This window comes from Eschrichtius robustus, chromosome 10 (genome assembly GCF_028021215.1).
Source record: "Eschrichtius robustus isolate mEscRob2 chromosome 10, mEscRob2.pri, whole genome shotgun sequence".
NCBI classification, from domain to species: domain Eukaryota; kingdom Metazoa; phylum Chordata; class Mammalia; order Artiodactyla; family Eschrichtiidae; genus Eschrichtius; species Eschrichtius robustus.
Window position 1 is genome coordinate 80,757,321 of NC_090833.1, and position 207,650 is coordinate 80,964,970.

The 207,650-nt window shown below is 43.4% G+C and overlaps 3 protein-coding genes, 1 long non-coding RNA gene, 1 other non-coding gene and 3 pseudogenes across 11 annotated transcripts; 4 read left to right on the forward strand and 4 right to left on the reverse strand.

Moving 5' to 3' along the window:
* Positions 1 to 20,195: 20,195 nt before the first annotated feature.
* On the reverse strand, positions 20,196 to 21,119 carry LOC137770355 (syntaxin-17 pseudogene; annotated as a pseudogene).
* A 2,183-nt stretch (positions 21,120 to 23,302) lies between these two features.
* Positions 23,303 to 31,344, forward strand: LOC137770966 (AP-1 complex subunit sigma-2 pseudogene; annotated as a pseudogene).
* A 13,963-nt stretch (positions 31,345 to 45,307) lies between these two features.
* LOC137770773 (uncharacterized) lies at positions 45,308 to 46,666 on the forward strand. The gene is made up of 3 exons (XR_011075225.1): positions 45,308 to 45,496; positions 46,005 to 46,162; positions 46,388 to 46,666. It is a non-coding gene; the product is annotated as an uncharacterized lncRNA (long non-coding RNA).
* On the reverse strand, positions 46,002 to 46,170 carry LOC137771040 (U1 spliceosomal RNA). The gene has a single exon (XR_011075264.1). It is a non-coding gene; the product is annotated as a U1 spliceosomal RNA (small nuclear RNA).
* Positions 46,667 to 76,409: 29,743 nt separating the features above from the next.
* Positions 76,410 to 97,882, reverse strand: BAG1 (BAG cochaperone 1). Of its 3 annotated transcripts, none has more exons than XM_068551928.1 (8): positions 97,710 to 97,882; positions 96,278 to 96,406; positions 94,897 to 94,979; positions 93,261 to 93,374; positions 83,988 to 84,095; positions 82,982 to 83,044; positions 82,367 to 82,457; positions 76,410 to 77,509 (listed from the first exon to the last, which is right to left on the reverse strand). In XM_068551928.1, the coding sequence occupies exons 1-7, from the start codon at positions 97,744 to 97,746 to the stop codon at positions 82,368 to 82,370; spliced, it is 624 nt and encodes a 207-aa protein (XP_068408029.1). In that variant the 5' UTR covers positions 97,747 to 97,882; the 3' UTR covers positions 76,410 to 77,509; position 82,367. The 3 variants fall into 3 exon arrangements, with proteins under 3 accessions (XP_068408029.1, XP_068408028.1, XP_068408027.1); XM_068551927.1 differs by lacking the exon at positions 76,410 to 77,509 and adding an exon at positions 80,141 to 80,439; XM_068551926.1 differs by lacking the exon at positions 76,410 to 77,509 and having other exon boundaries at positions 80,141 to 82,457.
* A 550-nt stretch (positions 97,883 to 98,432) lies between these two features.
* On the forward strand, positions 98,433 to 111,829 carry CHMP5 (charged multivesicular body protein 5). The gene is made up of 8 exons (XM_068553464.1): positions 98,433 to 98,587; positions 99,821 to 99,925; positions 101,351 to 101,397; positions 103,144 to 103,237; positions 103,369 to 103,440; positions 107,011 to 107,119; positions 108,634 to 108,746; positions 111,126 to 111,829. The coding sequence occupies exons 1-8, from the start codon at positions 98,519 to 98,521 to the stop codon at positions 111,174 to 111,176; spliced, it is 660 nt and encodes a 219-aa protein (XP_068409565.1). The 5' UTR covers positions 98,433 to 98,518; the 3' UTR covers positions 111,177 to 111,829.
* Positions 111,830 to 119,900: 8,071 nt separating this feature from the next.
* Positions 119,901 to 204,515, forward strand: NFX1 (nuclear transcription factor, X-box binding 1). Of its 5 annotated transcripts, none has more exons than XR_011075105.1 (25): positions 119,901 to 120,068; positions 123,638 to 124,636; positions 140,211 to 140,369; positions 141,507 to 141,584; positions 153,873 to 153,978; positions 157,015 to 157,086; positions 158,608 to 158,747; positions 163,808 to 163,907; positions 163,989 to 164,206; positions 169,599 to 169,696; positions 173,599 to 173,629; positions 179,572 to 179,654; positions 181,096 to 181,204; positions 185,352 to 185,471; positions 187,412 to 187,491; positions 190,714 to 190,944; positions 191,838 to 191,911; positions 192,694 to 192,795; positions 193,361 to 193,402; positions 198,659 to 198,757; positions 199,359 to 199,425; positions 200,525 to 200,670; positions 201,350 to 201,454; positions 202,653 to 203,731; positions 203,823 to 204,515. XR_011075105.1 is itself a non-coding variant. In XM_068552114.1 (25 exons), exons 1-24 carry the CDS (start codon positions 120,044 to 120,046, stop codon positions 202,723 to 202,725), a joined length of 3,357 nt encoding a protein of 1,118 aa, XP_068408215.1. In that variant the 5' UTR covers positions 119,901 to 120,043; the 3' UTR covers positions 202,726 to 202,761; positions 203,596 to 204,515. The 5 variants fall into 5 exon arrangements, 4 of the variants coding, with proteins under 4 accessions (XP_068408215.1, XP_068408214.1, XP_068408216.1 ...); XM_068552114.1 differs by having other exon boundaries at positions 202,653 to 202,761; positions 203,596 to 204,515; XM_068552113.1 differs by having other exon boundaries at positions 202,653 to 204,515.
* LOC137770446 (heterogeneous nuclear ribonucleoprotein A1-like) lies at positions 181,863 to 183,562 on the reverse strand (annotated as a pseudogene).
* Positions 204,516 to 207,650: the final 3,135 nt, after the last annotated feature.

Below are 207,650 nucleotides of genomic sequence, written 5' to 3' on the forward strand. Positions count from 1 at the left end.
AGAATTTGTGGTCATCTTTAACCCATCACAACACAAACTGTTTCTCAGGATGGTACTCCCATCCACACTTTCTTTTGAGTGTCCAGCTGGACTTCTTCCCATGACCTGAAGTGAGGTTGGCTTCCTCCTCTCACTCTTTACCCCAAACCCACAAAGTGCCTCCAGCACTGGGTCTGTGCCCCACAAAGTGACCTTGGCCATCCATTCCCAGCAACATCTATACCCAGGACAGGATATACCCACAGTCTGTTGGGATGAGTTCCTTCCCCTAAGTGCTACTTCCTCAGATCCTAGAAAGGCCAGCAGAAGCCTGAGAACTGCCTTCAATACTGTATCTGAAAGTCTGTTGGAATATCCGATCTGTCTTATTGCCATAATGATGCTACATAGCAAATAACCACCAAATCTAAGTGCTGTACAACAATAAAGCATTTATTTCTCTCTCATGTGTCCATGTGTTAGCTGGGGCAGCTCTGCTTAAGGCTTTAGGTCTGTAAGTTGCCTAGGTGAGTCTACTCCATGTGTCTCTGTTCTGTGATACTTACCAAGGGCATGTTTTTCACATGGTAATGGCAAAAGCACAAGATGGGTGAGCAAAAAAATCCAACGCCTCTCAGAGACTATGCTTGGAATGGTCACTTCTACTCACCCTCCGTGAGCCAAAGCAAATCACTTGGCCAACCCAACATTAGCAGGACAAGAAAGTGTATTCTATCTCTAGTGGGAGGGACTTCAAAGTCACACGGCAAAGGGATTGGCTACAGGGAGTGGTGAAGAATTCAGAACAATGCAATCTGCCATTCCTTTTTTTTTTTTTTTTTTTTAACAACTCACAATTTGCAATTCCTCTGGTCTCCCCACCTCCAGTTTCCTGCCCTTCCCAACCTGTCCTATGGACTTGATCAGATTTAAGAATTGGAGAGAAGTTGGAAGGACACCAACTCTCCCTTCACCCACACACAGTAGGATCTCCCAACACAATATACTCTCTGAGAGTTCATCCAGTTTTGTGTGCACACCTCCAGCGACAGTGAACTCACTATATTATGAGGCAGCCTGCTCTGTTGTGGATATCATGGACCCCAAAATTAAACCCTTCTCATATTAAGCTGAAACTCGCTAGTAGCAGTGATGCTAGCTATGTTACATGGAGCCACAGAGAATAAACTGAATCCTCTTTCACTTGATGGTCTTTATTTTTATTTTATTTTTTTCTTCGTTGGGTCTTCGTTGCTGCATGCGGGCTTTCTCTTGTTGCGGGGAGCAGGGGCTAGTCTTCGTTGTGGTGCGTGGGCTCTAGGCGTGCGGGCTTCAGTAGTTGTGGCATACGGACTCAGTAGTTGTGGCTCATGGGCTCTAGAGCGCAGGCTCAGTAGTTGTGGCACACGGGCTTAGTTGCTTCACAGCATGTGGGATCTTCCTGGACCAGGGATTGAACCCGTGTCCCCTGCATTGGCAGGCAGATTCCTAACCACTGTGCCACCAGGGAAGTCCCTTGATGGTCTTTAACTTATTTAAAAAGATCAGACATATGCCTTCTCCCAACCTAAAGACAATTCCTCTCTAGGCTGACTAATACCTATCATTTCTACTGTTCTTCATGCTTCATGGTTGAGTTCCTTCCCTGTCTTGATCATTCTTCTTTGACCAGGCTCTAGCCTGTCTTTCCTCCATAAAAGAGCAGTGCCCAGGACTGAATTCAACATTCCAGCTGGGGTCTCAGCAACAGAAGAGAACAGGACCATCACTCACCTCTATAGTCCCAAATACTGTACTTTCACCAACGCCTTCTAACACAACTTTCACTTTTTGATGTTCATGTTAAAGACAGGGCTGAATCCTGGAACAGTGGAAACTTGAATCCTTTTGAAAACAGTCCTTGTACCAATCAAGGTTTTTGACTGCATAAACAGTTAATGACACCACTGCTCTGCCACAGCCACCACTGCCAGGGAACACTCAACATCACCACTTCAGGACTGGCCAAGCTGCTCCTGCTGTTGCCATGAATACTTCCTACCCTACATCTGCCCCTTAAATTCACCTCCTAAAAATTAAAAGTCCTTGGTGGGGGCTTCCCTGGTGGCGCAGTGGTTGAGAATCTGCCTGCTAATGCAGGGGACACGGGTTCGAGCCCTGGTCTGGGAAGATCCCACGTGCCGCGGAGCAACTGGGCCCGTGAGCCACAACTGCTGAGCCTGCGCGTCTGGAGCCTGTGCTCCGCAACAAGAGAGGCAGCGATAGTGAGAGGCCCGCGCACCGCGATGAAGAGTGGCCCCCGCTTGCCACAACTAGAGAAAGCCCACGAACAGAAACGAAGACCCAACACAGCCAAAAAATAATTAATTAATTAATTTTAAAAAAAAAACTTTAAAAAACAATTTGCTTAAAAAAAAAAAAAAAAAAGTCCTTGGTGGGAGTGGCTGAGCCCAATTCACATGATTGAGCCCTGGCTGCAAGGAAGTGAAAAGGAAAATCTTCCCCTTTCTGCTTCCATGATGGGACCTAGGGCACTACAGCGCTCCAGTACTAAATTGTTATAATTAGAAAATTCTTGCAAAATAAGATACGGGTTTGCATGCTGAGTGGACAAATGCAATGACATAGGTTCACTCCAGTCGTTTAGCAGGTTACTTTTCCTCTTAATCATACTGTCATCTAACCCATATTTCCCATTTTATCCACACAAGGATATCATGGCAGAGATTGTTAAAAGCCTTACTGAAGACCCAGTTTACTAACAGACAGGCTATCAAATGCAGTTATGTGATCTGTCAGTTCAGGGACCTGTCAAAAAAGAAATTTGATTGTCCTTGCCCTGAATTGTTCTGAGAAATCTCTCCTTCCTTTATTATTTTTTTAAATTTATTTATTTTATTTATTTATTTAATTTATTTATTTTTCGCTGCATTGCGTCTTCGTTGCCGCGCGCGGGCTTTCTCTAGTTGCGGCGAGCAGGGGCTACTCTTCATTGCGGTGCGCGGGCTTCTCATTGTGGTGGCTTCTCTTGTTGAGGAGCTTGTTGCTCTTGTTGCTCCAGGTGCACAGGCTTCAGTAGTTGTGGCACGCGGGCTCAGTAGTCGTGGCTCAGGGGCTCTAGAGCGCATGCTCAGTAGTTGTGGCGCACAGGCTTAGTTGCTCCCCGGCATGTGGGATCTTCCTGGACCAGGGATCGAACCCGTGTCCCCTGCACTGGCAGGCGGATTCTTACCCACTGGACCACCAGGGAAGTCCCTGTACTTCCTTTATATTTTAAAAAATCTATTGTTGGATAAGAGCATAGTCTGCAGAATCAACTTTTTCTCCCTGTAATGGACAGGTGTTAATTTTGTCTTCCCTGTATTCACTCCTCATTCTGGTAAAAGATGTCCACTCTTCCCCATGTGGTTGGGATAGTCTAACCTCACCACGGTCCCCTGAATGGATGTGGGACTCATATCTGGCCAATGAGAGCACTGTTTCCCTTTGGCCATAGTGATAACGTTCAGGAAGCAAAGATCCCCTCCGCCCCCAAATTTCTGTACGTGTTGAGAGAAAAGGCTCTTCCTTTACTCTAGGGTGGCCAGCCTGGAGTTGCCGAGGGTATTGTATTAGTTTTCTAGGACTCCTGTAACAAACTGCCACACGCTTGTTGGCTTAAAACAACAGAAATTTACTCTCACAGTTCTAAAAGCTAGAAGTCCAAACACAAGATGTCAGCAGGGCCATGCTCCTTCTGAAAGCTCTAGGGAATAAGTCCTTCCTTGCCTCTTTTATCTTCAGTGGCTCCCAGCAGCCTTGGCATTCCTTGGCTTCTAGCTGCGTCACTCCAATCTGCCTCTGTCTTCATAGGGCCTTCTCTGTGTGCATCTTTTTCTTCTGTTGATGCGTCCTCTTCTTATTAGGGCACAAATCACTGTAAATAGGGTCCACCTTAATCTTGCCTTAACTAATTACATCTGCAAAGACCCTCTTTCCAAATAAAATCTATTCTGAGGTTTTGGGTAGACATGAATTTGGGGGGTACACTATTCAGCCCCCTACAGCTAGCATGCAGAAAGAGCCTGCCTAAGAAGCCAAAAAGGAGGCAGGGGGGTGTGCCCTGCTATGGCCATATCAGACTCTCCCTGGACTGATCGGTTTTGTGAACTGGCAAATCCCCTTTCCCTTTTTCCCCTTAAGTCTGTTTGAAGTAACAGAAAGAAACCAACTACCACCCCTCCTTTTTCAAAACTGGAAGATCATCTGCACGTGACCAATGTTCCAGACTTCTCCCTACTGCACTCATCCTCCAAAATCTCTGACAGGGATTGAGCAATCTCATTTGGAAGTTCTCTTAGTGCCTTGGATTGACTTCATTTGGCCAGGAAACAAATTTATTTTGAGCAGCTGGACCATCTCCTGCAATGTCTTCCAGCTTTACACAGACCACAAAGAGAAGTGGGCCCAGAAGTGAAGAGTGATTACTGCCCAAGTTCCCGAGGCTTCTTGCCCCATTTGTCCCTCCTGCCCATGGATTCTGTGCCTCAGGATCCATTCTCCTTCTATTGGAACCTTCCTGGTATTGCACGAGTGAATTTCAGATCTTTACAATCAAAGAGATTGACAAAGAGCCATGGTCATATAACAAGTGGGGACACAATTGGAGAGGGTGAAAGGTAAGGGCTGCTGAGCCTAGGAATGCAGGTCAATGTGGGTCACCGAGCAGGTGAGTAGAGGAGAGGCCATTCCTGGCAGGAATGAAGTTTCAGGAACCAGAATAGAAACTTGCTCCCAGCAGGCAGAGTGAGCTGGGCCCTGCCCAGACTTCCTTGGAAGCCACCTGGCCTGCCTGCCATCCTCACCTGGGCATTTCCCAGTCTCCCTAGTTGTGTAAGACTGGCCACGCCAGAAGGCACCTGTTCCCACTAGGTTCTGAGGGCTGCAGTGTCCCTGCTTTGTTGCCACCTGATATTATAGTCCCCCCTCCTAAGTGTCTGGAAAGAGCTGCTGCCAGCTGGCTGTTATTCTGCTCACCTTCCCAATCAGCACGTCACTCTGTCAGTCTCTAGCCTGGGAGTGTGAGGAGGACGTTGGCCTGCAGGTTGGTCCTGAAGGCAATGATCCAAGCCCAGCCCTTTCGTTACGGGTAAGATGATCAACTTACCCCTGTTAGCCCACAGTGGCCCCACAGTGGTTTTAAAACTGAAAATCCACATCCCAGGACCCCTCTCAGTTGTGGGAAAACCAGGAGAGTTAATCAGCCTAATTATAGAGCCCCCAGGACCTCAGTGGAAGCCTGCCTTAGCATTGTGCCTCAAAGGCACCATCCCAGATCTGGGGACTCCAGCCTCCAAATCCTGCTCTCCTAAGGATTCCCATACAACTGGCATTTCTGAAACCACCGCATCTCTCCATAGGCCTGCAGGCAGTATGGCAAGTTAAGTGCACAGATTCTGCACATTTGGTGCAGACCCTGGCACAGACAGTGGGAGGACCAGCCTGACTCTAGAGGCTTCACCTGGTCCTCCTCTCCCTGGCTCTGAGATGGGGCCTCAGAGGAGGGCCTGATTTCTTTCATTTCTGGGCAGAATCCTTGAAGAGGAACGCTCATGGGGCCCGTTAGAAGGGCCTAGCAGAAAGGGATGCACAAAGGACCTCAATGGCTTGGCCAGCGCTCTGGTATGGATGGGGGGCCCCCATGTCTCTGGTCCCCTGCCATCATGGTCAGCTGCGTCCCTCAACCTGTTTCTCAGCAGCTGTGCCCTCACACCTGTCAGCCAGAAGTAAGAGATTCCAGGCCAGGAGCACTGTCTCCTGAGAACTCCACGAACAATCACAGCACACCTTGAGGACTTTCTCTGTGTGTGTGGTGGGGAAGTGTACGGAACCTCTGCAGACAGCTAATCCCCACGACCACTGACAACTGGAGGTGGGCGCTGACTACCCACAGAGGCACCCTGGCCTATGTTCATGTCTTCCTCTCTGTTGACCATGGGGAAGTGTATGCACCAACGCCGGCTTTGTATGTCACGATGAAAGCAAATCCCAAAGCCCTGGCACTGGGTTTCAGGCCCTTAGGAAGAAAACCCCAGGAGTGCCTGGAGGTCTCCCCACCTCCCCTCAGGCCAGCCACACCAGGCCAGCTCTCAAAGGCCTCTTGCGTCTGTCTTTTCTCTCATCTTTCCCCACTCTGATAAATGTCTTGGGATTAGCCCTTCTGTGTTTATTGGATGAGCAATTTGTGTCTGTCTGAAAAGCTGCATCTGAATAATATTTGGCACGAGCTGAAGAAATGTGATCTGCCACGTTCCCCTCCAGGCAGCTCTCGAGCCAGCCCATCTCCTGCCAACAGTGCTATACAGCTCTGCAGCTGGCTCTGCAGCCTAAACACATTTGTGGGGTGAGGAGCAGGGGAAGTGGGTAGGAGGGTGAGGGAGGTGGGCACCAGAAACCCAGAGTGACAGAGCAGCCTGAGCGAATCTGCCAATCATTCTGGAGCCCCTCTAATAATTTGGGGACATCACAGATGCCCCAAATGGGGCATGCCCTGGTGGTCACCAGGGCACAGGCGCACCAGGGCACCCATGCAGCTCAGGAGCGCGGGTGGTTACCTGGGCCCAGAGTCCCAGTGTGAACAGCAGCTAAGGAGATTCAAGGGAGTCCAGGGGGTGGCATGAGGATCTCAGGCCTGGAATGGTAATTAGCGCTGGGCTCTTGAGGTCTGAGTGTTTGTGTGGGATGGGGAGTGGTAGGATGCACTGAGGCTGTTTAAATTTTTCCTGATGCTGGGACTTCCCTGGTGGTGCAGTGGATAAGACTCCGCACTCCCAATGCAGAGGGCCAGGGTTCGATCCCTGGTCAGGGAACTAGATGCCACATGCATGTCATAACTGAGAGTTCACATGCCACAACTAAGGAGCCTACGTGCTGCAACTAGGAAGCCGGTGAACCATAACTAAGGAACCCGCGAGCCACAACTAAGGAGCCCACCTGCCGCAACTAACACCCAGCACAACCAGATAAATAAATAAGTAAATGTTAAAAAAACATTTTTTTTCCTGACTCCATCTAAACGGGCCCTGAAACTTGGGAGCACAGAGCTTGCAGTGACAATCAGGCAACCCAGTCGTGAGGTCTGAGGATCATAGAGAAAGAGGCAATTTGGTGGATGTGGATGTATCAACAACCTCCACCCCCACCCCGCCCCAGAAGCCTCTGTTTTTCTCCTGCAGCACCCTCCCTACTCCTGTGTTAGGGTCCACATTGCTTCTCCTTGAATCCCACGACCCAGGTCTCCATCTTTCCACCACCTCTGCCCCCCTCTCCCCAAGTCAGTGATCGGATTAAAGGCAGGACATCGTCCCTGGGCCCCTAACAGCGAGCACAGAACTGGCCAACGAGGAGGCATCGCCGTGGTTTAGTGAGTAAAGGAATGAATTAGAGAAGTTGGGAGCTCAGACCTCATGGTCACAGATGCACAAGATGACAGCAGATGGCAGGTCAGACAGAAGCAGCAGTGCAGGAAGTTGGTTCAGGAGTGAGAACTAATCTGTAACGACACCATCCCCAGAGTCAGCCGAGGCCCATGGGGAAGGCCAGCTCCTCAGGATGGGCCCCTTGCAGCCCTTTGTACGTCCATCTTAGTGCTCCACATGGTTCCATCCATTCAGTTAATGTGTTTTGAATCTCTCCCTTGTACCATGCTCCATAGGGTACCATCTGTCCCCTCAAATAGAAAAAAAGCAGATGTACCCATAAAAAGGTAGGAGAAACCAGTGCTCCTACAGTGGCACAGAGAGAAGGCTATAAAAGTTCAGAAGAGAAAGAAGTTAATTTCACTTGTAGGAGCAAGGAAGTCTTTATGGGGATGGGGAGATGCGTAAGACCTGGACCTGGAACAAAGTGCACATGCATCCAGGTGTGCTGTTCATCACCACCCACTGCCTCCCACGCCCATCCCCAGCACACACCCAATTTGGTGGCCATGGTACATTTTGCTGACTGATCCTTTACTCTTTCACTGAGCCCAAGTATGTCTACAGAATCCTTCTGAACACAGCAACACAGCCCAGACGATCAGAGCAGGCACACGAAACGCATTTGCCATCCCACACCTCGGAAGGTGTGTACAGCCGGGACATACAGGAAGGGAGACAGAGGGAACAGAGTGAGGACAGGCACCATGGTGGGAAAACACTGAATGCATCTGGTGAAGGTCAGTGGCACGGTTAGACTCGTGGGTAAGGTTTGTGAACGGGGAACAGTGGACAACATGGCTGAGAAAGTAAGTTGAGGCAATATCTGGATTAGGGTTTTGCCAGGCTAAGGCATGTGGGCTCAGGCCTGCGGGGGGCAGAGGCAGTCGCACATCTGTTCGGGGAGACATTCTGGCGGCAGTGGGCAGGGTGGGCTGGGGTGGGGAGAACCTCGAGGCGGGTAGACCAGCCAGACGACCACCCCAGGCAACCAGCGACAGAGCCTCCTCTAAGCTCCTGCGGCACTTGCCGAGCACATCTGTTCAACACTCACCCCACCGTCTCTCTCAGAGCAGTCTTTTGACGGCCTGATGGCCCCACAGCCTGAGGGTTCCTTGACAGCAGGAACTGCCTCTCTGGGGCCCCAGGCCTGACTTGGTTCTTGGCAGGTGCTCCTTATACATTTGCAAAGTTACTGAATAGGGCAGTGAAGAAAAGGACAAGGAGCGTACAGAGAAGGGCACAGATTTCCGGGATAACACCCTGTTTAGCAAGTGCAGTTCCTCGGGCCTGGGCACTGGCGCAGCTGTCTTTTGGTGTGTGTGGAGAAGTAGAGGCCTGCGCGGGCAGTGCAGGCGGGGAAGGAACTACAGCTCTCTCCTAGGAGCTGGCAATTGCCATGACTCTGTGTGAGTGTGTGTGCGTGTGCGCATGTGTCTTAGGGAGGGCTTTTCAGAGAGAGGTGGACAGGAGACCCCATGATCTGTACTGTCCTAAGGTGCCGTAGGAAATGTATTAAAACTCTTTTGATTGCAGTGACAGAAACTCAATGCAAGCAATCTTAGAGAAAATGGGACATTCATTGGCTCATACGGTGCCTTTGGAGACAGCCAAAACTAAGGGTTCCAGTAATGTCAGACTCTTGCCATTTCTAATGTCAGCTTTTCTCCACTGGTCAGTCAGCCTCACTCTCGAAGCTGGACTCCTTTCACAGGAGCTGGAAACATGGCTACCAGGAGCCTGGGTCTCACCTCGGGGAGCTTCCCCACCAGAAAGGCACCAAAGGCTTCTTTTCTCATGTCCCAACTTCAGAGTTCCCAGGAAAGGACTCTGATTGGCTCTGCTTGTGTCAGGAGCCTGCCCCTGGCCTAAGACTAAATGCAGTGGCTAATCCGGAAGCAGGGCCACGGAAGAAGGAAATGCTTCCACCAAAACCACCCTAGCTGAAGTGGTAAATGGGTATTTCCCAGAGGAAGAGCCAACAGTAATAATCCTGTCTGAGTGCTTTGCATAAATTAACTATTCCTCACAACAACCCCAACAGGTGTTACTATGTTACTATTGTAATCATTGTTACCCTTGAGAATTATTACCTTGGGAAACCAAAGCACAGAGAGGTTGAGTAACTGCCATAGAACACACAGCTAGTAAATAGCAGAGATGGAGGTGAGATTTAAATCTACTCAATCTAGCTCCAGACCCTATATATTCCTGTTCTGTTATATTGCCTATTCACTACAGAAGGCGAGAAAGCAAGGTGTAGGGCTATGAGGAAGAAACCTACACAGTTTCTCCTGGGAAGATCCAAGGCCTGAGCTGAGGCGCCTGTGGCAAGTGATTGGCCCAATGTCATGGAAATCTGGAATAAGAAACACCACCACCCATCTTAATCTCACTGGAGATATCTGAAAAGGAATGTTTCATTTTAACTTCTTTTTTCTTCCGTCTTTATTTACTTAAAGTAGAACTAGATGAAGCCAAGAAAAGCATGAAAGAACAATGAGGTCCCATTTTCACCTATTAAATATCTAAGCAGCCGTGTAATAGTCATGCTGGCAGTGGTGGGGAGATGGTTTGCTTCTAAACGCTGGCGACAGGACAAAGCGGTCCAACCAGTGAAAAAATTATTTGGCCATGAGGGTCAAGAGCTTTAAAAGCTTTCTTTGACCTGATCACCTCACTCTTTAGAAATAGCTCATGGAGTCATAAAACAAAACCTAACTAACTAGTGCCATGTGTGAGAGACACATCTAAAATAGTGCTCCTCAGAAAGATTGAAAGTAAAAGAGAAGGAAAAAATAGAAAACAAAACAAATACCACATATGCAAATACAAGCAACGACAACAACAACTAAAAAAACCCAAGGGTTATAGTATTAACATCAGACACGGTTGAACTCACAGAAAATCAGAAAACAAGATACAGGAGAAAATGTTGTAATGATAAAGGCTGAGAGCCACAATGAAGATCTGTCATCAATACTTATGCACCAAAAATACAGTATCAGAACTTATAATGCAAAAACAATAGGAAGTACATGGAGAAATGGACAGAAATACAGTAATAGTAGAAAATTCTAACTCACCTCTTTTAGCCCATGACTGATCAATAAATCATACAATAAGTAAGGATATGGAGGACTTGATTTGTTAACTTAGTAAGGTAGATCAAATTAAAAGATATCAAGCTCTGTACCTTGAAAACCTAGAATATACTCTATGAGATCATTAACAAATGACCACATGAAAGGCCACGAAAAACAAACAAAATCTCAGTACATTTCAAAAAGTAGGATGAATACAGATAACATTCTCTAATCACAATGCAGTAAAACTAGAAAGCAATAGCAAAAACAGAAACTGAAGAGCAATAGAAAAGTTGAAAATTAAACAAAAAGAAACAAACAAAAAACTACACCTGAATGGAATATTATTCAGTCTTGAAAATGAAGGCAATTCTGACCTATGCTACGACATGAATGAACCTTGAAGACATTATGCTAAGTGAAATAAGCCAGCCACAAAAAGACAAATACTGTATGATTCCACTTACTTGAGGTATCTGGAGTGGTCAAATTAACACATCACATTGGAAACAACATATAATGGTCATTTCCAGGGGCTGGGACGAGTGGGGAGTGGGGAGTTGTTTTAATGGGTATAGACTTTCAGTTTTGCAAAATGAAAAAGTTCATCTTATATTTTGCACAGTAATGTGAATATACTAAACATTACTGAACTGTACATTTGAAAAGGGTTGAGATGGTAAATTTTATATTATACGTATTTTAAGAAACTTTCTCTTAGTTAATTCTCAAAGTGTAAAATACCTTTTGGAGAAAAAAAAAAAAAAAGGATAATTCCCAAGGAAGTAGTGCGAAAGACAAGTCAAAGGAACGAGCATTTCTGTGGTTATTGTCTAAGTTTCACAGAATCTCCAGGGGAGGATTTAGAGGGGTAAATTCTGAACAGCACAAGCTCTGAGAATGACACGTTGACACTGCTCAGAAAAATGTTGGTTTTCTTCCTGCTCTTAGTCAACAAGCACGTGTGCCAGGCCCTGTATTAGGCCCTGGAGAGACCAAAAAGTATTGAGTCTGTCTCTCCTCGGTGAGGACAGCCTGGGGGAAGGCAGGCTTTGGGGAGTTATGTACCTCATGAACCAGAGCCTGGCTGGACCCTGCCTGAAGGGCTACAGGAAGGGGAGGGGGAGGGGGAAGAGGCCCTACCAGGACAAGGACATTGGAGCTGGCCTCTAAGAGAAAGCTAAGATTTCACCAGCGGAGAAGTGCTGTGAAGGGCAGTGCAGGCAGAGGAAACCACAGAGCAAAGCCCCAGAGAACAAAACTGAAAATTCTGTTCAGCCCCACCAGGTACTTCCAAGCAGAAGGAGAAGGAGAGGAAGAGGGAGTACAAACAGCCAAGGGTGGGTCCTTCTCCTCTCTGAAGTTAATGCCCTCCTTACCTGGGCTTCTGATTGTGGCCTCCTTGCGGTGACCACAGGTAAATCATCTCACCTCACTGACAGTCAGCTTCCTCATCGACAAAATGCAACTGATAATGCCACCCGGTTTCATGAAGATCAAATGAGATAAGGTGTGTTAAGAGTCTAAATGTCCATCATCGGATGAATGGATAAAGAAGATGTGGCACATATATACAATGGAATATTACTCAGCCATAAAAAGAAACGAAATGGAGTTATTTGTAGTGAGGTGGATGGAGTTAGAGTCTGTCATACAGAGTGAAGTAAGTCAGAAAGAGAAAAACAAATACAGTATGCTAACATATATATATGGAATCTAAGGGAAGAAAAAAAAAAGGTCATGAAGAATCTAGTGGCAAGATGGGAATAAAGACACAGACCTACTAGAGAATGGACTTGAGGATATGGGGAGGGGGAAGGGTGAGATGTGACAGGGTGAGAGAGTGGCATGGACATATATACACTACCAAACGTAAAATAGATAGCTAGTGGGAAGCAACCGCATAGCACAGGGAGATCAGCTCTGTGCTTTGTGACCACCTAGAGGGGTGGGATAGGGAGGGTGGGAGGGAGGGAGATGCAAGAGGGAAGAGATATGGGAACATATGTATACGTATAACTGATTCACTTTGTTATAAAGCAGAAACTAACACACCATTGTAAAGCAGTTATACTCCAATAAAGATGTTAAAAAAAAAAAAAAAAAGAGTCTGGAGCCTCACACACACTCAGCACACAAGAACTGCTGGTGCACATATTTTATAGATGAGGGAGCATTCTTCAACTCAGCTTTATTCCTTATTCGCTCTGAAGGTTCTGATGGCCTTGTTTCTTCCTTTCCTGAAGCTTCTTCCAAGATTCTCTCTACACACTTATACACCAGGTTACCAGTTCCCTGAGGAAAGAGAAAAAGTTGATTCTTCTTGCTCTCTCCAGGACCTGGCACTTGTCAAAAAGAATGGACTCAGCTTCAGGCAGCCTAATTAAAGTCACAGCCACTCCATGGTGCCAGCCCCGGTGCCACAAACACCTGAGGCCCCAGCAAATACTACAGGGGCAGCAGCATCTTCGATCTTCTGGTGTTTTGGGTTTTGTCTCCTGTACGTGGCAGACAGCATCCTTCGTACCAGGTAAGTTACTTTATTTGTTAACTAACTGACATATCAACAAACAATTGCAAAAGTTGCACTAGAGATCTGTGGAAAATGCAGTGGGGACCAGGAGGAAGAGCACTTATGCTTCACAGAGGAGCAGCACGAGATGGGCTTTGAGTCAGGAAAGGACATGGGGGTTAAAGAAAGAAAATACAGTTAAGGAGTAGAGCTTGGGGTCCCTTGCAATAGTTGGCCAGGCTGAGCAACTGTTTCCCATGAGGCCATGCCCGGTGGCAGGGACGCAGCAACTATTAACCTCCTCTAGAGGGTACTTTGCAAATCCTTCTCTCACTGCCACAGCGCTCTCGGCCTTAACATCATTGGCCAGAGCTTTTTCCCTAAGGAGAATGGAGCTCTGCCAGAGTCCCAGAGTGAGCAGTAATGGAGCAGAGATTAGGATCTGACTGAGGTATAGTCCTAGCTTTTCTATTCTTAGCTCTTAGGCTTTTATGGAACTCTGGGGGTTGAGCTGCCTTTTTTTTTTTTAACTTCTTTATTGGAGTATAATTGCTTTACAATGGTGTGTTAGTTTCTGCTTTATAATAAAGTGAATCAGTTATACATATACATATATCCCCATATCTCCTCCCTCTTGCATCTCCCTCCCTCCCGCCCTCCCTATCCCACACCTCTAGGTGGTCACAAAGCACAGAGCGGATCTCCCTGTGCTATGCGGTTGCTTCCCACTAGCTATCTATTTTACGTTTGGTAGTGACAAAGAGAGAGAGTGGCATGAGCTGCCTTTTAAAAGCCCACTCATGGAAAGCATGGTGGGTACAACTTGCTCACCAAAATAATTAAGTTAGAGCTCTAAATCATGGCTGATGTTAGAATAAATTCCAGATGGCTGAAAGCTTTGAATGTAAAACATAAAATCATAAAAATAGTAAAAGAAGAAGATAGATGAATATTTATCATTTTGCAGGGGCAGGGGAGTACAAAAGTTTAACACCAAAGGCAGATAATAAAGAGAAGACTGACATTGGTTAAAAAAAAAAAATCGGGACTTCCCTCGTGGCACAGTGGTTGAGAATCCACCTGCCAATGCAGCAGACAAGGGCTCGAGTCCTGGTCCAGGAAGATCTCACATGCCACGGAGCAACTAAGTCCGTGCGCCACAACTACTGAGCCTGCGCTCTAGAGCCCGCAAGCCACAACTACGGAGCCCACGTGCCACAACAACTGAAGCCTGTGCACTCTAGGGCCCGTTCTCCTCCACAAGAGAAGCCACCGTAGTCAGAAGCCAGCGCACTGCAACAAAGAGCAGCCCCTGTTCTCCACAACTAGAGAAAGCCCATGCACAGCAATGAAAACCCAATGCAGCCAAAAAATAAATAAATTTTAAAAAAAATCATGCACAAGAAGCCTGGCACAAAAGTAGAAATATTAAGAAAGAACTTCAATTTCAGACTTTCAGATTTAATGGGCCCTGGGCCATTCCTTGGGATGGTTAATTTGGAAACTGCATGTGGAGTATCTAATGAAATTATCCCCTTCTCCTCACATTTGTACTAATCAGCCAGCTGCAGGGGGGATTCACCCCAGACCAAACCACTGAGCATAGGCTCTTGGACCAGAGGCAAGGTCTTGTCCCAAAAAACTAATGCCCAGGAAGGGAAGAGGACTGTCGTACCCAAAAGACAAGGCAGGTCCTCTTCTTCCTTACATACCCCATCGATACCCAACCAGCACGTTCCACTCCTCCCACCAAGTTGCTACATGCAGACTCAGTAAACAGAACAGACAAGAACAAGAATGCACAATTAAAACATGGACAAACATCTAGAAAACTACACATTTGAGTAAAGTCAAGACTACGAAAGGGGGCCATCAAAGTCCACCATCAGAAAAACTAACATCAAGAAACAGAATTAATAACTACTAAAGAACAAGCCTTCAGATTAAGTGTAATTAATAGGTTCACAAGAAATGTGAAAGGATATTTCACGTATTAAAAAGAATCAAGTGGGGATTTTGGAAATTTAAGAACTCAGTTTTCCAAATAAAAATTCAATGGACTGATCACAAAATAGATATGGCTGAAGAGTGAAAAACAAAGTTGAAAGATCAAGTGGAGAAATTCTCCCAAAATGCAGTTCAAAAGACCAGAGTTGGGAAGTATAAAAGAAAATTTAGATAGGAATTCCTTGGTGGTCCAGTGGTTAGGACTTGGTGCTTTCACTGCTGGGGCCTGGGTTCGACGCCTGGTCTGGGAACTAAGATCCCACAAGCCACATGGCATGGCCAAAAAAATAAAATAAAATAAAATAAATAATAATAAAAATAATAATAATAAAAAGAAAAGAGGCAGCAGCCAGTTTGGCCCACTGGCTGTAGTTTGCCAACTTCTGCTTTATGGCTTTCAGTGCCCTCATTTGTAAGATAGGGACAATAATTATACCTACTTCATAGGGTTGTTCTGGGAATTAAATACGGTAATGTGTCAAGTACTTTGCTCATTGCCTTACACACACTAAGGTGCCAATAAATGTTAGCTATCGTTGTTGCTGATGTGCTTGTTGATGTAGGTGCTGAGAAGGAAGAAGAAGGAGGTCATGTTTATTCAGCACTACTGTGCACACAGCAGGGCCAAGTCTTAAAGGGACTTAAGGGATTTCATTTAGTTATTTTTATTTCTTAATAAAAACACCTCATGTTGGGGCTTCCCTGGTGGCGCAGTGGTTGAGAATCTGCCTGCCAATGCAGGGGACACGGGTTCGAGCCCTGGTCTGGGAAGATCCCACATGCCGCGGAGCAACTAAGCCCGTGAGCCACAACTACTGAGCCTGCGCGTCTGGAGCCTGTGCTCCGCAACAAGAGAGGCCGCGATAGTGAGAGGCCCACGCACCGCGATGAAGAGTGGCCCCCGCTTGCCGCAACTAGAGAAAGCCCTCGCACAGAAACGAAGACCTAACACAGCCAAAAATAAATATAAAAATAAATAAATAAATAAGAGATTACCAAAAAAAAAAAAAACCTCATGTTGGCATAGAAAAAAAGTTGGGGGAGGGGGGAGAAGGAGGCATGGAGGATGGATCCAGAAGTCCTACCATCCTATTTTATAGGAATTCCATAATGAGAGAACAGAGGGAATGGAGGGGGGAAAAAAGAAGTAAATTATGTCCTACTTCCTAGAGGTGAAGAAAGGAGTAAGCTTTCACAGTAAAATGGCACACTGAGCACCAAGAATAGTTTTTTTTAAAAAGACCTACACCTGGATTAATTATGATAAAATTTCAAAATACCGAGCATAAGGGAAATTCCAAGAAGTTTTGTTCCATCTCCTTACATTTGTAAGTGCATATTTCTAGGAAGGGGGCCCAGAACAAGTATCAAGTTCTCAAAAGAACAACCAAAAAGGAAGTCGAAAAACCACTGGCCTCTGTGAAGGCAACTTCTCCAAACAGGGGGGCTGGTGAAACGGGACTTGACCCCTAAGTGACACCCTCCCCCAAAGGTTGTTCCACATCTGGATCTTTAATAAAAAAAAAAAAACCTCATGCTGCCATAGGGGAAAAAAAGAAAAAAAAAGGTTAGGAAGCATGGAGGATAGATCCAGAAGGTCTGCCATCCTGTTTAATAGGAATTCCAGAATAAGAGAAGAGAGGGTGTGGTCCCTTTCACTCCTTTTTCTTGCATACTTGCAGAAGGAAAGTTTGACCAAGCTCAAAACCAGACTGCCCTTAACTCAGACAGCACATTATTATATTTTCTTCTCTCTGAGAGGAACATCTACAAAGGTTTTCCTCCAGGAATGTGCCTGCTTTTTAAAAAGTCTCTAAGACTCAAGAATGCTAGTGGCATTTGCTACTCTGAAAATCTAGCTGGGGAAATGGGGTGGAAGGCGGGTCCTGAGAGCCACTGCTGCCTTGCAGGGCTGGAGATGTGGAGATGTGGGCCCGATCAGTGTTCAAGCTGCGTCTGGGAGGCTGGAGACTTGGGCTGGAGACCCAGCTCCACTACTTCCAACTGTGTGATCAGTGTGATCCAGGCAGATCACCTTTACTTTCTGAGCCTGTTTCCTGGTCAGTGAAATGGGAACACATTTGTTCTGCCTCTCAGGGTAGTTCTGAGGCTAAGATGGTAAAACAATGAAGATGTTCTGAGATAGCAAATTCTAAACTAAGGGTCACTTATGCAGATGCCTTCAAGGGCCCCTCAGGTAATGCAAATTTGTGAAGTGGCCAGCTTAAGACACTAGGGAATGGTGGAGACCCTGACCTAATGAACACTCTTGGAAGCCAAATTTGGCCCTGGGTCACCAGCCTGTGACCCCTGCTCTAAACAAAAATAAGGGTAATTAGAACAAAGCAGCTCTCAAAATTGATGTAAAATAAAATTCTTTTTTTTTTTCCCCCTGTTATGGGTTCAACTGTGTCATCCCCTCTCAAAAAAAAAAAAAAAAAGTAGAAGTCTTAACCCCAACAATATGAGCTTATTTGGAAATAGGGTCATTGCAGATGTAATTAGTTAAGATGAGGTCACATTGGAGTAGGACTGGCCCCTAATCTAATATGACTGGTGCCCTTAGAAGAAGACAGTCATGTGAAGACAGAAAGACACAGGGACAAGGCCACATGAAAACGCAGGCAGAGATCATAGTGATGCATCTACAAGCCAAGGAACGCCGGGATTGCTGGCTATCATGGGAAGCTAGGAGAGAGGCATGGAACAGGTTCCCCCTCAGAACCTCAAATGGAGCTAATCCTACCCTCACCTTGATTTCAGACTTCTAGCCTCCAGAGCCGTGAGAAAAGAAATTTCTTCAGTCTTAAGCCAGCTGGTTTGTGAAGTGTTGTTATGGCAACCCGAGGAAACTAATACACTTCCCTAAATGGAACTTTATTTTACAACAGACATGAATTTCTGATCTTCATCATGAGTCAGTGAATCTCCCAGCTTAGCTGCTAGCAGGCCCAAGGACTAGGGTGAGGCACATAAGGTGCCAGGGCCCACCATTTCTGGATGCAATCACTCTCAAGTTCCTGCAAGGGCCGATCCTTACGGTGGGTGCCTCCTTGAGAGCTGGGCACCTCTGGCTATGTCGGAGTGTGTGGCAGTAGTCCTGCTTGAACGCTTTATCTAAAATCTTTGAATGGTGCTTTGGAGCTAATTATAAAATGTAGTTTCCAGCCACTTTAACCCAGGGCAGAGCAAACATGTACTTCTCACCATCTCAGAATACTTCCGTTTTGCTTAAGATGGAGGTTGAAGGGTAGCAGAATATGCCACCCCAAAATGTGACTGTAGGAGTTCAGGACATGCCACTCCAAAATATGCTGCTTTGATATATTGATTATTTTGGGCTGTAAGCACTTGAAAAACAGCAAATGCAAGGAGGGGCTTTCTCTGAACTCCCCTTATCTGTCTGAAGACAGAACCTCCTGTCTTCCTATGAAATGAACTCAGTTGTCATAAATCTATTCCCCAGAGGTAGCATCAGCTAGTGAAGACTGACTCTTATCAGAGGAGAGGAGGCCATAAATCATCCAGACACACTTTGTCACAAATTATCATACCTCCCATCTATTCTTCTAAGGGCCCATTCATCTTTCGTAAAAATCATTTCCTCTCCTCTTAGGCCTAAATCCCCCTTCACCTTTCCCTATTAAGATGGTATTTAATCCTGACTTCTAAGCCACCTTGAATGTGGCCAGACAAGACTGTGGGTCACACCCCATTTGCAGCTAGCCTCCTGTTGCAGGGGAGCTAAGCCTTTTCTTTCCAGCGGTATTTGTGAGTAGTTCTGGATCTTGGGAGAGTAGCATCTTTTGCACCCTTTTTCAGGACAGCTCTTGCGTCCATAGTTAACGCATAAAAGTTTTGGTTTTGAGTCACTTGATAGTTATACCTTTGGTATAAAAGAAAAGGGAAAGAGATAAGTTTTAAAAAGAAGTTCAGTATTGTCAGAAATATTTACTGTTTGTCCTGGCTGAAATCCGATAAAATAAGATATCGAAAGGATGTTTTTAAAAGAGTTCTATGGTCAGAAGATGGCCTAATTGGAAGCTGATATTCAGAGCCTGATAGAAGCTTTTTTTTTTTTTTTTTTTTCCTCTCACTTTCTTTTTTACCTAGAGGTTACAGTAGAGGATGAACAAAGATGGCAGCCAATACCAAAAAAAAAAAAAAAAAACAACCCAAAAACAACAAAAAAAAACCCCAAACATTTGTTATAAAGCAGAAACTGACACACCATTGTAAAGCAATTATACGCCAACAAAGATGTTTAAAAAAAAAACACAAACAAACAGATTATGAGAGAAGTCTGCATTACACATGGGTAGAATTCACCCCATAAGTCGAAGAACTTTTCAAAATTACAAGGGAGGGAAGGCAGAGGGGACTAGATATTTGAGGTGTTAAGAGACAGGCTGACAGAGCAAGCTTCGTGACTGGCTTTATAAGTCTACCACTTGAGACTCTGTGTTCTTTATTTACAGAGAGGCAGAAAAAGAGTTCAGAGAAGAAGCCAGGGTCATAAATTAAGATATCTGAAAGAGAAGTTGGGCCTCTCTTTCCATTTTCTTACACTATTTGTTTCCTTCACTTGAAAATATTGTTAGACCAAATTGCAATAGGGCTCACCAAATAGACTCCGTTATGCAGTTTACTCATGCACCTTGCTAGATCCTGATTTCCCTATTTGATACGAAAAGCTGAACTTCCATTCTTTTCTCCGCTAAAATGCCTAAAAAATCTATATTTAGGAGATAAAGAAGCATATTTACTATATGCTTAGCCTTGGAGTCTCCAAGTCAGGGTTATGGAAGAAACTATTCTGAAAACTATCCTTCCGTAACCCAACATGTTCACACATCACAAGTCCTTATCAAAGTTATGGTTGGGTTTCCACATTTCCAGGTAAAAAAATCTGTTCCCTGGCAGTCCTTAAACTTTACCTGACAAATATTGTACACCCTCAGTCCAGGCTCCTCAACCTCTAACATCCCCATTAACACCCCAGCAAACAACAAAATATATCCACTTATCACAGTTCAATCCCACTTGAGCATCTATAGCCACTATTTTGATATAATCACGTTCCAAAAGCTGACTGAGTGTCCAACAGCAGCAAAGGATAGACATGTTGGCGCCAGTAATACTGAAGTTTGGTTTTTAACTGCATTTTTTGTCAGTTTGGCTGGGAAGATTTATTTGGACAGCTGGAAGTGAGCTTCTCCATCATTTTCTGTTTCTTTCTTTGTAACAATTTTCCACCTGTGAAGCCCAACACCCCACCACCAAGTGCAGCTGCAATTCCTGCCACTTTGAAGCCTGCAAGGAGGCCAATCGGACCCCCCACCACTCCTCCGATGAGTGCACCTGCCACAGGCAGAGCTGCCAGCTTGTATTTTGCAGCCTTCCCCAAGTTTTTGGTTCCCTCTTCAACATTCACAGCAGCACTGTTGACATGGTCTTCAACGCTGTCAATCTTCTCCTGCTGGGAATTCACTAGGAGAGAGAAATCAGTGACCAGTTGGCTAAGTTCAATTAAGTCCACTTCTAAGGTTTCCCATGATTCTGCAGCATTTTGATCTTGAGGAATTTCAGGCAACACATATATCTGAGTCATACTCTTGAGGATCAGCTTCATCTTCAGTAGTGTGAAATGTTCCACCAACAGTCATGGATCTGGTCAAAGAAGGCTGTAATAAAGTTTCTTCATCATTAAATTGTTTCTTAAGTTCTTCTACAGATTCCAGATGGAGCTGAAGAAATTCTGCTGTTGCTGCTGATGCTTCTTCTTTAACAGGATCTATCATTCTCTTCAGAAGTCCAAGGTCATCCTTTTGGACTTTCAAACAAAGCTTCTCCATTTCTCGGATATTGGAGCAGAGTTGCTTCTCAGTATTTATCTGGTGCTTTCTTAACCTCTCCAGGTCTGTTGGGATTACTATCTTAGTAAATTTCTGAATAGCTGGTTCAAGACGGCGTAATTTCACTTTTTCTTCATCTTCAGACATCCTAAAAAAATGTTGTATCTCTTCTACTTGCAACATCTACCTTCTCCACTCATGTAGAAAAACCTCCCGCCGGGACGTTCGAGGCCGGTCAGCTTTTTTTTTTTTTTTTAAACATCTTTATTGGAGTATAATTGCTTTACAATGTTGTGTTAGTTTCCGCTGCATAACAGACTGAATCAGCTATATGTGTATATATATATCCCCATATCCCCTCCCTCTTGCATCTCCCTTCCACCCTCCCTATCCCACCCCACTAGGTGGTCACAAAGCACCGAGCTGATCTCCCTGTTTGATGCAGCTGAGAAGCTTTTTTTTTAAAAGACTTCTCTGTTCTATTTGATTTGTGTTCCTCCCATGAGGACTTTCTGGTCAACCGAAACCCTCTTTTTTTTTTTTTTTTTTAGCAACCTCTTACTCAATTTATTATGTATTTATTTATTTTTTATTTATTTGGTTGTATTGGGTCTTAGTTGCGGCATGTGGGCTCCTTAGTTGCAGCTTGCGGGCTCCTCAGTTGTGGTTTGTCGGCTCCTTAGTTGTGGCATGCGAACTCTTAGTTGTGGCATGCACGTGGGATCTAGTTCCCTGACCAGGGATTGAACCTGGGCCACCTGCGTTGGGAGTGCGGAGCCTTAACCACTGCGCCACCAGGGAAGTCCCAACTGAAACCCTCTTCTCGAACCCCTGCTGACTGCATTCTCTGCCAGTTGTGTCCACTTCCTTTTTGTTGACATGATTTTGCTATGGATAATTTGAAACTTCACTGGGAAAATTTAAGATCTCCCCAGACTGGCTCCTCTAAGACCTCTTCCTTCCCATATCCTCTGCTCCTCCTTCCTCCTTTTGCTGCCTTCCATCTTCCATTCAGCTCCCTTGAATCCTTTGCTATGTACCCCCTCAAACTCCTACCTCCTCCAGCCCTCTGTCCACCCTGCCAGACCTTTCCCTTCCCACTTCAGCCCCTCAACTCCCTACAGTCACTTGAACTTTAGGCCCCCATACCCTCCATCAGGGGCTCTCAAGGGGCTCAAAGACCTATAAAAGCAACTACTTGGGGCTAAAAAGGAAACAGGAGCTTTTGGAAGTTGGGAAAGTGAAAACTCTTAAAAGTCTTCTCCACAAATACAAGTGAAAACTTTAGCCATCTAGTGAGTAACCTTAACATATTCATCTGCCAGAAACACAATTTGGATCCAACTGTTCTTTCATGTACTAGTGAGTTTTGAATTAATGTACCTGACATATGGCTAAAATTTTTAAATGAAAGCTGTAAGATCTCAGTTTGCATTTGTCTGTATGTTTATGTATGTCTTTACATGTATGTTATGTATATGTGATATTTTTCCACCTCTGGATGGTGGTGTCAAAATTGATTTGTAAAAGAGCTCTATTTAATTGGCTTAACGAAAAATAAGTGCTGGGCTTATAACTACTGAGCCTGCGCTCTAGAGCCCGCAAGCCACAACTACGGAGCCCATGCGCCTAGAGCCTGTGCTCCACAACAAAGAAGCCATTGCAATGAGAAGCCCACGCATCGCAATGAAGGGTAGCCCCCTCTTGCCACAACCAGAGAAAGCCTGCATGCAGCAACAAAGACCCAAAGCAGCCAAAAATAAATAAATAAAATAAATAAATTTATTTTTTTAAAAGTAATAATGTTTAACCTTCTTAAGTTATATTTGTATGGGTGTTATATTATCAGTATAGGTGTTCCAGAAATTATATGAAATTCCTAGGATCCGATATGTCCTGGTATAATGTTATCAGTCATAACTCTAGTTATCATCTTAAAATGTTGTACGACACAGAAATAACCAAATTTCCTTGTCAATTGTGTTTAAATGAACTCTCATCAGGTTTTTAACCATGGCCATTTTTAAGTCTTTTGGTCAGTCACAGACAGTTATTGTTTTAATCTGATGTTTCCTGAAAGCTTTCGCAAGTAGCTATGATCCAAAAACACTTTGTCTTCATATTCATGGAAAGGACTTTGATAAGTACTCTAGAATATCAGTTTCCAATAACTTTGAGATCATACCATTGAACTGGGTAAGAATTTCCAGAACTCTAATGGAAAAACAGAATGATTCATAAAACTACTAGCTCAAGATCAAGCAAACAAGAATTAATTACCTGGGACTGAATAAACTGATGAGAATGATTACAATAATTATGACTTTTTGTTTGAAACACTGCTAGTTCTTTAATGTTTTGTTTTCTAGATTTAAGAAAACTTTTCTCTTTTCTCTTAAGCGATCTATGATTTACGGCAATTTGGTAAAGTGTACCTTTGTAAACAGAATTGAGGCATTTATCTTTTCTCCCTACCTGATCCCTCCAGAATTCAGACTCTTATTGAGTATTCTTATTTTTATGGCAATATAACTATTTGTGTAAGTTTCATAAGAATCTGTTCTCCTTGTGATAGGACACAATTGGAAACATTGGTTATATTACTAAGGCTTTGACTAGGATATCAAATTTGAGAATGATGTACATAGAATCAGATATGGCCAGACAGCTTCAAGGAAATAAGGTTGACTTTAAGGAGCCAATGCTTATTAAGCTCCCTTCTGAGAAATTTCCTGGTTCCTTGATTTCAGGGTTTCCAGCCTTACCAGGTGAGTAAGGAAGATCAATTCCTGGCAGACCCAGGAACCTCAGGATATTTTGGGGACTTGGAGCACAGAGGAATTCACCCAAATGCATAGATATGCATGTGAAGTCTGATGATGAGTTCTTGGCTTGGCTTCCTAGCCTTGAAAGTCTTTTAAAAGTCCAATCAGAGACTCCTTATGAAAGTTCCAACAAAGCAGATTTTAAAAGAGCCTATATGGTCAATTGCTATTCTTGCTGCACTTATGTAATAATCAGGCCAAGTTTAGTGAGACTAGACTTATTTTGCAAACAGATTCATCTTACCATGATTACCTTTGCTAGAAATGGGGGTGATTGTACAGAGAAAAATTATGTTTCAATAGAAAATTATAACACATCCTTGTGGGTATGAGATTCTAGCCCTGTGCATTGTCTTTGAAGTTTTGTTATCTACCTGCAAACTGGACTGGCTCTTGAATTCTAGTTTTCTCTAATATCTGGTTAAAACTCTCCAAACTAATGCTTGCAATGTTCTTTCACCCTTCTGACTTGGAATCACTAAGAACAAAAACTTCCCTTTTCCAAAAGCCCTGGAAGCTGAAACTGGACAACTTGATATAAACCTCAGCGATATCACCACAACAGATCATGTATGGACAACCTTCATGTCTGTTGCTGTCTGGGTCACTCAGAAAGTTCACTGGAACACCCAATGACATCATCAGAAACATTTAAACTGTGAAAGGTGCTTCTAGCCCAATATCTAGAAATCTTCTCACGGATGCCTTCTGGACTCAGAAACTGACTTATAGTGTGCTCCAACTATTATATGTTTTGTCTCCAAAGAAATGCCTCTTATCAAATACCTGCTAGTATCCCACCTGAGATACCACCTCCTGGAATGAGGCACAGTTGTTTAACTGAACTGACCTATTCTCAGGACTAAGAGACTGGTTCAATGAGATCTACCAACTCAGCTTCTAGACTGTGAAATTTCTTGAGGAATTTTCAAAGGTGGGGAATGAGGCTAGCAGAATATGCTGCCCCAAAATATGACTGCAGGAGTTCAGGACATGCTACCCCAAAATATACTCCTTTGGTATATTGATTATTTTGAGCTGTAGGCACTTGAAAAAATGGCAAATGCAGGTAGAGCTTTCTCTGAACCCCCCTTGTCTGTCTAAAGATAGATCCTCCAAAAGGAACTCATTTGTCACAAATACCCTCCCTAGAGGCATCATTGACCAGGGAAGATTGAGTCTTATCACAGGAAAGGAGGCTAGAAGTTGATACAACATGCTGACAAACTTGGTCACAAACTATCATACCTCCCTTCTATTCTTCTAAGGGCCCATTCATCTTTCCTAAAACTCATTTCCTCTCCCCTGAGAGTCCTACATTCCCCCTCTTTTTTCTCTATTAAGGTGGTATATAATCCTTAATTCTAAGCCACCTCAGGGAGTCACTTATTTTCCCTTGGGGATCTCCCATGTACGCATAAGGTATACATGTTTATAGACTTCTCTTTGTTTTTCTCTTGTTAGTCTGTGTTTTTATTACAGAGGTCGCAGCAAAGAACTCACAAAGTTAGAGGGGAAATTATTTTTCCTCCCTTTGAGGACTTACAAATTGGAGTTCTCTCTCTCCCACCTGCCTCATCCACTCCCATCAATCAATAAATCAGTAAATTCTCTATCCTAGGTGCTGGGGATTAAGAATTGAATAAGACACCAAAGGTGGTGGGGGAGACAGATTCATTTTTAAAAGATCAATTACCATACAGTGTTAAAAGTGCTGTAAGAGAGACAATTTAAGGGCCTATGAAAACTCAGAGTGGTACATCACCCAGACCCCAACAGACTGAGGAGACAGGGTAAAAAGATGATATCTACACTGTCTCTTTAAGAATGAATAATTGTTAATTAGATGAGAAGAAGAAAGGAGGAAGCAAGAGGGGGTGACAGATTGGATGGGAGAGGAAAAGAAGGAGTCAAGAACAACACCCAGGTCACTTGGTTGATGAGCAAATGTGATGCAGTCACTAAGACAGGAAAGGCCAAATGAGGAACAGATATTAAAAAAAAAACAGACTGATTCGGAGTTGGACACGCTGAGTCTCAGGTGCCTGCAGATATCCAGGGAAAAATAACCAATGCAGCATTTCCAAAGTGTGTTCTAGGAACCCCAAGTTCCAGGAGATACTAATATTCCAGGAAAAAGGGGGGGGGGTCTGTTGCAGGTTATACTAGCCCAGGTTCCCTAGAAAACAGAGCCTGAAGCAAAGATTATATGCTCAGGCTTTTTATGGAGGCACAAAACCAAAGCCTCAAGAATGATATAAAAGGGAAGAGAGGCATGGAGGGATGGAAAGCAATGCAAGATGCAGGCAGCAGCAGCTGGTTGGCCACAGAACTACACCACTGGCTACAGTTAAATAGTTAAGGAAAAGCAAAAAGTCAGGAGTCCAGGTCTCAGGCAGGGCTGAGAGAATCTGAGGAAATGTATTGATTATGTTCAATACAGATGTCAAATAAGTTTAAGAAATACAGGGTATTACACACTCCCTCTTAAACACTTGCAATGCATAATAGCACATTAACAGTTCTAGGAGCACCTCAGCAAAAAAGTCAATTTCATTCTATTTAACCCAGCATTTTCCAAATTTATTTGACCATGGAAGCTTTCTTTCATGTCCTACTTGTCTGTACAACTCAGTTCTTGTCAGCTGTGGATACTAGAATCTGGGGCTAAAGAGAGAGTACAAATTGGAAATAAAGATTTGAGAAACATACGGATAGTGATTGAAGCCTGGAGAATGAAGGGGATCATGCAGGAAGAGTTTGTAGTTTGATCCTAATCCTGAGTCTTGGGATACACCAGTATTAAGGGACAAACACAGGAAGAACAGATTGGTTCAAGGTGGTGGAGTAGAAGGACATGCGCTCACTCCCTCTTGCGAGAGCACCAGAATCACAACTAACTGCTGAACAATCATCAAGAGGAAGACACTGGAACGCACCAAAAAAGATACCCCACATCCAAATACAAAGGAGAAGCCGCAATGAGATGGTAGGAAGGGCACAATCACAATAAAATCAAATCCCATAACCACCGGGTGGGTGACTCACAAACTGGAGAACAATTATACCACAGAAGTCCACCCACTGGAGTAAAGGTTCTGAGCCCCACCTCAGTCTTCCCAACCTGGGGGTCTGGTAACGGAAGGAGGAATTCCCAGAGAATCAGACTTTGAAGGCTAGCGGGATTTGATTGCAGGACTTCGATAGGACTGGGGGAAACAGAGACTCCACCCTTGGAGGGCACACACAAGGTAGTGTGTGCATCAGGACCCAGGGGGAAGGAGCAGTGACCCCATGGGAGACTGGACCAGACCTACCTGCTAGTGTTGGAGAGTCTCCTGCAGAGGCAGGGGGTGGCTGTGGCTCACTGTGGGGACAAGGACACTGGCAGCAGAAGTTCAGGGAAGTACTCCTTGGCATCAGCCCTCCAAGAGTCCACCATTAGCCCCACCAAAGAGCCTGTGGGCTCTGGTGCTGGGTCACCTCAGGCAAAACAACCAACAGGGAGGAAACTCAGCCCCACCCATCAGCAGATAAGCAGATTAAAGTTTTACTGATAGCTGCCAAACAGAGCAACACCCAGCTCTACCTACCACTAGTCCCTCCCATCAGGAAGCTTGCACAAACCTCTTAGATAGCCTCATCCACCACAGGGCAGACAGCAGAAGAAAGAAGAACTACAATCCTGCAGCCTGTGGAAGGAAAACCACTTTCACAGAAAGATAGACAAAATGAAAAGGCAGGGGACTATGTACCAGATGAAGGAATGAGATAAACCCCAGGAAAACAATTAAATGAAGTGGAGATAGGCAACCTTCCAGAAAAAGAATTCAGAATAATGATAGTGAAGATGATCCAGGACCTTGGACAAAGAATGGAGGCAAAGATCAAGAAGATGCAAGAAATGTTTAACAAAGACCTAGAAGAATGAAAGAGCAAACACGTAGAAGAATTAAAGAACAAACAAATGGAGATGAACAATACAATGACTGAAATGAAAAATACACTAGAAGGAATCAATAGCAGAATAACTGAGGCAGAAGAACGGATAAGTGACCTGGAAGACAGAATGGTAGAATTCACTGTCACAGAACAGAATAAAGAGAAAAGAATGAAAAGAAATGAAGACAGCTTAAGAGACCTCTGGGACAACATTAAACGTACCAACTTTCACATTATAGGAGTCCCAGAAGGAGAAGAGAGAGAGAAAGGACCCAAGAAAATATTTGAAGAGATTATAGTCGAAAACTCCCTAACATGGGAAAGGAAAGAGCCACCCAAGTCCAGGAAGCACAGACAGTCCCATACAGGATAAACCCAAGGAGAAACACACTGAGACAGTAATCAAACTGACGAAAATAAAAGACAAAGAAAAATTATTAAAAGTAACAAGGGAAAAACGACAAATAACATACAAGGGAACTCCCATAAGGTTAACAGCTGATTTCTCAGCAGAAACTCTACAAGCCAGAAGGGAGTGGCACGATATATTTAAAGTGATGAAAGGGAAGAACCTACAACCAACATTACTCTACCCGGCAAGGATCTCATTCAGATTCGACAGAGAAATCAAAAGCTTTATAGACAAGCAAAAGCTAACAGAATTCAGCACCACCAAACCAGCTCTACAACAAATGCTAAAGGAACTTCTCTAAGTGGGAAACATAAGAGGAGAAAAGGACCTACAAAAACAAACCCAAAACAGTTAAGAAAATGGTAATAGGAACATAAATATGGATAATTACCTTAAATGTGAATCGATTAAATGCTCCAACAAAAAGACAGAGGCTCACTGAATGGATACAAAAACAAGACCTATATATATGATGTCTACAAGAGACCCACTTCAGACCTAGGGACACATACAGACTGAAAGTGAGCGAATGGAAAAAGATATTCCACACAAATGGAAATCAAAAGAAGGCTGGAGTAGCAATACTCATATCAGATAAAATAGACTTTAAAATAATGTTACAAGAGACAAGGAAGGACACTACATAATGATCAAGGGATCAATCCAAGAAGAAGATATAATAATTGTAAATATATATGCACCCAACATAGGAGCACCTCAATACGTAAGGAAAGGGCTAACAGCTACAAAAGAGGAAATCAACAGTAACACAATAATAGTGGGGGACTTTAACACCTCACTTACACCAATGGACAGATCATCCAGACAGAAAACAAATAAGGAAACACAAGCTTTAAATGATACATTAAACAAGATGGACTTAATTGATATTTATAGGACATTCCAACCAAAAACAACAGAATACACTTTCTTCTCAAGTGCGCACGGAACATTCTCCAGGATAGATCACATCTTGGGTCACAGATCAAGCCTTGGTAAAATTAAGAAAATTGAAATCATATCAAGCATCTTTTCCCACCACAACGTTATGAGATTAGAAATAAATTACAGGGGAAAAAACATAAAACACACAAACACATTGAGGCTAAACAATACGTTACTAAAGAACCAAGAGAGCACTGAAGAAATCAAAAAGAAAATCAAAAAATACCTAGAGACAAATGACAATGAAAACACGATGATCCAAAACCTATGGGATGCAGCAAAAGCAGTTCTAACAGCGAAGTTTATAGCAATACAATCCTATCTCAAGAAACAAGAAAAATCTCAAATAAACAATCTAACCTTACACCTAAAGGAACTAGAGAAAGAACAAAGAAAATCCAAAGTTAGTAGAAGAAAAGAAATCATAAAGATCAGAGCAGAAATAAATGAAATAGAAACAAAGAAAACAATAGCAAAGATCAATAAACCTAAAAGCTGGTTTTTTGAGAAGATACACAAAATTGATAAACCTTTAGCCAGACTCATCAAGAAAAAGAGGGAGAGGAATCAAATCAATAAAATTAGGAATGAAAAAGGAGAAGTTACAATGGACACCGCAGAAATACAAAGCATCATAAGAGACTACTACAAGCAACTCTATGCCAATAAAATGGACAACCTGGAAGAAATGGACAAATTCTTAGGAAGGTATAACCTTCCAAGACTGAACCAGGAAGAAATAGAAAACATGAACAGAACAATCACAAGTAATGAAATTGAACCTGTGATTAAAAATCTTCCAACAAACAAAAGTCCAGGACCAGATAGCTTCACAGGCAAATTCTATCAAACATTTACAGAAGAGCTAACGTCCACCCTTCTCAAACTCTTCCAAAAAATTGCAGAGGGAGGAACACTCCCAAACTCATTCTACGAGGCCACCATCACCCTGATACCAAAGCCAGACAAAGATACTACAAAAAAAGAAAATTACAAATCGATATCACTGATGAATATAGATGCAAAAATCCTCAACAAAATACTAGCAAACAGAATCCAACAACACATTAAAAGGACCATACACCATGATCTAGTGGGATTTATCCCAGGATGCAAGGATTCTTCAATATAGGCAAATCAATCAGTGTGATACACCATATTAACAAATTGAAGAATAAAAACCATATGATCATCCCAATAGATGCAGAAAAAGCTTTTGACAGACTCCGCGAACCGGGTCCTCTCCCCACAGCAACACGGCTTCTCTTCCTCAGCTCAGGGACAGGGGCTTCCCCTTAGCCGCCGCCGCCGCCGCCGGCCGAGCCCCGCCGCGCCTGCGGCCCGCGGCCGCCTCGTCAGGGAAGCTTCGACTGCAGAAATGGTACGTCCCGTTATCAGACAAAGAGAAGAAAAAGATCACAAGAGAACTTGTTCAAACCGTTTTAGCACGGAAACCTAAAATGTGCAGCTTTCTTGAGTGGCGAGATCTGAAGATTGTTTACAAAAGATATGCCAGTCTGTATTTTTGCTGTGCTATTGAGGATCAGGACAATGAACTAATTACCCTGGAAATAATTCATCGTTACGTGGAAATACTTGACAAGTATTTTGGCAGTGTGTGTGAACTTGATATCATCTTTAATTTTGAGAAGGCTTATTTTATTTTGGATGAGTTTCTTTTGGGAGGAGAAGTTCAGGAAACATCCAAGAAAAATGTCCTTAAAGCAACTGAGCAGGCTGATCTACTGCAGGAGGAAGCTGAAACCCCACGTAGCGTTCTTGAAGAAATTGGACTGACATAACTCTCCTCCCCTGTTGATGACTTCTTGTGGCATTTCACACACTGCAGATGGTCACTGCCTTCATGTCCATGTTAGCTAATGGTGTAAGATGACGTCTTGTCAGTATTACTGTTCTGCTAAGCTGCTTCATTCAGGCCTACACGATCTTTTTTTAAAGGGAACTTTGGTTAATCAAGTGATAAGGGACTTAAATATGAATTAGAACGAATGCAGGAAAAGAAAGGTACTTTTTCTGGCTATTTTAAAGTTTATAGATCTGTTTCTCTTGAATAGATTATTATCATTACCTTGATTATGTGTATCTATGAACATGACACAATCAGGCAATATACATTTATTAATTACTGTCTTTGGCAAAAAAATTAAATTATGTGAAACCTGGTTTTATGAAACCAAAGACTAGTGCATTTCAGTATATATGCAAATAAAGGGAATTGACATGTCACATATCAAATGAATAAAAATTTCACTCTATGTTGAAACTTTAGGAAAAAAACAAATGTATACCAAAGACCCTTATTAGAAACTAGACACCTTAAAACAAAGGGAATACACAAAAGACTAATGGAATGATGCTGTTTTACACTAAAAATTATTTCTTAGGCATTCCAGACCTGGGACGAGGAACAGAGATCAGCTGTTTCATAATAGTAAGCACGTTATTTTTAAGGCCAAGGAACATTTGACTCCTGAGCTAAGTTTCTTGTTGTCATAATCATTTAGTCACTTAGTTGCATTGTTTTTGATGCCCCCAAAATAAAATGGAAATGTTGACTTACCAGGGATTCTTAATAACAGTATGTTATGGAAAATGTTTTACTCCCTTCACAAAGTGTTGCATAAGTCATTGTTTAAAGCACGAATATTCCTTCCAGGGTGCTTGTTACAGCCAAATTTATTTTACTCCCCTATTGCTTCCCTCCACTTAGAAGTGCAGCAAACTTTAGGGCAGCTTCCGTCCCTTCTGTGGCACTGCCTAGTTACTGGAAGTGATAAATATAAAAACAGATACCACCTTTCATATGAAAGTGTGAGCTGAATGAGGTAAAATGGCACTAGTGGGCTCTATATTTTTTAAGGATATACAGTTGTTTCAATGTCACTTTTATACATACTTCTATGTATGTAAACATGTCTTCACGGTTTACACTTTCATTTGTATCTGCTGGGCTGGATTAAGCTTTGTTGTGATTGTGACCAATATTCAGGCCACGTGAGCACGTCTCATCACATCGCCAATTAGTTGTAATAAATGTTCAATGTACACCAAAAAAAAAAAAAAAAAAGCTTTTGACAAAATTCAACACCATTTATAATAAAAACTCTCCGGAAAGTGGGCATAGAGGGAAACTACCTCAACATAATAAAGGCCATATATGACAAACCGACAACAAACATCATTCTCAATGGTGAAAATCTGAACGCATTTCCTCTAAGATCAGGAACAAGACAAGGATGTCCACTCTCGCCACTATTATTCAACATAATTTTGGAAGTCCTAGCCACAGCAATCAGAGAAGAAAAAGAAATAAAAGGAATACAAATTGGAAAAGGAGAAGTAAAACTGTTACTGTTTGCAGATGACATGATACTATACATAGATAATCCTAAAGATGCCACCAGTAAACTACTAGAGCTAATCAATGAATTTGGTAAAGTAGCAGGATACAAAATTAATGCCCAGAAATCTCTTGCATTCCTATACACTAACAACGAAAGATCAGAAAGAGAAATTAAGGAAACAATCCCATTCTCCATTGCAACAAAAAGAATAAAATACCTAGGAATAAACCTACCTAAGGAGGTAAAAGACCTGTACTCAGAAAACTATAAGACACTGATGAAAGAAATCAAAGATGACTGAAACAGATGGAGAGATATACCATGTTCTTGGATTGCAAGAATCAACATTGCGAAAATGACTATACTGCCCAAAGCAATCTACAGATTCAATGCAATCCCTATCAAATTACCAATGGCATTTTTCACAGAACTAGAACAAAAAATCTTAAAACTTGTGTGGAGACACAAAAGACCCCAAATAGCCAAAGCAATCTTGAGGGGAAAAAAAACGGAGCTGGAGGAATCAGACTTCTTCCTGACTTCAGACTATACTACAAAGCTACAGTAATCAAGACAATATGGTACTGGCACAAAAACAGAAATATAGATCAATGGAACAGGATAGAAAGCCCAGAGGTAAACCCACACACCTATGGTCAACTAATCTATGACAGAGGAGGCAAGGATATACAGTGGAGAAAAGACAGTCTCTTCAATAAGTGGTGCTGGGAAGAGCAGACAGCTACATGTAAAAGAATGAAATTAGAACACTCCCTAACACCATACACAAAAATAAACTCAAAATGGATTAAAGACCTAAATGTAAGACTGGACACTATAAAACTCTTAGAGGAAAACATAGGAAGAACACTCTTTGACATAAATCACAGCAAGGTCTTTTTTGACCCACCTCCTAGAGTAATGAAAATAAAAACAAAAATAAACAAATGGGACGTAATGAAACTTAAAAGCTTTTGCACAGCAAAGGAAACCATAAACAAGACAAAAAGACAACCCTCAGAATGGGAGAAAATATTTGCAAATGAATCAACGGACAAAGGATTAATCTCCAAAATACATAAACAGCTCATTCAGCTCAATATTAAAGAAACAAACACCCCAATCAAAAAATGGGCAGAAGACCTAAATAGACATTTCTCCAAAGAAGACATACAGATGGCCAAGAGGCACATAAAAAGCTGCTCAACATCACTAATAATTAAAGAAACGCAAATCAAAACTACAACGAGGTATCACCTCATACCAGTTAGAATGGGCATCATCAGAAAATCTACAAACAACAAATGCTGGAGAGGGTGTAGAGAAAAGAGAACCCTCTTGCACTGTTGGTGGGAATGTAAATTGATACAGCCACTATGGAGAACAGTATGAAGGTTCCTTAAAAAACTAAAAATAGAACTACCATATGACCCAGCAATCCCACTACTGGGCATATACCCAGAGAAAACCATAATTCAAAAAGACACATGCACCCCAGTGATCACTGCAGCACTGTTTACAATAGCCAGGTCATGGAAGCAACCTAAATGTCCATCTACAGACGAATGGATAAAGAAGATGTGGTACATATATACAATGGAATATTACTCAACCATAAAAAGTAATGAAATCGGTCATTTGTAGAGACATGGATGGACTTAGAGAGTGTCATACAGAGTGAAGTAAGTTGGAAAGAGAAAAGCAAATATCGTATATTAACGCATATATGTGGAATCTAGGAAAATGGTGCAGACGAACCAGTTTGCAAGGCATAAATAGAGACACAGATGTAGAGAACAAACGTAGAAACACCAAAGGGGGAAAGCGGGGGTGGGTGGGGAGTGATGGTGGTGGGATGAATTGGGAGATTGGCATTGACATATATACACTAATATGTATAAAACAGATAACTAATAAGAACCTGCTGTATAAAAAATAGATAAATAAAGATTTTTAAAAATACACAGGAAGAAGATCTCTTAAAAGAGACAAGGAAGAAACAGTCACAGAATTAGGAGAATCTGAAACCATCATTAGGTAGTTAAAGCAGAAATGAATTTATGATCAGATGTAGGTAAGCAGAGGACACCTTAGGACTGAGCTACTAAAAATCCATCCTAGTCCCCTGGCGGTCCAGTGGTTAGGCCTCTGCACTTTCATTGCTGAGGACCCGGGTTCGATATCTGGTCAGGGAACTAAATATCCCACAAGCTGCGAGGTGCAGAAAAAAAAATTCATCCTAACCATCAGATATTACCCAGGAGCTTGTGAGAAATGCAGAATCTGAGATCTCACTCCAGATCTACTGAATCAGAATCTACCCTTTAGCTGGATCCTCAGGCCAATATGAACATTAAAATCTGCCAAGCTTTGGCTCACAATATTGCTGGAAGGCCTGGAGGAGTAGACTTAAAACGAAGCTTCCAGAGATAACTGTAAGCCCTCAGGATCACCATGCCTCTGTCATCACGATCAGGAAAGAAGCCACGAACACTCTGCTACAGGAAGCTGCTAAACCAGGAAGCTAGTGACCAGGAAACAAGTCTGCCACAATCCACGCCTGCAAAATTGATGCCTCACCTGATCCTCCTCTCCACTTAGCTCCAGGTTCAAGCCCTGTGCAAGTTCATTTAATTAGCAATTCCTAAATCACATTTGGAATGCCAGCTGCAAGGGAATCTAGGTAGTGTGTCTTCCCAGCTTAAACTAGAAAGAAATAGAAAGGGATATTGTGTGAATCACAGTATCCACCACTGGTGGTGTCACAGAAGCTCTGACAGGTGCTGATATCTGCCCCCCAATATCTATTCTCCCTTTCATCCATGGCAATAGACTACCCCGAATAAGGACGTTTCCCAGCCTCTCTGCAGATAGATACGACCCACGAGATTAAGTTTGGGCCAATAATATAAAAGTGAAAGTGTCACATAGCCGCTCCTGGGAATCTTTGAGAGACAGCAGGAGCATGTCCTTTATATTCTTCTTTGTCCCTCCTTCCAACATGCTGCTTGGAGCACCATCTTGGACTATGAGGTTGAGGACTACACCCTGGTGTTGGCAGAGCAGAGCTAGAAAGAGTCACCCTTCCAGCTCTGATGACTGATTCTGTATACATGAAGAACAAATCAACCACGGTTATCTTGGATCACTGCCAGCAGAACCTAATTCTAACCAATACAGATTTCAAGGGCACTGGTTCTTGACATTTTGGCAGATCACTGATCCCTTTTGAGAATCCAACGAATGCCCTGGACCATCCTCCCTAGAAAAATGCAGATTTGTACAACACGTGGTATAAACATTTTAAAGACTGCATGTTGTTTCTTAAGACAATCTAGGGACTCATGGATCCCCAGTTAGGAAGCCCTAGAGTTGAGATTTTTCAAGAAGAAACAATTGTAATCAACAGGTAAATGAAAAATTTAAAGAAAAAGTAAGAACTGGGAAGTAGCCCCTGGATTTGGCTTCCGATTGCTGATGCCATTAGTAGGAGCAGTTTCAGTGCAGTGGGTTGAGGTGGGACAGAAGCTACACTGTAGAGTGCCAGAAGAATGGGAATCAAGGAAGTGGAGGCAGCAAGATCATCAACTATTTAGAGTAGCATGGCCCTTAAGAGAGTGGTGGCCAGGAGACAGTGGAGGCCATGGGCTCCAGGGAACATTTTCCTGGCCTTCCTCTGCTTCTAGGACTAGACCAGCCAGAGTTAGGGTAATCTGGGATATCCAATACCACTCAGTGTTGCAGCCCAACTGGTGGCTTTGGCCTTCACTGCCCTGGAAATGCTGATGCTGTCTCAAAAATGAGGGTTGAGGGGGAGCCTGGGAGCAGGAGAGGTCCCTGCTCTCCCTTAATTAAGGGAGCAGGAGAGGTCCCTTAATTAAGTCCTTCCCCTTCAGACACTACACACTAGGGTGCCTTGGACATCACTCCATGAGACGACTGCCCCTGCTGCCCCTCCGTCCCCACTTCTGGTGTTGCTGCTGTGACTGGATCCGAGACCTGAAACCAGTGCGCCCAATAGCCTCCGCACAACGGTGGAGCTAATGTCCAAGCAGACCACAGCCAGTCCTCAGGAGAGGAGAGGGAACCACACCATGTATCCTGGTTTCTCTTCTCACCAGGAAGCTCCTTCATGCTCTTCTGCAATCAGGCCTTGCACTGGCGTTCCTGGCATGTCTCCATGACTCTCTCCACCCACACCTCCTCAACCCTGCTCTGCGATCCCAGCCTCATCCCTTTCTTCTCACCCTGAGCCCTTCCTTTCATCATCCCTGAACACATTGGTCACTTACATCCTCTCTTTTTTAGCATCATCCTTTCTAATGATAAAACTACCTTCCCAATGAAAGATTTATTGTGCACGGAACCCTCCCCAGCTCCCCACGGTGGTGAAATTAGACAAAGGCTAGTCACATTTGGGAAACTGGAGAAGGAAATGGCTCAGATTTACACCCGAGCCCTGGGGAACAGCACCACCAGTGGGAGCCTATGGCAGAGGCTCCACCTTGAGTGGCAGAACTTTTATGGGGACACAAACTGCCCATTTATCGTCTATCTTGGGAGGAAGCAAGGATCCTCACTGGGGCCTGGCACTCGCCGGTTTGCTGATTGCTGGGCCAAACTGTCAGGTTTTAGTAGTCCTTCAAAGGCATCCAGGGAGAAAGCGAGGGTCCTGGGTCAGAGCTGGAGCAGGGTTTGCTCTCACCTCTGTGGCCTCCACTTCCCAGGACATACTCCTGCTGCTCTGGACCACGGCAACCTCCAGAAAGGAGATCGGGCTTACGAAATGGAAATTGTCCAGCGAAACTTAGAAACATCCCACCGGTTCCCGCCTTACTTCCCACTACCAAGGTCCCAGTGTTCAAAAACTACAGAGCTTAGCAGCCGCAGAAAGCCTTTCCGATAAGTGAGAGCTGAGCCAAACGTTCAAGTACCGGGGGCCTGGTTCCCTAGGGCAGCCTCGTCCTCCTCCCCTGATCAGCATTTCCTGGGTGAGGAGGAAGAATTCAGCAAAAGGAGTAAATGTCCCCCTGGAATTTTAGCAAGGGACCTGGAAAGAAACACAGGCTCTGGCCTCTGAAAAACCTGGGTGGCAATCCCATCCCTGCCACTGACCTGCTGTGTGACCTTGGTCATATCCCTTAACTTCTCTGAGCTTCCACTTGCTTTCTCAACTGTAGACTAAGAATTAGAATTCCTCTTATATACGGTTGTAAGAATTAAACAAAATAAGGTCTGCACAGTTCCTGGTTTTTATTAAGTTACCAACCTGCTTGCAGATAGAGCCTCTAAAAGAAACTGTTTCCCATTTTCTGAAATGCTCTCCTCTCTGCCCTTAGCTTCCCTTTCTCCTCTCTCATCATTTCTTTCTCTAGCACAGGGAAAGATCTCCTAGGTCCCCACTATTCGAAGGTCCAGGGCGGCAAGCAGCCTCAACCAGGAGTTTGTGAGAAATGCAGAATCTGAGGCCTCACCTCAGACCCCCTGAGTCTGAATCTGCATTTTAATAAGATCCTCAAGTATTTCTCTGTGCAAATTAAAGTTTGAGAAGCACTTGCACTGGGTTACCCCTTGCTTCTTTTATTTACAACATCAAATAGAACTGAATTTCACACCACTTAATGGGAGTTTCCCTCTAGCAAATTGCTACACACTAAAATCTTCTTAATTGTGACACTTGAGCAACAACAAATCATAATATTAATTAAAATAATAACACAATCTAATATGTGTTTAATGCTTTGGTATTTACAACACTCTTTTTTTTTTTTTTTTTAATAAATTTATTTATTTATTTATTTATTTTCGGCTGTGTTGGGTCCTCGTTTCTGTGCGAGGGCTTTCTCTAGTTGCGGCGAGTGCGGGACACTCTTCATCGCGGTGGGCGGGCCTCTCACTATCGCGGCCTCTTGTTGCGGAGCACAGGCTCCATACGCGCAGGCTCAGTAGTTGTGGCTCACGGGCCCAGTTGCTCCGTGGCATGTGGGATCTTCCCAGACCAGGGCTCGAACCCGTGTCCCCTGCATTGGCAGGCAGATTCTCAACCACTGCGCCACCAGGGAAGCCCTACAACACTTTTACACCCACATAATCTCATCTGATTCTAGAATATGGGATGGCTATCTTCAATCAGAGAGTGTTTGAGTGAGCGAATGAATAAATGATTGAATGGATGACTTGGGGACTATTTAGTGGAGAGAAATTGAATTACAAGAGGGCTTTTAGGATTACACCAATGAGGAATTTTGTCCAGTCGCTGGTAAGAGATTCAAAACAACAGTGACCTAAACAAGATAGGGACTTATTTTCCTCTCATATGATAAACCATCTGCAGGCAGGTCAGGCTGGTATGGGGATTCTACAAGGTCTCAGAAGCTGGAATCTGTCATCTGCTCTGCCATCCTCAGCACATGACGTCCATCTTCAAGATCACCTCATGAGTGAAAGATGGCTGTTGGAGCTCCACCCATCAAATTCATATCCCAGGGACAAAGAAAGAAGAATCGGGGGAAAGGGAAAAGGGGTGCTTGCTGAGTTAACTCCTTTAAACAGCTTTCCCAAAATCCCACCCAATCACTGCCACTGACCTCTCATTAGCCACCCCCATTTGCAAGGAAGGTTGGGAAATGTGGTTTTATTAGCCAGATACATGGTGCCCCCAACATAGGAGTAAGTAAGGTGGGGATAATGGCTATTAGGATGAAAGTTAGCATTCTCTGCCAAAAGGGGTACGAATGAAAGGGAAGAATGCATATACAGATCATGTTCAGTGTGTCAAGGCCTTCTTGGAAGTGTTTTGTGTTTCATCCCATGCAACAGCTCAATAAGGAATAGAACAGGGCTTCCCTGGTGGCGCAGTGGTTGAGAATCCACCTGCCAATGCAGAGGACACGGGTTCAAGCCCTGGTCCGGGCAGATCCCACAAGCTGCAGAGCAACTAAGCCCCTGCGCCACGACTACTGAGCCCGCGCTCTAAGGCCCACGAGCCACGACTACTGAGCCCGTGTGCCACAACTACTGAAGCCCACGCGCCTAGAGCCCACGCTCCACAACAAGAGAAGCCACCGCAATGAGAAGCCCGCACACCACAACCAAGAGTAGCCCCCGCTCTCCACAACTAGAGAAAGCCCACGTGCAGCAACGAAGACTCGACGCAGCCAAAAATAAATAAACAAATTTATAAAAAATAAATAAATAAGGAATAGAACAGTCTGGACAGGAGGGAGTGGTCCCTGCTAGGCTGCTTCTGGGGAAAAGGAAAGAGTCTTCTTACCAATGTATTACCTGAGGGCTCAAAATGGGGGGAGGTGAAAAATCAGGCCCCTCAGCTAGTCCAGCTCAGCTGGAGTGTGGTTTTCTCTCCAGAGGATGCTGGTTCATGATGGAGTTGTCATCACTCGTGCTCTTCTTCCTGCCTGGGATGCTCTCCCTCCTCGACATCCTAATTCCAATCTTCTTCCACCCAACCCCTGCCCCATCCTTCTTTTCTCAGCTTGTATGTTCTCACAACCCTGTGATATATTTTGTAGGGGAGCAAAATTTGCCACCCTAGAATACGACTCTTTGGCATGAGGAAGAAACAAAAGACTCAGGAAGTTTTTTTCTTTTTTTTCTTTTCACCTCCCCCTTAACTACCTAAAAGAATTCAGAGAGAGGGCCTTCTCCAGGAAAGAGAACTATCACCAGAGCTATCTATAGTATAATATGAACTAGGTGTGGTACACAGGCAGGAAACTAGCAAAGTCTGTTTGTTAAAATTCCTCTCTCTGTCCCATTGTTTCTACACGGCTCAGCAAACATTTAACAAACATTTGCTCTTCTTTCATCTTCCTACAAATTGCCTTCCTTCCCTTTGAAGTCCCAGACACATGCTCCCTTCTCCTTAGTCCAGAATGACATATATACCTCATGCTGCCTGTATTTGGAATCTCTCACGTCAATGTGGATTTCTTGTACATAAGTAATTAAATTTGATTTTCTCCTGTTATTCTGTCTCGTGTCAATTTAATTCTTAGACCAGCCAGAAGAGCTGAGAAAGGTAGAGGAAAATTTTTTTCCTTCTTGACAGTTCTCATAAACCTGGATTTTACCTGTATAGTACTTGTTCCAGGTCTGTCCTGCCCTAGCCTCCAAGTATAAGGTCCCTGGGGGTATATACCACGTCTATCCTATTCGTCGTTAAATTTCCAGTAGTTTGAGCGTTTTGGGAGGGTTTTTTGTTTTGTTTTTATAAATTTATTTATTTATTTTTGGCTGCATTGGGTCTTCGTTGATGCGCATGGGCTTTCTCTAGTTGCGGCAAGAGGGGGCTACTCTTCCCTGTGTTGCGCGGGCTTCTCATTGTGGTGGCTTCTCGTTTCAGATCACGGGCTCTAGACGTACGGGCTTCAGTAGTTTTGCCACGTGGGCTCAATAGTTGTGGCTTGTGGGCTCTAGAGCGCAGGCTCAGTAGCTGTGGCACACCAGCTTAGTTGCTCCATGGCATGTGGGATCTTCCCGGACCAGGGCCCGAACCTGGTGTCCCCTGCATTGGCAGGTGGATTCTTAACAACTGCGCCACCATGGAAGTCCCAAATTTCCAGTACTTTGCACAGTACCTGGAACATAGTAGATGCACCAGAAATACTTCTCGAATGAATAAATGTGTTTGATAAGGAAGTTCATACTATTCCTTAGCTCTTTGGATCAATAACAACAACAACAACAAAATCTATCTAAACTAGCTTAAGCAAAAAGGGGAAACTTAATTTTAATGATATCACAGAGTCTAGATTACAGCCTAGCCTCAGGAATGGAGCAGAATCAGAAACTCAGACACCACTGGAAGTCTCCTCATCTTTCATTCTCTCTTCTGAGACCAGCTTCCCCTGCTTGTTACTTCCACACAGTGAGGAAAATATGACTGTCAAGAGAACCTAAGAGTTATATGTTATTGGACCAATCAGCTGGAGAGAAGTTAAGATAGCTCTTTCTCTCTCCAAAATTCCCAAGCAGAAAAATTATTGTTCCAGTGTGGGTCAAGTGCCTGACCCTGGACCAATCAAGTGACCAGGGGCCAGGGGCCTACTGTAGAAACATGACAGTTCCTACTGCAACCTTGTAGTTTGGGTGTGGGAGAGCTGACTCCTGGAAGAGAGGTTTGGGGCAGACCAAACTGTGGACGACCACTGAAGTGAGCATGGGCTCCCCAACACACACCAGCCCAGTTCCTCGGCCACAGCTCCAGCATCTCCTTGGATTAATGCCAGGTTCTCTGGGGCCTCCACTGGGTCTCCAGGGCGCTTGCTGGAGTTCTCTGGTAGATTCTAGTATCTGGACTTCACTCTTCATTAATTACTCAGAACCGTTCTTCCCCAACAATGCCAGTGTTCAGAGGGACCATGGGCACTTGAGGCTTCGCAGGGAAGGCCTCCTCAACAACCAGGAGATCCTGCTGGGCCTTCCTGGCTGCAGAAGGTGGAAAGTGGAGTCAGGAGAGTCATTAGGCAAGGTCAGACCTGAGGAGGAGGCAGCTCTCTCCATGACTTCCCCCAACCAGCACTCTATCCTACCAATTACATCTGGTCATCATGCAGCTCTGAGGGCTGGGCTTCCACAACCATGTAACAAATGAGGAAACTAGGGCCCTGAAAGGGGGCAGGATACGAGGCATGGTCATTCAGCAGATCAACAGCAAAGATAACACTTGGAGTGAAGACTGCCGCCATGTCCTGCCTGCCATCTGCTGCACAGGGTGGGTTGTCGCTCCAGGACCTTGCTTCAGATGTATAAGCTCCCCCATCACTAAACCATTGATGTCTCTGTTGCTGACTCCGGGCTCTTTCTTCAGTCTTGAAGCAGGGCAAGCACAGGCCTTGTAGGCCTGTGAGGTGCAGCACAACATGTAAACATAAATAGACCATCTTCCAGAGCCCATCTAGGAAGGATGAGAAACCCATAGTCTGCATAAGTGCAGAACCCAGCTCCCCGCACATGTTCCAGCTCATCTTGCCTGGCCTCCTCATCTGTCGGTGGGGCTCTGGCCTCCTCACTGGCCAGTGGGGCTCCCAGCCTCCGAAGCAGCAATGAAAACTCTCATGCAGCATCTCCAGAGACACTCTGGTCTTCAACCATTACCCCAGGCCTTCCAGCCGAAGCTGATTTTAAAAATGTGAAAGGATTTTTCTAGAAATGACAAGACGCTGTACATGGAGAGTTGGATGTTACTTGGCTCCTGTGTTAGAAACAGTTTAGGTACCTTACTGTGAAAGTGAGTCCTACAGTATTTAAGTAAAAGGTATTCATAGCAAAAAAAAAAAAAAAAAAAAGATGACACTTGAACTTAAGCCTCATTTTTTTATGCTCTTAGTATAGCGACTGGAAGAGCTTGACACTTCTGCAGAGACATGGCTCTGCTCACCAAACACAGACTACATTTCCCAGGCTCCCTCGCATCTAGGTATGGACCATGTGATTGAGTTCAGCCCATAGGAGAAGGGTAGAAGAAATGCATGCCACCTCCACATTTGCCCATAAAATATTCCAAGTAATATTCCACACCCTCTCCCTTTCATCTGTGAGGCTGGAAGCAAAAGGCTCTGAGGTGGCAGAGCTTCCTAATGGAAGAAGGCCAAATCTCTGATTTCACCGCTTGGAGGAGATCTGCCCAGGAAAGAGTCACCCTACCAAGAAGATCTGCTGTGGACTTTACTGGAGCAAGAAATAAATCTTTACTGTATGTTAAGCCACTGAGTTTTGTTTTTTCCTTTTTTTTTTTGGCCTTGCCGCACGGCTTGCAGGATCTTAGTTCCCCAACCAGAGATCAAACCCAGGCCCTCGGCAGTGAGAGCACGGAGTCCTAACCACTGGACCACCAGGGAATTCCAAGCCACTGAAATTTTGAGGCTATATGTTATCATCCATAGCCCAGCATACCTAGACTAGTACAACTCTGGTGAAGGCCCTCTTCTCTATGAGAATTGGACCTGACCTCCTCTAGCACTCTCTCTGTCCTTTGACAAAGACCCAAACTGCAAAGGGGCAGTGCAGCTTTGCAATTAGGAACAGAGGCCTTAAATCCAGTCACATCCGAGTCTGAACTCAAGACCCACCACAGACAGACCTAAGCAGCTTTCTTGATCTCTTTGAGCCTATTTCCACATGTGTAAAATAATGATACCCAGTCCAAATGTGTTTTTAAGGATTCAATGAGATATGATGTGCCAGTGGTCTCTGCCCTGGGGACAATGAGGGAGAATGGATCTGGAGGGGCGAACAAAAGACAGCAGGGCACCATGTCAATCAAGGGAAGGCTGGATTCTGTTTTATTTGGAACTTTTCAGCAGGAGAGTTCACCACTGCAGAAAAGCATAATGCAATGGCAACAGTACTGGTGGTATTTGAGCCATTAATATAACATATCTGTATCAGTGAGGGTTGCATTTGCAGTTGTTGCAGATTGGCAGGGAATAACTACTTCATTATACCTTCTAGTGAGGGTCTGCCCAAGCATTTCCCTGCTGAAAAAAACAAGTGTATGTATATATGTATATAATCTTCTCTGTATGGTTCCAATTTTAGTATATGTGCTGCCCAAGTGAGCATGAACTGTATGTTCTTATAAATTCTTTCTATTTCCCCCTTTACACTAATTGTGGCATTTTGTGGTTTAATATTATTGAACTGGGATGTAGGTTGGTTACATTATCTATAAATGCTGAAGTGGCACTGAAACGTATTATAAGAAAAGGGCACTGGGTTGCATAAAGTTGAGAACTACAAGGTGCAGGTGACTCAGTGCCAGCGCACTAAGAAGTGCTCGGTAAACAGTACCTATTGTTAGGAAGTCTGTTATCACCCTTCATCGCCTCCAGGCACCGTTGGGTTGATGACCGTGGACACCAGTCCTGCTGTGAGTCACCAGCGCGGTCGGTCGCGGAGAAGAGGGCGCAGACTGGGAGCCAGTTCCCCTGAGGGTGGTGGCGCTAAATGACGCAAGCGTGGGTCCCGAGCAACCGACATTGACACCACGGACCCCTCCCTCGGAAGCAGGGTGTCTCCGGAGGAAGGGACTCTCTCCCGAGCCCTGAAAGCCCCGCGACGCCCTGTACCAAGTGCGCCTGCGCGGCTCCCTCGACGCAGACCAGCATCCTGGGCTTTCCGCCAAAGCCGGGAGGTGGGGCCAGGCCTGGCTCCAAAGCCGCCAACGAGGCGCGCCCGGCCCAGCTGACGTCAGCGAGTTGGACGGGTCGGCGAGGAGTGGAGTTGGCCTGGAAGCAGGGCCGTCTCACCCCCAGGGGAAGGGAGGAGGTGGGAGAATTGGGAGAAGAGGGAGGGAGGAAAAAGGCAGGCGGGGACGGGAAGTGAGCCCGCGGAAGTCTGACTCAGGCCAGTCTGAACAGCCGTGGGGAGGGGAAACGGGGTACCAAGTTACTCACCTGCTTGAAACTTGGCATTCAAGGCGCCTGCCTCCATCTCCGTCCTCATCTCCCTGCCATGCCCGGGACCCTCCCGCAGAACTACTTATAGACTCCTCCAAAGGCCAGGCTAATCCATGCCTATGTGCCTTTGGGTACACAGTACTCTGCCTGAATTGCTTTTCCCTGGCTTATCTAGCTTGAGGCTTCCTTTAAAATGTCACCTTCTCCATGAAGTATTTCCCAGTCCAGACATAATTACTCTTATTTCTGTGCTAAAATCCACAGATGTCTACGGTAGACGAGAATGGCCGTTTATCACTTGAGTACAGTGCTTGCAAACTTCAGTCTCCATCAGAATCACCCAGAACGCTTGTTAAAGCACAGACTGCTGATTCCAGAGTTTCTGATTCTATTCTGGTCTGGGCTGGTGTTGGAGGAAGAATCGAGAGGGCATGACCACTGATTGACCCACCAGCTGGACTCAGCCAGTCGCAGGCTCCGCCCACACCCTTTGTCTTTGGAATGTACGCTCAGCCTACTTTCCCACAGTGGGAGCTGTTTCAAGGACGTAGCCTTGAGAGAGAAAGGTATTGTTGAGACTGTCTGGACTGAATATATGACTGAATCCAGTTAAGGTCTCTTTAACTTGAAGGTTTTGGTGGGCAGGTACAGGGATCTACTCGTCTTGCAGGCGCCCAAGACAAGCCTCCTAAGTAAGTACCCTTGCTTATTAAATCTGCCACCTACCAGTCTGGAGTGGTCTGCCTCTTTCTTTGGTCTCTCCCTGCCCTCTGGGTATGGGACCAGTTTGTGAACGAACAGGTGGAGCCAAGAATCTTGACTCCGAACCAAGTTCCCAGGTGTTGTTGATGCTCCTAGTCCAAGGATCACACTTTGAGAACCACTGGTTTAGTACAAGAAATCATCGTGCCTGGGTACGATCAGTGCTTATTTGTTAACTCACTCAATAAATGTCTACTTTGGGCCTGCTGTGTGCCAGCCGGGACCAGGTGTTGAGTATTCAGTGTAAGCAAAACAGACATAGAACCTACCCCCATGGAGTATACAGTCAACTGGGGAGACGGAAATTGAGCAAATAATCATACTATTATATTAACAAATTGTGATAAACACTCTAAAGGAAAAGAAAAAGAATATTATGAAAAAGAATAGTAACAAAAACCTATTTTATATTTTTCCTATTTTTTTTTTTTTTTAAAGGAGAGAGCACAAACGCAGTCCCCCACGACCACAAATTATGCAACTGAGTTTCTTTCACACATTTGGGGAAATCGCAAGGGTCGGCACACTCGGAGTGCAACGGAGGAGCCTTGCCCTGGGAAATACCACCTTCTTGATCGTGGTATTTCCCCTGCCAGGTAAGTATACAAGAACCTATTTTAGATTAAGTGGTCAGGTAAGGCTTTTGGGGGAAAAGGGACATTCATAGAGGCGTACTTTAAACAAACTCCTATAGGGTGGACTTATTGCACAGTATTATGATCTATTTTTAAGTTGTCCAGCCTAACACTAGCCTATGTTCTCCTTGAAAGCTAAACTCTTGTCTTATTAATATTTTTGCCGGGACTTCCTTGGTGGCGCAGTGGATAAGAATCCGCCTGCCAATGCAGGGGACACGGGTTCGAGCCCTGGTCCGGGAAGATGCCACATGCCACGGAGCAACGAAGCCCATGCCTCACAACTACTGAGCCTGCACTCTAGAGCCCATGAGCCACAACTACTGAAGCCCACATGCCTAGAGCCCGTGCTCCACAACAAGAGAAGCCACTGCAATGAGAAGCCCGCACACCGCAACGAAGAGTAGCCCCCGCTCGCCGCAACTAGAGAAAGCATAAGCGCAGCAACGAAGACCCAACGCAGCCAAAAACACATAAATAAATAAAGTTATTTTTAAAAAAGACAAAAAAAATATTTTTGCCTTCAGCGTGCTGCAGAGAGTAGGGCCTTGATAGACAACGTAAGAATGGATGGAAAGATGGAGGTAGCATTGGAAGAATGAAGAAATGAATGAATAAAATGTCAGATGATGTATGCATGTGTGCATGGGTGGATCGATGGATGGATGGAAGGATGGGTGGTGGATGGATGGATAACTGTCTCTGGCATCAACGCAGAGAACCAGGATTCTCTACTTACCAGTGAGGCCAGAGTAGAAACTGATAGAAACTTAGCTGACTCCTTTACTGTATTTCAAAATCCTGTTCATCATTTAAGGTGACCACAAAGGCCCCTTCTCCCCAGAGCTCCCTTGATTATCATTGCTCAGCCTCACTCCCCACATGAATGTGTGTTATCACCTCTCACACTCCCGCACGTGCCACACTTACTTCAACACATGCAACTGCCCTATGCTTGCCACTTACCACCTGTGTGCAAGTTTCTTCTGTGTCAGACTCGGAAGGGAAAAGAACTGGGGGGGAGGAAGAGGAGAAAGTTTTTCTCCTGGCTCTGAGCTAAAAAAGGCACAGAGCACTGAGGGTGGTGAGGAGATTCTTGCTCTGATAATTCCTCACATGACTTCAAAAAAAAAGCACTTTAAATGACACATTTCCTCTAAATATGTGTCTTAGGCTCCTAAGAGGGACATAGTTTATTCAGAGATTCAATTTGAGTTAAATAAGGAGAAGAAAATCACCCAGGGTCCCTCTGGGGTGTTTAAAAATGGAAAGTGAAAAGAAAATTATATAGAGACGAGTTCCTTCCGTTTGAAAACTCTCCAACCGGGGATGAAAGTTCAACTGGCTCTGCAGGCTTCAGACTTCCATACACTTGTTTCCAGCCCCATGGAAGCTCTTAGCCACCCAAGCCTGTCCTCCTATGCCAAAGGAACTTGACTTCAGAAGGGAATTTCCAACGGATTTACAGGTGGGAAAAGAGCCCTTCTCCAACCAAAAGAGGGCAGAACAGAGAATCTGGGACATGAAATTCCCCAGAGATTGAAATAAAATACTTCTCAACTGTGAAGGACTTGAACAGAATATTCTCAAAAGAGGACAAGAGATAACAAGTGTGGGATGAACGTCCAACCCCAATATTAACTAAAGAAGTGTAAAAAAAAGCAAGATTTCATATGTATGTGCACACACGCATGCACACATTTCAAACTTAATACTCCAAGTCAGGATGTCCTGAAGTGGCCTTTAGTGGGACTGTAATTGGTACATTTCTGAAGTCATTGGGCAGTAAGTAGGTCTCAAATGTCTATAAAATGTTCATGCTCTTCCCCCCAAAAAAGAGGAGGATGCGATTTGACACCAATTTATTTCCAAATCCGATCATCTATCCTAAAGGAATCACTTGAAATACAAAACAACAACGGCAAAAAGAACACTAAACACAAAGACATTCATCTCTGTGTTACATAAATTAGTGAAAGACTGGAAACAGCCCAAAAGTCCAGCAACTAAAGAATGGTTGTTGGACTTCCCTGGTGGCACAGTGGTTAAGAATCCGCCTGCCAATGCAGGGGACACGGGTTCGAGCCCTGGTCCAGGAAGATCCCACATGCCACGGAGCAACTAAGCCTGTGTGGCGCAGCTACTGAGCCTGTGCTCTAGAGCCCATGATCCACAACTACTGAGCCTGCATGCCACAACTACTGAAGCCTGTGTGCCTAGAGCCTGTGCTCCACAACAAAGAGAAGCCACCGCAATGAGAAGCCTGCACACCGCAATGAAGAGTAGCCCCCACTCACCACAACTAGAGAAAGCCCACACGCAACAACAAAGACCCAATGCAGCCAAAAATAAAATATTAATTAATTAATTTTAAAAAAACAAAATAGTGCTGGCTCAGTAGTAAGTATGCTGTTTATTTATGAAGGAAGGAAGGGAGGAAGGAAGGTTGGTTGTTGGTTGGACATTTATAGAATTCGATATATCCATGTCCAATTATGTGTTCTGCAGGGTTCTTCCTTGGGGAATGTGCTAGCGATGTTGTGTAGGATGTAGGCTGCAGGTCCTTCAGGATAACACCCTGATTGAGTCCCTCGAGTCCAAAACCTGGTTCTCAGCTCCTCAGGGTCAGAACCTTACTTCTTACTGCACCACATAAGAGCAGATTCTTGGTGACAGACTTTCACTAATAACACCCATGGCTGATAACATCAAAGGCTGATTTATTAGATTATGGTGGATGATATCCCTTTTCAAACAGCAGAATACGTAGCCACTGCCCAAAATCTGTCCCTCATCTGGTTTTGTGTAGATGGGAGGAAACATCAGAAGGTTTCTTGGTGAGCTGCATGTTTGAATAAAAGAAAATGGGTAGTCTTGAGGAGTATTTTTTCAAGCCATGGTGAAGCTTGATGAAATGTCCCTGATCTATAGGACAGACAATTTCTCTAATGACTGAGATGCTTGTTTCTCTCCCCTGGAGAGCCCGAAGGCTGCTTGGTGACCAGCTGGCTTTCTTGCACCTGCCTGTCCGTGCTCACTGCTTCTCTTTTTATGAATGCAGTTCCATTCTCAGCACAGGTGACTGACCAATCCAGGGGTGGCACCAGCTGGATCAGTCATCGTCCCTCCTATGGGCATGTGGAGTTGGGATTGTGCTAGTTCTCAATCTATTGCCTCTCAGCTCCAAATTCAATCTTCATTGTCTGCCCTGCAAAAATGTAGCGGATCATCTCAAAATTTTTCCTTTGCGAGCTGACCGATGTTAAGCTTTGTCAGTAGAGGGTGGAGAGACATTGTAGGAGGGATTTTCCTTCCGGATTCCAGTGTGCTCTGCTCAGCAGGCCCCTGTGGCAGACAGCACCTGGCTCCTACAGCCTGGACAGCTTCTCCAGTATCCAGCTCCTGCGATGCAAGTGACTTATCCTGCAGCAGCGTCCTGCAGGACAGATGGCTTCTTTAGCATCCAGCTCCTACAGTGCACAGTGGCCAGCATCATGCAAACGCCCCAGCTTCCGCTCGCACTCCTGCTACAGGTGGTTTTGTAGAAGAGGGACCCCAGTAAATACATCCCAAGCACTCTAGAGGGTGGATTTCCAGCATATTCTGCTCTGCCAGTGCAGCACCATAGTGACTTCTCTACCATCCCGTGAACCACAGCTACACCCTCTCCTACAAGGTCTGAGTCTTAGCCATGAGGGTGGGATGGCGGTGTGGGCTGCCTCAGCCCGAGGGGGAGCAGCTGCTCCTTGTAGCTGCTGTTCCCATACTCCTGAAGCCCACTGGGCCTTGGGAGACTCTCTAGTATCCTAATAATCCTGATAATGTCCCCCTCTTTTTTTTTCAGTTTAATCTAGCTCTGGTGTGTTTTTGTAACTTATAAACAAAAGAGACTTAACTAGGGAATCCCTGGCAGTCCAGTGGTTAGGACTCTGTACTCTCACTGCCCAGGGCCCGGGATCAACCCCTAGTTGGGGAACTCAGATCCCACAAGCTGAGCAGCGTGGCAAAAAAAAAAAAAAAAAGAGAGAGAGAGACTTAACTAATACAATTGGACTCTGGGAGACCCTGCACCTCTTCTCATTATATATTAACTTCAGTAGAAAATTTCGAGTTTGAGAGATGTCCCCATTTGAAAAAACATTATTTATAAAAGTGAAAATAAGAGGCAACTTGGAAGTCCAATAATAGATATGATATGAAAAGTATTAATGTGCCTGTTTCTTTTGGTTTTTTCCTCCTCAGCACAAATCACGTGGGCTGGTTATTCTTCACTTGCCCCTTCAAATCCTTTGTCCACCGTTTTCCACCCTCTCTGTATACTGGGAGGTTGACCTCTGCAGAATACTTGTTCCCCTGCCTTCCCATTCAGTCGGGCCAATGGGAGACCCTGAAAAGAGATAGAGGGCAGGTGGAGGGAGATGTCAGAGTCATTAGTCCCCTAGTTCCCTCTCAGCCAGACCACGGGGGAGGCCATGGCTGCATCCCTCCTCCTAAATTCCTGTGCGACGGTCTCGCTCGCACAGCTGCAGCTTTTGCCGTTGCTCCCAGGACTAGGGGTGGTAATGCCCTCACACATCTCTGGTCCTGAGTGCTTCGCCATTTCTTACGTGTTACCCTAGGCTTGCTGGCATCTTCGTAGGTAGTCCCATTATGAAACTCTTCAGTGACTGCGTTGGGTAAGCCATCTGTTTTCTGCTGAGACCCTGGCCGATTCCGTATCCATGAGAAGGCAGGAGGAGCAGGGGTTAGAATTTGTTACAGAAAAGACGCAAAGAGGAAGACGGAGGTTTCTGACATGCAAAGTGGGGTCACATAGGAAGACAAAACCCTAAAGGCAGGCGATTCAAATTATTTCTTCAGATTATTCTTTAGTTAGACCCACTGTTAATTTTCCCTCTTAAGGAGGTAGGAAGTTGTGCAGGAGACTAGATCAGCTAGAGACGAAGAATATAGAAATCACAGTTTTTCTGCACATTCCCAGTTGAAGTGTGATATAAATCTGTAACCACTACAGGGACATAGCTAGCTAAATTATATGCGGGTAGGATGGAATATTAATGATGATTACAGCAAATGAGTAAGAGCTTATAATGTACTGCCAAGTGAAAAAGGAAGGCATGAAACTCATAGTCAGTATGATCTCAGCTATGTTAAACATGTACACATATATGCGTAGGGAAAAAAAAAAAAACTTGGAAGGAATTCATCAAAATGTATAAAGAGGTTGCCTTTAGGTGGTGGGATTAAAGGTGGTATCTATTTTTTCATTTATATTTTTCTTTATTTTCCAATTTTTCTACAATGAGCATGAATTACTTTTGCAGCCAGAATTTTATTTGGATTTTTTAGAGCACACATACATCATCCTCTGCTCACGTTATCAGGAACAAACCAGACTGACCCTGGCAAGTCCCAGCCAAGGAGTCCGCCCCCAGGTACGCCTTGGCCTGGTTCGTGTCAGGAACCTCAGCAAACAACTCTCTAAGTTAACCCTTTCTTCAGAAAAGAGTAGGAGGTGGTGAGGCAGGTACCCTTCTGAGGAGGTTGCCTGCGGGAGCAGGGTTGCTACAGCGGATCCAGGTGTCCTGAGCACCTACCGTGGAGCTATGGGGAGCTCTTAGTCTTACAGTCAGGGTTAGGTTGGGCCACTTGTAGTGGGCTGCTGGGAAACAAAGTGAGTCACAAGTAGTCCTGTCCTTGGGGAACAAACAGGGACTCTACCAACCGTGACAGGCACAGGATATGAATGGTGTCCTTGGAGAGTAGAAAACACAGTAGGGCCAGCTACATCAGAACTGGATGGAGATGTGTAAGTTGATCCCTCTTCCCACCCAGGTGAGTGTGGTCTTGCCTCTGGGCCTTTGTGTGGGCCCTTCCCTCTGCTTGAAATGCCACCTCCCTATCCCATCTCTGTCTACTGCTGCCTGACTTACCTTTGGAGTATCTAGGTAGAATAGCAAGAAGTCTTCATCCTGGTGGATTCAGGCACTGGGTGTTCACCTCATCTGTTCTGGCCCCTGGAGGGTGCAGAGAGGCACCCCCTGCTGGGAGGTGCATCACACATAAGACCTCCTAAGGGCAGGGGCAGTGCTGGTGTTGGTATTTTGATGTTGTAGGGGAGAAAAAATAATGTTTTCTCTACCCTTCTGAGTTCTTAGCTGAGACCCCTGTAATAAAAGACAGATTAACAAGAGAAAAACAAACGGAAGCTGATTAACATGTGTACCTTATTGGAGATACCCAGGGGGAAATGAATAACGAATGCCCTGAGGTGGCTTAGAATTCAGGATTAAATACCATCTTAATAGGGAAGAGGGGGGTTGGGCAGGGAATGTAGGACTCTCAGGTGAGGGGAAATGATTTTAAGGATAGATGAATGGGCCCTTAGATTGAAGATATGGTAGTTCATGACAAATTTTATCTTCTGGGTGTGCTATCAACTTCTAGTCTCCTCTCCTGTGATAAGAGTCACTCTTCCGTAGTTGATGATACCACCGGGAGGGACTCTATGACAAATGAGTTCTTCTGGAAGATCTATCTTTAGGCAGATAAGGAGAGTTCAGAGAAAGCCTCTCCCTACATTTGCTATTTTTCAAGTGCTTACAGCTCAAAATAGCATATTCTGTTCCCCTTCATTGTGGTTATTTATGTTGTGGTTTTCGGTTTCCTTCCCCTTAGTTACCCCCACCCTAGGCTAGTCGCCCTCCACCCATCACAGCCTAGTCTGTGGGAAAAGCCTTCCCCCGGGTCCTCACCAGGGCCCCTAGCAAAGGCCCAGCCTGCCCTCAGTCTCACTGTAGCCCACAGAGCTCGCCCCACCAGTGCCCAGGGCTACATCCAGACAAGTGCATGACCTGTGGAGGGAAAGAGATTGCAAAACCGGGCCACCTGCTCAGCGTCGAGGTGCGCTCGCCCTGAACTTCTTTCCTTCCCAATGGGTCGGGCTGCCGTGAACCCTCCCTGTACCTCCTCCCTCAACAAATGTTGAGGATCAAGAGGAAGAAGCTTAAAGTTCCTGAGCCCTGAGCCCTGAACCCTGGGCTCTGTGGCTCTGTGGCTGGCCATTTGTCTGGTCCAGAGCAGAGATGGTATCTCTGGGAGGGTAACGGGAAGTATCCCCTTCCCCTCCAAACACTACTCTTTTCCTTCCTCCCAGTCAAACCCATTATGCCTACCCAGTCATGGCAGACACCTAGGCAGGAAGAACCACAGGTATGGCCTCATTACCTGTCCCTGCTACCGGATGACATGGCTGTAGCCTTACCTGCTGAATCAGTCATTGCTGGGTGAGGGTGAGGAGAGGAAAGAAGACACTCGTTGCCTCTGCCGATCTTCCCTTCCTATCCTGTCTGACTGGCCTGGCCTGGAGGTCAGCCTTTGGCCAAGACATCACACAGAACTGCATTTTGTTTCTGTTTACTTTCTTGTCAGAGAGTGTGCTCATTTTAAGGCAGTGCTTCTCAAACAGTAATGTACATAAAGATCCCTTGGAGATCTTGTTAAAGCACAGGTTCTGACTTGGTAGTTCCAACGTGGAGCCTGAGATTCTGCCTTTCTAACAAGCCCCTGACACTGCAAGGATTAAGGGACTCGATCTCGTATTCTAGGCTTAGCGAGGTATTGCCTGATCTGTGAAGGTTAGCAGAACTCCAGTGTCAGAGTTAATCACTGGGTTCCACTGTTTCCCCAACATCTGGCTCAGACCTTCACATATCTACTGACACGATCTGATTCATCTGTCCGCCGGGGGGCTGCCTGGACGAGTAATCTTCGTAGTCCTCATACTAGGATGGTGGATGCCCAACAGTATTTTGAATAAATGAATGAACGCATTAATGGCTTTTGAAGGCAATTTACAAAAGATGTAGGTTGTTAATAGCTAAGACAACATTTCCCAAACTGTGTTCCTTGGGATACCAGTTCTGGGGGTGTTAATACCGATAAATATTTGTTAAACAATGGAGGAGGAATGGGAAAGTTCTGTAGTCAATCTGGGAAATGCTAGGTTAAAAATAGACATCTGAGGGAGTTCCCTGGCAGTCCAGTGGTTAGGACTCTGCACTTTCACTGCCATGGCCTGGGTTCAATCCCTAGTCAGGAAAGATCCTGCATGCCGTGCAGCACGGCCAAAAAAAAAAAAAAAAAGACATCTGAAGAGCTTCTCAACGCCTTTAATAATCTAATGGTCATTGCCAGTGTCCGAGACAGGGATTCAGTGGGCAGTGTTGTCCTCACTTATTTGACCACAGAGAACTTTCCTTTTTTTTTTTTTTGACCACGCTGCTCGGCTTGCAGGATCTTAGTTCCCTGACCTGGTATTGAACCGGGCCCTCAGCAGTGAAAGTGCTGAGTCCTAACCACTGGACCACCAGGAAATTCCCACACAGAGAACTTTCCTGAGAAAGTTACAGTGCTAGTGTGCTGAGGAATATAGGGGACAGTCATCACTCTGGGTGCTTATCCAAGGACTGTAGATAAAAATTGTTACAAAAGAGATCTAGAGAGAGACTTCCCTGCTGGCGCAGTGGTTGAGACTCTGAGCTCCCAATGCAGGGGGCCCAGGTTTGATCCCTGGTCAGGGAGCTAGATTCCACATGCATGCCACAACTAAGGAGCTGGCGAGCCGCAACTAAGGAGCCCACCTGCAACAACTAAGACCCAGTGCAACCAAAAAAAAAAAAAAAAGAGATCTAGAGAGAGGAGGGGAGAGGATGTGAGAACTAAAAAGAAAGACCCCCTTTTTCTGTTCCCCTTGCAGACTGGGTCAACAGACTATTAAGATCTTATCAGTCACTGTGGGGTTCTACCTGCTCTTCTGGATTCCTCTGGGAGCCGGACACAAGGAGAATTCTGACTCTCTCTTCCTCCTCTGATGCACTTTAGTGTCTGAGACAGGGAAGCCAGGAAACCTAGCAAAGACTACTTGGTGCTCAGTCCACTAAGAGACTAAGGGCTCTGGTAAGTATCTCCAGAAAGAACGTTATTCCAGCTAGAAAGCAGGGACAGACATTTTTTAAATGACCATGTAATACAAGTCTGTAGTTGAGATTAGGGTTGAAATAAACTGACAAAAAGAAAGGGAGGGGGGGCTTCCCTGGTGGCGCAGTGGTTAAGAATCTGCCTGCCAGTGCAGGGGACACGGGTTCGAGCCCTGGTCCGGGAAGATCCCACATGCCGCAGAGCAACTAAGCCCGTGAGCCACAACCACTGAGCCTGCATGCCTAGAGCCCATGCTCCACAATAAGAGAAGCCACCGCATGGAGAAGCCCGCCCACCACAACGAAGAGTAGCCCCCTCTCACCGCAACTAGAGAAAAGCAAACGTGCAGCAACAATGCAGCCAAAAATAAATAAATAAATTTATTAAAAATGAAAAGGTGGGGGGGAGAGTCTAGCAAAAGGGTCCCAAGTGAATCCCAGAGTTTTTTTACCATAAAACAGTGGTTCTCAACTGGAGGTGATTTGCCCCCCTCATTGGACATTTGACAATGTGTGGAGACATTTTTGGTTGTCACAACCAGGGAGGAGGGATGCTACTGGCATCTAGTGGGTAGGAGCCAGGGACATCCTATAATGCACAGGACAGCCCCCTACAGCAAAGATTTATCACGCCCAAAATGTCAATAATGCCACTGTTGAGAAAGCTTCTTGTTCTAAAACATCACCGGTAATTTAAAATTTAGAATGTTGCTTAAATTCAGCTGTTTTACCACAAAGAATCAGGAGAAATTTATTCAGAAGATAATCCACGATGACCAATTTGGAGGTTCAAATCTTAGTCAACAGGGACTTCCCTGGTGGCTCAGTGGTTAAGAATCCGCCTGCCAATGCAGGGGACACGGGTACGATCCTTGGTTCGGGAAGATCCCACATGTCGCGGAGCAGCTAAGCCCGTGCGCCACAACTACTGAGCCTGTGCTCTAGACCCCGCGAGCCACAACTACTGAGCCCACGCGCCACAACAAGAGAAGCCACCACAATGAGAAGCCCGTGCATTGCAATGAAGAATAGCCCCCGCTCGCCGCAACTAGAGAAAGCCCGCATGCAGCAACGAAGACCCAACACAGCCAAAAATAAAATAAATGAATAAATAAATTATTTTAAAAATCTTAGTCAACAATACTATTTTGTAAATTTAAACGACATCACAAAGAGCACTACACATTTTGCAGAGAGACATACAAATAAAACAACTCACAGCATACATTTCCTTTAATTTAAAAATTTGGGATGTTGCCTGGATTCAGCTGGTTTAGCACAAAGAATTTTGGGGGAATTTATGAAATAGAGGGGATAAAAATGTACAGATAAATAAATATTATGAGTGGAGCTGGGAAGAACCCCACTCCTGGCTATATCATTAGAGAAATTCTCACACAGGTGCATAAAGAACATGTAAGAGGATATTTTATCACAAAGTTATTTGTGGTGATTGGAGGGCTGGACACAATGAGGCATCCATCACTGGAATGTTCTGTCACAGTAAGGAGCAATGAGCTAGATAGACACACAACAGAGTAAATAGATCTTTAAAACACGGTGCTGAATGGGGGCAGGGGGAGGGTAAGAAACACAAAGAGACCTCCAGCACAATACTACTGATTGAAATTTAAAATTCATGCTTACAGAACTGTGCCTAATGCTTTCAAGAACACTCACTAATAGAATGATTTACAGATCTTAGGCATTGCACACACTTTACAGTTGGACTCTTAGAAATTAGTTTCCACTGCCACCTGGTGATAGCAATCCAAAATTGAGGCATAGGGACTTCCCTCGTGGCACAGTGGTTAAGCATCCGCCTGCCAATGCAGGGCACATGAGTTCAAGCCCTGGTCCAGGAAGATCCCACATGCCACAGAGCAACTAATCCTGTGAGCCACAACTACTGAGCCTGTGCACCACAACTTCTGAGCCTGTGCACCACAACTACTGAAGCCCACATGCCTAGAGCCCGTGCTCAGAAGCAAGAGAAGCCACTGCAATGAGAAGGCCACACACCTCAATGAAGAGCAGCCTCCGCTCGAGGCAACTAGAGAGAAAATCCCTCGCGCAGCAACGAAGACCCAATGCAGCCAAAAAATTAAATAAATAAATAAATAAATAAATTGAGGCTTAATTCAGCTTTTTTAAAGAGATATAATTTATATACTATGACATGTACAGATCTTAAATGTTTAAATTGATGAATTTTGACAACTGTATACTTCAGTGTAATCACTCCAAACAATATATAGAACATTGCCATCACCCCAGAAAATTCCCTTCTGCCCTTCCCAGGAAATCCTCCCCACACCCTTCCCTAAAAGCAACACTGATCCGTTTCTGTTCCTATAAATAAGCTTTGCCTGTTGTAGAAATTCATATACATGGAATTATACAGTGTGTACTCTTTTATGTTTGCCTTCATTTGGGAAGTATCATGTTTTTGATTCATTCATGTTATAGCACATATAAAGAGTTAATTCATTTTTACTGCTGAGTAGTATTCTATAGTATGGATGTTTCTCAGTTTTTCTATTCTCCAGATGATGGACATTTGGGTTGTTTCCACTTTGGGGCTACTACACACAAAGCTGCTATGAATATTCATGCATATGTCATTGTGTGGACATATGTTTTTATTTATCTTGGGTGGAATTGCTGGGTCATAAGGAAGATGTATGTGTAATTTTTTAAGAAACCCCCAAAATAATGCTCCAAAGCAGTTGTATCATTCTGCATATTCACCAGCAACTGTTTACAAAGATGAACTACACTAGTTTATTCTTTTTAATTGCTGAGTACTATCCCATTGTAAGATTATAGCCTGGTCTCAGACTTACAGCCTCCAGAACTGTAAGAAAATAAATTCCTGGGGCTTCCCTGGTGGCACAGTGGTTAAGAATCCGCCTGCTAATGCAGGGGACACGGGTTCGAGCTCTGGTCCCAGAGGATCCCACATGCCGCAGAGCAGCTAAGCCCGTGCGCCACAACTACTGAGCCTGCGCCCTAGAGCCCGTGAGCCACAACAACTGAGCCTGCGTGCCACAACTACTGAAGCCTGCGCACCTAGAGCCCATGTTCCTGCAACAAGAGAAGCCACCACAATGAGAAGCCCACGCACTGCAAGAAAGAGTAGTCCCTGCTCGCTGCAACTAGAGAAAAGCCCACGCACAGCAATGAAGATCCAACACAGCCAAAAATAAATAAATAAATTTATTAAAAAATAAATTTCTGTTGTTTAAAATAAAGAAAAAGATGTACAACCCAATTTATTTAAATGGGTAAAAGGCTTGAACAGACCCTTGAAGATGTGCAAATAGCCGAAAAGCACATGAAAAAGTGTCCAACATCATTAGTCTTTAGGGAAGTGCAAATTAAAACCACAATGAGATATTTTATGCTCACTAAAATGAGGCTATGGAGAAATTGGAGGCTATTGGTTATCACACAGACAAGAGTGAATGACAACAGGTCTCTAGGGCCACCGGCCCTACAAAATAAGTATTCAGCATGGGATTTGCACATTCCCACATGGACTATTTTTTTTTAATAGATTTATTTAATTAATTAATTTATTGGCTGCGTTGGGTCTTCCCTTGCTGTGCACTGGCTTTCTCTAGTTGTGGCGAGCGGCGGCTACTCTTCGTTGCGGTGTGAGGGCTTCTCATCGCGGTGGCTTTTCTTTGTTGCGGAGTACAGGCTCTAGGTGCGCAGGCTTCAGTAGTTGTGGCACACGGGCTTCAGTAGTTGTGGCTTGTGGGCTCTAGAGCGCAAGCTCAGTAGTTGTGGTGCATGGGCTTTGTTGCTCTGTGGCATGTGGGATCTTCCCAGACCAGGGCTCGAACCCACGTCCCCTGCATTGGCAGGCGGATTCTTAACCACTGCGCCACCAGGGAAGCCCCTCCCACATAGACTATTGTTGGTCAGAAGATAAAACTGATGTTTTCCATCAGTTAGATGGGGCCACTGAGGGTGCCAGAAACATATATTGGGGCAGGCCCTTGTAACTGTTCTTTCTCTCATGCTATAGACTGAATGTGTCCTGCCAAAATTTATTATGTTGAAACCTAATCCCTAATGTGATGGTATTTGGAGGGGGCCTTTGGAAGGTGATCAGATCATAAGAGCTCCCTTGCTTCTTCTTACCATGTGAGGACACAGAGAAAAGATGAACTGTCATGGCACCTGTGGGTGTGTAGTTTGGCATATGCTGACCTATTACAATGAGCATGTATTAATGAGGCTCAAGGTCTACTGCAAGTTGAATCTTCTGCCATCTTGGGCCTAGTTGGTTCTAACCAGTTTTTGTCATATCCTATTCTTCTTAATGTTTGTGTCATTCTTTTAATGGTTGTGCCCTACCCCCTTCCCTCCTGTCTTGTTGAGGCTGGGCAAGTACAGGGCTTGCAGACCTGTGGGGTGCAGCCCAACACAGGCCCTGACTGGAAGTGAGCTCACTGCCTCCAGAGGGTGTGCACCATCACCAGGGGGACATTGGACATGGAAGGGAGGGTCTCAAAAAAGAAAGAATTTCCAGGACCCACGTTGAGGACTTTAGTCTTTTGGACTCAGCTCCTGTCTTTCGCCAGGCCAAAAGATGGATCGCTAATGGCTTTATCTTGCTCCTTTGGTAAGAGCAGGGTACATGTGACCCTAGCCTGGCCAACCAAAGAAGCCCAATCCCCTGGCCACATTGATTGGCCCAAGAGATGAGCTCATGACTTATCCAGTCCTGTCAGAGTCTTCTCTTGGGTTTTTATACACTGAAGGAGGCTGTGGAGAGAGAAGACCTCTCAGTTTTTTTAGGCCACAAAGTTGGGATGATGTAAGCACACTGCGTTCTGACTTTGCTGTATGTATTCATACAGCAGGAGACTGTATGAATACATCCGGGACAATGTAACCTCAGGAGAGTGTGATTGCAGCCCCCAAAGAGAAACATGGGAGTGGGAGATAGGGAACAAAGCTCTGGAGCTCCCCAGCACACTGCAGGGTCCTGAAAACATGTCACATGGCTTGTGGAGGTTGCCACGGAGGATGCTGGCTACTTATCTGCCACCACTCCAATTCACTTCACGCTACAGCATCCATGGAGTATGACATGCATGGCAACCCCTGGAGATGACCACATTCCACACACCCACATGCAGTCGCTCAGAAGTGAAATGACTTGCCCAAGGTTGCACAGGCAAGGTGTCCAGACTCCAGAGCCCAGGCCCTGATGGCACCAATGCCTCCTGGTTCACCTGTAAGGCGTTGCACAGGCCAGAGGGGACTCAGCAATCAGCACTCCAGCTGACCCAAGTGAACCTCTGTGTAGTACTCCCATATCCAGGAGACATCGTCACTTCCCTGTGGGTCCAGCCTTATGAAGTCCTGGGCTCCTGAGAGTGAATTGATCCTACAGGTGAGGGATCAGCCTATGGGGAAGATTTAGTGACATCTGTGGCTTTTGCCTGACTAGCAACATTCTTCCTTCTCCTGGTAACAGTTTCTCCAATTTGCTTTGGAGACCTACTGTCCCCCATTGGATCCAATCTTTGTGGGACCGTTCATCAAAATATCTCACCTTCCCTGGTTAGGAAGTGAACTCTGGCAGGTTTTAAGGGCCCAATTCTTCCGATTTTTCTCTAATTTTTCGTGCAGCTCCGGTAGCAGGCGTTGTCAGTGCCTCACCCACATCTCCTCGACACTCACCATACCTGTGCGTATCTGTGCTTCATTCACAGCCACTGAGATCCTTTGGCAGAAGGCTTTCTCTGGATGCTCGGAGACACAAGAGAGGCAGGCCAGTAGGGCTGGAGAGTTAAGGACCTCCCTCCAGCAGCCTTCGGTGGCTGATGATAGTTGGTGAATATATATCCCAGGTCCCACCCCCTTCAGTGAAAATAACTTGAGATGTGTTCCACACACTGTCCCAGCCTGGGGCAGGACTGCTGTACTGAGGCCCGGTTTCCCACAATGGAACCTCAGTAATGCACACTACTGGTTCCCTTCCCTTTCCCACCTTGCATAGCCTCACTCCCCTACCAGTGATTCCTGGGATCACCTCCCAGGAAACAGCTTGGAAGCTAAAATCTCAGGGTGATATATTCCTGAGTGAGTCCAACCTAAGACCACCACACACTCTTCTGGAAAATCCCCATTTTGCAGTCTGTTTCTGTTGCTTGCAACCCATGGACCCTATCAGATTAATAGTGATCTGGAGTGGTGTCACATTGCACCTGGCCATAATAACCTATGGTCTTCTTTCTAAAGACCATCAGAGCTCTGGAAGGGGAGAAGGAGAATTTCATGAGCCTTTGTTCTAAGCTGTTTTATATGTTAGCTCAGAGGACTTGAGCTCTGAGCTATGCCTGTGAATGGAATTGCTTGGATGACACATGGTCCCAGAACACCAGATCTCTTGTGACCCCAGGTCACTCCTAGGGTGAGGACTGGCCTAAAAATTTATTCTAGTTGATGGTGATCGAGCCAGGATTCCATGTACCAGGAGAGAAGGCAGGTACTGAAGCTGCTGTCTGTGAGCCCTAAAGATGGGCTTAGGATGGCTTTTGGAATGAAGTACCACATCTAGGGTTTGGAGGAGATTTTGGGTTCTTGGGAGCCCAGCCAGGTGGGCCAAGAACTAGAAAAAGTGTGGCCCTTGGAATAGAGTGCCACTTCTGTTCCCATATGGACATAGCACAGTGTGTTCAGTGGCTGGACCCACTGGGCCAACTGGAGTTCAGCCTGGTTTTCAGAGCTCTCTGAAGCCCTCAAGCCCAGCTGACTGAGCATCTGAAGTTGGGCTCCTTGCTGTCCTGAAGTTGCATTCAGTCCCAGATGTATTCATATAATCAACACACATGCCAGGCCCTGTGCAGGGCATTGGGGATATGAGGCGAATCAGATGTCCTCCACTCCTCTTTCTTAGGAAATATTGGAGACAGTCACATAAGCAAGAAAGGGCCAGGGAACCTTACAGGTGCTACTGGGATGTATATCTGTACAGATGAGGGACCCAAACTGAGGAGGACTGAGAGCTTGGGAAGAGAGTACCAAGGAGGTGATAGAGGGGCATCTGGGCAGAGGGTGCAGCATGAGCAAAGGTTTGGAGGCATAAAAGCCTGGTGGGTGGTTTTGTCTGATGCAGTGAAGGGTTAAATGGCCAGAGATGAAGTTAGAGAGGCCAGCAAAGGCCCAGTCATGGAATAACATGTATGCTATACCAAAGGGTTTGGTTTTCATCCTCAAGTCAGTGAGATTGAATAATTTTAATTGAATTGATAATAATAATTGAATAATTTCAAGAGAGGGATCACATGTTCATTTTTGCATTTCAGAAAGAAATTGCTCAGGAAGCAGATAGAGGATGAGTTGGAGGAGGTAATATCGACTTCTGAGCGATGGGGAGGAGGTGAAGTTGGTAAGACCTGATTCCCTGAATGCAGAGGGAAGGGAGAAGTTCAGCAGGATGCCCAGGTTCACTTGGATGATGATGGTGCCCTTTTTTGAATTTTTGAATTTTATTTTATTTTATTTTTTATATAGCAGGTTCTTATCAGTTATCTATTTTATACATATTAGTGTATATATGTCAATCCTAATCTCCCAATTCATCCCACCACCACCACCCCCCTGTGCCACTTTTCCCCCTTGGTGTCCATACGTTTGTTCTCTACATCTGTGTCTCTATTTCTGTCCTGCAAACCGGTTCATCTACACCATTTTTCTAGGTTCCACATATATGCATTAATATACGATATTTGTTTTTCTCTTTCTGACTTACTTCACTCTGTATGACAGTCTCTAGATTCATCCACATCTCTACAAATGACCCAATTTCGTTCCTTTTTATGGCTGACCAATATTCCATTGTATATATGTAACACATCTTCTTTATCCATTCGCCTGTCGATGGGCATTTAGGTTGCTTCCATGACCTGGCTATTGTAAATAGTGCTGCAATGAACATTCGGGTGCATGTGTCTTTTTGACTTACGGTTTTCTCTGGGTATATGCCCAGTAGTGGGATTGCTGGGTCATATGGTAATTCTATTTTTAGTTTTTAAAGGAACCTCCATACTGTTCTCCATGGTGGCTGTATCAATTTACATTCCCACCAACAGTGCAAGAGGGTTCTCTTTTCTCCAAACCCTCTCCAGCATTTGTTGTTTGTAGATTTTCTGATGATGCCCATTCTAACTGGTGTGAGGTGATGCCTCATTGTAGTTTTGATTTGCATTTCTCTAATAATTAGTGATGTTGAGCAGCTTTTCATGTGCTTCTTGGCCATCTGTATGTCTTCTTTGGAGAAATGTCTATTTAGGTCTTCTGCCATTTTTGGATTGGGTTGTTTGTTTTTTTAATATTGAGCTGCATGAGCTGTTTATATATATTGGAGATTAATCCTTTGTCCGTGGATTCGTTTGCAAATATTTTTCCCATTCTGAGGGTTGTCTTTTCATCTTGTTTGTAGTTTCCTTTGCTTTGCAAAAGCTTTTAAGTTTCCTTAGGTCCCATTTGTTTATTTTTGTTTTTATTTCCATTACTCTAGGAGGTGGATCAAAAAAGATCTTGCTGTGATTTATGTCAAAGAGTGTTCTTCCTATGTTTTCCTCTAAGAGTTTTATAGTGTCCGGTCTTACATTTAGGTCTCTAATCCATTTTGAGTTTATTTTTGTGTATGGTGCTAAGGAGTGTTCTAATTTCATTCTTTTACATGTAGCTGTCCAGTTTTCCCAGCACCACGTATTGAAGAGACTGTCTTTTCTCCGTTGTATACCCTTGCCTCCTTTGTCATAGATTAGTTGACCGTAGGTGCGTGGGTTTAGATGATGGTGCTCTTTACCCAGATGGAGGAACTGGGAGGTAGGACATCTCTGGGTAGAGAGGAGACGGTAAGTGGACTTTTGGACAGATTGAGTGAGGGGTCCGTGAAATCTCTCTCTCAGTATTTCTATCACTGCCCCAACCACAGCATTTTATAAATATGGCTCAAGTGTCCATGTGTCCATTCCACCTCCCCACCACTTCTGAACTGCAAGCCCTTTGAGCATAGAGATCCAAGTCTCACTCATCTCTGTGGTTCCAGGACCCAGCACAATGACAGGTACCCAACAGTAGGTGCTCAATTAGTGTCCATTGAATGGCAGGCTGGGTGTCCCCATGGAGAGATGACTTCAGCCCATTCCCATCACTGAGTCCTCCTTGGAGTCAGATCCCAAACTAGTAGATGAAATCTGCTCTTAAAGGAGTAGAGGGGTGTCCTTTCCTCCCACTGCCATCGTGTGGGGTCCTGCAGCTTTGGACCAGGTGGAATGGGAAGTGGCCAGACCTGGGACATGTTGGGTGGCTGAGGAGCCCAGGATAAGACAGGTGTGGAGCTGGCTGTGTCCAGACCAGGCCTCCCTGGAATGGGTGCACACACCCATTCCTGCTGCTCACAACAGGTAGATGGGCTGGTAGGGGCACTTGAGGCTGGCGGAAGGGTGGAGCAGGATGTGGGCTGAGGGGCCAGGTAAGATGGTCCAGGGACAAGCTGGCTGTGTCTGGCAGGCCCAAGACCTGACTGAGTTCGGTTTATTCACCTTAAACCAAACAAGGCCTCTGTCCCCACCACCCATCAGCAGGGCTCATGACTCAGACCTAATGGATCCTGGGTTGCTGTCATCAAGGAGGGGCTGTATTCCTAGAAAAGCTGGGCGCCAGTCCAAGTCTCAGTAGTCGGGGTGAAGTCTGCTGGGTGAGGCTGGGGTGTGTCAGCTCAGCCAGTGTGCATGTCCCAGGCCTTCACTCTGACCTGGAGCAGGAGATGGAGGAATCACCGGCTCCCTTGCCTGAGCCCCGTTCTGTCCTCACTGTGTTGATCCCAGCACTTGTGTAGGTGCCCAGGGCTTTTAGGGCTTGGCCTCGGCTCTGCTCCCAGGAATCCCCACTCAAGGCACTTCCTTGGCATCACAGTGGCTGCACACATCTCCCCTCATACTCTCCTCCTCAGGGCCCTCACAGCTGCCCTGGGAGTCAGGCTGGTGGTGGTACATATCAGCGGGCCCATTTCTCAGATGGGAACACATGCACAGGCTCAAAGAGAGGAAGGGAGGCACCCAAGTTCACCCAACAGGTTGGTGGCTGCGCTGAGACCTAAGTACGAGCTGGCCCTCCCCTCCTGGCACTCACTTCTTTGGTCACTCCACTCCAGCCACAATGGACTCCTTGATGCTTACTTCCTGAGCATGCCAAGCTCGCTCCTGTCCCAGGGCCTTTGCATTTGCCATTCCTTCGCTTGGCAGGCTCTTTCCCCAGATCTCTGCAGGACCATTTCCTTCTTGCTCGCACGTCATTATCTAAAAGCAGCCTCCTCCCCTTCCGTCACATTCTCCCCTTACGCCATAATTTCTCTTCTGTATAACATATCACGTGCTCATTTTGTATTTCTTTGTTGTCTGTCACTCCACTAAAATATAAGCACATGGAAGGCAAAGACTTTCTCCACCTTATTCACAGCTGAATTCCTGGTGACTAGAATAGTGCATGAAATATAGTAGACACTTAATACATATTTGTTGAAGGAATGAACAAACTCAGATCTCTGGGATGCAGAGAGGTACAAGGAGAGAGTTCAAGGTCCAGAACTCTCTCCTTGTACCTCTCTGCATCCCAGAGAAGCTAGAGTAGGCAGGTAGTGAGGGAGGGGTTGGCTCAGGCTGGAGGGAGACAGCCCCTTTGCCAGAGACTCTGACCCAGGCTGTGCCATCTGGGGTCTGGCATGTGTCAGCGGGCTCTCTAGGGTTCTCATGACCTCCCGGGAGCATGGAGGGACCAGTGGGGATAGCAATTGCCTTCACTCCACTGCTCCCTCTTTTCCAAAGCTGGGACCATCTCTGTCCTTGGACCCACTGTCTTCTGCCCCCTCTTGGAACTGTTACTCAGTATTTACTGGGCACCTACTGTGTGCCAGGCCCAGGACTGGGCACCCAGAGAGCTTTATGAGCAAGGTGGACAAGCAAATGCCACGAGAGCATGGGGCAAAGACTGATGGAGGAAGGAGGGGCAGTGGGAGGGGGGCATTCAGGAGGACAGCAGTGACCTTGCCCAGGATGGTGGAGGGCAATAGGAAAGGTTTCAAAAGAGGGGGATATTTGAGCTGGTTTTTATAAGATGGTGCTGAGGGGGATAGAGATGGGAGAGCCGGCATTGCCGGCAGAGAGAATAAATCATGCAAAGGATTCAGTAGAACTGAAGAAGTGTAGGTCCAGAGTGGGGCTGGGCAAGGATGAGGCTGAAAATGTAGGTTGGAATCAGAGGCTGAAGGGCCTTGAATAACAAGCTGAGGAGCCTGGGCTTTGTCCTGCTGGCAGGGGGCACCATTACAGCACTTTGGGCAGGGGTGACTTGGTCCAATTTGCATGTTAGGAAGCTCGTCCTGGCCGCTGTGTGCAGTGGTTTGGAGTGGCACGTGAGGAGGCAGGGATATGAGTCAGGAGACTATTGAGGTAGCCAAAGATAGTCTAGGTCAGAGATGAGGGTGGCCAGGCCCAGGGTATGGTATTGGGTGGAGAGGGACGGCGTCAAGAGCTATTGAGGAAGCAGAACCTATACACTCAGTGGAAAAGCAAAGAAGGCCGCAGGCTTGGCTCCCAGATTCCACAGCTGGAAGGTGGGGGCCAGTGATTTGGCACCCCTGACCATTCCAGGCTTGTCTCATGCCCCTCTCTATTCACTGACGTCACCTTGGCTACACTGGCCTCTCTGTTCCCTGGATCTGCCAAGCTTCTTCCTGCCTCAGGGCTTTTATACATTCTGTTCCCTCTGCCTGCAACACTGTTCCACTCTGCTACAGCCTGCCCCGCCCACTCACCCTGTGGCCTTCTCTGATTTCCCAGATGGATAGGTCAGTCTTGGATCCTCCTAAAGCACTGAGCATGTCTCATTCGTGGGACTTATCGTAACAGCGATGATACAGTTCCGCTGCTCATTTAGTACCAATCACTCACTTAACCACAAGCTCCTTGAGGGCAGGAACTGTGTCTGACTTATTCCCTGCTGTATCCAAACACTCAGCATGGAGCTGGGCACCTAGTTGCTCATTAAACTCTTGTTGAATGAATAGGTGAATTTCAAATTAATGAATGAGGTTTATTTGGATACATTAACATCCACAGGGATGTTGCCCAATAGCAGTTGGTTATAAGAGTCAGGCTCACACTTTGGTGGGAGGACAGATTAGGAAGTTTGTTACTGTGAGTGAATCTAGGAGGTGTTTGTCTGAGGAAAGAGACCTCGGGCAGCGGGGAATGGTAGGTGGGCTTGGCAGCCCACAGGCTGCCCTTGATTTTACTCTGGACTTTGGAGGATGCAGAATTCAAGCTTTCTGTTCCCTTGAACAGCTAAAACCATTAGCAGCCATTCCTGCCACAATCATAGAGGTCTAAGGTCCAAAACAAGGGAGGTGACAAGCTCCTTTGCTCCATTCTGTCCCCTTCTCACTCTAACCTGGGACACTGGCAGACAGACCTGGGGACCAGGTGAGAAATGCTGAGAGACCCAGGAGCTTCACCATATGCAAGGGTGGGGGGACTTCCCTCGTGGTCCAGTGGTTGAGACTCCACGCCTCCACTGCAGGGGGCGCTCGTTCGATCCTGGTTGGGGAACTAGGATCCCGCATGCCACGCAGCCAAAAAAAACAAAAGCAAGGGTGGGGGCAGGCAAGGGGCTGGAACTACTCAGCCTGGAGGTGCTCATCTGGGGTTCATGCAGGTACAGGAGGCTAGACAGGGAAGCAGACCTCTTGTGTGAGGAAGGGCTCTGTTCAAAACCATCCAACAATGAAGACAAATACTGTGTGATATCACTTACATGTGGAATCTAAAAAATAAAACAAACTAATGAACTTAACAAAACAGAAACTGACTCAGAGATATAGAGAACAAACTAGTGGTTACCAGTGGGGAGAGGCAAGGGGGTGGCATGATACGGGTAGGGGATTAAGAGGTACAAACTACTGTGGATAAAATAAATAAGCTACAAGGATATATTGTACAGCACAGAGAATATAGCCAACATTTTATAATAATTATAAGTGGAGTATAGACTTCAAAAATTGTGAATCACTATGTTGTACACCTGGAACTTATATAACATTCTACATCATCTATACCTCACTAAAAATATTTTTAAAAATCAAACCTTAAGAAAAACCCAACCAACAATGAAACTTCTCCCCATCACTGGAGGATGAATGACTTCTTGGTGGGGCTGCTGTAGGAAGGTCTGAGTGGAAGAGGAGAGAGAACCTAGATGACCTTTAAAATTCCCCTTCCTTTATGAGATGGCATTCGTACCTCAGGACAGGAAATCATGGTTAAATATTTGCTCTGCCCAGCTAGGCAGTGGAAGGACATCTGCCACCTGTCCTTCCACCTCAGAGGCATTCCTGAGAAGGGGCAGGAGGATCTCAAAGCTGAGTTATGGACCTCAGGTTGGGCTTGGCTGTAGATCCCAGGCTTCTACCAGCCTGTGAGGGTGATTGTCTGGCTGCCTGTGGCCCCCAAAGGGGCTATTCTTGAACAAGAATCCTTCCCATTGATTCATTTAACTATTTTTACGACCTATTTGTAGGCTTGAAATCATTCAAAGTAAAAAGTTTTTTTTAAAAAAACAAAACACTGATTCAAATATTTCAGAGTAGGGCTCAGCATCTGTAGTTTAAAGTTCTCCCCAGGGAAATTTATCTGCAGATGGAGCTGAAAATCACAGATCTAAACGATAGAGAAATGCATATGTAAATAAAATTTTGTTATTCTCTTTATAAATCAGAAATTCTTTGGGGCTTCCCTGGTGGTGCAGTGGTTGGGAATCAGCCTGCCAATTCAGGACACGGGGGTTCTGGCCCTCGTCTGGGAGGATCCCACGTGCTGCGGAGCGGCTGGGCCCGTGTGCTACAACTGCTGGGCTTGCGCTCTGGAGCCCACGAGCCACAGCTCCTGGACCCGCGGGCCACGACTCCTGAGGCCTGCGCGCCTGGAGCCCGTGCTCCGCAACGGGAGAGGCCGCCGCAGTGAGAGGCCCGCACACGGCAGCAAAGAGTGGCTCCCGCCAGCCGCAACTGGAGAGGGCCTGTGTGCAGCAAACGCAGCCAAAAATAAATTAATTAATTAAAAAAAAAAAGAAAAAAAGAAATTCTTTGAAAACAGATAACCAAATATCTTAGTCATATACCTGTATAAGTAAGGGGAAGTTTTAGATACTGATTTTTCTTTTTTAAATTCTTTTTTTAAAATTAATTAATTATTTTTGGCTGCGTTGGGTCTTCGTTGTTATGCGCAGGCTTTCTCTAGTTGTGGCGAGCGGGGGCTACACTTCGTTGCAGTGGCTTCTCTTGTTGCAGAGCACGGGCTCTAGAGCACAGGCTCAGTACTTGTGGCACACGGGCTTTGTTGCTCTGCGGCATGTGGGATCTTCCTTCACCAGGGCTCGAACCCATGTCCCCTACATTGGCAGGCGGATTCTAAAACACTGCGCCATCAAGGAAGTCCCCTAGATATTGATTTTTCCTGAACACAGTCTTATCTGTATTTAACCCATTTAAATGTAAAAGGACATAGACTACATGCGAAGCATGAGGGCATCTTCCTTACAATATGTTTTATTTTACCTTTTTTTCCTCTGTCAGTTGTACCCTCTTCATGGTGCAAAAAAAGAAATAAAAATAAATGAAAAGAATAATTTCTATTTATATTTATACCTCATTTCATACTCTGCAAAGTGTTTTCCCATCTGCTATCACCACTCTCGTCTTCACAGCAGCCCTAGGAGGGAGACAGAGCGAGAATTATCTTCCCCATTTTATGGTGGGTAAACTGAGGTCCAGTTTAACAAAAGCGGCTTTTCTGAGTTCACGAAGTTGGTTAGTGTCGGCACTGGCAAAGGAACCCATGACTCCAGCCCCTTTTCTCTGCCTCTGACCTCCTTCCAATTGCTGCTTTTTTGTTTTCTTTTTGATATCTCTGTCTCAGTCTCTCTGAATTAGTCTCTCTTTGTTTTCCTCTTTCTTTTTTTTAAATAAATTTATTTATTTTATTTATTTAATTTTGCCTGTGTTGGGTCTTCGTTGCTGTGCGCAGGCTTTCTCTCTAGTTGAGGTGAGGGGGGGCTACTCTTCATTGTGGTGCGCGGGCTTCTCATTGCAGTGGCTTCTCTGGTTGCGGAGCATGGGCTCTAGGTGTGCGGGCTTCAGTCGTTGTGGCTCGTGGGCTCTAGAGCGCAGGCTCAGTAGTTGTGGCGCGCGGGCTTAGTTGCTCCGCGGCATGTGGGATCAAACCTTCCAGGACCAGGGCTCAAACCCGTGTCCCCCGCATTGGCAGGCTGATTCTTAACCACTGCGCCACCAGGGAAGCCCCTGTCTTCCTCTTTCTACTTCAGTTTCCCTCTGCCTCTTGCTTCAGCCCTCGGGCTGGAGTCAGCTTTGCAAGTTGTCCAAACTTTTTCTCACTTCCAAAATCTGCCGGCCATAGCCCAAGCCCCCTCCCCAGGCCACCACAAGCTCAGCGTCTCCGCAGAGAACAAACCCTTCCTAGATGCCAAGGTGCAGACAGGTGACACCTCCGGCCTCTCCATCTGGCCTCAGGTAAGATAAGGGTGGGGATCAGCCCTATAAACAGGCCCGCATCATCCCTGGCCCAGGCCCCAGCTCACTCAGGCCACGTCAGCCCAGGATCAGCACGGCTGTCCGCCTGTGGGTGCTCACCCAGGCCTTGGCTGCCCTCTTCCTTGTGGACAGGGGTGAGTAGGCAGATCCTGGATTCTCCGTGGCTTGGTGTCGGTAGGTGAGCTGGCGTGGGGCAGAGGCAGGGCCTGGAGCACCCTCTAAGGCCTTGGTTTTCTGCATATACTTTCTTTCTGCATCCTGGAGAAAAGAAAGCTGGGTTCAAATCCTAACTCTGTCCCAGAATTGCAAAAGTCCCCTCCCCTCTTGGGGCCTCTGTTTCTCCAGCTATAAAGTAGGAGGTTGTTCTAGTTCAAAGCTGCACTGAGCAACTACTGGGCTAGAGATCGGGGAGGCAGAAGGGAGAAGTCTTATCTCTGGGGAGATAGGCAAGTCTGGTGGCTGTAGGGTGGTGGGTGCTGAAGAAAGCCTGGCCTGGTCCTCTGAGCTCCCATCTTCTCTGACAGGCTGTGGTTGTGGGGCTGAGAGCAGCCTTGTGAGCACAAGGGAGCCCTCGCCCTGGGCTACACACATGCCCGCAGGAGCGGGGCCTGCTCAGGGCCTAGAGCGCCTCTGCAGTCTCGCACCTGCTGGGTATCAGGCATTGTTCTGAGCCCTTAGAACTTATCAGTGAGCACACCAGAAAAAGAACTGTCCTGATAGGTCTTTAAAACCAGTGGGGTCTGAGGGAGGGGAACCGACAATAAACAAGATAGGTGCAATGTATGTTAAACAGTATGTTAGAAGGTGATAAAGGCTAAGGAAAAAAATACTGGGCAGGGTGATGCGGATTGAGAGGGGGTTGCAATGTTAAATCGGAGGAGTTCTCTCTGAGAGGCTGATGTTTGAGCAAAGCTTGAAGGAGGCAGAGGAGTGAGCCATGGGTGTATCTAAGAGAAGTGGGTTCCAGGCAGAGGGAACAGGCAGTGCAAAGGCCCTGAGGTAGGAGTATGTCTGGAGCGTTTGACATACGGCAAGGAGGCCAGCGGGGCTAGAAGAGAGTGAGGGGCAGGGTGCAGAGAGAGAGGAGAAGAGATGATATGGCAACTGGGAACTATATTGGGTAAGGCCTTGAAGGTCAATGTGAGGACATGTCTTTTCCTTTGAGTGAAATGGGAGACACTGAAGGGTAATGAGCAGAGTTATGTGTTAAAAGGTTTGCTCTGGTTGCTAAGTTGAGAACAGACTAAAAGGGGAAGCAGGGAGACTACTTAGGACACACCTGGACAAAGTCATGATGTTACAGAGCAAGGCCCAGCAGGACCCCAGGGACACTGGCCTCATGGCCAGTCTCAAACTCATTTTCCCAGCTGGGGACATAGACTAGGGGCTGACGCAATAGAGAATGGGTCTGCAGACTCTGGCCTGGCACAGCCTGCTTACTCCCAGCCTGGCATCCATTCCCTCAGCAGCTCTCTTGCTGGGAACACTGAAGAGGCTGTCCTAAAGAGAGTCCTTTTGCCCGTTGCAGATTCCTGCCTGGGCTGTGTGAGGAAGGGGCACACTGGGCCAAGGTCAAGGGCAGTCTGGGGGTAAATGCAACTTCCCACATCATCCAGGAAGAAACTCTGACACCACAGGGTTCTGAACTTCTCCCCCACAATGCACATTAGTGGTCAAATCCTGGACACTCACTGTGTGGAGGGCATTGCCACTTGGAGGCAGAGACAAAGAAACCCCAAGGTGCTCAGGTCCATCGGAAGGCAGGAGTGACCCGGTGAGTGGGTGAGCACACGGTGGTGTGAAAGAAGCTACTAGGGTCTAGCTGTTTGCAGCCCCCCAAATTCATATGTTGAGATTCTAACTCCCAAGGTGATAGTATTGGGTGGTGGGACCTTTGGGGGGTGATTAGGTCATGAAGCCAGAGTCCACATGAATGGGATTAGTGCCCTTATAAACGAGGCCCCAGAGAGCTCCTTCGCCCCTTCACCATGTGAGGACACAGTGAGAAGGCACCGACTACTAACCAGGAAGAGGGTTCTTGCCAGACACCAAGTTTGCCAGCACCATGACCTTAGACTTCCAGTCTCCAAAACTATGAGTAATACACGTTTGTTGTCTATAAGCCACCCAGTTTATGCTATTTTTGTTATAGCAGCCCAAACGGACTAAAACAGAAGCCTAAGTCCAGGCCTGCTCAGGAAACCCTGGGGGATATCAGGGAATACGTCACTGGGAGGTGGTCTGCATCTTGAAAGGAGGGTCTGAGTCAATAGGAGGAGGAGGATAAGGACATTTCAGGCAGAGGGACCAGCATAAGCCAACATAGAGCTTGTTCCAGAAGAGTGAGCAGAGAGGAATGGCAGGGGCATAGGGGCATGGGGCGGTGTACGAGGAAGTGAGCCCAGGGGAAGTTTGGGATCAGCTCATGCGGTGCCCTAAACGTAAGATGAAGAGGCTTAGTGGTCACGATAGGGAGCCTTGGAAGGGCTTTATATTTTTTCTAATGCTTTTCCCCCGCTAACAATTATGCACCATGAAAGGCACAAGTCTTATCACTCAGTGAATCCTATTCAATGAGTTTTGATGAGGCATATACCTGTGTAACCCAGACCCTTACCAAGATACAGAACATTTCCATCTCTCCAGAAATTTCCCTCATGTCAGTCAATCCCTGCCCCTACCCCACCCCCACCCCAGAGGCAACCACAGCTCTGACTTTTTTCCACCATACATTAGTTTGCCTGCTCTAGAATGTCACACAGATGAAACCATACAGTGTGGAGTCTTTTGTGTCTGGCTTCTTAGGCGTGTTTTTGAGATTCAGCCATGGTGTTGCATGTTATCAGTTATTGGCTTGTTTTTACTGTTGAGTTGTATTGCACTGTACGTGTGTATCACAGTTTATCCATTCGCCTGTTGATGGACATTTGGATAATTTCCAGTTTGGGTAATTATGACATGGAAGGGTTTTGAGCAGTGTGGTGACAAGGCTAGATTTGCATGTTGATGCTTCAACAGTGCATCAGAGGTCAGTTTTGGTTCCCTTCTTCCTCTCTGCCTTGGAAATCTCTTGTAATAGCGTCTCCAGGAAAAGCTAAAACCACACCACATTGGCCACCTCTAGGGATCGAGAGCTCTCCACTTCTGGAGACAGCCTCCTTCATTAAGGCATAGCTCCCACTGAGAGAAAATTCTGGAACCCACACCTGCTTCTTTGCAGCCTCCTCACGCAGATGAGCTCTGCCCTGTGAGGTTGAGAAGAGCTCATCTCTCCCATGGCCCCATGACAGCCCTTCAGAGACTTCAGGAAGCAGCCTGCCCTTCTTCAATTTACATGGTTACCTTTCCTTACACCTGTGGCCTTAGATACAGCTCCCATTCCCTCATCCACCTGTCACGCTCGCCAGTCACATAGCAATTTGCTCGTGTCCTGTAAGAAGTTCGTCCAGACCTCGAGGGGCCATGGGGCATGACTGCGTGTGTGGAGTGACAGATCCATGTGCAAATCCAAGCTCTGCCCTTAACAAACTGTGTTGCTTTACCTGCAAGCCTCTTTCATAAGCTGGTCAAGTTCCCTGGGAAGCAGACTCTGGGGAGTTCTCAGGGGGTAACACCTATGAGGGATGAGGGATGTTGACTGTGATGCAGTGGAGCTGGGATGGCCCATTAGCATCATTCTGAGCAGAGATGAGAAGTCCAGACCGTTGTACCCACATCACCCTGACATTGGATGCGAGCTGTTCCTGGGTAGGGAATGCGACCTTGGGCAGGGCAACTCCATTCTCTGAGGGCAATTCCCAGGAAAGGACTCTGCCGTGAGCAGCCAATACTCCTGGCAGCTGAGGAAATGAGTGCCTCTGGGGGTCGCAGACCACAGCTTCCTCTCCTGCCTGTTACACAGGCTTGAGAAAGCTGTGAATAGCAGTCAAGATCACGTGTTGTCAAGGCCTGCTACACAGTAACTGAATTATTTTCATTGCTATTGTATGGAACATAACAATCCCAGTGGGATCTGACTAATAACGAACAGGCTGGACTTTCATCTCCCTAATTCTAGACTTTCTGTCTCAGTTCTTATAATACAAGGTCACATGAGCTTTCTGGGAGCCCCTCTCTGGTGACTCACTACCTTTCCTTGAGGAATTCCAGATTGGGTGGTGGCTGGGACAGATGGCCCAAAGAAGCTGTCTTCAGGCCCCTGGACCTGGGGCTTAGAGCCAATATCACCTAATTCTTGCTTCTTTGCCTTTCAGAAGTGCCAGTGTCGGCAGCAAAGGTCATTTTCTCAAGAATGGTAAGGCAGCTGCTTGCGGTTCTGGCCTCAGGGCTGCGGATCTGGCCTTCCTTCTGCAGAGGGGAGCCCTCTCATCCATGCTGGGAAACCAGGATTCTTCTTCTTTACACTCCGGCTCATACACCTTCAATGGCTCCGCAGTGGCCAGGGTGGCCTCCTGAGCCTGCATGCTCCCCAGGTTAGCCCTTCCAGGCTGAGCAGGCCCACCCACTTCGCCAAAGATTCATGGCTAATCAGTGCAGAGTTCAGGTCTCTCGGGCCTGGGGCCTTCACTGCTGCAGGGCACTGCCCCCCTCACCCTATCCCTACCCCAGACCCTAATCCTAGTCCTGACCCAACTCTGACCCTGACCTCACAGCTGGCTTTAAACCCTTTCAGACTGAGCTTCAATTAAGTCCCATTTCTCCAGCCTTCTCATACTAGGGGCCTGATAGGTCATGCGGGCCAGGGTGAGTTCAGGAGCCCCCAGGGAGGCGGGGCCTCCTAGGAATGATGGGTGGTTCCGTCTCCCGGGGTCCTCAATAGGACCAGCAGCAGGGTTCTATTAGACCCCGTGAGGAGTGTGTGAGCCCATAAAGACAGGCACTCACCTGGATGCCCGCCTACTTGGGCTCAGCAGATATAAGTACACACTTACGTACACACCCATGGTCCACGGTCGTGTACACACACATAAGCAAACGTGCCAAAGGGCCCTGAGTGGTTGGTTTCATGCTCTTTGGACCCACACTGGGGTCTTCTTGAATCTGGCTCCTTCGTGGAGATCCCCGCCTGGCTGCAAGCAGAGCCCCCAGGTCCCTCCTCTCTGCCTCCGAATCCCTGAGCGCCTCCCCCTTCCTCTCTTCCACAGCCCATCTGTGAGCACATGGCAGAATCTCCAGTCTGCCCCTAGATATATGACCCGGTCTGTGGCACTGACGGGGTCACGTATGACAGTGAATGCAAGCTCTGCTTGGCTCGCATGTAAGTCCACCCCCCCACCTTCCCCTGGGTTGGCTTGGGTGGGCCCCGCCTGTGGTGCATATGAGTCTGAAAGGAGCAGGACTTGACCTGCTTCTTCCTTCACTCACACTTGGCCTGGGAAGAGTCCTCCAACATTTGCCCATAACAGAGTGAGTGCAAGTATAAATCAAAAGAAGGCACATGGTTCCAAGCAGAAAGCCCACTGGTGGGGGGTTTGGGATAAGGGTAGAAACTCTGGGCTCCTTTCCTTGTTCTGCCCCTGACTGACTAGGTGACCTTATTTGTTCATTTATTCCTCCAGCCAACAATTATTTATTGAACACTTACTGTGTGCTGGGCACTGGGGATACAACAGGGCATAATAAGCTAGACAGCATTACCGGCTCCTGGGGCAAACAGTCAGTCTAACGGGGAAGCCAAGCTAAAGGTCAGCCAACGGCAGCACAGAATGCTAAAGGCCCAGATGGGGGCGCACAGGGTACTGTGGGTACCAGGCAAGGACAAGGCAGGGAAGACTTCCCAGGGGAGGTGACACCTCAGCTCAGCCCTGAGGGATAAGTAGAAATTAGGTAGGAAAAAGAAGAAACAAGGGAAGGTAATTCCAAGTAGAGAAATGAGTTTGGAAAGATCTAGAAAGGAAAGAAAGTTTATATTTGAGGAAATATAAGAAGGTGGGTATGCTGGAGCACATTCTCATTTAAAGGAGAATGGGGGAGAGGCAAGAAATGAGTCTAGAGCGAGCAGGGCCAGAACATGACCTTGGTACATCGGATCTCCTATTTGGTCTCATTTCTTCATTCATAAGACCTTGAGCCGGCCAGATCTAAGTGAGAACACAGAAGAGAAGAAAGTCTTTGGAAGCTGCAATACTCTAGACAGATGGACACTGTCCTAACTTGGAAAACGATCATGATAATTAAAGACTTAGGGTTACATTGGGCGTAGAATCGACAAGCTGTGAGATTGGGTGTGAGGGGTTGACAGGCAGGAAGGAAGCAAGAGCAACATGCTGGTTTCTAACTTGTAGGCTTGGGTGGCTGGTGGTGCCATGTGGCGGGGGGCAGGGTGTGTGTGGCAGGTTTGTGGGGCGATGATGTTCCTGGAGAGTGGAGCCTCTGGGACATCCCAGCAGCGATGTACAACGGACAATCACGTGAACAGGCCTGGAGTCTAAGACAGAGGTCCAGGCCAGAGACAGATTTGTGGCCAAGAGCATGCAGAGGTGGTTGAAAGCCCAGGAAGCTGAAACCGCCCGGGGGGAGGGTGTACAGAGGGAAAAGCTGTAGAAGGATATGCCCAGGGAGCCCTGGGACCTCCCCCGCACTGTACACTGGGTGGGTGGGCAGAGCTCAGCAGGGGGTCTGGACTGGGCCAGGGTTCCTGAAGGGTACATTACGGTTCCTGAGGAGGTGGCCTCATCCTTGTCTGCTGTGATCCTAGAAAAAAGACAGGACATCCAGATCGTGAACGATGGCAGATGCTAACCCCACAGGAGCCCCTTGAGCCATGAAGCTTCAGGGAGAATCGTGGTGGGCATGGAGAGGATGTGACATGAAATAAAAGATTCAGCACAACCCGGCCAAGCAGGTCAGTGTCTTTGGGGATCCTGGGGAGGCGGTTGGCATGGGGGGGAATTTTGCCGTCCTCCCTACTCTGAATCTGATGTCCTCTCCATCACTCTGGTGCTCCTCAACCCTGTCACATGTTCCCCTAGAGGTCCCAGGCATCTTCTGCCTTCACGAGGCGGTCAGGACTCTGAGAGTCAGTCCCTGTCCCCAGGGCTCTATCCAGTGCTCCTGTGTGCCCCAGCCTGGCCTATCACTGAGGTCAAGAACCTAAGTGAAATCTGTACCCTCTGCCACTGCAAGGCCCAGCCTCGAACAGCCTTTGGGAGGGTCCCACACCCCTCACAGTTTTCTCCCTGGGCTGTACCAGCACCCCAAATCTCACTCTCACACACACACACACAGACCACCCCCCCCAACATGTCGACACCATCATGGCTGATATTCAGGTGGTATTCATCATACATCTGACTGCTTATTACAATACTGAACTAGGTCTGTAATTGTTGACAACAGGTGCTGCCCCAAACCCTTGAGTGTCCCCCTGCACCCTGGCCACCATAGCAGGATCACGTCCAGACCCTGCTCTGCTCTTTTGGTCAACATCCATTCTGACTGGTTGTTCAATATGTTGACACTGGACACACACAGCTCACAGGCACTCACACAATGGCCCACAGGGACACGTAGCATTCGGAAATCCCACCATAGACAGAGATCCCAGCCTGTGGTATATGTCAGATACCCGCTCTTGGCCAAGGCTTGCAGGAGGAGCCTTTTGGTAGTGGCGGAGGTGGTGGGCAGAAGAGAGTGGAGAGAGGCCTGGCAGGCGGCAGCAGGGTCACACAGACTCAGATTCCTGCTCCAGGGCAGGCAGCTGGAGCAGGAAATGCTCGGCGGGAAGACACACACTGGGAGGAAAGTGGGGGCAGGGAGAACAGGAACCAGCACTCCCTGGACCACTGAAATGGGAACCTGGGCAGGAATTGTTGCTGACAGGTCTGCAGGTAGCAGGGACTGAGAGGTCACCTGTAAGGCCCTTCTATGGCTATTGACAATAGAAACTTGTTTCCCACCTGCATAGGGTTGGTATAGGATTAAGTCTGGCTGTGAGAGACCAAAAAGCCAAAATAACCGTGGCTTAAACGGATAGAAGTTAATTTCTCTCACACACAGACCTACGTGGTACGCTAACTTCATGCTCCTTTTATATTATACTCTGCTATCCTTATCAGTTTCCACCCCAATGTCCAAACAGCCACTCCAATTCAAACCATCATGTCTATACTCAGCCCACAGAGAGGGGGAAAGGGTACTCTACTGCATCTGACGATGCTTCCCTAAGATGCACACACAACCCATTGGCTAAAATGTAGTCTCTTGGCCATGCTAGTGCAAAAAGACTGGGAAATATTATTTTATCTGGTTGGCCACGTGCTAAGCTGCAAATTAGTAGTTCACTTAGTGTAGGAAGAGTGGATATTGGTGACATCTAAGTCTCTGCCCTAAGTGGGAAGCCCCTCTTAGACCCAAGTGGCAGAGCTCAGCCAAGCTTCTCCTCAGTGACCCTCCCCTCCCAGGCTTCCACTCACACGATGAGGAATCACAAAGGTTAAGCCTGAGCAATGTGCCAGAACACCACACAGAAAGAAAGACCTAATTCCCCACTTTACAGATGTGGAAACCGTGGCCCTGTCTCTGGGAACCACCCTGAAATGTAAGTGTGGGCCCCAAAGGCCTGTCTATGGCATGTGACCCTGCTGCCATGGCCACTGCTGATTGGCCAGAAGATTATTCTCCAGATTTTTCAAATCAGAAATAAGGAAACACACACCATTGTAAAGCAATTATACTCCAATAAAGATGTTAAAAAAAAAAGAAAGAAAGAAAGAAGGAAACAGAGGCAGTTCCTCTCTGGTAGTGACATGCAATGAGATACAGAGAGAAATTTCAGGCAGCATTTGTGTTCCTGAAGCCCAACTGCCCTTGAACTTCCCAAAGTTACATGAGATAACATCCTACCAACAAATTTTCTGTTTCAACAATCTCTCTGGAATAGGTTTGTGGTGTTTTCAACTAAGAGTCCTGACTACCAGATGACGAAGGGCTTCTCAGAGGGGATAAACTTTAAGCTGTGCCTTGAAGGATAAGCAGAAATAACTGACTGAACAGAAAATGTGTGGGAGAATTCTTCCCACTCTGTGAGGCTGAAGGATGTTTGTGGGATCACAGAGTCCCATTTGTTCCCCTGCGGCAGGACTGATCATGTTATGGGGAAGTGGACAACTGAGGTGTACTCTTTCCCTGTTCATAGGCAGAGATGCCCTGTAGATGTGAAGATCTATGTGAGTGGGCCGTGTTACTACCCTGCACATCTGCTGGGCAGCCCACCCTTAAATAAAACAATGGCTAGCGGATGCTGTAAATCCCAGTGCTGACGGAGCTTCAGTGGGTGAGTGCAGCAGTGGAAATTTCACTATTAATGTGTGCGGTCAACATTCATTCATTCTCCAAATATTTATTGAGCATCTAATATAAACCAGACAATGTGCTTGAAATACACTGTTAACAAGACAAAGAAGCTCCTTAACCCAAGGAACTCACAGTCTAGCATAAAGGCAAATATTAATCAAATAATCCCACAAATAAATCATCATAGACCATGATAAATGCTGTTTATCATAAAAAGTCATGACAAACTGTGAGAGGATATCACCTGGGGGCTTGATGTTCTCAGACGGTAGTAGGTGAGGTTTCTCCATGAAGAGACATTTACTTTCTGAAGGATGAACAGGAGTCACCTAGGACAGGGGTAGGGGTAAGGGAAGGATGGCATGGAACTGTCCAAGCAGAGGAATAGCGTGTGCAAAGACCCAAGGTCGGGAGAGGGCACAGAGCACCTGAGGGCCTGAACTAGACCAGAGTGGCTGACAGCAGAGAACAAACAGGAGAGTGGCCCAAGATGAGAAGGGAGCAGGGTAAGGACCTTGGCCTTTATCCCAAGAGAAATGGGGGCCACTGAGGTTTTTAAGCAGGGGACCTACATGGTAAGGTGTGTACTTCATGATCACTCAGCTGCTCTGTGGAGAATGAACTGGAGAGGGCCAGAGGGGAAGTGCAGAGGCCAACATGGGAGATAAATAGAAGGAAAAGAGAAAATGAGAGGGTGTAAGCAACCCCATGTCAGTTGGGAGGCAAACCGGTAGAGATTAAGGACTTGGGCTCGGACTCAAGCTGCCCAGTTTGTGTCCTGGCTTTGTCACTTCGTGATCTTGAGCAAATTACCTGAGCTCATCTATAAAACAGGGATAGTACCTGTCTACCTCCTAGATTGTGTGAGGATTAAATGACCACTACACCTCAAGAACTTAGAGTGGTATCTGGCACACAGGAACGCACCGTGGCCCAAGGCCACACAGCTACTACTAGAAACAGACAAATCCTGGACTGCTCTGATGAAAGCTGGGGGTGGGCGGGCCGGGCCCTGAGCCTTGTCCACTTGTCCACCCCTAACCACCACCTTGTCCTAGTCCCACCCACGCAGCCCTAAATGCCTGGGACTTCACAGACTCCCTCTCTGCCAAAGAAGGTTGGCCTCAGAGTGGCCTGTTGGAAGCCTGTCTCCTGGGCACTGTGTGAAAAAAATGGGGTGACGGCAGCTGACCTGTTTAAGCGTTCCAGCACCCAGGGCCACTCTCAACTTTATAACAAAACTAGACTAGAACCTCAGAAGGCTTTTGCTTCCCATACTTCATCTACCAAAAGGAAAAAAAAGTCTAAACACTCTTCTGCTTGCTGACGTATATATAAAGTGTTTTATTTTTTAAATAACAATGAAGGGGAAAAAGGCCACAAAACAGACAAAAACAGCCTCGAAGGAACTCGAAGGACATGTAGATCTCAGAAGGGTACGGTTAACAGAAATGTCTTTGAAGGAACTCCTGAGAAGTGGCCCTCACTACCTGCCTGCTTTATTATTCACTCTGCCTCTCCTCTCTGCCCCTCCTAAGCCATGGTTGTGACCCGGTTTCGAGCAGAGACTTAGTCAACTCTGGGTTGTAACCTCCTAGAGATTTGCCTGGGGACAAGGAAGTCCAAGGATCAACCACAGGCCCCACTCCAGGAATGGCCCCCTGAGACCTCACGGCCTGTGACTGGTCAGGGTCACTGGGGGGTGAAGACAGGGTCTATGAACCCACAACCCAGCCAGCTGTTCCAGAATTAGGTCACAATGAGAGATACTTGGACTACCTGTGTGCCAAACACCTGTTCTGAGCCATTCCTAACATTCCTGACCAGATGTAGCCTCCTGGTGATTCTGGTTTACACAGATGGGACTATGGGATCATAAGGGCAAAAAGGCCTCATGTATCTGAAGACAGGATAGCTGATAATCCCAGAACTACCCCAGGACAAATGAGAGCTCTCACCAGCCCAAAGAAAGCATCCAAAGGTCAAAAAAGCTGGGAAGACTTGGGCAGAGGAGGCCCTCTCCAGACAAGGTGGGCTGCTGGACAGCACAGATATACACAGACGGAACGAGAAACCAACAGGAGCGCTAAGATTGCACAGACAATACTCGTTCACTGAGAGCAGGTATAAGAGAAGGAAAACTGGCAATCAGCCAGTTGTTCCCAGCAGCCCCGGGAAAAGCACGTAACTTCTGTTCCGGAGAGTTCAGAGCTGGTGAAGCTGTTCTTCAAGGCAGCACAGCCTTCTCTGCCTCACCTCAGTCAGCCAGGGCCAAGTTTGTGGACTGCAGTCGCTCCGTCTCCTGGCAGATGCTCTGCTCCACTGTATCACAGGCAGCTAGGAACGCCTACAAGGTAAATGCAGAGCAGTAAGGGCCCACTCGGGGCCAGGCACCCCTGCCAGCCCCACCCGCAAGAGGCTCTTTGCCCAGCCACTCTGGGGAACCCCTGGGCGACTGACTCAGGCTGAAACAGGTGTGCAGCGATGGAGATGGCCTGGGCTCCAGAGGAAGGAGGGGGAGGTAGAGGAAGCACAGGACCAGGGCTTCTGACAGTGCTCTATGCCAACAACCCCCAAAGGGTGCTGAGGACAGGAAGCCAGGCCACTGCAAGTGCACGATTTCAGGGGGTCCTGTCCATCGGATCAGTATAACATGTCAGTCCTATCTGCTCTCCGGCCATCTTCCTTCCCAATTAGTTTAAATCCAAATTTAATTACAGGGACATGAAAGGAGCTCTTCTCTTAGGTTCTGGGCTCATGCTGAGATATAAGAACCAAAGAGAGGCCACACCACACTTGTACTCTACCCTACTTTGAACAGATACATGCACCAACACATTACACTTTGTGATGCCCTACCACACAACTCACCTGAATCTTTTTCACCAAACCCTTCCTTTTCATTCGACTGTCTTTGAAATTTTCTGGCAGAACCTACGGAAGAATAAATTGACGTATAAATAATCCTCAGTGAAAATGACATAAGAACACGTCAGAAATACCTACAGTATACCGAACAGGCCACAGGTCACTAATGTGAATGACATGCATTTTCAAGAATCACTTCCCTGGATCTGTACCCTACATGGCCCTCCCCATGGCTCTCACCCCTATAGAAGCTCCCTTTGTTCTTGGTGTCGGGGCCATAGATCTATAACATGGACTTTGTCCGTTCACTGTTTCCTGTGCATGGATACTGTGTCCTGGCTGGACCATGAGCTCAGTGTGGCAGGAGAAGCACAGTGCTTTTCTGCTTCTTCTTTACCACCTCCCCCTAAGAATCCCAGGCAGAGTAGTTTAGGCTAGAGATATCATTACTGTGTCATCTCTAAGAGGAAGCGTGGCATTGACGATTCCCAACAGCCTCACAGGAGCTGGGTCTGACTGAATTCTGTACAGGTAATGAGCTCAGTGAAATGTCAGACACATGTGTGTTAGGAAAGTTAAGCCCTGTGTTTCTCTAATCATGAGATCATGGACCACTTGGGTCCCAGCTTCCTGAGGATTAGATGCTACTGGCATACATAAATAAAAATGACAGGGACTTCCCTGGCAGTCCAGTGGTTAAGACTCTGCACTCCCAATGCAGGGGGCATGGGTTCAATCCCTGATCGGGAAACTAAGATCCCGCATGCCGTGGCCAAAATAAATAAATACATACATACATACATAAATAATATGACAAAAGCCCTATGTTGGTGGGACAGGAGAAATCAGGAACCATCTTACCTTTCCGTGTACTCACCAAAGACCTAGCAGTGTCTGGTACACAATAGGTGCTCAATACCCTCAGGCAGTGAGTGCGATACTGAAAGAGTGAAACTGACTGAAAAATAATCAAAGGAAACTAGTTCTTCTCAGCTGAATATTTACTTACTAGTGTGTCAATCTCTTCCAAGATCTTCATAAACTGCTCGATTATGGCTTTTACTCTCCTGTTGAGCTTGCAGAGAGCTTCAGCTTGCAAATCCTTGGCCAGAAAACCCTGTGGAGGAATGATGCATTATTGCAAGGGTTCCTTGAGGCTGACGGAAAACTCCAAGCCAAGGCACTGATGAAGCAGCCACACCCTGAGTCCACATTCCCCAACAGACTGGGCCAGACCTCAGGCCCGCAACTTCACCTCTTGGGAAAAACAGAAAAGCCGGCCATGGGCCACCCCAAGCGCTGTAGTAGGCTGTAGGCCATTACACGGTCTATCTTACATGGTCCACTGGGGTCACAAATGCCTGCGGAGGCCTGGCTCTGGCGAAGCCCCCAGTCACCAGTGACTACCCGCACACGAGAAGCAGACATTAAGAGCACAGGGTTTACAGTCTGATAGGCCTGGGCTTCAATTCTGACTGCACTGTACTGGCTTGTGACCTTGAGCAAGTTCCTTAACCTATCTGTGCCTCGGTGTTCTCATTTTTAAAATGGAGATCATGATACCCACACCCCAGAGGGTTACCATGAGGATAAAGAGAAATATATGTAGACCTTTAATAGAATTCCTGACACAGATGTATGTACGCTAACAAATGGCAGCACCTACATTATTTTTATTAAATTGTCTCTCTGTTTATTCACAATGCTTGGCCTAATGACCAGTTAGCTGGTGACAACAGGTGGACAGCAGGGATCTCTGAGGATCAAAGCCAAAGGCTACAGATGCAGATTTGACAACATGTAGTATATATTAGCCGGCAATTCCAACTCAAAGAATTTATTCTACCAAAAAAATCGGAAACGGTCAAAAAAGATTTATGTCTGAGGACATTCAAAGAAGCATTATGGCTTCAAGATGGCAGAGGAGTAAGACGTGGAGATCACAAATACATCAGAAATACATCTACATGTGGAACAACTCCTACAGAACACCTACTGAACGCTGGCAGAAGACCTCAGACTTCCCAAAAGGCAAGAAACTCCCCACGTACCTGGGTAGGGCAAAAGAAAAAAGAAAAAACAGAGACAAAAGAATAGGGACGGGACCTGCACCAGTGGGAGGGAGCTGTGAAGGAGGAAAGGTTTCCACACACTAGGAAGCCCTTCACTGGTGGAGACGGGGGATGGTGGGGAGGGGAAGCTTTGGAGCCACAGAGGAGAGCGCAGCCACAGGGGTGCGGAGGGCAAAGCGGAGAGATTCCCGCACAGAGGATCGGTGCCGACCAGCACTCACCAGCCCGAGAGGCTTGTCTGCTCACCCGCCAGGGCGGGCGGGGGCTGGGAGCTGAGGCTCGGGCTTCGGAGGTCAGATCCCAGGGAGAGGACTGGGGTTGGTGGCGTGAACACAGCCTGAAGGGGGCTAGTGCGCCACAGCTGCTGGGAGGGAGTCCGGGAAAAAGTCTGGACATGCCTAAGAGGCAAGAGACCATTGTTTCAGGGGGCGCGAGGAGAGGCGATTCAGAGCACCACCTAAGCAAGCTCCAGAGATGGGCGTGAGCTGCGGCTCTCAGAGTGGACACCAGAGATGGGCATGAGACGCTAAGGCTGCTGCTGCCGCCACCAAGAAGCCTGTGTGCGAGCACAGGGCACTCTCCACACCTCCCCTCCCGGGAGCCTGTGCAGCCCGCCACTGCCAGGGTCCCGTGATCCAGGGACAACTTCCCCGGGAGAACGCACAGCACGCCTCAGGCTGTTTGCAACGTCACGCAGGCCTCTGCCGCCCGCAGGCTTGCCCCACATCCGTACCCCTCCCTCCCCCCAGCCTGAGTAAGCCAGAGCCCCAAAGCAGAAGCAGCTGCTCCTTTAACCCCGTCCTGTCTGAGCGAAGAACAGACGCCCTCAGGCGACCTACAAGCAGAGGCGGGGCCAAATCCAAAGCTGAACACCAGGGGCTGAGTGAACAAAGAAGAGAAAGGGAAATTTCTCCCAGCAGCCTCAGGAACAGCGGATTAAATCTCCACAATCAACCTGATGTACCCTGCATCTGTGGAATACCTGAATAGACAACGAATCATCCCAAATTGAGGAGGTGGACTTTGGGAGCAACTGTAGACTTGGGGTTTGCTTTCTGCATCTAATTTGTTCCTGGTTTTATGTTTATCTTAGTTTAGTATTTAGAGTTTATTATCATTGGTAGATTTGTTTATTGATTTGGTTGCTCTCTTGCTCCTTTTTTTTTTTTTTAATATATAGATACATATATATTTTCCCTTTTTCTCTTTTTGTGAGTTTGTGTGTGTATGCTTCTTTGTGTGATTTTGTCTGTATAGCTTTGCTTTTACCATTTGTCCTAGGGTTCTGTCTGTCCGTTTTTTTTTATTTTTTAGTATAGTTTTTAGCGCTTGTTATCACTGGTGGATTTGTTTTTTGGTTTGGTTGCTCTCTTCTTTCTTTCCTTCTTTCATTCTTTCTTTCCTTCTTTCTTTCTCTCTCTCTCTCTCTTTTTTTTTTTACTACTTTTAAATTTTTTACTTTTAATAATTACTTCTTATTTTAATAACTTTATTTTATTTTCTTTCTCTCTTTTTTTCTTTTTTTCTCCCTTTTCTTCTGAGCCGTGTGACTGACAGGGTCTTGGTACTCCGGCCGGGTGTCAGGCCTGTGCCTCGGAGGTGGGAGAGCCAAGTTCAGGACACTGGTGCACCAGAGACCTCCCGGCTCCATGTAATATCAAATGGCAAAAGCTCTCCCAGAGATCTCCATCTCAACGCTAAGACCCAACTCCACTCAACGACCAGCAAGTTACAGTGCTGAACACCCAGTGCCAAACAACTAGCAAGACAGGAACACAACCCCACCCATTAGCAGAGAGGCTGCCTAAAATCATAATAAGGTCACAGACACCCCAAAACAGACCACTGGACACAGTCTTGCCCACCAGAAAGACAAGATCCAGCCTCACCCACCAGAACACAGGCACTAGTCCCCTCCACCAGGAAGCCTACACAACCCACTGAACCAACCTTAGCCACTGGGGGCAGACACCAAAAACAGTGGGAACTATGAACCTGCAGCCTGCGAAAAGGAGACCCCAAACACAGTAAGTTAAGCAAAATGAGAACACAAAGAAACACAAAGCAGATGAAGGAGCAAGGTAAAAACCCATCAGACCAAACAAATGAAGAGGAAATAGGCAGTCTACCTGAGAAAGAATTCAGAGAAATGATAGTAAAGATGATCCAAAATCTTGGAAATAGAATGGAGAAAATACAAGAAACATTTAACAAGGACCTAGAAGAACTAAACAGCAAACAAACAGTGATGAACAACACAATAAATGAAATTTAAAATTCTCTAGAAGGAATCAATAGCAGAATAATTGAGGCAGAAGAACGGATAAGTGACCTGGAAGATAAAATAGTGGAAATAACTACCTCAGAGCAGAATAAAGAAAAAAGAATGAAAGAATTGAGGAGAGACTTAGAGACCTCTGGGACAATATTAAACGCACCAACATTCGAATTATAGGGGTCCCAGATGAAGAAGAGAAAAAGAAAGGGACTGAAAAAACATTTGAAGAGATTATAGTTGAAAACTTCCCTAATATGGGAATGGAAATAGTCAAGTCCAGGAAGCGCAGAGACTCCCATACAGGATAAAGCCAAGGAGAAACATGCCAAGACACACATTAATCAAACTATCAAAAATTAAACACAAAGAAAAAATAGTAAAAGCAGGGAAAAACAACAAATAACATACAAGGGAATCCCCATAAGGTTAACAGCTGATCTTTCAGCAGAAACTCTGCAAGTCAGAAGGGAGTGGCAGGACATATTTAAAGTGATGAAAGGGAAGAACCTACAACCAAGATTACTCTACCCAGCAAGGATCTCATTCAGATTTGACGGAGAAATTAAAACCTTTACAGACAAGCAAAAGCTAAGAGAATTCAGCACCACCAAACCACGTTTACAACAAATGCTAAAGGAACTTCTCTAGGCAAGAGAGGGAAAAGACCTACAATAACAAACCCAAAACAATTAAGAAAATGGTCATAGGAACATACATATCGATAATTACCTTAAATGTAAATGGATTAAATGCTCCAACCAAAAGACATAGACTGGCTGAATGGATACAAAAACAAGACCTGTGTATATGCTGTCTACAAGAGACCACTTCAGACCTAGGGACACATACAGACTGAAAGTGAGGGGATGGAAAAAGACATTCCATGCAAATGAAAATCAGAAGAAAGCTGGAGTAGCAATTCTCATATCAGATAAAACAGACTTTAAAATAAAGACTATTATAAGAGACAAAGAAGGACACTACATAATGATCAAGGGATCAATCCAAGAAGAAGATATAACAATCGTAAATATTTATGCACCCAACATAGGAGCACCTCAATACATAAGGCAAATGCTAACAGCCATAAAAGGGGAAATCGACAGTAACACAACCATAATAGGGGACTTTAACACCACACTGACACAAATGGACAGATCATCCAAACAGAAAACCAATAAGGAAACACAAGCTTTAAATGATACATTAAATAAGATGGACTTAATTGATATTTATAGGACATTCCATCCAACAACAACAGAATACACTTTCTTCTCAAGTGCTCATAGAACATTCTCCAGGATAGATCACACCTTGGGTCACAAATCAAGCCTTGGTAAATTTAAGAAAATTGAAATCGTATCAAGTGTCTTTTCCAACCACAACGCTATGAGACTAGATATCAATTACAGGAAAAAAAATCTGTAAAAAATACAAACACATGGAGGCTAAACAATACACTACTTAACAACCAAGAGATCACTGAAGAAATCAAAGAGGAAATTAAAAAATACCTAAAAACAAATGACAATGAAAACACGATGACCCAAAACCTATGGAATGCAGCAAAAGCAGTTCTAAGAGGGAAGTTTACAGGAATACAATCCTACCTCAAGAAACAAGAAACATCTCAAATAAACAACCTAACCTCACACCTAAAGCAATTAGAGAAAGAAGAACAAAAAAAACTCCCAAAGTTAGCAGAAGGAAAGAAATCATAAAGATCAGATCAGAAATAAATGAAAAAGAAATGAAGGAAATGATAGCAAAGATCAATAAAACTAAAAGCTGGTTCTTTGAGAAGATAAACAAAATTGATAAACCGTTAGCCGGACTCAACAAGAACAAAAGGGAGAAGACTCAAACCAATAGAATTAGAATGAAAACGGAGAAGTAACGACTGACACTGCAGAAATACAGAGGATCATCAGAGATTACTACAAGCAACTCTATGCCAATAAAATGGACAACCTGGAAGAAATGGACAAATTCTTAGAAAAGCACAGCCTTCTGAGACTGAACCAGGAAGAAACAGAAAATATAACTGACCATTCACAAGCACTGAAACTGAGACTGTGATTAAAAATCTTCCAGCAAACAAAAGCCCAGGACCAGATGGCTTCACAGGGGAATTCTATCAAACATTTAGAGAAGAGCTAACACCTAGCCTTCTCAAACTCTTCCAAAATATAGCAGAGGGAGGAACATTCTCAAACCCATTCTATAAGGCCATCATCACCGTGATACCAAAACCAGACAAAGATGTCACACAAAAAAAGAAAACTACAGGCCAATATCACTGATGAACATGGATGCAAAAATCCTCAACAAAATACTAGCAAACAGTATCCAACAGCACATTAAAAGGATCATACACCATGACCAAGTGGGGTTTATCCCAGGGATGCAAGGATTCTTCAATATACGGAAATCAATCAATGTGATGCACCATATTAACAAGTTGAAGGATAAAAACCATATGATCATCTCAATAGATGCAGAAAAAGCTTTTGACAAAATTCAACACCAACTTACGATAAAAACTCTCCAGAAAGTGGGCACAGAGGGAACCTACCTCAACATAATAAAGGCCATATATGACAAATCCACAGCCAACATCATTCTCAATGGTGAAAAACTGAAACCATTTCCTCTAAGATCAGGAACAAGACAAGGTGTCCACTCTCATCACTATTATTCAACATAGTTTTGGAAGTTTTAGCCACAGCAATCAGAGAAGAAAAAGAAATAAAAGGAATCCAAATCAGAAAAGAAGTAAAGCTGTCACTGTTTGCAGATGACATGATACCGTACATAGAGAATCCTAAAGATGCTACCAGAAAACTACTAGAGCTAATCAACGAATTTGGTAAAGTAGCAGGATACAAAATTAATGCACAGAAATCTCTTGCATTCCTATACACTAATGATGAAAAATCTGAAAGAGAAATTAAGGAAACATTGCAACAAAAAGAATAAAATACCTAAGAATAAACCTACCTAAGGAGACAAAAGACCTGTATGCAAAAAACTATAAGGCACTGATGAAATAAATTAGAGATGATACAAACAGATGGAGAGATATACCATGTTCTTGGATTGGAAGAATCAACATTGTGAAAATGACTATACTACCCAAAGCAATCTACAGATTCAGTGCAATCCCTATCAAACTACCAATGTCATTTTTCACTAACTACAACAAAAAATTTCACGATTTGTATGGAAACACAAAAGACCCCGAATAGCCAAAGCAATCTTGAGAAAGAAAAATGGAGCTGGAGGAATCAGGCTCCCAGACTTCAGACTATACTACAAAACTACAGTAATCAAGACAGTATGGTACTGGCACAAAAACAGAAATACAGGTCAATGGAACAGGATAGAAAGCCCAGAGATAAACCCATGCACATATGGTTACCTTATCTTTGATAAAGGAGGCAAGAATATACAATGGAGAAAAGACAGTCTCTTCAATAAGTGGTGCTGGGAAAACTGAACAGCTACATGTAAAAGAATGAAATTAGAACACTCCCTAACACCATACACAAAAATAAACTCAAAATGGATTAAAGACCTAAATGTAAGGCCAGACACTATCAAACTCTTAGAGGAAAACATAGGAAGAACACTCCATGACATAAATCACAGCAAGATCCTTTTTGACCCACCTCCTAGAGAAATGGAAATAAAAACAAAAATAAACAAATGGGACCTAATGAAACTTAAAAGCTTTTGCACAGCAAAGGAAACCATAAACAAGACGAAAAGACAACCCTCAGAATGGGAGAAAATATTTGCAAATGAAGCAACTGACAAAGGATTAATCTCCAAAATTTACAAGCAGCTCATGCAGCTCAATATCAAGAAAACAAACAACCCAATCCAAAAATGGGCAGAAGACCTAAACAGACATTTCTCCAAAGAAGATATACAGATTGCCAGCAAACACATGAAAGGATGCTCAACATCACTAATCATTAGAGAAATGCAAATCAAAACTACAATGAGGTATCACCTCACACCAGTCAGAATGGCCATCATCAAAAAATCTACAAACAATAAATGCTGGAGAGGGTGTGGAGAAAAGGGAACCCCCTTGCACTGTTGGTGGGAATGTAAATTGATACAGCCACTATGGAGAACAGTATGGAGGTTCCTTAAAAAACTAAAAATAGAACTACCATAAACACCCAGCAATCCCACTACTGGGCATATACTCTGAGAAAACCATAATTCAAAAAGAGTCATGTACCACAATGTTCATTGCAGCTCTATTTACAATAGCCAGGACATGGAAGCAACCTAAGTGTCCATCGACAGATGAATGGATAAAGAAGATATGGCACATATATACAATGGAATATTACTCAGCCATAGAAAGTAACGAAATGGAGTTATTTGTAGTGAGGTGGATGGACCTAGAGTCTGTCATACAGAGTGAAGTAAGTCAGAAAGAGAAAAACAAATACCATATGCTAACACATATATATATGGAATCTAAAAAAAAAAAAAAAAGATGGTTGTGAAGAACCTAGGGGCAGGACAGGAATAAAGATGCAGATGTAGAGAATGGACTTGAGGACATAGGGAGGGGGAAGGGTAAGCTGGGACGAAGTGGGAGAGTGGCATGGACTTATGTATACTACCAAACGTAAAATAGCTAGCTAGTGGGAAGCAGCCGCAAAGCACAGGGAGATCAGCTCAGTGCTTTGTGACCACCTAGAGCGGTGGGGTAGGGAGGGTGGGAGGGAGACGGAGGAGGGAGGAGATATGGGGATATATGTGTATGTATAGCTGATTCACTTTGTTATAAAGCAGAAACTAACACACCACTGTAAAGCAATTATACTCCAATAAAGATGTTTAAATAAAAAAGGAAGCATTATGCATAATGGTAAAATAACATTAGGTGATGAATAATAGAGAATTGGTTAGGTAAACCATGATCCATTCATATGATGAAATACTATGCAAGTTTTGAAAAGTATGACCATTTTTTTTCAGTCAAAACTTTTTTTCTTTATTTAGGTATAGTTGATTTACAGTACTGTGTTAGTTTCAGGTATACAGCAAAGTGAATTGCTTACGTATGATCATTTTTAATGACATGGGAAAATGTTCAATTTTTTAAACCAATGAAGGAACAATTTACAAAGCGTACCTAACATTATACCAATTTTTTAAAGATGAAAAAATAGATTCCAGTTTTTAGTAATGATTACCTTTGAGTTGGGGGTCTTACAGGTAATTATTATTTTTCATATTAGTGCCCATATGTTTTCTTAAAAGCTATGTACAATCAGCATGTATTACTTTTATAATTAAAACACAAACATACATCCATAAATGTTATAAAATGAAGGGATCAAAAATAAGTATGTGGTTTGCGGCTGTTCCTCATCCTTATTTGGTTTCAGTACTCCACCTCTAATACTATAGGGAATTGAATAGGATGACCCCCACGCCCACCCCAAGATCATGCTCAGCTTGGACCTCCTATGAATCAACACGATGTTCTTTGCCTTGCCAAATACATTATAACTGACTAGACTGAGAGAAGCTACTTATTCTATTTTAGACAATACATGATCCTAGCACAGCAGGTGTTCTCCTAGGAGCACAAATGGATGCTGGCTGGGGTTTGGAAATAACAGTGGTGACAACACTTACAAAGCACTTAGTATATGTCAGGCTCAAATTATGCAATTTAATCCCCTCAACAGCCCTAAGAGGGAGGTACCATCATTACTCCCTTTTTACAGATGAGGAACCTGAGACAAAGGCAAACTTGCCCACAGTAACAGGAAGGGTAGAGCCAGGGTCTGAACCCAGGGAGTCTGAAAACAAAGTCCGCCCTCGTAACCACACATTCGTATCTCCAGAGAGTTCTCATAGAAGGCAGAAAGACAAAGTCCACGGAGAGAGTTACCTGCTGGATTCCAGTAAGCTCTTTTCTCAACTCTTCCAGTTGGTCAGCTATCTTCTCCACAGACTTCTCCAAATCTTTCAACTTCTTTAGTTCAGCTTCTTCCTCTGGACTGTTCTAAAATGTTTAAGAATAAAATGAAGTCAATAACTTTTTTTTCTGTCAGGAAAAAAAAAATCTGACCACAAGTGGGTTAAACCACTGACCTAGAAAACATCATCTTAACTCTGTTGCTTCTTAGAAGGCAAGCTGGAGGGTTATACATGAAGGTTTTCTATCTACAAAGACTCTAGACTAGATAGAGAGAAGGTATCAGGTACACATTCTGGCAAGAGAGCCCTGACGGCTTGGGTTCAGAGAACAAAGCCGATCCATGTGCCAGATTCAACCTCAGCCTCGAGCTGATTACCAACAGATTCTGGACTGAAGCCTGGAGTGTTAACAAATTACAGTGAATGCCTGTGAGGAGTCCAGAACGGTGAGACAGGTGGAATTCTACCCTTTCTTTAAATGGAATTCCTGAGCTCTCTCATTCAATATGATGATGATGATGAATACTTTTACTGAGCATCCCCTCTATGCCAGGTACCATCCTAAGCACTTTACCTGTATTATTGTTTAAGCCTTACCACAATCCAATGAAGCAGGTACTGTTTCAGATGATGAAATTGAGGTTACTGTAAAGTAACTTAAGGTTACACAGCCCAAAATAGGTAGAAGAGACTTGAATTGGACTTGGTTCCACATACTCCAGGACAGCTCCAACTGAGGGTCCTAAAGCTTCTTCGAACTCAACCCTTGGGGTCTGCTCATTGCCCATCACCATTCTCCCTGACCCTTGAGCAAGAAATCTAGATTATTTCCCCTTCTCTCACCTTAATTGGTAGCCAGCAGCTTCCTGCTTTTACACTACCCCAAATTGTTCACATTCTTCTTTGTGGCCAAATCCTGAGTGCCAGTCTCCTGGCAGTTCCAAGTCTGGACTAGACTTTCCTTGCCTCCACTTTGCTAATCTCTGCCCTCTCTCCACTCTGAATCAGCCACCTCCTTCGAAGTAAGGGAACTTCACAGGACCAACAATTCCACTGTGTCACAATGCAGGGCTGGCCATGGCCCTCTCTCATCACCCCAGGGCCTACTTTTCTCACCAACTGGTTCTTTTTCTCCGTCACCTCTTTAGTCTGAACCTTTCTTTCCAGCCAAAGAGGGTTTATCCTTGTGTGAGATTTTAGTAAAAACAATGGTTAAAGGAAGAGAGGCTCCTGAAGTTTGCAGAGTACTTATTTTTAAAATCTACAGGTTTATTTTAACAAAACACTCTCTTGCAAATTCCCCTCCAAGTGAGTAGGGACTGCCTCAGGCACTATTTTAACCAGACTGATTCCACCACCAACACAAAAGCCACATTACTGAGGCAGCATAACCACTCCTAATTCCCAGAGTGAAAGCCCTAACCAACAGGAGCTGGAGGGTATGAGAACTGGTAACTCCATGGAACAAAAAGAGACTACATTTGTTTAGAGAGCGCTACTTCACCAGTGCCAACCCTGGGTCCCTAATTTGGCCTTCTAAACAGAAACATGCATAAAAGACCTTCGTCATTTGATTCTGAGGTATTCTGGTGGAAAAAGCAATTTACCTTTTTCCCAATTAACATGACCCGGCAACCATTTTGTATTCCAAGTGCTGACAATGGCGTCTCCATTTCCTTCAGAGATTTTCCTGAACAAAGAAGAAAGTGATGTCAAGTTGCAACAATTGCACAACAGTGAAAATAGATTTCAGCGAGGGTATAGGAAGTAGTGCGCTCACTAATGAGAAGAGGATGAATTGGTATACGCTTTTTAGAAGGTTTCTTGACCCAGTAACTTCACTTTAGATATTTACCCTAACACATAACTGGACACGTGCCTACACAAAAACTGTTATACAATAACTATTATTCATAATAGTGAGAAACTGGAAAGAGCCAAAAATTCAGTAATAGGGGACGCATTAACTATACATCAGTACAACAGAAGACTTTGTAGGCATCAAAGCTCATTTTTTCAGGAAACTTCAATGCCATAATACATGTTGATGACCCAGTGTTATAAGAAGATCACTAGAAATGATCCTAGTTTTGTCAACTAAAAAAAAAAGCCACAAATGAGAACCCACACTTTGGGATACCAGGACAAACAAACAAAAAGAGGCTGGACAGAAATATACTGAATTGTTATGAGGGGTTTTATCCAGGAGGACATTTTCTTTTTTGTGCTTTCCTCTATTTTGAAACATGGATTTCTATTGCCTTTATAATTCTAAAATGAAATGTTTTTAAAAAGAAAAGACAAGGAGCTGTACTATGAAGTACAAATATGAATGCTTCCCATCACTAAATTTTTTACGACTGGCACCAAACGGGATAAATTTAGCCTCATCAGATACCAAAATAATGGGTTCCCATGGGAATGGGAAGACCAGAGAATGGGGATGGGAGTGGGTGTGTCCTGGCAGAAATCAGCATCATCCACTGGGCCTGCCACATCCAGGCCCTGGTAAGTTTGTTCAATACCTTCTCTGTGCCAGCACTATGCCGAGCATTGGACACATAGCGATATCTCTGCCCTCGTGGAGTTTGTTACTGTATTAGAGAAATCAGATGTTCGGAGACTATGAAGACAATTATTTAATAGGAATTTCAATACAAGTTATGCAAAAGTGGTAGGGAGTGCCATCTGAACACACAGTGGGAAGAGGATCTAACTTGGCCAGGGAAGACTGCCCATGTGCTTCATCAAAAATGGTAATATTTCTGCCACCCTCATGTGACTTCAACTCTAATACCTGTTCAAATGTTTACAAGTGTCCAGTGCATAGTAGGTCCTCAATACATATTTGTTGAAGTGATGAATGAATTAACAAGCAAATAAGAATTGTCCTAGTTTGAAAACTGAGAGTTACTATTAGTTAAAGTTAAGCAGTTTTAAATAGGCCTTTTAGCAATGAGGGCTCAAAGCTGCAAGAGAAATACCTACCCTTAAATATGAGTTTCTGAAAAGGCAGCGGGACCCCTGTGGCCTCTTCAACAACCTGGGCCAGGTCTTGGACAATTGGTTCACTACAGCCCTCTTGCGGGATAACTTGAAGATCGTGCTTCTCATTGCCTGGTGAGAGAAAAGTGTTGAAGAAAACTCTTTCACACAAACCAATATAGGCTGACACTTTATTTACCCAGCCTTCAAGGCCTGATCAAGGATTTTTGTTTCCTTTATTATAGTAACTAACAAAATCAGTGATATCAGCTAACATTTTAAGTACTTAACATGCATAAGGGGCTGACTAGGCTCATTTCATGCATGATCTTATTTCTCAGAACAACCCCATGAAGTAGGTACTACCTATTATTCCCCATTTCACAGATAAGCAAACTATGAGTTCAGTCCAATTAAGACCTGCCTAATGAGACCCAACTCTAGAATTAGAACTTGACCTCAGATCTATCTGATTTCAAAGTCCGTGCTTTTCTTCACAAGCCATCTGCATCCTGTGGCCTGACTGTCCTCTACTCTGTGTTGTACTGGGCAAGGAACTATTTTTGTCTCCTTTGCTGTAATGGGCAAGGAAATGTTTTTCCTCCAGGTCTCTCCCACTGGGGACACCTGGGCACATACATGATTGGTGCCCAGTAAATAGACAAAAGAATGAATAAACTCAAACAGCAGAAATTCCTTTTTGGAGCAGAGGTGCTAATTCTTTTCTGGGTATGTGGACAATAAGGAGGTAGCCTGTGCCGGTGCATCATGCCAAGCCTTAAGCCTACTCAACAGCCACATGTAGTGAGTGGGACAGGTGTTACCAACTCTGCTTCTATGTGAGGTAGAAACCAGCTGCCTAGAAAGGAGACATTCCAAGGTCACTTAAACCTGAATTATCTAGAATCCTGGTCACCAGATTCTGAGGCCCTGGGGTCTCCCCTAGTTGGTCCTGAGGAAACCTCATGGACTCAGCTCTCTGGAGAACTCGACACAGAACTTTGTCTAGTTCTGTGTCAACTCCAAAAGTAGGCAGACCCAAAGGGTGCCCAGAGTGTACGCCTGAACCCAAGGCTCACTCAAAAAGCAGACAAGAGTTCAGACTCTCGCACACACGTAGGTGTCCAGACACACAGCAGTCATACACAACATGGCTAAAAAGAGCCAGGCACAAAGACCCACAATGACTACAATAACACATACAACCAGGACCACGATGTGAAGCACGGACATCGAGGATCTAACAAATGGCCTGAGACAAAACACCAGCCACATGGAAAGGTGTGCTGAACAAAAGATCCGTACAAAAGCCGGCCCCACGGACACAAACCAGATCCCACGCTTCCGGACGCCAGACGAACACAAGGACACACGCTTCGGGAGGGCACGTGGCCAAACCCAGAGACCCCGTCGGACTTTCGCAGCCCGCGCTCACTGTGGGTGACGGTCACACTGAGCCCGGCTGCCGCCATTTCCTCGCTCCGGGCCACCTCTTCACTCAGGGCCACCTCTTCGCTTCCGACCGCCTCTTCGCTCCGGGACCCCTCTTCGCTCCGGGTCACCTCTTCGCTCCGGGTCACCTCTTCGCTCCGGGCCGAGCGAGGCCGTGCTTTCTTCTTCACCCGCGGCCTGCGAGCGCAGGCGGCGGCGCCCCTGGTGGATCCGGCATGCCCTCTGGTCACACTCCGGACGGCTGATCGCTGGGAGGGAGGCGGACCGCGCTCGACTGGGGGCACCGACTGGCGCGGCTCCCGGCCCAGCCGAGGGGCGCGCCGCCGGGGGCCCAGCCGCTCCCGGTCGCCTCGCGATCTCCGAGAGCCGCCGCGCTCCGCCAGACCCGCGCTTGTTGCCCACCCAGCGGTGGAGGCTGAGCGCGGCGCCCCGCGACCCCTCCCGGCTACTTCCCCGCTCCGCCCGGGCCTGCCGGCCCCGCCCCTCGGAGCAGCCCCTCTCCCGCCAGGCTCTATTCCGCTACCGCCGCCCCCGGGCCCCACCCACTCAGCCGAGGCCCCGCCTGGCTTATCTGAGGCCACGCCCCCTGCTGACTCCTCGCCCCTCACCTCCAACCTCCTGCAGTTCTTCCCCGGAAGACCGAGCTGAAAATCCGGAAAAAGGATCGGTAAACGCCAATAGGCACATTGCGCTTGCGCATGGAGGGCCGGAAGTCAAGTCGGAGGCGGAGGTGATTCTGCTTCCGTTTCTGGTTTTGCTCCAGTGTTTGGGTTGTCTTCGCGGTCGCCCAAGATGAACCGATTCTTCGGGAAAGCGAAACCCAAGGCTCCGCCGCCCAGCTTGACTGACTGCATTGGCACGGTGGGCACTTAGACACGCATAACTAGGCTCAGGGACCCTGACACCCCCCAACCCCACCCACCCCCGGCTTCGGCGCCTACTCCTGGGTCCCGGACCCATTGCATCTCAGCTCTCTCCACCCCACTTTCTTTCCTGTTACCCAAGTCATTGCTGACTCCACAAACCAGGGACCCCTAACCCATCACTGTCTCGCCCTTCTTGCGCCCCACCCCTTCTGGTGCCCAGTGCCGCGTCCACTCGCTGTTTCCTTACCTCCTCACCCCTACCAGCCATAGGCCCACACAGCCTTCCCACCTCGTCCAGCCTGACCCGTAACTCCTCTTCCATCCCTCATCCCTCTCCCACGTCAGCGCCCTCGGCTTGATATCCTAGCTCAACATATTTGTACCCCAATCCTGGATCTCAGTAACCAGTAACACAAAATTCTGAACTCTGACCCCTGACATTAAGCCACCACCTTCTATCCAAGCGAATAGCATTAGATCTAAGCCCTAGCCGGGGTCCACTGGGCACTAACCCATTTCACACACCTCCTGCTTGAGCCCTCAGCCTGACGAGCCTCTGATTCTAGGGAAATCTCCACTAAGCCCAGTGATTCTCAAATTCTTTTTCTGCTCAAGCACACTTGAGAGCGACCCTGGAATATTAGAATTTAGGGGGTGGAGTATAGTTTATAAAAGCTCTCCAGTGTTTCTGGCTGAGAATCTCCCCACCACCAACAGTTAGGAATCACTGTTTTCCACCTTTCACCATATGCTCTTCTTCTTTTTTTTTTTAAATTAATTTATTTTATTTATTTATTTTTGGCTGCATTGGGTCTTCGTTGCTGCACGTGGGCTTTCTCTAGTTGCAGCGAGCGGGGGCCACTCTTCATTTCCATGTGCAGGCTTCTCATTTCGGTGGCTTCTCTTGTTGCAGAGCACAGGCTCTAGGTGCACAGGCTTCAGAAGTTGTGTCATGCGGGCTCAGTAGTTGTGGCGCACGGGCTCCAGAGCGCAGGCTCAGTAGTTGTGGCGCACGGGCTTAGTTGCTCCGCAGCATGTGGGATCTTCCCAGACCAGGGATCGAAGCCGTGATCCCTGCATTGGCAGGCAGAATCTTAACCACTGCACCACCAGGGAAGTCCCTCTTCTTTATTTTTCCTTTCTTCCTCTATATTCATTCCTCTCCTGCCACTTTTCATGTAAATGTATTGCAATAACTACTACTGCCTTTGATGTTTTTCCCCTCAAGGTGGACAGCAGGGCAGAATCTATTGACAAGAAGATTTCTCGGCTGGATGCTGAACTAGTGAAGTATAAGGATCAGATCAAGAAGATGAGAGAGGGTCCTGCAAAGGTAAGGTAGGCAGCACCTGAAGAAGGTACTGTGACAGCCTAACTTGAGCACCTGTGGAAGTAGGGCCTGGTGGTAAGGGCTGGTGAGAGATGCAGAAGAGATGCTCACAGTCTAATAAGAAAACATACGTGAGGGTGTATCCTTCAGGGAGGAGAGTTAGCAGCCATATATGAGAGGAAGGCTGGGATTTGACCTGGTGGCAAGAAGATGCTGGTCACATGTCCAGAAGCATGTACGTGGGAATTAGCATATTCTACTGAGAAGGTGCTATATTCTACCTGGAGAGCTGGGCCTGCTCAGGAATAATGAGTTGCCAGGCTAGTCAAGTTAGGTAAGTATAATAGACTGGTTAAGGAGTGGCATGTTGGGAAAAAAGTACCAGTGTTCTATTAATAATACCATCACTACCTACTAGCTGTGACCTTTATGAAGTCAGTTAATTTTTTATTTTTCTCTTCTGTTGGGTAGAAACGTAGAGTTGTATATTTAAGTGCATGGACTGTGAATGTAGAACTGTCTTCTTTTTTCCCATCCCTGTAACTTATTAGACATTCAAGCTAGAGCAAGTTACTTAGCATCACTGAACCTCAGTTTTCCCATCTATAAAATGGGGATGATATCTACTTTAAAGTGTGAGATTAAATGAGGTAATTCATGTGACCTACATAACACTGTGTCTAGTACATAGACACATTCAGTAAATGTTAGGTATTATTATCATCTGGGAAGTAATAATACCTGCTTTTCCTTCTTCATTGGAGGAGACAAATAAAATGATTTATAAAACAGTATAGAAATGGAAGTGACAGGAGGATTTTCTCTGCCATCTTAGTTAGATGGCATGGAATGAAGAGCGATCAGAGGCAGGAAAGCCCACCTAGACTTGAGGAGATGAAAGCCTAAACCATGGTGGTAGTCATAAGAATGACATGAGAGGAATCAATTTAAAAGTGAGTTCTGAAAATCTAAGATGGCAGTGCATGAAGACACAACAGAGAGAGGAAAGGTAAGGTTGGTGTAACAGTTCTCAACCTAGAGAAGTGAGAGACTGGCGGGGCCATTATTAGTCATTTCCAAGGTGAGAGCAGGCTGAGGAGTTTGGGCATGCTGAGTTTGAGTGGATAGCAGACTGTGCAAATTGGGAATCTCCCTAAGGCACCAAGATATACAAAATCGGCCCTCTTGGGGCTGGGAGTAGAGATAATATGCACTAGGAAAAGGAAATGTACTTCAGTACACTGAGATGTGGGATGCCAAGACTGAGACAAGCTGGGGCTTAAAGCCTGCTTGGGAAGTGAACAATCCAGGAGCCACCGTGTCTACTTTGAAGATGAGAGGAAGTAGGTATGTGAGGATATGGGAGATTTTTTTTTACCGTATGTATATTTTCTACTTCCTTTCATTAAAATCTGCTTTTCTCCCTAGAATATGGTCAAGCAGAAAGCCTTGCGGGTTCTAAAGCAAAAGCGGATGTAAGTTATAAGCATAACCTCCTTTCCTCTAGCAGGTTTAACCAAAAGGGAAATGGTCTTCCATTCCTCTAGGTTTTCATACCACTTTATAAGCATTCTTGAGTTAATTGCAAATTTCATTTACACATACAGTTAGCTGGGTTTTTCTCCCCCTGCATGTTCAGCAACATCTGTTGCAGCACTGTCCATTTAAATAGAACTTTTTGCTTTGATGGGAGGTGTTTTGTATCTCTGCTCTTCAGTACAGTAGCTATTAGCCATGCGTGGCTATTGAGCACTTGAAATGTAGCTAGTGTGACTAAGGAACTCAAGTTTTAATTTTATTTAATTTTAACAATTTAAGTAGCCATGTGTGGCTAGTGGCTTCTGTATTGGACTGCCCAGATCTATAGAGTTTGAGTCTCCCATTTATTTAATTAGAGTGTGCCTTTTTAATTTTTATTTGTTTGTCTGTAAAATAGGGAATCTTGAATATTTGTTCCCTCCCATCAGAAGATTTAACGGTCCTTAATTTGTTTTAGGTGACTGTGTCCCAGTGTTTGAGCAGAAGCCCAAGAGTATCTTTGGTACTTACCCTTGTGAGCTGATGAGACCCTCTGCAGGGTTATAGAGGTCAGATGTAATCAGCTAATAAAGAACCAGAAAAATTGTTGATATCTCTATTCCTATTTATAAACTAACTTTTTATAAGACATCAGACACCATCTTACTCCTTTTAGATTAGACAGAATTGGAAAAAGAAATTATACTGCCTAGAGTGGTGAGAGAGTGTGATAAAACTGTTGCCTCTCTAATTGGTAGCATTGCAATTTTTAGGTAACTTTTTTTTTAATAAAAGGATATTATTCATTGTAGAAACTTGGCAAGTACATAAACATGAGTAGAAGAAAAGGAAATCTACCTAGATTCCTGCTAGCAGAAATAACCACCTTTAAAATGCTAATTTCTTACAGTTTCTTTCTCTGCTTGTGCATACATGGTATGTGTGCATATGATTTTTTAGAAGATAACAAATGGCGTGTATATAGATTATGCTTTTCCACTTAATGTTATATCATGAGTATTTTTGTCCTTCTAAATATTCTTTCCAAACGGTATACTTTTTAACGGGGTAATAATGTTCCACCACCATTTGCCTGCATCGTTGACAATTTTTCTTCTGGTTGGATAGTTAGATGGTTTCGAATAGTGATATAAGTCTTTGAGGCAGTATTATAAGTTGATATAAAGCTTTATTTTAAAAAAACATGGAGTGCCAGGCATTATATTAGGTTGGATAGATTACCTATTTGTGGATACGAGATTAATAAAATATCATACCTGTCCTCAAGGAGTTCAGTCTACTGGAAAAACAGTTTCACTATATGTATGAAGAGCCTTAAAAACAGTCTTGCCCTTTCCCCCAAGAATTCCATTTCTGGGAATTTAGCATAGGAAATAATCTAAAACATAAAGACCTGTATTAAGACTTCTTAGCAATGTAGAAAGCAGCAGTAATAATAATAATGTTAAGTGAAAAATAGTGTTGTAACTAAAATATATACAGAGGAAAAAGACTGGAGGGACATCAAATCATGTTTGTGTTAGATTGATTAAATTGTTTTTCCCAATTTTTCTGTATATTTAATTTTTTAATGTTTGTTGTTTTTGTTTTTAAGAATATTCTCTTATTTTGTGTTAGAGATACTTTCTTCCTGAGGATTTCTATCTGGCTCACATTTATCCTTCTCAATTGACTCTAAAAAGGTATGAGCAGCAGCGGGACAATCTTGCCCAACAGTCATTTAACATGGAACAAGCCAATTACACCATCCAGTCATTGAAGGACACCAAGACCACGGTACTCCCAAAACACCTTTGCCATGGTTTTATTTTATTTTTGTACTGTGTGCTCTTTTCCCATGGTTTTTAAAAGACAGTTTAACCAACACGGCTTCTTAAGACATGGTGTTTTCTCTTTCCTTTTTTTAGGTTGATGCTATGAAACTGGGTGTAAAGGAAATGAAGAAAGCATACAAGCAAGTGAAAATCGACCAGATTGAGGTGAGATGTGTACTGGTTTCCCCAAGAATATACACTTGTTTCTGAAAGAATCAAAATGATTGTGTATGTGATGGGAAGAGCACAGGAGAGGGATTGAATCTTGGGTTCTGCCATTTACTAATAGAGTAACTTTGGGAAAGGGTACCAGAGGTCTCACTTTCCTCATTGTTAAGCTAAGGATCCTAATACCACATACAGTTATAATTAGGATGAAATAAATGAGCTGGTGTATCTAAACGCACAATGCCTGGCACATAATAAGCACCCAGTGAATAAGCACCAGTTTCCTTTTACTTCTAACTCACTTAATGATTTTTAGTCAGTTGCCTCAGTTGTAAAGTAGTGATGTTGCTGCTCATCTCCCAGGATTGTCCCGAGTATAAAATGAGGACATACACATAAAGTGCTTAGCAGGGTTCCTGGTGTAGAGTTGGTTCCCTCTTCTAGTAATTCTCTTTATATTTTTTCCCCCGGTTTTATTGAGATATACTTAACATATAACATTGTGTAAGTTGAACGTATACAACATGATGATTTGATACATATATATATATATAGTGAAATGGTTACCACAATAAAGTTAGTTAACACCTTCATAACCTCACATAATTACTATTTTTTTGTGGTGAGAATATTTAAGGTTTACTTTCCTAGCAACTTGCAAGTATTGTTAAATATAGCCACCATGCTGTACTTTAGATCCCCAGAACTTGAGTCATCTTTTTTTTTAAAGGTTATATTCCATTTATAGTTATTATAAAATATTGACTGTATTCCTTGTGTTGTACAATATATCCTTGTAGCTTATGTATTTTATTTTATACATAGTAGTTTGTACCTCTTGATCCCCTACCCCCATTTCTTTAGTGGTTTTTTTTTTTTTTTTTTTTTTTTTGGCTGCACTGGGTCTTAGTTGCAGCACATGGGATTTTCACTGCAGCATGTGGGCTTCTTAGTTGCTGCATACAGGCTTCTTAGTTGTGCCTGTGAACTCTTAGTTGTGGCATGCGGATTCTTAGTTGTGGCAGATGGGATCTAGTTCCCCGACCAGGGATCGAACCCTGGCCCCCTGCACTGGGAGCACAGAGTCTTACCCACTGGCCCACCATGGAAGTCCCTAGATTTTTAATAATAATGTCATTAGGTCCTTAAAATTAGCATTTCTTTTTGAGATCATGTTTTGGCTGGGGCATTGAGCCCTAAGAGTTTGGCTCCTCTCGCCTCTGTCAGTTGAACAGCGCAGATGGCAAACAGGGTTAGCGGAAGGAGTAGTGACTGGCCTGAGGAAAAGGCTTCCTTTCTGCGTATGTGATAGTTCTCTTTCCCTCTACCCGCTGAGTAGAATGTCTCTTTCTAAGAGGGCATGGACTCAGTTTTGTTCACTATTGTATCCCCAGTGCCCCAAACAATGCCTGTCCATAGTTGGTGCTCAGAAAGTATTTAATGATTGATGAACAAATGAACTAGAGGCCATTCATGGAGATAAAGCAGTTCTGCCCAGTTGAAGCATTATTTGTTGGTGGAATATTTACTATGTCCCCAGCATTTTACTGCTTCTGCAGACGTATTCTCTGGTAGGGTAGTTCTAGTCTTTAGTAAGTGAAGGCATTCCTCCCATCTTGCTCTTTTCCAGCACCCCTCCTTATACTTCCCGGGACCCTCTTTCTAATCCTCCACACCAGTCTCTGCTTACAAGAATTTAGGCTTAGTGATATCTTCCAGGAGATTCACTGAGAAAGATGTTCTGAGTATGCTTGTCTTATTTGTATATTATTATTTGATAATAAAATACAATGAAACTGAATTTTATTTTCTGCTTTTCGGGTTCCTTATGTTTTAATTAGTGCTATTTAATGAACAAAACAGAAATTTGATCTTTCTGGTTTTTTGTATGTTTCTTCCTCTTTCACCTATGGATGTCTGGCTCTCTCCCCATCTAATTATCCTTCTCCTGTCACCTCATAGATTTGCCTGCATGACAGGTGGAAAACCCCTTTCGTTGTAACTTTTTGATGTGTATGGGTACGTGTCTTTGGCTGGTCTAGATATTTTGAATTTCATTTGTTTTCCTAAAATACTTTACTTGTAGAACATTTTCACTGTTTATAGTGCTCATTCAGAAAATTTGCCTCTATGTATGTATGTTCCCCTTTTTCTGTCTTTTTTGTTTCCCAGTTTCTGCACATCAAGTGTAGTGCTTATATTTGTTTTGTATTGATTTTGTTTGTTTTTCCAGAACTGAACCTGCTAATTCTTTGTGATGATTTTTTTCTTTTCTGTGTCTATCCTAGAGTCTATTGCTAGGAATCCTATCCATAGATGATTTTGGCAGACTTGTCTTGACATGTAAAAGCATAATATAAGTTCAACTTGATTAGTTTATGTTATTTTCACTCTATTTTAATTATTGTTTCAGCCAGTGCTTCTCTGTGTAGCAGACTGTTACATATGTACAGTAGTTTGGCACTTGGAAATGCAGAAAAGCAAAGCATTTTCTTTTTAAAAAAATGTTTTTCTCCACTTTATTTTATACCCTTTATATGGAAAAACAAACCTAATCTGGGGGCCAGGAAGGAGGTTTTAAATGTTTTGCATTGCTCTAGAAATTCTGAAGGATAAGTGGTGCTGATTTGGACCCTCTGTGTTATCAACACTAGTCCATTCCCCTCTATGTGGAATTTTCAGTATATGAAAAACATATTGTTTTGCACATCCTTAACACAGTAGAAGATATATAGTATTAAGCGCTTAGTGTTTGACACGTATTATGACATATATTATTGTAATAAATCCTTATAATAACCCTATGAAGAATGACTATTAATAATACCATTTTACAGAGGAGGAAATTAAGGCTAAGAGACATTACTTTTCATTGAGTAATGGCCAAATTTTAGCTTGGATTTGTTTGACTCCAGAGTCTGCTCTTCTAACCATTATACTAACTGCCCTTTATTATGCTATAGCACTTCTCAGATTGGTTTTACATTCTTTCTGGCCTTGTAATAGTCTCCCAGTTAAGTACAAATAGATAATTCCCAGAAGATTTATGCCCTCAATCAGTTTTTTTCACCAGCCTGGTCTCAGGTATCAAGCCTATCCTGATTACATTTCTGTTTCCCCATCCAGGGTGGGCTCAGTACAACTTTTTTGTACTACCCAGTTGTTTCTGCTACTGCTTCCTTTCCCTGTACAGCGTAGTCAGTTTTTGGCTGACTCAGGAAGAGTACTTTGCTTGTCTCAATTACCTCTTTTTCTCTATTAACTAGAAAAATTTTGATAGTGTAAATATTGCTTGATTTCATGTTTCAAGCAAACTTTCTGTAATGAGAGAGCTGATTGGGCATCTGTTCTTGCAACAGAAGTTTGGATTTCCGTGAAGCACCTTAAATTCAAATGCAAGATTACGAATTCTATTCTTTATTTTTAAGTTTACATTTTACCACCAAAAATAGGAAGATTATGTGGGCCATTGCTCGTTTCTGAGATTCAGGGGAGAGAATAGGGACAGGGGGTAGTTAGAGAAAAATGGTAAGAAATGAATAAAAATCCTGTCATATATTTTTGTAGGATCTACAAGACCAGCTAGAAGATATGATGGAAGATGCAAATGAAATCCAAGAAGCACTGAGTCGTAGTTACGGCACCCCAGAAATAGATGAAGATGACCTAGAAGCAGGTAAGTTATAGGAAAAGCAATGTATATGTAGCTTTAGCATCTGAGAGGAGCGACTGCCTGGGACCTTTTCTCCCAAATGTTAGAGAAATTTTCTGCAGCAGTTCCCTGAGACTTTATGGTATAGTCTCTGGGCAAAGAGCTTGAGAGGCAGCCATATCAGACTTGCATACCCCACCAACTCTGGGATGGACAAGCTCTGAAGGAATGTCTAGGCAAAGGCCTCTGCTGACCTGGTGCTTGGTATCCAAACACTGCCATTCCCTGCCATTTTCCTTTTGATTTTTTTTCTCTTTATTTTCCTGCTGGAGTCCTCTCCCTCAGAACAGTTAAGCAGATCAAGAAACAGTAGTTGGCAAATACTTAGTGTGCAGCTACTATATGCCAGGCACTGTATTAGATGCTAGGGATTCAGCCTTGAAGAAAACAAACACAATCTCTGCATTTATGAAGCTTCTCCTCTAGCAGGGGTAAGAAACTACTTGTTTCAAGTAATTCATTAATTATAAGAGCACAAACTGTTGGGAAGGAGAAGTATGGGGTCCCATAGGAGCACATAGCCAGTGAATCTAACCTATTTGGGAGTCAGTGACAGGCATTGCACCTGAAGGATGAGCAGAGGGTAGCAAGACAAAATGGAAGGGGTTGTTAAGTGGCCTCACAGAGAGTTGTTTAGAAACTGTTCCTGTAGTCCATTTAAGAAATTGTGGTGGCTGAGACTATGGTGGTGGTAGCAAAAACAGAGATAAGTGGACATATTGAAGAAATTTTAGGAGGTTGAATGGACAAGACCTAATGATTGATTGGGTGTGGAGAGAGAGGGAGGAGGTGTTTGTCAATTTCTAGCATGAGCAACTGGGTAGATGGCAGGACCACCCCACACTGGGTTTTCTGTTGCATGATTCCCCTGTCCCATTACTACTTCTTCTTTCTCTCCATGTTCTGTTTTGCCTAGAACCTTTTTTCCCCCATTTATTTCTTTATTTTCTTATTTCTCATCTTAAGTTTCCTCTGATGAGTCTCTACCTGCTGTCGCCATTTCCCCTGGTCACTTCCAACTCACTTTGCCATAGACTTATTTTTAAAGCCTGATCTCATGTAATGGTCACTCACTATACAACAATCTCATGCCTCCTTTCACTGCCGGCTTTCAAGTTCATCAATAAATGGGAGAGGATTTTTTACATTTGTTATCATCAGGATTTTCTAATTTGAATTGGCCAACCGATAACTATAGAGTCTTCTCATGAAGACTGGGCCTTGTAAACCTGTGGGGAATGGTTTTGTTTGTTTGTTTGTTTTATTTTAATTTTTGTTTTTCATGGATTTTTACCACACCAGTTCCCTTGAAAATTTCTTACAATGGCCATCTTTTATTTTGAAAATAGAAATTAATAATCCCTTCTCTTTGTTTCTAAGTTTTCATCTTATTGCAAATAATTTGGCCAACTTTCTTAACATTAGCTGCCAATTTTCTTGCGTACATTTTTTTGAAATATTGACTATTTCAATCTCAGAGTTGGATGCACTGGGCAATGAGCTTCTGGCTGATGAAGACAGTTCTTATTTGGATGAAGCAGCAGCTGCACCTGCAATTCCAGAAGGTGTTCCCACTGACACAAAGAATAAGGTGAAAGCTTTTTCTGTCTTATTTTCTATGCAAAATGGTCTGGGAATCTAAAAGGTATTCTTAAGTAAGAATAAGGTGAAATCTTTTTCTGTTTTATTTTCTATGCAAAATGGTCTGGGAATCTAAAAGGTATTCTTAAGTAAGAACAAGGAAAGACTGTCATTATTTTGGGAACCCTTGAAAGCCCAGTTTTCCCACATTGGATTGTGGATAGGCTACATAAATAGCGTCACTGAGGCCCAGGGATGGTTTTATTCAATGACAATTTGTATAGTATACTTAATCACTTTTGTGAGCTTGGACTGGGTGCTATTGGGTTTTAGACATTTCCTGGGAAAGCAGCAGCAACATATGCGTGAACCATGCGGGGTGGCAGCATAAAATAAAGGTCCACTCCAGACATGATGATCAATAATAGGGTGGATTTTTTTTTTGAACTAGGGATTCATAATTTAAGTATAAAATTTAATGTAGAAAGATTCTACTTCAACAAGGAAAAAGAATCAGGACACCTGGGTGTAAGCCTGAGATTGAAACCACTAACTATGAGACCTTGGCAAATCACTTAGCTGTTTTGAACTTTTCTGTTCCTTGCATCTATAAAATGCAGATAACTGTAATTATCTCACATAATTGTTGTGTAGATCAAATTAGATCTTGTATGTAAAAGGACTTTGCGAACTTAAAGCCCTGTTCAAATCTACATGCTTGTCGTTACAAATAGATAAAATTTGCTGCTTATAAAATCCTGTTTACCCCATCTGAGTTTCTGGTATCACATGTCATTTTTTCTATTGCCACTGGCCATTTACAGTCCTGGTGTTTACCTACTCCCAACATGCACATTGAGGTGCACAGTATAGTTGACAGAATCCTAGAGTGGGAGCCAGTCTCAGGTCTGCCTTTATTCACTGTGTGACTTTGAGCAAATTAGAAGTTCATATCTTCTCTCTGAACCTCATGTTTTTCCTACCTGTGCAATGTGGGGAACAAACAGGTGGGAAAGTAGGTAATTTCTCAGGTCCCTTATAACTGAATTTTTTTTTTAATATTTATTTATTTGGTTGCGTTGGGTCTTAGTTGCAGCAAGTGGGCTCCTTAGTTGCGGCTCGCCAGCTCCTTAGTTGTGGCATGCGAACTCTTAGTTGCAGCATGCGTGTGGGATCTAGTTCCCAGACCAGGGATCAAACCCGAGCCCCCTGCATTGGGAGTGAGGAGTCCTAACCACCGCGCCACCAGGGAAGTCCCCCTTATAACTGGTTTTGACGAATGTGTGTGTTCCCCTACCTTACCCCTCCCCCCTGCTTACTTGAGCCTGGGGTCGTCTTACCTTTCTCTACTACCCAGGCCACCCTCACCACTTCAAGGCACCAGGTGCATAGGTTGCTTTTTCTCAGCATACCTAAAATCATTTTTATTAACACTACCATAGCCCATCTTTTCAAATCCTTGGTAACAGGTCCCTGAAGGATGTGTGTTATTTCCACTTTTAGAAGGTCACAGATTCCTGACTTAAATGTGCTGTTGAGGTATGGTTTCTGAATTGATAGTGGTGTCACTGCCTATAAGTTTGTAGTAAAGTGTGATATGGAAGTGACTGCCTGTCCCAGGGCACCGCTCCTTTAAGGATCGATGAGGCGGGCTTCCCTGGTGGTGCAGTGGTTAAGAATCCGCCTGCCAATGCAGGGGACACAGGTTCGAGCCCTGGTCCGGGAAGATCCCAGATGCCGCGGAGCAACTAAGCCCGTGCGCCACAACTACTGAGCCTGCGCTCTGGAGCCCACGAGCCACAACTACTGAAGCCCGTGCGCCTAGAGCCCATGCTCCACAACAAGAAAAGCCACTGCAGTGAGAAGCCCACGCACCGCAACGAAGAGTAGCCCCCGCTCTCCGCAACTAGAGAAAAGCCTGCATGCAGCAACAAAGACCCAGCACAGCCAAAACTAAATAAATAAATAAATTTTTTAAAATAATTAAATAAATAAAAGGATTGATGAGGCTACAAAAGGTATTGGTTCACTTTGGGATCAGAGTGAAAGTGGGAATCTGGAGGCAAGCACTCACTCCTCTGCCTTCACTCCTGGACATTCCCAGCCCCCTTTTCCCCTTTCTAGGTTTACTCTTAGGTTTCTCTTTCTCTCTGTACTCTTCCCTTACTCTGCAAAGAGTCATCCCTTTTGATCCCTTCCACTTCTTTTCCTGGTTTATCACTTCCCCTTTTACCTTTCATAAAACAGCTTGTTCTCATCTTATCAATGGGATTTTTGTTTTCATTGATTAAACACTTGGAAATGAGTTGTGACTACTAAATATTTGTAATCTTTTTCTTTTTTTATCAGTTGGAAAATAGTGGCACTAAACATTTCTTCCTTTTCACAGGATGGAGTCTTGGTGGATGAATTCGGATTGCCACAGATCCCTGCTTCATAGACTTGCATCATTCAAGTACATCATGTAAAATAAACACATATTCTGGGACTAGGAAATATTTATCTTTCCAAGTTTGCCATAACAGATTTAGGTTTCTTTCCTTTCTTTGGAGGAAAAGTTAATTACATTGCTTTCATTTTTTTTCCGTTAAGAGACTCATTGCTTGAAGGAAGCTTTCTTCATACTAAATTTTTATTCCTTTTCTCTTATGAAAGACTAACTTACTTAAAATTATCATTGGGTATGTATAACTTCATTCCTTAATAATAATTTTGAGATAAAACCAAGGAAATGGGAATCTTTAAGTTCTATGACAGCATATCTCCACAATGTCAAATTGACCCGATAAATTGATGACAAAGACGAGATTAGTGGGACTGTCCATATTATGATTCAAAACCATTTTCTCTTGTGGTATTATAGGTTGGTTAAAGTGATGGCCTTTTTTGGTGAGTTTTGTTGTGTCTTGTGAGTAAATCTCTACTGTGTCCAATATTGGAATGGAATTATCACTACTGTATCATGGGTGGCTATTTTGATTCTGTGGTTCATTCAGTATTACAGTGGACTTGTAATCAATAATGAATATTTCTTGATATTTAATGTATAGGACATTTATTTATACTCAATAAATATTTTTCAAAAGGATATAATTTTAATAGTATTACCTCAGCCTGAAACTTCCACTACAGAAGCCAAAGTTAATGTAATTTTAATGTCGACTCAGCCTAAAAACTCCACTACAGAAATCGAATTTAACTGGCAGCATTGTGGTATAGTGGAAAGTGCAAGGAGCAATCCAGGCTTGGGCCCTGGGTCTGCATCTAATAACTACTAAGTAGCCCACTCACACCTCTAAATTTTTATTTCCTTACTAGTAAAATCATGCTTCCCTCACAAGCTTTTGTGAGGAATAATTGATTGTCTTGAGTACTTTGTTAACTGCCACATCTCATATGAGGGATTATTAACAATTAAAAATCTGGGGTTGGGAGTTCTCTGGCAGTCCAGTGGTTAGCACTCGGCACTTTCACTGTCATGGCCTCGGGTTCAGTCCCGGGTCGGGGAACTAAGGTCCTGCAAGCTGCGCAGCTCGGCAAAAAAAAAAAAAAAAAAAAAAAAAATGGACTTTATTCCCTTCTTGGGAGGTGCCTGGAGTGCTACAGCAAGTCCAAATTCCTGCTAGATTTCAGGGTCTTTAATGATCCATCCTCCCTTCTGCCCCCCTCACTGGCTGCCTCACAGTGTCACATGCACCAGCCTTTCATGTGTCAGCAGATCAATCTGGTAAACATTCATTGAATGCCAGCCCTGTAGAGTCTCTATACCAACCCAGGGGATACCAAGAACAATCACAACTCCTCTCTTCAAAACTTCACTGTCTAGTTATAGGTGAGGATGAGACACGGATGTAACCCTCTCCCACCCCCACTAACCTCACCCTTGAAGAAGCCTTCCAGTGGAGCAAACGTTACAGTATTCATCATTACCTTCTTGAAACCTTCCTTGGCTTCCTTACAAGTTCTCACTCAGCCCTTTTAATATTTCTTCCATTATAGTTCCAATCTGGGATGACTTCTTACCCTTCATACTTTCCTTGAGATAACTCACACCCATGATTTTAACTATTACCTATGAACTAATGCCTCAAAATAACTGTTACTATTCCAGACCTCTTTCCTTATTCTTATTTTCAGTTCTGGGTATTCCAAATTAAACGCCCCACCACTACCTAAAATCTAACATCCAAATTAAGCTCATTACCCTGAGCTTCACACTCAACCAACGTTCCTGCTTTATTTCTTATCTTGCCAGTGTTAAATCAGTGACCCATATATTGCCAGTTTTAGTGGGTGATATTTAGTGCTCCAGCTAGACCTCTTTAGTACATTGGATACCAGTGAACAATCATTCTACCAGTCTCTCTTCCCTTGGCTTTTGTGATGGTACTCTGTGGTTCTTCTATTCTTCTGACTATTCCCTCCAAGATTCCTTTCTGAAATTCTTATCTCTCCAACCCTATAACGTTGGTGTTCCTCAGGAGTCCAGGCTTTATCCACAGTACTTCTTTCTCTGCTCACTTATATTTAATAATCTCAGCTATTCTCGTGGCTTTAACTGCTGACTTCTAAGTCTATACTTGTATCCCTGGTCTTGCCACTGAGTTTCAGAATCCTGTTTATATCCACGCGTTGCCTAAGAGTAATCTGGATGTTCCAGAAGCCCACAAACACTTCACATTCAAATGGCCAAGACAACTATTATCTTTCCCCGAGACCTAACCTCCTGTTTTCCCTGCCTCAGCTAATGGAACCATTATCCTCCATCATTCAAAACAGAAAGCTCTTGAGTTGTCCTTGATGCCTACATTTTGCCTCATCCGACACATTCAATTAATCATTAAACCCTGCTTTTAACCCCTACGTGTTTCTCAAATCCAGCCCCTCCTTTTCTCTTTTCAACTCTCTTTGGCTTGGACATCCCTCACATAGCCTTTGTGAATAAATGACCTGCTTTCCCTTCTTGCATAAAGTCCTGGTTCGCTGACACCTCCAGCAGGGCTTAAAAAGCTGCCTATTGGCCCCTGCCTCTCTGTAATGGTTTATTGCTTAGTCTTTTCAGAACAGCATTCTCTTTCATTTAGAGAACTGCCTCCCCAATTCCAAATGTGTGATTATTGGAAAAATACCAATTAGAGTAGCCCTACCTTTACTTTTCCACTATGGGAGTGGGCTTGTAACCAGGTTTGTGCCTATTGAAGTTCATCCCTCAAATTTTCTAAGGGGAAATGCTTTCCTTTTTTTTTTTTTTTACTCTTTATCAGTCTGAGAAGTTTGAGATATTGAGTCGAGAGAGCAGCCAAGAGGCAGAATGAAAGAATCCTCATGGCACTGAGCCCTGACTTCTGATCTTTGAGATTCTCAGAGTGCTCCAAGTCTCTGCAACTCCTCCTTTAGTTCTGTGAACTGAGAATTCTGCCAACAAACCCCCTTTTCTGCTTAAACTAGTTGGAATTGGGTTCCTGTCACTTGCTAGTAAGAGTCCTGTTCTAGTTCTCCTGCATCTGCCATACAGTCATGACTCCCTGCCTCTGCTCATACAGTTTCCCCTCCCTGGAGCTGTAACCGATCAATGGGCTCGTGTGCCCACGGCACAGAAAGCCAACTGACAGCCGGTGTTTGCAGCAAAGTCAGGGTTTATTGCAGGGTGCCAAGCAAGGGAGTGAGAGACAAGTCTCAGATCCACTCCAGCTTGGTCTTTGAGTTAGGGGTTTTTTAAGGAGAAGAACAAAGAAGCTGGGGTTAATCATCATTTTGTGACATTTCTTAATTGTAGTTTTGGGAGTCAGGACGCCTATGGTTTACGAGTCTGGTTTGGTGGTCTGTGACCAGGGTTGGGTGGGTCTCTTAGCTCATTTTGCCCTGGAGGAACAACCTGAGTCCCTACCTTAATGATGTTACCGACAATAGCAGTTTTAGTCATCTGACTCTGGTTGATTAGCGTTCAGTTAGCACAGGTCAGAGGGGACAAGAAAGGGAATAAAATGTTGGATAGAGAGGTAGGGGATAAACTCGGTAGGGGAACTTGGTTTTAGGGGTACTCGGTTTCAGAGCTTCCTTAACACCTTTGTCATTCTGCTAATTCTTGCTATACTGGGAAAAGACCAAAAGCCAGGCCCTGGTCTTCGTCAATCCCAGCGAATTTAAGGCAAGTGGAGAGGATAAATCCTGCGGTAGGGGCCCTCTGGTGATCACTGCTATAGCTACCACCAGTTAGCATCACTGGTCAGTTAAGCATTAGAAGCAGAACTGAGTGCAGGCGGTTTCCTTAGGTTGTAATCTAGCAGCCCCGGGAGATTAGCAAGGGTGGAGGAGACTGGAATGATCCAGTAGAGAGAAGTTTGGCACTTCTACATCTATTATCCATATCCCTTAGCTTTCCCCTTATACATTCTTATATCACATAGGGAGTTGGTTTGTTTTATTGCTGCCTGAGTCGTACCCCCATAGATTCTTATGTAGTATATCTAGAGACAGTTTGGGCACTTGGATTTTATAAAAGCTCCCCAGGTCTTATGTGTAGCTAACGTTAAGAACCACTGCCCGAGGGTGCCTGATCAGGACGAACCTGTTTTCATGGACAAGCAGTCTGACTCTTGCCATAAATTTCTGCAATGAAGAGATAGGCAATGATTGCCCTAAGGCAGAGTTTTCATCCAGAGAATGAGTTGGGAAGTATTACTTTCTCCTCTGTTTTTTGTAAGAGTTTTCGAAGGATTGGTGCCAATTTCTTGACTGTTTGGTAGAATTCACCAGTGAAGCCATCTGGGCCTGGCTTTGTGGGAAGCTTTTTTTTTCGTATTACTAATTCAATCTCTACTTGTTACAGGTCTATTCAGATTTTCTATTTCTTCTCAAGTCCGTTTTATTTATTTATTTATTTATTTTGGCCACGCCACACAGCTTGTGGGACCTTAGTTCCCCAAACAGGGATCGAACCTGGGCCTCCTGCAGTGGAAGCACGGAGTCCTAACCACTGGACCGCCAGGGAATTCCGAGTCCGTTTTGATAGTCTGTGTATTTCTAGGAATTTTTCCATTTCATCTAGGTGATCTGATTTGCTAGCATACACTTGTTCATAGTATTACCTATGATCCTTTTTATTTTTATAAGGTTGGGAGTAATGTCCCTTCTTTCATTTCTAATTTTAGTGATTTGAATTTTTCTCTTTTTTTGTTTTTCTTGGTCAATCTAGCTAAAAGCTGATCAATTTTGATGTTTTTGGTGAATGGATCAACTTTGTTTTTGTTGATTCTTTTCTATTGTTTTTCTATTTTTTATTTCATTAATTCCTGCTCTGACTTTTATTATTTCTTTCCTTCTACTTGTTTTGGTTTAGTTTGCTCTTCTTTTTCTAGTTCCTTAAGGTAGAAGGTTAGGCTACTGATTTGAGATCTATCTTCTTTATATTAATAAATCTTTTTAAGGGGACTTCCCTGGCAGTCCAGTGGTTAAGACTCCACGCTTCCACTGCAGGGGGTGTGGGTTCAATCCCTGGTCGGGGAACTAAGATCCCGCAGGCTGAGCGGTGCAGCCGAAAAATTAAAAACAAAACAAATATTTTTAGGGCAGTTCAGGTTCACAACAGCATTGAGCAGGACGTACAGAGAGTTCCCATACACGCCCTGTCCCCACACATGTACAACCTCCCCCACTAGAGACGTCCTGCTCCAGAGTGGGACATTCGTTACCATTCATGAACCTGCATTGACTCGTCATCACCCAAGTCCATGGTTTACATTAGAGTTTACTTTTGGTGTTGTACATTCTATTGGTTTTGACAGTGAACCCACTATTATAGTATTGTATCATACAGAGTTGTTTCACTTCCCTAAACATCCTCTGTGCTCTGCCTGTTCATCCCTTCCTTCCCTCTAATCCCTGGAAACCACGATTTTTTTTTTTTACTGTCTCCATAGTTTTGCCTTTTCCAGAATGTCATATACAATAGTTGGAAACATACAGTATTTAGCTTTTTCACATTGGCTTCTTTCACTTAGTATTTGCATTTAAGTTTCCTCCATGTGTTTTTCACGGCTTGATAGCTCATTTCTATTTAGGTCTGAATAATATTCCATTGTTTGGATTTCTTTTTTAATGTAAGTATATATAGCTATAAATTCCCACCTGAGCACTGCTTTCGTTGCTTGTCATAACTTTTGGTATGTGGGGTGAAGCACTGTTTGTATAGGAAAGGCAGGATAAATGCTTGCTTACTTCCATTTAATGACAAGTTTTGGAAATAATGAGTGGGTTCCCTAGTATGCCAGTTATGAATTATTGACTTTCAGTTCCAAATTTATCCTTTTTGCCTGCTCTGTGAAATGGATTTGGGCCCTTTAAATACTTATCCTTTACCAGCTGGCAGGTATTAAGCTTTGTCAGTAGAGGGCAACAGAGAGATACTGCAGGAGGAAAGGGTTTCCTTTCCTGTTTCTAGTGTTTGGGTTGGTTGTGCTGTAGGCAGCTTCTCCAGCGTCTGGTTCCTGTGCTTCAGCACCTGGTTTCTTCAGTGTTTGATGGCCAGCAGCCAGAAATTTCTCCTGGCGCCTTCCCCCCCAAAGTGGTTTGTAGTAGACGGCCTCTTGTGAGACACGTCCCCAAGAATGGCTTTCCCCAGCACCATATAAGGTAGATTTCTGGCAACTTCCACCAGTGCAGCACCACAGCAGCTTCCCTATCTAGTGAGCCATAGGCGCATCCCCTCTAACAAAGTCTGCCCCTCAGCTCTGGGGTGATCTTCACTGGACACTTTATCTCAGCCCTAGAGGAAGTGGCTCTTCCTTACATTGCTAATCCTGTATTCTTTTAGAGTTCTCTTTTACTTCTTTACTAGTCAGTCCCTTATTACTCTCATCCCTTGTTGTAGTTAATAAGTCTTTAAATAAATAAAACCTTCCCTGTTTAAATTACTATGTGGTTCCTCTCTCCTGACTGGACTCAGACTGATACAACTGGTAATTTCTAAAGGGGACGGTAAGGTTTTTTGTTTGATGAACTTATCTGTCAAAATTAAGAATTTCTGTTTAATCCTTTTAGCAATGAAGGATAAAACTAATGGACATAATAGAAGACAGCTGAAATGTCTAAAACTGACAAGATATACAAGTCTTGTATATCTACAATATACAAGAAACCATCAGCAAGAAAAACTGAGCAACCTCAACAGAAAAATGGGCAAAGGATGTGAATAAGCAATCTAAAAAGAGAAACTCAAAAGGTCACTAAGAAATGTTCAGACTCAGTAATCAGAGAAACTCAAATTAACAGAACAGTGAGATTATCGCATCACACCTTTTGGTTTAAAAAACATTTGGGAGCTGGATAATGGTTATATCTCAAATATACCTTAGATCTGCCCTCTCCTCTCCATCACATTTGCTGTCACTCTAGTCCAAGGCCACCATCTTCTGTATTAACATAATACAAAAATGCAACTTTTCTGCCCACTTATATTCTTGCTCCCCCACAATTCACTCTTCGCCTGGGAGCATGAGAAATCTTTAAGGGTAATTCAGACGCTGAAACTGAGTGCCCCTAAAACCGAGTTCCCTTACTGAGTTTATGATTAATCTCTCTATCCAAGACTGTATTCCCTTTCTTGTGTTCCCTCTGACCTCCATCCTGTGCTAACTGAACATTAATCAACCAGAATCAGATGACGAAAATTGCTGTTGTCAGTAACATTGTTAATGTACTAAAATCACTATTATAGAGGTCATTAATGTACAAACTCAGGACAAGATGAGCTCCCAAGCCATGGACCACCAGCCCAGAGACTTGTAAACCAGAGACATCCTGACTCCCGAAACTATGATTAAGAAATGTCACCAGATGATGATCAATCCCAGCCTCTTTTATCTTCCCCTTTAAAAAACAAAACAAAACAAAAAAAACCCGAACTCAAAAACCAAGTTGGAGTGGATCTGAGGCTTGTCTCTCACTCTTTTGCTTGGTGCCCTGCAATAAGCACTGTACTTTTCTTCACCAAAACCTGGCGTCAGTAGATTGGCTTTGCTTCGCATGGAGTGAGCAGACCCGTGTTCAGTTAGGTAACAATACCACGTCTTTGCTTAGAACCTTTTAACTTCCTGTTGCTCTTCGAATAAAATCCATTATCATGGCCTGCAGGTGATCCATGTGATCTCCTTTCCTACCTCTCCAGTTTCATACTGTGCCACTCTCCTTGCTTACTGCTCTCCAGCAAATATTTCAATAACTTGAACACTTCAAGCGCTTTCCTTCCTCCATAGCTTTTGCACATGCTATTCCCTCTGAATCTTCACATAGCTTTCCCTTCTCATCTGTCCTTCTACTCAAAGAAAGCTGGCCACCTTTTCTGGAGCAGATCCTAGTAAGTCTCTATCACTGCTACCCTATTTATTTCTTTCATAACGCAAATTATTAGTTTGTAAATATAAATTACTTAGTTTTAACCTCCCCTACTAGACAATGCACTTCATTGAGGGCAGAGACCATGTTTGTCTTTTTCACCATTAACCTCCAGCACTTAGAGCAATGCCTAAGACAAAAATAGGCATTAGAATGTATGTGAATGAATGACTATTTTGTGTTCTTGGGGAAGCCTGGACCGGTGAATTACTTTACAAATGCAGATGCTTCACACTTAAACGTTGTGTTCTAGTTAGTAATGCAACAACAAAACACAAACAAAAGAACGCCACACATTCACTCAAAACATTTTGCACTTTGAAAATTATCAGTGCCTCCAAACTTTTCCCCCCTCACGCTGTGTCCATCTGCCCGTTCAAGTCCTTTATCATTTCTAATAAATGGTTTTTCGTTTTCTAAACTGATTTATAAGAGCTATTTGTATGTTAGCCTTTGATCGTTTGTTTTGCAGGTATTTTTTCCCAGACCGCCTTTTGACTACTTAGTTTTTGTTTTCATCCTAAGCCTGGACTACTCTAGTAAGGAGGTGCTGTCTGAGGTGACTCCAGAAAACCAGGTGAAGCTGGCTGGGTGGGAGGGTAAAAGGGCATGGTAGCAGGAGAGCACAGGAACTCTCAAAAGGAAAACAACTATTGATTACGCAAGTCCGGGCCCGCCTACCCTCCTGGGATCCTAGCCACCTACAGCCACTAGCAACCTCCTTCAGCCCGGAGCCTGGCGCGCCTGTCTGACGTCACGGACGCACCGCACAGTTGACTCAGGCCGCGCAAACTCCGTGGCCGTCTACCGGGCGCGCAGAAGCGAATATTCTCGCGGCGCCGGAAGTCCAAGGCACGTGATCGGGTGACAGCGCTCGCTGGGCTGCAGGGCTCGCTTTAGGTGTTGCGGCACGGGATGGCGGAGGCGCCTCCTGTCTCAGGTACTGTCCTGGCCCGCGCGGGACTGGGCCCCTCTCGGGGAGCGGAAATTGAGTCAGTGACGAGTCCTAGGGCACCGGCCATTCGTATCGCGAGAGTGGCGCGTACTAGGGTTGGAGATAGTGGCTCGGAAGGGCCAAGCCACGCGCGTCGTGCGAACCGAGATCTTAACCATCCTTGACTGCGTGGTGAAGCCCGGCACCTGGTTTCTAAGGAAAATGGGTTTGTCCCGCTGAGTCGATGTGGGTGTCCCGCCCTCTCCAGGGCTCATCCCGGCCTTCCTAGGGCAGTGATATCCGACAGGCGGGCGTTGGCCGGGTCACCGCCCGTGACGGTGTCGGGCTCTCGTCGCGCGGCGGGTTTGCTCGCTGCGCTTAAGATGTATTCGTGCGTCCTGGGGCAGCGGCGCGTGCGCGAGCCGAGCACCCGTGGTTTCCAGTGTCAGCCTGCCACGAACTCGCAGTGTGAAGTCTCGTTTTCCTCATCTGTGAATTGGGAGTAAATAAGTCAATTACTGTGAAAGTTCCCGCTGCTGCTGTACCTGTTACACAATTGTTAGCTTACTTCCTCTCCCGGAGTTGCCTTTGTGTGCAGAGACAGCCTCATTTGGCTGTTAATAAAACATCCATTAACACTTCCTTCAGGGTACCTTAGATCTTTGTTTTCCCAACTCTTTGGACAGTGACCGAAAAGGAATATTTTACATGGTGACCTCAGTGCACACAGACATAAATATAAAAGCGAACCAAAGATTTCAGGAAGCAGTGGTTTCCCTTACTATATGCAATACACTCTACTACATATTTCGTTTGAAAAAATACTTGTCCCAACCCACTGCATGATTTGATTTCATGACCCACTCTTTCTGAAAAACAGGGCAGCAGTTTGCAGCATGAGGTTTGTGAACAGTCATGAATTTGAGTCTTCGTTCTGCTACCTACCAGCTGTTGGGGCACCCAGAAGAGTATATATGTATTTGTGTACTTGGTGGCAGGTAAAATGTATTTACTACTGTGGGTCTTGGTCAAAAAAGTTGGATAACACACTGCATTGGTGTACCCTAGTCCTGATTTAGGTATTAATTCATCTTGGAGTGTAGGGACCTTGTTAGGCTGGTGTTTTGTTCTTCTCCCACCCATTTTTTCCCCAGATTCTCTAAATTGGATCCGTTGGTCTTCCTATCCTTAGGCTCACTTCTGGCCCATTTCTACACCGTTCAATGTTTGAAGCAGAATTGAGTGGGGCTAGTTGTGAGTCATAGTTTGGGGCTATGGTGTTGTGCCCCAGGTTACAACCTCTGCCACACCTACTGAGGCAAAGTCTCCTAGTCCAAAGACCTCCCCAGTCTGTCTCCTGTGCCTTAGTTTGTTTTTGCCTTAGTTCCTATTCCATGTTCTTATTTCAGCATCATCTCTAACCCACACCTCCATCCCCACTCAAGGTTTAATTCTCTTACCTGCTATTGTCCTGGAACACCAGCCCAGTCCAAGGGGTATCTTTCTGCCCATGGGCAGACTCTCCAGTGCCAACTTTGTCTCTGGACTCTATAATCTACAGTTGGATTTTCCCTTACTCTGCTCCACCCACCTGTTGGTCACCTACCATGGTATTATCTTGGATCTTACCTTATCTTATCTTGATCTTATCTTATCTTGGGTACCACTTGCACTATAGCCAAGCCTTGGGGATGAGACAGCCTATTTATTAACTTCCAGCTGCTCAAAATAGTGAAAAAATAAAGGTGTCTCAGATCTTTGTGTTCAGTTTCCTGTGCCCTTTTCCCCTTCCTCATGTCTCTTAAGGATCTTTTGGAGGGCTTTGCCCACTGCCTCATGTCTGGTGGAACACATACTTTATATGAATAGGCGCTGCCCTGTCTAGATTCTCAAGTTACATCAACTCTTTGCTGCTTAACATGAAAACACCCTCTTCCCATCCTTTACCAGGCTATTCTGGACAACTTTACTGACGTTTTTCTGCCCCTCTTACAGCCTTGCTTCTTCAAGCAGAAGAAAACTACACGATACCCACTTGGTCTAATCTACCCATTTCTCCCTTTAAGTTATCTCTTATGTTTCTGGAACACCTTCTCTGCCACCTTCTGAATTTGTCTAATCCTCTTGCCGTTTTGTAAAGCCCTCCACCCCACCCCCAGAATTCTGCCCATTGAAAGCTTTAAGGACAAATCCTGGATTGAGAGAGAGGTTACCCTGTGACCTTTATGATCTCGCTCAGTTCTTAAGTATATGTTTCTGTGATACGGGCCGGGCCGCCTAACCTCTCACATTAGAGCGTAGTATTAGAGTGTGATCTCTAGGGTCACATAGCCTGGGGTGGAATCCTGAATCTGCTTTGGAATACCCCTGTGGCCTTGGGCAAGTTACTTACTCTCTACAGTGTCTCAATTTTCTCATCAGGAATGTAAGGATTAAATGAGTTAACATATGCAAAGTGCTTAGAATAGTGCCTGACACATGTTAAGTACCTAATAAATGTTAGGGCTTATTATTAAACCTGAAACCCGCAGGCTGTGCACTGCACCCATCTGTGGTCGAGTCTGTGTTTCAGATAGTTTGTAGTCCTAACAACAACAATAAAGCACTATTTTAACCACTTTATGCATGTTACTAACCTTGCTTTAATCTTCATAGCAACTCTCTGAAGTAGGGATTCTTACTATTCCATTATTGAGATTAAGTAACTTGCATAAAGACACAAGTGATGGGCAGGGATTTAAACGCAAATTCCAGGCCCTGTTGATTCATAGAATATTCTGTATGCTACACATAGTTCTGACTTTGCTACTAACTGGTTTTGTATCCTTAGGCAAATCATTTCATCTTTGGACTTCAGGGACTGAGTTGACTATAAAGAAGCATGTTAGGGGAAAAAATGAGTAGGTTGAAGGGACATATGCTTAATTTTTGAGACTCTGGAATTCTGAACCATATTACAGAGATTATATATGGAAAACCTAAAATATATTCCTGGGGGGAAGAGATGAGATGTACTCATCCTGCTAAGTACTGTCTGTGTGAAGTCTTACTTAAATTCCACAATGACCCTTTGGAATAGTATTATGAACTTTTGTCATGTATGAGGAAACTAAGGCTAAAAGCAATCAGGTGGTATCCCTAAGCTCATACTATAAGTTGGAGGGCCAGACTTTAAACTGATTTTGGCTGACTCCAAAACCTGTTTACTTAATGCTACCTTAGAGTTTTGAAAGACCACATTGAACCTGCTGATTGATGTCTCACCCCTGAACTGTTTGCTGACCTTACATTTGTCGCTAAACATAAACGCGTTTATAAATAATACCCGATAGCCCAGGTGAGCAGTTTTACTTAACAATTCAGCAGTATCTGTTGGTGAGGCTGCTGGATATGAGATGATCAGTCTTCCACAAGCACCTTGAACCTACCACCTTCACAGGAAACATAGACCTTGTATAGAGACTGTTTTATACAAAGTCCCTAGGAAAGTAACTTTTAGATATGGCTTACAGTCTTTGGGCTTCATGAGTGACCAATTAATTTCTTTACTTGCATGTCTGTTTCTTATGTCCTAGGTACTTTTAAATTCAATACGGACGCTGCTGAGTTTATTCCTCAGGAGAGAAAAAATTCTGGTCTAAACTGTGGGAGTCAAAGGAGACTAGATTCTAATAAAATTGGTAGAAGAAATTATAGTTCACCACCTCCCTGTCACCTTTCCAGGCAAGTCCCTTATGATGACATCTCTGCTGTTCATCACAGTTATCCTTCAGGAAGCAAGCCTAAGAGTCAACAGACTTCTTTCCAATCCTATGCTACTAATAAATCACTCAAGAGCCATGGCCTTCCAAATCAACCTTGGCAGAAATTGAGGAGTGAAAAGCAGCATATCAGAGTCAAGAGAGCACAGGGTCTCACTGACCAGACCTCAGATGCAGCTGGCTTAGAAAGTGTGACCAAGTCAGAGAGTGGGACAGACCTCAGAGAGCACAGCCCTTCTGAGAGTGAGAAGGAAATTGTCGGTGCAGATCCCAGGGGAGCAAAACCCAAAAAGGCAACCCAATTTGTATACAACTATGGTAGAGGACCAAAAGTCAAGGGGAAACTCAAAAGTGAGTGGGGTCACAGAATGACTCCCAAAGCTGAGGAGGCGGGACCTGAAAACACCAAACCTGTGGGGGTTATCCACCCTGATTCTTCAGATGCATCCTCTAGAAAGGGAGTAGCGGATGGGTATGGGGCCAGGCGCAGCGAGCAGAGAAGATACCCACAGAAGAGGCCTCCCTGGGAAGTGGAGGGGGCCAGGCCACGACCAGGCAGGAATACACCGAAACAGGAGGGCCAACGGCAAACAAACGCAGGATCCAGAAGCAACATGGCCTCCGTTCCAAAGGAAAATCTCAATGAAAGACCAGCAAAATCTGCCTGTGACAATGGGAACTTGGCAGTTGCCAGCAAGTCTTCGAGAAGGGTTGACCCAGAGAAATGTCCTGTAAGGAGGCAGGATCCTCAGGTAGCATCTTTCCCCCGAGGCAAACAGAACCACATGCTAAAGAATGTGGAAACACATACAGGTAAACCTACCTGAATGGGTGGAAATGTTTTCTCTCTCTCTTTTTTTTTTAAAAAATTTCTGAATAGGTAATATATTCATACAATTTAGAAACCAGAAAATATAAAAAGGTACATAGTAAAAGTCTCTTTCTATCCTTGTTCATCATCTCCTTCAGTCCTGCCACCACCTGCTTCCCTCCCCATTAGGTAACCACTTACTTAGTTTTTATATATTATAAGCAAATACAGGTAAGGAACGTTTTTCTTAACAAATAAGGAATTTAAAAATTGCAGGTATGGGTGGTATAGATGTTTGGTTACAAGATTTGTTTTGAATTCTGAAAGCACAAGTAGGGGGTGGTAACATCTCCACTGCCTCTCCTGGTTCCAGCCTGCACCTGCATCATCTCTTGTCTGCTTATCTGCAACAGTTCCTAACTAATCTTGCCATCTCCAGTTTTTCTCTTTGAGTTCACCTCTTACGTCAGCCTCAGAAAGTGATCTTTCTAAAACACGTATTGAAGCACATATCCCCTGCTTAATTCTGTTCACTTTTTCTCGTCACCTACAGATTCTGCCTTCTGCCTTACCCAACAGCCTCATCTTCTGCTGCCTCAGTCTCCACCACATTTTACTCCCTGGACTCTATACTGTCATCTTTCCATGCTGTTGCATATGTGGCTCCTTCTGTCTACACTGTCTACTACTCAGCTCACTGGTGAATTCTTACTCATTCTTCAAAAGCTATAGTTTAGTCACATGTCCAGAAAACCTTTTGTCACCTCCACAGATGGCATTAATCTTTTCCGGCTCTGTGATATGTCCTTCCCTTACATACACATGCTTCTTTATAGCACTTACCACTGGAAACCATCATTTGTTTATGTGTCAGTGCCCTCCACTAGTTTATATGCTCCTTGAAAGCAGAGACCATATTTTTCCTTTCAGTATCTCTATTGCCTAACACAGCTCTTAGAACACAGTAGGTACTCAGCTCTGACTGTTGGAAAGTTCTTTCTTACATTAAACTGAAAACTTCTTTCCTGTAAATATTTCCTATCTCCTAGTTCAAATTCTGTCCTCTGGAACTACACAGCAACTAGTCTCTCTCCTCACAGCTTCCTTCCCACTCATTGCACATCAGCTCTTTGCAGTATTTGAAGACACTTCTCATTTTACCCTGAGTATATATTTTATCCAGGCTAAATAGCTTCATTCCGCCAGCTTTTTGTCATGGACCTTCACCATTCTGGTCTCCCTCCAGTTTAATGTGACATACAGCCTAACACAGGGAGCCACCACCTGCCCAGGCCTGTTTTTACACAGGCCTATAGTTCTAGTTCTCATTTGCTTCACCAGGCAGTCCTTCTTGGGATCTCGACTTGTGTGTGAACAAAGGCAATGTTATACCAGAGTTGTTCTTGAATTCTCAAGGCTGGTTAATAGTTTCCTATTGATTCATAACAAATTACCACAAATGTAGTGGCTTAAGATAACACAGCTTTACTGTGTCATGGTTTCTGTGCATCAGGAGTCTGGGTACGGGTTAGCTGAGCTTTCTACTCAGGGTCTCACAGGACTGAAATTTGGCCAGGGATGCAGTCTCATCTGATGTGTGGGGTCCTTCTTGATGCTCACTGGTTGTTCAGAGGATTTAGTTCCTAATGGGTGTAGGATTGAGGTCCCCATTTTCTTGCTGGCTGGGGATCACTCTCAGCTCTGAGGGGCCACCCGCAATTCCTTACCACATGGCCCTCTTCACAGCATGGTAGTTTGCTTCTTCAGAGCCTACAGGAAAGAATCTGCTACAGATTCTTTACATCTCTCTGACTTCTGTCTCTGATCACTAGACTCTTTTAAAAGGGCTCACTTGATTAGATCAAGTCCACCCATACTTGAGGGGAGATTATCCAGGGCATGCGCACAAGGAGCTGGGAATCTTGGAGGCCATCTTAGAGTTCTGCCTAACAAATCTCTCTGGCTTCACATCCCAGCATTTTCTTGAGACCTCTTTATTCATATTTATTGAGTAGATGCCATGTGCCAAGCACTGTTCTAGGTACTGGGAATACAGCACTAATGAGATTTACGTTCTGGTAGGGAAGACAGGTAGAAAGCACTTAAATATTTAATATGTCAGGTGATGATAAGAGCTAAAATATAAAGCAGGGTTTTTTAAAAATTTATTTTTGGCTGCATTGGGTCTTCATTGCTGCGTGTGGACTTTCTCTAGTTGTGGCGAGCGGGGACTACTCTGTTGCGGTGTGCAGGCTTCTCATTGCGGTGGCTTCTCTTGTGGAGAGTGGGCTCTAGGAGCGTGGGCTTCAGTAGTTGTGGCACATGGGCTCAGTAGTTGTGGCTCATGAGCTCTAGAGTGCAGGCTCAGTAGTTGTGGCGCACGGGGGCTTAGTTGCTCCACGGCATGTGGGATCTTCCCGGACCAGGGCTCGAATCCGTATCCCTTGCATTGGCAGGTGGATTCTTAACCACTGCGCCACCATGGAGGTCCCATAAAGCAGTTTAAGAGGACAGGGTAACAGGGGCGCCAGTTTACATAGGTTGTTCTCTTTGATAAGGAGACATTTGAACATAGACCAGAAGGAAGTGCAGAAGTGCACCACGTGGCTCTCTGGAGAAGGGCATTTCAGGCAGAGAGAGAAGCAAGTGTAGATTGGGGTGGGAGGGGGGCATTGTAAGCAATGAAGAGGTGGGCAGTAGGGGAGGTCAGAGAAATCACAGGGGCTGGGTCACGTGAGACTCTTAGATTTGGTTCTGAGTAGGAAGATGAGAAGCAGCTGGGAGGTTTTTGGAGACGGGATGGCATGATCTTACAAGCATTCTAAAATGATCACTCAGTCAGCTGTGTGAGGAATGGGCCCTAAGGAAGCAAGGGATGAGTTAGGAGGCTGTTGTGGTAATTCAGGTACTTGATGGAGACTTGGATGAAGGTATCAGTGGTGGAAGAGGTAAGAATTGGTTAGACTCTGGGTGTATTTGGGAGGTAAAGCTGACAGAATTTACAGATAGACTGGATGTTGGATGCGGGAGCATGAGAGGAGTCCAGGATGCAGCCAGGGTGTTGTCCCTGAGCAATGCGGAAGGCGAGAACTGCCGCACAGTGCAGTGGTAGCGCGTGGGAGGGGAAAACAGTGTTCGTTTTTTAAACTTTTCACTTTGGAATAATTTTAGATTTATAGAAAGTTTGCAAAGATAGAACAGAGAATTCCCATACACCCTTCACCCAGCTCCCTGTAATGTTAACATCTTTGTCAAAACTAAGAAATTAACACTGGTACCATGGGACTGACTAAACTTCAGACTTTTTTTTTTTTTTTTGGCCATGCCGCGAGGCTTCCAGCGAGGCTTGTGGGATCTTAGTTTTTTGACCAGGGATTGAACTCGTGCCCTTGGCAGTGAAAGCGCAGAGTCCTAACCACTGGACCGCCAGGGAATTCCCCCGGACTTTAGTTGGATTTCACCAGTTTTCCCACTAATACCCTTTTTCTGCTCCAGGGTCCAATCCAGTATACCACATTGCATTTAATCAGCATGTGTCCTTATTCTCCTCCAATCTGTGACAATTCCTTAGCCTTTCCTTGTTGGAAAACGTGTTTTTGTGTATGTTTTGCTTTGTCTCCTCCTTCTTCAGGAAAGATAAAGAATTTGGTTAAATTTATTAGATTTGAGTTGTCTACTAGACTACCATATGGCTATGTTAAGTAGAGAGTTGGATATAAAATTCACGGAAGAGATCTGGACTAGAGGTTTAAATTGGGGCATTGTCAGTGTAGAGATGGTGTTTAGTGGACTAGAGGAGGTCACCTAAGGTGAGTGTAGTTAGACAAAATAAGAGTGAGGATGGAGCCTACCTAGGCTTGGCTGGAAAATGAGCATCCAATAAAGGAAACGGAGAAAGATTAAACAACTAGGATGTGAAATGTTCTAAACACCAAGTAAAGAAATTCAAGGAGGAGGGACTGATAATTGTGCTAAATGCTGTTGATCAGTACAGAAGGATAACTGCACATTGACTGTTGGATTTGGCAATGTGAAGGCTACTGGTCTTTTTTTTTTTTTTTTTTGAATTTTATTTTATTTATTTTTTATACAGCAGGTTCTTATTAGTTATCGATTTTATACGTATTAGTGTATATATGTCAATCCCAATCTCCCAATTCATTGCACCACCACCACCCCCCCACCTCGCCGATTTCCCCACTTGGTGTCCATACGTTTGTTCCCTACATCTGTGTCTCAATTTCTGCCCTGCAAACCGGTTCATCTGTACCATTTTTCTAGGTTCCACATATATGTGTTAATATACGATATTTGTTTTTCTCTTTCTGACTTATTTCACTCTGTATGACAGTCTCTAGATTCATCCACGTCTCTACAAATGACCCAATTTCGTTCCTTTTTATGGCTGAGTAATATTCCATTGTATATATGTACCACATCTTCTTCATCCATTCGTTTGTCGATGGGCATTTAGGTTGCTTCCATTACCTGGTTATCGTAAATAGTGCTGCAGTGAACATTGGGTTGCATGTGTCTTTTTGAATTATGGTTTTCTCTGGGTATATGCCCAGTAGTGGGATTGCTGGGTCATATGGTAGTTCTATTTTTAGTTTTTTAAGGAACCTTCATGCTGTTCCCCATAGTGGCTGTATCAATTTACGTTCCCACCAACAGTGCAAGGGGGTTCCCTTTTCTCCACACCCTCTCCAGCATTTGTTGTTTGCAGATTTTCTGATGATGCCCATTCTAACTGGTGTGAGGTGATACCTCATTGTAGTTTTGACTTACATTTCTCTAATAATTAGAGGTGTTGAGCAGCTTTTCATGTGCCTCTTGGCCATCTGTATGTCTTCTTTGGAGAAATATCTGTTTAGGTCTTCTGCCCAATTTTGGATTGGGTTGTTTGTTTTCTTAATATTGAGCTGCATGAACTGTTTATATATTTTGGAGATTAATCCTTTGTCTGTTGATTCGTTTGCAAGTATTTTCTCCCATTCTGAGAGTTGTCTGTTTGTCCTGTTTGTAGTTTCCTTTGCTTTGCAAAAGCTTTTAAGTTTCATTAGGTCCCGTTTGTTTGTTTTTGTTTTTATTTCCATTACTCTAGGAAGTGGATCAAAAAAGATCTTGCTGTGGTTTATGTCAAAGAGTGTTCTTCCTATGTTTTCCTCTAAGAGTTTTATAGTATCCGGTCTTACATTTAAGTTTCTAATCCATTTTGAGTTTATTTTTGTGTATGGTGATAGGGAGTGTTCTAATTTCATTCTTTTACATGTAGCTGTCCAGTTTTCCCAGCACCACTTATTGAAGAAACTGTCTTTTCTCCATTGTATATCCTTGCCTCCTTTGTCATAGATTAGTTGACCATAGGTGTGTGGGTTTATCTCTGGGCTTTCTATCCTGTTCCATTGATCTATATTTCTGTTTTTGTGCCAGTACCATATTGTCTTGATTACTGTAGCTTTGCAGTATAGTCTGAAGTCAGGGAGTCTGATTCCTCCAGCTCCGTTTTTTTCCCTCAAGACTGCTTTGGCTATTCGGGGTCTTCTGTGTCTCCATACAAATTTTAAGATTTTTTGTTCTAGTTCTGTAAAAAATGCCATTGGTAATTTGATAAGGATTGCACTGAATCTGTAGATTGCTTTGAGTAGTATAGTCATTTTCACAATATTGTTTCTTCCAATCCAAGAACATGGTATCTCTCTCCATCTGTTTGTATCATTGTTAATTTCTTTCATTAATGTCTTATAGTTTTCTGCATACAGGTCTTTTGTCTCCCTAGGTAAGTTTATTCCTAGGTATTTTATTCTTTTTGTTACAATGGTAAATGGGAGTGTTTCTTTAATTTCTCTTTCAGATTTTTCATCATTAGTGTATAGGAATGCAAGAGAGTTCTGTGCATTAATTTTGTATCCTGCTACTTTACCAAATTCATTGATTAGCTCTAGTAGTTTTCTGGTGGCATCTTTAGGATTCTCTATGTATAGTATCATGTCATCTGCAAACAGTGACAGCTTTACTTCTTCTTTTCTGATTTGGATTCCTTTTATTTCTTTTTCTTCTCTGATTGCTGTAGGTAAAACTTCCAAAACTATGTTGAATAATAGTGGTGAGAGTGGACATCCTTGTCTTTTTCCTGATCTTAGAGGAAATGCTTTCAGTTTTTCACCATTGAGAATGATGTTTGCTGTGGGTTTGTCGTATATGGCCTTTATTATGTTGAGGTAGGTTCCCTCTATGCCCACTTTCTGGAGAGTTTTTTCATAAATGCGTGTTGAATTTTGTCAAAAGCTTTTTCTGCATCTATTCAGATGATCATATGGTTTTTATTCTTCAGTTTGTTAATATGGTATATCACACTGACTGATTTGCGTATATTGAAGAATCCTTGCATCCCTGGGATAAATCCCACTTGATCGTGGTGTATGATCCTTTTAATGTGTTGTTGGATTCTGTTTGCTAGTATTTTGTTGAGGATTTTTGCATCTATATTCATCAGTGATATTGGTCTGTAATTTTCTTTTTTTGTAGTATCTTTGTCTGGTTTTGGTATCAGGGTGATGGACACCTCGTAGAATGAGTTTGGGAGTGTTCCTTCCTCTGCAATTTTTTGGAAGAGTTTGAGAAGGATGGGTGTTAGCTCTTCTCTAAATGTTTGATAGGATTCACCTGTGAAGCCATCTGGTCCTGGACTTTTGTTTGTTGGAAGATTTTTTATCACAGTTTCCATTTCATTACTTGTGATTGGTCTGTTCCTATTTTCTATTTCTTCCTGGTTCCGTCTTAGAAGGTTATACCTTTCTAAGAATTTGTCCATTTCTTCCAGGTTGTCCATGTTATTGGCATAGAGTTGCTTGTAGTAGTCTCTTAGGGTGCTTTGTATTTCTGCGGTGTCTGTTGTAACTTCTCCTTTTTCATTTCTAATTTTATTGATTTGAGTCCTTGCCCTCTTTTTCTTGATGAGTCTGGCTAATGGTTTATCAATTTTGTTTATTTTCTCAAAGAACCAGCTTTTAGTTTTATTGATCTTTACTATTGTTTTCTTTGTTTCTCTTTCATTTATTTCTGCTCTGATCTTTATGATTTCTTTCCTTCTGCTAACTTTGGGTTTTGTTTGTTCTTCTTTCTCTAGTTCCTTTAGGTTTAAGGTTAGATTGCTTATTTGAGATTTTTCTTGTTTCTTGAGGTAGGATTGTATTGCTATAAACTTCCCTCTTAGAACTGCTTTTGCTGCATCCCATAGGTTTTGGATCGTCATGTTTTCATTGTCATTTGTCTCTAGGTACTTTTTGATTTCCTCTGATTTCTTCAGTGATCTCTTGGTTATTTAGTAGTGTATTGTTTAGCCTCCATTTGTTTGTGTTTTTTATGGTTTTTTCCCTGTAATTCATTTCTAATCTCATAGCATTGTGGTCAGAAAAGATGCTTGATATGATTTCAATTTTCTTAAATTTACTGTGGCTTGATTTGTGACCCAAGATGTGATCTATCCTGGAGAATGTGCCGTGGTCACTTGAGAAGAAAGTGTAATCTGCTGTTTTCAGATGGAATGTCCTATAAATATCAATTAAATCTATCTGGTCTGTTGTGTCATTTAAAGCTTGTGTTTCCTTATTTGTTTTCTGTTTGGATGATCTGTCCATTGGTGTAAGTGAGGTGTTAAAGTTCCCCACTATTATTGTGTTACTGCCGCTTCCTCTTTTATAGCTGTTTGCAGTTGCCTTATGTATTGAGGTGCTCCTGTGTTGGCTGCATATATATTTATAATTGTTATACCTTCTTCTTGGATTGATTCCTTGATCATTATGCAGTGTCCTTCCTTGTCTCTTGTAACATTCTTTATTTTAAAGTCTACTTTATCTGATATGAGTATTGCTACTCCAGCTTTCTTTTGATTTCCATTTGCATGCAATATCATTTTCCATCCCCTCACTTTCAGTCCGTATGTGTCCCTAGCTCTGAATTGGGTCTCTTGTGGACAGCATATATATGGGTCTTGTTTTTGTATCTATTCAGCAAGCCTGTGTCTTTTGGTTGGATCATTTAATCCATTCACGTTTAAGGTAATTATAGATATGTATGTTCCTATGACCATTTTCTTAATTGTTTGGGGTTTGTTTTTGTAGGTGCTTTTCTTCTCTTGTGTTTCCCACTTACAGAAGTTCCTTTAGCATTTGTTGTAAACGTGGTTTGGTGGTGCTGAATTCTCTTAGCTTTTGCTTGTCTGTAAAGGTTTTAATTTCTCCATCAAATCTAAATGAGATCCTTGCCGGGTAGAGTAATCTTGGTTGTAGGTTCTTCCCTTTCATCACTTTAAGTATGTCATGCCACTCCCTTCTGACTTGTAGAGTTTCTGCTGAGAAATCAGCTGTTAACCTTATGGGAGTTCCCTTGTATGTTATTTGTTGTTTTTCCCTTGCTGCTTTCAATAATTTTTCTTTGTCTTTAATTTTTGCCAATTTGATTACTATGCGTCTTGGCGTGTTTCTCCTTGGGTTTATCCTGTATGGGGCTCTCTGCTCTTCCTGGACTTGGGTAGCTCTTTCCTTTCCCATGTTAGGGAAGTTTTCAACTGTTGTCTCTTCAAATATTTTCTTGGGTCCTTTCTGTCTCTCTTCTCCTTCTGGGACCCCTATAATGTGAATGTTGTTGCATTTAATGTTGTCCCTGAGGTCTCTTACACTGTCTTCATTTCTTTTCATTCTTTTTTCTTTATTCTGTTCAGCAGCAGTGAATTCCACCATTCTGACTTCCAGAGCACTTATCCATTTTCTGCCTCAGTTATTCCGCTGTTGATTCCTTCTAGTGTATTTTTCATTTCAGTTATTGTATTGTTCATCTCTGTTTGTTTGTTCTTTAATTCTTCTAGGTCTTTGTTAAACATTCTTGCATCTTCTTGATCTTTGCCTCCATTCTTTTTCCAAGGTCCTGGATCATCTTCACTATCATTATTCTGAATTCTTTTTCTGGAAGGTTGCCTATCTCCACTTCATTTAGTTGTTTTTCTGGGGTTTTATCTTGTTCCTTCATCTGGTACATAGCCCTCTGCCTTTTCATCTTGTCTGTCTTTCTGTGAATGTGGTTTTTGTTCCACAGGCTGCAGGATTGTAGTTCTTCTAGTTTCTGCTTTCTGTCCTCTGGTGGGTGAGGCTATCTAAGAAGCTTGAGCAAGTTTCCTCAAGGTTACTGGTCTTGCTAAGAGCAGTTTTAGTGGAGTAGTGGAGATGAAAGCTTGATTGGAATAGAAAGAGAGGCTTACCCCAAATATAAGTGTCCGTGGCTGTTTGAGAGTGGGCTTTGCTTGCTCTCACTCTGTACTGAGAGAATCTAGCACTGCCCAGTCCTCCCAGACTGCCTGGATCCCTCATTCTGCAGTAACAAAACCCCCTATATCCTTAATTTGTTTTGGCTCTGCTCCTGCTCTTAATTGACCTATGGCCTTCTCTCGTGTCACCACTTCCTTTACAGCCTCTCAGAGCCTGCTGTTTTCCCTTATCCCACTTACCTTAGTTTCTGGAAGATGGGGAGAGCACACTCCTTCCCCAGTGTCATTTCTAAACTATTATTCTTCTACCTTTGTATCAGAATCCCTGCTCCTTTGAAGCTAATGCTGCATGACCTCTTCTCTCCATCCCCTTCCATGTCTCCTTACCTATGTCATCTATTAGCCTCCAAATCTCCCAGCCCCAGCCTCATTTATTAATGCATCTAGCCTGTATCTTTTTTCTGCCCCAGTGATTCTCAAGGTATAGTCCCAGATCAGCAGCTGTCGGCAACAACTGGGAACTTGTTAGAAATGCACATTCTTGGGCCTCACATCAGAGTTAGTCAACAGAAATTCTGGGTGTGAGGCCCAGCAATCTCTTCTTTTAACAAGTCTCCAGGTGATTCTCATGCACATTCAAGTTTGAGAACTACTGATTTACCATAAATCCTGCTGTTGTTCTGGGTGACTTCAGTGATCATGTGGGTTATATCATCCTCAGGTTCTTTGATCTTGTCACCTGCAGTGACCTTCATATCCATTCCACCTCCGCACCCACTACCAAGGAAATGACCCTGGGGATGCCCCGTCTCTGAAATCCTAAAGTCCTGTGTTCTGCTTTCTGACCATAACCTCCTGTCCTTTTGGCTCTCCCAGTCTCTTCCACCCATTATCAGTTCAGTCTCCATCCTTCTTCATCCCCTCTTCAGGCTAGGCCTTATTGAAGGTCATTTGAAGTATTATCCTTCTGCCAAGACATTTGGCAGGATCCCAGCCCTGGATGGATGCTGCAGTCTAGCTTTTCTACCCTATCTGGATAACAGAATGCCATTTCAGGAAATCGTATAACAGTATAGATTTGGCACTGCTGCAAATTCATTCGCCCTCTGAGGAAAGCCTTCCTGATCACCCTGTTTAAAACTATAATACTTCCCCCACTGCCGACCCTCACTAACCTCTTTTCCTGGCTTATTTTTTTCCATAGCACTTATCACTATTTGATGATACTACTTATTTTCATTATTTATTTGTTTATTGGCTACCTTCCACCACGAGATAGTAAACTTCATAAGGGCAGAAGATTTCTGTCTGTTTTGTTCACTGTATATCCTTAGTGTGTAAAGAGTGTCTGGTCCATGGTCGGTTCCCAGTAAATACTTTTGAATAGTGGTCTCCAGCTCAGCTGGCCTTCAGCACTGCCCTTTTCCCCTTATATGACCTTGGGCAGCTGTCCCTCCCATTTTCATCTAAGACTACTACAAACCTTTTCCACACTTATTCAAACCTTCCTAACATTGATCTCTTAACCTTAGTGGACCTCCTTGCCTCCTACTTCACTGAGAAAGGGGAGGTCATCACTGAGAAAGGGTTTTCTCAACTTTTGCTTTCTCTAAGCAAACTCAGAGACATCTGTGCCTGTTACTCCTTTTCTTTCATTCTGAGATCTCTTTTATTTCCTTTCATCAACCTTTCCACATCTACTACTCCAAGTTCTCAACCTGAAGCTCTTCCTGAGTCTGTCCTGCCCTCTAAAAGAAAAACTTCCCCCATACGGGACCTCCCAGGAGTGTTTCTTTCCTTCCATTCAGTCTCATCAAGAGTCATCTACCCTGTGTCCTTTTCCCTGTTCTGACTCATGTTTCAGTCCTCTGGCATCATCACCACTTGACTCAGAGCTACTGGTAAGGTCACGAATGACTCAGTCCTTACTATTATCCTGGACTTCCCTTTGAGTTGGACACAAAGGAGTCTTTTCTTTTTTTTTTTTTTTTTTATTTTATTTTATTTATTTATTTATTTATGGCTGTGTTGGGTCTTCGTTTCTGTGTGAGGGCTTTCTCCAGTTGCGGCAAGTGGGGGCCATTCTTCATCGCGGTGCGCGGGCCTCTCACTATCGCAGCCTCTCTTGTTGCGGAGCACAGGCTCCAGACGCGCAGGCTCAGTAGCTGTGGCTCACGGGCTTAGTCGCTCCGCGGCATGTGGGATCTTCTCAGACCAGGGCGCGAACCCGTGTCCCCTGCATCGGCAGGCAGATTCTCAACCACTGCGCCACCAGGGAAGCCCAAGGAGTCTTTTCTGAAATGTAACTTCCTTGACTCCTTTGATACCACACACTTCTGGTCCTCCTTGTTCTCCTTGACTGTTCTTGTTTATGTCCTTCACGCTTCTCTTCCTCCACCTGTTTCCTAAATGTTGGTGTTTCCTAGGGCTTTATCTCAGCCCTCTCTTCTTACTTGATAAGGCTTCATTGGGAGATTACAACCAGTTCTGTACTTTCAAACCACTGCCTCTGGGCTGTCCTGATTTCTAAACCTTTACCTCCAGCCCCTAAGCTCTGCCATAGACCTTAGACTCACATAAATAAAAGTGATGTCTGACATATGCTTCAGACTCAGCAAGACCATCTTGAACACGTTGATCATGCTTACGTTGTATTAGCTTTTTAAAAACAGCTGCCTTACCTTAAATAAGGTAGCTTACTAAAGTTGATAGGTTAATTTACCTTTATTCCCACCATCAGCTTTAACCTTTTATTCTGTTTCCTTAAAGAATTTTTCAGTGCTCAGTTTTACATAGTTGAAATCATATAATAAAAATAATCTTTATTCTTTTTTGCTTATTATAATGTAATATTTTTCCACTCATTAAGAGATCTTTGTAAACCTTATTTTAAATTAATATATAATATGCCGTAAATAGATATGCATTAATATTTAAACAATCTCTACCTCCTCCCTTTTTTTTTGCTGATATATTTTAAAGTAAATTCCAGATATCAGGTTATTTCACCTTCATATACTTTTAGGTTACATCTATTTAAAAAATATGGCCGTTTTCTTATATAATCACAGTGCCATTATTGTGCTTAACAAAATTAGCGATAATTCCTTGAAATCATCTAATACCTGGTCCACAGTTGAATTTCCCTGTTTGCCTCAAAAATGTCTTTTTACACTTGGATTTTTCAAATCAGGATTGTTTTAGGTTTTGTTTTGTTTTTTTAGAGACAGTTATTTATTGGTGTATCTGAAAAGTTTGTAGTCCATTCTCCAGACAGGTCTCTGTTCTTCTGGTTATTTAAGTGGGTTGTCACTCTCTTTACTGACATACTATCAAAGTAAAAGTATAGAGAAGATACAGTCATGACTGGGGAATGATGGAGAAGCCCTAGTGGGAGAGGGCCTAGGATTGAAGAAGAGCCAGTGGTCAGGATAGGGCTGCATCCAGCATGGACAAAAGTCTTGCACCTGAAATGTGATAATTCACTAGCAGAGAACTATTCCAGAATAGTACCGTGTTTTACATATGTTACACGCTTAGATAAAACTGAAATGTTGGTGAAAGAATTATACTGTTTCTCTTTCTAGTATGTTTCTAGAACCTTTTACTATTATTTTATTTATTATTTTCATTCATTCATACAACAGGTATTATTGAGTACCTTCTATGTGTAGAGTTAGGAAATAAACAAGGTAAAATAAGTAAAATATAGATAGACTTAAGTGGTGTGAAGAAAGATAAGAGATAGGGAATGCTGAGGGAGTGGGTTACAGTTTTTTTGTTTTTTTTAGGGGGGGGTTCCAGTTTTTAAAGTGTGGCCAGAGACTGCCTTATTGAGAAGACCACATTTTGAGTAAACACCTGAAGCAGGTGAGGGACTGAGCTGTGCAAATGTCTGGGGGACAGTATTCTAGGCAGAGGGAATAGCAAGTTGTAAAGACCTTCCCCCAGGAATCTGCCTCCTAGTTTAGGGCTGGGAAGGAGGCAGTGTCGTCTCAGAGTGGTGGCCTAGGGAAAGAGGAATCACAGATGAGGACCGGGAGGCAATGAAGGCCATTGTAAGGACTTTGGCTTTTACAGGCATGTGATGTAGGAACCATTGGCAAGTTCTGAGCAGAGGAGTGTATCATCTATTAATAATTTGCATTTTGACGGGCTCCCTCTGGCTGCTGTGGTGAGAATAGAGTGAAGTAGGAAGACTAGTTAGGAGGCCATTGTAATAATCCAGGTGAGTGGATAGTGGCTTAGACCAGAGTGTTAGCAGCAGAGGTTGGATTCTGGATATATTTTGAAGGTAGAGCCAGCAGGGTTTGCCGACATACTGAACATGGGATGAAAGAGACAGCCTTCGGAAAGGCTGCAATTTGTAGGCTGTTCAAAGTTGACAACTGTCACCACATAACTAAATGTATGTGCATCCTAGTGGTCAAATTTCACTGTGACTGGACTTAGAAACATCACAATAGTTAACAAGCAATAAGCTAATGAATAAGAGAAACAGTAAAATAAAAAGACAGTCTTCAGGGTAAAAATTCTGGTGTTCTCAGGTGTGTTCCATACTTCACTTACCTTTCTGTGTCCTTTAATTCTAACTCAGTCCTATTCTGGAATGGTCAATAGGCATTTTCTATAAAATTCACCACAAGTGTAATTCTCACAGACTATTCCTCTGCCCCAATCAGCCTCATACATAGATGGCTCAAACTTAATCTCACTCTCTAATGAGCTCTCTCTTACCTAACTTACCACTCCAGAATCTTCCACATGTAGCATGGTAACTGGTAGGAAATATAATTGACTCTGTTATTCAGAAATGTTAACTTAAGCAGGGTAGGGCATCCTACCTTTTAAGAAAGAATCTAAGTCTGATTCCTCGGCTTTTATAATAGAATTCAATTTTATTATGTGTTCATCTGTATCTAAAGCAGCTAGATTTCCCTTTAATCAGTCACTCGCAGTATCTTTATTCCAGGCTTTCTCCAGAGGGAAAGAGCTATCCCAGAAACTTTACTAAAGCCTAAAACTTTCAAAGGAGAGAGGTTATGGAGCAGACTAGATGATACTCGTTTATTCTTTCATCCATTCATTCAATAAATATTACTGAGCGTTTGGTATATGCCAGGCATTGGATATACTACAGTGAGCAAGGCAGACGAGGCCTTGGTCCTGCCTCCCAGAGCTTACAGTCTTGATGTTGTGTATTTCTTTTGACTTTGAACTGTACAAACAGAAAGTAATCTTAGGGAGCTAATATTATGGAATGACTAAAATGTGAGCTTTTGAGTCAGATGGCAATGAGTTTGAATTTTGATTTTTAAATTTCTGGTTATATGATCTTAGGTAAGTGCTTTAACTACTTTGAGCCTCAGTTTCTTCATCTATAAAATGGTATCTCTATTATATCCTTGTTAAGAGAATTAAATACGTGTAAAGTGCTTTAGCACAACACTTGGCATGATGTATTTAAGGTTAGTTGTTTTATTCTTATAACTTACTTGCACCTGATAACAAATAAAATAGTATTGTGAAATAAATGCTAAAAATATGGATTCAAAAAAGAAAAACATACACACACACATACAATCAGGTCTGGGTACACTTGGGATTTAGAAAGATTTTGCTGAGATCGTATTTGAAGGAAAAGTCTGGAAGTGGGTGAAGGTATTGAAGAATAAATCTGGGAGGATTCTTAGGATGTTATACGCTGGTCTCTCTCATAGATGCTGAGCTTCTGGAGCCAGAGACTGTGTCTCCCTCAGTCTCGTAATCCTACCATGGGGCTTGTGGTAGGAGTCAAGCCTGTCTTTCTTGAGTGAATAACTAAAGACTTTGAGGGCATCTACTAGAACCATCTCACCACCATGGGTTGTTGGAACCTGTCTAGGCTTAGGTTTCTTGCACCTGACCACTGTGGCTTCATGAGCCCCTCCCTAACCTGAATCCATGAATGTGGTAGATGCAGAGCCTTCCAGATTGAGAGGGCAAGGCAAGGTGCTATAGCATGTTTCTCCTGTGAATGCTCAAGCCATGTGTTACGAGGGGCGTTTGGCTATTCTGCTAGGATCCTGGGCAGTTTCTTGGGAATGTTTCCTCAACTGTGGGAATCCCTACCTGAATGTCTGCTTCCTAAGTGCTCTACCTCAGCATATTCCTGCCCCTTCCTGGCCTCAGACTCTGAACAGTCACCTTGCTCAGAATCAGACATCCCTTAAAATCTCTACATTTGAATTCTCCTCTCAAATGCCTTGCTGATCCTTGGTTGACTAAGGAATGTTTTTCTGTGTTTGAGTTTATCTGTTTTGTTTTTTAAACAGGTTCTTTAATTGAACAGCTAACCGCAGAAAAATATGAGTGCATGGTGTGCTGTGAATTGGTTCGTGTCACAGCCCCAGTGTGGAGTTGTCAGAGCTGTTACCATGTGTTTCATTTGAACTGCATAAAGAAATGGGCAAGGTCTCCAGCGTCTCAAGCAGGTCAGTCATTTCTCTTTTCTGAGTAGTTATTCTCACCCATTTGATATGTTCAGGTTTTAAACTTAGCTTTAAAAATACTACTTAATTCCTCTTGAGTGTTTTATGTGCAGGGAGAGTATGTTGCCCTGATCACATATTTTGGATGACCATTATTAAGCTATAAATCTTAAACCAGCTAAGCATAACAAATTAAAATATACTTAGGGTACAACAAAATCAGTCACTTTTACTGAAAATGGTAGCTTTTATCCAAGTAGCAACTATAAAGAACGATTTTTTTTTAATTGGGGTATAGTTGATGTACAATATTATGTCAGTTTCGGGTGTACAACATAGTGATTCACCATTTTTAAAGGTTATATTCCATTTATAGTTATTATAAAATATTAGCTATATTTCCTGTGTTGTACTATATACATCCTTGTAGCTTATTCATTAGAAAACATTTCTTGTATAGTTTGCTTTAGAAAATTTATAGAAAACAATGTTTAATTTACCCTTAGGATTTTGAAGTTGCTTTGCCTTTAACAGATCTTCTCCATAGTATTTTGTGGGCTTTTCCCAAAGTACACTAGTATTTAGGGATAATGCAAATGTTATTAAAAATATGCTTTCTGAACTTTGGCTCTTCTAATTTAAGACACTTGAGTTTTCCTGCATGTACTCAAGTATTTTATCCTACTTTTTTTTTCAAACCAAGATTCAGATGTTTACTTTGATACTAAAAATAATAGAACACTGTCCCACAAAATGAAATGTTAATTTTATGAAGTGATGGAGGTGTTAACTAAGACTATGGTAATAATCATATTGTAATATATAAATGTATCAAATCAACATGTGCACCTTAAACTTACACAATGTTATATGTTAATTATATGTCAATTTTTAAAAATGGAATGAAATGGATACCCACTGTATTCGCGATATCTGAGGTCCTTATAAATATAAGCCTAAATGCAATATTTAAGCAAAGAATTCAGTATTGTGAATTTGTTTCTTAAATGTCTGATATCCTTAACATGGAAATTACTACTACTGCTTCAATATTATGGCTTTCCATAGATTTAAAAATTCTTAAATTACATGTGCTTTTGTAAGGAAATTATTATGATTTCCTCTCATTTTTCTTGACAGATGGCCAGAGTGGTTGGAGGTGCCCTGCATGTCAGAATGTTTCTGCACATGTTCCTAATAACTATACTTGTTTCTGTGGTGAGTTTTTTTGCATACACTGGAGTCTCTTCCACTTTGCTTATTGTACCTCAGTTCCCAGCCCAGGAGAGGCGGTGTGCTGGGCATGTTTTAGAAGTCACTAATAAGACTTCAGAGCTACAGGAGTCTGTAAGGCATCACATGCGTGTGGTCTGTCACACAGCCAGAGTCACAGGCCTTTGTGTTCTTGGCAGACTGTTCTGGAGATGGGCCTTCTCATCATGCCCACCAGGTCTCCTTGATCTTAGTTTAGATCAGAGCTGACCAGATGGCAGAGGTGGGTACAAACATGGGCTTCTTCTCATCTCTAACGGTAACAGCTTTGAAATTCTGGATTTGAGCAACATGAGTAAAGAGTATTGGTGAAGCATACTTTATTTTAATCCAAGAAATCAGTCATTGTTCTTTATGATAAAGAGAGATTTTCTGTAAACCAGCATTGCAAACTATCCTTGTGCCCTCCCTCTTTATGGAATACTTCTTCCTGGTTTTGAATAGCTCAGTTCTTCCATGTGTTAGGAAAAAAACTTTTCATGATCTACATGCTCATATCTGTTGCTAACCTATTTCCTGCGTGTCTTTTTTTTTTTTTTTTGTCCTCTTTCCTGCCTGTCTTTTAATGGGTAACCTTTACCATCTGGCTGTCGATTTTTCAGATTTTATTTCTTAACCATTTGTCTCCCTCCTTGAACCATTGCATTTTTATTTCTGTCCTCATTACCTCACTGAAACTTATTCAGAAATCATCAATGACCCTTTCCTGACCAAATCCAGGGCTGATTTATAAATTCTTAACCTTTTTGTCCACCCAGCAGCCCTTAATGCTTTTGACCATTCACTTCTTGAAATGACTAGCTCTTTCTGTTTCTTTTCTACCTGCTCTCCTTATTTTTCTAACTAATTTGCTCATATTTCTCCTTTCCTGTTACTTAACTGCCAGCTTTCACCAAGAGTCAGTCACTGACCATCAACACTTCTAGACTCAATCACTTTGTGAACTCAGCTATCTACAGTGTTCTTCCCCTTCTTTTCTTTAAATCTCATCCACTGTGTCATTTAAGATCTGACCCCAACTGTCCACTTCCAAAGGAAGCTTCCCCTTTCTTATCTCCTCTCCCACTTTGACCACTCTTATCCAGAATCTGTTGGTCCTGTATGTTCTGTTGCCAAAATCTGAGCCTTAGTAGATACTGAATTAGTATTAGCTGAAGGAATGAATATTCTTGAATGTACTACTGGAAAGGCAGCATGAAACTGGATGCAAGAGATCAATCGAAAATTGGACAAATAAGACCAATACCCAGGCTTAATTACCTTATTTTTAAAGGATTTTTAAACATGAAGCATCATAATGAAATTTAAAATCTTGTTAAAGCCTTCACTGACAAATTGGATATGAGACCCTAAGAAGGCAGAAGAATGTGGGGATGAAGGTCACGATGATCTGAGTGAGGTGGAATGGTGTGGGAAGGCAAATAATGGCCTGATTTTACCTGAGGACTTTGCCCCACTCTGCTCTTCAAGGAGACCATTGGTCGGGAATTCCCTGGCAGTCCAGTGGTTACAACTCTGTGCTTTCACTGCCAAGGGCCTGGGTTCAATCCCTGGTTGGGGAACTAAGATCCCACATTCCGCAAGCCATGCAATGCAGCCGAATAAAAAAAGGAGACCATTGGTTTAATATACTTTATTGAGAACTTATTAATGTAACAGGTACCATGAAGAAACAGAGAAGAATGAGACTATTTACTGACTTCCCAGAGCTTACAGTCTAAAATTTAAGACACAATTAACTTGCTGTTCTACTACAAAGTCTGTGGGAGATCTTTGGGGTGAGTTTGACTTCTGGCTAGAGGATTAAGAGCCTTCCTGAAGGAGGTAGAATTGAACCAGGCTTGAAAACTAGGTTTAACACCAGGAAGGCTTAGGATCTGCTGGGAGAAGAGGAAGTCATCCAGTTATGGAGCCCAGGATCTATGAAGATAGAGGAGTGCGAGATGACTGGAAAGGTAGGGCTGACTTCTTCGTGCCAGGCCTAGATATTGGGACTTCATTTGTCAGGTGGTGGGAAGCCACACTGAGGGCATCAGTGTGTGTGTGTTTTTTTTTTCTTTTTTTTGGCCATGCCGAGGCATGTGGGATCTTAGTTCCCCAACCAGGGGTCAAACCTGGGCCCCTTCCAGTGGAAATGCAGAGTCCTAACCACTGGACTGCCAGGGAATTCCCTGATTCTTTATGAAGATTAGTCTGGTGGCAGTGAGTAGAGTATTTTGGGACCTAAACAGTTTGAGGACTTACAGTAACCCAGATGAAGAATAGTAAAAGTCTGCAATGAGTTTTAGAGTGGGACAGAAAGGAAGGGATATAAGATTTCAAAGGTAAACAGGAATTAACAGCAGTGGGAAAGGAAGGAACCCAAATGTGGCTCCAAAGTTTCATGCTTTTGGAAATGGTGATACCAAGAACAGAAAAGGGCAGGGCAAGTGAACCAGGTTTGGTGGGGACAGTGAGTTCAGTTGGAGTTAAAGTGTTGAGTTGGAGGAGTAAGACGTCCAGTGGAAGATGTTCTCCAGGGAGTTAGGAATGTTTGAAGAAAGATCAGGAATTAGGGGCGATAGTCACAGGTGAGAGCAATAGATGAGATTCTAGTAGGTGAAAGGGTAATGGGTGAAAAGGAGTCTAATGCAGAACCCTGGCAGATGAAGGGAAAAAAACATCATTGAGAGTCAGGGAAAAGAGGTTGGGCCATTGAGAGATGGTAGGAGAAAACCTGGGCACCATATTGGAGCAAGAAAGCACAGAGGCAGAGGAGCTTTTCTAATAGTCTAGAGATGAGGTTCTGGCCAGTAGAGAGGGACAGCAGGAGTAGAGGGGGAGGTGAGGTGTGAGATACACTATGTAGGAAAATTGACAAGATTTGGTGACTAAATAGAATATAGAAAGAAAAAGAAACTAGGATTTCTCTAGTTTTTGAGTTTGTGTGACTCTGACAGTGATGGTGTCACTAACAGAAAGGGAACCCTGGAGAGGGCGGGATCTAAGAGGGAAGATGCTAACTTTGACTGTAGATACATAGGCAATTTGAAGTGACTGTGAAACCCCAAGCCCAGATGTTCAGCAGATGGTTGGACATGTAGGACTGAAACTGAGGATTCAGGGCAATGGAGAAAATGTAGATTTGGGACTCATCAGCCTCTAGATGTATTGAACCGCACAGCATGAATAAGATTTCTGAAAGAGACAGACAAGAGAGAAAAGCAGAGGCCAAGGGCTGGGAACAGGCTTCATTTAGGGTGTAAATTGCCCAAGTGAGGATGAATAGCTCAAGGGCAAGGAGGAGTCCCGTGCCTCAGTTTTACTCATCCTGCCCCTGCACTAAGTTCATGGAATAGGCTTACTAAAATTTGTGGAGTGACGTTGATTATAAAATTATAACCCTAGAGGGAACTTTCCTCAACATAATAAAGGCCATATATGGCAAACCCACAGCCAGCATCATCCTTAGTGGTGAAAAACTGAAACCATTTCCACTAAGATCAGGAAAAAGACAAGGTTGCCCACTCTCACCACTATTATTCAACATAGTTTTGGAAGTTTTACCTACAGCAATCAGAGAAGAAAAAGAAATAAAAGGAATCCAAATCAGAAAAGAAGAAGTAAAGCTGTCACTGTTTGCAGATGACATGATACTATACATAGAGAATCCTAAACATGCTACCAGAAAACTGCTAGAGCTAATCAATGAATTTGGTAAAGTAGCAGGATACAAAATTAATGCTCAGAAATCTCTTGCATTCCTATACACTAATGATGAAAAATCTGAAAGTGAAATTAAGAAAACACTCCCATTTACCATTGCAACAAAAAGAATAAAATATCTAGGAATAAACCTACCTAAGGAGACAAAAGACCTGTATGCAGAAAATTATAAGACACTGATGAAAGACATTAAAGATGATACAAATAGACGGAGAGATATACCATGTTTTTGGATTGGAAGAATCAACATTGTGAAAATGACTCTACTACTGAAAGCAATCTACAGATTCAATGCAATCCCTATCAAACTACCACTGGCATTTTTCACAGAACTAGAACAAAAAATGTCACAATTTGTATGGAAACACAAAAGACCCCGAATAGCCAAAGCAATCTTGAGAAAGAAAAATGGAGCTGGAGGAATCAGGCTCCCTGACTTCAGACTATACTACAAAGCTTCAGTAATCAGGACTATGGTACTGGCACAAAAACAGAAATATAGATCAGTGGAACAGGATAGAAAGCCCAGAGATAAACCCACGCACATATGTTCACCTTATCTTTGATAAAGGAGGCAAGAATATACAGTGGAGAAAAGACAGCCTCTTCGATAAGTGCTGCTGGGAAAACTGGACAGCTACATGTAAAAGAATGAAATTAGAACACTCCCTAACACCATACACAAAAATAAACTCAAAGTGGATTAAAGACCTAGATGTAAGGCCAGACACTATCAAACTCTTAGAGGAAAACATAGGCAGAACACTCTATGACATAAATCACAGCAAGATCCTTTTTAACCCACCTCCTAGAGAAATGGAAATAAAAACAAAAATAAACAAATGGGACCTAATGAAACTTCAAAGCTTTTGCACAGCAAAGGAAAACAAACAAGACGAAAAGACAACCCTCAGAATGGGAGAAAATATTTGCAAATGAAGCAACTGACAAAGGATTAATCTCTAAAATTTACAAGCAGCTCACGCAGCTCAATATCAAAAAAACAAACAACCCAATCCAAAAATGAGCAGAAGACCTAAATAGACATTTCTCCAAAGAAGTTATACAGATTGCCAACAAACACATGAAAGAATGCTCAACATCGTTAATCATTAGAGAAATGCAAATCAAAACTACAATGAGATATCATCTCACACCGGTCAGAATGGCCATCATCAAAAAACCTACAAACAATAAATGCTGGATAGGGTGTGGAGAAAAGGGAACCCTCTTTTTTTTTTTTTTTTTCTTTTTTTTTTTTTAATGTCTGAAACATTTATATTAACATATTTCCATACAAATAACCCAATGAAAGTTTAGTATTAGTTGTTTTGTGTGTTTGTTGTTTTATACTGCAGGTTCTTATTAGGCATCAATTTTATACACATCAGTGTATACATGTCAATCCCAATCGCCCAATTCAGCACACCACCATCCCCACCCCACCGCAGTTTTCCCCCCTTGGTGTCCATATGTCCATTCTCTACATCTGTGTCTCAACTTCTGCCCTGCAAAGCGGCTCATCTGTACGATTTTTCTAGGTTCCACATACATGCATTAATATACTATATTTGTTTTTCTCTTTCTGACTTACTTCACTCTGTATGACAGTCTCTAGATCCATCCACTTCTCAACAAATGACTCAATTTCGTTCCTTTTTATGGCTGAGTAATATTCCATCGTATATATGTACCACATCTTCTTTATCCATTCGTCTGTTGATGGGCATTTAGGTTGCTTCCATGACCTGGCTATTGTAAATAGTGCTGCAATGAACATTCGGGTGCATGTGTCTTTTTGAATTACGGTTTCCTCTGGGTATATGCCCAGTAGTGGGATTGCTGGGTCATATGGTAATTCTATTTTTAGTTTTTTAAGGAACCTCCATATTGTTCTCCATAGTGGCTGTATCAATTTACATTCCCACCAACAGTGCAAGAGGGTTCCCTTTTCTCCACACCCTCTCCAGCATTTGTTGTTTGTTGATTTTCTGATGATGCCCATTCTATCAGGAGTGAGGTGATATCTCATTGTAGTTTTGATTTGCATTTCTCTAATAATTAGTGATGTTGAGCATCTTTTCATGTGCTTCGTGGCCGTCTGTATGTCTTCTTTGGAGAAATGTCTATTTAGGTCTTCTGCCCATTTTTGGATTGGGGTGTTTGTTTCTTTAATATTGAGCTGAATGAGCTGTTTATATATTTTGGAGATTAATCCTTTGTCCATTGATTCATTTGCAAATATTTTCTCCCATTCTGAGGGTTGTCTTTTCGTCTTGTTTATGGTTTCCTTTGCTGTGCAAAAGCTTTGAAGTTTCATTAGGTCCCATTTGTTTATTTTTGTTTTTATTTCCATTACTCTAGGAGGTGGATCAAAAAAGATCTTGCTGTGATTTATGTCAAAGAGTGTTCTTCCTATGTTTTCCTCTAAGAGTTTTATAGTGTCCAGTCTTATATTTAGGTCTCTAATCCATTTTGAGTTTATTTTTGTGTATGGTGTTAGGGAGTATTCTAATTTCATTCTTTTACATGTAGCTGTCCAGTTTTCCCAGCACCACTTATTGAAGAGACTGTCTTTTCTCCATTGTATATCTTTGCCTCCTTTGTCATAGATTAGTTGACCATAGGTGCGTGGGTTAATCTCTGGGCTTTCTATCTTGTTCCATTGATCTATGTTTCTGTTTTTGTGCCAGTAGCATATTGTCTTGATTACTGTAGCTTTGTAGTATAGTCTGAAGTCAGGGAGTCTGATTCCTCCAGCTCCATTTTTTTGCCTCAAGACTGCTTTGCCTATTCGGGGTCTTTTGTGTCTCCATACAAATTTTAAGATGATTTGTTCTAGCTCTGTAAAAAATGCCATTGGTAATTTGATAGGGATTGCATTGAATCTGTAGATTGCTTTGGGTAGTATACTCATTTTCACAGTGTTGATTCTTCCAATCCAAGAACATGGTATATCTCTCCATCTGTTGGTATCATCTTTAATTTCTTTCATCAGTGTCTTATAGTTTTCTGCATACAGGTCTTTTGTCTCCCTAGGTAGGTTTATTCCTAGGTATTTGATTCTTTTTGTTGCAATGGTAAATGGGAGTGTTTCCATAATTTCTCTTACAGATTTTTCATCATTAGTGTATAGGAATGCAAGAGATTTCTGAGCATTAATTTTGTATCCTGCAACTTTACCATATTCATTAATTAGCTCTAGCAGTTTTCTGGTGGCAGTTTTAGGATTCTCTATGTATAGTATCATGTCATCCGCAAACAGTGACAGTTTTACTTCTTCTTTTCCAATTTGTATTCCTTTTATTTCTTTTTCTTCTCTGATTGCCGTGGCTAGGACTTCCAGAACTATGTTGAATAATAGTGGTGAGAGTGGACATCCTTGTCTCATTCCTGATCTTAGAGGAAATGCTTTCAGTTTTTCACCATTGAGAATGATGTTTGCTGTGGGTTTGTCATATATGGCCTTTATTATGTTGAGGTAGGTTCCCTCTATGCCCACTTTCTGGAGAGTTTTTATCATAAATGGGTGTTGAATTTTGTCGAAAGCTTTTTCTGCATCTATTGAGATGATCATATGGTTTTTATTCTTCAGTTTGTTAATATGGTGTATCACATTGATTGATTTGCATATATTGAAGAATCCTTGCATCCCTGGGATAAAACCCACTTGATCATGGTGTATGATCCTTTTAATGTGTTGTTGGATTCTGTTTGCTAGTATTTTGTTGAGGATTTTTGCATCTATATTCATCAGTGATATTGGTCTGTAATTTTCTTTTTTTGTAGTGTCTTTGTCTGGTTTTGGTATCAGGGTGATGGTGGCCTCATAGAATGAGTTTGGGAGTGTTCCTTCCTCTCCAGTTATTTGGAAGAGTTTGAGAAGGATAGGTGTTAGCTCTTCTCTAAATGTTTGATAGAATTCACCTGTGAAGCCATCTGGTCCTGGACTTTTGTTTGTTGGAAGATTTTTAATCACAGTTTCAATTTCATTACTTGTGATTGGTCTGTTAATATTTTCTATTTCTTCCTGGTTCAGTCTTGGAAGGTTATACCTTTCTAAAAATTTGTCCATTTCTTCCAGGTTGTCCATTTTATTGGCATAAAGTTGCTTGTAGTAGTCTCTTAGGATGCTTTGTATTTCTGCAGTGTCTGTTGTAACTTCTCCTTTTTCATTTCTGATTTTATTGTTTTGAGTCCTCTCCCTCTTTTTCTGGATGAGTCTGGCTAATGGCTTATCAATTTTGTTTATCTTCTCAAAGAACCAACTTTTAGTTTTATTGATCTTTGCTATTTTCTTTTTTTCTATTTCATTTATTTCTGCTCTGATCCTTATGATTTCTTTCCTTCTGCTAACTTTGGGTTTTGTTTGTTCTTCTTTCTCTAGTTTCTTTAGGTGTAGGGTTAGATTGTTTACTTGAGATTTTTCTTGTTTCTTTAGGTAGGCTTGTATAGCTATAAACTGCCCTCTTAGAACTGCTTTCTCTGCATCCCATAGGTTTTGGGTCGTCGTGTTTTCATTGTCATTTGTCTCTAGGTATTTTTTGATTTCCTCTTTGATTTCTTCAGTGATCTCTTGGTTATTTAGTAACGTATTGTTTAGCCTCCATGTGTTTGTCTTTTTTACATTTTTTTCCCTGTGATTCATTTCTAATCTCATAGCGTTGTGGTCAGAAAAGATGCTTGATATGATTTCAATTTTCTTAAATTTACTGTGGCTTGATTTGTGACCCAAGATGTGATCTATCCTGGAGAATGTTCCGTGCGCACTTGAGAAGAACGTGTAATCTGCTGTTTTTGGATGGAATGTCCTATATATATCAATTAAATCTATCTGGTCTGTTGTGTCATTTAAAGTTTCGTTTCCTTATTTATTTTCATTTTGGATGATCTGTCCATTGGTGTAAGTGAGGTGTTAAAGTCCCCCACTACGATTGTGTTACTGTCAATTTCCTCTTTTATAGCTGTTAGCAGTTGCCTTATGTATTGAGGTGCTCCTATGTTGGGTGCATATATATTTATAATTGTTATATCTTCTTCTTGGATTGATCCCTTGATCATTATGTAGTGTCCTTCCTTGTCTCTTGTAACATTCTTTATTTTAAAGTCTATTTTATCTGATATGAGTATAGGTACTCCAGCTTTCTTTTGATTTCCATTTGCATGGAATATCTTTTTCCATCCCCTCACTTTCAGTCTGTATGTGTCCCTAGGTCTAAAGTGGGTCTCTTGTAGACAGCATATATATGGGTCTTGTTTTTGTATCCATTCAGCCAGTCTATGTCTTTTGGTTGGGGCATTTAATCCATTCACGTTTAAGGTAATTATCGATATGTATGTTCCTATGACCATTTTCTTAATTGTTTTGGGTTTGTTTTTGTAGGTCCTTTTCTTCTCTTGTGTTTCCCACTTAGAGAAGTTCCTTTAGCATTTGTTGTAGAGCTGGTTTGGTGGTGCTGAATTCTCTTAGCTTTTGCTTGTCTGCAAAGCTTTTGATTTCTCCATCAAATCTAAATGAGATCCTTGCCGGGTAGAGTAATCTTGGTTGTAGGTTCTTCCCTTTCATCACTTTAAGTATATCATGCCACTCCCTTCTGGCTTGCAGAGTTTCTGCTGAGAAATCAGCTGTTAACCTTATGGGAGTTCCCTTGTATGTTATTTGTCGTTTTTCCCTTGCTGCTTTCAATAATTTTTCTTTGTCTTTAATTTTTGCCACTTTGATTACTATGTGTCTTGGCGTGTTTCTCCTTGGGTTTATCCTGTATGGGACTCTCTGCGCTTCCTGGACTTGGGTGGCTATTTCCTTTCCCATGTTAGGGAAGTTTTCGACTATAATCTCTTCAAATATTTTCTCTGGTCCTTTCTCTCTCTCTTCACCTTCTGGGACCCCTATAATGCGAATGTTGTTGCGTTTAATGTTGTCCCAGAGGTCTGTTAGGCTGTCTTCATTTCTTTTCATTCTTTTTTCTTTAGTCTGTTCTGCAGCAGTGAATTCCACCATTCTGTCTTCCAGGTCACTTATCCGTTCTTCTGCCTCCGTTATTCTGCTATTGATTCCTTCTAGTGTAGTTTTCATTTCAGTTATTGTATTGGTCATCTCTGTTTGTTTGTTCTTTAATTCTTCTAGGTCTTTGTTAATCATTTCTTGCATCTTCTCAATCTTTGCCTCCATTCTTATTCCGAGGTCCTGGATCATCTTCACTATCATTATTCTGAATTCTTTTTCTGGAATGTTGCCTATCTCCACTTCATTTAGTTGTTTTTCTGGGGTTTTTTCTTGTTCCTTCATCTGGTACATAGCCCTCTGCCTTTTCATCTTCTCTATCTTTCTGTAACTGTGGTTTTTGGTCCACAGGCTGCAGGATTGTAGTTTTTCTTGCTTCTGCTGTCTGCCCTCTGGTGGTTGAGGCTATCTAAGAGGCTTGATGGGAGGCTCTGGTGGTGGGTAGAGCTGACTGTTGCTGTGGCGGTCAGAGCTCAGTAAAACTTTAATCCACTTGACTGTTGATGGGTGGGGCTGGGTTCCCTCCCTGTTGGTTGTTTTGCCTGAGGCAACCCAACACTGGAGCCTACCTGGGCTCTTTGGTGGGGTTAATGGCAGACTCTGGAAGGGCTCACGCCAAGGAGAACTTCCCAGAACCTCTGCTGCCAGTGTCCTTATCCCCACGGTGAAACAGAGCCACCACTCGCCTCTGCAGGAGACCCCCCAACACCAGCAGGTAGGTCTGGTTCACTCTCCCCCAGGGTCACTGCTCCTTCCCCTGGGTCCCGATGCGCACACTACTTTGTGTGTGCCCTCCAAGAGTGGGGTCTCTGTTTCCCCCAGTCGTGTCGAAGTCCTGCAATCAATTCCCACTAGGCTTCAAAGTCTGATTCTCTAGGAATTCCTCCTCCCATTGCCGGACCCCCAGGTTGGGAAGCCTGACGTGGGGCTCAGAACCTTCACTCCAGTGGGTGGACTTCTGTGGTATAAGTGTTCGCCAGTCTGTGAGTCATCCACCCAGCAGTTATGGGATTAGATTTTACTCTGATTGCGCCCCTCCTACCGTCTCACTGTGGCTTCTCCTCTGCCCTTGGACGTGGGGTATCCTCCTTGGTGACGTCCAGGGTCTTCCTGTCAATGATTGTCCAGCATACAGTTGTGATTCTGGTGCTCTCACAAGAGGGAGTGAGAGCACGTCCTTCTACTCTGCCATCTTGGTTAATCCACCTCGAGGTTCGACGATTCTAAGTGAAATGAAAAGGGAACCCTCTTGCACTGTTGGTGGGAATGTAAATTGATACAGCCTCTATGGAGAACAGTATGGAGGTTCCTTAAAAAACTAAAAATAGAACTACCATATGACCCAGCAATCCCACTACTGGGCATATACCCTGAGAAAACCATAATTCAAAAAGCGTCATAAAAAAAAAAAAAAAAAGCGTCATGTACCAAAATGTTCATTTCAGCTTTATTTACAATAGCCAGGACATGGAAGCAACCTAAGTGTCCATCATCGGATGAATGGATAAAGAAGATGTAGCACATAGATACAATGGAATATTACTCAGCCAGAAAAAGAAACGAAATTGAGTTAATTGTAGTGAGGTGGATGGAGTTAGAGTCTGTCATATAGAGTGAAGTAAGTCAGAAAGAGAAAAACAAATACAGTATATTAACACATATGTGGAATCTAAGGAAAAAAAAAAAAGTCATGAAGAACCTAGTGGTAAGGCAGGAATAAAGACACAGACCTACTAGAGAATGGACTTGAGGAGATGGGGAGGGGGAAGGGTAAGCTGTGACAAAGTGAGAGAGTGGCATGGACATATAAACACTACCAAACGTAAAATAGATAGCTAGTGGGAAGCAGCCGCATAGCACAGGGAGATCAGCTTGGTGCTTTGTGACCACCTAGAGGGGTGGGATAGGGAGGGTGGGAGGGAGGGAGATGCAAGAGGGAAGAGATATGGGAACATATGTATATGTATAACTGATTCACTTTGTTATAAAGCAGAAACTAACACACCATTGTAAAGCAGTTATACTCCAATAAAGATGTTAAAAATTGTAACCCTTTTATGCCTATATTTTAATTTTAGAATAGGTGAGTTCCTCCTATACTGGGGGACTTATGTCCTTTCCATTTCTTACTGCCTCTCCCCTCCCCCCATTGCTGTCTTCCCTTATTCCCTCTTTCTGATCCTTACAGTAGATATTCCCATATCAATTCAAAGACCCATTTACAGAAAGCTTATCTTGTAGGTTTTGTTTAAATCTTAGATTAAATGTGTCCATTAATCTAAGTGGCATTTTCATCAGTAAAAATGACTATTTGTCTTTTCCAGGTAATCCAGAATTTATCGTACTCAGTGAAGCTTTTGATGAGTAGCATTACGTTCACCTTCTTATTTTAGGACAATGTGTTTGTTGAACTAATGAACACCGTCCTGATGTTTCATGCTGTCTGGCTATATTGTATTATTTCATCAAAGTCTACGATGCAGTTGAAGTTTATACCATTGACTCTCCTATTTGATATGTTTTAGGCAAGGTAAAGAATCCTGAATGGAGCAGAAATGAAATTCCACATAGTTGTGGTGAGGTGTGTAGAAAGAAACAGCCTGGCCAGGACTGCCCACATTCCTGTAACCTGTAAGTTGGAACACTAGACTCCTGGGGATTCCTGGTGAACACGCTTTGCTTGCGGCTCTCAGTACACATATCTGGTTACCACGTAACAGGACTGGGTGAGGGACAGTGTGGTATCATTTACTGAGCACTTGCTTTGTGCCAGGTACTCTGCAAAAGCTGACTCGTTGAATCCTTACAACAGCCCAGTGATGTATAGATATTTATCATCTCCATTTTACAGATGAGGAGAGAAATGCACAATAATAAACAGTTGATCAGTTACAAATAAATTTCTATGGGCTTTGGCTTCAGACAAAGGTTTAATTCCTGGGTTTGTCTCTTAACAGTTATGTGATGTTGGACAAATTACTTCTCTGAGCCTCAGTTTCTGGACCTGTAAGATAATAATGATAGCTCAAAAATAGTTTCAGAGTTCTATGAATATTAAATTAATTAACACACTAAAGAGACTTGGTACAGAGCCTGGCACATGGTAAGTGGTCAAGAAATGGTAACACTTGCTTTTATTGCCCAAATCTAAGAGAAAACAGACATCAGAGTGTTATACTTGCTTCCACTGGTACCTCGCTTCTATTGTATGGAGCAGGGGTTGGATCAGAGGTCTTGTGATCAAGATGTAGGGATGGTGCTGGGGAATATTGTGGGGAGAGCTATTCAGACTGAGCTAAACAGCATGGTCTGCCATCTGCTGGACAATCAGCCCTTCCTCTTCCTTTGACTGCTTCCATAGGTCAGAACTCAGGGACTCATCTATTCCTTCCCTTAGTTGCCATTTTAGTAAATTCAGTAACAAGACATTAATCCTCCACATGAATTATCTTTAGAAAGCCTTCAGCAGAAATGGGGCCCTGTCATGACTGTCAGAGAACACCACTGTGATACAGATCAGGTGGTCAGTCATTTAAGGAACACTTTAAAACACCAGTGCCCAGTCTCTGCCTCAGAGCAATTGAATCAGAATCTCCTGGGGTGGGTCTAAGCGTTGTAGTTTTCTTCCAGGTGATTCTAATATGTAGGCAGTGTTCTGAACCACTGCTTTGAAGGTTATGAGAACCTGGGGTTAAGTCCAGGCCTCACGGATATTTGAAATAACCTGGAATCATCCACACTTGACCGGCAGTTTGTCTATCAGTCTAAAGTTATTTAAGGGCTTCCCTGGTGGCACAGTGGTTAAGAATCTGCCTGCCAATGCAGGGGACATGGGTTCGAGCCCTGGTCTGGGAAGATCCCACATGCCGTGGAGCAGCTAAGCCCATGTGCCACAACTACTGAGCCTGCCTTCTAGAGCCTGGGAGCCACAACTACTGAGCCTGTGTGCCACAACTACTGAAGCCCGTGCACTTAGAGCCTGTGCTCTACAAGAGAAGCCACCTCAATGAGAAGCCCACGCACCACAGTGAAGAGTAGCCCCCGCTCATGGCAACTAGAGAAAGCCCACATGCAGCAACGAAGACCCAATGCAACCAAAAATAAATAAATAAAATAAATAAATTTATTAAAAAAAAAATAAAGTTATTTAAATGTCTAGCCATGAAAATTATTTCACCTGAAAGGGTTGAGGTATATCATGTGAAATATAACTGTTGAATAATGATACTCATCCTTAAAGAAGCATGCTTAATCTTATGTCTCCTGTGGGTTCTGTCTGTCAAAATGGATCATCTTAGGAGACTGGGCACATGTTCCTGGATTGTTTTCAGTGTTTAAAGCTCATTTAAGAATTATTATAACTGATTTAGTAGTCACATAAAAAATCCAACCAGACCACTTTATAGGCACACCTGATTTTTATAGCAAATTCTGTTACCCACTTGATTAATTACACTTGGCTCTGATTGGCTATTTTTAAAAATTTATTTATTTTATTTTATTAGTTTTGGCTGCGTTGGGTCTTCATTGCTGCGTGCGGGCTTTCTCTAGTTGCGGAGAGCGGTTGCTGTTCTTCATTGCGGTGCGCGGGCTTCTCATTGCTGTGGCTTGTCTTTGTTGCAGAGCACAGGCTTTAGGCGTGCAGGCTTCAGTAGTTGTGGCACATGGGCTCAGTAGTTGCGGCTCGCCAGCTCTAGAGTGCAGGCTCAGTAGTTGCGGCGCACGGGCTTAGTTGCTCCGCGGCATGTGAGATCTTCCTGGACCAGGGCTCAAACCCGTGTCCCCTGCATTTGCAGGCGGGTTCTTAACCACTGCGCCACCAGGGAAGTCCCCTCTGATTGGCTTTTAATTCCCAAAGGATTGTGATTTGCCATCACATAGGTGTCCCCCCTGCCCCTCCCCAAAGTTCCCAAAATATTTTAAGTAGTGATATTTCTGTACAGGTGTGTAATTTACCAGGGGTGTCTGCTTTGAAGAGGGCAGTATTTATTTGAATTGGAATTTATTTCCATTTTGTTCATTTTTTCTTTGTTCTCTTTATAGCATAGCTCCTATAAAAAGCATACTATTCAGAGGCCTAATTCTGACCTATAGCAAAAATTAGGCACGGTTTTTTTCCATGCGTCCCTTTCCCCTTTGTTACTTAGCAACATGCCTCCCCTCACCCCAAGCAACCTTCTTTTCAATGTTCCCATTGTTAGCCTATCACCTGGTTATCACTTTACCAGCTGATGAGAAAATGTCTGTACTTCTCATGGATCTAGCAGATTTAAGCTCTGTTACTTTGTTCAGGTTCTGATCCTCTAAAGGACCCCATTGGCCATCCTGAGTGGCAGACTCTTTTTATCCCTACTCACTGTACTAAGTGGGCCAAGACCATATTTAGAAATGTTATCTTTGACTATCAGACCCAAATAAAACCAGTAATTTGACTTGGGCTTTACTTTTCTCGTTAAATATTCTAAGATGATACTGCTATCGATTCTTTCTATATAAAAACATTGTTGGTATCTTTGTTTAAATAGTTTAATCAACTTTAGACAAATACTAAAACATTTCGTAGGAAGTTTATTTGTTGCCATATTCATAGTAGGGCCCAGCTGGGGCAGCTTTGTTTAAGTTTGGATACATGGGTATGATTTATTCATTACAGCCTTTCTTTTTCAGCCTCTGCCATCCTGGACCTTGCCCACCCTGCCCTGCATTTATGACTAAACCATGTGAATGTGGACGGACCAGGTAAAGTTAGAATTGTACTCCGAAGAAGACTTCAGTTTCCACATTAATGGTTTATGTATGAATTTCTAAAATAAAAGATTAGTAGGTAGGTGCAAATAGTATTTATTTACTACCATTAATAAATGGTAGGTGTAAATAGTACTTTTCCGTAAATAGTAATTTCCTGTGCTGCCTTAATCCTGCAATCTTATGGGTGATTAAGAAGTTATAAAATAGTGAGATTACCCATTTCAGATGCAATGCCAAGGTGACAGGGACTTTTTTCTTAACCTCTCTACTGGGTGAAAGAACCAGGAATTGAACCCAGGCCTGCTAAGGTCCAGGAGGCAAGGGCCACTTATCTGTGCCTAGCATAGTATCTGGTGTCTAGGTTTTCAGTGAATATTGTTGAATGAAAGAATAAGTAGCCCCAGAGCCCGCTCTCTTTTCTTTACAATGCAAGTTCTCCTGCTTTATCAGTGCAAGGATCACTGATAGCTGCGGAGGCCCAGTTAAGACCGCAAAATGATTTCTGAACTACAAGACGAGATGGGATAGTGCAGATTTTCAGTGATAAGCATTTTTTAAATGTTTACTGAACTTACAAGGGTAGCAGTGTGGCCTTACAGAGAGTCACATGCAAGGGGCTATGGGTCAGAAAGCCCAGGTCAGATTTGGGCTCTGCCACTAACTAGTTGTTGACCTGGGCAAGTTGCTTCTTCTTGGTGAGCCTCATTTTTCGTATCGTATGGTAGAAATAATAGTGTCTTCCTCAAGGGGTTGATGTTAGCTGTGACGCTGAGCACTGGAAACTGATCATCTATGTATGTAACAGTGACTTCTTAAAACAAAATATGTAGTTGGAGTGGGAGTAGGGGGATAGAATAAAACTTCTTGTGGGAGAGTAGACTCCAAGGTCTAAACCATTACCCTGGAAAGAAACCTGAAGATGATTGTCTAAGAGCAGCGGCCTCATATCCTTCTCTAGCGGACAAGTCGGCAAAATCGGGATGTTTATTAGAACAAAGCCAGAATGATCTCCCCATCCTGAATCAAAGTCACATACAGCATGTTCTTAAGTATCATAACTGCCTAAAATGCCAGAGTGCCAGGTCCCAGGAGAATGCCATTGTGCTTTCATTCCAAGAATGTTCATTACAACTACACCTCCCAACCTCCCTACCCACCTCTGTAAGATACTGTGGGAGCTCCAGGCTCTTTCCCCTCCTGCGTGCTGTTTCAACTCAGAGAAGAAATCACATTGTAACAAATACTTAGGCCCTCAGTTCCTCACTGGCCAGAAAATAGGGGAGAGAAAAAAGGCAGAATAGGAAATAAGGAAAGAAAAGGAGGAAAAAGAAGAAAGAGTGGAGAAGGGAAGAGGAATTGAGGAAATGATTGGAAGAGGGAAAGAGAAAAAGTAGGGGAAACTGGGCAAAGAGAAAAGGTTTAGTAGGTTTTGGGGGAAGGTTAGTTTAGCTGTCAAATAGGACCTCAATATCCAACATTAGACTAATGCTGTCTTTACATCTATTTTTACAGGCACACAGTTCGCTGTGGTCAGGCCATCTCAGTCCACTGTTCTAACCCTTGTGAGAATGTTTTGAATTGTGGTCGGCACCACTGTGCTGAGCTGTGCCATGGGGGTCCATGCCAGCCTTGTCGGATCATATTAAACCAAGGTAAGTGGTGAGCACACCAGCCAGCAGTACTTGGGTACTTTTCTGGAACCTTATTTATGGTTGTCTTGATGACATGGATTTGTCTCAAGCCTGTAGTCACAAAGACTCTATTAGGTTTGGTACCTTGGGTAGAGAGAACTGGAGATACATGAATGATTAGACGGTTTTTTGTTTTTGGGGGGTTTTTCTGCCACACCTTGCAGCATGTGGGATCTTAGTTCCCCTACCAGGGATCGAATCCACGCCCCCTGCAGTGGAAGCACAGAGTCTTTAACCACTGGACCTCCAGGGAACTCCCTAGATGGTTTTCATTATTTTGGTTGCATAATACCAGTATAGGTCATTGTCCTATAGAATTTGGACGGTAGATTTTTTTTAATGCTGTTTAAAAGTAACTGCTTGTGAAATTTTTTTGCAGTAATTACTTGAAAAAGACCCAGAAAGGCCAAAGTAATCTTGAAGAGGAACAGTTGAAAGACCTGATTTTAAGACTTACAAAGTTACAGTAATTGTGACATTGTGGTTATTGGTGTAAAGGTAGACTAGTAGATCAATGGAAGACAATAGAGTCCAGCAGTAGACCTCAATATATACAGTCAGTTGATTTTCAACCAAGATATTAAGTTAATTCGGTAGAAAAAGGAGTCTTTTTACAAATGGTCCTAGAACAGCTGGATGTATATATGGGAAAAAAAAGTGACCCTCAACCCCTGTCTCACTCTTTACACAAAAATTAATACTATATGGGTCATGGGCTTAAATGTAAAACCCAGAAACATAGTTTCCAGACGAAACTATAAGAGAATATTTTCATGACTTTGGGATCAGGCAGAGACTTCATAGAGCAACAAAAATACTAACCATAAAAGAAAATAATTGATAAATTGAACTTTATCACATTAAGAAAATGAATTGATAAATCACAGATTGTATTCAGAATATTTAAAGTACTCCTACCAAAGAAAAAAGAAAAAGATAAAGTACTCCTACAAATCAACCAAAAAAAGACAAACAACTCACACAGTGAGCAAAAGACTTGAACAGCTACTTCACAAAAGAAAATATGTTAATGGTCAATAAACACATGAAAGGTGCTTAACACCTTTAAACACTAGGAAAATGTAAATTAAAACCACAATAAGGGCAGAATAGTATAACCACTTTAGAAGACAGTCCAGGGGAGTTCCCTGGTGGCCTTATGGTTAGGATTCTGGGCTTTCACTGCCATGGCTCAGGTTAAATCCCTGGTCGGAGAATTGAGATCCCACAAGCCGTGTGGTGTGGCCAAAAAAGAAAAAGAAAAAGAAAACTGTCCAGTAGTTCCTTTAAAGGTTAAACATAGAATTACCATGTGATCCAGCAATTCAACTCCTTGGCATATACCCAAGAGAAATGAAAATATATGTCCATACAGAACTTGTGAATATATGTTCATAGCAGCATTTTTCGTAATAGTCAAAATGTGTGAGCAATACAGATTTCTATCAAATGATGAATGGAATAAATGTGATATGTCCATAAAAAGGAATATTATACAGCCATGAAAAGGAATGAAGGATTGATACATGCTATGAAGTGAATGAACCTCCAAAACATTATACTAAGTGAAAGAAGTGAGTCTCAAAGGACCCCATATTGTGTAGTTCCTCTGTTTTTATGACTGCCTCTAGTCTTCAGGGATCCTGAGCTGCTGTGTATTGGTTATATAGTTTTATTTTATTAGATTTTACTTTGGTGTGATGCTATTGATCTGCGCTTGCACTTACAATAAGAAATAACCCTATGAAATGTTTTGTGCTGTGCACTATAAGGATTTTATGTAGGGAATTGTGCCATATACTATTCAGTATTCTGTTTATGGATCCTCTTGGAAGAAAGTCTTGTCTGGTCTTAGTTCCAAGAAGTTGTTTTTCCTCAAAGACTATATCTTAGGAAGCTGGTATAACTGACCTAATGTTCGTCTTTATAGTGTGTACTTTTTAGCTGTGATTCATTCTCTATCCTTACCATTGTTTTTCTTTTTCTTTTCACATCTTTTAATTTACGTTCTCTAGATATATCTCATGTATCCTTATATGCTGCCTCAAATCCATTTCGAGATAAGGCAGGAGTTAAGTATATATTGGCAGTTTGGTTTCAGCAGTGTAGATTGTAGTGTGGGAGAGTCCCTTTGATTTGGACCATTTTTAGCTCTTGATACATATTGGGCTGAATCACACTTTTTTGTCAGATTTGTATGGATCCCAGTCTCTTCCTTTCTGTTTTTGTGTATGTAGCTGATTTTTCAAACCCAGTTGAAGACTTTTTGTTTGTCCATATTAAATATCTAGCAAAGCATTTTGGCCATCAGTGTAGTTTATTTATCTTCTTGAATTGTAATTCTCCTAAGATCACTTTCAGCCTTTTCTGGAGATTTAATAAGCATTCCTTCTGGGTCTTCATTCACGTGTTGGTAAAAATGCTGAACAGGTTCAGGCTGGCAACAGAGACCTTTCTGCAGACTGTCTTTTGTTCCTTAATACTCTTTAACCAGCAGTGACTCCACCCAACTCTTCTGTCATCAGCTCATATTTCTGTCTCTTGTGCCTAAGCATAGTAGAGTTTTTAGTGTTGTACTCAGATTATTTCCTGATTGATCAGGGGCTCTACTTTTGTTTTTATTGTCACAATTTTCTTTTCTTTCTTTTTTTTTTTTGAGATCTACATGCTTAAATTTTTTTAATTAAAGTATAGTTGATTTACAATGTTGTGTTAATTTCTGCTGTACAGCAGAGTAACTCAGTTTTACATAATATATACATTCTTTTTCATATTTTCCATTATGGTTTATCCCAGGACATTGAATGTAGTTCCCTGTGCTATATAGTAGGACCTTTTGTCTATCCATTCTATATGTAATAGTTTGCATCTACTAACCCCAAACTCCCAGTCCATCCCTCCCCCACCCCCCCTTTCTTGGCAACCACAAGTCTGTTCTCTGTGTCTGTGAGTTGTTTCTGTTTTATAGATAAGCTCATTTGTGTCATATTTTATTTATTTTATTTTAATTTAATTTAATTTTATTTTATTTTATTTTTGGCGGCTTTGGGTCTTCATTGCTACGTGCGGGCTTTCTCTAGGTGCTGCGAGCGGGGGCTACTCTTCGTTGCGGCGCTTGGGCTCTAGGCACGGGGGCTTCAGTAGTTGTGGCTCGCAGGCTCTAGAGCGCAGGCTCAGTAGTTGTGGCACACAGGCTTAGTTGCTCCGCGTCATGTGGGATCTTCCCGGACAAGGGCTTGAACCCGTTTCTCCTGCATTGGCAGGTGGATTCTTAACCACTGCACCACCAGGGAAGCCCTGTGTCACATTTTAGATTCCACATATAAGTGATATCATATGGTATTTGTCTTTCTGTTTCTGATTTCACTTAGTATGATAATCTCTAGCTGCATCCACGTTGCTGCAAATGACATTATTTTGTTCTTTTTTATGGCTGAGTAGTATTCCATTGTATATATGTGCCACATCTTTATCCATTCATCTGTGGATGGACATTTAGTTTGTTTCCATGTCTTAGCTATTTTGAATAGTGCTACTGTGAACATAGGGGAGCGTGTATCTTTTTGAATTATAGTTTTGTCCACATATTTGCCCAGGAATGGGATTGCTGGATCATATGGTAATTCTATTTTTAGGTTTCTGAGGAACCTCCATACTGTTTTCCGTAGTGGCTGTACCAATTTACATTCCCACCAGCAGTATAAGAGAGTTCCCTTTTCTCCACACCCTCTCCAGCATTTGTTACTTGCAAACTTTTTGCCTCGAGGTATTTTTTAGTTTGCTGTTTTTTAGTTTGCTTTTTGATTTCCTCGTTGACCCATTGGTTTTTTAGTAGCATGTTGTTTAGTCTTCATGTAATCGTTTTTTTTCTCATTTGTTTTCCCTTGGTTGATTTCTAGTTTCATGCCATTGTGGTCAGAGAAGATGCTTGAAATAGTTTCTATACTCTTAAATTTGTTGAGATTTGTTTTGTGCCTTAGTATGTGGTCAATCCTAGAGAATGTTCCATGTGTACTTGAAAAGAATGTTATTGTCACAGTTTTCTGACCCTTGATTCTTTGGTTCACAGCTCTCTTATGTCTCTGAAAAAAAGCCTCTGTTCTATTTGAGCAGAAACTTAGCAAAGAAAAGCCTGCTTGCAGAAGCTCTCAGTTGCTAGGGTTTGCTTACCAATTTGTTGATTCCACCAATTATCTAAGTTGATGAAAATTAGTCCTTACCAGACTTTGTTACATACTAGTCAGAAACTTTTTTTTTTTTTTAGTTTGCTTTAGAAACTAACTCCTTAAATATAACACATACTTATTGCTGATCTCAAGAAATAAAGTAACCCATTATTTCTTCAACCCATAGAAAAATCTATAGATATTAGACTGGGTTCTCTATGCAGTAAATAAAAGTCTCAAGTTATTTGAAACACTTTTTTTACTCATTGTCAGTACTCAAGCATGATTACTTCAAATTTAACAATAGTAGAATACAAATTAATAAGGATTTTATATTGTGCCTAGTTTTAAATTTCTTTTTAGCATCAGAGACTTTTTCCAAGCATTTTATGTGAACCCCAGGATATGAAGTATTAAATCTCTGCTGCTTGGTTGAAGTGAGGATGGAATCCAGTTATCAACTCCTCCGTAACTACCACCAGTTTAGCTTCCATCTCCTGCAACATCTCCGCAGGACCGCAGAAAGCCTCACAATCCATGGTTTTCAACCATGGCCTTATGGACCAGAGAGTAGTCTTTTACTTTAAAGGATTGCTTCACTTTAATGCTCATGTTGAGGTGTGCTGCAGGGGCACCATGAGATATGGACAGAGTCTAATAAGGCCTTTTTAATTCTTTTCCTGTGGTGAAGCTCTTAAGTGGGGCTTAGAGCTGCTGTATAAGCCACATTTATTTCTGCATCAGGTCTAATCAACACTAGTGAATAGTATTTTGTGTTTTCTTATAGATTGTTTAGAATATTTTAAGCACCTGTACAGATTACTAATCTTTTGTTTCTGAAATTATGTCCTCAAGTATGCTACTGTGGCAGCACCTCCCGAGACGTGTTATGTGGAACAGACATAGGAAAGTCTGATGGATTTGGGGACTTTGGCTGCTTAAAGATATGTGGCAAGTAAGGTTTGATGTTTTTCTCAGTTAGAATAAAGCTGTATTTTATGCAACAATTATGTAATAGTGTTGTTTTTCTTAACAGGGACTTGAAATGTGGGAACCACACGTGTTCACAGGTGTGCCACCCTCAGCCCTGCCAGCCATGCCCACGTCTCCCCCAGCTGGTGCGCTGTTGCCCTTGTGGGCAAACCCCTCTCAGCCAATTGCTAGAACTTGGAAGTAGCGGTCGGAAAACATGCACGGATCCTGTCCCTTCATGTGGAAAAGTGTGCGGCAAGCCTCTGTCTTGTGGTTCCTTAGGTAATTAGTAGGCATAAAGTTGTCTTTAAAAATATGAATGTAAATATATGGCAGCAATGGCTACTTAAACAAAATAGTACATAATTCCAGTTACAATATCAGAGGTTTTTCTAAATATTATGATCAAGTTTGTGTGGGTACTTTTTCTTTCCTCCTCAGATTATACTTCTGAAAACTCACATTTGCCCAAACGATCTCTCTTTCTAATTCGGGTATTTTATTGCCGACTCAGGACAGTTGTGGTTAGATACTATTTTGTGGGGGAGTGGGCATTGGGGTGTTTATGATTTCTCTTAGCAGCCTACACTAGTATGAATGCCAGGTATCGTTTTACTAATTTAGGGTTCAACAGGTGTTTAGAAGCATTTTCATATAATAGAAACATCTTAAAATAACTGGGTGAGGTGTTTAAGAACTGAAATTTTAAGTACACTTAAACTTCATTCATTTGAACCACTCAAGAAATGTCTTTCTCTACAGCTGGGTTTCCCATATAGCTGAGGATAGCACCTCCTGAGCATCATTTTGGAGGGACATTTTTCTAAAATTTACATTCCCTTCTTTCTTTAAACAGAGGATACTGAAGATAATTTCTTTCCCCTTATTTGACCCAGAGTCATCATTTCCCTGAACCTCAGTTATTGTATTATGCTGAATACACTGATTCCCTCTGGGCTTGCTGAGGTTTCTCAGGCGATTTCCCCATAGCAGTGTACAGTTTGAATTGTTTTATTTATTTGTTAAAGCTTTTGGTTGTTTATTTTCTTATGAATGCTTTCAGTATGCCTATGTGCCTGCCTTTAGTGACTCTCCCTTTCTTCTGAGTTGTGGCTTCTGATTACTTGGATATAGAAACCAGAAAACGTTTGTTGGGATTAGCTATAAAGTAATAGTCTGAGCTTCTGACAGAGACTTTTTGAGGCAGTCCTTGGGATATGGATGTGTACAGTTTTGCAGTGACTTGGCAACTTCTCTCCTGAGTGAGTGTTCAAAGGCTGTGTGTTTAGAAAAATGAAATTGGGCAAGTGAGTCTGAATAAGAGATGTGTTCCTATAACTAACTGTGATAAAGATAAAATCTTTAGGTTTGGTTTGCATTTTTCCAAAAAGAGAGATTTCACATTTCTTCCAAGTACCAGTAGGAGCACCCTACCTAATTCCTTTTCTCAATCTGACTTTAAAATTATGTGTAGAGAAGAAATGCCCTCTTCTCATATTTTAATACATTTCAACCTCATCAGGAAAATCAGTTGTCTGTTGCTTCTCTGTGTCCACTGTGAAAATGTATCTTCAGATAAGCCCTGTGAAATAGAGATCAGATGACTTCCAAATCAAGAAGGACGGTAAAGGTCTTCCCTTTTCAGAAAGCACATGGGTCAGTTTTGTAAGAATTTCATATATAATGACCAGAAATCCTATCCAGAGGCTAAGATAGCTTGTTGGCATTGACAGAAAGAGGAAATGTGAAATAGTTAATACAAAGGGACTTGAGCAAGAGAAGGACAGTAACTGTCAGTATGAACAGACCTGGGGGTGGGACAAGACCAGCTCAAGGGACTCAAGAGTAACTGCTATACCTCAGCAGAGTTTTAATCATGGAACACTTTTAAGGAACTAAGGTGAGTTGGATTGAGAATCTCAAAGAAAAGCCCATGGCTGGTGGTAACAGTGGCTCTCGTGTTTATTCAGACCTGGCTTATCTATAGAAAGCTTGTTAGGTCTTAGTATCTCACCCAGTAGGAAATTTCCGTCCTAGACACGTAGCTTTAGTACAAAAGACTAGGTGGAGTTCTGCTTTCAGGATGGTAGCATGAGGAGCAAAACAAGCAAAGCTGGGGAAAACTATAAAAAAGCAACCATTTAAAGTCTCTGGAAATTGCCCTGTGGGCATACATCAAATGATGAAATCTTTATTGAAGAAAATCTACTAAAACTGAGTAAGAACAGCAAGAGTGTGTGTCATTTGAATCACAACCTACTTTCTCCTTCCCCACCCCTTCCCAGCTCAGCTCAACAAAAGCTCCACTCAGGATTGGTGTGCCCAAGAAATTGGGGCTTCATCTACCCTCAGCTCCCAGTCAAGGGTTACTTGCTAGGAGGAGTGGACCACCAGCTTTTCTCACCCCCCCCTCCCCCCAACCCCACCAACTCCAAGTTGGAAAGGCTAAATTTCTGGTAAGCAGAGCTGACAGGTTGGGGACTCCCTTCCTCCGCACAGCCCACCCATAGATTGGAGGCTCTACTCTAGTCACAACAGGCAGGAGTACTGGGGCATCAGTCACCCTCACCCCAGCTCACTCGTAGGAGAGAGGTTTCACAGTGAGAGAAGAAAGCTAAGAAAACTAGAGGCTGCTGTCTCACCCAGCACCCATAGTAGTGACTGAGTGACGGGGTGGGGGGAGAAGCAGTCCATAAGGAAAGAGTTCCAAAATATTCCCCAAAGGAACTGACTTTAATTTGAAAGAGAGTGTGGGGAAGTTCAGGCCTAAGGGCCCTTTAGAAAACAATAGCTCCTCTTAATTAAGAGCAACAGCTAAACTATAGGCCAACTGGTTCACCAGAGAGACCCAGGGAAGGCGATAACTAAGAGGAACCATCCTGGGGTCAGAACAAACCTCACAGATTTGCCTCAAAGACTACCTCTGCCCAAATTTTATTGGATCAGACTGCTGAGCAGTTTATGCCCCAGGACATTGTTGAAAATAATAGAGCAATCAGCCAGCAATTAGTGGAGCCTCAGGACTGAGTGTAATACCAAATGAGGCAGACAGCTTAACAGAGAGATCAGGGAAAGAGACAGTCAAAGAGAGCCCTGATAAAACCATTGTCATCCCAGGGTGACCATGCACATGCCCAAGGCTGTGCCATCTAAAGAACAACACCAATGGCTTCATACTACAATAGAAATAGACTTCACTAAAATAGCTTAGCCAAGTCACAAAACAAATAAACAAGTAGACAACAACAACAAAAAACAAGCTGTGGAAAGAGGAAGCAGTATCCAGAGTTGCTGCAAACAATGTATTACCAAAAATGTTCAGTTTCCAACAAAAAACTACAAAGTATGCAAACAGAAAAAAAAAAACCCACAGGTAACAGAAACTTTCTGTTTCAGTTTTCTGTGAGAGTGACCAATGTCAAATTTAACAGAGACTTCAAGGTAGCCGTTATGAATATATTCAAAGAACTAAAGGAAACCATGCCTGAAGAGGTAAAGGAAGGAAGGTGTAAAGGCAGTGTTTCATCAAATAGAGAATATCAGTAAAGAGAGAGAAATTTTAAAAAAGAACCAAATGGAAAATCTGGAGTTTTCCAGTAATTAAAATTTTAAATTCATTAAAGGGACTCAACAGTAAGTTTGAGCTGGCAGAAGAAAGGATCAATAAATGTGAAGATAGATCTATAGAGATTATATAATTCAAAGAACATAGTGAAAATGAAGTGAATAAAAGTGAACAGCACCTCAAGAGAAATGTGGGACACCTTTAAGCACACAAACGTGTAATGGGAACACCAGGAGAGGAGAAAGGAGCAGACAAATATTCAAAGAAATAATGGTGGGAAACTTCAGATTTATTGAAAGACATTAATCTACACATCCAGGAAACTCAGCAAATTCCAGTAGGATAAATTCAAAGAGATCCACGCCTAGGCACATAGTAAAAATGCTGAAAGCCAAAGACAAGGAGAAAATCTTGAAAGCAGCAAGAGAAAAATGACACGTTACATACTAGGGAACCACTGTAAGATTCACAGCTGACTCCTCATCAGAAGCAGTGGAGAACACTGCATCGCAACAGGAAGGCAGTGGGATGACCTAGTCAAAGTGCTGAAAGAAAAAAATTACCAACCAAGAATCTTATATCCAGGAAAAGTCTTTCAAAAAAGAGAAAAACAGAGTTCTCTGCTAGCGGATGTACTTTACAGTAAATACTAAAGGGAGGTCTTCAGGCTGATACCAAGTAAACCCACATGTAAATTTAAATCCACAAGAAAAAGCAAAGAGTAAAGGTAATTACATAATTATAAAAGAAAGTATAAGTGCATATTTCTTCTTCTTGCAACTGATTTAAAAAGTGATTGTATAAAATATGCATATAATTGTATTGTTAGGCCTACAGTATATAGAAATGTATCGGACAGTAACAGCACAAAGGAGGTCGGTGGGATCAAAGTTGTACTGGAGTAAGGAAATGATACCAGATGGTAACTCAGATCTGTAGCAACAAATGAAGAAAACCAGTAATGGTAAATAAGATAAACATAACAAGTTATAAATGCATACTTGCTCTCCTTTCTTTTGTCAACTTCTTTAATAGGCATAACATAAAGCAATAATTTTAACATTGTACTGTTGAATTTGTAACACATATAAATGTAATATGTATAACAATAAAAGCACAAAAGAGAAGAGAAAATAGAGCTATATGGGTGTAAGGCTTCTGTATCTCACTGGAGTTAGGTTGGTACAAATCTGAAGTAGATTCTAATAAGATGCATTTGATAAACCCTAGAGCAGCCATTAGGAAGATAACTCAAAACATAATGGAACATGCCATTACCAGGAAAAAATGTTACACTGGAAAATATTCACTTAATGCGAAAGAAAGCAATGAAGGAGAATTAAGTTAACAAAAAAGACATGAGATGTAAAGAAAACTAAAAGTAAAATGGCAGACATAAATCCAACTATATCAATACTAACATTACCGTCAGTGAATTAAACAAAAACCAGAGATTGTCAAAATGAATTTTTTAAAAAGATCCAACTATATGCCATCTTTGGGAAACAGACTTTAGAGTCAAAGGTACAGTTAGGCTGAAAGTAAAAGGATGGAAAAAATACGTCATGTAAACAGCAGCCATTGAGAAAGACTATGGATGATCCCTGATGGGGTCCTTGAAACAGGACTTGTCCTAAAATCTACCTTAGCAGAATGACTAGCAGGCCACCTATCACCAAACGTTCATAGAGCTTAGTGAGATTATGGATGATGGTTTCTGATTACTTATGATCCCCAGGTGATTTTCGGAGTCAAGAGTACTTCAGCAAGTCAACCATGGCTACAATTTTAAGGAGATCCGAGTCTAACCTGGAGACTTGAGGTCTAAATAAAGAGTCAGAAGATCTGTTTCTTGACTTAGGCAGAGCATCTTGTGCTCCAGAGCATCTTGCTGTGACTAATGCTGGGGCCTGTCCTTGCTGGAAAAGGCTCAGCCTGCCAGTTGAAGGGAAGATAGGGGAAGAGGCATTGATAGCATCCTTCTTCCCTCAATTCTGGTGATGGAGTTGCAGGGAACAGAGGTGGAAGACCGTTGTGGCTAGTTAATTTGGGAGTCTGAAAATGAGTAGTTGCAATTTTCATTCCCAGCTCTTTTCATTTTTATTAAAGATTTCATTCATACTTGTGAAAAGCGCTGCCATGAAGGAGACTGTGGACCATGCTCTCGCACATCAGTTATTTCCTGCAGATGCTCTTTCAGAACAAAGGTAAATCCTACAGAATGCTAGAGTTGTTGCCACCAATGCCTTTTACTTATTTGTTTGTTTGTTTGTTTGTTTACTTATGGCTGCATTGGGTCTTCTTTGCTGTGTGCGGGCTTTCTCTAGTTGCGGTGAGCGGGGGCTACTCTTCACTGCGGTGCACGGGCTTCTCGTTGCAGTGGCTTCTCTTGTTGCAGAGCATGGGCTCTAGGCACGTAGGCTTCAGTAGTTGTGGCGAGCAGGCTCAGTAGTTGTGGCGAGCGGGCTCTAGAGTTCAGGCTCAGTAGTTGCGGCACATGGGCTTAGTTGCTCCACGGCATGCAGGATCTTCCCTGACCAGGGCTCGAACCTGTGTCCCCTGTATTGGCAGGTAGATTCTTAACCACTGCGCCACTGGGGAAGCACCCAATGCCTTTTAAATTGGTGATTGTGGGAGGGAAGGAATCAAAATAACCTCAGGCTTATTTCTGTAAATACTGTGTATGATTCATCCAATCCAGCCAATGTATACCGATATCTACTATGGGCCAGTTGTAGGATAGGTATGAAGGGGTATGGCACGCAAGGCTCAGAGGCCAATAATAGGCTTAGGGCACACATACAAGTAGCTTGACCAAATACAAGTGTGATAATGCTAGATGCCAGAAGAGAAGAACAATAGCACCGTTGCAAGCAGTTAGCTCACTAAGTTAGAGGGAACACAGTCCACAAGATCGCCCTCACTTCTGACACCCACTGCAGGAGTTCAGACAATTGCTGAATTAGAACAGTCCACATGACCGCCCTCACCTCTGATACCAACTGCAATCCAGTGGTCCCCAAGGCTACCCTCAAGATTTGATTATTTGCTAGAAGAACTCACAGAACTCATTGAAAACTGTTATACTCTTGATTACAGTTTACTAAAGGGAAAAGATACAGGTTAAAATCAACCAAAGGAAGAAGCATGGAGGGCAGAATGCAAGAAAGTACCAAATACGAAGCTTCCAGTTGTCCTCTCCCCATGGAGTTGGAACAGCGTTAACTTTCTTAGCACCAGTGTGTGATTGTATGCGTGGAGTATTACCAACCAAGGAAGCTCACCCACCGGAGAGTGGGTGGTCAATTTTTATTGGGGCTGCATCATGTAGGCATGGTTGACTGCCCATGTAGCTGATCTCAGCCTCCAGTCCCTCCGAAGTCTACTAACACTGTGTGACCCAAAGCCCATGCCCTAAATCACATCATTGGTCTTTTGGTGTGGCCAGCCTGCACCCTAAATCATGTTAGACTGTCTGGTGACCCAAGGCTCCAGGGAAACAATGACACTCCCATTAGGCATGATATTCCAAGATTATCTCCCAGAAGCCAATGGCAAAGGCCAGACCTCTCTTCAGATAGTGTTAATTTTTCACTATACAACTGTTTTGTCAACCTCTGCTTTCTGCCTGGGACAAACTTCATTGGACTATGTATTATAAAAAGTCATCTTACCATTTTGGAATTAGTGCCCATTTCTATGTCTGTCACCAGAAGAGGCAAGAAGCTTTCCTCTGAAGTCTGTAGGTAATCCAACTTGGGGAACATACTGAATGTTGATCTGTCCTGCTCTCTGATGTACTTCTGGTCATTTCAGTGCATATCGGCACCTGTCCCAGCAGAACACAGGCCTGGGTAGAGACAGAATTCTGAGTAGTTGATTCTATTTGTTAAATACAGCCCAAGGTCTGGGTAGCAGCTGACTTGCAAATGATTCTGAGGATATTGTCCATAAATTGGGAGCTAGCTTAATAAGTAAGCTTCAGAATTAAAGAAAAAATTGTCAAAGTAGTGCAATTTACATGTGACAAAAGTTGTATGAGGATGTGTGGGGTTTTTTTCTGAATGAAATTACAGAATACGTAGGACAATAAAGGTATTTTGAATGTCAGGTACAGGACCATTTTATGCTTTGTAAATACCAGCTTGAAGACTGTGAGATACTCTGATTTAGTAATCATAAATTTAGTAATGCCTGGAGGTGCTCTTTGTGACCAAGAATTACAAACAGGGTTGGGATACACAACTGTCAGTTTGCTTCTTTCTCCCCAACAATCCCTTTCTCTGTCTCTGTGCTTTTTTGCTTCTCATTCACTCTCTGTCCTCACTCCCCCTAATAGTGGATCCCATGGCAGTGAGTGTATTCTTGAAAAGCTATTTGTAAATTGAATTTTTTTTGCAAATAAAATCTTATTCTAAAATTGCTGGAGGAGCTCACTATCAATATGAATTCTGTTAAACAATTTGACAAAGTGAAAGATCTCTTTGAAACACTGATAATTACCTCATTTTTCAGCCAGATTTTTCCTGAAATATCTTTTGTAATGGAATGGGCTTTTCCATGGAAGTGAGTTTTCTAGATAAATAGAAACTTATTTCTTAAAGCTTCAGAAGTTCTTCTCTTTTAATCACTTTGGTAGGAGTCTGAGAAATGTTTGCTGTATCTTACTACCTATTAACAAAGAACCCTGTATTTAAGTTTTTATTGGTAATTCATATTTAGTATAGGGATTTATGGGAGTTCCGTCTTTCCCTGCAGGTGTACATACCACTCCAGCATGTCATTTCTTTTTCTTTTTCTTTTTTTTTTTTTCTCAACTCCAAACAGCCTCATGTTGTGGGGTGGCTGGCGCCTGTCAGGGAGAGTCCCTTCCAGTTCCCTGGAATGAATGCGCTCCGGCAGCTAGCTGCTGGACACTCAGGGAAGGGGCTGCCTCTGGCCAGGGTCGACCCGGCACGAGCACAGACCCCTGGGCTGCCTTCGCCAAAATTGTTACCGAACACAAGTTCATGCGCCTGACTCACAGTGAGGCCAAACGAGTAAAACTTCAGGGTTTGGAGCAGAGAAAGATTTATCGTAGGGCCAAGCAAGGAGAATGGTGGCTTGTGCTCAAAACCCCCAAACTCCCAGCATTTCCTGTGTACAATCCAGTGTTTGTATTAACTGGAGCACTCACTCAAGCAATTTCGTGAGTCACTTTTGCTTTGTATCTCTAGAGAGCATATGGGGAATTTTTTCATGTCATAGAACCGAGCCAACTCACTGATTTACCGAAAACATTTTTCCAGCCAAGAAGCTTCAATTTCTTAGACATCTTCACGTCTGTTGTCAACTCCAGCAGCTGCCCCCCTTTTTCAGGGTCATTTTCACTGAGAAGAAATGTTTTTATCATTTTGCTTATTTCTGAGTACATAGCAACCTGTCCATGACATCAAAGCCAAATTCAGATGTAGATGCTGGGCAGCCATCCAGGCTCACTCTCTCCCAAGTGACTGGCCCTTCACACAGCAGCCTCCCCACGCATGTTATTCAGGAACATGTATCAGCAGAATTACATGTGATAGACCTTTGAGGCCATTCACACATGATTGAAACCAGGGTAGCAAAACTTTGAATGGCAAAGGACTTCTGTATTCCACTCTGCTACAGTTCAGCTGCATTGCCAGGGATACTCTTGAGTATGTAGAGCTGTTTGTCCCTGCATCAGATGGTACTGATTGTTACATATTTTCAATTCTTATATCTGCTTTTTATGGCTTTTTCTGTCTGTACCCTTGCCAGACAGTTATTTCTCTTTGCTTTGCATACCTTTAGCAGTCAGTCCTTCTTTCATTCAGATTTTATAATACGTAATCTGCTGTGAGTTTAGAGGTCAGACCACAAAGAATGTTATATTTGCATGAAAAGTCATTAGACCTGGGGCCCTGTTGGGAGTAAAGCTTACAGGGACTGGGCAAACGTAGCTCCCGATAGGTGAAGTTGGTGAATAAGCGACTGCCAGAGAAGTACTGGGTATTTGGGATATGCATGTTACATTTAGCATTATGCTGCAGTTGTGTTGTTTCATTTATTCCTAAAGTAGTTACTATTCCCTTTTCTTTCTCCATAGGAGCTTCCATGTACCAGTCTCAAAAGCGAAGGTATGACTGGGAAGGGGCATGAGGTAACTTTCTGGGGTGAAGGTAATTTTTTACATCTTGACAGGGGGATGGGTTATATGTCAGAATTCAGTGAAGGTACTTTGTGCATTTAACTGTATGTAACTTTTACCTCAAAAGAAAAAAAAAGAACCATAAATTGAATTCTAGTTAATGAAATGCTGTAAAATACAGGGGAAGTGTATTCATGTATGCAGCTTACTTTGAAAAGCATCCAAAATTAAGATAAACTGATAGTTGGATGGAAAAATAGAGAGTTATGAGAAAAAGCAACTACTGGTAGAGTCTAGGTAGTGGGCATATATAGGTGTTCACTATAAACTTGTTTCAACTCTTTTATATGTTTGAAATTTTTCATAATAAAATGTTGGTATGGGAAGGGAAGGAAAATAATATCTAATGAAGCAAACTTTGTAAAAGCTGACTCTGATGCTTGATCCCCTTATGGCTTGATAGGACTGTTGGATACCTAGAACAGGGGGACTCAGCCAGCAGCCTTCTTAACGTTTAGGCCTAGAATATTGTTTCTTCCTTTGTCCTTGATCCTGATACTCCACTTTATTATGGTTCTGTCCTTGTTTTACCAACCGTCACATAGTCTTTGTTTAAACCACCTTAAAACTGTTTTGGAAAAGTGATAGAAGATAAACTTATACAAAATAAAAGCTCTTATTCTGGTCAGAAAGAAAGCTGTATTGGTTAAGGTGCTTCTGGCTACAGGTATCAAAAAACCCAAGGAAAAATGACTTTAGCTCTAAGGAGGTTTACTGTCTCTCATAACAGGAAATCTGGAGGCAGAAAAAGTCCAAGGTTGGTTAATTACAAACCCAGTGATTCTAGGACTCCAGTCCAGCTTCCTGTGATTTTCTTGGTTTTCCCCTCATGGGTATTAGTTAGCTACAGCAATTTCATGCATTGAGTCATCTCCCAGCAACATCTAAAGAAAAGAAGGAGAGATTCTTCTCCTCCTTCTTGAGAACAAGGAAGACAGTTCTGAAAGACCCTCAGTATGCTTTTTATCACATGTTCCTGCCCAAACCCTTCACTAACAAGGGGAATGGAATTACCATGACAGGCTACACTATTCAGCATTCACTCCTGTAATGGAGGAACACGTGGGTGCCCAGTTTCTGAACAAAATTAAGGCTCTGTTAGCCTGAGGAAGGTGGAGAATGGCTGAGTATCTGCCTCAAATATCTGAATATTTGACATAACCAGAAATATCTTCCTCAAAACCACAGTCAAAATTTTGGTAATTAAAAAATATAATTTGGAAAACTTACTATATTAATACATAATTTTTAATAATTAAAAAATTGATAAACTAATATAACGTAAAAAGTAGAAATACACCGTCACCCCATTTTCCCCTCCTAGTTCCATTCCCCTGATAAAACCACATCATTAGTTTGTTGGGTATGGGTCCAGATCTTTTTCTATATCCATACAGGTGTATACATGTGCTAGTATGGTTTTGTTTTTCCGCTAAACTTAGGTTCTTACTAAACATACTTTCTGGAACTTGTTTTTTTCCCCTCAGTAATATATCAAAGACATTTTTCTATGTCAGTGTGTATAGCTCTCCCTCTTGAGAACATTCTTTATGTGGATATGCCTTAGTATAGTTCACCATTGCTCTTTTGTTGGTCATTTAGGTTGTCTCCAATTTTTCCCCATTACAGATAACGCTGTAACCATCTTGTTACTTTTTTAGCTTACGATGAAAATTTTCAATCATATGTGAAAGTAGAGAGACTAGTATAGTGAATCCCTATGTACCTATCACCAGTCATCAACAGTTATCAGCATTTTGCTCATCTTCTTCATCCATCCCTCTTTTTCCTATTTTTAATTTTCACTGAAGTACTTTGAAAACAAATCCCAAACGTTATTTCACCCGTGAACACTTCAGCGCCTTCAGCACCTTTATTGAGATAATATTCACAGAACATACAATGAAACATTTTTTTGTTTTGTTTTGTTTTTTCTTTTTTTTAATAAATTTATTTACTTTTTGGCTGCGTTGTGTCTTTGTTGCTGTGCGCGGGCTTTCTCTAGTTGCGGCGAGCAGGGGCTACTCTTTGTTGCGGTGTGTGGGCTTCTTATTGTGGTGGCCTCTCTTTGTTGCAGAGCGCAGGCTCTAGGCACACAGGCTGCAGTAGTTGTGGCATGCAGGCTCAGTAGTTGTGGCTCGCGGGCTCTAGAGCGCAGGCTCAGTAGTTCTGGCGCACAGGCTTAGTTGCTCCGTGGCATGTGGGATCTTCCCAGAACAGGGCTCGAACCCGTGTCCCCTGCATTGGCAGGTGGATTCCCAACCACTGCACCACCAGGGAAGTCCCCAGTGAAACATTTTAAAGTGTACAATTCAGTGGCATTTAGTACCTTCACAGTGTTGTAAAACCATCACCTCTATCAATTGTAAAATGGGTTCATCATCCCAAAAGGAAACCCTTTGTTTACTAAGTTTTCACTCCCCACTCACCCCTCCCCACCAGCCCTGGCAACCACCAATCTGCTTCCTGTCTCTGTGGATTTAATTATTCTGAGTATTTCATATAAATGAAATCATATAATATGTAACCTTTTGTCTCTGGCTTCTTTCATTTAGCATGTTTTTAAGGTTCATCCACCTTGTAGCACACATCAGTACTTCATTCCTCTTTATGACTGAATAATATTCTGTTGTATATATATACCACAGTTTGTTTATCCATTCATCTGTTGGTGGACATTTGGTTTGTCTCCTTCTTTTGACTATTGCAACCAGTGCTGCTATGAACATTTGTACACAAGCTTTTATCTGAGAACCTGTTGTAAATTCTTTTGGTTATGTACCTAGAAATGGAATTGCTGGATTATATGTTGGTTATAGGTAGAATTTTTTTTTTTTTAAATTTTTATTTATGGCTGTGTTGGGTCTTCGTTTCTGTGCGAGGGCTTTCTCTAGTTGCGGCAAGTGGGGGCCACTCTTCATCGCGGTGCGCGGGCCTCTCATTATCGCAGCCTCTCTTGTTGCGGAGCACAGGCTCCAGACGCGCAGGCTCAGTAATTGTGGCTCACGGGCCCAGTTGCTCCGCAGCACGTGGGATCTTCCCAGACCAGGGCTCGAACCCATGTCCCCTGCATTGGCAGGCAGATTCTCAACCACTGCGCCACCAGGGAAGCCCTAGGTAGAATTTTTTAAAAAGAACTGCCACATTGTTTTCTACAGTAGTTACACTATTTTGCAGTCCCACCAGTAATGTATGAGGGTTTCATTTTCTCCACATCCTCTCCAACACTTGTTATTTTCTGTTTTTTATTACTACTATTATTATTATTACTGTTATTGCCCTCCTCAGTGGGTATGAAATGATAAATCATTGTGGTTTTGATTTGCATTCCCTAATAACTAATGATGTTGGGCATTTTTACATGTACTTGGCCATTTGTATATCTTCTTTGGAAAAGTCTATTCCTTTACCATTTTTTCATTGGGTTGTCGTTTTGTTACTGAGTTGAAAGAGTTCTTTATAAATTTTGGATCCTAGACACTTATGAGATAACTGATCTGCAAATATTTTCTCCCATTATGTTGTTGCCTTTTCTTTCTTTTTTTTTTTTTTATTAATTTATTTATTTATTTTTGGCTGTGTTGGGTCTTTGTTTCTGTGCGTGGGCTTTCTCTAGTTGCGGCAAGCGGGGGCCAGTCTTCATCGCGGTGCGCGGGCCTCTCACTATCACGGCCTCTCTTGTTGCGGAGCACAGGCTCCAAACGCGCAGGCTCAGTAGCTGTGGCTCACGGGCCCAGTTGCTCCGCGGCATGTGGGATCTTCCCAGACCAGGGATCGAACCCGTGTCCCCTGCATTAGCAGGCAGATTCTCAACCACTGTGCCACCAGGGAAGCCCCTGTTGCCTTTTCTTGATGGTGTCCTTTGATGCACAAAAGCTTTTAATTTTGATCAAATTTAATTTATTTTTCTTTTGTTGCTTGTGCTTTTGGTGTCCTAGCTACTTTTGAAAGTGTATCTGTAGGAAGCATTACTTAAACTGGAATTACCACTTAAATTTTTGATAGATACATATGTACTCCAAAAGTTTATTCTCCCATTCACTAAGTGTGTGTGCCTTTTTCTCCACACCTTCACCTCTTCCATACATTAATCAGTCTTCCTATTTCCTTTTCTTCCAGTTTTTTTTTTTTTTTTTTTTTTTTGGCTGCGTTGGGTCTTTTTTGCTATGCGCGGGACTTCTCTAGTTGAGGTGAGTGGGGGCTACTCTTCATTGCAGTGCGCGGGCTTCTCATTGCGGTGGCTTCTCTTGTTGCGTAGCACGGGCTCTAGGCGCGTGGGCTTCAGTAGTTGTGGCACACAGGCTCAGTAGTTGTGGTGCACGGGCTTAGTCGCTCTGCAGCATGTGGGATCTTCCCGGACCAGGGCTCAAACCCGTGTCCCCTGCCTTGGCATGTGGGTTCTTAACCTCTGCGCCACCAGGGAAACCCCCTCTTCTTCCAGTTTTATTGAGATATAATTGACATATAGCACTATATAAGCTTAAAGTGTACAGCATAATAATTTTTTGTTTGTTTTTAACATCTTTATTGGGGTATAATTGCTTTACCATGGTTTGTTAGTTTCTGCTTTATAATAAAGTGAATCAGCTATACATATACATATATCCCCATATCTCCTCCTTCTTGTGTCTCCCTCCCATCCTCCCTATCCCACCCCTCTAGGTGGTCACAAAACACCGAGCTGATCTCCCTGTGCTATGCAGCTGCTTCCCACTAGCTATCTATTTTACATTTGGTAGTGTATATATGTCCATGCCACTCTCTCACTTCGTCCCAGCTTACCCTTCCCCCTCCCCGTGTCCTCAAGTCCATTCTCTACGTCTGCGTCTTTATTCCTGTCCCAGCATAATAATTTGACTTACATACATCATGAAATGATTATTACAATAAGTTTAGTGAACATTCATCATCTCATATAGATGGAAAATGAAAGAAATAGAAAAAAAATTTTTGTCTGTGATGAGAACTCTTACTTCACTCTCTTAACAACTTCCATGTATAACACACAGCAATGTTAATTATATTTATCATGTTGTACATTACATCCCTAATACTTATTTATCTTGTAACTGGAAGTTTGTGCCTTTGACTGCCCTCCTCCAGTTCCCCCTCTCCCCACCCCCCGCCTCTGATAACCACAAATATGATGTCTTTTTTATGAGTTTGTTTGTTTTTGAAGTATAGTTGACCTACAACACTATGTTAGTTCCTATTACACAGCATAGTGTTTTTTTCTATACATTTCAAAATGATCACCACAATAAGTCTAGTTACATTATGTCGCCATACAAAGATATTATTTAGTTATTGACTATATTCCCCACACTGTGCATTTCATACCCATGAATCATTGGTTTTGCAACTGGAAGTTTGTACCTCTCACCTGTTTCTTTTTTCCCCCACCCCCCTCTCCTGTGGCAACCACCTGTTTGTTCTCTGTATCTACACTGTTTCTGTTTTGTTATGTTTGTTCATTTGTTTTGTTTCTTAGATTCCACATATAAGTGAAATCATACTGTATTTGTCATTCTCTGTCTGTCTTATTTCTCTTAGCATAATATCCTCTAGGCCCATCCATGTTGTCACAAATGGCAAGATTTCTTTCCTTTTTTTTAATGGCTGAGTAATATTCCATTGTATATATTCCACATCTTCTTTATGCATTCATCTATCAGTGGGCACTTGGGTAGTCTTCCTATTTTCTATTTTTTGACTGGCAAGTGAAAAGTGATATTTAAGTAGTATGCATTTTCACCATAACTAATTTATTTACATTATTACATTTGTATTTCTTCAGCCTGTAGTCACACAAATATTTGTTGAATGAATGTTCATATCCTCTGACTTTTTTTTCTTCTTAACTGTTCATAGCAGATGCTACATTTATGTGTGACAAGAGGTGTAACAAGAAACGGTTATGTGGACGGCATAAATGTAACGAGATATGCTGTGTGGTAAGTGGACCTATCATTAAGCACTATCAGATTGCATTCATCTAGGGGCTGGGCTTCTGGAAGCCTCAGCCATCTAGAATGCAGCCCAGATTTGGAAATCACTGGGAGAGGCCCCTGAGCAGCAGTCAGAATGCTACCCAGAGAGACAGACTGGGCCTTTTTAGGCCTCAGCCAGGTCAAGAAGTCAGCTGATGGCAACGTGGAGGAAGGGAAAGAAGAAAGACAGAAGGCCTCAGGCCCCAGAGCTCAAGACCACTGGATGAGCATGTAGTCATCTGCAGGAGACTGTATGCTGTCCCAGCACACAGACTGGCTTGGCCTTAGCAACTCAGGCTTCAAGTTTCATATATTCCATGGGTCAGATCAGTAGGCAAAATGAGTGTGGCTTTTTTTTTTTTCCAGAAGAGGGGCCTCCATTCTTGGATATGCTTTTCTTTTTTTTTTGGCTGCGTCGGGTTTTAGTTGTGGCACATGGGTTCTTTGTTGAGGCATGCGGGATCTTTTTGTTGCGGCGCGCGGGCTTCTCTCTAGTCGTGGCATGCAGGTTTTCTCTCTCTAGTTGTGGCGCACAGGTTCCAGAGCTTGTGGGCTCTGTAGTTTGCAGCACACGGGCTCTCTAGTTGAGGTGCACGAGCTCAGTAGTTGTGGCACATGGGCTTAGTTGCCCCGCGGCATGTGGGATCTTATTTCCCCGACCAGGGATCGAACCCGCGTCCCCTGCATTGGAAGGAGGATTCTTTACCACTGGACCACCAGGGAAGTCCCGAGTGTGGCATTTTTTAAAGAACAAGTTTCAGTTATCTGAAGTATTCACTTCTGTGGAACTAAGTAAAGGAAGCACTACCTGGCAGTGGGTACTGTGTTATCGTGTGTGTGTGTGTGTGTGTAAACAAGGTAACACAGTACCAATAGTAAAGTAGTACATATATACACACACATATATAATACACAATTGTTATTTTTAGCATTTATGTTGGCAGTGTGAAGAGTGATGAAATTGTTCTGTGTATCAAGACTTACTTATAAACCTGTGTTTGAAAGTTTAAAGACTTCCTCTTATTACTGAATATTTCAAACATATGTAAAAGCAGAGATACAAGTATGAGTCCCATATGCCCAACATCTAGCTTCAGTAGTGATCAGGTCATAACTAATCCTGTTTCATTCACATCCCCACCTACTCCCCCTCCTTTGATTATTTTGAAGCTAATTCCAGATATCATGCGATCTATAATTGTGGAGAGCTTCTTTATTAATCTTGTTTATGGAAAATATAAAATGGAGATAATTTTGTAAACATATATAAATCTCTCAGGAATTCCCTGGCAGTCCAGTGGTTAGGATTCTGTGCTTCCACTGCCGGAGGCACAGGTTCGATGCCTGGTCGGGGAACTAAGATCCTGCATGCAATCAATCAATCAATCAATATCTCTCCTCCTAGGATAAGGAGCACAAGTGTCCTTTGATTTGTGGGAGGAAACTCCGCTGTGGCCTTCATAGATGTGAAGAACCTTGTCATCGTGGGAACTGCCAAACATGCTGGCAAGCTAGTGAGTGTCTTCACTGTATACTTTATTATATAGAGTTTTCTAGAAAGTCAGGAATGATGTATTCTGAGTGATTGATTTTCTTAGGTTGGTATGGATTACTGAATTAATAAGCCTTAGTACTTCAGATATATTGAGACTTTTTTTTAAAAGAGGGTATTAAATCATTTATTGATTACACGTGATAATGGATGATACACAAGCCTCATTCCCATCTATAACTTTATCTGGTACCGTAATTCAGTTTAGATATATTGCATAGGATGTGCCAACAATCATATTAATAACCAGAAAACTCCATAACTTTGCTTGGGTGACCCTTTTAATGGTGAACTCCAGGTCACAACACAGTAACTGTCAGTTCAGCTGAAGACAATGGCTTCTCCACCCAAGTGGGTTGTAAATAAATTTCGAATGGGCCCTGGCATCACCCTGAAGGAATTCTAACTTCACATTGTTGGGGTGAAGTTTACCAAAATGACTTCAGAGTAGACTAACTTTACACAGCACAATTTTAAAAAGACACATTTATTCAGCTTCATGAGTGGACTGTTACATTTAGCAATCAACAGCATGGGTGCAAAAAAAAAATCCATTAAAACCCTTTGTTGGAATGCTTTACACTTTCTACAGAACAGAAACTAAAATAACTTGTTATACAATTAGTCACAAATACAGTCCTCGAGTTTTTTTGCCCATACACATGAGTATTGTCAAAAACATGTCTTCTTTGTAGCAGCTAGGCCCTGCCAGCGCTGTGCTTGGCTGAGTTCACAAGTCTGTTGTAACCTGTAGCTTCCCTGTCACTTCTCTGGCTCTCCTTTCCTGCTAAGCTTTGTTTCCTGGCAGTAATTAAAACTTTCTGCCACTGCCATAGCTACTACTGCTTTTGGAACCATAGCCACCTTGGTTTCGTGGTTTGGCAAAGTATTGGCCTCCACCACCATAGGAGCCAGAACTTCTGCCTCCAAAGTTTCCTCCTTTCATGGGTCCAAAATTTGAAGATTGATTGTTGTAATTGCCGAAATCATTGTAGCTTCCGCCACCTCCAAAATGGCTTTCGTCATTACCAAATCCATTACTGCCATCCCCACTGCCACCATATCCCCCACCACCACGGCTGCCACCAAAGGCATCTCGACCACTGAAGTTTCCTCCACCACCAGAGTTGTCATTCCCACCAAAACCACCTCCACGACCACCACCAAAGTTTCCAGAACCACTTCCTCCTCTTTGGCTGGATGAAGCACTAGCCATCTGTTACTTAGGTAGGGCTTTCCTTACTTCACAGTTGTGGCCATTCACAGTGTGGTATTTCTGAATGACAATCTTGTCTGCGGAGTCATGGTCATCAAAGGTTATGAAAGCAAAGCCTCTGTTTTTGCCACTGCCTCAGTCATGATTTCAATCACTTCAGTTTTCCCACACTGTTCAAAATAATCTCTTAGGTGATGTTCTTCAGTGTCTTCTTTAATGCCACCAACAAAAATCTTTTTCACGGTTAAGTGGGTGCCAGGTCTTTGAGAATCTTCTCTTGAGACGGCCCTCTTTGGTTCCCCAACTCTTCCATCCACCTCGTGTGGCCCTGCATCCATGGCCGCATCCACCTCCTCCACAGTGGCATATGTGACAAACCTGAAACCTCTGGAGCGCCTGGTGTTTGGATCCCTCGTTACCATACAGTCTGTGAGCGTTCCCCATTGCTCAGAGTGGCTCCTCAGACTCTCATCGGTTGTTTCAAAGTCAAACGTCTGATGAAGAGCTTCCGCAGCTGCTCGGGCTCTTTGGGAGACTCTGACTTAGACACGATGGCAGTAGAGGGGGGAGGCTTCCACGATTGCTTACTCGGCAGCGTCCACAGCAGAAAAGCTATTGAGACTTTTAAAGAAGTTATTCCTCTGTTGTCCCTGAATGTATGAAACTTGGGATGTAAGCAGTGATCCTAAGATGGGGTCTGCTTGTGTTATAATATTAAAAACTCACATTCATTATAACACTACCAATCCCATCAGAAAACTCTGGGGAAAAGTATTAGGAAGTTGTCAAGCTCATAGTGATAAACGCGTATTTTCCAAAATTCTATTTTCACTTGAAAGCTTGAATGTTATCGTTGGCAGCAAATTCAGTTTTCTTAAAGTGATGGGCTCACTGCTAATTTTTGATACAATGTCTGCCAAAATACCCAAGTCTGAATAATCATAGTTTGTCGGTCACTTTTTCAAGGAAAACGGTGTGTTACGAAAAAAGGAGTTAATTCAGCAATTCAGCTCACGACTCAGAAAAGTGCAGTTCTTTAAAATGACCAGAGGTCAGACAGCCGTCCATATCTGAGGGTTCCACATCCATGGATTCCACATCCATAGATTCGACCAACTGTGGGTTAAAAACGTTCAAGGGGAAAAATTCTAGAAAGTTCCAAAAGCAAAACTTGAATTTGTTTTGTGCTGGCAACTATTTATATAGCATTTACATTGCATTGGGTATTATAAGTAACCTGGAGATGATGTAAAGTATACAGGAGGATGTGCGTAGGTTGTATGCAAATACTACAGCATATTATATAAGGGACTTGAGCATTCTTGGATATTGGTACCCATGGGGGTCCCGGAACCAATCCCTTCCCGCCAGGATACTGAGGGACAACTGTATTTTTGTGTGCAACAAAAGTGCTTGAAGCAGGTACCCTATTTTGTTCCACAGAATATTAGAAAGACGTATTTAAGGGTCAAGATTTTTTTTTTACCTCTTCATCAAGGACTTTCTTAAGTGAAATTGTCGTTTTTTATCTACTCTAAGTACGTGGCAGTGAAAAATACAACAATTACAGTTTGGCACTACTGCCTTATTTGCACTAATGCCCTGGCAGTATTACCAGCTGTTGCTTTTTCACCATCAGTGCAAATGTCAACATAGTGAAAAAAGCAAATAGTATCTAAGTATTATTATGAAAATAATTTTGACCTTGTGGACTCCCTGAAAGGATCAGGGAGTCCTAGGGGTCAACTGAGCACTCTTTGAGAACTGCTACATTAAAAGATTAGCCTAGATCAGGGTTTCCCAACATACCTTCTGTGGAATACTAGGCCTACCATATTTCAAAACGGAGTTAAGTGCTTTGTTATAAATCACACACATGGAGTTCCGTAGAAACAAGTTATGTAGCCTCTTACTCTTTACCTAGCTGTTTCACATATATTAGCCCACCCCCACAATAAACTTTTGAGTGGACAGGTCAAAGTTTGGTATCCCCATTTGGCCAAAAGGAAGCAATCTCAGAGTCGTTAAGTTACCTGCCCGCAGTCACCGCACAAGTGGGAAGTAGGTCCAGGACTAGAAGCCTAAGTCTCCTACTATATTTACAGGGCTCTTTCCACCACGTTATGTAGCCTCTGAAGAGTTTTCTGGAGAGTGCTGACTGGAGAAGAGCAGTGGGTAGAGGAATCCTGGAGGGCCTGGGCTTTCTGACTCTTGGTCCCTAGTTGAGAACCATGGCCAAAGACCCAGCCTCTACCGAGGACCAGGATTGAAGAACTAGCTCCCCTTTGGGTCTGAGGGTTAGGAGAGCTCTTGACAAAGTGGACCGCTTGTTGGAGGCCCCATGTGAGTTCTCATTTTGATTGGGCTTGTGAACTGTGCCTAGTGAACTCAGATGTAGCTCTTGGCTTCATCTCAACTTCATATTTTTATCATGATAGATGTCGGTTATACTTATAAGAATTTTTTTTTTAATGGCTTCAGTGGCTCTCTGAGGTTTATATTCAAAAGCATATTTTTCTGTGTTTAACTACCTGTGACTTTTATAATCTCTATCCATTTTCCTAACTAAAAAGTTAAAAAAAAAAAAGAATCTGTTTCTTTAGTGGAAGTCTCCTGTTCTGTCAAAAGAGATGGTCTGTAGATCTTTTGTTTATAAAATACATGTAAAAATGTCTTGGGATACTCATGGACTTAAAGTTTGTTGCAAGTAAAAATTGAACACTTTGCTGGCAGCTCAACTTTAATGAAATAAAAACCTTTTTTAAAAGAGCAGCCCCCCCAAAAATTCTCCTCTAAAAATACAAGCCAAAAAAAAAAAAAGTGTGTGTGTAATTATCTTGTGCGCATCTCAAATTCATGAAGGGTTGTTTTGTTTCACCTGTTGTTTCACCAGGTTTTGATGAATTAACCTGCCACTGTGGCGCGTCAGTGATCTACCCTCCAGTTCCCTGTGGTACCAGGCCCCCTGAGTGTACCCAGACCTGTGCCAGAGTCCATGAATGTGACCATCCAGGTGGGTCCTGTCTCCTTGCCTCCACACCTCGCAGCCTGCTCACACTGTGTCATTTAGGATGTTGCATGATGGTCTTCACTGCTTTGAGGTTACACTGTGGTAGCCCCTCCTTGTTCCCTGTGCTCAGGGGCTGCTTCTGTGAAGATGGGTCTGAGATCTGGGCCACAGCTGGGAATCACAGTGCCTTCCATTGCTTTACTCTGTGGATGTCAAACACACCCAAAGGGTTGGGAGAATTCCCAGCTGGTCTTGTCTTCTTTCTTTGTGGCCTCCACTTCTGGTGCATATTTCAAAGTTAAGCATCTTTTTGTAAAGTTAAAAGTAATTCGGTTTTGTTGTTGTTGTAGACGCAATATATGTTTATTACATAAAAAGGAAGAGAGAAAGAAAGAAAATAGAGATAAAGTCAAAAGATTGAAATTAAATCATCTCTTATGTTACCTTTTAGGAATTACGCCCTAGTGTGTATTTTTCAGGGCCTTTTTCCATGGGCAAGAATATATATTTGCATTTTTTTTCCTAAAATAAAAGTGGGATCCTAATGAATTTATTTTAACTGGATTTTTTCCCTTTTATTATTGTAACTTTAATCTATCTCCTTATCAGTGAATATTTTTCTAGATGGTAGTGGAGTGTCCTGTTACATGGATGGGCCATAACTGATTCAGTCAGTTTCATGTTGCTGGACATTTGTTTCCAGTTTTTCTGTGATAGGCTGCTGTAGACACCAGATAAATAGCTACTTGACATCACCCATTTTCTGTCCAGTCTAGTCACTGGCTTTCCTCTAGGACCATATTGGCCCTATCATTTCATTTTACCAAGTCCCAGAGGCAAACCTGATATAATTTAAGTCACTGGATTTGATACTTACAATAAATCTGGCCATATGATTTAGTCTGACAAATAGACAAGCAGTTCTCAATTTTTTAAGTTAATAGAGTGAAAAAGAATTAAGTAAATTCCTCATGAAGTGAAAAGTCCCTCCTTTCCTGGAGACCTTAAGACGGCCCCCCCAGCTTAGTTTGCAAGCCCTTGCTGTGGTGTTCACACCAGCATGAAGTTAATGTCCAAGCAGATACTCACCCACTCACTTGTACTCACTTCCTTTGTAGTCACTTGCAGATGTTACAAAGGAAGTCCAAATCCTGATTGATGTCCATAGTGAGAAGTTAACTGTTTGTGAGTTGTTTTGTTTTAGCCTGCTTTCGTTCAGCGTTCACTTAACTTTTCTTGAGTGTTTCTTGTATATCCAGCATGGTGTCAGACATAGAGGGAGGGCCAGAGGAAGGAAGGTCAAAATAACCTCATGACCTTGAGGTTGTTCTGTTGTTTCTGAGAGGAAGAAGATGGTAGTTGAATACATTTGACACAACCAGCCAATACATGAAGAAGGGCCAGATAGCATGGCAGCAAGCCATCTGTGTAAGAACTAAGACGTCAGGGAGAGCAAGAGCGCTCAGGGCAGGGTGTGGTCAGCCAACGAAGGCTTTGTTGTAGGAGGTGAGTTTGAATGAACTGCCTCTTCCAGGCAGTAAGGAAATTGAAAGGAGTCAGAGGAAGCATGTTAGATGAGATAACAAAGATGTCTCAACAAAAGGGAGCAGTTGCTGTGTAAGGTAGGACCAAAAGAATGGCTGAGTAATGTGGCCAGACCATGTGGCAGTGCCACAGGAGACGGAGTAGAAAAACTGCCTCCTTCTCTGCTTCTGTGTCTCTCGCCCCTCAGTTGGGTTTCTTTTTCTCACTCATGCTCATCTTTCAACACTTTAATATAAAGCCAACTACTTTTACTTTCCAGTGACCATTTTAAAAAGTACTCAGCTCTGAAATTTAAAAGTTCCATGTCATATGCCATTATAATATGTGTAATAGTCTATGTTTAAACATTATTCCTAATTTTAAACGTTACTCCTAATTTTATCTTTCTCTTTCTACAGTGTATCATTCTTGTCATAGTGAGGACAAGTGTCCCCCTTGTACTTTTCTAACTCAGAAATGGTGCATGGGCAAACATGAGGTAAGTTTTCTCTCTCAAGTGTTCATTGTTCCAACCAGAGATTTATGATTGGATTTCGTTAAGAGGGTTAGCCTCATTGTTTCTCAAAATAAATATACTCCAAGGAGCAGAGATTTGCTGTTGCCACTTTTTTTCTTTTCTTTTTCTTTTCATTAAGGTATAGTTTGCATAAAATGAAATGTACCCTTTTGAGTGTACAAGTCTATGAGTTTTGACAAAAGTATTCGTACAGTCATGTAACCACCACCACAGTCAAGATGTGGAACATTCATTCACCCCCAGACATTCCTTTGGGCCACTTCATAGTTACTCTCCCCTTTCCCCCAGGCCCTGGCAACCAATGATCTGTTGTCTGCCCCTGTAGTTTTGCCTTTTCAGAATATCACATAAATGGAATCATACAGTAGTAGCATTCTGAGTCTATTCTGCTCTCATTTTTATTTTATTTGTTTATTTTTTAATTATTTATTTGGCTGCTTCATTGCTGCACGCGGGCTTTCTCTAGTTGCGGCGAGAGTAGGGGCTACTATTCATTGCGGTGCGCGGGCTTCTCGTTGCGGTGGCATCTCTTGTTGTGGAGCACGGGCTCTAGGCACGCGGGCTTCAGTAGTTGTGGCGCACGGGCTCAGTGGTCGTGGCTCATGGGCTGTAGAGTGCAGGCTCAGTAGTTTTGGCGCACAGGCTTAGTTGCTCCGCGGCATGTGGGATCTTCCTGGACCAGGGCTTAAACCCGCCGTGTCCCCTGCATTGGCAGGCGGATTCTTAACCACTGTGCCACCAGGGAAGTCCCTGCTCTCATTTTTAATCTGGTTACAATCAAATGAAACTCAGCCAGTTGGCCTTGAGAGCATGAGCCGTGTTCAGAGACAACTTCTAGGTTAGCCAGCATGGGGAGGGGTTGCTAGTCTGGGGAAAGGTGTTACAGTGAGAATATCCCAAGAGAGTGGGCTCTCCACCAGTTGCCACCGTTCATTCTCTCTACTCCCTACGCAGCTTTCCGTCCTGAGTGATCGGCCGTACACCTTGCTCCAGGCTAACCTACCCCTCCTTGCTGCCATTACCATGAAGGACTTTCATCCTTATTCTTAGTGTCTAAGCTATATTTGGCACCACTGACTATAGACACTTTGAAACACTTTAAAAAGATTTGTTTATCTTAAAAATGCATATTCATTGTAGACAGTTAAGATAGTACAGTTTTGCTATGCAGAAAGAAATACTCTTAACATCCTGGTGTATAGACTTCCAGGCATGTATGATACACTCTTTCCCCTACTCTATGAAGATTATACTGTTTTGTAACCTGCTTTTTTTACTTTGTAACATGTTGGCCAACATTTCTTGAAACTCTTGACAACTATGACAATATGCTTTCAGTATTCTTATCTTGATGGACACATTTTTCTCCACTTATTTCCTGTCAGTGGTTCTCAAGTCATAATCCTTGGTATTTATTCTTCGTCTAAAAATCTCACTTCCTCTGAGAGTAACCATTCTAAGACATCCATGTGTCATCTTTGTGTTGATGGACTTCAATCAACAAATACTTACTGCATACCTGCTATGTACTAGGTAACAGGCTAGGTTTGGGTGATTCAGAAATGAACAAGACAGGTGCCGCCCCTGCCCTTGTGGAGCCTTCACTCTGGGGCGGGAAGCAGACGTGTAAACAGTCGATTGTAAGTACAGTAGTGTGTGGGACTTCCCTGGTGGTCCAATGGTTAAGACTCTGTGCTCCCAATGCAGGGGGCTCGGGTTCAATCCCTGGTCGGGGAACTAGATCCTGCATGCCACAACTAAAAGATCCTGCATGCCGCAACTAAGACCTGGCACAGCCAAATAAATAAATAAATACTAAAAAAAAAAAAAAGTACAGTAATGTGGGAAGTACAGAGTACTGAAGGGGATAGAAGGGGCCCTTACCCAGGGAAGGTGTTTCTGGAGGAAGTAGCATAAGTAACATCCTAAAGGACAGTGAGAAGATATGCAAGTAATGTGGGGAGGGGACAACAGAGGGCATAGCATGTGCACAAATTATCCCAGTGTTGGAGTAGGTGAGTGTTTAATGACTGGGAACTACATTCTACCAAAATACTGATTCCAAAGCATGTACGTCCTAGACTTTGGGGGCCTCTTCAAGAGTACAAGTTATGTGTCACCAGAGTCGAAGTATATTCCTCATTTTGAGGGTTCTTAAAAGAATTTGAGTGAATACGTAAGAGTAACCTTTGGTTCCACAGGAATAAAATTCCAGCATCTTTTTCCTGGAGTGAAGAATCCTGAATGGAGGCAATTTCTCAAGAAAAAAAAAATGATTTGGTTGGTCCACGGTCTGTTGCCTCTTAATTTTTTTTAATGACAGAGCTGTCTAAAACTATGGAGATCATGGGTTGGGAGACGTGAGGAGAGTTGAGTAATTAATTACATAAAACAGCCCTGCAAGCAGTCTTGAAACCATGAGCCAAGGGTGCCCCCACCCCCAGGGTTTCTGTGAACTCAGTGCCCTAGCCGTTTGCAGAGGGAAAAGATCACCTGATCCTCCCAGTTAGTCATAAAATTTTCAGAAACTCCCTAGTTATCTGGTTTCACATGCTTGTTACCCATCTTGGGAAGTTTATGTTGCAAGTCACACTCGGTTGCTAAAACAAATCCTTTTAGATCATAACAAGCATTTTTTTTTTTTTTTTTTGGCTGCATTGGGTCTTTGTTGCTGCTCGCAGGCTTTCTCTAGTTGTGTCGAGCGGGGGCTACTCTTCGTTGTGGTGTGCGGGCTTCTCACTGCGGTGGCTTCTCTTGTTGCGGAGCACGGGCTGTAGGTGCACGTGCTTCAGTAGTTGTGGCACGTGGGTTCAGTAGTTGTGGCTCAGGGGCTCTAGAGCGCAGGCTCAGTAGTTGTGGCGCACGGGCTTAGTTGCTCCGCGGCATGTGGGATCTTCCCGGACCAGGGATCGAACCCATATTCCCTGCATTGGCAGGCAGATTCTTAACCACTGCACCACCAGGGAAGTCCCATAACAAGCATTATTAAATAAGGTTCAGGTTTGTTTTCTTTTCAAACTAACCTTTCAGACTTTGAAAAACAGCCTGATTTTTGTTTCAGATAAAAATAACTTTTTTAAAAACATGCTCTTTTTGAAAGTTCAGAAATGTTTAAGTAGGAAGTTAAAATCCACCCCAAATCCTGCATGGAGATGAGAATCTGGCTACTTCTGTCTCTCCTAGTTACGAAGCAACATCCCCTGTCACCTGGTTGATATCTCTTGCGGATTACCCTGCGGTGCCACGCTACCGTGTGGGATGCACAGGTGTCAGAGACTCTGTCACAAAGGAGAGTGTCTTGTGGATGAGGTCTGCAAGCAGCCCTGCACCATCTCCAGAGCTGACTGTGGCCACCCATGTATGGCACCTTGCCACCTCAGCTCACCCTGCCCTGTGACTGCTTGCAAAGCCAAGGTGAGTAATCCTGGCTCCTGGTGGGGCACTGACTGTGGTTCTGGGGCTGCTGATGAGTCCAGAACTGCCTACAGTGGCACCTGGGCACACATCCTTACCAGGGATCTTTGGTTGCAAGGAACTGCAAGTTAAGTTAACAAGAGAAGGGTGGAGTAAATTGTACAGACTTCTATCTGCCAAGCTTGAGATGGTCTTTTAATTCAGAAAGTACCCACTGCCACCTGACCAGTTTCTGTCTCCCTTCGATCAAATTCTCAAGAGAGCCTCTGATTGTCCACTCCATTTATTCAACAAATACATAAGTGTCTATTTTGTATAAGATGTAATGCTGTGGTAGGTGCTGGGGCTCCACCAGTGAACAGAGGACACCTGGTTCCTTTAATTAGAGGGACAGATACTAATTAATTACTCAGATAATTAATTGTGACTTTGGTAATGTCGTGAAGGAGTAGTTACCCCCTTGTAGGGGGTGCCACAAGAACATGTGAGTGAGGGACTTAGCTGGTCTGAGGGATTAAGCAAGGTCTCCCCCCCGAGGAGGTGAAAGCAGAGGGATGAAGTGGAGTCGAGTAGACCTTGGCTGGTTCTGGGTCAAGTGTCTACCTCTGGTTCAGTGGTAAAAACTTCATTCTAGGCCTGCCCCTTCAGGCAGGATTAAGGACAGAAGTCATTCCCGGTAAGGGGCGCTGTCGACTGGACACTTCCCTCCTAGCATGTCAGCCACCACGTTGTCACTTTACATGTGTGGTTAGCTCCTCCATCTTGGAAGGTAGTCACTCACAGTCTCTCTATTCTCTGCTGTGGTTTGGTTTGAGAGAGGCTTTAAAAGTGAAACCTGCCCATTCACATATTTACCGTGGGCTGAAAGTTGCTACATGTTAATCGTATTTCAGATAGAGCTGCAGTGTGAATGTGGACGAAGAAAAGAAATCATGATTTGCTCTGAAGCATCCAGTACTTATCAAAGGTTAGTGCTACTTAAATGTTAACAATTGGTGGGTCTAGGTAAAGGGTATACAGGAGTTTATTGTAGGATCTTTGCAACTTTTAAGGAAGGTTTTTAAAATAAATTTTCTTGAGTCTAGTTTTTCTGGTTAAAAGAAAAAGTACTGCTTTATGTACCTTACCTTCCCTAACTTTAATTTGTAAAATAACCTTTTTGTTTCTCTCCTCCTCCTTCCTCTCTCTCTCTCCCTTTTGGTCTTGTGACACCATGAGATCAGAAGGGAAGATGTCCTGAAGTTGCGTGCATTGCTTCAGCGTCCCACCGCTTGGGGCACAGCCAGGACCAGGTCCTGCGCTCCGGCTGTGGTCTGGGGGGTTCTGACTGTTCTGTGAGTTGTCTTTGCAGCCTCCTGAAATCTTGGGACCTGTGTGGTCACACCGTACAGAAGTGGAGGTGTTTAGGGATGGATGGATGAATAGATGCAGAGATGCACCATGGAGATGGGACTCTAGGAGTATGCAGACATCAGATTGACTGTGTTTGAATACACACTGAGTGCCTGGCATTGGCCCGGATGCTCAAGGGGGTACTGAGGAATGGATTACCTCATTTCCTATGGAGCTGCTTAGCGTCTAATCGAGGAGATACCACATAAACGTGTGGATAGTTCATAATAGATGGGCTTCCAAGGCCACACAGATTGTCGAGTGGTAGATTTGCCTTGAAAGAAGTGTTCTGTGTGCCTGGTATGGGGAGGTTCTTGTGAAACTGCAGCGCCTTTCTTCCCTTTTTTTATACTTCAGAATAGCTGCTATTTCCATGGCCTCCAAAATAACAGACATGCAGCTTGGAGATTCAGTGGAGATCAGCAAGTTAATTACTAAGAAGGAAATTCACCAAGCCAGGTAATTTTTTAAATGTGTAGCTGTGCCTTCTTTCTCCCATTAGACTTAATTTCCAAAGGGCAGGAACCATTCATTTGTGTCAGTCTGCAAAAGGAAAGCCTTACACACACAGTAGGTGTTCAACAGACATCTGATATTAAGAGACCACACCCACTCCAATGCAGTGAGTCCTACTCGGGATACAGCTAAGACCAGAGGAGGCTTTTCTGGGCCTCACTGCAGACAGTAGCCAGAGGAAGCAGAGACCTTGACGTGTCCATTCCAGCCCACAGGAGAACAGAGAACAGAGTGGTTTGCTGTGTCGAGAGAGGGAGGTGGGGCTGTCGCAGGGGCGCCAGGAACATTTTGGGGGCTGAGCAGCCAGGGGACACTCTGAAGCCCTTCTGAGGACTCCTAGTCTCCCGTAACTCAGAGGCCTGTGCACCTGTCCTTGAGAAGGACCTCATTCAGCCATTGTTTTGGCCAGTCTGTTCTGTCTCCAGGTTGACCATCTAAGAACTTATTGCTGAGTAGGAGCTGTGAAACTTGTACGCTGACTTAATTTTTTTTTCATTTGCTTCTCAAGGCTGGAGTGTGATGAGGAGTGTTCAGCCTTGGAAAGGAGAAAGTAAGTAGTTTCAACTGCTGTTTATCTAATTGTCCTTGAGCTCTGTGAAATTAGTGGGAGGGAGCAACCCTTCAAGCATTCATTCAGCACCTGCTCTGAGTCTTTTGCTGCTATTGGGGAGCAGGAGAAATTCAATCATCAAGAATCGAAGTGTCTGAGGATAAACCAGTTAGGTGATTTCAGCATATTTCTGAAACATGAGCTTGTGTGGTTTCAGGCAAGTGTAAACATCACATGCTCCAAAGCGTACTAATTCAGGGACTGGCGGACTTCCTGATTCCAATGGAGACAAGAGGCTTAAAATTCTTTTAATGAACTTTTATGTTGAAGTATAATATACTTCATATAGATCAGAACTATACTGATGTATAGTTCTATACTGATGTATAGTCATCACAAAGGGAATACGGTGGTGTAATCAGCACCAAGGTCAAGAGATAGAAAACTACGAGAACCCACTCTTACACTCCACCGAGATATAGCCTCTATCCTGACTTCTAACAGTTTAGATTATTTTTGTCTGCTTTTGGACTTTATGTAAATGATGAAATCATATTGTTGTATTATTTTTGTCTGGTTTCTTTCATTACGTTTGTGACGTTCATTCCTGTTGCTACATGTAGCAGCATTTTGTTAATTTTCATTTCTGCATGGTATTTTATTATATTAATTTATCATCATTTATTCTATAGCTTATAGATATATGTGTTGTTATCAGTGTTGGGCTATGACAAATAATGCTCTTTTAAGAATATCCTTATACTTGCCTGGCTGTATATATGTACTCATCTCTGTTGGATATAAGCTCAGGAGTAGAATTGCTGATTAATAGGGTATGCATATTTTCAGCTTTAATTGATTCTGCCGACCAGTGTTCAAAATGGTTGTACCAGTTACGCTCCCACGAGCAGGGTCATATTTTCCGTTGCTCTCTGTTGCTCTCTGTTTGTGTCAGCCCTTGGAATTGTCAGTCTTTTTCATTTTAATCCATTTTTGTAGATGTATAACTGGATGTCATTGAGCTTCTAATTTATATTTGCCTGATGACTGGTGAGGTTGAGCACCTCCTCATATGTTTGTTGGCCATTTGGATATCCTCTTTTGTGAAGTACCTATTCAAGTCTTTGCTTATTTTTTGAATTGTATCATCTGTCTTTTTCATATTGATTACTAGGAATTCTGTATATATTTTGGATATGAGTCCTTTGTTTTATATATTGTTTTCCTCACACTCCGTGCCTTCACTTTTCACTCTCTAACTGGTGTCTTGATAAACGGAAGTTTCTAATTTTAATGTAGTCCAGTTTATCAGTCTTTTCCTTAGTGAATAGTACTTTTTATGTCGTTTAAGAAATATTTGCCTATCCTGAGGTCATGATGATATTCTGTGTTATTATCTAGGAGCCTTATTTTACCTTGCACGTTTAGATCTACAGTTGACCTGGACCAATTTTTTTGTTTTTTTTTCTAAGCACGGTATAAGGAGGGTTGATGATTCCATTTTTTTCCATACAAATATTCATTTGACCAACATCATTTATCAAGAAATCCTTTTCCCAGTGCTCTGCAGTGCCACCTTTGTCTTAAATCAAGTATTCATATTGTGTATGGGTTATTTCTGAACTCATTCTATTCCATTGCGCTAGTATCACATTATCTTAATTACTGTACCTTTATAACTGGTAGCATATCTCTTCAAACATGGTCTTTCTCCAAGATTGTCTTGGCTGTTCTTGGCCATTTGCATGTCCATTTAAATTTTAGAAATAGCTTATCAATATTTGCAAAAAAAAAAAAACTACTGGGATTTTGATTGAGCTGGTATTTAATTTATAGATCAGTTTGGAGAGATTTCACATCTTTATAATATTGAGGCCTCTAATCCATGAGCAAAGTATATCCTTCTATTTAGTCATGTTTTCTCTCAATGATATTTTATAGTTTTCTTTATATAGATTTTGTACATCTTTCAGTAGATTTTGTTCCTTGCTATTTGATGTATTTTGATGCTCTTATAACTGGTATTTTTTCTTGTATCACTTTTAAAATTTAATTCTCTAATTGCTTGTTGCTGGCATATAGGAATACAGTGGATATTTGTTGACCTGTATTCACAACCTTGCTAAATTACTTATTTCTAATAGCTTATCTTTAGCTTCTTTTAGATTTTGCATGTACACAATCATGTCCTCTTCTAATTTCTTTCTAATTCTTAACTTTTATCTTTTTCTTGCCTTTATTACACTGGCTAGGCCTCCAGTACAGTGTTTTTTTGTTTGTTTGTTTGTTAATTAATTTTATTTTTATTTTTTTTGGCTGCATTGGGTCTTCATTGCTGCGCGCCGGCTTTCTCTAGTTGCAGCGAGCGGGGGCTACCCTTCAATGCGGTACACGGGCTTCTCATTGTGGTGGCTTCTCTTGTGGAGCACAGGCTCTAGGCGTGTGGGCTTCAGTACTTGTGGCATGCGGGCTCAGTACTTGTGGCTCAGGGGCTCTAGAGCGCAGGCTCAGTAGTTGCGGCGCACGGGCTTAGTTGCTCCGTGGCATGTGGGATCTTCCCGGACCAGGGCTCGAACCCGTGTTCCCTGCATTGGCAGGCGGATTCTTAACCACTGTGCCACCACGGCAGTCCTCCAGTACAGTGTTGAATGAAGGGTGGTGATAATAGGTATTTCTAACTTATCTCCAGTCTCATAGGGAAAGTTTTAAGTATTTCACCACTATGTATGATGTTTGCTGTAAGTTATTTGAGTATACTCCTTATCAGATTAAGGGGCATTTATTCAATGACTGGCAAACTTTCTGGTTCCAACAAAGATTAAAGGTATAGCTCTGTGAAAATGTTAACATTTGGAGAATTTAGCTGAAGAGTATGTAGGAGTTCATTGTAATATTCTTGTAACTTATCTTTCTTTGAAAATTTTTCAAGATAAAAAGTGAAGCAGAAACAGACAAATGCAGTCAAAGTGCAGTTTTGTTTTACCTAGAAGTTTGACTTTCAACAGTTGTTAACAATACCTCTTTTAGGTGGCTAAATGTATAGAAGGTAAAATGATGATTAATAGCACTGCCCAAATTTCCCTTGGTTTGACCCTTATGGTAACTTTGTAATAACTGCTATTCAAAACTCTTGTCCCTTAAGAACTGTAACATTGTTCTCCACTCCAAAATGTGAACTAAGAGTCCTGAATGTTCAGAAAAGCTGTGATGAATACACAGAAGGTCTCAAAAACATGGAAATGCACCTTTGTGTAGTTGAGACAGTATTGCATTGTAGTTAGAGCCAGCCAGAGCTCTAGCTTAGATTGCCCAGATTTGAATCCTAGCTTCACAAATCAATTAGCAATGTGACCATGGGCAAATCACATTATCTCTCCAAGCCTTAATTTTCTTAAATATTTGGGGAAATGGTGACAATAATAGTACCTACCTCCCTGAGTTGTTATGAGGATTATACATTAAAATTAAAGAAGATATACATAAAACTCTTGGCACAAGCCTAAACCATAGTAGATGCTCGGCAAATGTCAGTTATTGATTAGAACTAGCTATTTCTGAAAGCCTTTTGAATTTCTCCTCGATCTTTGAATGATCACATAATGACCCTTTACGTAAGGATTCTTTCTTAAATACTCACAGACCTAAGAAAAAAAGAAAGAAATGTGAATTTGAAAGGGAAAATGCCATCTAAACTTGCAAATAGGGACCTCCCTGGTAGTCCTGTGGTTAAGAATCTGCCTTCCAATCCAGGGAACATGGGTTCAATCCCTGGTCGGGGAACTAAGATTCGCACACGCCATGGGGCAACTAAACCTGCATGCCGCAGCTAGAGAGAAGCCCACGCACTGCAACTACTGAGCCCGTGTGCTTTGGAGCCCACGCATCACAGCTACTGAGCCCGCGCGCTCTGGAGCCTGCGCACTGCAACTAGAGAGAATCCAACAACGAAGACCCAGCACAGCCAAAATAAAAAATAGATAAATAAAAAATAAAGTTGCAAATATATGCTCCATTGCAAAAATGAAAAACTGGCTGGCCATATTCATCCCACAGACTGATGTTTTATTGGTGTTTGTGTTTGAATTAGTGTCCAACCAATCAAAACATCGAAATATCTCCCCCCTAGGAATTCTCTTAAAAATTTGAAAATTAAACCTCTATTAAAAAATTAGAAAATCTAGCAACAGTAAACCAAATTCTTATGGGCATGAAGCATGTAAGAGAACCCTATCTCTGTGTAAAAGAAAATTGTACTAAGTGCTAAGCTGAATTTTATCTATCTTTAAAAACAAACAAACAAACAAAAAAATGACATACATACCTGGATGTTGGTGAGGTGACACGAAGCTCACATACTGCTGGTCAAAACAGAAGCAGCACTGTGGAGCCCTTAGACCATGATGATCAAGGGTCTGATGTCCATACCATTTAACCTAGTTATCCCACACCTTGGAAACATTTTCCAGAAAAATAATCTCAAAAGCTTTTTGTTCAGAGATATTGTGTTACTTATAATATTGAGAAACTGGAGAACTGTTGAAGAAACCTAAATGGGATATAAAAAATTTTTTTTAATAAATTTTAAAAAACGAAAAAAGAAAAAGAACAAAACAAGAAAAAACAAATAAACAAAAGAAACCTAAATGGGGACTGTTTAAGTAAAATGTGGGATGTATATAATTAGAAGATTATGCAGCTATTAATACAGGGAGTGTGGAAATCAAATAGTAATATGAGAAATGCTAATCACATAATAAGGTGAAAAAAGATTCAAAGTTTTATATACACTGATTGCAACTACTTAAAATTACAGAGGAAAAATCTGAAAGGAAATACATTAAAAATAATGCAGAGCTTGTGTTGTAAATGCAATTCTTTATTTTCTAAAGTGATATTAATTTTAATATTATCTGTCTATGTATCTGATGTTTAGGTGAAACCTCAGAGGAAGTCATCCCCCACTGACCATCCCCAGTGCTTTCCCTCCCTCAGCCTTCTCTTCACCTAACAATCTAAGTCCCCAGTATCAGCCTACAGCTTGCTCAGAACCATCTAGATCTGTCTTATTTTTTTTGTTCTTTGAAGACAATTCAATATCTTGTCCCAAGTTGTTCTTATTCTCCTTAATAATTAGGTTTATTGAAATGAGATCATTAACGTATAAAGAATTTAGGACCTGGTGGGCACTCTGTTACTATGAGATAGTTTTCCTCCCCCTCCTTTCCTTTCATTTACTTACTTCTCTCTCACTTTCAGGCGATTAGCAGAGGCATTTCATATCAGTGATGATTCTGATCCTTTCAACGTACGTTCTTCAGGGTCAAAATTCAGTGACAGTTTGAAAGAAGATGCTAGGTATGTAAGTTGTTACCTACTTTCTTAATTGTGACTTACCAGAGTGTTTGATTTTTTAAGATGTAGTAACTAATATGCAGTCCTCTGTGATTGAGCCAGTTTATATATCTATAAGGGATTATACGATGTTTAATAAAAATCCTTCTCTTGGTGTCTCAAAACTGTCCCATTGAAGAATTGAACTTGGGGAGAAAGAGTGTGTGTGTGTGTGTGTTTGGGCCCTGTGGTAGGAGTCGGGACCCCCCAAGGGCTGGACTAGCCTGAATTGAAGGATCTCTGGCTGCATTCCACCTCTGTCTGCCCAGGTCTTAATCACATGGGTGGTCCTCACTTGGGTGGTAAAAAGTCTTATTTTCCTCCAGTCTCCTGGCCCTCTGGTGGCTAGTTCTCCTTCCATCTTCCCTTTTCTCATATTTGTTTTCTTACTTTCTCTTCCTTTGTTCCATCACATTCAACCTTCTGTTATCTGACAGTTCCTGACCTCTGCAGGTTTTCTGCCCACATTGTCCACTGCCTGCACTTTACAGACAGAGGGTGGGTAGAAGGGATTCTCAGAAGATCAGAACCAAATGAAATTAACTGTGGTTATTTCTCATTTCAGGAAGGACTTAAAGTTTGTCAGCGACATTGAGAAGGAAATGGAAGCCCTTGTGGAGGCCGTGAATAAGGTTGAAGTCAAAACATCCAGTTGTACATGTCTCTAAGGCCAGCTTGATAAAAAAGTCAAGTCCCGGAAACACTGTCGGTATAAAGTAGTTACAGGAAAAAGTCACAGCTGCCTTGAGGATCCTTATCTCTCCCAAAAGTCCATACATTATAACATCCATGGAAACCCTGTCCTGGTTCAGAAAAGATACTGCAATAATATTAAATGTAAATAAAAATCCTAGCTCCGTGCCTAAGAATGGGTGAAGAAACTCTGGATGATGGGGATTCAGTAGGGATACTTAGGAAGACATGCTCGGTCCTCAGATCTCTGAAGGGCTGTTGTATAATGGGACACACTGGTTCTTAGTACCCCAGAGGCAGGAGAGAAACCGTTGGGCGAGGATAAAAAGTTGAATGGGTAGTGGCACAGACCCCTTCAAGAGAGTGAAGCTGTCCTGGAGGCAGCCAGCCCCTCGGTGGCTCCCTCTTCATTCAGGGGCCTGTGGGTGAGGGTGAGGTGGCTACTTTAGCTCCGCATCTTGTGAAGATGGGTTTCCTTCCCGCCATCTCCTCATCCCCTTCCCTTCTGTTCCCTCTTCCCAGCAGGATACTAACACAAAGGAGAAAATGGAATCATCGTTCCCCTCCTAATTAGGAAGCCTGAGCAAATGTATTTCTGTGCTTGCGTGTCTGTATCTGTACACTCATGATTTTTAGCGTAAATGTACTTTTTATAGGAAGTGAGATTTTCTTGTTTATAAGTCCTCAATTTATTTAGTCATTTCTTGGGAACATCACTCACTCCCCTGTTACGGGCCCCACAGGAGGAACCATTGCACTGTCCGTGTAAGTCTCAGTTTACTTGCCTTCTGTTCCTCTAACCCCGGCCAACTGCTACCATGTGGCTCACAGAGGAGATGAAGGAAATGCATCAGCCCTCATCCTCCCACACCCTCGGCTTGCTTAGCAGTCAGTGAAATGCTGTGTGCTGTGGGCCTTCAAAACTCAGCTGTCTCTGTATTGACCCAGGCTGTTCTGGGATGGTGGGAAGGACCTCTGTGGACATATCCTGTTTTCAAGATGATTTTTATCAATCAGTCATCTTTTCCCTCAATACAGGGAAAGAATAGTAAGAAGAGCCACTGCTTCCCTCCCATGAACAGAGACCACCGCCGGATCATCCACGACCTGGCCCAAGTGTACGGCCTGGAGAGCGTGAGCTATGACAGTGAACCGAAGCGCAACGTCGTGGTCACTGCGGTCAGGTGGGTGAATCTTGCCATTACAGAAGGAACTGCTCGGTGGAGCAAGCTGGACCTGGGAAACAGGGCTGGTCAATATTTGCTTTCCTTACTTCCTTCCTTGGAAGATGAAGTGGAAGGTCTGCCTCTGGGCCAGCCATTCTGACTGATCTAAAGGTCCAAACCAGAAAGTAAAGCCCATGCCTCAGTCCTCAGGCCAGACACACCTAAAGGATACAATCCACGTCAGACCCTGAGGGCCTGGAGTGGGTACCTGCCCATCACATCTGTCCCTTTTTCCCTTGTATCCTCCTGGCGTGGTGGAAACAGAAAGAATGCTGACCTGTGACTCAAGGCATCCTCTGTAAACAGTGTTTGCCATTAGAGGAAACCAAGGCAGTAGTGTGGGCCAGGAGGGGACAGTAGGACCTAAGATCACTGTCAGAACCAGGGGGAGTCGGAAGAACCTCCCAACAAAGAAAACTCAAGTGTGAGACGAGAGGAAGCAGGTAGCAGGCCCAGCAGAGGTGGGTGAAAGGGACAAGGGTTAAACAAAGTTGACCATGCCTGAGAGGAGACGGGTCATATCAGAGAGTGTGCTACGCAGCGTCACAGTGAAAATCTCGGACTGCATTTCCAGCTGTCTGCCTCTCTCCGCAGACAGTTCTAACTTTTCAATACATTGTGTTCTTACTTTTATCAGAGGGAAGTCTATTTGTCCTCCTACCACGCTGACAGGTGTACTTGAAAAGGAGATACAGTCACGGCCTCCACCACCGATTCCTCATCACAGACATCAGACAGACAAGTAAGGATTCTTCAGCTGCTTTCCAAAGAGCGCTGTCTGTGCAGAGAAGCCAGCAGGGGCTGAACTGCCCTGGGCTGCACCAGCCATTGGCGGCCTCCTTGGGCCTGGCTTTGGGGTGCTGTGTTCAGATATATAAGGTTTGACTGAGATGTCGGACACATACGTTCATTCCAGAGGGGTCCCAAGTTTGATGTCTGTAACGCCCACTTCCCCTCCAGGGGGCACAGTCACTGGCCGTAATTTCCGCGTTGTAGGTGGTGACACTGGGAAATGGATTCAGTCTGTCACACCAGATGATTTAGGAACCTCATGTGGTCCACAGCAGTTACTCTGGGGATGGAAGTGGGATTCTAGGGGGCGGTTGACCGTGAAGGGGGGAACTTTCATGTTTTGCTCTGTCTGCTTATATATGGTTTGAAGCATTTTTACAACAAAAACATATGTTCGTGATTTAAAGAGAAAAGAAAACCACATTGGCAGGCAGCAAATCTGGCAGGTGTTTTCTCAGACAGGAGCAGAGAGGGGTCTTCATCCTTCCTTCCTTTCCTCTCCCTTCCCAGGAGGGGGCCGGCTGCCCTGCTGTGACAAAGCCACACTGCTGGAAGTTGCTGGGAAACACAGTGGGGTCTCTCCTAGCAGTACCTCCTACACAGAACCTCTGGGTAGGGAAGTTTGCAAGGTCACCATGAGCGTCCTAGCCATCTGTGTTCCCCTGGAACTGGACGGGACAACTAGGTGTTGCCCACTGGGCACAGCCTCAGCCAGGAGCACCTGGGGCCGTGTAGCTCCCCAGCACCAGCCCCGCTCTAGCCCTGGAAGCAGGCGGCCTGGACTCCCAGCAGCACAGGCTGCGTTTCCTCACGTTACTCCACAGCTGTGTCCAGTACCACCTGGGGGACGTAAAGTTACTGGCCTGCTTATCACATGCTATCTTTTTTTTTCCTTTGCTTGCTGTATTTTTTTTTTATAAGACTTAATTGTGGAAAATTTTTAGAGTAAAGAGAATGGTATTAATATAATATATTAATATAAACCCCTGTGTGCCCATCACCAAATTTCAACAGTTACCAGCTCATGTGGACCCCACTGTCTTATCAAAGCTTCACACATGGTAAATCAGCTGATCCTGAACTTTCCAAGACCTGAATCTGTTTCCCCCAAGCAAGAAAAGGTTGATCATTCTGTGTTTGCTTTTCAGGAATCCTGGGAGCAGTAATTTACAGAAAATAGCCAAGGAGCCAGTAATTGACTACTTTGATGTCCAGGACTGAGGCGATCAAGATGCACTTAGAAAAAAGAATGATTAGGTGGGGTGGAGACTCTTGCCAGCAGATAAATCATGCTTGTTCCCAACTGCCTGGTGGACTCAGAGCTCACATACTGTCTTGAACTGATACATCCAAAGCATGAGTGTGTCAGAAATCCCCTTGTCCTCTCTTCTGTCTGTATAAAGTGTTTCAGTATGTCTCTAACTAGACGGTCACTAGTGATTCAGTCGTATTTGCAGAGGCTCCTCACACCACCACCGTGATCGCTCTGATGGTTGGGGGAACATTGGGCTTGATTCAGTCAAACCAGAATTTTAGCCTGAAAATGTCCCTTAGTCATGGTCTCAGTTGTCCCAGTTATCCATCCTCCTCCTGAAAATGCCTGCAGCATCAGGTGCACCTCGTTTTTTTAATTCAAAGTGATCACTATCTTTGGAAAGACATAGGCTAACTTCTCAATCCAAAATACCAAACATTGAATTGGTACACCACAGCTGGAATCACACATGGGGTTAAACCCAGCTGTCTTAGCTGAGTCTTTTGTCCAGAATTCTCGTAGGTCTACCGAGCTGAACTTGTTTTAGTGGTCCTCAGTACCATCAGTTCCAGACCTAGGAGAGGGGTCGGGAGACTTTACAGAATTCCGTCTTCTGGAGTCCGGGGGAAGGCGCCTCATAGCACATCGCTGAGCCTGTGTGGTGACAGACAGGTTAGCCTATCCATTGTGGTGGTGGAGGACATAGAGCGAGCTCCTCCTTCCAGCGGGTTCACACTGCAGCCTCTGCGTACTGACCAGTGCAGCCCGAACTCCTCCTCTCTGGTTGAGAAAGAGTCTCTGGGACACTTAACCTTTCCTCTGTTGCTTTCTCCCAGGCCTGCAGCAGCCGTATTGGCTTTCCCTGTCTCTGAGCTCTGGACCTCTGTTTGAATATTCAAAAAACCATGTGGACAGTCCAGGGCTTATGCCAGCAGCCCACTGGAGGCATTCTTCAGGCTCCTTTTAAGGCAGGTACATCAGTAGTTACATTCGTTTGGCTCTCTGTGCATTGGCACCTCTCCAGCATGGAGGCCAGACTTCCAACAACTTCCTTCTGCTCCAGAACAAGCCACAAGCCCCAGAGCAACAGAAGGAGAATTGAGAAGTGACATCACAAACCTGGCACTTAATTTTACTAGGAAGAGCAGGGCTGCCCTTTGGTCCTGACCCAGATGATCTGCCTTGAAGGGCATGATGTACAGCAATGGGAACAGGTGACTGGAGGGAAGAGACGGAGAGCTACAAAACCACCTCTAACTGAGCCCGTTTAGCAGAGGGTCAGTGGCACCACACCCAACAGGAAGCTCATGAGCATCTGTTACTTCTTTCAAGCAGTGAGTTCAGTGGGTGAACTGTACATTGAGAGCATCTCAAAATCAGCAGGAAGCAGGAGACCTGATCTCACATTTCAGCTCTGCCACGTAACAGCTTGCGGCTGCTTGGTGGAGTGGCGATATCACCTAACTCACCAGGGTTGTGAGGATTAAATGAGATAACGTACATGGAGGTGCCTGGTCTGTTATAGGTGCTGAAAGTTTATAGTAGCTGGAAAATATATAGGCATCTTCTTTCTCCATAATACCAGCCAAGTGAAAAATTAGAATGCTAAGCAGGGCACTTCCGGTGAATGCTTGCGTCCCTACCAGCATGTGCTAGGGCTGTGGGAAACAGACATGGCCTGTTCTTTTACAGTTAGTAATCCAGTGGGGGATACATACCTGAACAAATAAAATGAAATGGTTTGGACTGGCACAAATAGGTCATTAGTCTGTTTATTAAAAGCTGAAGGGCTGTACCAGGAGTTTTTTGTGGCATGCTAGGAACGGCTTAGCCCTCATGCTTAGGGGAAGGACCCCTGAATGGGGAACAAAAACAGAAGGAAGCATTTGAGCTGAGTCTTGAGATGGTAGACTGCCATTTGGAGGAGAGAGGCATGCTGAGTAAAGGTAAAAGGCATGAAGCCCGGGGCTGTGGTTTGTGGGAGGTTTGAGGAAGGATTAGTTGTCCAGAGTGGGCAGACAACTGGAGAGACGGTTGTTAAGCTGGAGAGGTGGACGGGGGTCAGTTTGTAGAGAGCCACAGGGAGCCACTGAAGGATCCTAAGCAGAGAGCAGCATGGCTGGATTGATGACCTAGGACAGGAGTTGGCAAAGGTTTTCTGTAAAGGGCCAGATACTTTAGACTTTGTGTTGTGGCCACCCAACTCTGCCACCGTCGTGTGCACACAGCCCCAGACAGTACCTGAGGGGATGAGCATTACTGTTGTGATAACACTTTATAGACACCAAATCAGAATTTCATTGAACTTTTACATGTCCCAAAATAATTTTATTTTTTTCCAACCTTTTAGAAATTAAAAAAAAAAAAACATTCTTAGCTTGTGGGTTGTTCAAAAACAGGCTAGATTTGGCCGTGACCTTAGTTTGCCCACCCTGTTCCTAGAGCTGTTACTCAGGCAGAGTGTGTAAAAGGGATTGGAGGGCTAACTTTGAGACAAGAGACCCAGCCAAGAGCTGCCAGAGTGATCCAAGTGAGAGGAAGAGGGTGGTGGGAGTTGGTGCTGCAAAGAGGGAAGAGGTTCAGGAGATCCAGGAGGTAGGATAGGCTGCCAGGGTTCAGCAGGGAGCTAGCCCCCCTTGGATCACCAAAGGGACCTCAGACCCCTCAGCAAAGGGAAGCTGTTTCTCATGTGTTTGGTGGATTCTTCACTAAGCAGTGGCCTTAGACAAAATTTTACACATCAAAGTAAATTACATTTAGTGTGAGCTAAAGGAAAAGTCACCTCCACCCCTTAACGTGGAGGGAGCCAGTGGGCATCAGGACCCCACTTTTGCTCCCTAAGAATCTGGTGGTATCTTCCTACCCCTCCAGCCCCACAGTCTCCTCCAACAGGAGTTTCTTCATGGGGCCAGAGCTTTCCAGAGGCCAAGTTCTTAACTCTGGAATTCCCTCTGGCTTGTCTAGCGGGGCTGGCTCCTCTCAACAGTGGTACAGTCTGGCGTGTGGTGGGAGGTTGTGTGCAGGAAGGAGATGAAAGCAGCCCTCCTAGTTGCAGGGTCTGTGTGAAGCCGCTCTGGATCCTGTCCTGGACAGGGCCTGGCCAGGCTGGGGAAGAGGCCAGGGGAGGGGAAGAAGGAATGTCAGTCTTGTGGGGGAGGTGCAGAGTCTCAAACAGTGGGTCCTGAGGTTTAGGTCTGGGGGAGTCCTTGCCATGTGGTGCTGGCCTTGCTTCATGCCTGAGAGCCTGGAGATCTTGTTCTCTAAGGAAAACCTACCGGTGTGCCTCCTCTTCCAGAACTGGGGAGGGATGGCCAGGCCAGGCCAGAGCTCCTTCCCCTTCACGGACCTGCCTTCTTCATCAGTCCCCTCACTCACACACCTGCCACGTGGTCAAGCCTCTGGAGCCTGTCCCAGGACTGTCTCTCAGGGCGTAGGGAGGGAAGGAACAGAGCAGTCGTGAAGCTGCTGGGGCATTCAGTCACCTCCCCCCTTACCCCCCACCCGCCCCCCGCCTACCCCAAGCCTGCCACATGGGTGAGGGAGTGAGGGGTCTTCACCTACCCACACTTTCCCAAGAATTTCTAATAGAAGAATAGCTTCTAATACACCAAGCACTGTGCTCATCTCTTTTACTCCTCAAAGCCCCATAAAGTATGTATCCTTATTTTCCCGATGAGGAAACCGAAGGTGGGAGAAGTTAGATCACTTGCCCAAGACCACTCAGTGAGTTGGGGATCTGAAATTCCTACCAGGTCTGACCACAAGACCTGTGTCCTCCCCACTCCCTGGGCAGAGCAGTGGCAGCTCACACAGCTCATTCTGGAGTCACTAAGACTGCGCGGCCCAGCAGGTCAGGACAAGTGGGAGGGAAGCCTATAGCATGTCCCAGTGTAGAGAAGACCCCCAGAAGATGAGACCTTTTCCTACGGTGGCCACGAGGGGGCAGTGTGTATCCCCAAACCAGGAGCCTGGGCATGGGGCGAGGGAAGTACTTACACTTTGCCTCAGGAAAACACTCTTCAAAACTTTTTAGATGAGTTTATAACCGATATCTTTTAAGTTTATCACCTTTTCATCTCTTTTTTAATACTGTTTTTTCTCTGCTTATTGATAGACACAGTATAGGCACAGGAGGAAAAACATCCCAGGCAGAGGGAGCAGCCGTGGTGAAGGCTCAGTGGTAGAAACATGCCATGCACCTTCAAGGAACAGCAAAGCCACCAGGCCAAAAGGGAGTGAATAAAGGAGAGAGCAGCAGGGGCCTTGAGGTCATTGGAGGGCTTCGGGCAGAGGAGTGAATGCTAAGATCTGGCTCATTTTTGGAAAGGATCATCCCAGCTGCTGTATTGAGACTAGACTGTAAGGCTGAGTCAGAGCAAGCGGAGAGGCTGGGAGAGCAGTCAGAAGACCACTGCTGTAAAGCTGAGAGGTGGTTGGATTCTAGGTGCGATTTGCAAATAACACCTATAGGATTTGCTGACGGCTGGGATGTGGCGTGTGAGAGGAGCAGAAACGACTTCAAAGTTTTGGGCCTGAGCAACGGGAAGATTGAATTTGCCATTTACTGGGATAGGAAAGAGTGTGGGAGGAGCAGGCTTGCAGGACGAAAATCTGTCCAGTAGGCGGTTGTCTGTGGGAGTCTGAAGCCTGGAGACAGGATTGAGCTGGAGATCTCATTTGGGGAGCTGTTGGCATATAATGGTATTTAAAGGCTGGTGAAATCATTTTGGGAGGGAGGGTGAAAGAGAAGAGGTCCAAGGATTTTGCCCTGGGCACTCTGTCATCCAGAGGGCAGGGAGCTGAGGACAGGGCAGGAATCAGAAATTGCCAGAGCCAGAGCTGGGGCCTGAAGCTGCAGGACTCAGTGATACGGGGAAGTGCTGTGGAGTGA

Bases quoted from the DNA above. Each gene is read 5' to 3' on its own strand.
- NFX1 (XM_068552113.1), top strand. From the start codon at position 120,044: ATGGCGGAGGCGCCTCCTGTCTCAG. The intron at 190,945-191,837 runs GTGAGTAATCCT...ATCGTATTTCAG, and splicing joins TGACTGCTTGCAAAGCCAAG to ATAGAGCTGCAGTGTGAATG. The intron at 192,796-193,360 runs GTAATTTTTTAA...TTGCTTCTCAAG, and splicing joins AAGGAAATTCACCAAGCCAG to GCTGGAGTGTGATGAGGAGT.
- BAG1 (XM_068551928.1), bottom strand. From the start codon at position 97,746: ATGGCGGCAGCCGGGCTCAGTGTGACCGTCACCCACA. The intron at 84,096-93,260 runs GTAACTCTCTCC...ATTCCTCCACAG, and splicing joins AGCTTACTGGAATCCAGCAG to GGTTTTCTGGCCAAGGATTT. The intron at 82,458-82,981 runs GTGAGTTGTGTG...TTTACCTTGTAG, and splicing joins GTTTGGTGAAAAAGATTCAG to GCGTTCCTAGCTGCCTGTGA.
- CHMP5 (XM_068553464.1), top strand. From the start codon at position 98,519: ATGAACCGATTCTTCGGGAAAGCGAAACCCAAGGCTCCGCCGCCCAGC. The intron at 99,926-101,350 runs GTAAGGTAGGCA...TTTTCTCCCTAG, and splicing joins TGAGAGAGGGTCCTGCAAAG to AATATGGTCAAGCAGAAAGC. The intron at 103,441-107,010 runs GTGAGATGTGTA...ATATTTTTGTAG, and splicing joins TGAAAATCGACCAGATTGAG to GATCTACAAGACCAGCTAGA.